This window comes from Lithobates pipiens, unplaced genomic scaffold (genome assembly GCF_037356315.1).
Source record: "Lithobates pipiens isolate NorthernLeopardFrog02 unplaced genomic scaffold, aLitPip1_a1.2 Scaffold_18, whole genome shotgun sequence".
In the NCBI taxonomy this organism is placed as follows: Eukaryota; Metazoa; Chordata; class Amphibia; order Anura; family Ranidae; genus Lithobates; species Lithobates pipiens.
In genome coordinates this window covers 525,044,897-525,333,254 of record NW_027507758.1, presented here as the reverse complement: position 1 = coordinate 525,333,254, position 288,358 = coordinate 525,044,897, and the positions used below count along the sequence as shown (strand labels likewise).

The window sequence follows — 288,358 nt, the reverse complement described above, 5'->3', positions numbered from 1 at the left end:
GGTGGTAGTGTCTTTGGGGGTGCACATAGCAGAGAGTGAAGAAGAGGGTGCAGATCGAGAGGATGAGGAGCGTGCAGAAGAGTAAGGCTGAGTGAGCCACTCAACCAAGTCTGGTGCGTCCTTTAAAGTAATTGAACGCACCTTCTGCAACTTCCCACTTTGGCTCAAGCCTGTTGCTCCTGCCCTACCCCTACCACCCCTGCGGAAGGGCCTGCCTCTTCCTCTGCCTGTCATTTTTTAAATGACCCTGTGACAAAACTCTCAGTCCCTATACTGATAAAGGACTGCTGCAGTATAGGGCAGCAGTCAGCAGTAGTGCACCTCAACCCTATATATTGTGGACCTATACCAGTCCTTAAGGAATAGCAGACTGTACCTCACTCAACCCTATGTACTGTAGTACCCTATACCTTACCAGTCCTTACAAGGACCTTTGTGGAACAAGTAGGTTGTGTCTGATTAGCAGACTGTACGTCAGTCCCTATACCAATGAAGGACTGCTACAGTATAGGGCAGCAGTCAGCAGTAGTGCACCTCAACCCTATGTATTGTGGACCTATACCAGTCCTTATAGAATAGCAGACTGTACCTCACTCAACCCTATGTACTGTAGTACCCTACACCTTACCAGTCCTTATAAGGACCTTTGTGGAACTAGTAGGTTGTGAATGATTAGCAGACTGTACCTCAGTCCCTATACTCATAAAGGACTACTGCAGCAGAAGGGCAGCAGTCAGCAGTAGTGCACCTCAACCCTATATATTGTGGACCTATACCAGTCCTTAACCACTTCAATACAGGGCACTTTCGCCCCCTTCCTTCCCAGACCAATTTTCAGCTTTCAATTGCGTGGTCATGCTACACTGTACCCAAATGAAATTTTTATCATTTTGTTCGCACAAATAGAGCTTTATTTTGGTGTTATTTATTCATGACTCCGTTTTTTTTTTTTTGCGACATAAGCAAATAAGAAATTTGGAAAAAAAACAATATTTTCTTTTTTCTATTTTAAAAGAAATCCAATAAAATCAAATTTTGTCATAAATTTAAGTCAAACTGTATTCTGCTACATGTTTTTGGTAAAAAAAATTCTGTTAAGTGTATAATAATTGGTTTGTGTGATCACGGACATATGTACGCAAATGATCATGTACATATGTGTGCAGGTGATCACGTACATATGTGTGCAGATAATCATTGGGACATGTGATTTTAGTGGGACATATGTGGGGGGCATGTTTTTATTATTAGGGACATGTGTTTTTATTATTTGGGGACATTTATGTTTTGGGGACATGTGTGTTTTGGGGACATGTGTGGGGACATTGTGTTTATACTGTGTGGTGTGTTGTGTGTTTACACTAGACTGATGATCAGTGAGTAAAAAGCTGTAAAAAACAGCTCATACTCACTGATCATCAGCCGGCTGCAGCGATCTGCTCTCCTCTCCTCAGCGATGACTTCTGTGTGAGGAGAGGAGGAGCTGATTGCCTAGCAACCAGCTGTTTGTTTACATCACATGACGGCCGTGATTGGACACGGCCGTCATGTGATCAGGAGGGCCAATCACAGAGCCCTCCTGCCAATCTGAGATGCGCCGTGTCCGGGTGACACGAGCACATTGGGATTGCGCCGCTGCACGGGCACGCGCACGCGCTATCCCGCTCCTTCTGAAGGACCTATACCAGTCCTTAAGGAATAGCAGACTGTACCTCACTCAACCCTATGTACTGTAGTACCCTATACCTTACCAGTCCTTATAAGGACCTTTGTGGAACTAGTAGGTTGTGAATGATTAGCAGACTGTACCTCAGTCCCTATACTGATAAAGGACTGCTGCAGTATAGGGCAGCAGTCAGCAGTAGTGCACCTCAACCCTATACAGTGGTGTGAAAAAGTGTTTGCCCCCTTCCTCATTTCCTGTTCCTTTGCATGTTTGTCACACTTAAGTGTTTCGGAACATCAAACCAATTTAAACAATAGTCAAGGACAACACAAGTAAACACAAAATGCAATTTGTAAATGAAGGTGTTTATTATTAAAGGTGAAAAAAAATCCAAACCATCATGGCCCTGTGTGAAAAAGTGATTGCCCCCCTTGTTAAAACATACTATAACTGTGGTTGTCCACACCTGAGTTCAATTTCTCTAGCCACACCCAGGCCTGATTATTGCCACACCTGTTCACAATCAAGGCATCACTTAAATAGGAGCTGCTTGACACAGTAAGGTCCACCAGAAGATCCTTAAAAGCTACACATCATGCCGAGACCCAAAGAAATTCAGGAACAATTGAGAAAGAAAGTAATTGAGATCTATCAGTCTGGAAAGGGTTATAAAGCCATTTCCAAAGCTTTGGGAATCCAGCGAACCACAGTGAGAGCCATTATCCACAAATGGCGAAGACATGGAACAGTGTTGAACCTTCCCAGGAGTGGCCGGCCGCCCAAAATTACCCCAAGAGCGCAGCGACGACTCATCCAAGAGGTCACAAAAGACCCCACAACAACGTCCAAGGAACTGCAGGCCTCACTTGCCTCAGTTAAGGTCAGCGTTCATGCCTCCACCATCAGGAAAAGACTGGGCAAAAATGGCCTGCATGGCAGAGTTCCAAGGAGAAAACCACTGCTGAGCAAAAAGAACATCAAAGCTCGTCTCAATTTCTCCACAACACATCTTGATGATCCCCAAGACTTTTGGGACAACATTCTGTGGACCGATGAGACAAAAGTGGAACTCTTTGGAAGGTGTGTGTCCAAGTATATCTGGCGTAGAAGGAACACTGCATTTCATAAAAAGAACATTATACCAACAGTAAAATATGGTGGTGGTAGTGTGATGGTCTGGGGCTGTTTTGCTGCTTCAGGACCTGGAAGACTTGCCGTGATAAAAGGAACTATGAATTCTGCTGTCTACCAAGAGATCCTGAAGGAGAATGTCCGACCATCTGTTCGTGTACTCAAGCTGAAACGAACTTGGGTTCTGCAGCAGGACAATGATCCTAAACACACCAGCAAGTCCACCACCGAATGGCTGAAGAAAAACAAAATGAAGACTTTGGAGTGGCCTAGCCAAAGTCCTGACCTGAATCCTATTGAGATGCTGTGGTATGACCTTAAAAAGGCCGTTCATGCTCGAAAACCCTCTAATGTAACTGAATTAGGACAATTCTGCAAAGATGAGTGGGCCAAAATTCCTCCAGGACGCTGTAAAAGCCTCATTGCACGTTATCGCAAACGCTTGGTTGCAGTTGTTGCTGCTAAGGGTGGCCCAACCAGTTATTAGGTTTAGGGGGCAATCACTTTTTCACACAGGGCCATGATGGTTTGGATTTTTTTTCACCTTTAATAATAAACACCTTCATTTACAAATTGCATTTTGTGTTTACTTGTGTTGTCCTTGACTATTGTTTAAATTGGTTTGATGTTCTGAAACACTTAAGTGTGACAAACATGCAAAGGAACAGGAAATGAGGAAGGGGGCAAACACTTTTTCACACCACTGTATATTGTGGACCTATACCAGTCCTTAAGGAATAGCAGACTGTACCTCACTCAACCCTATGTACTGTAGTACCCTATACCTTAACAGTCCTTATAAGGACCTTTGTGGAACTAGTAGGTTCTGAATGATTAGCAGACTGTACCTCAGTCCCTATACTCATAAAGGACTACTGCAGCAGAAGGGCAGCAGTCAGCAGTAGTGCACCTCAACCCTATATATTGTGGACCTATACCAGTCCTTAAGAAATAGCAGACTGTACCTCACTCAACCCTATGTACTGTAGTACCCTATACCTTACCAGTCCTTATAAGGACCTTTGTGGAACTAGGAGGTTGTGAATGATTAGCAGACTGTACCTCAGTCCCTATACTCATAAAGGACTACTGCAGCAGAAGGGCAGCAGTAGTGCACCTCAACCCTATATATTGTGGACCTATATCAGTCCTTAAGGAATAGCAGACTGTACCTCACTCAACCCTATGTACTGTAGTACCCTATACCTTACCAGTCCTTATAAGGACCTTTGTGGAACTAGTAGGTTGTGAATGATTAGCAGACTGTACCTCAGTCCCTATACTCATAAAGGACTACTGCAGCAGAAGGGCAGCAGTCAAGTATAATATTCTTTCTATATTTGGAAGAAAGAATATTATACGTGTACAAGCCTATTACCATATCAGTCCTGAAAAGAACCTTTGTGGACCTAATAGTAACAGCTACTGATTAAACTGACTGTCTCTCACTGCCACACACAGCTTCCTGCCTGTCCCTATTTAAACTGAAAAAACACAGGCTGCTGGAACAATAACTTGAATAGCACTCAAAACTATATCCTGTACTACTTTACCATACCAGTCCTGTGTTTAAATATTTTTTATTTCGTTTTCCACATTTACAAAAAACAGTAAAAAATATTTCTTATACATACTATTTCAAATCACTTTGTTTAGGTTTCATAGTATTTCAGTGTTTTCAACATTCATATAAAAACAGAAAGAAAATACACATTGGGTACCCGACCGGATCGATCCTTAATATACCTAACATACCAGTCCTGAAAAGGACTTTTGTGGACCTAATAGTAACAGCTAATGATTAAACTGACTGTCCCTGCTGCACACAGCATCCTGTCCCTCTCTCTACACTGACAAAAGATAGGCTGCTACAACAATCACTAGCACAGGAGTGCCTCAAACCTATATCCTGAACTACACCTAACACCTATACCATACCAGTCCTGAAAAGAACTTTTGTGGACCTAATAGCTAACGATTTGGGTCACTGCAGTCTCTCCCTGCTCCACAAAGCAACCTCTCCCTATAGTGACAGTAGAAAGAATGTAAAATGGCCGCCGGATCAGGTCTATTTATAAGTTAGGGGGAATGTCAAAGTGTCCATGTGCTGTGATGTCTCAATTGGCTGTCCTGTACCCCATGATGGATGTGTCATCATAGGTCAAAGTTCTTTTACACAGTAAACACAGAAGTCTGTCGGGCGAACGGCAGTAATAGACTGCGAGCAGCCGAAATTCGCCGCGAAACGACCGCCGGGCGAACCGTTCAGCCATCCCTATACAAAGGGTAATAGATGCAGGGAATGATTTTATGGGGATAATTTGATGGGGGTGATTTGATGGGGGTAATTTGATGGGGGTAATTTGATGGGGGTGATTTGATGGGGGTGATTTGATGGGGGTGATTTGATGGGTATTAAACTAAAAAGACATTTCTTCAATAAGGCAATATATTTTACTTAGAAGACATAAAGATTACACATCTTTTTTGTTGAGACCATCCTCCAAGTTGTTTTTAGGTTGGTCCATGAATCGTACATTGACTGACCAGGTCTCTGTGGTTGGTTTAAGGATCTCTTCTCTTGATCAAGCATTTGGTTCCCCAGTGTGTTATCCTGGAAAAGCCTGGCTGTTGAGTAGATCAGATAAATAGAGTGAAGGCATGGACACACTGTCTAAAAAATAAATATTAACAATTTGTCCAGTAATGTATAAAAATATGTTACCATTAAATCAGAAAGAACTTGCAAAAGGTAAGTCAGAAAACAGCAGGCAATGCTTTTCAGAACATGATAAATTAGATCCAGCGTAGTTTTTGAATTGGTAATGGATTTCATTCTGTGCAGATGAAGATACAGGAAGACAATAAGAAGGGCGAATGAGAACATTTCTACAAAAAATGGTACAATGTTTGCAGAAGTTATATGATAGGAATATCTTAACGCTAAGCTATTATCATTGGTAGTGTCTACATAATTTGTAAAATTATTGGGCTGATAAAAAAAATGATGTCATAGATCAGTAAGGAACCGAAAAGGAAAGAAACTAGTACACTAATTAAAATCAGAATTCCAACCCCCTGTACTATTGACTTCTTCAAGCATTGAAAAATGATGTTGGCTGCTAGAGGTTACAGCCCTTATTATGGCTCACTGATTATTTACTAGAGGTTACAGCACGTGACTTCTGCTTGTTGACAGGTTGTTAGAGATTGCTGTACATCAATTCTGCTCAGAGATTGGTTGCTAGAGGTTATTTGACATCCTTACCACTCACCAATTTGTTGCTAGAGGTTACTGCGCATTATTACTGCTCACTGATTGGTTGCTAGAGGTTACTGCATATCCTTACCACTCAATGACTGGTTACAAGAGATTAGTGCATATAATTACTGCTCACTGATTGGTTGCTAAAGGTTTACAGCACATCATCTACTCACTGCCTGCACACCATGGACTGGGGAGGTGAGAGAACCCATCAATAGACATATCCTAGGACTCCTGGGATCAGTGGCAATGCTGGGGGAGGGGGGTGTGTGATCAGTAGTAATGCTGGGGGGTTGGTGGGATCAGTGGCAGTGGTGGGGGATGGGATTTGTTAGGAGGCAGTGTACTGTGGCAAATTCTGAGTCGTGTAGAGCTAATGTGGATATCTTTGTCAAGTATGTATATAGTGGGGGATTCTACACTGACAACCAATGTGAGGGGGGATTTACACTGACCACCATGTAACAGGGGATTTTACATCACCCACCAATATAAAGAGGGATTTCTACACTGACACCAATGTAATAAGAGCATTTACACCAACCACCAGTGTAAGGGGGAATATACAATGACCTCCATGTGATGGGGAATTTACACTGACAACCATTGTCAAGGAGTTTGTACTGACCACCATTGTAAGGTGACACTTCTACACCGACCACCAATGTTAGGGGGGAATTACACTAACCACCAATGTAAAGGGGGAGTCACACTGACCACCAAAGTAAAGGGAAATGTACACTGATCACCAATGAAGAACTTACACTGACAACCAATGTAATGGGGTATTTTGCATCAACAACCAATAAAGGGGGATTTCTACTCTGGTCACCAATGTAAGGGGGGATTTTCACTCCCTGCCAATTTAAAAGGGGCTTCTACATGGACCACCAATATAAGGGAGGATTCGAAACTGACCACAAATGCTAGTTTTCATTTTTTACTGATTACCAATATAAAGAGGAGTTTCTACACTGGCCACCCATGTAATGGGGATTCACAGTGACCACTATATAGGAGTATCACAGTAACCACCAATGTAATTAGGGATTTACACAGACCACTAATGTAATAGGAGTATCACGTTAACCACCAATGTAATGAAGGATTTACACAGACCACTAATGTAATAGGGGTATCACAGTAACCAATAATGTAATGAGAAGATTTACACTGGCCACCAATGTAACTGAGAAATTTAGCCTGCATTCACATTTGCGTGTGTCAGGAACTAATGAAAAATTGCTTTCCTGACACCACAGAAATGTGCTGCCCTTTAACAGATGCACTGCATTGCCATTAGTTGTTAATGATGCCCTCACGCATTTGCTGAGATGTGCGTATTCACATGCACCAAAATTCACAGCACTGTGACACCATGTTATCTTCAATTTGCTTACCTTTGCAGAACAGGCCGACGTTAGGCTTAATGAGCACAGTTGTAGGCAGGACTTTCAAGCATACCCCTTTACCTTTCCAGGGGATGGCATTCAGCAGAAGGGATGGTGGATATGATCTAAGGGGGGCATAAAATACATATGAATGTCGCCTCTATTTACATATATAAATGCCACCGGTTTGCGGCTATTTCCATATTATTGCTGCACTATTTACATAGCAATGCAGGTTATTTACATGTAAACACAGGGTCTGCAGGTGAGTCATCTGTATGCAGCAATAGGGCAGAGCTGGACAGCATTAGTAACAGCACTTCACACTGAGATATCAGGACACAGCATGGAACTAAAACTGCAAGGGGCAAGGGAATTAACTGGGATAGCTAGCAAGTATGAGGAAGCTGCTTTGCCCTTTTGCCCTGCCTTAAAGACAGCCCTGCCACTGGTGGACACCAGAACTACAACCTTCTACTCTGGTAAACAATTATCAATCAGCTGCTGCACTTGAGTTCTAATGAGCATAATATTAGGGACTGCATCCCATTAAACGTGTATCTTACCAAAAATTACATTTTTTTTGCAGGGGATGCCCACAATCTGACTTACATCTTAGTGCAGACCTCTGGGAAAATAAGTAAGCCAATCACACAGACAGGGGCGCATGTTTCCCGTGTTTAGAACAGTCCGAGCGCAAAATGACATTTCTAAAGGAAAAAAGTAATTTAAAAGTGCTCGTGGCTATAATGAATTGTTGGTCCCGGCAATACACATAAAAGTTCATTGATAAAAACTGCATGGGATTCCCCCACAGGGGAACCCTGAACCAAAAAAAAAAAAAAAAATGTGTGGGGTCCCCCCAAATTCCATACCAGGCCCTGCAGATTTGGTATGGATATTAAGGGGAACCATGTGCCAAAATTAAAAAAAAAATGGTGTGGGGGTCCCCCTCAAAATGCATACCAGACCCCGCAGGTCTGGAATGTATTTTAAGGGGAACCCCTTGCCAAAATAAAAAAAAATGGCGTGGGGTCCCCCCAGAAATCCATACCCGACCCTTATTTGAGCACGCAACCTGGCAGGCCACAGGAAAAAAGGGAGGACAAGAGAGCGTCCCACCTCCTGAAGCGTACCGGGCCACAGGCCTTCAACATGCGGAGGGTGCTTTGGGGTAGCCTCCCCAAAGCACCTTGTCCCCATGTTGATAGGGAGAAGGGCCTCATCCCCACAACCCTTGCCCGGTGGTTGTGGGGAAACTGCGGGCAGGGGGGCTTATTGGAATCTGGAAGTCCCCTTTAACAAGGGAACCCCCAGATCCCGCCCCCCCATGTGAAATGGTAACGGGATAGAAATGTACCCCTGCCATTTCACAAAAAAATGGGTGAAAATTGTAAACGAAAAAACAATACACGCCTTAGGACAAGTCCTTGATTAATAAAAAATTAAAAAATAAAAGTCTTCTTCTTCTTCTTCTCTAGCTCCGATGGACTGAAAAAGAAAACAAAAAAAAAAGCCGCACGCCGCCTAAAATCTGCCTCCATGGGAAGCACCAGCTGTAATGATCGTCCTCTCAGGTGACCACTGTTTTACAACTGAGGACGGGGCCACATGATGATGCCACTGGGTGACCCCATTCCCCTCTGACGCATGGGGACATCCCATAGCGTCAGAGGGGGTGGAGTCACGGACCAAAAAAAAAGTCGCACACCACATACGATCTGCCTCCATGGGAGGCACCCGCCATAATGACCGGCCTCTCAGGTGACAGCTCTTTTATAACTGAGGGCAGGGCCACACAATGACATCACCCCCCCTCTGACGCACGAGGACATCCCTATGGATGAACAAATTTTTTGCCTGTTCGCATGTTCTGCTGCAAACCAAACTGGTGGGGGGGGGGGGGGGGTCGCCTCATCCCTACTTTTATATACATTATACAAGTCGTCATTTCAGGCTGTTTGCATAATGAAATCCTGTCTGGAACTTTTCTAACCGCTGAATCTCAATCACTGCTTGAAGTGCCTTATTTATTTGCAATTTAAACCCCATAGTTGCCACACAGAGCCGCTGAGTGTTTGTGTAGTATAGCAACATTTTTATTCAGGTTTAAATCAGCTGCAGATTGCTCAGCACAACCGTGTATCATAAACAATTGTCATGCTTTTTTTTTTTCTTTTTCATAAAATATTTTTTTTTTACCTTTTTATTATGAATTTTTTTTCATAAAAAATATATATTTTTTTCTTTTTTCAATGATTTGTATTATGAAATGCAAGTTGGGTACAAAAATGCTTTCCCAGTATAAAACAAAAGATTACAATAGCCATCCAATTTCAAAGGGTCTGAACTATATTTTTATGAGTGATTCCAGATGACATTTTCCATGTATTATAGATTGTATAAGAGGATCCAGATCAGTATGTGAAAACGAAAAGGAGACTCAAGCATGAAGAAAGTTCCCCTTAGCTAACTACTTGCCCTCAGGAAGATAAACCCACCCCCCCCCCCCCCAACCAGGCCAGTTTTTGCGATACGGCATTGCATTACTTTAATTGACAATTGCGCCGCCATGCATTGTTGTACCCAAACATATTGTATGTCCCTTTCTTCCCACAAATAAGTTTTTATTTTGTATTTAATCACCCCTGCGGTTTTTATTTTTTGCGCGATAAACAAAAAAATCACCAACAATTTTGAAAAAAATAAATAAATTTTTACTTTCTGCTATAATACGTATATCCAATAAAATAAATCTACTTTATTTATCAATTTAGGCCAATTTAGATATTCTGCTACATATTTTTGGCAAAAAATAAAACAACAATAAGTGTATGTTGGTTTGTGCAAAAGTTATATCGTTTACAACAGGGGTTGACAAATTTGCTTGGAATCTAGGAGCCAGCTAAAAAAGTTAGGAGCCGGGTCCGTGACGGCGATCTGGACCTGTCCCTGGCCTGACATGGAGACGAGTGAGGGGAAGATAGCCCCCAGCCCCTCACCTGTCTCCAAGTCATTGCCCATAGCTCTTAGAGGGACATTTTATTTATTTTTTTCAAATGACAAATTTTTTTTAAATTGCATTTTAGTGTAAATATGAGATGTGAGGTCTCTCTGACCCCAGATCTCATATTCAAGAGGACCTGTCATGCTTTTTTCTATTACAAGGGATTTTTACATTCCTTGTAATAGGAATAAAAGTGACACACATTTATTTTATTTTTTATTAAAGAACAGTGAAAAAAATAAAAATAAAAGTTAAAATAAAAAAAAAAAATATTTTAAACGCGCCCTGTCCCGCCAAGCTTGCGTGCAGAAGCGAACGCATATATGAAAGCGGTGTTCAAATCACACATGTGAGGTATCGCTGCGATCGGTAGAGTGAGAGCAATAATTCTAGCCCCAGACCTCCTCTGTAACTTAAAAAGTGCAACCTGTAGAATTTTTTAAATGTCGCCTATGGAGATATTAAAGGGTAAAAGTCTGTCGCCATTCCATGAGCGGGCGCAATTTTGAAGCATGACATGTTTGGTATCGATTTACTCGACGCAACATTATCTTTCACAATATTAAAAAAAATTGGGCTAACTTTACTGTTGTCTTATTTTTTTTTTATTAAATACATTTTCCCCAAAAAAGTGCGCTTGTAAGTCCGCTGTGCAAATACGGTGTGACAGACAGTATTGCAACGACCACCATTTTATTCTTTAGGGTGTTAGAATAAAATATATATATAATTTTTAGGGGTTCTGAGTAAAGGGAAGGAAGATAGGCTGGCAGGCAGGGAAAATTAGCATTGCATCCATTAGCATTGCTGGTTGTAATTCCAACGGCCACCACAAGAGGGCGCCAGATTCCAGAAGGAACCATAGGATCGTAGAAGGCCTCAAAGCCGGGGGCTAAATTACCGGCCGCCGGCGGCGCGGCCCGACGCGATCGCGCCGGGGGGGTCCGCGGAGACAGCATACCCCCAGCTGTGCTGCCCCAGGCGCCAGTTAGCTAATTCTAGTCGCAAATGCGACCTGGCGCCCGGGTTTTGTCGAGCCCTGGTTTACAAACTATGGCATATATTTATTTTATTTATTTTTATACTAGTAATGGCAGCAATCAGCGACTTATAGTGGGACTGGGATATAGCTGCAGGCAGTCGGGATGCTAACTGACACTTTTTGACACTTTTTGGGGGCCAGTGACAATGCAGTGATCAGTGCTAAAAAATATGCACTGTCACTGTACTAATGACACTGGCTGGGAAGGAGTTAACATCAGGAGTGATAAACGGGTTTACTGTGTGCCTAGCCAGCGTTTGTGAACTTTGTGAGAGGTGCTTTTACTAGGGGAAGGCACTGATCCATGTTCCTGCTTTGCAGAGACACAAAATCCATGCTTTCCCATCTGATAGAACAGTAATCTGCCACGTTTACTTGGGCAGATTGCCAGGGCCATGTTTAATATTTATTAGACCCTGGGCAAGCATTTTTTTGGGCCCCCACCATGCAATTCCGCTCCCCACTTCCGCTCCCTGATTGATTGCTAGACTACTGAGCATCATTGCTGCTCACTCTTTGGCTTTTGGAGCTGTAGGGGGGGTGTGATCAATGGCAATGAGAGGGGGGGATTAGTGGCAGTGCTGGGGCGATGGGATCAGTGGCAGGGCAAAACCCCCCCTCCTTACATCAGAGTCCCCACCTGAAATCATGGTCCCAGGGTCACTTTTCTTGTATTAAGGTCCCCAGAGCCCCCAAAATTAAATCAGGATTCTCAGAGTTATCCCCCCATCAAGGTTCCCAGTGCCCCCCTCCTTACTTTATGGTCACCAGAGCCCCCTCCTTACATCAGGGTCCCCAAAGCCCCTCTCCTTACATCAGTGTCCCCAGAGAGCCCCCTCCTTACATCAGTGTCCCCAGAGAGCCTCCTCCTTACATCAGTGTCCCCAGAGAGCCCCCTCTTTACTTCAGAGTCCCCAGTGAGCCCCATCCTTACATCAGGGTTCCCAGAGCCCCCTCCTTACATCAGGGTCACCAGAGCCCCCCTCCTTACATCAGGGTCACCAGAGCCTCCCTCCTTACATCAGGGTCACCAGTGATCCCCCTCCTTACATCAGTGTCCCCAGAGAGCCCCCTCCTTACATCAGGGTCTCCAGAGGACCCTCCTTACATCAGGGTCACCAGAGCCCCCCTCCTTACATCAGGGTCACCAGAGAGCCCCCTCCTTACATCAGGGTCCCCAGGGCCCCCCTCCTTACATCAGGGTCCCCAGAGAGCCCACAGGGCCCACCTTCTTACATCAGGGTCCCCAGAGAGCCCCCTCCTTACATCAGGGTCCCCCGAGAGCCCCCAGGGCCCCCCTCCTTACATCAGGGTCCTCAGAGAGCCCCCTCCTTACATCAGGGTCCTCAGAGAGCCCCTTCCTTACATCAGGGTCCCCAGAGAGCCCCCTCCTTACATCAGGGTCCCCAGAGAGCCCCCTCCTTACATCAGAGTCCCCAGAGAGCCCCCTCTTTACATCAGGGTCACCAGAGCCCCCCTCCTTACATCAGGGTCACCAGAGTCCCCTCCTTACATCAGGGTCCCCAGAGAGCCCCCTCCTTACATCAGAGTCCCCAGAGAGCCCCCTCTTTACATCAGGGTCACCAGAGCCCCCCTCCTTACATCAGGGTCACCAGAGTCCCCTCCTTACATCAGGGTCACCAGAGCCCCCCTCCTTACATCAGGGTCACCAGAGCCCCCTCCTTACATCAGGGTCACCAGAGCCCCCCTCCTTACATCAGGGTCCCCCAGAAAGCCCCTCTTTAAATCAGGGTTCCCAGAGATTCCCCCCCCCCCATACATCAGGTTGTAGCAATCAGCGACTTATAGTGGGACTGGGATATAGCTGCAGGCAGTCGGGGTGCTAACTGACACTTTTTGGGGACCAGTGACACTAATGCAGTGATCAGTGCTAAAAATATGCACTGTCACTATACTAATGACACTGGCTAGGAAGGGGTTAACATCAGGGGTGATAAAAGGGTTAACTGTGTGCCTAACCAGTGTTCATGCACTTTGTGAGAGGTGCTTTTACTAGGGAAAGGCATTGAGCCATGTTCCTGCTTTGCAGGGTCTGATAGAACAGTAATCTGCCAAGTTTAGATTGCCAGGGTCGTCTTTAATATTTATTAGACCCTGGGCCAGCATTTTTTTTCGGGCCCCCACCATGCAATTCCGCTCTCCACTTCCGCTCCCTGATTGATTGCTAGAGACTACCGCACATCATTGCTGCTCACTCACTGGCTTTTGGAGCTGTAGGGGGGGGTGTGACCAATGGCAATGGGGGGGATTAGTGGCAGTGCTGGGGCGATGGGATCAGTGGCAGTGCAGAACCCCCCCTCCTTACATCAGAGTCCCCACCTGAAATCATGGTCCCAGAGTCACTTTTCTTGTATTAAGGTCCCCAGAGCCCCCAAAATTTAATTATTATTCTCAGAGTTATCCCCCCTATCAAGGTCCCAAGTGCCCCCCTCCTTATTTTATGGTCACCAGAGCCCCCACCCTTACATCAGTGTCCCCAAAGAGCCCCCTCCTTACATGAGTCTCCTCAAAGAGCCCCCTCCTTACATCAGTGTCCCCAGCGAGCCCCCTCCTTACATCGGGGTCACCAGAGCCCCCCTCCTTACATCAGGGTCACCAGAGCCCCCCTCCTTACATCAGGGTCCCCAGATAGCCCCCTCTTTAAATCAGGGTCCCCAGAGAGCCCCCTCCTTACATCATGGTCCCCAGAGAGCCGCCCTCCTTACATCGGGGTCCCCAGAGAGCCCCCAGGGCCCACCTCCTTACATCAGGGTCCCCAGAGAGTCCCCTCCTTACATAAGTGTCCCCAGAGAGCCCCCTCTTTACATTAGGGTCCCCAGTGAGCCCCCTCTTTACATCAGGGTCACCAGATCCCCCTCCTTACATCAGGGTCACCAGATCCCCCTCCTTACATCAGGGTCACCAGAGAGTCCCCCTCCTTATATCAGGGTCCCCCAAGAGCCCCCTCCTTACATCGGGGTCCCCAGAGAGCCCCACTCCTTACATCGGGGTCCCCAGAGAGCCCCACTCCTTACATCAGGGTCCCCAGTGAGCCCCCTCCTTACATCAGGGTCCCCAGTGAGCCCCCTCCTTACATCAGGGTCCCCAGTGAGCCCCCCTCCTTACATCAGGGTCCCCAGAGAGCCCCACTCCTTACATCAGGGTCCCCAATGAGCCCCCTCCTTACATCAGGGTCCCCAGTGAGCCCCCCTCCTTAAATCAGGGTCCCCAGAGAGCCCCAATCCTTACATCAGTGTCCCCCGGGAGCCCCCAGGGCCCACCTCCTTACATCAGAGTCCCCACTGAGTCCCCTCCTTACATCAGGGTCCCCAGAGAGCCCCCTCCTTACATCAGGGTCCCCCAAGCCCCAGGGCCCACCTCCTTACATCAGAGTCCCCAGAGAGCCCCCTTCTTACATCAGGGTCCCCCGAGAGCCCCCAGGGCCCCCCTCCTTACATCAGGGTCCCCAGAGAGCCCCCTCCTTACATCAGGGTCCCCAGAGAGCTCCATCCTTACATCAGTGTCCCCAGAGAGCCCTCTGTTTACATCAGAGTCCCCAGTGAGCCCCCTCCTTACATCAGGGTCTCCTTGGACCCTCCTTACATCAGGGTCTCCTTGGACCCTCCTTACATCAGGGTCTCCAGAGGTCCCTCCTTACATCAGGGTCACCAGATCCCCCCTCCTTACATCAGGGTCACCAGAGCCCCCCTCCTTACATCAGGGTGACCAGAGCCCCCCTCCTTACATCAGGGTCACCAGAGCACCCTTCCTTACATCAGGGTCCCCCAGAGAGCCCCTCTTTAAATCAGGGTCCCCAGAGAGCCCCCCTCCTTACATCAGGGTGTAGCAATCAGCCACTTATAGTGGGACTGGGATAAAGCTGCAGGCAGTCGGGGCGCTAACTGACACTTTTTGGGGACCAGTGACACTAATGCAGTGATCGGTGCTAAAAATATGCACTGTCACTGTACTAATGACACTGGCTAGGAAGGGGTTAACATCAGGGGTAATAAAAGGGTTAACTGTGTGCCTAGCCAGTGTTCGTGCACTTTGTGAGAGGTGCATTTACTAGGGGGAAGGCATTGAGCCACATTCCTGCTTTGCAGAGACACAAAATCCATGCTTTCCCATCTGATAGAACAGTAATCTGCCAAGTTTACATGGGCAGATCGCCAGGGCCTTTCTTAATATTTGCTGGACCCTGGGCAAGCATTTTTTTTTGGACCTCCACCATGCAATTCCGCTCCCCACTTCCGCTCCCTGATTGCTAGAGACTACCGCACATCATTGCTGCTCACTCATTGGCTTTTAGAGCTGTGGGGGGTGTGATCAATGGCCGGGGGGGGGGGGGGGGATTAGTGGCAGTGCTTGGGCGATGGGATCAGTGGCAGTGCAGAACCCCCCCCCCCCCCCCTTACATCAGAGTCCCCACTTAAAATCATGGTCCCAGAGTCACTTTTCTTGTATTAAGGTCCCCAGAGCCCCCAAAATTAAATCAGGCTTACTTGCAGGTAGGTCTTGAGTCTTCTGCATCAATTTCTGCACCAAAATATCAATTTGCTGTTGCTGAAATATCAACTGTTGATGTTAAGCTTGTTGCTATGGCTCTCAATGAGCAGCCAGACTCTGCTGGAACTGAGTCATGCTAAACTGAATCAGAATGAGCAGGCTGCCTTATCAATTCCGACAATTTTCACTGCATATTCTCACTTTTAGAAATCACAACACTTGCACCCCAGTGTCCGTTGGACTAAAGACAGCACCCTTCCGACAGAAATTCCTCTTTTTTGTGCTCTCCACCATATGTGAACTGAGAATTGGTAGTTTAATAGAATGGGTAATTGACTGAGTGATCAGAAAGGAGTAGCTGTAACTTGCAGTTTACTAATTGGATGCAAAGTTAGAAGTAGTATTGCAAATTACACTATGTTAGTGTATTGGGGCGTCTGCCTTTACATGCACATGAACTTTAATGGCACCCCAGTCTTATTCCGCAGGGTTCAATATTGAGTTGGCCCACCCTTTGCAGCTATAACAGTTTCAACTCTTCTGGGAAGGCTGTCCACAAGCTTTAGGAGTGTGTATATGAGAATGTTTAACCACTCTTCCAGAAGCACATTTGTGAGGTCAGGCACTGATGTTGGACGAGAAGACCTGGCTCGTAGTCCAAGCTCTAATTCCTCCCAAAGGTGTTCTATCAGGTTGAAGTCAGGACTCTGTGCAGGACAGTAATACTTCCTCCACCCCAAACTTTTTCATCCATGTCTTTATGGACCTTACTTTGTGCGCTGGTCCAAATAATTTGGTGGAGGGGGATTATGGTGTGGGGTTGTCTTTCAGGGGTTGGGCTTGGCCTCTTAGTTCCAGTGAAGGGAACTCTTAAGGCATCAGCTTACCAATACATTTTGGATAATTGAATGCTCCCAACTTTGTGGGAGCATATTGGGGATGCCTCCTTCCTGTTCCAACATGACTGCACACCAGTGCACAAAGCAAGGTCCATAAAGACATGGATGAGAGAGTTTGTAGTGGAGTCCTGACCTCAACCCGATAGAACACCTTTGGGATAAATTAGAGAGGAAATTGTGAGCCAGGTCTTCTAGTCCAACATCAGTACCTGACCTCACAAGTGCACTGCTGTTAGAATGGTCAAACATTCCCATAGACACACTCTTAAACCTTGTAGACAACCTTCCCAGAAGCCTTGGAGCTTTTCTAGCTGCAGAGGGTGGGCCAACTCAATATTAAACCCTAACTCAATATTAAACCCTACGGACTAAGACTGGGATGCCATTAAAGTTCATCTGCTTGTAAAGGCAGGTGTCCCAATACTTTTGGTAATATAGTGTATGTTTAGGATTGTGACAAACCCCTGTCCTCAAAAGGTCTCTGTCCGCCATCTATGCTTCCTCTGTCCAGAACCAGCACTATCCAAGACCCTTTAGCCCACCCAGTCATTACAAAACACCAGTCATGGAGTGGCAAACAACAAACTCTTTATTATCACACATGGACACAAGAGATAAAATAACTCAGAGACTCTTTCCTTGGAAAACAGGGTGGGGTAAGCTGTCCAATGACAATAGGCACACAGGTCAGATGTGTTCAACTTCTCATCAGTAAACAGTCTTATCAGCAGGGGGCTGCTGGAGGAATCCCCCCCTCCCTCCATAGAGATAAACATCCCATAATATCCAAGGCAGACAGACACAATAGAACATTGGGATACAGCCACACCCCAAACGATCACAGCAAAGAGTCCACAACAAAATGAGACAATATATACATATATACAAGATTGAGCCCAATTAGTACAGATCAGACTGTATTTCTCATTCACCTCGTAAAGAGTATTGTTCCCTTAAAATCCAGGGTCCATAATCAGAATCCAAGAGGCCAGCATTCAATCCTCTCCAAAAGCCTCTCTCCCGTCTAGGTCTGTCACAAGGATGGTAAAAGGCATGTGTATACTGCAGAAAAATACAAAACAGATTATGAAAGCTGCACAAATATGGCTCATCACAGCAATGTCTCTGTGACCCAATCATGATAAAGTGATTGTATTGCATTGCATGTAAGACTTTATAACAACAAGAGAGAGTCACAATATCAGTAAAACAGTTCAAAACACAAACAGCTACTTGTGATTAGGGATGAGCTTCGAGTTCTAGTCGAACATTGCCTGTTCGCCTGTTCAGCAAACACTGAACCATTTGGGGTGTTCGCAGCAAATTCAAAAAGCCGCAGAACACCCTGTACAAGTCTATGGGAGAAATCTAAAGTGCTAATTTTAAAGGCTAATATGCAAGTTACTGTCCTAAAAAGTGTTTGGAGACCTGGGTCCTGCCCCAGGGGACATGGATCAATGCAAAAAAAAGTTTTACAAACAGCTGTGTTTTTGGGAGCAGTGATTTTAATAATGATTAAAGTGAAACAATAAAAGTGTAATATTCCTTTAAATTTCATACCTGGGGGTGTCTATAGTATGCCTGTGAAGGGGCGCATGTTTCCCGTGCTTAGAACTGTCCCTGCACAAAGTGTAATTTCATTTAAAATCACTCACGGGGATAATGAATTGTCGGCTCCCGTAATACAGAGAACACTCATTGAAAGTCATTGATAAAAAATGACTTGTCTGGTATGAATATTAAGGGGAACCCCGCGTCAAATGTAAAAAAAAATTGACGTGGGGTTCCCCCTAAATATCCATACCAGGCCCTTTGGGTCACCCATACGTCATTGGGGAAGCCCGGCTTCCCTCACTAGCGTCAGAGGGGGGTGGGCTCAGGTGACGGGTGGCCCGTCCTCCTCATATAAGAAACGTCAGGCCGCCGGGATCCCCGCAGTGTCTCCAACAGCGGAGACAGAGGATGCATGGATGGACTGTGCTGGACTGAGAAATCACCCGTCGTTGGATCAGATCAGCCATCGCTAGACCCCGGAGAGATGATCATCCGTCGCTGGATAGCAAGAGTGGATTACCACCGCTGGAATCTTTTTTTAATTTTTTTTATTTTTAATAAAGGAATTTTTCAAAAGTGTGTTTGTCTTATTTAACTATTTTTTACACTTTCTTTGTGAAATGGTAGGGGTACTTTTGTACCCCCTTACCATTTCAAAAAGGGGGGGCCGGGATCTAGGGGTCCCCTTGTTAAAGGGGGCTTCCAGATTCTGATAAGCCTCCTGCCCGCAGACCCCCACAACCACCGGCCAGGGTTGTGGAGATGAGGCCCTTGTCCCCATCAACATGGGGACATGGTGCTTTGGGGGGGACCCCAAAGCATCCTCCCAATGTTGAGGGCATGTGGCTTGGTACGGTTCAGGAGGGGGGCCACTCTCTCGTCCCCCCCTCTTTTCCTTCGGCCTGCCAGGTTGCGTACTCGGATAAAGGGTCTGGTATGGATTTTTAGGGGGACCCCCACATCAATTTTTTTTTTTTGACGCGGGTTCCCCTTAATATCCATACCAGACCTGAAGGGCCTGGTAATTGAATTTGGGGGAACCCCACGCTTTTTTTTTTTTTATCAATGACTTTCAGTGAGTATTCTCTGTATTACGGGAGCCAACAATTCATTATAGCCGCGAGTGATTTGAAATGACTTTTTTTCTGCAGAAATTACACTTTGCGCAGGGACAGTTCTAAGCACGGGAAACATGCACCCCTTCACAGGCATACTATAGACACCCCCCAGGTACAAAATTTAAAGGAATATTATACTTTTATTGTTTCACTTTAATCATTATTAAAATCACTGCGCCCGAAAAAACTGCAGTTTTTAAAACTTTTTTTGCATTGATACATGTCCCCTGGGGCAGGACCCAGGACCCCAAACACTTTTTAGGACAGTAACTTGCATATTAGCCTTTAAAATTAGCACTTTAGATTTTGAACGTTCGAGTCCCATAGACTTTAATAGGGTTCTAAAGTTCACACAAAGTTTAGGTCTGTTTGCAGGTTCTGGTGCGAACCGAACCGGGAAGTGTTCGGCTCATTCATGATTATAAACATCTCTCTCAGTGAAGTCCAGGGGAATTCTGGTAATACAGGAGGGATCCAAGGCCTGATGACACATGGTTACCCCTCTAGAACTGCATTATTCCGGTAGCAAGGGAGAGGCTATAGATGAAAAGAGTAGACATGTGCAGTTTGTTTCGTTACTGATTCTTTTTTTAACGGATTTCAATAAATTAGTATTAGTTAATATGGAAATATCAGAATTAACGAAAACACGTTTAACTAATTTTTCCTAATATTCATACATTTGAATACTCGTAAATTTGTAAATTAGAAAATTTTTACATTCGCAAATTCGTAAATTCGCAAATTCAAAATTAAAAAATCCGAAAACCCCGAAAATCTGAAATAACCAACTAATAATAACCTAAATATAACTAACTAATAAATTATAGGTATTGGAATTTCCTTTCAAATTTGGCTGTTAGTGAACATAACGAATACAAATTTATCTGAAGTTACGTATTATCCGAATATAACAAATGCTGTATCTAAACGAATGAAACGTAATGAATTAATAATAATAAATAACAATAATAATAAAAAAAATTGAGTTTTGTATTCAAACAATACTTGTTTATCCAATATTTCAGCTTTAAATGTACCATTTTTACAGGAAAAATGCATGTTTTTTTCTGGGGACCTTTACCTAAAACTGAGTTTATTCAAACCTTCCGAAACCCAAACACTGTAAACCATGCAACAATTTCACAGTATTTCCATTTTCAGAATCATCTTGACCTACCTACAATCAACTTTGAAGTTTTTTGGCACACATGTGCATTACTCTTAGGCCGCGTACACACGCGGGGACTGTTCGCCCAACTTTGTCCGTCAAACAGTTTCGGCAAACAGTCCGCTCAAAATTAGCATGGACGGACATGGCCACACACGACGAACGAACAGTTTGCTGAAACCGTGCGCGATGACGTGAACGGCACGTACGACGGGACGAAAAATACGACGTCCTATACACTGCATTATAACTTTCGGCGTGTAAATCCTTTCTGAGCATGCGTGGAACTTAGTTTGACGAACAAGCCTACACACGGGCGGACTGTTCGCTCAAACAAGGTTTCAGCGGACAGTTTTACGGAATTTCCGAAAAACCTTGTTCGTCAAACTGTCCGCTGAAACTGTCCGCTGAAAGCCCACACACGAGCGGACTGTCCGCCCAAACACTGTTCAGCGGACAAAGTTGGGCGAACAGTCCGCGCGTGTGTACGCGGCCTCACTTTTGCATTGTTGAAAAGTAATGCCTAGAAATAGATCACCAGAACTTCACCTCAGCTTTAGTTTTACAAAAAAACAACTTTAAAAGGGTGTCAATGAACATGATGCTACTGTGCTACTTTGTGACTGGGTTGTAAAATATCAGCAATTACCGTATTTATCGACGTATAACGCACACTTTTTTCCCCTTAAAATCAGGGGGAAAACGAGGGTGCGTGTTATGCGCCAATCCCCCGCTGATTGATCTAAACTTTCGTCCACTCTCAGCCGCTCTCTGTGGCTTTCAGACGCTCTCGCAGTCCCGTGTGAGCCGGCGTAAGCCGCCGAGAGCAGCCGAGTGGGACCGAGCGCCGCCAAGATACACAGGACATCCGGCTCTGTATCTCGGCTGTGCCATTTTTAAACGACAAGGCTGCAAATGACATTGACAAGGCTGCATGACAAGGCTGCAAATGACACTGACAAGGCTGTAGATGGACACTGCCAAGGGTGCAATGATGGACAAGGCTGCAGATGGACACTGATAAGGCATTGATGGGCATTTAAATGTAATTTTTTTTCCTTAAACTTCCCTCCTAAAAGTTTTTTCCCTTAAAATTCCCTCCTAAAATTGGGGTGCGTGTTATACGCTGGCGGGTGTTATACGGCAATAAATACGGAGGTTTATTGAGCACCAAAGTTGGCCATACACCAAGATTTCTTTATTCCACCCACCAGCGGTTTATGATTCCCCATCAACACTAAACAGCATGGATGGAGGAATTACCCCTGCCAACTATTGTATTCTGACAGTCGGCAGTGGCAGCGGCAGCAGTCAGAATCTCTGAACAGTGGTTAAATCTGATTTGATCTAGCTGCTGTTCAGTTGCCATTTTTCTGCTCTGCGCCTTTGACTTTCAGATAGAAGGGAGTTGAGCGGGAGAGGGTGCTGACAGAGCCATCCATGGAACCGGTTGAAATTTGCTCCATGTACAACCAACTTAACAACCCTCCATGGTCCTTGCTTGATGCCAGTGGTGCTCACACACTGTAGTTTGATCTTCTCTGCTAATGGTTATGCCCAATGAAATTGAAAAATGTTACTAGGTGATCACAAGGACTTCTGCTTGCCAGGGATGTGTCAGCAGCAGTACTGGACAAAGTCACCTATGCCAAACCAAATTTTATACCTCCCATTTTACTATTGGCCAAGTAAAAATAAACAAAAATACTTATTCATTATATAGAATATCAATTGACAATTAGATAGAAGTTAGCCATGTCCAGGTCTATGAGGCAATAGAAAATGTCCCATTAAGCATTTGTCCCATCTGAAGTATAAATGGCCTGTGGGTAGGTTCAGTGTAAAGTGGTGGTCAAAAAGCACATAGAGTCCCAGTGCAGTAACAGAAATAGATTGTAACAGAAGTCCAGTATACACAACAGGCTTGTCATGAAAGCAACCCAACCTGGGAACACTCCCAAGATGTATGAGGGATGGGGCAGTAGACTGAAGACTCAGAGATGCCAACAGCGTCTGCCACGAGGAGTGGAATGTGGACTGACTGGTCTGTACCCAGAGGGGAAACATTCCAGAGGTTTGGAGTTGTCCCTACACTTTCCCTACTCCTCCAAAACATTTATGTCAGGAACAGTATTATTGCTTGGTTCACCTACTGGTGGCACTGTTGCGTTTAGCACCAAAGGGTGTAGTTCTGGTGGCCACCAGCGGGTGTCTCCCAGCCAAGTTACTAATTGACAATCAAGTTACACCTGATGTGGGACTGCTGGACTATATAAGCCCACCATTAACCAAGGCTCAGTGCTTCAGTATTCCCCCTGCAAGCCTGATTCCTGCTTGAGCCTGACCTGTCCTGGACCCTTTATCTCATATCTGCACCTTGAGACCTGTCCCCTGGTACTTGTTTCCTGTTCCCCTTTATCTGTTATCCCTGTTTTGTTCCTTGCATTTGTATATACTTAGTTAGTTAGTTATTAGGTGTGTATAGGGTTTCCGTGTTCTTGTGCTTTTTCACTTGTTTGACTATGTTTATTGGTGTTGGTTGTTTAAGCGTGTCTTTTTCCTTAATAAATACATTTCTTTCACTTAACCATCTGTTCCTGATTCCTTTATGGTGCAGCCTACTGATCTGATCACCCTGTGCTGGATGCCTGTATATGGCATTCCTGACAAATTCCCTGGCTCTGTACCTGTCAGGTGGGCAACCTGTCCCTACTCTAGCCACTCGCAAAATGCGTGCCAAACCCGGGAGCCAGGGTCTTAAAGAGGTAGTAAACCGCATTTAAAGAAAAAAAAATCCCCTGCAAGGCAATACCATAATGTACTAATATCGCATTGCATACTAGCACATTATGTGAGACTTGCCTTATAAACGAAGCCCTTCAGCATCATGATGTCACCACTGAGAAGGCTTCCATCTTCATCCTGTCTTTCTTCTGGGTTCGTGGCCTCTGACTACATGAGTGGCCGGGGCAGCAATATGAATGTCACTCCTGCACGTACATGAGGGACAAAGACGCTTTGAGTTGCCTTAGAATGTTTGCAAACTGTCTGGAATTAACCTTAGCAGTGTGCGTTACTTTTTGATTTAATGAAAATCATCTGCTGCCAGACTTATTTCAAACAGACCAGCAGCCAAATCTCATATATTGTCTTAGCCGCCGCTATCTAAAGGGGACAGTTGATATACGGATAAACCCGCTGCAGCAAGGTTGCTTGGCTAAAAGGCCATGTTTATACTTGATTGGAGTTGGGGGCTAATGTACACCAGTGAAAAATAAACTGCACCTTATAATAAACTGATGTGGATACTCCGTACTTACCATTTAAATCTAAGCTGTTACTCAGCCTAAAATAATAGTATTTAATTATAATTCATGCTAGTTGATTTCAACTTTGCCCATTCATCTTATCCCCTCCTCTTAGTTTGCTATAAACTACTGGGTAGCCATATAGTGATTAATTGCGAATTTTTGAATCATGTTTATCCAGATTATATATAACTTTGATATTCAATATTAACGGTTACAATAGTCTATAGGAATTGGTCCGGACCTGTGTTGTTCTGTGTATTGTTGTAAATGTTATCTATGTGTGTCCTATGAGTTATATTTGTCTGTGGGGGACCTTTCTTATTGCGCAGCGCGACTCGCGCATGCGCAGTAGGGAACCGGGAAATGAAGCCGAAAGGCTCCACTTCCTGATTCCCATACCCAAGATGGCGATGGCAGCACCCGAGAGACGATCGAGAGATCGGCTTCGGGTGCCGACATCGCGGGCGCACTGGGCGGGTAAGTGTCACTATTTTAAAAGTCAGCAGCTGCAGTATTTGTAGCTGCTGGCTTTTAAAAAAAAAAAAAAACGGCGGACTCCCGCTTTAAATATTTATGGTAAATTATTGAATATAATACTAATAACATTAAATAAAATATAGTACTTAAATCGATCAACTTAATATTGAACTATTTATTGGTGCCTATAGTAACCTCTTTACAGTCCGGGTCTACCAGCCTGTAACCCCCCCTTTTTTTCCTACGTGCATGATGGAGCCGCAGTTTACAGAACAGGCGCTGGCGGTCCTGCACAGAATGCAAGACCTTCAGAGCACATGCTCTGGTGATAGCGCTAGCTACATGCACTCTGAATATCTCCTAAACAGTGCAAGTTTGGGAGATATTCACAGTACCTACAAGTAAGCCTTATTACAGGCTTACCTGTAGGTAAAAGATGAAAAAGTGGGTTTACTACCACTTTAAATAGACTCTGCCTGACCCAAGATGGCCGCCAAAGTCACATGGGGCTCCAGCATCCAATCAGACAGCTGCCCCCCTGTGACTAAAAAAAACATAGAGGAACTCTTGACTTCCTCCTCCTTCTACATTGCTGCTGCAGACAACACCACCTGCAGTGGAGAAATTAGACTGCACAGGTATACAGGAAGTTGAACAGTGTGCACAAAAGGTATATCTGTCCTGACTAAAGGTGGTCATCATTGCCACTTGGTTAGTTAGTAATTGACCGTAAGTGGCCACCCTAAAAAAATTGATGCATCAACGCTGATGTAGAAACTTAATGCAATGCATTTTGCCAGCACAATAACTTTTAGATGACATTTAAATGTTTCCTTTGAACTATATGTTACTGATACAAACTACAGTGTCTACCTACTTTCAAATGAATGATACAAAACCTGTGTCTACATCCATTTCATGTGTCATTGAACCTTCCTTATCTTATAAAAAAGCTGAATCGCAGAACCCTTCTCTATTTAACAAAGTAAAAGATTTCATGGGAAAAAAATTTCCTGAACAAGCCTCTTCCTTACATGTGAGGCGGCACCACATTAATCACACGTGGCAGAGGACTGCTTCCGACAGCCACCGCAAATAATTCTTTGCCACTCTGTAATTGTGATGAATGTGTCTGCTCCAAAAGAGATAATGCAAAATTCCATCATCATAAATCAGAAAAAGAAAGAAATATCGGCAGACTCTGATATACTCCTAGTCCTTTTCACTATCTGGAAACTTTTCCTCTAGACTTTTAGAGTTTGAATTGAAACTCTAGTTTTGCTGAGAGAAACAAAATTTCTGCCACAAGGCAACTAACTGTACATTGGGCAAACCTTTTAGTAAACTTCATTGTGGATCTCTCCTGCTACTGTATATGCCTCTAGAGATGCAGTACCCTTGGAAAATATCTTATGAACGTTGGGCTCAGCGACCCAAAAGGTAATAGATACATATGTACTACAAGACTACCTTGAATTCTTCAAGAGGAGTCCAAAAGACAATATCAGAGCCTGGAAACAGATCACATTATTTAAGTGTATCTAAAGTCAAAGCAGTGTAACAATAGCCATAGCAGCTGTGGGGTCTGGGGGTGGAAAAGGGCCTCATTTGGGGATCTGTTGAGGCAATTTAAGTAAAGAAAATCTGTGTGCAAATGAATGTAGCACTGACCCCCGAAGGAGCTGCTGGTTTTATTGGGCTTACCATTACCTTCTTGTTTACTTCTCCGTCTAGGGGTTCCCGTGGTAGATAGCCCAAAGAAATGTGGAAACTGACACTGAATCTTCTTTTGGGTTATTTATTTGAAACAGAATCAGAGTCTCTCGATAAGGATAGAGGGTTAGGAGCGAGTTCAGGTACTTTAGACTGCAAAAGTCACAAGGGAGTCCTTATAGAAAATCCAGAGAATAAAGACCGTTTCACAACTGGATTGTACACCCCTCTCACTAGGTCTAGCAGCCGGTAAGGTGTTTGACAAAGTCTCTGCCACAGACTTGAGCATAGGATATTTAACAAAGTCTCTGCCAGAGACTTGTGAAGTCCCCTAGAACGTAATGAGGGATGTAGACAAAATTTGTAAAGCTATCATACGGTACCAATATCTCTCAGCCGATCCAGCGATACTGTATAAGTGTTGATCCAGGTAGCGTCCTTCAACCTAGCCTCCAGGCTCCATCAGAGAAGCCAGCCTTACGCACGGTCTTCTCCTGAAGAGTCCTCCCCTGGGGTTTTTCCAGTTGCTGGGCCTCTCCCTTCAGATAAGATGGCACCGGACCACCTCTGGATCAATAGGCCCCAAATTCCATTCAGGCCTGTCCCTGCAGTTGCGTCGCCTCGGGCCAGCCAGCCCCGAGACTTGAAGTGCATGGTTCCGCACCCCAGGCCAGGAGGGCCATGGTGCTGGTCAGGAGAACCAGAACCAAACAGACAGAAAATAATCTCCGGAACCCTGAAGCACGTGAGGTCGGTACCTTAAATACCACCCCCCCTCCCCCAGAATGCACAGCAGGAGAACACTCCCACTGGGCTGGTTCTGAGGGAAATCAGTGGCATGCAATACACGCAGCTAGACTGCGCCTCTAACCTTGCCGACGGTGACACCGACACCTGCGGCCAAGGAGAACCCAGTTCAACCCAGCTGGACTGGTACTGAAACCAGAAATTTAGCAAATTAGCCCCAAAACCTGTGGTTTCAGGAAATTTAACTTGAAAATAAAACATAGCGCCTGCTCGTCAGGTCATGAAAATAACACATATCCATGACTCTATTTTTTAAGGTGAGGTTGCTGTTAACACTGATCTTGCACCCATAGGTGTGCACATCCTATTGCATTAGGGTGTGCCCCCCACAACTCAAACACATGCGTGTGGGTATGTGTATAAACAATGGATATAAAAAGTCTACACACCCCTGTCAAAATGTCAGGTTTCTGTGTAAAAAAATGAGACAAAGATAAATCATTTCAGAACTTTTTCATTCTTTATTGTGACCTATAAACTGTACAATGCAGTTGGACAACAAACTGAAATCTTTTAGGTGGAGGGAAGTAAAAATAAAAAATAAAAATAATATGGTTGCATAAGTGTGCACAGCATTAAACCTAATACTTTTTTAAAGCACCTTTTGAAGTCTACCAGCATGGCACATCTTGACTTGCCAATATTTGCCCACTCTTCTTTGCAAAAACACTCCAAATCTGTCAGATTGTGAGGGCATCTCCTGTGCACAGCCCTCTTCAGATCACTCCACAAATCTTTAATCGGATTCAGGTCTGGGCTCTGGCTGGGCCATGCCAAAACTTTAATCTTTTCTGGTGAAGCCTTTCCCTTGTTGATTTGCATGTATGATTTGGGTCGTTATCATGCTGAAAGATATGTTCAGTTTTCAAGCAGAAGCCTGAAGGTTTTGTGCCAATATTGACTGGTATTTGGAACTGTTCATAATTACCTCTACCTTGACTAAGGCCCCTGTTCCAGCTGAAGAAAAACAGCCCCAAAGCATGATACTGCCACCACCATGCTTCAATATACGTTTCAATATATGCTTATTGGGATTTGTTTACCAAAAATATGTAGCAGAATACATATTCGCCTAAATTGATGAAGACATTCGATTTTTTTACATTTTTATTGGATATGTTTTATAGCAAAAAATAAAAATCACAGAGGTGGTAAAATACCACCAAAAGAAAGCTCTATTTGTGGGAAAAAAGGACATTTATTTAAAGCGGATCTGCACACACAATTTTTTTTTTTTTGTACAGTTTAAAATTACTATCTTTCTAAAGTCAGACTCACTTTTAGTGTTCCTTTCCGGTATCCAGATCCGTTTTTCTGTCAAATCGTCATTTATAAAAATAATGCACATCAGTTTTCATCTTGCTTGTGGGCATTTGAATTCCTTGTTCCCTTACAGTGGATGTACCAGCATTCCTTGCTGGTTCCCGCACATGCTTAGTGGTAACTGTGCCGAGCGATGTAAACTTCTTTGTTGCAATCTCAACGGGCGGCATCTTAGGAAGGTCCCGCATCCGTTGTGATGTGAAACGTCACGTCAGTTGAACTCCCACGAGATTTCGCCACGGCTCTCCGCACTGACCTGGGATGAATGACACGAGATCCCCGGAGACCCGGGACAGGAAATGATGCGGATACCCGCAAAATCCCCGCCCACAGCCGCAGCCAGATTACAAAGGGAATATACACAAGGCCACCGATCTAAAGAAAAAAAAGAAAAAAAAAATGTCAATTGAGCACTCTGGGCTAGATTTGGAAACAAGTGAGCTTAACTAGGAAAATTGTGTGCAGAACTGCTTTAATTTGGGTACAGCGCCACATGCCTGCGCAATTGTAAGTTAAAATTAAGCACTGTCATATCCTTATTAGAAAAACTTTTGACAGCAGGGAATTATGATTTCCATGCTGCGATTTACACTCAAAGCCCTTGTACACACGGACGGAGAATCCGTTGGAATGTGTCCTATCGGACCGTGTCGTCGGATAATCCGACTGTGTGTGGTATGCATCGGACTGATTCCGTCGGAATATCCGTCGGACACAATTTTCCAACATGTTGGAAATATTTCCCGACCAACTGGGCCGATCGGACATACTCTGATCACGTGTAGAGAATTTTGATCGGACCAAGTGCCACGCATGCTCAGATCAAATTCCTACATCAAAGCTATTGGCTACTAGCCTGAATGTAGTCCCATCGTAACGAAATTACGCCATCACGTTCTGAAAGATCGGATTTTTCGCCAACTTAGTTCGAAAGTGTGTATGCAACAGTTTCGGACAAGATCCGACGGGCAAAATCCGACGGATTTGGTTGTGGAAATCTCCGACCGTGTGTACAGGGGCAAAGACTTTCATGAAGCTGCATTTTTAACCACTTAACAACCGCCCATTGCCGATTAACGGCATCAGGGCGGTTGTTTAACTCTAAGAGGCCGTTAATTAACGGCCTCCCAGAATTCTGCTCTCGCGCGCCCCCTGGGGCGCGCACACGAGAGCATCCGTGACCGCCGGGTCCAGTGGACCCGGCGCATCACGAATCACGGTAAACGGCCGCTCATCGCGGCCGTTTACCACGTGATCGCTCCGTCAAATGACGGAGTGATCACTTGTAAACAAGCCGGCGTCATGTTATGACGCCGGTTCCTCCCTCCCCCTCTCTGTACCGATCGGTACAGCGGAGGGGGAAGAGATCGGTGTCAGCAGCGATGTGGGCTGCATCTGCAGTGCCCACATCGCTGCTCACCGAAAATTAACCCCTCAAATCCCTGCAAATACTCTGCATTACTCTGCAATTCCCTGCAAATACTCTGCATTACTCTGCAATTCCCTGCAAATACTCTGCAATTCCCTGCAAATACTCTGCATTACTCTGCAATTCCCTGCAAATACTCTGCATTACTCTGCAATTCCCTGCAAATACTCTGCAATTCCCTGCAAATACTCTGCAATTCCCTGCAAATACTCTGCAATGCCCTGCAACACTCTGCAATGCCCTGCAACACTCTGCAATGCCCTGCAACACTCTGCATTGCCCTGCAACACTCTGCATTGCCCTGCAACACTCTGCATTGCCCTGCAACACTCCGCAATGCCCTGCAACACTCCGCAATGCCCTGCAACACTCCGCAATGCCCTGCAACACTCTGCAATGCCCTGCAACACTCCGCAATGCCCTGCAACACTCCGCAACGCTCTGCAATACCCTGCAACACTCTGCAACACCCGCCAATACCCTGCAACACTCTGCAATGCTCTGCAACCCCCGCCGATACCCTGCAACACTCTGCAATGCTCTGCAACCCCCGCCGATACCCTGCAACACTCTGCAATGCTCTGCAACCCCCGCCGATACCCTGCAACACTCTGCAATGCTCTGCAACCCCCGCCGATACCCTGCAACACTCTGCAATGCTCTGCAACACCCGCCAATACCCTGCAACACTCTGCAATGCTCTGCAACACCCGCCAATACCCTGCAATGCTCTGCAACGCAGTACTCTGCAACACCATGCTCTGAGATACCCAGCCATAGTCGGTGATACCCTGCAATACCCAGCCATAGACATCTCCCGCCGCCCTCCGCCCTCCGGTGCTTCTACCGAATCGCTAATACGATCAAAGCCAGAATCTTTTTTTTTTGCAGGCTTCCCAGCTTAGAGGTGAGATGTGGGTCTTATTGACCCCACATCTCACTGTAAAGAGGACCTGTCATGCCATATTCCTATTACAAGGGATGTTTACATTCCTTGTAATAGGAATAAAAGTGATCAAAAAAATTATTTTTGGGGAAAAAAATGTCAAACTAAAATAAATAAAGTAAAATGAACAATAAAAAAAAATGTTTTTTTTAAAGCGCCCCTGTCCCCATGTGCTCGCATGCAGAAGCGAACGCATGCGTAAGTCCCGCCCACATATGAAAACGGTGTTCAAACCACACATGTGAGGTATCGCTGCGAACGTTAGAGCGAGAGAAATAATTCCAGCCCTAGACCTCCTCTGTAACTCAAAACATATAACCAGTAAAAAAAATGTAAATCGTCGCCTATGGGGATTTTTAAGTAGCGACGTTTGCCGCCATTCCACGAGCGTGTGCAATTTTGAAGAGTGACATATTAGGTATCTATTTACTCAGCGTAACTTCATCTTTCACATTATGCAAAAATTGGGCTAACTTTACTGTGTTTTTTTTTTTTTTTAAGCACAAAACAGTTTTTTTTCCAAAAAAAAGCATTCGAAAAATTACTGCGCAAATACCGTGCGAGATAAAAAGTTGCAAAGACCACCATTGTATTCTCCAGGGTCTTTGCTAAAAAAACATATATAATGTTTTGGAGTTCTATGTAATTTTCTAGCAAATAAATTATGATTTTTACATGTAGGAGAGAAATGTCAGAATTGTCCTGGGTGCTCCAGAACACCTGATGGCGCTCCATGCATGTTGGGCCTCTGTATGTGGCCACGCTGTGTAAAAGTCTCACACATGTGGTATCACCATACTCGGGAGTAATAGAAGAATGTGTTTTGGGGTGTAATTTGTGGTATGCATATGCTGTGTGTGAGAAATAACCTGATAATATGACAATTTTGTGAAAAAAAAAAAAAAAGTAAAAAGAATCTTGATTTTGCAAAGAATTGTGGGAAAAAATGACAACTTCAAAAAACTCATCATGCCTCTTACTAAATACCTTGGAATGTCTTCTTTCCAAAAAGGGGTCATTTGGGGGGTATTTGTACTTTTCTGGCATGTTAGGGTCTCAAGAATTGAAATAGGCCGTCAGTCCTTCAGGTGTGATCAATTTTCAGATATTGGCACCATAGCTTGTGGACTCTATAACTTTCACAAAGACCAAATAATATCCACCAATTTGTACTTATTTTTACCAAAGATATGTAGTAGTATAAATTTTGGCCAAAATTTATGAAGAAAAAATTACTAATCTGCTAAATTTTCTAACAGAAACAAAGAAAAATTCGTTTTTTTACAGAATTTTCTGTATTTTTTCTTTTATAGCACAAAAAAAAAAAAACCTAGCGGTGATTAAATACCACCAAAAGAAAGCTCTATTTGTGTGAAAAAAAGGACAAAAATTTCATATAGGTCCAGTGTTGCATGACTGAGTAATTGTCATTCAAAATGCGAGAGCACCGAAAGCTGAAAATTGGTCTGGTTATTAAGGGTGTTTAAGTGCCCAGTGGTCAAGTGGTTAAATAAGTCCATTTAAATATACATGCACTAAATATGTGTATCCATAGCCAAAAAGAAGTGCTGGAAAAGCAGATTTGTACACAGCTAACAACACCATCAACTACAATTACAAACACTCTCAGCGAACATTAATAATGGAAAGTGAGGAACACACCGATTACAAGGTGGAAACTGCAACTTTTACACTTCATAGAGCGTAAAAACATGTCATACAAACACAATTAAACAGCACACCTCTAAATATCACTCATGTGAAAGACCTGGATAAAGGCAGCATGCACGTAAAATGTCAAACGCCAGCCGATGGGGAATTTTGTGCAGAGAAAGTAAAGGCAATTTGTGGCTCTCCAGCAGCAATAGAACAAAAGAGTCTCAGCAGGTTACCTAAAGCTGGATAAACACAAAAGACAGAGGTCAGATGTTCAAAAACCAAACACCTGAAGATTGTTCATCCTTTCCTTCACACAGTTATGTGTATGCGGGCTGGCAGCCTACGTAATTTCACCCATGGTAGTAGTATGCATTTGGATACATGACATTAGCACTGATCTTGCATTAGCATAAGAACAATGGGGGATCAGCTGCAATTTCCAACCTGAATAATGCTTCCTTGTTTGACAAATGAAGGGGAATTTACTAAGACTGAAGCAGCCAGAATCTGGTGCAGATGTGCAAAGAAACCAATCAGCTTCTAACTTCATCTTCTTCAATTGAAGAGGAGCACCAATCCCCCCTCAAAAAATGTAGTGTTAGCAGCTACAAATCCTGACTCCTAATATAAAGACAATTACCTGTCCAGTAGCCCAGCACTGTCCTCACCCGAGCCGATTCTTCAATCAGCTTCGGGTGCAAGCGCCAGCATCTTAACTGAGGCATTGCAGTTACCCACTGCACGTGCACGAGCCATGCTGCACTATGTGAATGGTCCCACAATCTTCTGGGCCCTGTGATGAGGAGGGGGGGCTGTACTTCTGCTCACACCACCGCAGCGATCCAACCAGAAGTGAGAGCAGTTGCCCCCCCCCCCCCCAAAAAAAAAGTGCCTGGAGGGATGGAAGCAAATAAGCAAAATTTCCCCTTTTGGATGAAGTTCCGCTTTAAACTTTGAGGATAAAACCTAGACGCTGACTGACTATAGCAAATGTGGAGCTGTCAACCACTGAAGCCAAACAATTTATCTTGAAATGAATCAGATAATTTGATTGATTATCATAATAATAATTCTACGGTTCCTCCCATTTTCATAACCTCACATTCACAGTGCCAAATAGCTAGGGTTGGGCTACTCTATGCATGTAATGGTCCCCTTCCAGTATATTAGTAGGTGAACCTGTTTATTGCTATAGAGTTTATATACAGCTCCTGTTATTTTAGATAACCCTATTCCTTCTGGTCAGGTATTCTATAGCTAGTTTTAGCTTAAAGCGGAGGTCCACCCTAAAGTGGACCTTCCGCTCATTGGAATCCTCCCCCCCTCCGGCGCCACAATTGGCACCTTTCAGGGGGGAGGGGGTGCAGGTACCTGTACAGTACAGGTATCTGCACCCACTTCCGGCATAGCTATCTGCGGAAAGGGGCGTAGATTCTGCAGAATCTACGCCCCTATCCGAAAGTCCCCCACTGCCTGCTGGGAAACACACGGATCCCAGAGACAGCGGGACGATCCTTATTGCGCAGCACGACTCGCGCATGCGCAGTAGGGAACCGGGAAATGAAGCCGAAAGGCGGCGGCAGCACCCGAGAGACGATCGAGAGATCGGCTTCGGGTGCCGACATCGCGGGCGCGCTGGGCGGGTAAGTGACATTATTTTAAAAGTCAGCAGCTGCAGTATTTGTAGCTGCTGGCTTTTAAAAAAAAAACGGAGGAACTCCCCGCGGACTCCCGCTTTAAGGTTAAATAGCCAGCATAGGCTAGAACCAGGTTAGGCATCTGACAGCACCTTCTAGTAGTTGGAGTTCAGGTTGCATGGCAGATCAGAAACCACTATTGAGGGACTAAAGCACATACTAAGTGATTCTGAGTTTCACTGCCACACCACAGTTCCTACCGGTGTGAAGCTCCATTCCAGGCAGGTTGGACAACAGTTGGAGAATCTCCCCATCACCGCTGATTTTGTCTTCAGGTCTTCAACACAAAGACGGATGCCACATAGTGATCATCCTCAAGGGCCCCTGCAACTGAACTACAACATTCATCTAGAGGTATCTCTATTAATAACTATATGTACCTACATATATGTGTACAATTTCAATAGGACTCTAGTTGGGCCCTTTCCTGATAATAGATAATTATATCCTGCGCCTTGGCTACAATGTATGTGTACTATATCTGGGAGCAGCTAGCATTTTTATTTTTGATTAATGGTCATATGATCACAGAGACATTTCATGAATATTTATATATTGTGGATAAGATGTTACTTGAATAAGCATGAGTGAATGCACTAATAGCACATTTTTGTTGGTTAATGTATTTATATATGTTGAAAAGTGTCACATAGTGGGTGGATATCACTTAAGTAGTAGCGCAGCACATGTTTTATTGATTTACCTTTCCTGATAATTACTGTTTATGCATTTGATGTATGTACTATTAATAATGTTTTCTTATATAAAGCTTGTATTATTTCTGTACTGCTGTGCATCTACAGTGGGGCAAAAAAGTATTTAGTCAGCCACCAATTGTGCAAGTTCTCCCACTTAAAAAGATAAGAGAGGCCTGTTATTGTCATCATAGATATACCTCAGCTATGAGAGACAAAATGTGGAAACAAATCCAGGCAATCACATTGTCTGTTTTTTTAAAGAATTTATTTGCAAATTATGGTGGAAAATAAGTATTTGGTCATCTACAAACAAGCAAGATTTCTGGCTCTCACAGACCTGTATCTTCTTATTTAACCACTTGCCGACCAGCAAGCGACGATGTACGTCGACAGAATGGCACGGGCAGGCAAATGGGCATACATGTACGTCCCTTTAAATTTGCCGCCCTGCCATCGGGAGCGCGCCGCCGGCGGCGCGCTCCCGCGCTGGTCGGGACCTCCGTGAGTCCGGTCGCGGGACCCGCGGACTCGATCGCCGCGGGCATCCCCACGATCGTCTCACGGAGCGGCCGAATGAAGAAATGCCGTTGTAAACAACATTTCTCCATTCTGCCTAGCAACTAGTGACGCTGATCTCTGCTCAATGTGATTGGAGCAGAGATCAGTGTTCACTAAATGAAAGCCCAACCCCCCCACAGTTAGTAACACACCCCTAGGAACACTTAACCCCTACACTGCCACCCACTGGTTAACCCCTTCACTGCCAGTGTCATTTACACAGGAATCACTGCATTTATATAGCAGTGATTATTGTATAAATGACAATGGTCCCAAAAATGTGTCAAAAATGTCCGATGGGTCCCCCACAATGTCGCAGTCACAATAAAAATTACTAGTAAAAAAATAAATAATAAAAAAGTATTAATAAAAATGCTATAAAACTATCCCTATTTTGTAAACGCTATAACTTTTGCGCAAACCAATCAATAATCGCTTATTGCGATTTTTTTTTACCAAGAATATGTATCGGCCTAAACTGAGGGAAAAAAATGTTTTTTTATATATTTTTGGGGGATATTTATTATAACAAAAAGTAAAAAATAATGCGTTTTTTTTCAAAATTGTCGCTCTATTTTTGTTTATAGCGCAAAAAATAAAAACCGCAGGGGTGATCAAATACCACCAAAAGAAAGCTCTATTTGTGGGAAAAAAAGGACATCAATTTTGTTTGGGAGCCACGTCACACGACCGCGCAATTGTCAGTTAAAGCGACGCAGTGCCGAATCGCAAAAAGTGGTCTGGTCTTTGACCAGCAAATTGGTCCGGTCTGAAAGTGGTTAAGAGACTCCTCTGTCCTCCACTCATTACCTGTATTAATGGCACCTGTTTGAACTTGTTATCAGTATAAAAGATACCTGTCCACAACTTTAAACAGTCACACTCCAAACTCCACTATGGTGAAGACCAAAGAGCTGTCGAAGGACACCAGAAACAAAATTGCACACCTGCACCAGGCTGGGAAGACTGAATCTGCAATAGGCAAGCAGCTTGGTGTGAAGAAAACAACTGTGGGAGCAATAATTAGAAAATGGAAGACATACAAGACCACTGATAATCTCCCTCGATCTGGGGCTCCACGCAAGATCTCACCCCGTGAGGTCAAAATGATCACAAGAATGCTGAGCAAAAATCCCATAACCACACAGGGGGACCTAGTGAATGACCTGCAAAGAGCTGGGACCAACGTAACAAAGGCTACCAACAGTAACACACTACGACGCCAGGGACTCAGATCCTGCAGTGCCAGACGTGTCCCCCTGCTTAAGCCAGTACATGTCTGGGCCCGTCTGAGGTTTGCTAGAGAGCCTCATCGAAGCTCCATTGAAGCTCCATCAAAGCCTCATCGAAGCCCCACCGAAGCCTCATTGAAGCCTCATTGAAGCACCTAGCAAAAGCAAGGCACAGGAGTGTAAGCTGACCATTTTATTACACAATCACAGCTGATCACAGATGTCAACAGAAGCTGGTTATTGGGACTCCTTTCCTAACGCTGACAGCATAAGGAGGGGAGAAGAGAGACGATAACTGGCTTCTCTCTAAAAGGGACATGTACACTGATAATCAGAGCACTGATTATCATTGTCCTGATTATCAGTGCAGTCCGAACAGTGCCTACCAGTGCTGCAAATCAATGTCCCCCAGTGCTGGCAATCAGTGCCCATAAGTGCTGGCAATCAGTGTCCATCAGTGCTTCCTCATCAGCATCACCTATCAGTGCTGACTACCAGTGCTCATCAGTGCCACCTATCAGTGCCCATCAGTGCCTTTATCAATGCCCATCAGTGCCACCTATCAGTGCCCATCAGTGCAGCCTCATCAGTGCCCACTAGTGCCACTTCATCAGTGCCCATCAGTGCCCACCAATGCCTATCAATGCCCATCAGTGCAGCCTATCAGTGCCCATCAATGTCTATCAGTCCTGCCTCATCAGTGCCTATCAGTGCAGTCACATCAGCACACATCAATGAAGGAGAAAAATTATCTGTGTCCAAAATTTGGTAATGAATTAGCGCACCTGTTAGTGTGTGAAACGCATCTACTATTTGAACTGTCTGTAACACTTGGGATGTTCGTTATTACATAAGAATTTTGATGGATCTTGGAGTGCAGCCATTTCTTCAGTGTTGCAAAATTTATAACAAACTATGAGAAAGGTTTTGTTTTGTTTTTCAACATTGATGGTCTTTATTCATTTATTTAGCAAAAAAAAAAAAAAAACAGCGGTGATTAAATACCACAAAAAGAAATCTCTATTTGTGTACAAAAAACGATAAAAATTTTGTTTGGGTATAGTGTAGCATGACCACGCAATAGTCATTCAAAGTGTGGCAACGTTGAAAGCTGAAAACTGGCCTGGGCAGGAAGGGGGTAAAAGCGCCCAGTAGGCAAGTCAAGTGGTTAATAGGAGTACGTAGGCTAGCAATAACTGAAATACAATTTTGAAATAAATATATGATTTTACATTCTGACCATAGATATACTTTAAATATACTTTCCAAAGGTGCCTCTTTAATTTCCACATTTTACTGTATTTGTACTTTTCTGTGGTTCCATTTCCCGGACATCTAGTGACAGAAGCAGTATGCTACTATTTAACAGTGACAACAGTATGGTGAGCTTTATTTTTATGCCAGCACTGCCACCTGCTGGAATTCTCTATTACTAGCATACTTGAGGCGTTTGTAGCCGTATTAGTGCAATTGTGACAGAGAAAATTGAGTACTGTCCGTGATACTTTTTTTATTTGCACTAACATACAATTTTTCAGGACAAGCTTTTGGGGTATGTCCCCTTCTTCAAGGTTCAAGCAGTACTGACTCACAAAAGTTTTAGCAGCAAAAAAAAAGCAGTTGGTGTTTGAAACCTTAACATCATTGGACCCTACAAAGCAAAAACTTGCCATGAACAGGAAGCAAAAAAAACCTCCAAAAACCACACCAAGAGTAGACCTTTTGGATACAACATAAAACATACACAACTTCTACAAACCTCCCAACTTTTTGAGATGGGAATGAGGGACACCTATCAGCAAAAGTATGCAGGCATAGGACACACCCCTTTCCACAACCCCTTAAAGAAGAATTGTACAAAAAAAAAAAGATTGATTAAACCCACAAGTGTTTTTTTACCACTACTATTCCTTTATATCGGCTTTTGGAATTTACAAATGCAGCAATTTAGAAATCAGATGAAAGGTTTAGCGCTGGAAAACACTTTTTGATAGATAAAAAGTGCATTTTATATACATCTATATAGATCAGACCAAAATTAAGGACAAATGAGAAGGAATGAGGGACAGAGGGACATTGTTCCAAATCAGGGACAGTCCCTCAAAATCAGGGACAGTTGGGAGCTATGACTTCTATAACTCCTGCTATCAGCAACTTGGAACCCGATCCAGAATCCCAAGATCTCCCTTATGTAAATGCTGCCCTGACTGAAAATGTGGCTATAACAGAGGAACTTGGAATCATAAATTTGTCAAATCATAAACTTTCCGCATCAGAAGTAACAGCTCTCTCCAAAGGCCTCACATTCTGCCCAACCACCAAATTGGATAATTTACAGGTATGGTCAGATATTGAGAAATTCTTCAGGAGACTAAGGCTCAAATAATATTTTCACAGTAATTATTATTATTATTATACACGATTTATATTGCATCAACAGTTTATGCAGTGCTTTACAATGTATAGTGGGGACAACACAATTACAGTACAGTTCAATACAAAAGGTACAGCAGGGCTCTTGAACTTACATTCTAAAGGGTGTAATGAAAGTAATGAAACAGTAATGAAAGGAATCCTAGGACAATAGGATGCAACAAAAAGAAAAAGAACATCAACTTCACACCTCCACAAAGACGCAACCCCAAACTGGACACCTATATTAACAGCTTCAGGCTGCGAGTCACATCCCTGATATCTACCCAGCAAAAGAAAATATTATACAACCTTTCACCATTGGAGAGAAGAGCTGTACCGATCTGTGCAATAATTAGGCCATAACCATCAAACCAGGAGATAAAGGGGGAGCAGTTGTTGTGATGGACAAATATATACAAGAGGCCCAGAGGCAGTTGGCCAATACCAAGCCACCTACATTCAGAACTTATCAATGCAATTCCAGATAATCCAAAAATTGGAGACTTCGACATGCTGACCAAGATTCACAAGCAAGGAATTCCAGGTAGACCCATTATAATTATAAGGTATGAATACACTTATTGAACATATCTCAGGCCTTGTAGAAAACATGTTAAAACTGTTAGTCATAAGCACTGCGAGTTTCCTGCAAGACACCACTGATTTGGTGGCGGTGTCGGTGCCTCAACACTGTAAGCCCTCACAGTTACTCTTATTGGGTGCAGGAACTGGCCTTGCTGTGAAATATTATATCAAGAATTGTAATTGCCGTATTTATCGGCGTATAACACGCACTTTTTCCCCCTTAAAATCGGGGGAAAGTCGTGGGTGCATGTTATACGCCGATCCCCACTGTCTGTGAGGCAAAAAGACCGAGCGCCATACTGGGCGGGACTGCGAGCCGAGCCAAGCGGAATACACAGTAGAGTCGGCTCGGTCTTTTTCGGCAGCGCTCGCTCCAGAAACAGCAGGGAGGCTTGACTACGAGCGGAGCCGAGCAGACTGCTCGGTCTTTTTCGCCGCCGCTCGGTATTTTTCGGCGGCGCTCGCTCGGTCTGTCTCGGCGGCGGGATATTTAAACATGGAAGGCTGCAAACGGCGCTGGGCGAGCTGGAAATGACACTGGCAAGCTGCAAATGACACTCTGCAAGGCTGCAAACAGCGTGGGGCAAGCTGCAAATGACACTGATCATTCTGCAATGATGGACAAGACTGCAGATGCACACTGATAAGGCTGCATTGACGGGCATTTAAATGTAAGTTTTTTTTCCCTTAAACTTCCCTCCTAAAACTTTTTTCCTTAAAATGCCCTCCTAAACTTGGGGTGCGTGTTATACGCTGGTGCGTGTTATACCCCGATAAATACGGTACATGCCCCTGTTAAACAGGGGCAGAGCAATTGGGCCTTGGGTGGTGGTGGTTGGTGCCGCAACACTGTAACCCCTTACAGATACTCTTGTTGGGTGCAAAAACTGGCCCTGCTGTGAAATATTATATCAAAAATTGTAATTACATGCCCCTGTTAAACAAAAATAATTGGGCCTTGGGTGGTGGTGGTGGTGCCCTAAACCAAAAATATTGTTGGAAGCTAGCATCATCAAGATTAAGGAGGAATAGGATAGTTAGCATAGGCAGTCTTCAAGGGATCACACATCCATAGCAAATTCAATCTGTTAGATCAGAATCAGGTGCTTGATAGCTGCTGATCCAAGACCGATTCAGTTTTATGAATGTGAGCCTATCAATAGAGTCTGTTGACAGGCACACTTTTTGAACTGTTACAAACCCTCCAGCAGCACTGAATGTACGTTCAGAAAGCACGCTGGATGCAGGACAGGCCAGTAGCTCAATTGCATATTGAGCAAGTTCTGGCCAGGGGTCCATCCTCAAAACCCAGTGTCACGTACCTGACGGTAGAACCTGAAATGCAGTGGACAGCCTCTCTTACACCTCTGACTCGAGGCCCCCCGGTAGAGCAGACAGGGAGCGTAGGAGTGCAGAGTCTGTGTACACTGTGTACACCACCTGAAGTGTATTAGAAACAGTACACAACAGAATGCACTATAGATATAGGCTACACTGGCATGCAGAGTATATATATATATATATATATATATATATATATATATATATATATATATAAATACACTGCCTGCACTGACTCAATATAGAGTAAACACTGAATATATAGTCTATGCTAAATGCAGAGTATATATATATATATATATATATATATATATATATACACTAGACTGACTGTCTATATATATATATCAAATACACTGCCACAAACTGAATAACCTGCCTGAATAATCTAAATCAAGCTATCTCTATTTCCACACCAACAACACTACAGCTTTATATAGTGTGGGGCGTGGACTTAGCCCCCATGAGCCATGATTGGCTAAAGGTACCCTGCCTTTGGCCAATTATGTCTCTCTTAGCAGAGGGCCCTGTGATTGGACAAAGCATGCAGGTCAGGTGCATGCTTTGTCCAATCATCATACAACAATGCACTGCTAGCTCGCAGTGCATTATGAGACTTTCCACGGTGTTCGAATTTGCCATGAACACATCATAATATTCACTCTTTGGTGAACAAGCAAACACCCGATGTTCGAGCTGAACTTATGTTTGACCCGAACATCAAGCTCATCCCTACTAGTCACTATGGATGTAGAATCTCTGTACAGTAACATCCCTTACAAGGATGGGTTGTCACAGATTCTTATCATCCTCACCAAACCACAAATACACTGATGAGGATGTTACACTGCTCATCAAATTTATTCTTACACACAACTACTTCACGTTCAACTAATACATCTATCTCCAGTGTATGGGTAATGCTATGGGAAGTAAAAAGGCACCCCAATATGTTAACTTATTTATGACTGACCTGGAGTACAAATTCCTGAACAGCATACAATAAAAGCCATACAGATATTATAGCTATATTGATGATATCTTCATGATATGGACTAAGGGTAAAGAAAATTTCTATTTTTTTTCTCATTGCTCAACACTTTTCACCCATCTATCAAACTAAAAATGGATTATTCAAACACACATGTCAACTTCCTAGACACTACAATATCATAGTTGCCAATCAGGTGTCCCCAGCGGAGCCCCCTTTCACATCAGGTGTCCCCAGTGGAGCCCCTCCTTACATCCAGTATCCCCAGCAGAGCCATCCTTGCATCCTGTATCCCTAGCGGAGCCCCTCCTTACATCAGGTGTCCCCAGCAGAGCCCTCCTTACATCAGGTGTCCCCAATGGAGCCCCTCCTTACATCAGGTGTCCCCAGCGGAGTCCCTCCATACATCCTGTGTCCCCGTGGGAGCCCTTCCTTACATCTAGTGTCCTCAGTGGAGCCCCTCCTTACATCCAGTATCCCCAGCTGAGCCATCCTTACATCCGGTGTCCCCAGCGGATCCCCTCCTTACATCCAGTGTCCCATGTGGAGCCCCTCCTTACATCCAATGTCCCCAGCGCAGCCCTTCCTTACATCAGGCGACCCCAGCAGAGCCCCTCCTTACATCAGCTGTCCCCAGTGGAGCCCCTCCATACATCCAGTGTCCCCAGCAGAGCCTCTCCATACATAAGGTGGGCCTCTAGCGGACACAGAGAAAAAAACAAATAACCGAGTACCTCTTGTCACAACAAACAACCCAGCACTAGAAGGGATCAAAAAGATAATCAAAGATTTGCAACCCATTATAACAGAGGATGAAACTCTGAAAGAAATATTCCAACAACTCCTAATATTGGCTTTCAGACAACCACCCAACTTCAGACACAAACTAATCAGCAGGAAACATCACTCTGATTATGAAGTCACAAAAAATGGAAGCAAACCCTGAAATAAAAAACGCTGCAAATTTTGCAACCAGATCTATCCAAAAGTGTCACATACTCAAATGGGACCTTCAATTTCATTGGATCATACAGTTGTACCTCCAGTAATGTTGTGTACCTCATCCAATGCAAAAGGTGTAGCAAAGGATCTTATGTTGGTGAAACAGGACAGAAGTTGCAAGCGAGGATGAATTTGCACAGACATACCAAGGAACATAAAGAAGATAGTATCTGCACACCTGTGGGACATCACTTCTCACAACCGCATCACACTATAGAAGACCTCAATATTTTAGCTCTTAAAGGGAATTTCAGAACCAGGAAAGGAAATTTTTTGAACTAAGAATGATACTTCTTTTTGACACAAAAAATAATGGCCTGAATTTAGATATTTCCTTACCCATTATACTACAGTTTTACGACCCATGAGCCACGTTCCAGTACTAGGCTTCCACTTTACCTTCCACAGTCTACACCCCTCTGTTCTCATTGGCTGGGGAGAAGCTATGAGCCATTCCCTGAATGGAGAGGAGGGTTGAGAACAGCCCAGCAGGGCCGTCTTTAATATTGATTGGACCCTGGGCAAAAAATAATAATTTGCCCCCCCATGCAGTTTCGCTCTCCACCTGCTTTGAGACATATAATAAAAAGCAGCAAGACTCAAAATCAGTTTACTGAATCAGATCAGATAGCGATTTAAATTGGTTGCCAGAGGTTACAGTGTATCATTACCACTCACTGACTGGTTGCTAGAGGGTACAGCACATCATTTCTGCTTGTTGATTGGTTGATAGAGATTACTGTACATCAGTACTGCTCATTGATTTTTTTGCTATAGTTACTGCACATCATTACTGCTTACTGATTGGTTGCTAGAGGTTACAGCACATCATCTCATCACTGCCTGCACACCATGGACTGGGGAAATGAGGGGCCCATTAATAGACATTAAAGTCCTAGGGATCCTAGGACTCCTGGGCTCAGTGGCAGTGCAGTGCAGATTTTAAAGCATGCCCCTTCACCTCCCCAGTGGGCAGCATTCAGTATAGGTGATTGTGGATATGACCTCAGGGGGGAATGATATACATATGAATACCGCCTCTATTTACATATGAATCTTGTTGGTCTGCCTCTATTTACATATCAATGCCCTCACTATTTACATATCAATGTCGGTATTTACATATAAACACGGAGTATGCAGGTGAGTCATCTGTACACAACAATAGGGTGGAGCTGGGCAGCATTAGTAACAGAACTTCACACTAAGATATCAGGACACAACATGGGACTAAAACCTCAAGGAACAAGGGAATTTAAACTGGGATAGTTACCAAGTATGAGGCAGCTGCTTTGGGCCCCACAACAATGACAGGGCCCAGGGCAGCTGCCCCTTTTGCCCTGCCTTAAAAACGGCCCTGCAGCCCAGGATGAGGAAGTGTCTGTGCTGTGTGCTGGCAACATGGAATGGTAACCGAGCTCAGTGAGTTAAGAGGAGGAGAGTGCCATCCTATAGCCATGATGGGACCAATGTCACTGGTGCGGTAAGATTTTGCTCAGTGTCTTCTAGTCACTAGCTGGGATTGTCTTTAACCCCCTCCCCCCCACCCGGGGATGTCTGCTTACCCCACTGCTCTGACAACTGGGGAAAACACATGCACCAGAAGGTGACCTTCCCCCCAACACCTGCCAACACCAGCACTGAGGGGTGTTTCACAGTTGTGCAATGCGAGAACCCTGCGAATCAATTGCGGGTTCCCACTGCCATATGCGAACTGCTGGGGAGTGTCATTATATGTGTAGCACTAACCCCCGAAGGAGGTGTTGGTTTTATTCGGGCTTACCGTTACCTCACCTGCTTGCCTCTCCATCTTAGGGGAGTCCGGGGGAAAGTAGCCCAAATGATGATAGATCAGACACGTGGTCTTTTTTGAAGATTTATTTAGGGGTAACACCAAAGGGAAGACACAGTCCTTCAATAGAGGGTTAGAGCATAAGGGGGAGTTCAGGCAATTAGTAATTGCGGGTTAGAGGTATTAGTCAGATCCAGAGAACAAACAGCTCCACAGACTGGATCCAGCAGTCACCAGACAGGTCCCTCTCACTTGATCTAGCAGCCGATGAGATGCCAAACAAAGTCTCTGCCACAGACTTGTTAACTGACCTTAGAAATTTTTAAGAGTTTTTTAGGAAGAACTACCATACAGTACCAGATTCTTTCAACCAACCCGGCGATACTGTAAGGATATTGATCTGGGTTGCGTCCTCAAACCGAGTTTCCAGGCTCCTCCAGAGACACCAGCTTTGCACTCGGTCCACCACTGGAAAAGTCCTCCCCTGGATCCTCCAGCTTTTCTTGGTTTCTCTCCGCAGGCGAGACAGCACAGGACCACCCCTGGATCAGTAGGCCCCAAAACATTCCTGGGCCTACACTCTCAGTTGAGTAGCCTTGGGCCAGCCGTCCCCGAGGAGCAAGACCATGCGACAAAGACCCCAGGCCAGGAGGGCCCTGGGGTTGGGATCACAGACCCCGGAAAACAAACAAAAAAAATTGACCTTAAATACCCTCTCCCAGAATGCACAGCAGGGAAACCACACCCACTGAACCATTTGCAAGCAAGAGGTGGCATTGAATGCATCCAGTCTGCTGCTGTTCCACACCCACCGACGGTGACAGCGACACCTACGGTTAGGTGGGAATCAGTGCAACCCAGCTGGACTGGTACAGAAACCAGAACATTTAGAGAAATTAGTCTGAGCCAAACTACAGCTTCAGACAATTAAATCTGAAAAAAAACAATAGCGTCTGCTCATCAGGAGCAAGGCGCTACATACTCCCCCCTCCGCATTAGACGATGTCCCCATCGTCTGGACAAAAAAAAAATAAGGACTTTCAGTCCTGAAAGTCTGGTACCTGAACTCAAGAATTGGGCAGGGAAGGGAAAAGGGAAGGTAAAACAAAAACTCAACACATTAGAATAATTTTACATGCAAACAAGTTACATAACACATAACTCCCATTTTCTAAACCACCCACTCTCCAGTAGCTGAATAGAAGATTTTGTTGCTTTCCTGAAACGAAACACATAAGCAAACAAAAACAGAAGCATACAAAATGTGTGACTACGGAAGCAAAGCCTCACTTCAAAAGAAAATTAAATGACACTTTCTTTCCAATATATTCACTGCATGTCTGAGTGCAATAGTCCAACCTGTTATGCAAACCTTCACCACCTAGTGGCAAAAGCGTTGAAGAACAAGCCCTTTATACAAGTGTGGTGACCGGTAGGTAATCTTGACCCAAAGCATCTTTTCTGAGACCTGACACTACCTAGCTAGTCCCCACAGTCCTTGTATGTTAAGACAAAAGAAGTTTGCCTCTTTTAGAACTGGCATGAAAAAGAAAGTCAATGCGATGCATCACCAATAAAATCGGGACTCTGGCAACGTTATGGCTTTCCCCTTGGCATCCACAGTAGTTATAAAGTAATCAATAGCAAAGGATCATCTGTTTGAACCTGCGCAAATATATGTGAATGTCATAACAGGAAATATACAAAAAATTCATCATAAATAAAATATAGTCCATAAAAAATCTATAAGTCCACGATTAAACACCCATTATGGACTATATTTTATTTATGATGTATGCTTTGTATATTTCCTGGTATGACATTCACATGTTCATATTTGCACAAGTTTAATTAGGCACTCCTTTGCTATTGATTTGACGTTGCATGCATTTTATTTATGAGCTAGCTGCCATTTTATCTTTATTAGTTTTTTTTTAATGTTTATTATTTGGGGAAAGCACAGAAATTTTGCTTTTATTAATTATAGTCATGCTATCTCCTTTTACTTGTTGCCGGTCTCTACTTGTCTTTAGTAGCATGTCAGTGACCTCTAGTTGTCCGTGGTCTGTAATTGTCTCTTGTGGTGTGTAAATGGTCTCTAGTTATCTCTGTTAGCATCATGGTGGTCTTTGGTCATCTTTTTTAGCATGTACTGTTGGTCGTTTCCAGTCAACTCTTTTAGAATGTTGGTGGCCTCTAGCCATTACTTTTAGCATGATATTGAACTTTGGCCATCTCTTTTAGCATGCTGGTGGTCTCTAGTCACCTCATTCAGCATGTTGGTAATCTCTAGTGATTTCCTTTATCATGTTGGTGATATCTAGTCATCATTTTTAGCATGTTGGTGGTCTCACGTCACCTCTTTCAGCATGTTGGTGATCTCTAGTCCCTTACTTTTAGCATATTGGATGTCCATAGTCATCTCTTTTAGAATGTTGGTGGTATAAAGTAATTTCCTTTATCATGTTGGTGATCTATAGTCATCACTTTTAGCAGGTTGGTGGTCTTTAGTCATCTCTTTTAGAATGTTAGTGGTCTTCAGTCATCTCTTTCAGCATGTTGGTGGTCTCACATCCCCTCTTTCAGCATGTTGGTGACCTCTAGTAATTTCCTTTATTATGTTGATGATCTCTAGTCATTACTTTTAGCATGTTAGTAGTCTTTAGTCATGTCATTTAGAATATTGGTGGCCTTGCGTTATCTCTTTCAGCATGTTTGTGGTTGCGTGTCACCTCTTTCAGCATGTTGACGATCTATAGTCATTGCTTTTAGCATATTGGATGTCCTTGGTAATTTCTTTTAGAATGTTGGTGGTTTTGAGTCACCTCTTTCAGCATGTTGGTGATTTATAGTCATTTCCTTTATCATATTGGTGATCTATAGTCATTTCCTTTATCATTTTGGTGATCTCTAGTTATCACTTTTAGCACACTGGTGGTATTTACTCATCTCTTTTAGGATGTTGGTGGTCTTGAGTCATCTCTTTCAGCATGTTGGTGGTCTCACGTCACCTCTTTCAGCATGTTGGTGATTTCTAGTAATTTCCTTTATTATGTTGCTGTCAGGGCTGGCTTAGCCCTTCCTTCTCTGGGCTGGGTGTCATGATCGTCCTGGCGTCCCGGTCGCACACGGGAGAATTACCCACAGAAACTTGTTGTCGAGAACCCGTCGTTCCCCTTTGACGTGCGTTAGCACGAACGGACGCACTCGGGTGCGCGTCGGCACGAACGAGCGCACGCGTGTGCGTGGGGTCACGAACGGGCGCACAGCCACTCGCGGGGCACGCTGACTCGTCGTGCGACCGTTTTGGCGCCCTAAAGGCTTCTTAAGGTCTCTGCCCATTCCCTTCTTGCTGTCCAGTCTACAGCGTGTTCGGAGATTCTGCTATTCTGTTACCTGTTACCCGTTGCCTAGATTCCTGTGACCCGGCTTGTTCTTGACCACGATCCGTTGCTGCCTGCCTTCGACTACCTGCCTGTCTGACCATGTCTCTGCCTCGTCCCCTTGTACTGTGTTGACCGCCTGCTGCCGACCCGGCCTGTACCCGACTCTGCTGTTCCTGCCAATCCGTTCGAATTTCCTGTGCCTGCTGTCTCTGCTGACGATCGTCTGCTTGCCAGCCTATCCACTTGTGCCTACCGTCACCAGCCGATTGTCATCAGCCTTATCTACCTGCTGTCTGTGTGCTGCTGACTATCCGGACCTGCCTCTACCTGCCAGACACTTGTGCCCTCTGAACTTTTGAATCCCTGTTACCACCTCCAGGGGTTCTTGAGCCAGGGGATACAAGGGGCCGCTCCCTGCATTCCGGGCTCGCCTACTAGGTACGTGACAGTACTGGACAGCCATGTCCGAGCCTGCGCAGGGAGCCTCCCCCATGGACGAGCTCTGCCGCCACCTGGCTGGCCTTACCCAGGCGGTAAAGAGTCTACAGGAAGGTTATGGCAGATTGGAAGAACAAGTCCAGGCGCTATCTGCTACCTCGCCAGCTGCCCCAGGGGCCCATGCCCTACCATCAGTAGTGATGATGCCACCCGAACCCAGGGTCCCAACTCCGGAACGATTTGCGGGCGACCGGAATAAGTTCAGAGCCTTCCGCAATTCCTGTGAGCTCTATTTTGCCCTGCAACCGAGGACCTTCTCCCTTGAGGCAACCAAAGTGGGGTTCGTCATTTTCCTATTGACGAACGAACCTCAGGCCTGGGCACACCGTCTACTGGAACGAAAGGATCCGTCTTTAGACACCCTAAACACCTTCTTCCTGGCGATGTCTACACTTTACGAGGACCCCCAACTTGCTGCGACTGCAGAGGCAGCCTTACACGCCCTGCAACAAGGTCGCAGGCCTGTGGAAGATTACGTGTCGGAATTCCGACGTTGGAGCGCTGACACGGACTGGAACAATGCAGCCCTGCGATAGCAATTCCGCATGGGTCTGTCTGAGCCTCTGAAGGACGAACTGGCACGTGTAGGCATTCCCGAGACTTTGGAAGCTCTGATAGACATTTCGGTCCAAATTGACAGACGTCTGAGAGAGCACCGCCAAGAGCGTTCCACCGCAGCTACTCGCCCCGTCTGGATGTTGCCACGGGTGCCTAGCTCCGCTCACCCAGCTCCTTCTGCTCCTGCCACAGTCACACTGGATCCTCCGGAACCTATGCAGCTGGGGCTACTCCGTCCATCCCTAACTCCAGAGGAACGTCAACGTCGCCGGGCCGGTAACCTCTGTTTGTATTGCGGAGAACCAGGACACTTTGTTCGCACTTGCCCAGCTAAGATGCGTAAGTGCCTCTTCATCCCACCTGTTCCCTCACCTGTGTTGTCTGATAATACCTCTCACCTGGCTGTTCCTGTTCTTTTGCAGCTTCCAGGAAGGACTATCCCAACCCACGCAGTTATTGACTCCCGGGCGTGTAGTGGCTTTGTAGACTCGTCCTTCGCCCTGAAGAACAAGATTCCCCTTAGACCTAGAGAGAAGGGGCTTTCGGTATTCCTGGCCGATGGGTCTACCCTGGAATCAGGACCAGTGACTCAGGAGACTACCCCCTTATCTGCTACCATTGCCGGGACTCACCAGGAATTTTTATGTCTAGATGTCATTAAGTCTCCCTTGTTCCCCATCATTCTAGGCATGCCTTGGTTGAGAGCACACAACCCACGCATCGACTGGGCCACTGGAATGATTGAGTTCCCTTCGGTCTATTGCCTCCAGCATTGTTGCCCAGCTGTTAACAGGGACTCTTCAGGCCTCCTCTGTTTGGAAGCAGACGCTGAAACCCGGCAAGCTGTACCCAAGGACTATCATGATTTCCTAGATGTTTTCAGTAAAAAGGGGGCCGAAACTTTACCACCCCATAGGCCATATGACTGCCCTATTGAACTACTTCCTGGGGCAGAGATCCCTTTCGGAAGAATCTTCCCTCTATCCGAGTCTGAACTGAGTACCCTGAGATCCTACTTGGATGATAACCTTGAGAAGGGATTCATCCGACCTTCTACCTCCCTGGCTGGCGCAGGGATTTTCTTTGTGGAAAAGAAGGACCATTCCCTACGCCCATGTGTGGACTATCGGGCATTGAACAAGATCACCATTAAGAATCGTTACCCCCTGCCATTGGTACCCAAACTTTTTCAGAGACTAGGTTCTGCTAAGATATTCTCCAAGCTGGATCTTTGGGGTGCCTACAACCTCGTCCGTATTCGGAGGGGTGACGAGTGGAAGACTGCCTTCCGTACCCGCTTTGGGCACTTCGAATATCTTGTGATGCCGTTCGGGTTGTGTAATGCCCCAGCTACATTTCAGCACTTTGTCAATGACATTTTTAGAGACTACCTTGACCTATTTGTAATTATTTACCTCAATGACATTCTGATTTTTTCCCCCACTTTAGCCGACCACGAGAACACGTCAAGAAGGTCCTGACTCGTCTCCGTCTTCACGGCTTGTATGCTAAACCCGAAAAATGTATCTTCGAACGGCAGAGCATCCAGTTTCTTGGCCTGGTCATTTCCGTAAGAGGGATTGAGATGGATCCCCAGAAGGTCTCTGCAATCCAGGACTGGCCTGCCCCTTCCGATAAAAAGGGGGTTCGGTGGTTTGTGGGGTTCGCTAATTTTTACCGAAAATGTATTAAAGGATTCTCTTCTATCATCTCTCCCATTACCGGATTGACCAAACAGGGTCAGAAGTTCCGATGGACCCCTGAGGCGCAAGAGGTCTTCAAGATCCTGAAGGATTTGTTTGTATCGGCCTCCGTCTTAAAACATCCCGATCCCGCTCTACCATACATCCTCGAAGTGGATGCTTCGGAAATAGCAGTTGGGGCGATACTTTCCCAGAGGCAGGGGCCCAAGTCCTTACTTCACCCGGTCGCTTTCTTCTCCCGCAAATTGTCGGAGGCGGAGAAGAACTACGATGTCGGTGATCGCGAGTTACTGGCAATAAAGTCTGAACTCGAGGAGTGGCGCTATCTTCTGGAGGGTGCCACCCACCCGATCCTGGTTTATACAGACCATAAGAACTTGGAGTACCTTAAGACAGCAAAGAGATTGAAACCACGTCAGGCCAGGTGGGCACTCTTCTTCTCCAGGTTTTCATTCCATATCACCTACCGTCCCGGATCCAAGAATACCAAGCCTGACGCCCTGTCCCGCATGTACAGTCAGCAGGAGAGTCTGCCATCCACAGATACCATCCTCTCTACGGGGAACTTTCTTCTGCTCCAGGGGGACTTAGTGTCTCAAGTTAAGCAGGCTTCCATAGGCACAACACCTCCATCCGGTATCCCGTTGTCATCCAGTAATGACCTTGTGTGGCATGTGGACAAGATTTTTGTTCCCCAGGAAGTTCGGACTCTGGTTCTGGCCTCCTGTCACGACCACCCATTGGCCGGCCATTTTGGGGTATTCAAGACTTTGGAGTTACTCCGACGTACATTCTGGTGGCCACGAATGAAAGACGACTGCAAGAAATATGTGGAGGCTTGTGTCACCTGTATTCGGAGTAAGGGCAGCAAGTCAAGAGCCTGGGGTCTGCTGAAGCCACAGCCTGTTCCTGATAGACCATGGAGGATGATCTCCATGGATTTCATCGTTGAGCTACCCCCTTCGGAGAATTATTCAACAATTTTCGTCATAGTCGATAGGCTCACCAAGATGGCCCACTTCCTGCCTATGAAGGGCACCCCCTCAGCCACAGAGACAGCCAACACTTTCATTAAGGAGATTGTGAGACTCCATGGCATTCCCGCCAACATCACATCTGATAGGGGGGTGCAGTTCACCTCAAGGTTCTGGAGAGCGCTATGCGGAGCTCTGAAAATCGAACTTTGCCTGTCCTCAGCCTACCACCCGCAGACCAACGGCCAGACCGAGAGGACGAACCAGACGCTGGAGCAGTACCTACGTTGTTTCTCGTCCTTTTCCCAAGACGACTGGGTCTCGCTTCTGCCTTTGGCTGAGTTCGCCTACAATAATACAGTCCACTCTGCCACCAAGCAATCCCCATTCTTTGCGAACTTTGGCTTCCACCCACTATTCCTGTCTGGCAATCTCCCCGAGTGTTCGGTACCAGCGGTACAGGAGAACTTTAACTTCTTTGAAGTAAATAACAAACTTCTGCAAGAAACCCTGATCAAGTCACAGGAGTACAACAAAGAAGTGTTCGACAGAAAGAGAAGGGGGGAGCTGGATCTCAAGGTTGGGGATCAGGTCTGGTTGTCCACCTTGAATCTTAAACTGTCTTGCCCCTCCAAGAAGTTGGGCCCGAAATTTGTGGGTGCCTTCCCGATCAAGAGGAAATTGAATAATGTGGCATTCGAGCTCAAGCTTCCTGAATCCTTCCGGATCCATCCAGTCTTCCACGCGTCACTACTCAAGCCTGCAGTCCCGGATCCTTTCGCTGACAGAATTACCAGTCCTCCAGAACCCGTGATGGTCGATGGGGAAATTGAATTTGAGATTGAATCCATACTGGACTGCAGGAAGAGACGGAACCAGATTCAATTCTTAGTCAAGTGGAAGGGGTACGGACCTGAGGAGAACTCCTGGGAGCCAGAATCCAACATTCACGCAAAGAGACTAATCCGTGCCTTTAAGAACTCCCACCCGAGTAAGATGGCTCAATTGGGCATCAGGAGGCTGCCCCTTGGGGGGGGGCAATGTCACGATCGTCCTGGCGTCCCGGTCGCACACGGGAGAATTACCCACGAAACCTGTTGTCGAGAACCCGTTGTTCCCCTTTGACGCGCGTTAGCGCGAACGGACGCACTCGGGTGCGCGTCGGCACGAACGAGCGCACGCGTGTGCGCGGGGTCACGAACGGGCGCACGGCCACTCGCGGGGGCACGCTGACTCGTCGTGCGACTGTTTTGGCGCCCTAAAGGCTTCTTAAGGTCTCTGCTCCATTCCCTTCTTGCTGTCCAGTCTACAGCGTGTTCGGAGATTCTGCTATTCTGTTACCTGTTACCCGTTGCCTAGATTCCTGTGACCCGGCTTGTTCTTGACCACGATCCGTTGCTGCCTGCCTTCGACTACCTGCCTGTCTGACCACGTCTCTGCCTCGTCCCCTTGTACTGTGTTGACCGCCTGCTGCCGACCCGGCCTGTACCCGACTCTGCTGTTCCTGCCAATCCGTTCGGATTTCCTGTGCCTGCTGTCCCTGCTGACGATCATCTGCTTGCCAGCCTATCCACTTGTGCCTGCCGTCACCAGCCGATTGTCATCAGCCTTATCTACCTGCTGTCTGTGTGCTGCTGACTATTCGGACCTGCCTCTACCTGCCAGGCACTTGTGCCCTCTGAACTTTTGAATCCCTGTTACCACCTCCAGGGGTTCTTGAGCCAGGGGATACGAGGGGCCGCTCCCTGCATTCCGGGCTCGCCTACTAGGTACGTGACACTGGGCTAATTGCTGTCGGCTAATTGCCAGCCCTCTTCTCTCTCCACAGTTACCAGCTTTTCCTGATGATGCTCGTCTGACCTGCCTACTTAAAGCCTTCCAGCTCACTTCACCTCTGCCTTCGTGTTAGTCACATCACAAGGAACAATCTCCTGCGGTTTGTTTCAAGACTAGCTTTCTGACATCCCTCCTGGCTCCTTATCCTGCTTGCAGTTGCTCTATTTGGATCCCTGACTTCAGGCCTGGCTGATTACCCAATCTGGTTATTGAACTTTGGACTGGCTGACTACCCGATCTGGTTACTGGACTCTGGTTATGCTTGACTTTGCTTTTTCTATTTACCTTTTTATTTTTATTAATAAACAAGTGTGATTTAATTGTACTTCTGTCTCAGTCCGATTCATGGTTTCTGACAGTTGCTGATATCTAGTCATCACTTTTAGCATGTCTTTAGTCATCTCATTTAGAATATTGATGGCCTTGAGTCATCTCACTCAGCATGTTGGTGATCGCGTGTCACCTCTTTCAGGCTGTTGACGATCATAGTCATTGCTTTTAGCATGTTGGTGATCTCTCGTCATCAATTTTAACATGTTGGTTCTCGCTAGTTGTGTCCTTCACCATATTTGGTGCTCTCTAGTCATCCTGGAAGTGAAGTGATTGTCTCTAGTCAACTCTTGCAGTATGTTAGTGATCTCTAGTATTTTTTACATGTTGGTAGACATTAACTGTGTCTTTATTGTGCTGACTAGGGATGAGCCAAACACCCCCCGGTTCGGTTCGCACCAGAACTTTCGAACGGACCCCAAATTCGTACGAACGTTAGAACCCCATTGAAGTCTATGGGACTCGAACGTTCGAAATGAAAAGTGTTAATTTTAACGGCTAATATGCAAGATACTGTCCTAAAAAGGGTTTGGGGACCTGGCTCCTGCCCCAGGGGACATGGGTCAATGCAAAAAAAACTTTTAAAAACTGCCGTTTTGGCGGAGAGCACTGATTTTAATGAGGATTAAAGTGAAAAAAAAAGCAAAATATTCTTTTAAATATCACGCCTGGGGGGTGTCTGTAGTATGCCTATGAAGTGCCATGTGTTTCCCGTGTTTAGAACAGTCCCTGCACAAAATGACATTTAACGGAAATAACGTCATTTAAAGCTGCTTGCGGTTTTAATGTTATATCTGGTTCCTGCAATATGGTTGAAAATCATTCAGAAAAATGGCATGGGTAGCCCTCCCTGCCTATTACCAGCCCCTTTGGGTCTTTTACGCATATTAAGGGGAACCCCGTACCCATATTAAAAAAAGGAAATACGTGTGGCCCCCATGCCCTATATACTCAGAACAGCAGTATACAGGCGGTGCAAACAAGACAGGGACTGTGTAGGTTTGTTGTGTTAAGTTGAATCTGTTTGTAATTTTCAACCGGTACATTTTTAAAGTGTAGCTCCAGTCAAAAAAAATATTTTTATGCTTTTTGGAAAACATAGGGAAGGGTTATCACCCCTGTATAATTTGTTTTGCCGTCCGCCTTTTTCAGAGCATGCAGACAGCACGCACAATCTCCTACCGCTGACTGCAAGCTCTATTTAAAACGAGCAAGATAGTTAGCTATATAGGTGGATATAGCGGTGTATACTGCATTCAGAGCACGCAGACAGCACGCACAATCTCCTAACACTGACTGAAAGCTCTATTTAAAACGAGCAAGATATTTAGCTATATAGGTGGATATAGCGGTGTATACTGCGTTCAGAGCACGCAGACAGCATGCACAATCTCCTAACACTGACTGAAAGCTCTATTTAAAACGAGCAAGATATTTAGCTATATAGGTGGATATAGCGGTGTATACTGCGTTCAGAGCTCGCAGACAGCACGCACAATCTCCTAACACTGAATGAAAGCTCTATTTAAAACGAGCAAGATATTTAGCTATATAGGTGTATATATAGTGGTGTATACTGCATTCAGAGCACGCAGACAGCACGCACAATCTCCTAACACTGACTGACAGCTCTATTATAAAAGATAGATATATCGCTAGATATATAGGTGAATATAGCGGTGTATACTGCGGTCAGGGCATGCAGACAACAACCACTACAGAAGAGCAAGAACGAAAAATCGGCCGATAACGATCGGTGTATACTGTGTTGAAGGTACACAGAACACCCACTAACTGCTACAGATGCCAACACACTACACAAGGCCGCAGCGCTGGCGGCCTTATATAGTGTGGGGCGTGTACTACACAGCCTGAGCTATGATTGGCCACAGGCATCCTGCCTGTGGCCAATCATGGCTCTCCTCGCTGCCGGCGCTGTGATTGGCCAAGCATGTGGGGTCACAGTGCATGCTTGGCCAAGCATGAGCCAGCAATGCACTGCGCCATCGCAGTGCATTGTGGGCCGTGAGCGCCACACGAATTTGGTGCGAACGGCCCATAACGTTCGGAATTTGCCGAACGGGCGAACACGAAGCTCATCCCTAGTGCTGACAGACCCTAGTAGTCTCTTCAAGCATATTGGAAGCCTCTAATAATTCTTTACAACATGTCAGTGGCCACTAGAAGTTTCTTGCAAGATGTTGCTTACCTTTAACTGTCATTTGCAACATGTGAATTGTCTCATGTGGATATGGATATACAGGGTTATGCTTTTGCCAACATCGCATTATTTTACTACTCTGTTATGTTTTTCCTTCGCCCATCTCTTTGTGTACTGCTTGACAACATTTCAGTTTCTACCTATAAAGCTAAATCATATTGCTTGCTAGGAATATTTTTTAGTTTTTAATATTGTTTAATTTGTAATATTGATTGTTTTAGTATGTAAAATGGGTTTCTGTGATACTTGAGGTTGTTAGCAAAAAATGTGTCAGTATTTTTCAGAGTTTAAAAAAAAAAGTGTTTGTCTTAAGCATTCAGGACATTGCCTTTTCCAACGGATATTAAACAGAAATTGCTGACAAAAGGAATGTACTATAAGCTTTGTGTACAGGCTATCAAGTGACACAATGAAACTACATGATCTATGCATATCTTATACAGGTGAAAAATACAAGGTGCGGGTAGGAACATTTACAATGCATTTAAAAGTCCACTTCCAGAAAATATTAAAGATCCACTATTACCAAAATAAATAAAAAAAACACATTCTTTGTATTATTAGGCTGCACACAACATTCCCAAATACAATGTATTTTAAAATGCAAACTTGCGTTATTGGGCATTTACTGTGTTATTTGTCGTCTATCAGTCTGTAGGTTCCTATGTTAGGTGAAAGGGAATGTTGAATGACTCTTTCTATGGGAATTCTGGACAGTTCAGTTGTGTATTAAAAATTATTTCCCTCAACAAACTATTTAAAATATTTTCTTTGCATGTAATCTTTCCATCAGGTATCTAATTGCACATTTTGCTAGGCTTTGTCCCAAATTATGAAGCCTTCCCACAAATGTAAGCTTATTGTTACAGGGCTCTGCAATTATTTTAGTTTTATTTTCATTTGGTGAAGTGCTGGACCCACTATGGGTTTTCGGACAGGCAGGTTTTCTCTAATGCCCCATACACTCAGAAATTCCGCCAGCAAAAGTCTGATGAGAGCTTTTGGTCCGAAAATGCGACCGTGTGTATGCTCCATCGGACTTTTGCTGGCAAAATTCCAGCCAGCAAAAGATTGAGTGCATGGAAATTCAGATCGTCTGTACCAATTCCTACCCATGCTCGGAAACAATTTGACGCATGCGCGGAAGCATTAAACTAAATTTTCTCGGCTCGTCGTAGTGTTGTACGTCACCTCGTTCTTGACAGTTGAAAGTTCAGCAAACTTTTGTGTGACTGTGTGTATACAAGCCAAGCTTGAATGAAATTCCACTCATGTGTATGCGGCATAAGAGTCCCTGGAGTAGTCAAAATAGTATGAAAAAGAATGGAAACATTATTATATATCTTCTAAAGAGCAAACAAGAGATTATGACAAGAGGAGACATAATGATAAGAGAATTAGCAATTTGAGAGATTGCTGCACAGTGCTTGTCTTGAACTGCTAATTCATTTATCATTATTTCTTTTCTTGTATAAATCTCTTTGTTCTCTTTAGAAGATATATGTTTAAATGCAATTATTGAGATTATCTGAGACTACCTCCTGATAAACAAAGGTTTCACTTATAGCCTTTTTGCTTGTTTTAGTTTATTGATTTGTGAGTAATTTGATCATGGAATTTTATTATTGTATATAATATTCTGAGCTTCCGTAGTTATTGCTTTTATTGTTTCAGGGCTTTGGTCACTATATTTCCAATGGTATTTAGGGCTACCCCTTTAGGAACTGCTGGTATTAACTGGTTCTTCCCCAAAAATACAGAGGCTGTCCACCACTGCAAGCATCTGTCCATTCATACCAACTCCAACAACACAGTCTAGGGGATGCCTTTACTTTAAGATTTACTGCTTGAAGAAACTTTAACAGGAGAAGGATTAGGGCATTGGATACTCCAAAATGATTAGCATATAGCAATATAGCAATTAAAGGAAAATCTTCTCGTTAAGTAAATGTGAATGTTGGACAGTCTAAACCCCCATAGCTGAAGACCATGTGGTAACTTTTTGAACAGACAAAGACCTCACAGCTGGGGACTATGAGGCAAGTTTCAGAGTCACCTGATTATCTTGCGCCTATGCACAATTTCCAGAACATTGCACAGTCACAGGAATCAATTCTCTGGGCACCTGCCACCTTCCAGCTTCCTCCAGACACAGTCCAGTGAGTCAGTACTTCTCCAGACTAGATGCTTTGTGATGAGGTCCTTCAGCCAGCTTCCCAAGAGATCCATCCAAGCCCTCTGTCCTGAAACTGCACAGTCCATTGGCTGCTTAAAGTGAGGAGAGGGCTCTGGAATCCTCTGGTGGAGAAGGAACCCAGCTCTCCAGAGCTTCAGGCTATTTATCACCTTTCTAGCCCCCTTCTAGAGACTCCTCTCCAGGGATTGGCTGGAGTATGCTAAATATTCAGGCTGATTATTTTCATCTCTCTTCCTTAGCTCTGGAAGCTTCTTCTGAGGCAGGGAGAAGCAATCAAACCCCCAGTCTGTGAAACCCTGAACAGACAAGGACAAAGGATGCCTAATCCCTTGATTACAGAAGAAGCCAAAAACTAAATTTACCTAGCATCCTATGCTAGGAGGGTGCTACAAGTATTAGACCATTTTAGATTTCCCTGTATCCTTATTTTTATATATGATGTAGATTTCACACACAATACGTTTTCAATAGGTTGTGTGTTCTGCCATATTCCTATGTATAATGATTTTATGTTATTTTATTCCCCAGCTCTGATGAAAGTGGAGTTGTGAGACTTGTTGACTGTATCCTATAACCAGTAATAAACTTTTATTGGGCTTGATACAAATCTGGGGTATGCTCATCCTCTTACATACAAGTTTATTTTTATGGCAGAGCTTGGTGGACATGGGCACCTGAACAGAATTCCTTGAATCCCATGGATATATATTACAGTATTTCTAGTGTGATTAAATTATTATTATGGCCAGTGGCCACCCAGGAACAGTCCAGACAGGTTTTTTATGCACTTTTATGCAGCAATTCAGCAAACAAAGACAGTTCAATGCAGGATGGTTTTGTATAGCAAGTCCACAGCATAAAACAAACAAAATACCTGCTTGTTCAAACCTGACTAATGCTGGGTACACAAAAACCGAATATCAGCCGGTTCAGCAGGAACTAGCAGATATTCAGACAGTGTGTACAGCTGCCTGTTGGACAGGGGCCAGTTTTTGCCAAAGGCACATGCTTGAAAACCAGCATCTGACCAGAAGTCAATCAGTGCTGGAAACCAGTGGCTGTGAGCGCTGATCAGTGTGGTCTGGTGGGGGGGATCCCCCTGTCAGAACACAATAGTTCAGTGTGGGAGATCGTCACACTAACACCGCATATTTAGTATGACGCCCTCTCAGTTTTTTTTTTTTTTGTTCAGCTCACTAGATTGAATGAAAAAAAACTTTACATGTGTAGTAGGGCCCCGCTATGGGGGGGGACCCCAAGGGCGGATCGGCTCTGCTCCCTGAGCTCCACTGGGCCTTCGGGGGTTATACCGGGATGAGGCCCGCAGCTGCAGGCATCATCCCAGTACCGTTGTTTAGAACGGGCGATTAGCTTTCCAGGGATAACAACCAATGCGGCTAATAGCTGCTTGGCTGTTATCCTGATGGAGCACGAGGGGACGTCCCCCCTCCTGCCGCCTCCAGCCACTCTGACCGGGCCTCCCATCCCACCGGGAGACCTAATCCTCGGTCCGCCACTTCCAGTGGCTAGGGACAGACTTTCCAGTCTCCTGATTGTAAACACGGAAGCGATGTCACAACGTCACTTCCTGTTTACTCGGCTGCCAATGGCGCCGGTTTTAAAAAAATATACAGTATTCAGAATCGCCGAAAACAGCGATCTGAATACTTTGAAGTGCAAAGGAGGGATTGGGGGTCTTTTAGACCCCCAATCCCTCCAGAAAGAGTACCTGTCACCACCTATTACTGTCACAAGGGATGTTTACATTCCTTGTGACAGCAATAAAAGTGATCAAAATTTTTATTTTTTTAAACACATTTTAATTATATAAAAATAAATAAAATAAATAAGAAAATATATATATATTTTTAAAAGCTCCCCCGTCCCCACGGGCTCGCGCAGCAAAGAAAATGCATATGGAAGTCGCACCCGCATATGTAAACAGTGTTCAAATCACACATGTAAAGGTGTCGCCGTGATCGTCAGAGCGAGAGCAATAATTCTCCTCTGTAACTTTAACCTGGTAACTGTAAAAAAAATGTAAAGCATCGCCTATGGAGATTTTTAGGTACCGTAGTTTGTCGCCATTCCACGAGTGCGTGCAATTATAAAGCGTGACATCTTTCACATTATACAAAAATATTGGGCTAACTTTACTGTTATTTTTTTTTTATTTATTAATTTCTCTTTTGCCAAAAAGTTGTGTTTAAAACACCGCTGCACAAATACAGTGTGACATAAAATATTGCAACAATCGCCATTTTATTCTCTAGATTCTCTGCTAAAATATATATATATATATATATATTATTTGGGGGTTCTAAGTAATTTTCTAGCAAAAAATATGGATTTTAACTTGTAAACACCAAATGTCAGAAATAGGCTTAGTCATGAAAGGTTTAAAGGAGGGATTGTATTGGGAGCACTGAAGTGTCAGGTGTAACTGTGTGGCAATGGCAAATGGTTTACATAGCTTCATGAAATCATGGGTCAGGTAGAGGGCCCCTTAGCAAAATGTTGCTTAGGGCCCCAAGGAGGTCAGGATTGGCACTGGATGTGGTAACAGTTATTTAAGGGGTAAGTAAGGAGCATGAATGTGGGATCATTGGTCTGTGAAGAAGCAGCGATCTCCTGTCATTTAACTCCAGTCTGTAATCGTCCCTGGCAGCCAACTATACCTGTAGTATGTCCTAAGAGCCGGTTCACACAGGAGCAACACGACTTCCAACGCGACTTTTGTAGGCAACTTGGACACGACTTGTAAACACGACTTGGGGCGACTTACAACACGACTTTAAAGTCGCCCCAGGCAAGGCGACTTTGGCCGTGGCCAATAAGAGAATGAACTCTCAAGTGGGAACTCCACCCCAAATAAAAAAAAAACGGTATGGATTTTGGGGGGAACCCCCTATGCCGAAAAAATGGCATGGGCTCCCCTCCCCAAGATCCATACCAGACCCTTATCCGAGCACGAAGCCTGGCCGGTCAGGAAGGGGGTGGGGACGAGCGAGCGCCCCCCCTCCTGGACCATACCAGGCCACGTGCCTTTAACATGGGGGGTTGGTGCTTTGGGGAAGGGGGGCCCCCTGCGGCCCCCCAACCCAAAGTACCTTGTCCCCATGTTGATGAGGACAAGGGCCTCTTCCCGACAACCCTGGCCGTTGGTTGTCGGGGTCTGCGGGCGGGGGGCTTAGCGGAAACCGGGAGCCCCCTTTAATAAGGGGGCCCCCAGATCCCGGCCCCCCATCCTATGTGAATGAGTAAGGGGTACACAGTACCACTACCCATTCACCTGGAGAAAAAGTGTCAATAAAAAACACAACATAAGTTTTAAAAGTAATTTATTAATCAGCTCCGGGGGTCTTCTTCCAACGTCAGGGGGTCTTCTGACGACTTCCCCGCTCTGTTCGGCCTCTTCTCCCGGTGTCCGGCCTCTTCTCCCGCTCTCCGGCATCTTCTCCTATGCTCCTCCGCTGTCTTCTTGGAGCTCTTTTACTAGCGGAGGAGCCCGGTCTCCTCCGTCCGTCTTCCTTCTTCCCTCTTCTTTCTTCCCTCTTCTCCCTTCTTTCTTCTTCTGATGTTGACCCGGCGCTGTCTTCCGCTGTACTGGCTTGTGCGACGTGCGCAGCGACTTATATAGGCATAGGGCGTGGTCACCGGGTGAAGTCACACGGTGACCCCGCTCCCTTTATGATGTCACAGTCCCAGCATGCCCCGGGACGTGACGTCATAAAGTGGGCGGGGTCACCGTGTGACATCACCCGGTGACCACGCCCTATGCCTATATAAGTCGATGCGCACGCCGCACAAGCCAGTACAGCGGAAGACAGCGCCGGGTCAACATCAGAAGAAGAAAGAAGGGAGAAGAGGGAAGAAAGAAGAGGGAAGAAGGAAGACAGACGGAGGAGACCGGAAGAGGCCGAACAGAGCGGAGAAGTCGTCAGAAGACCCCCGACATCGGAAGAAGACCCCCTGAGCTGATTAATAAATTACTTTTAAAACTTGTGTTGTGTTTTTTATTGACACTTTTTCCCCAGGTGAATGGGTAGGGGTACGATGTACCCCTTACTCATTCACATGGGGGGGTCGGGATCTGGGGGCCCCCTTATTAAAGGGGGCTCCCGGATTCCGATAAGCCCCCCGCCCACAGACCCCGACAACCAAAGGCCAGGGTTGTCGGGAAGAGGGCCTTGTCCACATCAACATGGGGACAAGGTGCTTTGGGGTGGGGGCTGCTAGGCTCGTCCCCACCCCCTTCCTGACCGGCCAGGCTTCGTGCTCGGATAAGGGTCTGGTATGGATCTTGGGGGGGTTCCCCCAAAATCCATACCAGACCTAAGGGCCTGGTATGCTCCCGGAGGGGGAACCCATGTCGGATTTTTTAAATAAATTTGGTGGGGAGTTCCCTCTCGAGAGCTGATTATTCTGTGAGAGTCGCCTCAATATAGACGGAGATCCGACTTGGAGGCGAATTCCATTGAAATCAATGGGTACCAGTCGCAGAGAAGTCGGATAGAAGTAGTACAGGAACCTTTTCTGAAGTCAGAGCAACTTCAGTAGTGTGCATTAAGACGGCTCTCATTCACTTACATTTTACATGTAGCGCAACTTGAGGCAACTAGGGGCGACCTGAAGTCAAATCCTGAGTTGCCCATGTGTGAACGGGCTCTTAGTCTCCAAATTTACCTGTAGCAAGTCCTTAGTCTCAAACTATATCTACAGCATATCCTCATTCTCTAAGGCTGCATTTACACCTGAGTGTACTGGAATCGTGGGCATAATCGTGTGATTTTGACGATTCCAGAATTGCGGCAAAACACAGGAGATATTTGCGATGCCATTATTGCTTAATGGCTCCCCACACACGGTGTGATTTTGCTGTGATTGACAATCAGAGCCGGTGCTACCACTAGGTGGAATAGGCAGCCGCCTAGGGCACACTGCCGCCTAGGGCGCCCGGCCACTGGTGACCCTCTTCCCTCTCTCTGCAGCCAGTAACTAAGTCAGTCTTAACACAACAGGCAGCCGCTCCCGAGTCCCTCTGTACAGTGTCAGAGGTGCAGCGGCGGCGGAGAACTGTGTCATCCCCTGCGCCTCTGATCATCACAGTTCCAGACTGCTAGTAACCTGTCTGTCTGTGTTTCACCATCACCACAAGTCTCTGATCATGTTCCACTAAAGCCAGCTCTGCCTCTCTCTCTGCCCAGTTCCCATATGCCGCATGGTCCGTTCTCGCCCCACAACTCCGCCTCTTCCCCTCTCCTCAGCCTTTCTAGCAATGTCCATTGTCCAGGGCTGGATGCTTTAAGCCTCTACTGTGCGGGCACTCTGCAGGATCAGAGCGCTCTCCCACCGACACAACACTGCCAACATCCCCTCTCCTGGTAAGAGACTTCATGATCTCTGCTGCTGTTTCTTCTCAGCTCTGTTTTCCTCCCAGTGAGGCTGTGGTCATATGTAGTGGAGCCTGGAGAACAGGCACATGTCCCGCATGATGCTGCAGCCCAGTTAGAAGAAGGTAGCTGAAAAATATGTCACCAGGCAAACCATGTGTACTGTACAGGGTCTGAGCCAGAAAACAGGACACCAGGGTGGCTGGGGAACTGCACATACAGAATCCTCACAGTGTGTAGTGGGATTGAGCAGCAGACTATAGCTTTGCTTTAGCGATGTCAGTAGGGCACTGGACAGTGTCAGTAAAGCAGTGAATGGTGTCATAGTTTTTTATTTTTACAAATTGATTTTTTTACAATTTAATTTGTTTTTTATTTTTTTCACAATGCTTTTTGGGGGAGGGGAGGGGATGGGGGCAGTGGGTGGTGTTGATAGGGTGGGGAGGGTGGTAACAGTATTTTTTTATTTTAGTTTTTTACAATTAAATTTTTTAGAATTTTTTTACAATTACTTTTTTTAACCACTTGACCACTGGGCACTTAAATCCCTTTCCTAACCAGACCAATTTTCAGCTTTCGGTGCTCTCACATTTTGAATGACAATTAATCAGTTGTGCAACACTGTACCCATATGAAATTTTTGTCCTTTTTTTCACACAAATAGCGATTTCTTTTGGTGGTATTTAACCGGTTCCCGACCAGCGCACGACGATGTACGTCGACAGAATGGCACGGGCAGGCATACTGGCGTACAGGTACGTCCAATCTTCAATGCCGCCCTGCCATCGGGAGCGCGGCGCCGGCGGCGCGCTCCCGCGCTGGTTGGGACCCCCGTGAGTCTGGTCGCGGGACCTGCGGACTCGATCGCGGCGGGCATCCCCGCGATCGTCTCACGGGACGGCTGAATGAGGAAATGCCGGGTAAACAGCATTTCTCCATTCTGCCTAGCAACTAGTGACGCTGATCTCTGCTCCATGTGATTGGAGCAGAGATCAGTGTTCACTAAATGAAAGCCCAACCCCCCCACAGTTAGTAACACACCCCTAGGAACACTTAACCCCTACACTGCCACCCACTGGTTAACCCCTTCACTGCCAGTGTCATTTACACAGGAATCACTGCATTTATATATACAAATGTGTCAAAAATGTCCGATGGGTACCCCACAATGTCGCAGTCACAATAAAAATCGCTGATCGCCGCCATTACTAGTAAAAAAAAAAATAATAAAAAATTATTAATAAAAATGCTATAAAACTATCCCTATTTTGTAAACGCTATAACTTTTGCGCAAACCAATCAATAATCGCTTACTGCGATTTTTTTTACCAAAAATATGTAGAAGAATATGTATCGGCCTAAACTGAGGGAAATAAATGTTTTTTTATATATTTTTGGGGGATATTTATTATAACAAAAAGTAAAAAATAATGCGTTTTTTTCAAAATTGTCGCTCTATTTTTGTTTATAGCGCAAAAAATAAAAACCGCAGGGGTGATCAAATACCACCAAAATAAAGCTCTATTTGTGGGAAAAAAAGGACGTCAATTTTGTTTGGGAGCCACATCGCACGACCGCGCAATTGTCAGTTAAAGCGACGCAGTGCCGAATCGCAAAAAGTGGTCTGGTCTTTGACCAGGAAAATGGTCCGGTCTGTAAGTGGTTAATCACCACTGGGTTTTTTATTTTTTGCGCTATAAAAGAAAAAAGACCTAAAATTCTGTAAAAAATTTTTTATTTTTCTTCGTTTCTGTTATAAAATTTTGCAAATTAGTAATTTTTCTTCATATATTTTGGCCAAAATGTATACTGCTACATATCTTTGGTAAAAAAAATAACCCAAATTGATGTATATTATTTGGTCTTAGTGAAAGTTATAGAGTCCACAAGGTATGGTGCCAATCTCTGAAAACTGATCACACCTGAAGTACTGACAGCCTATCTCATTTCTTGAGACCCTAACAAGCCAGAAAAGTACAAATACCCCCCAAATGACCCCTTTTTGGAAAGTAGATATTCTAAGGTATTTAGTAAGAGGCATGGTGAGTTTTTTGAAGTTGTACTTTTTTCCAAACAATTCTTTGCAAATCAAGATTTTCTTTTCTTTTTTTTTTTTCACAAAATTGTTATATTAGCAGGTTATTTCTCACACACAGCATATGCATAGCACAAATTTACACCCCAAAACACATTCTGCTACTCCTCTTGAGTATGGCGATACCACATGTGTGAGACTTTTACACAGCGTGTTCACATACAGAGGCCCAACATGCAGGGAGCGCCATCAGGCGTTCGTGGAGAATAAATTACACATATAATTTCTTGACTACCTCTTACAATTTTGAAGGCCCTGGAAAACCAGGACAATGGAAATGCCCCAAAAATGACCCAATTTTGGAAAGAAAACAACCCAATGTATAATCTATAAGGCATATTGAACATGTCATTTTTTTCTACAAGTTTCTACATTTTCTACATTTGACAGAGCGATCACGGATGTTCTCGTGTGCGCACCCCAGGGGGCGCATGAGAGCGGGATCCTGTTCATTCATAAACTGAAACACAGTTTACTCTGCTCAGTTTTCACAGGACATAGGAGTGATCAGTAGCGATTTCTCACTGTGTCCAATTTAGAAAAGGAAGGGGCCGTTAAATGACACATTTACCAGTCCCTTCCTCCGCTCTTCGTCTTGGAGTTCCCCCTGGGCAGCAGGCAGGATAGGAAGGAAGGTGGCTGTGGGGGTATGAGGTGGATGACCAGGGACCAGAGGAGAACACGGAGGAGGACACAGAAGGGGCCAGAGAAGGAGGACGGGGGCCGGAGGAGCACACAGGAAACAGCTGAGAATGATCTTTGCGGCAGGAGGTACAGCTGTCTACACCGATCTCCCTATATAGATTTTTTTCCGAAACCTGCAGGAGGGAGAGAAGAACAAGTCTGTCAACTAAAAAGCCATGCAGAGAGATCAGTGTTCACAGCTGTCCCTCCCACCGCTATGAACCAGGGGACCATCCTGGATCGGCCCTGCAGCCCGGATATCACAAGTGCCTCTCGGGTGTCTGGGAGCTGCAGGCAAAATGCGGGAGACCGGCCCATTGAGCCATTGGCCCACTGGGAAACGCCCGGTAGTCCCGATGGCCAGTACATGCCTGACTACACCTGCAGCATATCCTCAGTCTCCAGCTATATACCTGCAGAATTTTCTTGATCTCTAACTATACAGGCGGTCCCCGAGTTACAAACATCTGACTTACAAACCACTCATACTTACAAACAGAGGGAGACAACAGCAAGTGAGAGGAAATCTACCCCTAGGAAGGGAAATTCACTCCTGTAAGCCCTTGTACACACGGTAGGACATTCCTATGGACAATGTCCGATAGGACCCTGTTGTCGGATAATCCGACAGTGTGTGGGCTCCATCGGACTGTTTACGTCGGAGTATCCGACGGACCAAGTTTTCCAGCTGGGCTATAAAATTTTCCGACAACATGCTCCGATCAGACTTTGTCCGATCATGTGTAGAGAATTCCGATCGGACAAAGTGCCACGCATGCTCAGATCAAATTCCTAGACCAAAGCTATTGGCTGCTAGCCTGAACGTAGTCCCGTCCTAACGAAATAACATCATCACGTTAAGTGCGATTGGATTTTCTGACAACTTTGTCCGACTGTGTGTATGCAACAGTTTCAGACAAAATCCGTCGGACAAAATCCGACGGATTTGGTTGTCGGAATGTCCCGACCATGTGTACAAGGGCTAAGAGTTACTGTATCATAAGAAAAAAGTGTCTCCGCTGAAGCTTTATCGCCAATCCTTGTTTTCACAACCCAAAATGTTCAAAATCCAATTGTCACCAGGACAGGAAGTGAGGTGAAATCTTCTGAACAGGGACACAGACAGCAAAACATACCTTACAGGGGTGTTAACCCTTCCCTATGCTATCCATAAAACCTAAAAATCATTTTTTGTTTGTAACCTGGGGACTGCCTGTACCTGTAACATGTTCTCAGTCACTAGATACACTAGCTGCATGTTCTCAGTCTCCAATTACACTTACAGAATGTCCTCAGTCTCCAACTATATCTGCAGAATGTCCTCAGTCTCCATCAACACCTGTAGCAAGCCCTAAGCCTCTAGCCACACCTTCAGAAAGTTCCAAGTATCCAACTACACCTGTTGCATGTTTGCAGCATCAGGTCATCTCCTGTAGTCTCAGACAGTCTCTTAAGCATTATGTATACTAAATATTACCTGCAGACTTTTGCTAATGTCGGAGGCCACACTAAATCTAGTAAGCTGATCAACACTGCTGTACAAGGCTAATCGGTTATTACTGGAGCAATATGGAAAGATCAGAGCCTGATTTTACAACCGATGCCCTATAATTATTACTGTCTGCTGCATTTATTTAACATTTACCTATCAGGAGCTGTTTCTTTATTCTTAATCCAAAATTGCATGTTTTTTTATAAAATATAATGTCAAGACTGATAATGAGCAAAAGCTTAAAACTAGAGCAGGACACACATTTAAAAAAGAGCAGATTTGTACAATTCCTTCAAAATGTCACAAGATTTAATTCCTTTTTCTGACACATTTCCAACTTTATAATAATAAGATTGCAATAATGTCTATTTGTTTTAAATTTGTGCTGGTACTTGCCTTGATTTCAGTTATACAGGTGGCTGCCAGTTCTAAATTGACCTTATCCGATTAGTTTTTTTTAAAACCAAGCCTTAACCTGTAAAAGAAAAGTGTATATACTGGTACTCACCTGCCCGGCTACCACGCCACCGACATTGCTCCATGTAGGGATTATACTGGTGATATGTAGGTCAGCTAGAGGAACCTTTGAGGGGAACTGATTCTTAGTGGACTTCAGCAGAAGGGCCCTTGGGATCGATGTTCAGTGATTAAAGGAGCGGAAACGTGGAATATATATTGTCTAGTTTTACTGGTATGGCTTTTTTTTTTAAGATATTATACTGTACAATGACAGGATCACTTTAAAATAGGACTCCAGCCAAAATGTTTTGTCCTAGGGAGTAGGGAAGGTTTATAAAAATGTTTATCTTTTTATCACTATAGGTATACTCGCTTGGACAATCCATCATTATTATTTATCCTACTGACCGTTGTCACTCTAAATCAATATCTGGGTAGCAGTGACCATAACATGATTTCATTTAATGTAGGCTGTAAACAAAAAGCATACCCTAGAATAAAAAAAAAACTTTATTTTAAGAAAGCAAATTCTCCAAGGCTGAGGCCTGCTCTCGAAGATTTAGCCTGGGAGATTAAGTATTGCATAGATGTAGCAATGATGGACTAATATCCTAATACAGTATGTTTCCTCGTCATTCTCTACCTGTATTTGTGTCTCTTTAATGCTGACATCATATTGGTGAGCCCAACCCAATGGATTGGTTGATTAGTAGTCTTTCTGCCCAGCGATTGCATCGCCTAACCATACACCAGTACTACACATCCCAGGGTTCCTTGCTACCAGTCAAGGAGATTTCTGGGAGAGCCTATAAAGGAGACCGGAGATCCACGCCATGCCATCTTCTTCCTAGGCCTTGCGGAATGCACACCTCTCCATGATGGGAAGAGAGAGGTTGCGGCCTACCACGTTCAAGTGTTTCCAGCCTGGCCTCAGAAGGCCCAACTCTTCTTGCTGTTCGTCAGACATCTACACGGCACCAACTCAGCAGCTTGACATCACGTTCATCCATGCTCCGCACCCATGGGTCATTGGTTCCATTGATGGACGTCTATTCCCAGGTTGCTGTCTGTAAAGCATCTAATTCGGTTTAGTCGTTGAAGAGAGGGCAATTGCCCAGCTTCTGCAATCTTTCCCTCGTCACTGTATTTGAACACTGTGTACAGACATATAACAAAAAAATACTAAGCACCAATGAATAATGTTTATTTAAAATACAATTCCTCCAACAGCTCTCCCTGCTGATTTAGCAGTCTACCCCGTCTTGAATGCAAAGGTGGGGGGGGGGGGTGTTGTCCTGAGTGTTACCTCTCTGTACCTGTGTTTCAATAAACAGTGTCATGTTTATCAACCAAGTTTAGTTTGTGGTTGCAAGCGGATGGAATATCTGATATCTATTTTCAGACTGGAAGGAAGCAGTATATGAAGAAAGCACTCAAGTGGAGTGTGGGACATATACCCATCAAGATAACCTTTGATATTTACTTGGTTGGTAGGCCATAGACTTTCGACACTCTAGCTGTTATCTGTCCCCGACCTCCTGGGGCAGGCCATAATTCTTTGCTGATAGACACCAACACCAATCTTGTAAGGAGACTACTCATGCCTTTGGCTTTGGAGGGTGCCCCCGTAGGGAAGATCCCTCCCCAATTGTGGCAAGCATTTCAGCAAGGGTTGCAGGAGAAGAAGGCCCCCGGCAGAAGGGGTAGGAAGACTGTGGGTATTGGACACCCAAGAGAAAGTACTGCAGCCTGGAGAAAGAACCTGCATGAAAGCCCCCTGTTAAGTTGTCATGGGACAAATCTGGTCCTTACATGGTGGTAGAAGATGACCCACTGGTGGAAGAGAACGGGATAGAACTGGTTCCGGAGATAGTACCCACTAGGGCCCTACAGAGAAGCGGGGACCGAATTCCTGTTAGTATGGGGAACATCACCAGCCACCCAATCAGCCTGAAGCCTCATATAGTGAATGGGAAAGTAAGTGCTGCCACCCCAGTGACAGGGGGTGACTTAACCCAGAAGGAAAGTGGAAGAGAGACCACTATCCAGTGCCCAAATCTGTCTACCAGATGGGAAGAAAGAATCAAAGCTTAATTAGCTGGTTTGGAGAAAATGTTCTTGTCAGGGAAGTCGTCCACGGAATACAGCGGACATCCACAGGCGCACATCTGTGCGCAGGTGCCAACTCAGCTCAACCACGGGCGCATCAGTGGGCGCACATGCGCGTGCACGGGCGTGTTTGTGCGTCAGCACGTGCGCACTAGTGCGCGTTGGCGCACATGCAAACGCCTGTTACCAGAACTGGCGCCAGATGGCCTATTTAAACACAGAACTCAGCACTGTCTGGTTGCTGCTTGATCTACAGCGTCCCCTGAAATCCTGTTACCCTGTATTGTTTCCTGAATACCGTTCCGGCTTGTTACCTGACTACGCTCCTGCCTGCTGTTATACCTGATCCGCCTACCTGTTGCCAAACCTGCCTGTGACCTGACCACGCTTCTGCCTGCTGTTATACCTCATCTGCCTACCCGTTGCCAAACCTGCCTGTGACCTGACTACGCTTCTGCCTGCTGTTATACCTGATCTACCTACCCATTGTCAAACCTGCCTGCTGACATACCTCATCTGCCTACCTGTTGCTGAGCCTGCCTGTGACCTGACCACGCTCCTGAGTGCTGTTATACTCGGTCTGCTCGTCTGCTGCCAAGACCTGCCCGTGATCCGGCTACATTCCAGCCAGCTAGTCCAGCTTTCCACCTGTGTGTTCCTGGCTCCTACTTGCACAGACTTCAGGACTTATTCCAGGCACTCTTACTCCACCGTGCTCCAGTGCCAGCTGTCCCACTACCAGCAGCTCTTGGGCCAGAGTTGTATGGGAGGCCTTCCTCCATACGTCAGGCTCACCACAAGGTATGTGACAGTTCTCCAAGAATCACTTCGATTTGGCTTGTGCCAGGAGTGCCATACACCAAATTCGGCTAAGTGAAGATAAGCCTTTCCGGGAGAGGGCCAGACGAATTCCCCTGTGTGACCTGGAGGACCTTCAAGAGCAGTTGGCTAAAGTGAAGAGGTTGGGGGTTATTGGGGAATCCAGGAGCCCTTATGCCTCTGCTATTGTGGTTGTGAGAAAGAAAAATGGGTCCCTCCAGATGTGTATTGACTACCGAACTTTAAATCGGAGGACTATTCCAGATCAATACACGGCCCCTCGCATAGAAGAGGCCCTGCAATGCTTATCAGGAGCAAAATGGTTCCGTGTCCTGGATCTGAAGAATGGATATTATCAGATACCGATGCATACGGTGGACCGGGAGAAGACATTATTTATCAAGCCTCTAGGATTCATTGAATTCGACCGAATGCCACAGGGGCTAAGAGGGGCCCCTGCCACCTTTCAGAGACTGATGGAGAACACCATGGGAGACATGAACTTGATAGAGGTGCTGGTGTATCTGGATAATATCATCGTCTTTGGTAAAACGTTGGAGGAGCACAAAGCTCGACTGGAGAAAGTTTTCCAATGATTACACACCAAAGGGCTAAAGTTGTCAATTCTATCAGACTTCAGGAGTTGGAGGCTGTTACCTCCTAGCCCTGCCCCAGCACCGTCACTGAGTTGAGGTCATTTTTGGGTTTCTGTTCCTACTATAGAAGATTTGTGAAGATCTTTTTACAGATTGCCAAATCACTGAATGAGTTGTTGCAGAAGCAGATGGGTGATGACCTGCAGAAGGCCAACATTGGAGGCAAAAGGAAGCCACATGAGTCTATTCAAGATCAATGGACAGTGAAAGTGCCTTTGAACATTTGAAAGGGAGCCTTATTGAAGCGCCTGTGTTGGCCTATGCTGATCCCTCTCAACCTTACGAATTACACGTGGATGCTAGCCGAGATGCCCTGGGAGGGTGTTGTATCAAGAATTGGAAGGAGAACTCCGCCCAGTGGCCTATGTAAGTCACAATCTCGCTCCCTCTGAGAAGAATTATCCGGTACACAAATTGAAGTTTCTGGCCCTCAAATGGGTGGTGGTGGATAAGCTACAATTATCTGTATGGTGCCACGTTCATGGTGAAGACGGATAATAAATCGTTGACTTACTTGCTGTCCACTGCCAAACTGGATGCCACTGGACATCAGTGGTTGGCCGCACTGTCTGTGTTCCAGTTCAGTTTGAAATATCAGCCAGGAGTGGGAAATCGAGATGCTGATGCTCTTTCCCCGAAGACCCTATGCTACAGATACTGGTCAGAAGAGCTGGGTCCATTTCCACTTGGAGGGAGTACTGGCTGTATGTCAAGTAGAGCACAGGCATAAAGGGACGACAGAGGCCGAAGCTGTGGGGGTCACCCCTGCTGGAGTGCCGAGATATTACTGTGACTTGACCCAAGTGCGCAGTCAAGAATTGCCTCAATTAACCAGAGAGGAAATGCAGAGGGACCAACGTGAAGACCCATTGGGTAGCCTTATAAAGAAATCCTTGTAGTTCGGGATCCTAAAATGCTGTTAAGTAGTTCCATTGAGGGAACTAAAGTAGTCTACAAAGAATGAGGACCAACAGGCCTGCCTGGAGTTAAAGTCAGGAAATAAGATGCCTAACTTATGCCCCTTCAAAGCCTCAAGGTGACTAGGGATGGCCCGAACAACCCCCCAGTTCGGTTCGCACCAGAACATATTGAACAGGCAAAAAATGTGTCAGAACACACAAACACCGTTAAAGTCTATGGGACACCAACATGAATAATCAAAAGTGCTCATTTTAAAGGCTTATATGCATGGTATTGTCATAAAAAGTGTTTGGAGACCTGGGTCCTGCCCCAGGGGACATGTATTAATCCAAAATAAAGTTCTAAAAATGGCAGTTTTTTCCTGAGCAGGGATTTTAATAATGCTTAAAGTGAAACAATAAAAGTGAAATATTCCATAAAATTTCGTACCTGGGGGGTGATTGATTGATATATGTCCCCTGGGGCAGGACCCAGGTCCCCAAACACTTTTTATGACAATATCATGCATATAAGCCTTTAAAATTAGCACTTTTGATTTATCCCATAGACTTTTAAAAGGTATTCCGCGGCATTCGAATTTGCCACGAACACCCCAAATTGTTTGCTATTCAGCGAACAGACGAAACACCCGATGTTCAAGATGAACTTACGTTAGACTAGAACATTGGGCTCATCCCTAAAGGTGACCTTGGATTTTTGGTCCTTCCATGCATCCAGTGAAAAAGTCTCACACATCCCCATACTTTGGAGGAGAAGCAGAATGTGTTTTAGGCCGGGTTCACACCGCTGCGATGCGGGAACGCCGCAAATCCGCGGCGTTTTCCCGCATCGCATTACTCCCGCCGGCAGTTCACACTGCCCTATGCGGACGGCTGGGAGTGTCAATGATATGTTAATGACACCCCCAGATCCGTCCGCATATCGCAGTGCGATCTGCCGACTCGCACAGGAATCGGATCGCATGGTGTGAACCCCCAATGCGATCCGATTCTGTTGCGGACCAAAAAAAGGGTCCCGTGCGAGTTTGCTGCGGGAGCGATGCGAATTCAGCCATACTATCTGTATGGCTGTACTCGCATCGCTACGGAGATCGGATTTGATTTGCGGTGCGAATCACATCCGGATCTCCCCCCGCAGCAGTGTGAACCCAGCCTTATGGTGTAATTATAAGTATGCTTATGTCATGAGTGAGAAATAACTTAAATCTTACTAAACACTTTGGAGTGTCTACAAAAATGGGTAATTTTTAGGGTGTTTGCAGGGTTTTAGGAAAGCACATAAACAGTCAGAACATCAGGGTTGATATATTTCAAATGTATACAGTATATTTTAACCAAAGAAATGTACAGAATACTAAGAAAAACTGTTTTTTTTTTTTTTTTTTTGCAAACATTTGGTCTTTTTTCCTTTTATAGTAAAAAAATAAATAACCCAATAGTAGTTAAATACCACCAAAAGAAAGCTCTGTCTCAAAAACAATATAAAATCTATGGGTACAATATTGCCTAGTAATTGTCGGTCAAAGTATATCAGTAATGAAAACTATAAAATGGCTGAACAGGAAAGGGGTTTTGCCGGTCTTCAATTGGTTAAACAGACATCACTATTATGTTTAAGCTGAGACATGGTTCTTTGCTTATCTGTATTACTGCATCTTTATCCTAATAAGGTCAAATGTGATATGGAAGAAATTATATCAATTTACTAAGCCAGATACAAAGTCAAGAAAATAAGTCTCCCAGTCCGATTATTTAACAGTGGGGCTAACAGTACAATATTTGACACCAAGGTCTTCATTTCATTTTAGATAAGAAAGGGCAATCAGAGAAAAGATGCCTGTGTAGTTCACCCTGTATAGATTATGCCTTAAGGAAAGGTGTACCCAATGACGCGGTTCACACTGCAGGCGATGCGAGGCGACACCGACTTGCCTCGCCGCGACCTGCCGCGACCTCAGCGGCAACTTGCAGATGACTTCTGTATAGAAGTCAATGCAAGTCGCCCCCAGGTCGCCCAGAAGTAGTACAGGAACCTTTTTTCTGAGTCGGAGCGACTCGAGTCGCTCCTCTCAGAACGGTTCCATTGTACAGAACGGGGGCGACTTGCGAGAGCGCGGCGAGGCGAGTCGTGTCGCCTCGCATCGCCCGCAGTGTGAACCGGCTCTATAGGTGCTCAAATCATACAAGGACTTATAAATATCATAGTTTTGACATATTCCTCCAAGAAAAAAATCATTAAAGAGGAACTGCAATCTGCTCACATAATTTGTAATAAAAACATCTTTGCCATTATGAAGCTTCCTTCCAACCACTTTGCATATTATTTTATATATACTGGGATTCTGTACTTAAAAAATATGCTTCAGAAATCTCCCTCCACTAAGTCTGGCTTCCACCATTTACTGTGGACAGCTGAAACTGCTTCCTGTTCACTTCCTGCATTTACACAAACACACCTCGAGCTCTGCAGCCATGCAGATCTCATTGGCCCTCTTATGGCTCATCCCCCCTCCCTTCCTGGCAAACTCTCACCAAAGTGGGAGAGAGAGCTGTGCATGAGATCATAAACCTAGGCTAATGACCAGACAAGAAACAGGAAGTGGGCTGTATAAGGTATTTACTGGCAGAAACAAAAATGTTTTACTATCCAAAGTTAAAACAAACAAGGGCTGAAGATTAAAAGGATATCTAAAGGTTTTTTTTGGTTGTTTTTTTTTAAAACATGTCATACTTACCTCCTCTGTGCAGTTGGTTTTACACAGAGTGACCCGATCCTCCTCTTCTGGGGTCCCTCAGTGGTGCTCCTGGCTCCTCCTTTTCTCAAGTGCCCGTTGGAGAGAAGCTCTCCCTCTGGGAATTCATGCGGGCACACTCCCGTGTCTTGCGTCCATTGACACAACAGCAGGACTCGCCTTCGTCCCCAGACTCCCGAGTCATTGGATTTGATTGACAGCAGTGGTAGCCAATGGCTGCACTGCACATTCACTTCGAGCCAGACTCAGTGTGTGATAGCGCTAGCCCTGAAATCCTCCATCAGTACAAAAGTACAAGAAACTAATTATAAGCTCATGACAAGATGGTACTTGACCCCACATGTCCTGCATACCCATTACCCGAACACCCCAGCAGTGTGTTGGAGGTGTCAGGGAGACAGGAGTACACTGTTGCACATATTCTGGTCTTGCCCGAAACTATCCCATTTCTGGTCTACAGTCAGAACAACTATTCAGAAATTCACAGACTATGTAATTCCAGATGACCCGCCATTTTTTTCGCTACACGTAAATACAATGTCAATTAAGAGATACAAAAAATAAAATATGAGGAGTCCAGAGGCCGTCCTGAACCAACCAGGTTTCCCTGATACCCCCCCGCCCCCCCATTCTTACTCTACCCTACTTGTGTTTTCCCTTCCCCCATCCCAGAGTCCTCCACATTTTGGGGGTCCTAGCTCCCTTCCCCCCCCCCCGCCCATAGAGTTCCACCCGGATAGGGTGGGAGGCGGTCGGGAGTGAAGGAAGAGGAGCAGACAGAGGGTCAAAACTTCCCTGATCTACAATCTCAGACTAGGAACTTACTGATGGGAAGGGCCATTGGCCCCACAATGATAAATTAAGAGGTTTAGGCTACTAGAACAAAGCAAGTTTAGGAATATGCACCCTGTGTCAATTATCCCTCTGCATGTAGATGTTGATTACGAGGACCCCCTCCCCCTTATTGAATGTTTATATATATCTTGTATCTATTGTCTTCGCCCAAGTTGGGCATTAATAAAATTGATAATTGAAAAAAAAAAATCACTGATCGCCGCCATTAAAAAAAAATCTTAATAAAAATGCCATAAAACTATCCCCTATTTTGTAGACGCTATAACTTTTGCGCAAACCAATCAATAAACATTTATTAGGATTTTTTTTTACCAAAAATACGTAGAAGAATACGTATCGGCCTAAACTGAGGGAAAAAATGTTTTTTTATATATTTTTGGGGGGGTATTTATTATAGCAAAAAGCAAAAAATAATGCATTTTTTTTCAAAATCGTCGCTCTTTTTTTTATAGTGCAAAAAATAAAAACCTTAGAGGTGATCAAATACCACCAAAAGAAAGCTCTATTTGTGGGGAAAAAAGGACGTCAATTTTGTTTGGGAGCCACGTCGCACAACCGTGCAATTGTCAGTTAAAGCGACGCAGTGCCAAATCGCAAAAAGTGCTCTGGTCTTTGGCCAGCCGAATGGTCCGGGGCATAAGTGGTTAAGGAGAAAAACCTTGAGGGTTTACAACCCCCTAATAGATGGAAAGTTTAAAAATGATTGAAGGTCTGCTTTAAGTTATATAAATTTTATTTCTTATAATAAAACACTGCCACCTTGTGGAAATTTAATCTAAGTACGTGTTCTGTAAAGGGTTTGCAACAATGCATGGCAGTAACTATAGATTAGAATAATATAGACTATAAACCTTAGGCACTATTACATAATAGCGATGTAATTTTAGGCTTCATTCACACTTTGTGTATCGGGAACTCTCATTCCCACTTGTGATTTTGTGTGGATGATTTTTTTTCAGCCTGTAAATACACCTCTTCTAATAAGCCTGTAAACCCCTATGTGTGCATAGACATATAGGCTAACATAGAGGTGCGTTGCAGCAGGCTGAAAAAAACACACCAACTGCTTGCAAAATTTGTGTTTTATGTAGCCTAGTGTGTATGAGGCCTAAGGCATGTTAGTGGATGTATAAAATACATGCAATAATACACATTAAAGACACATATTTCTAAATGTACCAGGATGTGAAGATTTGTAACCCAACCTCATGCATCAGGTTAGATAAAGTGGAAAATGAGACCCTATCATTTTGCTGTTTACAAATGACTATTGATCTTTGTGTAATGAACAAAGGCATCATCATAGTTTAAAGGAGAACTATGGCCAAAAGCTCCATGTAATGATCCTGCAAATAATATTGGAATCCACCCAGATGTCTGACCGGCAGCTGGCTCAGCCTCTCAGAGCACTGCTAAGAGCCTGAGCCAGCCACTCTCACCCCTTCCTCAGCCCAGTTCTTCAGTGAGTGCTGGAGGGTCAGCGAAGAGAGCTGGTGATTGACAGTCGCCAGCCCACTGAAGACTGAAAACCAAGCAATCAGCCGTTTTTGATCACTCAGTTCTTGGTGTAAAGGCTGCAGGGCATTGGATCCATACTGCAGCTATCCAGGTAAGTATGCATGTTTGTTTTTTTTGACCCCCGCCCTTTTAAAAGATGATACATGATGTAGAATACTATTTCATTTGCATTTTTCAGCCTTGTGGTCATACTATGAAGAAGTGAAACTGTGAATAGATAAATAGTCTACATTTCAACAGACATTTGTTTTTGTGCAGAATGACAATTAATTCTTGCGTTAAAGAACTGCTGAAAGAACTTGACAAATGCAGCACATATTTATAAAGCAGCAATCTGTGTCCAACAAACCAGAAAAAAAAGTGAAGTGTCTAGAACAAAATTGTTTAACCTTTAGAAGAAAAGTACTTGTAAACCAAACAAGATAAGTAAAACAAGCCCACTACTTTAAAGCGGGACTTTGCACATAACAACTTGATAAAAAATAATATTCTTTGGAAGGAACATACATTCCACATGAATAATTATACTACCAAAATTAGTATGTGTTGTAAATTTCCTCAAGAATTGCTTTTGTTTCTTTTCTTCTTGCTGGAGGCTGCCATTTTGCTGAAACCCACAGCTATGAGTAGTAGTAAATCATAAAGCAGAACTAAGCCCATCAATTTAACGGTTTCAAAAAACAGTTACATTCCTGGAATGTCAGGATTTCTAACTGTCACATTTGCTTGTGTGCTCAACCAAACTGTCAAACCATCAAATGGCTTGTGTCATAACTAATCACATGTGCAGTACCATGGCAGTTGCAAATCAAACAAAAGCAGCTTCCTTAGCTTTAAATGATAGGGGGACTTAACGTAGATGTAAACCCGATTCGTGAAATGTGAGCTTGGCACATATATCTGTAGTGTTTTCTTATCTCTCTCTCTCCAAAGCACTAAGTCCCCTGGTTTTCTCCTGCTCCATTTTTCTGTTATCAGCATAATAACATCTGACAAGTTCTCCAACAATTGTGGTAAAACTATGACAAAACCACCGGTGTTGGCAGTGGTAGCGGGCATCGTGATTGATGATGGATCTACACCGGGAGGCTTTTTTTATTTAAATTTTTTAATAAAGGACTGTTTCTTTTATGTGCCCCTACTTATTCACACGGGGGACAAGGTGCTTTTGAAGGGGTGCTTAGATGGGGAGCCCCTATTCCTCAAAGCACCCCCCCCCCCGTGGAGGGCATGTGGCCTGATATGGTTCAGGAGGGGCAGGGCATTTCCTTGCCCCCCCTATATGACCTACCAGGCTGCATGCTTTGATAAGGGTCTCATAAGGATTTTAGGGGGGAACCCATGCCATTTTGAAAAAAAGAATCCCCTTAAGTTCCATACCAGACCCGAAGGGCTTGATATGGATTGGGGGGTACCCCAGGCAGTTTTTTTTTCTTAATTTTTCTGATGACTCATCCGTTGTTAAGGATGCCCACTCCTTAAAGAGGAGCGCAAGATCTCCAACATCCACCAGCTCTGTGATGTCGTCATGGAGGAGTGGAAGAGCACTCCAGTGGCAACCTGTGAAGCTCTGGTGAACTCCATGTCAAAGAGGGTTAAGACAGTGCAGGAAAATGATGGTGGCCACACAAAATATTGACACTTTGGGGCAAAATTTGGACATTTTCACTTAGGGGTGTACTTGCTTTTGTTGCCAGCAATTTAGACATTAATGGCTGTGTGTGTTTATTTTGAGGGGACAGCAAATTTACACTGTTATACAAGCTGTACACTCACTACTTTACATTGTAGCAACGTGACATTTCTTCAGTGTTGTCACATGAAAAGATAGAATAACATATTTACAAAAAATGTGAGGGGTGTCCTCACCTTTGTGAGATACTGTATATAAATACTCTTCTTCCACCAATCAAAAATATAATGTTGTCTGTTGATACAAAAATATATTTTGTATTTACTTAAAGTATAACTAAAGGAAACACTGTCTGTGCCCTCATTAGGGAGATTCACCCTCTCTATTTTTCCTGTTTATTATCATTGAAAGTGAAATGAAAATCACAAATCTTGGGTTGTCTCCAGAAAAGTAATAAAGGGGACATTTTCCAATGGGGACACTAGTTATGGTGACCTGGGGATCCTAAGGGATTCCCTTAATTTGCAGGGATTTCCTTGCTGTTTTCGCTATGGGATAGGAAGTGAAGGGAAATCTTCCCAATGAGACACAGATGTCAAAGAAAAAACTGATAGGGGTTCTAACCCTCCATTACTCTATCCAAAATGAAAAAGAAAATGACACTTTTAATCAGTCTTTCTCAACCTTTTCAACACAGAGGAACCCTTGAAAAACGTTTTCAGTCTCAGGGAACCCCTGCTAAAAATGACTATATCTACAACTCATGATACATTAGTGTGATGGTCAGTGGGAAGAATGTTCCTTACACTTGTGGCCATTGGGAAGAATTACCCTCTTATAGATAGCTCAAAAGAATAATGGTGTCTGCAAGAAGATATCTCTGAGAATAATTGTGAAAAAGTAAAGTATTCCCACTACATATGACAGATGTCCTAAGAAGGGATTAGACCATTGTGACATGTATGTACATTGTATTATGTTTGGAGTGGTTGGAAGTTTTTTTTGCAGTAAATTATGCATATGCTTGTATATTCGAAAAATAAACTCTAAAAAAAAGAAATTACAGGAGAAAGGAAGTGTACTTTATTACATGGGGTGAATTTACTAAATTTAATGGGATTGATTTACTACATGTGATGGGGAGAATTTACTAAAGGCACAAAGAACTGAGCACTTTGTAAGTGAAGTTGCTTCAGAGTTTGGTAAATGAGGGGGGGGGGGGGGGGGGCTCTGCTGACTTCCATCATTCAATCATGTTAAAAAAAATGCAGTGATGCATTTAATGCAGTTTTTGTTTTCCTTGCATGTGATTGGGTATTCTTTGACAAGGACACGGAGCAACTTGCAAATTGCACAGTCCATTTGCCTTAAAGTAGAACTATAGGCAATTACATTTTTTGCCATCTGTGTCCCCACTGGAAGATTTCCCCTCTATTACTTTTTGGGGACAACCCAAAATTTGGCATTTACTTTTAATTTCACTTTCAATGATAATGGTAAACAGGACAAATAGAGAGTGTGAATCTCCCTAATGGGGGGCACAGACAGCAATAAAAACCTGACAGGCATTCTAATCCCTCTACACTCTATCCAAAACTAAAAAAGTTTTTCCTTTAGCCTCTTGAGATCCGCGCTATAGCCGAATGACGGCTACAGCGCGGACCTCCTTTGCCGGGACTACGTCTATTGACGTGTCCCGTGCACGAGCGGCCTGCGCGCTCTGTGATCGGCGAGTCAATGAGACTCGCCTGATCACCGATCCGAGCAAGGGGTCGATCCCGACCCCTTACCACGTGATCAGCTGTCAGCCAATGACAGCTGATCATGTGCCAAAACAGAGCCGGTAATCGGTTATTTTTCCTCCTCGCGCTGACAGCGTGAGGAGAGAAAAAAAAGCCGATCACCGGCGGCCGTGATCGGGACATCAGTCCCGATCACGGCCAGTGTATCAGGACCCACCTGCCCCCTGCCAGTAACCCCCAGAGCCTTAATAAAGTGCCACCCAGCAGTGCCCGCCATCAGTGCCCATAATGCCACCCAGCAGTGCCATACATCAGTACCCACAGTGCCATACATCAGTACCCACAGTGCCATACATCAGTACCCACAGTGCCACCTATCAGTGCCCACAATCTGCCTCAACAACATTGCTGCACCTCAGTGCCACATATCCGTGCCCATCAGTGTCATCTACCAGTGCCCATCAGTGCCCATCAGTGCCGCCCATCAGTGCCCAGCAGAGCCACCTATCAGAGCCACCTATCAGAGCCACCTATCAGTGCCACCTATCAGTGCCCATCAGTCCCATCTATCAGTGGTACCTATCAGTGCCCCTTAGTGCCACCCATCCGTGCCACCTATCAGTGCCGCCTTATCTGTGCCCATCAGTACTGCCTTATCTGGGCCTATCGGTGCCACCTTATCTGTGCCTATTAGTGTCGCCTTAACTGTGCCTATTAGTGCCCACCAGTGCCGCCCATCAGTGCCCACCAGTGCTGCCCATCAGTGCCCACCGGTGCCGCCTCATCAGCGCATTTCAATGAAGGAGAAAAATGACCTGTTTGCAAAATTTTATTTTTTTGCATCTTTTTTTGTTTGTTTAGCAAAAAATAAAACTCCCAGCTGTAATTAAATACCACCAAAAGAAAGCTCTATTTGTGGGAAAAAAATGATAAAAATTTCATTTGGGTGCAGTGTTGTATGACCGCGCAATTGTCATTCAAAGTGCATCAGTGCTGAAAGCTGAAAATTGGTCTGGGACTGAGGGGGGTTTAAGTGCCCAGTAAGCAAGTGGTTAGTTATACTTTAGGTAAATCAACCCCAGTGATTTCCAGATTTAGGTTTCTATGCATTACTGTTGAGAGAACTGATCCAAAAAGGCAAAGACTACTCAAAATTGGCTATTATATTTCTACATTCCTTAAATACCGCTGGCTGTGACGCTTGGCTCGGATCTGCGCATGTGCAGTTCTGGTCCTGAGACAACCGAGACCAAGCAAGTGCCTGCTACAGTGTGTTTAGGTGGTGCCTGTGGGGGGGGGGGGGGGGGGGGGGTCTGGCAAAGGCAGTGCCTGAGCATGTCATGTGATGTTGTAGTGCAAGGGTGCCAAACAGAGCAGCTGGAGCGTCGTGTGCAGGTCTGCAGGACAGGAGCAAGGCAGGCTGGGAGCGAAACTGTCAGTGCTGTTTGGACTGAAAGCAGAACTCTGGGATTTAAAAAAAAAAATCCCCCACACACACACAACACTAAACAGTTATTACATTTGTGAAATTTCTTACCATTCAACCACTTCAGCCCCGGAAAAATGTACCCCCTTCCTGACCAGGCCCTTTTTTGCGATACGGCACCGCGTTGCTTTAACTGACAATTGCGCGGATGTGCGACGTTGTACCCAAACAAAATTAATGTCCCTTTTCCCCCACAAATAGAGCTTTCTTTTGGTGGTAATTGAAAAAACACAATATTTTGTAAATGTTGCTATAATAAATATCCCTAAAATAAAAAAAATAAAAAAATATTTCTTCTCAGTTTAGGCCGATATGTATTCTACATATTTGTGGTAAAAAAAAATCACAATATGCGTATATTGATTGGTTTGCGCAAAAGTTATAGCATCTACAAAATAGGGGATAGATTTATAGCATTTTTATTATTATTTTTTTACTAGTAAAGTCGGTGATCAGCGATTTTTATTGTGACTGCGACATTGCGGCAGTCAGATCAAACACTTTTGACACTTTTTTTGGACCAGTGACATTTATATGATCAGAGCTAAAAATAGCCATTGATTACTGTATAAATATCATTGGCAGTGAAGGGGTGAACACTATGGGGCGATCAAGGGGTTACCTGTGTTCCCTAGGGGTGTTCTAACTGTAGGGGGGATGGGACTGACCGGGGGAGGAGACCGATCGATGTTCATACTTAGTATGAACACACGATCAGCCTCCTCTCCCCTGAGAGAACCAAGATCCCAGTTCTCACTTTGTCATGAGCAATCGCGGGTGCCCAGCGGTCATCGTGCCCGCCGAGGACACTTGCATCGGCTCCGGCGACATGCTGTGCACGCGTGCATGCACCTGCTAAAGAGTTTTAAAGAGCCGACATACAACTACAATGGCTCACCCAGTAGTGCATCCTGCCGCAGTATAACTGCGGCGGCTGGTCCAGAAGCGGTTAAGAGATATGACTGATTTAATTTTCAGGAAGTCAGTTGTGTGATTCAAAAAATGCAGCAACTTTTCTGGCAGATAGGAGGTGTTAGAACAGTGATTGCATCATATCCTCTTCTCTTTCTCTGTAATCAGCCTACATTTCCCATCAATCTTTGGGATGGGAGTGAATGTGGGAGGTACACTAGGCTCGTACATGTAAATGTGAACTCGCCCACTTCAATATAAATTACACCCCTCATTCTGCAGCCAGCAAGCCACACATAACACACAGTATGATTTGTTACAGCCTTATAAATGCAAACCAGTGCAACGCGTCAGTGACCTACAGTGCCGAATGTCAGGGACCACCAGAGCCTCATGTCAGGGACCACCAGTGCTAAATGTCAAGGCCCACCAGTGCCGAATCTCAGGGACCACCAGTGCCGAATCTCAGGGACAACCAGTGTCAAATGTCAAGGACCACCAGTGCCAAATGTCAAGGACCACCATTGCCGAATGCCAGGGACAACCACTGCCAAATGTCAAGGACCACCAGTGCCGAATGTCAGGGACCACCAGTGCCAAATGTCAGAGCCGAATGTTAGGGACCACCCGTGCCAAATGTCAAGGACCACCAGTGCCGAATGTCAGGAACCACCACTGCCGAATGTCAGGGAACACCAGAGCCGAATGTCAGGGACCACCAGTGCCAAATGTCAAGGACCACCAGTGCCAAATGTCAAGGACCACCAGTGCCGAATGTCAGGGACCACCACTGCCGAATGTCAAGGACCACCAGTGCCGAATGTCAGGGACCACCAGAGCTGAATGTTAAGGACCACCAGTGCTGAATGTCAAGGACCACCAGTGCCGAATTGTCATGGACCACCAGTGCCGAATGTCAGGGACCACCAGAGCCGAATGTCGGAGCCGAATGTCAGAGCCGAATGTCAAGGACCACCAGTGCCGAATGTCAGGGACCACCAGAGCTGAATGTTAAGGACCACCAGTGCTGAATGTCAGGGACCACCAGTGCTGAATCTCAGGGACCACCAGTGCCGAATCTCAGGGACCACCAGAGCCGAATGTCAGAGCCGAATGTCAAGGACCACCAGTGCCGAATGTCAGGGACCACCAGAGCTCAATGTTAAGGACCACCAGTGCTGAATGTCAGGGACCACCAGTGCTGAATATCAGGGACCACCAGTGCTGAATGTCAGGGACCACCAGTGCCGAATCTCAGGGACAACCAGTGTCAAATGTCAAGGACCACCACTGCCAAATGTCAAGGACCACCAGTGCCGAATGTCAGGGACCACCACTGCCAAATGTCAGAGCCGAATGTTAGGGACCACCCGTGCCAAATGTCAAGGACCACCAGTGCCGAATGTCAGGAACCACCACTGCCGAATGTCAGGGAACACCAGAGCCGAATATCAGGGACCACCAGTGCCAAATGTCAAGGACCACCAGTGCCGAATGTCAGGGACCACCACTGCCGAATGTCAAGGACCACCAGTGCCGAATGTCAGGGACCACCAGAGCTGAATGTTAAGGACCACCAGTGCTGAATGTCAAGGACCACCAGTGCCGAATTGTCAGGGACCACCAGTGCCGAATGTCAGGGACCACCAGAGCCGAATGTCAGAGCCGAATGTCAAGGACCACCAGTGCCGAATGTCAGGGACCACCAGAGCTGAATGTTAAGGACCACCAGTGCTGAATGTCAGGGACCACCAGTGCTGAATATCAGGGACCACCAGTGCTGAATGTCAGGGACCACCAGTGCGGAATGTCAGGGACCACCAGTGCCGCATGTCAGTCTCACCAGTGCTGAGCTGGGACTGTTATCAGAAATCACTTGTATGACATAACGGGGATGTCCCGCTATGTCAGGTATAGTATAGTATATTAGAACACCGTTCCTTGATGTCCCGCCCCCCGCTGCTATTATGATTGACAGCTCACTGTGCCAATAATGGAAAAGTGAACTGTCAATCATAATAACGGTGGGGACGGGATATCAGCGAGTGGTGTTCTGGTATACTATGCCTGACACAGAGGGACATCCCTGCTATGTCATACAAGTTACTGATAATAGTCCTCGCTCTGCACGGAGATAGCAAACGGGGGGGGGGGGGGGGGAGACTGTCAGGGAGCAGAGGAGGAGGAGAGAGGAAAAGGGGACACCTCCTCCATGGGTGGCACAGACCGGCGGGGCTGGGGGTGTGTCAGACCGCTGGCTGAGCTCAGGAGAGGGATAGAAGCCAGTGGTCTTACAAACAGGAAATCACCAGGCAATAACGTTTTTTCAGCAACCTATAACAGGGGAACTACAGAGCTTGGAAGATTCATGTATGTGCCCCCCATTGTAATTTCTTGTCCTCCTGAGTCCTGTCCCTGAGCTACTTACTCACTATAATGACAATAAAATAAGAAATGTTTTTTGCCTTAATATCTCCCTTAACCACTTCCCACCCGGCCTATAGCAGAATGAAGGCCAGGAAGTGGTTCAGTTATCCTGACGGGGCGTCATATGATGTCCAGCAGGATAACAAGCCGGTGCGCACCCACAGGGGCATGCAGCATGGCGATCAGCGGTGGTGTGTTGTGTCAGTCTAACACACAGCAACTCTGATCTAGGTAAAGAGCCTCTGATAGAGGCTCTTTACCCCGTATCAGCCGTGTCCAATCACAGTGTAAACAGGAAAAGCCATGTATCAGCTTTCCCTCTATTGCATCTGACAGACGTGAGTAGAGGAGAGCCAATCGGCTGCTCTCCTGATGGGAGTGGTCTGTGCTAATTGATTATCAGCACAGCCCCTCCAAGGATGCCCACCCATGACCACCAGGTATGCCGCGCAGGACCACCAGGGATGACCACCAAGTATGCCACCCAAGACCACCAGGGGTGCCAATCAGTGCCCATAAATGATTCCAAAAAGCGCTCATCAGTAATGCCTGCCTGTGCCTCCTCATCAGTGATGCCTATCAGTGCCATCTATCAGTGTCCATCAGTACCACCTATCAGTGTTCATCAGTACCACCTATCAGTGCTGTTTATCAGTGCCAGCCATAAGTACCCATCAGTGCAGACCTCCAGTGCAGCCCTCTGGTGCCCAGCAGTGCTGCCTACCAGTACTCATCAGTGCTGCATTTTAGAGCCCGTCATTGGTACCACCTCATCAGTGACCATCAATGAATGAGAAAATGTACTCATTTACAAAACTTTTTAACAGAAACAAAGAAAAACGTATTTTTTTTCAAAATTTTCAGTCTTTTTGTTTAGCAAAAATTAAAAAACCCCATGGTGATCAATAGAGATGGACGAAATTCTGATGGGACGTTTTGCGAACGCGAACCGCGAACATGGCCAAAAGTTTGCGAACCGCAAAGTTCGTGGTGGGCCCCATTGACTTCAATGGCAGGCGAACCTTAAAAACCTACAGGTCATATTTTCAGCCACAAAATACTTACTAGCTGTGCACACATAGTCCCACAACATGGACACTGACATAACAAAAGTATGAAATGAATCTGGGATCGAAAAACAACAAGCATTCTTTTTTTATCTGTGAAATTTTGACAATTCAGGACTCAGGAGCGCATGAAGGCAATGGAGGAGAGGAAAGGTCAGGGTAGGCTATGAAGGGGGTGCAGGAGATGATCACCAGCACCGTGATAGAGAGCACTGACACCAGCACCGAGATAGAGAGAGAGCACTGACACCAGCACCGTGATAGAGAGCACTGACACCAGCACCGTGATAGAGAGCACTGACACCAGCACCGAGATAGAGAGCACTGACACCAGCACCGAGATAGAGAGCACTGACACAAGCACCGAGATAGAGAGCACTGACACCAGCACTGTTATAGAGAGCACTGACACCAGCACCGAGATAGAGAGAGAGCACTGACACCAGCACCGAGATAGAGAGCACTGACACCAGCACCGAGATAGAGAGAGAGCACTGACACCAGCACCAAGAAAGAGAGCACTGACACCAGCACCATGATAGAGAGCACTGACACCAGCACCGAGATAGAGAGAGAGCACTGACACCAGCACCGAGATAGAGAGAGAGCACTGACACCAGCACTAAGATAGAGAGCACTGACACCAGCACCAAGATAGAGAGCACTGAGACCACACCAGCACCGAGATAGAGAGAGAGCACTGACACCAGCACAGAGATAGAGAGAGAGCACTGACACCAGCACCGTGATAGAGAGCACTGACACCAGAACCATGATAGAGAACACTGACACCAGCACCGAGATAGAGAGCACTGACACCAGCTCCGAGATAGAGAGCACTGAGACCACATCAGCACCGAGATAGAGAGAGAGCACTGACACCAGCACAGAGATAGAGAGAGAGCACTGACACCAGCACCGTGATAGAGAGCACTGACACCAGCACCGTGATAGAGAGCACTGACACCAGCACCAAGATAGAGAGAGAGCACTGACACCAGCACCGAGATAGAGAGCACTGAGACCACACCAGTACCGAGATAGAGAGAGAGCACTGACACCAGCACCGAGATAGAGAGAGAGCACTGACACCAGCACCGTGATAGAGAGCACTGACACCAGTACCATGATAGAGAGCACTGACACCAGCACTGAGATAGAGAGCACTGACACCAGCTCCGAGATAGAGAGCACTGACACCAGCACCGAGATAGAGAGCACTGACACCAGCACCGAGATAGAGAGAGAGCACTGACACCAGCACCGAGATAGACAGCACTGACACCAGCACCGAGATAGAGAGAGAGCACTGACACCAGCACCGAGATAGACAGCACTGACACCAGCACAGAGATAGAGAGAGAGCACTGACACCAGCACCGAGATAGAGAGCACTGACACCAGCACTGTGATAGAGAGCACTGACGCCAGCACCGAGATAGAGAGTGAGCACTGACACCAGAACCGAGATAGAGAGCACTGACACCAGCACCGAGATAGAGTGAGAGCACTGACACCAGCACCAAGATAGAGAGCACTGACACCACACCAGCACCGAGATAGAGAGAACTGACACCACACCAGCACTGAGATAGAGAGCACTGACACCACACCAGCACCGTGATAGAGAGCACTGACACCAGCACCGAGATAGAGAGCACTGACACCGCACCAGCACCGTGATAGAGAGCACTGACACCAGCACCGAGATAGAGAGAACTGACACCACACCAGCACCGAGATAGAGAGAACTGACACCACACCAGCACTGAGATAGAGAGCACTGACACCAGCCCTGAGATAGAGAGCACTGACACCAGCACCGAGATAGAGAGCACTGACACCACACCAGCACCGAGATAGAGAGCACTGACACCACACCAGCACAGAAATAGAGAGCACTGACACCACACCAGCATCGTGATAGAGAGCACTGAGACCACACCAGCACCGAGATAGAGAGAGAGCACTGACACCAGCACCAAGATAGAGAGCACTGACAGCAGCACTGATACCAGCAACTCGCTGCGGGACCCAAAAATATGACACCGCTCAACCTCTTCAAACAGGAGGGTGCGGGCATTTAGTACGGTGTGCTTTTTTTGTACAAGGAAGTGAGCCAAAGGTAGAAAAAAGTTCCGTGTGCTTGATTAAATAAATCGTTTGTAGAGTTATGCATATACATGGTCTACTGGTCACATGTGTTGAATTCCTCCGAGATCCATGCCTCATTCATTTTTAGAAATGTGAGGTAGTGAACACTGTCGTGATCGTTAAAAAAAGCCCAGGCTGCGGAGCCATGTGCCGGCGTCCTGGGAGCGCCAGATGTGACCGTACATGGTTATGGTTGATGCCTCGCTCCTGATACATTAGCAGTCTGCTTTGTCCCTCCTGTGCAATGTAAGTTCTTCCTGCTTCTCCTCCCTATCTGCTGGTCCATATCTCCCTCTGAACTCCCCTCCTCTTCCTCTCTTGTGGGCACCCACGTGACATCACTAGACACGTCATCATCGACGTCACCTTCCCCACCGCTATAAGTAGAGATCTCGGAGTAGGCAGCAACAGTGGGGACCAACCTCCTCCTTGGGCTGATCTGGGTACTGTCGTCAGACTGCTGAGTGGCGGTTGTTGCTACCTCCTCTTCCTGATCCAATGCCAAGAGTGGCTGCGCATCGGCATTGTCTTGATATGGATCGGAAAATAATTCCTGTGACTCAAGCGGAAGGTATATGGTGGTGTTGGTGGTAGTGTCTTTGGGGGTGCACACAGCAGAGAGTGAAGAAGAGGGTGCAGATCGAGAGGATGAGGAGGGTGTAGAAGAGTAAGGCTGAGTGAGCCACTCAACCAAGTCCTTTGACGTAATCGCACGCACCTTCTGCAATTTGCCACTGTTGCTCCTGCCCTACCACCCCTGCGGAAAGGCCTGCCTCTTCCTCTGCCTGTAATTTTTTTAAATGACCCTGTGACAAAAGTCTCTGGAGAAGTGCAGTATATATGTGGAAGGAGGTATATAACACCCCACTTCAATCTGTTATTTTTGGGGGCCACTGGTCTATCACACCAGTTATAATACTTTTTTTTTTTATTGTGTTTGTCACTCTTTGTAGTATCGCTGCAGAACCACTCAGCAGTCACAATGCTGCACAGTGGAAATGCACTATACTATGCTTTCTATATGTGCAAGTATTTTATACGTGTATTACACACCTATATACTGCACACCAAATAGTACATCTATACCAGTCCTTAAAAGGAACTTTGTGGACCTAGTAGCTAGTGATTTGCAGACTGTCCCTCAGTCCCTACACTGATAAAAGACAGCTGCAGAAACGAGCAGTAATCTGCAGCACAGCAGTGTACCACAACCCTATATATTGTACACCTATAACAGTCCTTAAAAGGACCTTTGTGGACCTAGTAGCTAGTGATTTGCAGACTGTCCCTCAGTCCCTACACTGATTAAAGACTGCTGCAGAAACTAGCAGTAATCTGCAGCACAGCAGTGCACCAGAACCCTATATACTGTACACCTATACCAGTCCTTAAAAGGACCTTTGTGGACATACCCTGTTTCCCCGATAGTAAGACACCCCCGATTGTAAGACGTATTGGGAGTTTCAGAGGGGTCGGCTAATATAAGCCATACCCCGAAAGTAAGACATATGTCTTACTTTCGGGGAAACACGGGGGTATTGCCGCCTCCCTCTCATCTAGCTGCGCGCCGCCTCCTGCCCACGTCCGCACCGTCCCCCTCTCCATACGTCGCCGCGTCTGCCATTTCCCTCTGATCTTAATGAGCGCTGCCTCCTACCCATGCCTGAGCCGTCCCCCTCTCCATACGTCACCGCGCCGTCCCCTGCACTTGTCACTGCCGCCTCCTGCTTAAAATACGGTAATGCACACAGTATTAATCATACATCAGTAAAACCTACACACTGGCATACTGGGGTATCATCTGCTGTATGTAACCCAGTGGGTATCAGCAGGTGTCACACTGGATTAAATACAGCAGGTGGTACTGTATCACACATAAATCTGTTTTATCTTCCAGTATTCCACTGTTCGTTCTTACCATTTTTCATTGTTTTACATGTTATGCAATGTTGTAACAAGACATTCTTGGCACTTCCTTTTATAAAACTGTTTTGTGGTGAATACAATACTGTTCAGGTTGTTAATAAATGTTAATTTTATGGTTAAAACAAAAAATTCGACAATTTTTTTCCAATATAAGACATACCCCGAAAGTAAGACATAGTGGGGCTTTTGGGGATAAAAAGAAAGTAAGACACTGTCTTACTTTCGGGGAAACACGGTAGTAGCTAGTGATTTGCAGACTGTCCCTCAGTCCCTACACTGATAAAAGACAGCTGCAGAATCGGGCAGCAGTCAGCAGCAGTGCACCAGCACCCTATATTCTGTACACATATACCAGACCGTAAAAGGACCTTTGTGGACCTAGTAGTAATAGCTAGCTATTGATTAAACTGACTGTCCCTGCTCCACACAGCATCCTGTTCCTACACTGACAAAAGACAGCTGCAATCACCAGCACAGCAGTGCACTGAACCCTATATACTGTACTACACCTATACCAGTCCTTAAAAGGACTTTTGTGGACCTAATAGCTAGTGATTTGTGTCACTACAGTCTCTCCCTGCTGCACACAGCGTCCTGTCCCTACAAGACATAAGACAGAATGTAAAATGGCCGCCAGATCAGGTCTATTTATAAGGTAAGGGGAATGTCCAATTGTCCATGTGCTGAAATGTCTCAATTGGCTGTCCTGTACCCCATGATGGATGTGTCATCATGGGTCAAAGTTCTTTCACACTGTAAACGCATATGTCTGCCGGGCGAACAGCACCAATAGTCCGCCGGTTTGGCGAATCGCGAACACGCAAAATTTGCCAGGGGGGAAATGATAAAAATGTTGTTTGGATACAGTGTTGTATGACCACGTAATTGTCATTTAAAAAGCAACAGCACTGGAAGCTGAAAATTGGCCTGGGCTGGAAGAGGGGAAAGTGCCCGGTATTGAGGTGGTTAAAGTGTAAGTTCACCTTTACAAATAATCCTTAAAGGGAACTTACACTGGACCCCTCTCCCTGCCCCCGCCCCAGTCCCACTGTACCAAAGTGCTGCAATCCCCCGATCTCAGACACCAGGATGCCGCTTCACCAGTCTGGGGATTTGAAGCTTAATATCCTATCCGTACCTCTCAGCGTGTATGGGTAGGAGGCAGCACGGTCACAGGCACAGTGCTGACCAATCAGAATCTGTCTAGCCCGTCCTGTCAGCGCTGGAGGATTTCACATTCCCAGACCGGTGTCCCAGTGTCTGACAGCGGGGGATTGCCGGACTCTGGTACAGCAGGACGGGGGGAGGGCAGGGTAAGTTCACCTCACAGATTTTCTGTAAAGGTGAACTTACCCTTTAAATCACATTGCTAATTGCATTATGTACTTGTTTGTGGCCTAAATACTGAAATTTACACCTAGAACTGTAATGTAACTTTTGGACATGCCAGTAAAAACTTGGCTGTGCCAGTAAATTTTGGGCGTCGTGTCAGTAAATTTCAATCCGGTAGGTTGGCAACACTGATGTGATCTGCTTTAGTGAATGGAGCCCGCTATACATCAATGTGCAATGTGAATGAGCCCCTAGCGTGCTCTCACGAGGTTAACACTGCGGGGGTCCACCTATGCCTCCATACGAAACCCTCTGCCCACACCCCTATGTTTGCAGAGCTCATGCCAAGAACCAGATAAATCGGATTATATCGCTCATCCAATAATGATCAGTGTGCGGAGATCATCAGATAACAGCAAACTTTACACACAACTCTTCTCAAGTTTCCTCCATACTACTACTCCCATCCCAGCCTGACGTCACCAAATCCTGCTTTGGAGCGCACAACCACCACGCCCTCCCCGAAACCCCTCCCGTCTCCTGGCGTGGGCCAATCACATACTCCCAGCTCGCTCACCCGGCGGAAGACAGGGGGAAAGTCACCGGTGACTGCGCTACCCGGCCTCTTCTGATTGGCTATATTAATGCTGGAGCCCCGGGAGAGACCAATAGGCGGCGGACACGGCGGAAGGTGAGAGTGTAGCTCCGAGGTGCTTGGGAAGAATACAGCAGACGGTGCACAGAGCGGTCCGGAGCACAACGGGAGAATGGCCAGAGGAACGATGATATTGGGTGAGAGCAGGAGGATGGGGCTGTGTGTGGGCACGGTGTGTGGGGTTATCTTCCCTACATATACCTATAGTACACAACATGCCATGCAGATACTGGCAGCACTGTACTGGGGGCGCTGCCATATATCTGTCATAATTGTTTACATATATCCTGCTAATAATTGTATACATACATATATCCTGCTAATAATTGTATAAATGTATCATGCATACTGCTAGAGTGTGTGTGTGTGTGTGTGTGTATATATATATATATATATATATATATATATATATATTTTCCCCTCCTGAGATTTGATCTTTAGTGAGCTCTCTGGGGGGTATTCTTTCCCATCTATCAGTTCCATTTGGTTCTGATTCATGAAATGAGAAGACATTCTAAAATGTATACTCCTGGTCCTCCCTGAAATCCAATTGGAAGATCCCGCGGTTTATATGGGAAGCGGTTGCTCCTTGGGTGCCGTCTTCGCACATCATCCTCAGGGTACAGAGGAAAGCTCCTTGTGACTTCCTCTACTATGCTGCTTTATACATCATCCTGCTAGAATACAGACGTCCCAGACTTGTGTTATCACAATGGGTACATAAAGATGTAGTCCACACTTTGTAGTCCGCAAAAATTTAAAGCATCACTAAAGGCAAACCACCCCCCCTTTTTTACATAGGGGAGATTTACTAAAATTGGTTATTAAGGGCTAGGCAAAACAAAATGGGCTAAGTTCTAAAAAGCCTCCTGTGCGAGCAACCGCACTGTGCAGTGGCGGTGATGGGAACAGTGTGACTCTCACCAGAGTCGGGTGCGTTCCACCTGTATGTGATGTAACCCAACCTGCGTTCCAGCCTTACACCTGTCGTCATCAGCATGTATGTGTTATTGCTACCTGTGCTTCTGTTGGGGAGATTCACCCTCCCTGTTTACTATTATTTGAAATCCCAAATTGGGGCTGTCGTGTACCTGATAGGAGGCCGACTTGATTAAGTCGGCCTCTTATATCTCCTGTCTTGGCCCCACTGAGGATGAGACCGAGAAAGCCGAGGGACACAAGTGCCTGATGTAAATGATTCTGGCTGGCAGCTTGTCGGGGTTCTGGAAACTGGAGCATGCAGTGGTGTGCAGAGCTGGAACAGAAGACAGCCAGGCACCCAAAGGTTGGCAGACGCCAGGGTCATTGGCAGAAGCAGAGTCTCAGGAATAGTCAGCCATCAGCAGGGTACCAAATCATAAACCAAGCCAGACTTGGAAACGGAGTCGGGTCAGTGTTGAGCAGCAACACAGGATACTCAGCTAAGGTCAAGGAACATGCCAGGTCAGCAACTAGGAGAGCATACAGGATCAGATCAGGGTACAGAACACATAAATAGCCCATCTAGCGCCAAGAGGAATTGTGCACGCATGCATCCGCGACCGTGGCCTCCCGCACGCATGCCTGCTGGCCATTCTTCGACAAAAAACATGCACCTGTGCACATCTATGTGCGAGACATCTCTCAGGGATTCCCTGACCAGGGCTGTCCCCAGAAAAGTAATAGAGGGGAAGTATCCTAATGGGGACAATAGGTCTGGTGACCTGGGGTTCCCAAGAATTTCCCTTAAGTTGCAGTGATTTTCCTCGCTTCCTGCTTGGCTATGGAACAGGAAGTGAAGCGAAAGTGCTACAATGGGACACAGATGACCAAAAAACAAATGACAGGGGCTACCTTCCATTGCTCTATGCAAAATGGGGAGTGGGAAATAAAATTGTGCCTATAGCTTTACTTTAAGTGTTTGCACATACTTAAATTGGGGGAGGAGCTGTACCTAAGGGGGGGGGGGAACGGGTTCACCACTATGCAGACATCCCCATCATAGTTCAGGTGCTGTCCTTCTTAAAAAAAAAAAAAAAAAAAAAAAAAAGTTCAAAGCAAATAGTATGACCCAGCTAGGGACCATAGCTTGTGAGGCCCTCCTGGTACAAAATTAGCAGTTCAAGGTTCTCTGTAAAATACACTGAATGTTATAATGCTGTGGTAATGAATGAAAAAATGAGCCATTTGGCTTTTAGCGGTGTACTGGAGTCCTGCCAGGGTTGTGTGGTTTTTATAATTGAATTGTAATGAATGCCCTTGTTCTCGCTAAATAATACTCAAAATGTGCCTGATGCACATCAACATGGAACTACTTCTTGATAGATTAATCATCTTAGTCTACTGAAATGTTGGTTCATTTGGCAAAATTTGCAATTTTGGATGGTGGCAAACCCTTCAGCTGAAGAGCATTCTTTCCCAACCTTTTTTTGCCATGTAGTAACCCTTATAATCATTTGCTGGTCCTGGGTAACCTCTATTTAAAATATCAACAGTTCACTCTACATGAATATTAGTGGTCGGTGGGAAGAAGGGAAGTTTCTTGCACGGGTGGGAAGAAGATCATTGATGTCAGATTACTATCCTGAGAAACCGGACACACCGCTCCACTGAATCCATGGCTTTGCCGGGAGCTGTTGGTTACAGAACTGTGCAGGCACCAACATATAGAGCAATTCACCCCTGCTCAAGGAAACCTTAGCAACCTCTAGAGTCTAGACCAACATTGGGGGTCCACAGAACCCTGGCTAAGGAAGGCTGTACTAGAGAAGGCCCTCCAATTGTCACAATCCCCTGAGGACTTGTTTTTTTAGATACAGTTGGGTTTGTGACTTTAAATACTTGGCCCTAGTGTGTGTGTTTGTGCATTATGCTCATATGCACAATGTTTATGTCCTGTACATTTTGTTACATACTTATTCTTTGGTATTTTATCTTTGCAGGGGCATTGCTTTGCTCACTGTGTCTTGTGGTGAGGGGTGTGTATTCTGCCGGTGATGATGTTATAGAATTAACCCCCAGTAACTTCAACCGAGAGGTTATTCAGAGTGACGGTTTGTGGCTGGTAGAATTTTTTGCTCCTTGGTAAGTACACTACCATGAAAGATTTCATGAGACCTATATTAATAATAATATTATTCTGCAGCGACTGGCCATTTGCACTAAAGTGCCGCTCGGTTTTGTGACACTTTTTGGCCGATAGCAGAGCACTTTTAACTCCCGCTAGTGGCCGAAGAAGGGGTTAAAAGCGGCCCCGTGTTTCGACACTTTCAAAAATCTTTGGAAGCGCTGCCCATTCATTTTAATGGACAGGGTGTTTTGGGAGCGCTGTATAAAGCCCCAAAGATGCTGCTTGCAGGACTCTTCCTTACGTTTAGCAAGCATACTGCTCCAGTGTGAAAAGTCACACTCAAATGAATGGGAGGCAGTTTTTAGGTGTTATTTAGAAGCTATTTCTAGTGCTAAAACGCCTGAAAACTACCCGTGTGACTCCAGTCTAAGCTGCTATGTATTGTATCAATTAAATGGAAATTTTGGTGCCAAACCTAAGGATGCACTTGGCCAAAAATTAGTTTTTAAAAAATATTTATATTTTTATATATATAATCGACTTTTTAATATCATTTTTGTGGGCCATTATTGGCACTTTTTTTTTTTTTTTTTTTTTTTTGCGCACAAAAGTTAAGAAAAAAAAATCTCTTTAAATTCTATGCATGTCTTCACACTGGTTTGTTGCACTTCCATTGTGGTGTTAAAAGCCAGCTTGGTACATTTTTGGTCCGATTTAAAAAAATAAAATTAAATTAAAAACGCAGTAAAAACATAACATGGGTGCGTTCTCAATGCATTTAAACTAGGAGAGTTAAAAAAAAAAAAAAAAAAACTCTCCTAGTTTAAATGCATTGAGAACGCACCCATGTTATGTTTTTACTGCGTCTTTTTTTTTTTTTTTTTTTTTTTTTGTCACACAACCTATGAAAAACACACCGTAATCGTGCCAAAATCACAGTAAATTTGCGGCAAAAATGCAGTGCATCATTGGCACCCTTGTCTCTTATTGGCATTCTGCCGATAATACAATTTTCGCCCGACATGTTTCAGCAGCCAAAATTTTGCTGCATCTCTAGTATCAATTGTTATGTGGTATGGTGTGTTACACATAATGGGTTACTTGGCTATCAGCATTATGGGGGTAATTTACGAAAGGCAAATCCACTTTGCAATAGAAATTGCACTGAAAGTGCAGTTGCTGTAGATCTGAGGGGGACATGCAAGGAAAATAGCATTTTTATCTTGCACATGATTGGATAATAAAATCAGCAGAGCTTTACCTCATTTCAGATCTACCCCTCAGATTTGCAGCGACTGCACTTCCAAGTGCAATTTCAAGTGCACTTTGCACTTGTAGTGCAAAGGGGTTTTGCCTTTTGTAAATAACCTGCACTTTCCATTTTCATTATGTTTTTTGACGTGTATGAAATGCACTATGCTTTAATCGCCTGCAAATTTTAGAAGGGGCTGGGATTGCCATTCTGTGTTCTTGACATATTTAGGTGAGAGATGAATGAATAAACAAAGCATATCTTCCTAAAAGGTGTACGTGCCTCAATCCAAAGCACTTGTTGTGATTTCTGGTTACTGTCTCTTTTCGCTCAGAATAAGCCACATCTGGCAGGTTATGTTGACCCCAAGGGATCCAGGGGCACAGAGTTGGAGGCGCCAGCACACAGCCTGTGATTGACAGCCTTGGCTGTGCATATTTTCCTATGAGACTTTGGAAATCCAAACTTTTTGTTCTTTGGTCACACTGAACACGGCTTTGAAATTGGGCGCCTTCAGTTGACATCACAATTTCTAAGCTCCCAGAGCGACTGGGAAGGCATCTGTGCGACTTCATGCACAGAGGTCTATGCAAGTTTTACCTGAACTTGTAAAATGTAGTGCAAGAACTACTTTCATAAGTCGAAGTTGCACCGATTTGACCATTTCCATTGCAGTTAATAGGGTTCGACTTGTCGTGTAATTTGAAACTATCAAATCCGGTGTGACCATGAGCTTATAGTTGCTTTCAATTGGGACCCCTGTTCTGGTGGGAACATTGACAGACAAGATTTCCTCTGTCACTAACTAGCCATAAAAGGAAACGGCAAGTTAGTGGCTAGTTCAGAGTACCAGGGAAGATGTAAGAGTCTGATGTGCTTAACCTGTTCATTTGTATATCCGCAGCCCTCTGAACTACAGATTTGTTAAAATGTTATATTTAGTGATCTAAATAGCTGTTTGCATCTACTACATATACTTGAACTTGGTTTTGATGCTTCAGGATTTAATGTGAATTTGGTTATTTCATACAGGTGTGGACACTGCCAGAGTCTGGCCCCACAATGGAAAAAAGCTGCAACTGCTCTGAAGGTAACTACCAAGATATATAAGGGTGGAGTTAGTGAAAAATGCTAAATACACAGTTCAAACGATAAAAAGGAAAGTAGTAGTTGTTGACTAATTTTTGAAAGAGCACAGTCTCTGGTTGTCTGGTGTGTTGTCATGTTACCAAATGGATTTGATTAATTGTCCTAACCCAGTAACCTTGGGGTATTGCCACCAAATGTGGACCATGGCGCGCAGGGCAAAAGGGGCAGCTGCCCTAGGCCCTGTCGTTGTGGGGCCCAAATCAGCAGCCTCATACTTGCCAACTATCCCAGTTTAAATTCCCTTGTATTTTGAAGGTTTAGTCATGTGCTGTGTCCCTATATCTCAGTGTGAACTGCTGGTATTAATGCTGCCCAGCTTTGCCTTATTGTTGTGCACAGATGACTCGTCTGCAGACCCTGTGTTTACATGTAAACGGCAGCCAGTGGTATTGATATGTAGATCATGCCCCCCTGCAGTGAAGAGATGATGTGCTGTAACCTCTAGCAACCCCTTCGGTGAGCAGTATTGCTGTACAGTAACCTCTAGCAACTAATCAGTGAGCCGTAATGTGTGCTGTAGCCTCTAGCAACTAGTCAGTAAGCAGTAGTGATGTGTTGTAACCAATTGCTGCCTGATCTGATGCAGTTATCTGATTTTTAAGTCTAGCTGCTATTTATTGTATGTCTCAGAGCAGGTGGGGAGTGAAATTGCATGAGGGGGGGCCAAGAATCTTTTGCCCATGGTCCAATCAATATTAAAGATGGCCCTGATGGCGCGGACCTGGTGTCTACAGGTCTTGAAATATGGAGGCAAGGCCTGCATATCCATCTTGGTTATCCTGTTTGGGACCATATACCATTGTAGCAATGTGTGGGGTGTTTTTTTTTTTTTTTTTTTTTTTTTTTTTTTTTTTGTTTCTACCAAAGCTGTAGTTATAGGAATCTTAAACCAGTTATTCACAATATCTATGTGTGAGGGACAGTCTACAATGTGTTGGATCTGAGTGAGGGACCCTGAGCAATGCATGTGGTGAAGATCTGGCAAATGATTGTACCTTAAGAGTCCATTCACACAGGGGCAACTCCTGATCCGACTTCAGGTCGCCCCTAGTCGCCTCAGGTCGGACAACATTTAAAAAGCAATGTAAGTGAATGAGAGCAGTCTTAATGCACACTACTGAAGTCGCTCCGACTTCAGAAAAGGTTCCTGTACTACTTCTATCCGACTTGTAGGCGACCGGTACCCATTGATTTCAATGGAGATCGCCTCCAAGTCGGATCTCCGTCTATACGGAGGCGACTCTGACAGAATTATCAGCTCTCAAGAGGGAACTCCACGCCAAATTTCTGAAAAAAATTTGGCGTGGGTTCCCCCTCCGAGAGCATACCAGGCCCTTAGGTCTGGTATGGATTCCAAGGGGAACCCCCTACGCCGAAAAAACGGCGTGGGGGTCCCCCCCAGATCCACACCAGACCCTTATCCGAGCACGCTACCCGGCCGGCCAGGAAAGGGGGTGGGGATGAGCGGGCGCCCCCCCCCCTCCTGAGCCGTACCAGGCCGCGTGCCCTCAACATGGGGGGGGGGGGGGGGTGCCTTGGGGGAGAGGGGGCGTGCGCCCCCCCACCCCAAAGCACCTTGTCCCCATGTTGATGAGGACAAGGGCCTCTTCCCGACAACCCTGGCCGTTGGTTGTCGGTCTGCGGGCGGGGGGCTTATCGGAATCCGGGAGCCCCCTTTAATAAGGGGGCCCCCGGATACCGGCCCCCCCACCCTATGGCTTATATAGGGACAATGGGGCGATGTCACATGGGTTGATGTCACATGGTGACCCCGCCCCCTTACCATGTGACATCAACTCATGTGACCAACCCATGTGACATCAACCCATGTGACACCGCCCCATTGTCCCTATATAAGTGGCAGCTCAGCGCGTCCCTGGCATTGCGGCCGGAGAGCTCGTCGAGTCAACATCTCCAGGAGAAGAAGGAGAAGAACGGAAGGCGGCGGCGGCGACAGAAGACTGGGCCACCGCCTGTAAAAGAGCTATAAGAAGGCGCGGTGGCCCGGCAGAAGAACCGAAGAGGGGGACAAGACCCCCGAAGTCGGGAGAAGAGGCCGGCAGCGAGGAAGAAAGCCGGACTCCTCCGCTAGCAAAAGAGCTACAAGAAGATAGCGGAGGAGTCTGGCGAGAAGACCCCCGAAGACGGAAGACCCCCGGAGCTGTGCAATAAAATATTTTTTCCCTGTGTTGTTTTTTTTTTTTTTTTTGTACTTTTTTTCACAGGTGAATGGGTAGGGGTACATTGTACCCCATACTCATTCACATAGGGTGGGGGGCCGGTATCCGGGGGCTCCCTTATTAAAGGGGGCTCGCGGATTCCGATAAGCCCCCCGCCCGCAGACCCCGACAACCAACGGCCAGGGTTGTCGGGAAGAGGCCCTTGTCCTCATCAACATGGGGACAAGGTGCTTTGGGGTGGGGGGGGCGCACGCCCCCTCTCCCCCAAGGCACCCCCCATGTTGAGGGCACGCGGCCTGGTACGGCTCAGGAGGGGGGGGGCCGCCCGCTCGTCCCCACCCCCTTTCCTGGCCGGCCGGGTAGCGTGCTCGGATAAGGGTTTGGTGTGGATCTGGGGGGGGCCCCCACGCCGTTTTTTTGGCGTAGGGGGTTCCCCTTGGAATCCATACCAGACCTAAGGGCCTGGTATGCTCTCGGAGGGGGAACCCACGCCAATTTTTTTTCAGAAATTTGGCGTGGAGTTCCCCCTTGAGCTCATTCTCTGCTTGGCCACGGCAAAAGTCGCCTGGCCTGGGGCGACTTGTAAGTCGTCCCAAGTCAGGTTGAAGTTATCACAAGTCGTGTTGAAGTCGTCCCAAGTCGCGCTGTGATCTTAACTCAAGTCGTGTACAAGTTGCCTCACTCAAGTCGCCTACAAGTCGTGTTGCCCCTGTGTGAATGGACTGTAAGTGTATATATAAAAGATCCTGTGAGCCTCCTCTGATTATAAATGGCACCGTGAAACAGCTGCAAGCATAAAAATTTCAAATGTACTCTACACTATGTTTGTAGGTATATTGATAACCAAAGTGCAAATATGCATGTGAATCGCACACTGTGATACATCCAGTAACTAGTGACTGTAAAAAGTGACAATAGTGCAACAAATCATTATACTTTTAAAAAATGAACATATAAATAAAAAAATCGCACTAGTACGAAGTGCTATAACGTGCATCCATATGATGATTGGTTGTATCAAAATGATTGTTCATGAAATTACTCCCACTTTAAGTGCAAAGTCGCGTGCTCAGAGGTGAGCGTTTAATACCCGAATGTGATCACTGTGGCTTGTTTTTTGGATTATCTACACAGCAGTTTCTAAATCGCATGGATTTTAGAAGCATTTTCAAATTGAAATAATTGGATGACACATGCACATAGGCACTCTGCTTCATCTGTATGTTTTAGTGGATTGAGTCCACTATATAATTTTATGAACAATAATTTTGATACCAATCCCGATATGGATGCACGTTATAGCACTTCGTATTAGTGTGATTATTTAGTTTCATTTATAGGTTAATTTCTAAGTATTCATAACTATTGCACTATTGTCACTAGTTATTGGATGTATTGCGATGTGTGAGTCACATGCACGTGTGTGGCGTGTATTTATTTCTGCAAATGATTGTACCTTGCTCTCATATATAATTTGATGTTTTGCAGGGTATTGTGAATTTAGGAGCTGTAGATGCTGATAAACACAAGTCTCTGGGTGGTCAGTATGAAATACGAGGCTTCCCCACTATTAAGATATTTGGCGCAAATAAGAACAAGCCTGAAAATTATCAGGGTGAGTATCCATGTGTTTTGTTGCCTCTTTAAGTGAATTCATACTTTACTTTTTGTTCATTTCTTGGCATTGGCAACCCTACACCTGAGACTTTTCTTCTTGCAACTAAATTTTGTGTGTGGGTTTTTTTTTTTTTTTTTTTTTATTTTGTGTTCTCTTATCTGTAGATAAAATAATGATTTCCATCTAAGTTTCCAAAAAAGATAGGTTCACCTTTTTGAAACATGTTCCACTGGGTTTTAGGGTGTAACATGTTCTGAATTCTGCTGCTGCCAGCTCCTCTGTCTCTAGTGACAGCAAGCAGGGGATCTTCTCTCCTCACTTACTGTCACTAATTCCCATTCTGTGAATGGGGGGGAAAACTAAAAGTACTGACAGTCTTTGAGGCTGTTGGCTTGCAGTTTTCAATGAACTACCAGAACACTGTTGATTGCTCTGGTAGCTCATTGTCTCTTCCTATCATCATTGTGTATCTGCCTGCCTGTATTTTACATTTAAAAAATAAAAATAAAATAAATAATAATTTTATAAGAAGAGTTTCTCATTATCTGCAACCTTGGAACTCCACAACATCTACTTTCTGTTGACCTGTTAGATCTGGCATTGGGCTCAATGAGGTAATGTTTCTGCTAAGCATTAAGGGACTCTACACACGGCCTCAAGTTTAACCACTTGGTGACCACTGTAGGCAAAGCAATGTACTAATAGGTTGCTGCCAGGGTGGGTAAAAAAAAAAATCTATGAATCGTTTTTTGTTGGGTGTTTTTTACACTTTAATATGCTTTTTGGAGTAAAAAAATCTATCTAAAGATAGGAAAAAAAAGCAATTTAAGACGCATTAACTAAGCTCAATTTCATGCAGAATACGCTAAAATTATGTAGCATGAGGCTGTATATTCTGCAATATTTATTTTCGATACAGAAGAAGCTGTCAGTTTCTCATCGCTGAGAATTCTAGTAGCAAAACGCATGCACACATTTATCCCCTCGATGGTCTTAGGTGCTAACCCCTTTCCAGCCAACATCGTTAGTATAGTGTATATCGCTGTATTAATGTTGTTGGCAATGAACCCCCCCCTGTGTCGGTGTCAGATTGCCCTCGCAGTCCCATTATAAGTCGCTGATCTCCGCCATTAAATTATTATTATTTTTATTTATTTTTTTAATACTATGTGTCTGTAATTTTGTAGGCACTAACCTTCACGCAAACCAATAATCAAGATGCACTCTTTATGATACTTTTCTTGTTTTTGATATATTAAAAAGTTATTATACAGGATTTATATAGCGCTAACAGTTTGCGCAGTGCTCTACAACATTTGGGTCAGACCATACAGTAGGAATCGGGACCAAAAGTTGGCCAAAATTATATGGATATGTTTTATACCATTTGTCTTTAAAGCGCAAAAAACCCAAGGGTGATCAAATGCCATGAAAAGAGAGATGGGGATATATATTTACATCTATATGTTTGGATACAGCATTGCACGACTCCACAATTTGGCAGTTAAAATAGCCGCTGGTTGAATGGGGGGGGGGGGGGGGGAATCCTGTATGGCTTGCTCGTGTAATAAGGACAGGGCATAGCAGTATATGAGCATTTAATGTATATATTTTCAATTGCTGGTGTGAATAAACCCCTAGTGTGAACTAACTGTTGCATAGGGAATAAAAAAAAATCATCCCAAGAGAGCTAGCTCTTTTTAATTTGTGGATTAGAAAACCTTTTGATTTCCCTATAGGGCAAAATTCCTCAGAAAAATGAGATATGGCACTGTATACAGAATTATTTTTTTTTTTTTTTCTCCATTGAGCTTCCGTGTGTGTGTGTGTGCACATACTTCTATATATTTTTTTTTTTAAAGTGTTATATATATATATATATATATATATATATATATATATATATTACTCCGTTCTACTCACCTGCAATGGTACTGCAGAGTGTCCCTCCTTGGGCGGCTTGCTATGAAGGAACACCTTGCATGCTTGTTCCCAAGCTGTGTCTGTGGAGCCGAAAGAGATGCATCTGTGTCTTTTCTCCTCTCTCTTCCTTTTCACACAGGTGAGGGGGAGGACAGATCACTATAATGTGTGGGGTTTTTTTTTTTTTTTTTTTCTTTTCTTTTGAATGACTTTAATAGAAACGGTAGCTCATAAGTGTTTGCTCCTCTTTAATGGAACATTTGTAAAGGCTACTGGGAGTGTTGCTAAAGTTTGTTTTGAGAAGTGTGCTATATTACCTGTGTATATGCACCTGAATTTGGGCGTTTCACACATTGATATATGGATCCTCTCGTGTTTGTGTATGTACAGGAGGCAGGACTGCTGAAGCCATTGTGGATGCTGCATTAAATGCTCTTCGATCACTTGCATTGGACAGGCTTAATGGAGGAGGAGGAGGAGGTGGTGGACAGGACTATGGCAGACAGGTAGGTATATCTGCATTTACCCTAAAGCTCTGTTATCTACCCCATTTACATTCACCTTTTTCATTTACAGTAACATAAATTCAAAAAAAATACTCTAAGTCACATTGCCATAGTCTGTTTGTATTAAGCAAAATGTGGTTTGGTTTTTGGTTTTGAATAGTTGAAGAAATAGAACCCCAAATTCAGGTTGGGGAGATTTCCTCTCACTTTTTGTCCCACGACAACAGTTTTAACAGCTAGAAAATGAGCAAGACTTTACAGCAGGTTCTTGCCTCCCCCCTACTCTACTGGGAAAAAAAAAACTTATTTCATTTGTCTATGTTGCTGTTGGAAAGCTTCCCTCTCTTCCTGTCTGGTAAAAATGTTTCAGAAGGACAGGAAATAAGAGGAAATCTCAACAGAACTGAAATGGCAGTACAAACCAGACACTCTCTAACCCATGGGTGAGCAACTTGTGGCCCTCCAGCTGTTGGCCTACGAATCCCAGGCTGACCATTACAAAGGCAGGGGCGAGATTTTTTTGTACACCCATGCAACTCTTCCATGTTTCTATCTAAAACGAAGGAAACCCAACAAAATAGTGCCAACTTTGAGTCTTTTTTTTTAATTGATCCTTGCTTTGTTACTGACCAGGGACCGGCATTAACAATACCAGTTTAGCCAAGAAAAGATTCTGGTAGCAAAGCCAGGTTTGGGATGAAAAAGACGAGTGGTGCGCTCAACTGCAGTAGCCCAAATGAAGCCAGCGCTATAGTGCACCAAAGGTGGATGCCACTGCCGTCCAGAACCTCCAAGAGCATCAGAACATCACAAGTTGTTAGGAGCCATTGGATGCATTAGTGTTGACACTGTTTACCCAATGAAGGGGGCTGTTAGTTGCTCCAAAACGTTGCTAATTTAGTTTTCCCAAGTGTTCTTCCAGGACAGCCCTTGAGAGATGGAGCTCCTCCCATCGACACAGGAAACACATTGCCACAGTTCAAAAGGCGGTCCCTCAGGTCCCTGGTCAGTCATTTGTGTTTCCTCCGTCGGAGGAACATGTTGCCAGGAACCTGGAGGCCCCTCTCAGGGGCTGCCTGAGAACCTGCAAGCCTAAGGGACCGGGTCCTGGTTTATGGCTGCAGTTTGGGTCCATACCTTTTTCTTTGGCTCGGGTACCGTCCAGCTGAACCGGAGCAGACCCGTTACCCTCCTCCTTCCAGTGCCGAGGTGGCCAGGGGCAGAATGACGCCGGTTTCCCCCAGGAGTGGTGAGTGGAACCTTCCATCTTCCCTCCTCGTTGCAGGGGGTCGGAGACGCCGAGCGTTCACTTCCGGCGGAACCGCGTCATCACTGCGTGCCGAGACTTCCGGTTCCGGGTCTCTAAGGGTACAAGGAGGAGAGGGAGAGCCAGCGCTGTGCCTGTGAAGCCCGACCAGCGTCCAGCTATACCGGATTAGCGGCGGGATTCGGAGCGTCAGAGGGGGACCATGGAGGCTATTCCCCAGGATACTCCGGCGGAGACAGGCACCAGCCAAACCCAGGTAGGCTGCTGGGCATGCTATTACTCTGGTGGAGTGGTGGTGTTTGTAGGCTGGGCCCTGTAGTACCCCACGGTGGCGGTTTACTCACAGTGAGGTTGTTTGTTAGTGGTGATTCTAAGAGGGACATGGTGCTGACGCTAAGAAATCCTTTGTCTTCTTATTTTCAGGCTAAAGAGATGCCAAGGGAAGACAAGACAGGCCGCAAAAAGTGCCCTAATTGTGGGAATAGGTTGTCCTCTGGCTCTAACAAAGCCCTATGCAAGCAATGCATTGCAAACTTGCTTAAATCTGAGGCAGATTCCCCTTTAGCAAAGTTTTTGGGCTCCTTTAAAGAAGAAATGGCGTCGACCTTTAAGTCCCTCCGGGAGTTAATCACTGACGTGGGATCAGCTGCAGCTGCCTCCACGAGTAAAACAACTATAATCTCATCCTCACCATGCCTTACAACACCCAGCTCAGGGGAGCCCCGTATGGTCAGGGAGCCTAGCCCCACGTTGATTAGCCCCGAATCCTCTGACACTGACTCGGGTCAGGAAGAGGATCAAGCAGCATCTAAAGCCTCAAAATATAGATTATCTCTCGAGGAAGTAGATGAGCTAATGGGGGCTATCTATGATACGCTGGAAATTGAGGAGGAAGAAACTCAGTTATCCAGACATGATCAAATGTATGAGGCTCTGGGGAAAAAGAAAGCAAGGGTTTTTCCTATACATAAGGTGCTTTCTGACCTTGTCCTTAAGGAGTGGTCTGAACCAGACAAGAAGGTTTTCTTTCCTAAATCCCTTAAGAGAAGGTTCCCTTTTGATGAGAGCCCAGAGGCGGTCTGGAATAAAAATCCAAAACTAGACGCCCCTCTGTCCAAAATCTCAAAGCAGGCTGATCTGGCCTTTGAGGATATGGGCCACCTGAAAGATCCCATGGACAGGAGAACAGACATTGTCTTAAAGAGGGCCTGGGATGCCTCTATGGCAGGCTTAAAACCAGCTCTAGCCACTTCCTGTGTAGCTAGAAACCTGGAGTTCTGGTTATTGCAACTACAAGAACATTTAAAGGCAGGCACTCCTAGGGGGAGCTTTTGAAATCCTTCCCTATGCTTTTTAAGGCCACCAGTTTCATCTCTGACGCCTCCACGGACTCCGTTAAATTTACGGCTAAATCTGCAGCACTTTCAGTGGCAGCAAGGAGGTCAGTATGGATGAAAACCTGGGGGGGGAGACACGGCGTCTAAAACCCGCCTGTGCAGCGTCCCTTTTACAGGAGACTTAGTCTTCGGGCCTGAATTAGACTCCGCCTTAGAAAGGACGGCGGACAAAAAGAAAACCTTTCCCGCAAAAAAGAAAATTTTTCAAAGAAAAATTTTTCGTCCCTTTTAAGGAACCCTCTAAATCAGAGAAGAGTTCAACCCCCAAAAAACATTGGTCGGGACATAAAGGGAAAGGAAAAGGGGGCATACTGTTTAGCCACCCCAATCAGGATCCCAAACCCCAGTGACGTCAGGGTTCCTGTGGGAGGAAGATTAAGCAAATTTCTTCCTCAATGGGAAGAGACAACCTCGAACGAGTTTGTCTTAAATATAATAAAAAGGGGTCATGCGCTGGAATTTCACAGCAACCCTCCTTCCAAGTTTCTGGTGACAAAGCTTCCAAGTCACTCAGAAAAGGCCAGGGCCTTACCTTTACTAATAGGGGAAATGGTAGATCAAGAAGTATTGACACCAGTCCCTATTCAGGAACAAGGGGACGGTTTTTACTCGCACATCTTTGTGGTAAGAAAACCGTCAGGGAGATTCAGACTAATTATGAACCTCCGTCCACTGAATCGCTCCATCCGTTACAAGAGATTTCGGATGGAGTCCATTTATTCCATAAAGAATCTCCTGCAGAAAGAGACATTTATGGCAACCCTGGACCTAAGGGATGCTTATCTGCACATTCCAATAAGGGAGGAATGCCAGAAATTCCTTTGGATGGCAGTGCAGATAGACACAAAGGTTTACCACTTTCAGTGCAGAGCACTTCCCTTCGGTCTATCATCCTCTCCGAGAATCTTTACCAAGGTTCTCGGAGAGGCTTTAGTTCCTCTGAGGCTTCAATCAGTCTCAATTATCCCCTACCTAGACGATCTGCTCCTAACAGCCCACTCAGAGAGTCGTCTTTCTCAGGACCTAGAATTGACTCAACTCAGTCTGAGTCGATTAGGGTGGATTGTCAGTCAGGAGAAATCCAAGACAACCCCAACACAGGAGATCCTGTATCTGGGGTACTGGATCAAGTCTGTAGATCAGAAAATTATACTGCCGGAAGAAAAGATTTTGAATCTGTGGCAGAGAATATCTTTTCTTCAATGCAGCCCCAAGTGTACGGTGAGGGAAGTAATGTCGGTCTTGGGTCTTATGACGGCAGCCATTCCAGCCGTACAATGGGCCAGGTTCCATCAAAGAGAACTTCAGGGTTTTCTGTTAGAACAATTAAAAGGCAGAGATCTGGAGGAGGAGGTATCGATCCCCCTCAAGGGTAAAACGCTCCCTCTGGTGGTGGAAGGACAGGGAGAACCTAAACAAAGGGGTGCATTGGGTCCTTCCTATCACTTCAACACTAACAACGGATGCGAGCAGTTGGGGCTGGGGAGCCCACCTAGGCTCAAGCTGGGTCCAGGACAAGTGGACCCCGGAGGAGAAATGTTTCTCTTCCAATTGGAAAGAACTAACAGCAATCCTGAGAGCTGTTCTAGCTTTCTACCCCGCAATACAGGGTCACCATCTACAAGTCCGTTCAGACAATACGACGGCTGTAGCATACATAAACAAACAAGGAGGAACCAGAAGTCCTCGTTTGATGTTGGTAGCCAGACGCATTCTCCAGTGGGCAGAAGCCAATCTGGAATCCATTTCTGCAGTTCACCTGAAAGGGGAGCTGAACAACAAGGTGGACTTCTTGAGTCGACAGAGGATTTCGAACCAAGAATGGTCCTTGCACCCAGAGGCATTCAATCTCATAACAGCTCACTGGGGAGAACCAGAGGTAGACCTTTTTGCGAGCAAGAAAAATGCAAAGGTTCCCAATTTTTTCTCGCTAAACCCAGGAGATCAACCCCTGGCGGTAGATGCCTTGCAAACTCCATGGACTTTCAGTCTGGCGTATGCATTTCCCCCTCTTCATCTCATTCCGAGGGTCCTAGCAAGATTCCTCAAGGAGAAAACCTGTTTGATTCTAGTAGCACCTTTTTGGCCCAGGAGACCGTGGTTCACAACGTTGCTACAATTGACAGACTGTCCGCCTCTAAGACTTCCCTACAGACAGGACCTCCTGTCGCAGGGACCTCTTTACCATCCGCAGGTCGCCACACTGAAGCTGTCAGCGTGGTTACTGAGGAGGAAATCTTAAGGAGTAAGGGCCTGTCAGACGAGGTAATTGCGACCTTACTACAGAGTCGCAAACCAGTCACGAGAGCTATTTACAAAAAAGTCTGGAAAAAATTCAATAGCTGGCTGAATGGCCGGGACATAAATACGGCTAATATTCTACAGTTTTTACAGGAAGGTGTAAACAAGGGTTTAACCCTAAGTACTATTAAAGTACAGATAGCTGCCTTAAGTGTATACCTAGATGAACGCTTACAGGAAAATCCTTTTGTCGCTAGATTCTGTAAGGCAGTCGCTAGACGCAAGCCAGTCAGAATCACAAAAGTCCCATCCTGGGATTTAGCAGTTGTGCTAAAAGCTTTCTTGGGGTCACCCTTTGAGCCTATCTCAGAGGCCTCCCTAAGGCTTATTACCTTTAAGACAGTTCTCCTGGTGGCAATCACTTCAGCCCGTAGGGTCAGTGAAATCCAAGCACTTTCCATCAGGGAACCATTCCTACAGATCCTAGAAGACAGAGTCATTCTAAAGACAGACCCTGGGTTCTTACCAAAGGTAGCATCTAGCTTCCATAGGTCCCAAGATATTGTCCTCCCTTCATTTTGTCAAAATGCAGCAAATGAGAAAGAGGAACGTTTTCATTTATTGGATGTGAGGAGGTGTATTCTAGAATATCTTAAAATAACAAATCCATTCAGAATCTCAGACTCCCTTTTTGTCCTTTTTTCCGGACAGCGTAGGGGACAGAAAGCTTCAAAAGTAACCATAGCTAGATGGATTAGGCTAGCTATAGCAGAGGGGTATAAGGCCTTGAATAGAGATCCTCCTGAGGGTGTTAAAGCTCACTCCACAAGAGCGTTGTCTGCATCCTGGGCAGAAAGAGCTGGTGCCACCCCGGAGCAGGTATGTAAAGCAGCCACATGGTCAAGCTTTTCCACCTTTACAAGGCATTACCGACTGGACTTAATGTCTAGTCAGGATCAGGCCTTTGGGAGGAAAGTCCTCCAGGCCGTGGTCCCCCCCTAATCTGGTAAGTACTTGGGGATCCTCTCAAGGGCTGTCCTGGAAGAACACTTGGGAAAACTGGAGTTAGTACTTACCGGTAACTCCTTTTCCGGTGGTCTTCCAGGACAGCACGATCCCACCCTTATTTGATTGTAGTGATGTACTAATGTTATTACCTGTTATGGTTTATATGTTTTTCAGTTCCATCCTTCGGTTCTTGGTGAATGACTGACCAGGGACCTGAGGGACCGCCTTTTGAACTGTGGCAATGTGTTTCCTGTGTCGATGGGAGGAGCTCCATCTCTCAAGGGCTGTCCTGGAAGACCACCGGAAAAGGAGTTACCGGTAAGTACTAACTCCAGTTTTTGGGAGTAGTGTGGCTCTTAACTCAGCTTATGATGTGCTGGTGTTTTTTTTAATTTTTTTATTTAGTAAAGCCTGACTCCATTCAAAGCAGTACTTTTTGCAGTGGGTTGCCCCTCTCCAATGCAAGCATTAAATACCAAGCTGTATTACTTAGCTGGTTCCCTCGATCCATGTGCCTGTTCTGCCACTGCTCCTGGTGCAGTCCCATTCTTGTCTCCACCACATACAATGCAGAAAAAAAATAGCCCTGCACTGTACATGATGCTGCTCCACCCACAAACTGGCACATTGAGGAGAATAGGAGCACTTCGGAACTTTCCTGCTGGAATGAAGTTGTGTAGGTAATCCAGCCTCTTGCTGTGTCCCTGAGCTTAACAAGCATTTACCCATGCAGTTTGGGGCTTCCCAGCCCGTGGGTTTGCCTGACAATTTTTTTTTTTTTTCTCCTCGGACTCTGAGGATGATCTCTATACTTGAGAAGTTGAGGAGCACAAGACAATAGACACCAGAAAATTCCCAATCATGTTCCATTACACTTGGGAATTTTAGGAGTTCACAATTTAAAATGATAGAATCTCAGATTTATGTTTTAGTTCTGTGCGGAGTACTTAAAGGGTGTGTCCCATGCATTATCCCATTTCAACCTCACTAGACCACATCCCCCTTAAAGAGAAACTCCTTTCATTGCTCCCTTAAGCTACATTTACACTACAGCATTTTGAATAGCGGGCAAATCTGCCAGCGCCAAGGTGTGAATGACAAATGGCAAGTTTGCATTAAAACCAGTCAGCCCTCCAGGTTAATTTTGTCAAAGCTTGATTGAACAAGCTGAAGTTTAAAAGCTGATTGGCTACCATGCAGAGCTGCCCCAGATTTTGCACTCTTCAGTTTTAGTAAATCAACTCCTCTTGTGTTCCTCAAACCATTCTTGAATTGATCAGATCACCTGCTTACATTGCTCTGTGGTCAAGTGCTGATGCTTGCATGCCCATTGTAGGCACTTTTGACCATGGCCACTCTGCAGCTATGCCATATGCAACAAACTGATACAATAGAAGAGCTACAGAAGGTGTCACACAGACTACACAGGCCAGCCTTTGCTCCCCCCCCCCCCAACATACATCGGTGAGCTTTAGTAGCCACCCATGCCACTGTCACAGGTTCACTAGGTTTCCTTCCTTGGACCACTTCAAACTGGGAACATGCCACAAGAGCTGCAATTTTTGGAGTTGCTTTGGTGAAAAATTAAAAAAGTCTTCTTCTGCTCTCGTAAAGGCATTATAAGTGTAGCGTGGTAGTACTTTCAAATGAAGGAAAGTGGAAGGAGATCATGCTTGTCCTGCTGCCTAAACTGCCCAGGGATGGTCCGGACCAAGCCAAGTGGGAAGGAGAAGTGGAAGGCATGTGATCAAAAGAATATTGTTTTGTTCATATATTAAAAAAAAATAATTAAGTCTACATATTCACAACAAGGTTACAAATTATACACATACATTTGAAAATTAAAAATTAGGCAGGGGCAAATGCTACAGAGTGAGTTGACGCGTTTCAAGGTGTCCCTCTTCATCAGAGCCTTGAGGAAAGAGAAGTAGTCCTGTACAGTGTGGTGGATCAGCATAGAAATTAATAATTTGGTTTGGAGGTATGTCACGTAGTGAGTGATTAATGCTCTTAGGTTCTAAAGCTGTCCATAACCCAACGTTCTATAGAGTATGAAGGGGTTTGTTTTTGTGTGTGTAGCTATATCTTTAGAATGCCATAAGAATATATCCGTTTGTACCTGTATCAAGGATTGAGGCTTGATTCACACTAATGCGTTTTTTTTTGTTTTGTTTTTTTTATGCATTTTGCAGAAATGCAGGGAAAAGCTTTTAACATGGGTTCCTATAGAACATGTTCACATCAATGCATTTTTGTGCCTCTGCGTTTTTTGGAAAGGGTTGGGGACTTTTTTTTTCATGCAAAATGCAGCGTTTTGCATGTAATAGAAGTCAATGGACCCGCATCAAAAACGCAAGTACCTCGATTTGTGTTTTTGTTTTTTTTTTCACTGTATATAGCTGGTTGCTAAGCAACCACAGTGGGAAAAAAAACCCCCAAAAAGCACAAAATCGCGATAACTTGACAAGCACTGCAAAAATGCGCAAAAGCAACATGCATCGATGTGAATTGAGCCTTAGAAAGTGTTTGGAGCCTGCATCCATCTATTTAAGAACGGGAGGCTGACTTTTATAGGGCTTTGTGAGCCTCTCATCCAGATTTTTGCCTTCTGCTAAAAAAGGAGCTCGTGGCTGTCTCCATATGTGTGAGACATCAGCTGAGAGCAATTTTGGAGTTGCTTTGACCTAGTCATCTAACGATTTGGCCCTTGTCAGCGTTGCTCAAATTCTTATGCTTGCCGATAGAGATATTACTTTTTTTTTTTTTTTTATGTAGAGTAGCTTGGCTTTTCATTTTTATTCAGATGACTGTTGCTTTACCTATGCTTGGGAAAACGTTGTAAGGATATGTAAAAAGGAGGCTTTACCGTGCATTCAGTTTTTAACTAAAGCTTAGTTATCTATAATCTGACTAGTACTTTTTAAAGCTGATTTCCAAGCAAACTACAGGTATGAGTGATGGTTACCTGCCAAAGGATTTGTGTTTTTATCCATCTAGTACTCACATGTACACAGAACTAGTACATAACACAGCCAGATTAGTGACCTCACTTTTCTGTACTGCATTCAAGCCATGTAGTTTGCATCTCTCCTAATTACCGTCCTGTGACTGGACAGCAAAGGAGTATCAGCCCCTATTTCACTGCTGTCTCCTGCCAGCATATCCTACTCAGCACAAATTCACTTCAGCCCATCTGACTGACCTCTAAAGCTGTATTAAAGAGGAACTGCAGTCTGCTTACATATTTATAATAAAAACATCTTTGCCATTCTGGAGCTTCCCTTCAACCACTTTGTGTATTTTATATGTACTGTGATTCTGTGCTGCAGAAATCTCCCTCCACTGAGTCTGGCTGCAACCATTTTAACTGGGTAGCTGAAGCTGCTGCCTATTCACATCCTGGATTTACACAGACACACCTGTAGCTTCCATAGATGTACACTGCCATTGCTGACTTAAAAAAAAAAAAAAAAACTATTTGCCTGTCTGCCATAAATTAATGGCTGAAATGAAGGCAGTATGAAGATTGGACATCATTGAGTGAGCAGATGCCCACTCTTATAAATCCTGGTGCTTGTGCACACCTGTAATCTTGGCTGTGTACATATAATTCCTGGCTCTGGTCCCTGCTGCTTATGCTGCCTTTCAGTCCTTGACTGTTCAGTGTAAATATCCATCATGGTCACAATGCTTGTTCACATGTTGACTTTTGCCCCATTAACTGCTCACGGTGAACTATACACAGATTGGCCCCCTACTGTTCTTGTTTTAGGATGCCACACTCAACAGAATGACCACCGGGAAAGAGAAGACTGAGAATTTTTTCTTTTTTTATATAATTCTACTAATCCTAGGCCTATTGACTGACAGGGTTGGAATGTATTTATTTAAACTTCAGACTTTGATTTGGGGGGGGGGGGGGGGGGGGGGTTACTAAAATTGGAGCATGCAAAATCAGGTGCAGCTCTGCATAGAAACCAATTGGCTTCCAGCTTTTATTGTCAAAGCTTAACTGAACAAGCTAAAGTTAGAATCTGGTTCAGCTGTGCACAGCAGCCAAACCAGCTTCTGAGTGCTCCGGTTTTAGTAAATCTCTTCCATTATGTCTGTGAAGGGTCATATTTGTCCAGGTCATGGTATAGCGAGTAGTAGCCACATTCAGCTGGACTTGTCAAAAAGACCATCTACGTCAAACTGGAATAATCCTCCCTGAACAGGGATGGGCACCTTCCAAAACCATCGGTTATCACAGCTGTAGCCCAGTGATCGGACAGTGCACACCTTTTAGCTGTAAATTGAAGAATTAAAATGTATGCAGACTTTCCCACACCAAGAATGGGATTATGTGGTTGGAACAGTAGGTTCCACAACTCTTCTGTTATTAGACAACCAACATCTACAGATTCTATGGTGGTTGGATTAAGGTGTTGGTGCTACCTGTTTTGGATATAAAAGCTGGAATATTTTCGACCCTCAGAACCGAAGAAGTGGCCTGGAGAAACTCCAAAATGTCTTTAACAATACAGAACAATTCCAGTTGAATGGGACAAACTAACATTAGTAGTTACGCTTGACAAGTGCAATTGAATGTATCAACTACTAGCTTATTCCATTACCTTGATCAGCGTTTCTCAAATTTATTTTTATTTTTTCAGTCAAGGCACCCTTTAAAATTCTGCACTCAGAAATCTCAAGGCACATTCTAAAATGTAAAAAACGAAAACCTATTTTTACAGAACATGGCAACAGCCACACACATAGGATGCCCAACTATAAATGATTTCCCCCCCCCCCCTTCCAAAGCAACACCTTTGCACACTGGTGCTGACTAGTGTTTCTCTCCCTCACTCAACTACTATGACCCCCAGTGCTGATGGAGAGGGAAAGCGTATGTGCAGCCATACCGTCTTTCCAACCAATAACAACATTGGTTGTTTCAACACCAGCAGCTAGAAGGTTGTAATGGTGCACAATAATTACCTTTTGGCTTTCTGTAACTGAAAAGCATGCTTGCTCCCCCCGCTGGCTTCTATACAGTTTTTGGGTACTTTTTAGGCATTTTGCCAAGGCACCCCTGAATGAAACGAAGAGAAAAACCCCACTTTAAAATTAAGAGTATATATCATCGGTGTATATTTGATTTTGGTCTAATGAAGATTGCACAATTGTGATACAAAGCACTGCCATTTTGTTTTCCCTGACCTATCCCTGAGTTGGGTATTCTCTCCAAGTAAGTAGGTGCACTTTTCACTAGTTCCTGAATGTATTTGCTAATGCTTTTAGCAATTCTTAAAGAGTATATAAATATAGGATATAAATCCTATATAAACGTAATATATTGTGGCTTGCCATTCTTTAAGCCCTATACACATGGGCTGTATGTCTGAAGGCATTGGCCAGTAAAAAAAGGCTTGCCCCGTGTGTATGTCTGTCTGACAAAAGTTAGCCGTTCGGATGGCTTCTCTCAAATGTGCATACTGACAAACCAGCAGCCAATGGCAGAGAGCAGTGATCAGTGTTCTGGCAACACAACAGCACAGCAGTTGAAGATTGCTGCACTAACTTTGCATATTTAGTACAGCGGCTCTGACTGGAGCTTACAGGTGTGTGTGGTTTATTTATTTATTTTTCCCCCATTAAAAAAAAAAAAAAAACTTTGTTCCAGGCATTGTCATCCCTCCCCCTTTTTTTTTTTTTTTTTTTTTTTTTTTTTTTATCGGATTTAGTCTACCACTAATGCACTTCCTATCCTAGGATGATGGCAATTTACTCACCACATTTTATTTATGAAGGCAGGAGTTATTTCCCCCCCCCCCCCTTTCCTTCTCCATTAGACCCCCTTTTGCACAGGTTTTCAGAATGGGTCTGCATTTCACGTTTTGCTGTTGGACCTGATCGCAAGATTGATGCATCTATAGGCAGGTGGATGTAAAAAGATGTGTCCGTTTACATCCACTAACCTGAGTCTGTCCTGGTCTGAAAACAAAAAGGGACTTTTAGGATTTCTGGACCTAAACATGACCGAGCGGTGGTAGCCTGATGAATAGCAGGCTCAACGTGTATTTTTGCATCTATTGAACAGTACAAAACACGTCAATTATTTCGGCCATTAAATATAACGATGAAGTCTCACGTGTTATGGTTGCTATAATAGGCTCCATTCACAAATCTAAAACACCAGGATAAAAATATATATATTTTCCTTGTTTCCTGTTATTCTTGTATTTAAAGCTTTTGTAAAGTAAGCTTAAAGCGTAGCTTCACCTCTTTAAGAATTTTCCTTTTTTGGGGGGGGGGGGACCTGGTTTTGACAGGTACCCATTCCCACTTGGTAGTTCGCTTCGTTTCCCTTCCCATTCACAAAGCACAGAGCGGCTCGCACATGCACAGTGGGAAACTGGCTTCTGCTGACATTATTTGATTCTAGTAGACTGACATGACCAACTTCACTTTACAACAAAAGGTTAGAATATATAGTAGTTTCCTACACAATACCTTGTAAAGGATATAGATCTGAAGAGGTTGCCTTTTTCTTTCTGACAACTGCACTAGAGTGAATTGTTCAGTCACTTAGTAGTATGAGATGACGGTATGAATGTGCCTCACCACATATGTTATAAGTGCTGTAGGATGTGTGTGTGTGTGGTGTTTTATTTTCTTTCTTTTTTTTTTTTTTCTTTTTACATTGCTTGAATAAAATAAAACACACATGCCCATTGACATTTGGCGAGAATGTATTCTCTCTATCGCTCTCTCAACTGGATTTGAATGTAAAAGTCACTTTCACAGTAAATGTCAGTTATAATTGAACCCGTTACCGATGCTGTCGCTGTTTGGATATTTTTTTTACTTAAAAAAAAAAAAAAAAAAAAAAGACTCAAGCCAGAAACAAAATAAATTAAAAACCCTCAGAACTTCAAACCCACACTAGAAGGCTAAAAACCTGTATAAAAACCTCCTTGGCCCCCTAAGGCAATTCTATACTCCCTGCATCAACAATCCACAATGTCTTACAGGAATAGCTAGTAATATTTTGTATATTCTAAAATGTATCCAGAACTTTTTCCTTATGCAGAGGTTAAATCTCTTTTCCAAAATACTTTTTTAAAGGGTACGGTAGGTTCACCTTTGAAAAATTAAATGCAAACGAATGTCAAATTATCAGGCCACCCGTTTGGACCTCACTACACATAGCAAATGATGCCCTGTGTGCCAGTGTAGTTGTTCATATACCATAGTACACAGCCCTGTAGTAATTATCCATGTTTGCAGTGGCATGTGGTCATTGGTCAGCACAACTGTTGAGGAGTGAGAAGTAATTGGGAGCCAGCTATCGCTTCCTGTTTTGCACCCGGCCCTCTGATCACACAATGCATGAACATTTTCAGTTGATCACAATAAGGCAGGCCATACACGGAGCAAAGCCGTCCCTGCCGGGAGAAGACCGTGATTATTGTTAGCAGTTATACCAGCCACTAGAAATAATCGCATGTAATATCCGGCAGGCTGGTTGTACCCAAGTTGATCAACTTGCTACATTCAGCCTGCCCATACGTGGCTCAAATCCCGGCTGGTCTATGTTCAGCCTTAAGCCTCCTCGGATGGAAAAAGGCTGAGGTTGGTGAAAGTTGGCATTAATACCTCAAGCTGGTAATTTTACAGTAGATTAGTGCTATTAATCAAGGGCAGTTTAGAAAGAAGTGAATTTTCTTTAATTTCTCAGGACTATGCAATGCATGTCCTGCAAATATGTGGTATGTTTGCACTAAAGATTGTAAGTGCATTCAAGAGGCGGTACAAATTTATAACATTGCAGGAACACTGACAGACCCATTTAACTAATGAACTGTTAATCTAAAATACTAGGATGGATCATCTTTAATTTGCATTTATTGTTAAACAGAAACCCCCCATGCCTCCTAAAGGGAAGTCCTTTTGTACATAGCTTGTTTGTGAGGATGATCATGTTTTTGTTACTCACTTGCTCCATTTTTTATGATGGGGATATTCTACAGCAGGAGAATGAAGGTGAACAACCTAAGCGCCGGTGTGGTGGCAAGAAAAAAGGTGGCCGGCGAAATAAGAACAAGGGGAGCCGTAAGAGGCCAGAATCAAATGAGTGATGGTCCAGTAATTTGGAAATGTAGTCTTCTTCCTTTTGGAGAACCTTGAAGTGTGGCGGGTTCCTATTCTATGCAATAGCGCTTAAAGATTTCAAGATTTTGGTTTCACCTTTCAACAGAGAAGACCGATTATTTGAATTTTTTTTTCCGCTTGTATGCTACATTTTTCTGGCTAACATCTTTTTTTTTAGTCAAACGTTTTACTGTATTTGATTTACCTCTTTTAAAACATAAATCTTATTCTTGCCATTCTTAAAAATTCTAGTGAGTCCTGTTCTTTGAATTTCTACCATAGTTGGTTTAATCTTGCCAGCTACACTTGATCACAGTAATTGGACAATCTCAAGTGGCTTAGAGTTACTATTTCTGCACAACTCTAAACCCAGCCCCACCAATGGAAAAATGTGCAGGAGGTTCTATATATAATACTGCTGGATTCAACTCTTTGAAAACCTGGAAAACAATACCTATACTCTTTCATTCAGCATTACAGCGTTGGAAAAAAGTCAGAGAATACACCAGTGCCTTTGCCATTCCCAGAACTAGTAAATAACGTATCACAGTAAATACATCTAAATAATAATAAAAAAAAAGGGGGGTTTGTGGATTTCATGCCATGAGGAAACGTATTTGGCTTTGGTCTTGTCTAACTTCCAAGATGTGGATTCCACCGTCTGTAGTGTCCTGATGGTCCTCTTTTTCCACCCCATTTCCAGACTTGTCTCTTTATTCAATGCCATAGGTTGTCATATGTCATCCATAACATGTAAGGAGTATTCATGTGCTCAAATCTTTGGTTATCTAAATTTGAGACATTCCAATGAGCAGCAGGTTAAAGAGGGAGAATAGAATGGGATTTGAATCTGGGTATAAAAAAAATCCCTTCATTTATGAGGCCAACTTAATGCCATATGCACGTCTTGCTTCTACATACAAGGATTCTGTTTAGAACCATCCAGGATATCTATTTTCTATTCTGATTTTTTTTTGCTGTGAAACAATGACATTTTATCATTTGGGTTCCAAAACATATTTATCTGGGTTTCTTTCTGAAGATTAACCTGAAAAAGCTTCTATTGATCCAGAAGAGGAACTCCATTCCCACTGAAGATCTCTGCAGAACTCTGGGCCCATAGGTTGCAACTAAGCTTAAGAAACACTGCAACAGTGACTTCCCACAACAGTATATGCATGCTTATGTTGCACAAAGCATAACATTGCATAGCATTGCCAACTACTCCGACATTGCTCCTTTCCCTGTCACTTTACTGTCGGAACTGTGCTACACGCGTTCACAGCACTCAAGTGAGATGTCACAAAAGGGCTTTAATCCCAAACATCTTAAACCAGAAAGCACATGAAATACAAATCCACTGTACATCAGGTTCCTAATTAAATTGTACTCCTTTTTATTGCATTTGGTGTTGCCTTTTGAGAAGGACTTTTTTTTTATCCTAGCTAGTCATCTGTACCATGTCTTTTCTTTTAGACTTGTCTAGATTAGATGGTTCCTTCTATAACTCTTCTTGTTACTCACTATTGCATATCCAAGATTGAATTTTTATTGCCCCACCAACACTATTTTACCAAAAGTATTGGGATGCCTTTACACGCATATGAACTTTAATGGCGTCTTAGTCTGTAGGCTTCAATATTGTGTTGATCAACCCTCAACTCTTCTTGGAATGCTATCCACAAGTTTTAGGAGTGTGTCTATGGGAATGTTTGACCATTGTTCCACAAGTTCATTTGTGAGGTCAGGCACTGATGTTGGATGCAAAGGCCTGGCTCGCAGTCCCCGCTCCTAATTTATTCTAAAGCCCCATACACACTATCAGATTGTCTGCTGATTTTTTCCATCAGATTTACCAAAACCATATAATATGAGGTCAAACCTTAGGGGTTTCAATGTGTATGCAATCAGGCAGGCCATTGTACTACATGGTTTTGGTAAACCTGAAGGAAAAAATCAGCAGACAATCTGATAGTGTGTATGGGGCTTTAAGGTGCTCTATCAGGTTGAGCTTAGTACTCTGTGCAGGCCAGTCAGGTTCCCCTACCCCATACTTGCACATACATGTCTTTTTATGGACCTTGCTTTGTGCACTGGTGCGTAGTCATGTTAGAACAGGAAGGTGCCATCTCCAAACTGTTCCCACAAAGTTGGGAGCATGAAATTGTCCAAAATGTCTTGGTATGCTGATGCCTTAAGGGTTCCCTTCACTGGAACTAAGAGGCCAAGCCCAACCCCTGAAAAACAACCCCGCCCCATAATCCCTCCTCCCACCAAATGATTTGGACCACTGCATGAAGCAAGGTCCATAAAGACATGGATGAGTGAGTTTGGGGTGGAGGAACTTGACTGCACAGAATCCTAACCTTAACCCAATAGAACACCGTTGGGATGAACTGGAGCGGTGACTGAGAGCCAGGCCTTCTCATCTACGTCAGAGCCTGACCTCACAAATGCGCTTCTGGAAGAATGGTCAAATGTTCCCATAAACACACTCCTAAACCTTGTGAACAGCCTTCCCAGAAGAGTTGAAGCTGTTCTAGCTGCAAAGTGTTGACCAACTCAATATTGAACCCTACGGACGAAGACTGGGGTAGCATTAAAGTTCATGTGCTTATAAAGGCAGGCGTCACAATACTTTTGGTAATATAGTGTATCTGCACTTGGATGGGTCTTCTCTCATTGGAACAAAGTCACTTCAATAAGACGTGATGATTTCCAGAAATATTTTTTTTTCTTGCTAACAATAGCTAAGCATTAGACATTAGCATTAACTTGCTACCAGGCGAACATAGAAATGATATTTTAGTAAAATTAGTTCGTAAAAGCGCCCAGTAAGAAGCCAGAATTTTAATGTTATCACTGTTGACATATTTATCTATATATATATCTGCAGCACTTTTAAATGCCTGATTTATGAGCTACAGACCTCTGGTTTCTGAGGGAATACAGGTTATAATTGGAGCTGCTAGACTGCATCCAATGTTAAAGGACCAGATGACCTTTCGGATATATTTAATACAACTGGACCCATCATCTACTTACCATCACCACCTTATTGTGATATATGATGATCAATCAATCAATTGACTTCAGCAAAATATTTTGCTGGATAATGATACAAAATAAGCTGGTTATGATTGATAATCCAGTTCCCATTTAAAAACCAAGTGATGGAAAAGAACGCTTTGTACTGCCTTTTCATGAACATCTTCAACTTTGTTTTATGCATTATATTGCTAAATTATGTCGCATTCAAGCCTAGGTGACACATAAAACATATTTGTCAGAGCATATGTACTTCAATGAGACCTATTTCCTTACAAAATAAGCTGAGTATGCTTGATTTATTATCATTATCCAACATATTTTGCTGATGTCAATTTAATGCCCAAATCTATTTGGTGATGTGATTTGTAATTGAACGAAGCCTGGTTGCCACTTTATATTTGGGAAAAACAAAAAGGGTTTTGGTTTGTTTTATATTATTTCAAAGTTTTTATAGGCGGAGGTTCTATATAACAATAAAAAAATAAAAATTGGCAATGCATTTTTAAGCCAAACTCTGGGGAAAAAATTGAAAAATACCTATGCAATGAGTCTGCCCCAGCATGGCAAGGGTTAAATATTCATTTTTGTCTAGGAGTACAATAAAAAGCAGGCTTCCTCCTCTTCATGCAAACCATCCCTGTAGCTGCTTCTTTGATGGTCTGTGTTGCCAGTTACACCCTGATATCATCATACACAATGCAGGACCAGCAATCCTGCATTGTAATTGAAGATGTCAACCACAACCCGGAGCGAAAGAACAGAGTAGAGCTCAGGCTACAGGGGGGGGGATAGGCAAGTAAAGCTACTACAATGGTATGTAAGTCTTGTTATTCTAGTGTATACTAATAAATTAACATTTCTATCACCCTTCTTTTTTTCTTTTAGCAGAAGTATAGTGGTGGTAGCGGCGGTGGCAGTGGAGGAAAGAAAGCGGTAATTGAACTAACAGATGACAACTTTGATCGACAAGTATTGAACAGTGATGATGTTTGGCTTGTTGAATTCTTTGCTCCATGGTGTGGACATTGTAAAAAGTACGTTTTTTTTTTTTTTTTTTTTTTTTACCTCCCATACTTTTTAGTGCTCATGTTGATCACATTTCTTATGAAAGAGACATTGTAGTTATTTTATACATATTTTTAGGGATGAGGCCATTGTTTGAGCCGAACGCAAGTTTGACTCAAACATCGGGTGTTTGGCGAACAGCGAACAATATGCGGTGTTCGTAGCAAATTCAAAAGCTGCCGGGGAACACCATTAAAGTCTATGGGACACTAACATGAAAAATCAAAAATGCTAATTTTAAACAACCTGTATCAATGCAAAAAAAATTTTTTTTTTTTAAAAACTGATGTTTTTTCAGGAGCAGTGTTTTTATTTTTATTTTTTTTTTATTTTTTTACTTAAAGTGAAACAATGAAAGATTGTCATTTAAAACTGTTTGCGGCTGTAATGTATTGTCGGGTCTCGGCAATATAGATACATATAATTGACAAGAAAAAAGAGCATGGGATTCCCCCCCTCCATTACCAGGCCCATTGGGTCTGATATGCTAATTAAGGGGAACCCTGCGCCAAAAAAAAAGTGTAGGCGTCCAAATTTAAGGGAAACCCTGCACCAAATAGAAAAAAAAAACCCATACCAGACAAAAACCATACCAGACCCTTATCCGAGCATGCAACCTGGCAAGCCACAGGAAAAGGGGGGTGGGGGCCGCAAGAGTGCCCCTCCTGAACCGTACCAGGCCACATGCCCTCGGTGTGGGGAGGGTGCTTTGGGGTAGCCCCCCAAAACATCTTGTTCCCATGTTGATGGGGACAAGGGCCTCGTCCCCACAACCCTTGCCCGGTGGTTGTCGGGGGCTTATCAGAATCTGAAAGCCCCCCTTTTTAACAAGGGGACCCCCAGATCCTGGCCTCCCCCGTGGGAATTGGTAATGGGGTACAAATGGTAAAAAAGACAAGAGACAGCTTGGGACAAATCCTTTGTTAACCACTAAGCCTCGGACCATTTGGCTGGCCAAAGACCAGAGCACTTTTTGCGATTCGGCACTGTCGCTTTAACTGACAATTTTGCGGCCGTGCGACGTGGCTCCCAAACAAAACTGATGTCCTTCTTTTTTTTTTTCTCCAAAAATAGAGCTTTCTTTTGGTGATATTTGATCACCTCTGCAGTTTTTATTTTTTGCTTAGTTTAGGCCGATATGTGTTCTTCTACATTATTTTTGGTAGAAAAAAAATCGCAATAAGCGTGTATTGATTGGTTTGCGCAAAAGTTATAGCATCTACAAAATAGGGGATAGTTTTATGGCATTTTTTTTTCATTAATTTTTTTTTTTTATCGGGACTGTGACACTTTTTTTATGACAATAACTTGCATATAAGCCTTTCAAATTAGCACTTTTCATTATTCATGTTCATGTCCCATAGAACAGGAGGGTGTTCGGCTCATCCCTACATATTTTCTTTCTAATGGTCAGAAGTTAAAATTTATCAGTTGGCTCTTTTCAGCAAGCATTTTGGTGCAATGTAGTGCTGACCACTATATGGACCCAGCCACTCTTGCACAGAGAGCACTATGCAACATTACAAATTTCTTCCCTGTTTTCAGTTTGTCTTCATTTGGGCTTGGAATATTGCATACAGATTATGTATTATGTAGTTCTGCAGTGGAAGCTGTCTTTTTTTTATTTTTCCAGAAGATCTACAGGGCTCAACAGCTCAAGTTGAATGAGTCGTCACAGGAATGACTCCTGAATTATCAGATTCAATCTGATAGGGCAGCCTGAAAGGGAGTTATTCTGCTGCATTCCCTCTTTAGCTAACCCATAGTGCTCTGTGACCGTGTGACTGAGGAATCTCTAGTGTCGGCTATTATATTTGGAATCCCAGCAGTTTTTTTTTTTGCAAGGGAGCTAAGTGTTTCAGCTAGAGGTGCATCAAACGGAAATTTTGTTGCTGAAATCGAAAAAATGTAGGATGCACTTGCCGGAAAATCTAAACTGACAGTTAAAAAAATATATATTTATTTTTATATATAATTTTGTATTCTATTCGACTTTTTAATTAATATCATCAATCTAAATGACTATGTTGGCCATTATTGAAACCTTTTTAGCACAAGAAAAATGTATCCCTTTTAAATTCAATGTATGTCTTCTCACTGGTACGTTGTGCTTCCATTGTGTTGGTAAAAATCCTGCTTGCTGCATTTTTGGTCAGTTCAAAAATAAATGCACCACTCCGCTGAAATGCATTGAAAATGCATCAGTAACGCACCCATGTTACGTTTTTGATTCGGGACTTGAGTCGCATGACCAATGGCAAACACCATATGCACAGTAAAATTGCAGCAAAATTGTGTGCATTTTTCATCGCCAGTATCGGCACCCTTTTCTCTAATTGGCAAAATGCTGATAACGCCATTTTCAGACGATATGTTTCAGCTGCTGAAAATTCGGTACATCCCTAGTTTCAGCGTTTTTTTTCGTACCTGGAAGGCTGGAGGTTGTCACTTCTCTTTTAAACCCTTGGACAGGGAGTAATGTAGTAAGTAGTAGAAAGTAGTTTTACCATCTAAGCTAAAGCCTCTTAAAGTCTGATGCCAAACTCACGTGTTAAGACCTAGCGATTTAAAGTGACACTAAAGGTAAACTGCTATTTACCCCGTCTTCTGGGGTCCCCCGGCGTCTCTCTCGACTCCTCCTCGCATCAGATGACCCCCGCTCTACCGGGAGGTTACCGTGCAGGCGCACTCCCGAGTCCAGCATTCGATGTCCATAGTCGCTGAATGCAGGACTAGAGCCCTGGCGGCCGCGTCATTGGATTTTATTGACAGCAGCGGGAGCCAATGGCTGCGCTTCTATCAATCTATCCAATCAACAGCGGGGAATCCCGGGCAGAGAGGCAGCGTGTCCCCAATGGGACAAGTTCGAGGGGTCAGGTAAGTAAAACGGGCGGGACTGGGGGGCCAGTCATTGACAGATGTTTTTTTCCCCTTAATGCATAGGATGCATTAACCACTTAAGGACCGCCGCATGGAAATGTACGTCGGTGCAATGGCACCGACAGGCACAAGCACGTACATGTACGTGCTCGCCTTCCAGCGGGTGGGGGGTCCGATCGGACCCCCTCCAGCTGGATGCGGATGTCCGTTTCGCTGCAGGAGCGATCCGGGATGAGGGGATGGCCGTTGGTTTCTGGCCATCCCCCTCTCAAACGATCCTGGCGAATAAGAAGCTTCCCCCGCCTGTGTATAGTAAACACAGGCAGGGAGGAAGTGATGTCATTCTCCTCGGGGCGGACTACGAGGAGAACACTAAAAGTAAGTGTGCACCAACACTACACTGACATGTAGGCACACATAGGCACACAAACCCCCCCCCCCCCCGATCGCCCCCCTCCCAGTCACAGTGTCACTGATTGCAGTGATAATTTATTTACTGATCACTGCATTTAGTGTCAGTTGTGACAGTAAAAACTGTCAGGGCAGTTAGTGTTGGGTCCAGGGTAGCCCCCTACCTCCCTCCCACCAATAAAGGTTTAACCCCCTGATTGCCCCTAGAGTTAACCCTTTCACCCCCTTTTGCCAGTGTCACTAAGCAATCATTTTTCTGATCGCTGCATTAGTGTCACTAGTGTCGCTAGGTAGCTAGTTATTTTTTTAGGTTCACCGCCAGTTTTTTATAGTGCTAGGTACCCCGATATACTACCCAATAATGGTTTTAACCCACTGATTGCCCCTAGTTAACCCTTTCACCCCCTTTTGCCAGTGTCACTAAGCGATCATTTTTTCTGATCGCTGCATTAGTGTCGCTAGGTAGCTAGTTATTTTTTTAGGTTCACCGCCAGGTTTTTATAGCGCTAGGTACCCCCATATACTACCCAATAATGGTTTTAACCCCCTGATTGCCCCTAGTTAACCCTTTCACCAGCGATCACCGTATAAGTGTCACTGGTGACGCTGGTTAGCCAGTTAGTTATTTAGGTTCCCCGTCAGGTTTTTATATAGCGCCAGGGACCCCCATATACTACCTAATAAAAATTTGAACCCCCTGATTGCCCCTAGTTAACCCTTTCACCAGTGATCACCGTATAAGTGTTACGGGTGACTCTGGTTAGTTAGTTTTGCTTTTTATAGCATCAGGGCACCCACCATTTATTACCCAATAAAGGTTTAACCCCCTGATCACCCGGCGGGTGATATCAATTAGGTTTTAGGGTCAGGGTCTGCGTCGCCCCAGGCAGCGCTGGGTTAGTGCCAGTACCGCTAACACCCACGCGCAAAGCATACACCTCCCGTAGTGGTATAGAATCTGAACAGATCAATATATGACTGATCAGATCTATACTAGCGTCCCCAGCAGTTTAGGGTTCCAAAAAAACGCATTGTTAGCGGGATCAGCCCAGATACCTGCTAGCACCTGCGTTTTTTTCCCTCCGCCCAGCCCACCCAAGTGCAGTATCGATCCCATAGCATGTGTGAGCAATATATCATTTAGTGACAACTTTGTGCAAAAAAATAAATAAACTTTAATATTCCTGCAACTTGTGGCAAAATATAAAATATTCCATGGACTCAACATGCCTCTCAGTAAATAGCTTGGGGTGTCTACTTTCCAAAATGGGGTCATTTGGGCGGGTTTTGTGCTATTTTGGCATTTTATGACCTTCGAAACTGTGATAGGTAGTGAGGAGTGAAATCAAAAATTTGCACCCTTAGAAACCCTGAAGGCAGTGATTGGTTTTTGGGGTCCCGTAAGCGGCTAGACTCCCAAAAAGTCCCACATATGTGGTATCCTCGTACTCAGGAGAAGCAGCAGAATATATTTTGGGGTGCAATTCCACATATAACTATGGCATGTGTGAGCAATATATCATTTAGTGACAACTTTTTGTAAACTTTTTTTTTTTTTTTTTTTTTTTTGTGTCATTATTCAATTACTTGGGACAAAAAAAAAATATTCAATGGGCTCAAAATGCCCCTCAGCAATTTCCTTGGGGTGTCTACTTTCCAAAATGGGGTAATTTGGGGGGGTTTGTACTGCCCTGCCATTTTAGCACCTCAAGAAATGAGATAGGCAGTCCTAAATTAAAAGCTGTGTAAATTCCAGAAAATGTGCTCTAGTTTGTAGACGCTATAACTTTTGCACAAACCAATAAATATACGCTTATTGACATTTTTTTTACTAAAGGCATGTGGCTGAATAAAATTTGCCCTAAATGTATGACTAAAATTAAGTTTTTTTATTTGATTTTTCTTATAACAAAATTAGAAAATATCTTTTTTTTTTTTCTCGAAATTTTCGGTCTTTTTCCATTTATATCGCAAAAAAATAAAAATTGCGGAGGCAATCAAATACCATCAAAAGAAAGCTCTATTTGTGGGAAGAAAATGACGCAAATTTCGTTTGGGTACAACATTGCATGACCGCGCAATTACCAGTTAAAGCAGTGCAGTGCGAAATTGTAAAAAGACCTCTGGTCCTTAGGCTGACAATTGGTCCGGGGCTGAAGTGGTTAAGGGGATAAAACGGGAACCTTTACAACCCATTTAAGGGCTCTCGCACATGGTGGGATATTGGGGTGTGTGGCTGTACAGAGTAAAATGCGTATGTTGTGGTGGCACACAGGAGCCAGAGCTGCAGTGCAATTGTGCCCTTTGACATTTATTACAAAATACACTGTGCACGGCTATATGTGAATAACTGCGATACTCGGCCATGTGCAATAGCCCTTAAATATGTATTTTTGTAATTTTATCTAGAGCCACCTGTCACATACGTCTTTACAGTTAATGTATAACGTAGATCAAGGCCTGTAGGTAAAAATGTCTGACCTAGAAAGCTGTGGCATACTGCCTATGGGCCCTTTAGCATTCCTTATGGAATAATTGGCGTGCATTAGGCCCCTTTCACACCTGTGCTACTTTCCTGCGACTTTGGCCATCAGAGTCACATGGCAAGTACCCCGTGATTCCCAATGATAGCCATTCATATCTGTGGGACTTCAAAGTAGTCCCTGTACTACTTTGGTCTGACTGATGCGAGTTGAGGTCCATAGACCTCACATTTACACAGGCATTCCCTGAAATCACAGTAAAATCATGCAAATCAAGTCACAGCAGCCATTAATAAACTTACCACCCAAAATATTGAGGCTGATTTACTAAAGGAGTCCAGAATCTTCACTAAATTGAATGAAGATTCACTCCAGTTATCCAATCATATTTATGTACAGTAGTACTAGTCACATAGCTGGTAAGGTTGAATGCACCAGTCCATCCAGTTCACTCTGAATTTTTTGTTTTTAATATCGCTACCATTTTGTGAAAAGCAAATTCCAGTTTATTTTATCTGCATTTTTGGTTATTCCTTAGACTATTTTCAACTAATTTAGTAGCATGGCCTCAATGTGTTGTCTGTGCACTGCTAAGCTTATTGAGAGTAAGAACACAACAGAACTGTTACCTGACTGATGACAGCTTTCTATACAAGCTTCGCTCATTGTGTCATTTAAAAAGGACCACTAAAATGTGCTGCTGGAGGCAATGTATTTTCTGCTTCATATACAGAGCTGCTTTTCAACAGTTAGCGCTGGTTCACATTAGTACGACTTCAGTCACATGACAAGGGAAAAACACCTTATATTCAATGGTGCCTGTTCTCAGCAATGCAACTCGGCACGGTGCAACTTTGTATAAGGTTCCTGTGCTACTTTGGTGCAATTTGGCCCCATAGAATATACAAATTTGCACTACATTATCGCACTGAAAATCGCGTCTAAATCGCATCACAGCAGTGTGAACTGAGCTTAAATGTTAATAATGAGACTGAAAAGAAAAGTTCATTTTTCCTAAACTATAGAGCCTTTGGACTCCTTGTAGTGTCCCCTGTGCCTTCTACCCCCTACAGTTTTTTTTTGTTTTGTTTTTTTGCTGAATTTAGCCACACCTGTTTAGTGGTGAACAGGTACAGTGGGAGAAATAATTATTTGATCCCCTGCAGGTTTTGTAAATTTGCCCACTTGCAAAGAAATTAAGGGACTATCATTTTTATCATATGTGTATTTTAAATGATAGAGACAGAATATCAATCAAAAATCCCAGAAAAAAACGCCTAAAACAAATGCTATAAATTTAAGTTGCAGTTCAGTGCGAAGAATAAGTATTTGACCCCCAACAGTACTTGGTGAAGAAACCAGTGTTGACAAGCACAGAGGTAAGACGTTTTTAATAGTTGGTTACCAGGTTTGCACACATCTCAGGAGGGATTTTGGTCCACTCTTGTTTACAGATCTTCTCTAAATCCTCAAAGTTTCTGCTCCCTCCATATATTTTCTAGAGGATTAATGTCTGGAGACTGGCTAGGCCACTCCATGACCTTAATGTGCTTCTTCTTGAGCCACTCCTTTGTTGCCTTGACAGTATGTTTTAGGTCGTTGTCATGCTGGAAAACCCATCTACGAGTCCACGACCCATTTTCAGTGTTCTGAGGGAAGAATATTCTCATCCCAGATTTTACAGTACATGGCCCTGTCCATTGGCCCCTCAATTCGGCAAAGTCGACCTGTACCTTTAGCAGAGAAACGGCCCCAAAGCATCATGTTTCCACCTCTGTGCTTGACCATAGGGATGGGGTTCTTCAGGTTATAGTCAGCATTTTTCTTTCTACAAACACGAAGTCGAGTTGCCGAAGAGCTCAATTTTTGTCTTATCTGACCACAGCACTTTTTCCCAATCCTTCTGTGAATCCTTACATGTTCATTGGCATGAAATGCTGACTCTGACCCTAAGAACACCATCCCTGCAGTCAAGCATGGAGGTGGAAACATGATGCTTTGGGGCTGTTTCTCTGCTAAAGGTGCAGACTGACTTTGCAGCATTGAGGGGCCAATGGAAGAGGCCATGTACTGTAAAATCTTGGATGAGAACCTTCTTCCTTCAGCCAGAGCACTGAAGATGTGTAGTGAATGGGTCTTTCAGCATGACAATGACCCAAAACATACAGCCAGACAACAAAGGAGTAGCTAAAGAAGAAGAACATTGAGGTCATGGAGTGACAGCCAAGAAACCTTAAGGATTTAGAGACTATCGATTAAGAAGAGTGGACCAAAATCCCTCCTGAAATGTGTGCAAACCTGGTCACTAAGTACAAGAAACCTCTTACCTCTGTGCTTGCCAACAAGGGTTTCTCCACCAAGTACTAAGTCATGTTTTGCTTGGGGATCAAATACTTATTTTAGTAAACTGCAACTCAATTTATAACAGTTGTATTGTGTGTTTTTTCTGTATTTTTGGTTGATATTATGTCTCTATCATTTAAAATACAGTACACCTATGATAACAATTATAGACCCTTCATTTCTTTGTAAGTGGGCAAACATACAAAATCTGCAGGAGATCAAATCCTTTTTCTCCCCACTGTAAACGGAATGAGGAAAAGGTCTTCATTTTTTTTCATTTTTGAGGATTGGTGCTTTCCTCTCAAATAAAATATCATGCTGTGTGCCACGGTTGCTATTGTAGTAAATGCAGTGACCACCACCAGAATTAACGGTCATGAAATTTTGGTTCAGGACTTCTCCCAACATTAATGGCCAGAACGTGTCAAAACCAGCCACAACACTGATGTCCAGGACATGTTGCCTGTCCCCGCCCTCACTACTGATGGCCAGAACATGTTGCCTGTTCTCGCCCTATCCACTGATTGATTGCCAGGACATGTTGCCTGTGCTCAGTTCTCTACCACTGATGGCCAGGACATGTTGCCTGTGCCCACCACCAATTGCTAGAATATGTTACCTTTGTCCACCTCCCCACAACTGATGACAAGGACATGTTGAGGCAGATAATTAACAGTGTGGATTTCTTCACGCAAAGGGTACTTGTTTTACTGAAATGACATTGATGTTTGTCATGTGGTCATTGTAGCGGGGTTATTTTATATAATTTTTTTTATAAAAATGCATTGCCATGTTTGAAGAAACCTTGTCATCTTTTCAATTGCATTCCAGCTTGGAACCAGAATGGGCAGCTGCTGCCGCAGAGGTTGCAGAACAAACCAAAGGAAAAATTAAATTGGGTGCTGTTGATGCCACCGTCCACCAGGGTCTTGCCAGTCGATATGGAGTGAGTATTGCGCAAAACAGGAAGTCTAGTTTTATTGGTTATCATTTATCAATCTATGCTCATGTTCCGTGATCTCTGGGTTACCAGTTAGCATAAAAAACTAGTGTTTTTTAATTTATTTTTTCCTGCCTCTAAACACCTCTGCATGTTATCCTGTGTCCATGCACACATAGGCGTTTAGAGACCGAGGCATTTAGAGGCAGGAAAAAAAAAATCACTGCCAGTGCATCCAAAAGCAGAAGAGTTTTTACAGAAAAAAATGCTTGACGCGTCTAAGCGCATGCTAATGCTGGGGCCGTTTTAGTGCTGGAGCCTTCATTTCAGTGGCCAGAATAAATTTATTATTCTGGCCAAAGAAATTAATTAATGCCCAAGAACTTTTGACGCCTGTTAATGCACCTAAACACGATACACACTTTTACAAGCGTCGAGCATGTTTTTTTATTTTTTTAGTTTTTTTCTGGCAAAATACTGCTGCCTGGATGAAATGCTTTTAGGAGAGTTTGCAAAATTTCCTGTGTGCATGAGGCCTAAAAGTCTGTTTAAAGGGGACACTGACAAATGGTCCATCACTTACTTTGCTGTGAACGATGTCCATCCTTGTGAGAGATTTCTGATAATTGCTGTCCTGTGGACCTCACGAAGACTCCTTCATGCTAACCAAAGTTGAAAAATAATGTTTTGGCCAGAGTCAAAATGTAAACTATGCAAAAATGACCCTACATTCTTCAGCAATGCAGATAACTCTTGTTTATTTTTTGCCTTTGTAGATCCGAGGCTTCCCCACCATAAAAATATTCCAGAAAGGTGAGGAGCCTATTGACTATGAAGGAGGACGGACAAAGGCCGATATTGTTGCTCGCGCTCTTGACTTATTCTCTGCGAATGCCCCACCACCTGAGATCTTTGAGGTAAGCATGCAGTTTTTTTTTTAAGTGCTGCTTCATTTTTTTTTTTTTTTTCTTTTGTTAAAGCAGAGGTCCGCCCACCACTGCAAAAAAATTAAAAGCCAGCAGCTGCACATACTGCAGCTGCTGACTTTTTTAATAATCGGACACTTACCTGTCCTGGAGTCCGGCCTCCATTGCTAGTAAGGGAATCTGGCAGTGTAGCCTTTCGGGTCGGTGACGTCAATACCCGGCTGAGGCTCCCGAAAGTTGCCAAAGCATACCTGATGAAAGACAGGTAAAGAGGTGCCAAATGTGGCATGGGGGGGGGGGGGGTAGAATGAGTGGAAGCTCCACTTTTGGGTGGAACTCCGCTTTAGCTACTTTTGCTTGTGAATTGACTTTGCCATTTTAGTCTTAGAAGTGCTATGTTACACATTAAACATTTTGCCTTTGGATGTCTCAATAAGCAGCAATAATCGTCTGATGTTTTTCAGATCCTGAATGAGGACATTGTAAAGAAGACATGTGAGGAGCACCAGCTGTGTGTTATCGCTGTATTGCCCCATATCCTAGACACAGGTACCTTCATAACATTCACTCTCTCATCATCATGGCTTCGTAGGGCTCCTAATAACACAAAGTTGTTGCTTTACTAAAGCCGGAGAATGCAAAATCTGATGCAGCTCTGCAAAAATATCAATCGCCTTCCAGTTTTTTTTGTTTTGTTTTTTTGTCAAAGCTAAATTGAACAAACCGAACTTAGAAGCTGATTGGTTACTATGCACAGCTGCATCAGATTTTGCACTCTGCAGTTTTAGTAAATCAACCCCGTAGTGAGAAGTCAGTGAGTGAAAGAAAATCTAGAACCTATGAATAATGCATTAGGCCATCCAAAACTGATTACATTTTTGGAGTTGTCTGGTGAACTAATCCAGCTAACGATTTCTCTTAATGACCCCATTGTTGAGATTTATGTGATAGTTTTGAGGTCACACATTGCGCTGTGGCTGTAATGAAGGGTTTCAACTCGACCTGTTCGATTTGTGTGTTTTTTTTTTTTTTTTTGTTTTTTTTTTATATTGTAGAGAAAATGGCATAAAGAGCTGGAATGTAGAAAGGTGGGCACTTTGGCAGGGAATATCTAAGACACATCTAAGGCCAGAAAATGAGTCGGCCAACTCAGGTCTGCCTGTAATATATCTATTAACATTTCTGCTTTTCCTTTTATGTCTGTGGACCTAATAATTTATAAGCTATATTCACTTATTGCAAGTTTATTTTAGGGTTGAAAATGTGTTTATTGTCAATTTCACAAATATCACAAGGAACAAAATAAAAGTTACAGCTTAGTGACAGCTGCTAGTAAACATAGGCAATGAGTCAGCCTGATGGCTATCGCCCATAGCCTGACTCCCACTAACAAGCAATGTATTGTAAGGGTTGACAACTGTCATCTGTTGTGAGTAGTAGTTCTGGTTGGAGAGCCTTGTTGTTCATAATAAAACTATATGGAGGAATAATTAGAAAATAAAAAGGGGAGACAAAAATCAGATAAAAGTGGAAAGCGACCCAAGTAAGGGCGTAGATAGAGTGAGAGGGGGGAAGTAAAGAAGGTGAAAAAGGATTGTAGAGGAGAGAGAGAGCTGCTGGGGGAGACTCGTGGAGAGAGGTAGATAATGGACAAAGGGTGGGAAACCAGTGGATAGACACCTTAACCCTCCCTATGGTTAGGCTGCGTTTTATGGTGACCCTGTTGGGGTCGAGAGCATAGTCATGAGGGTATCTGAAGCAGAGGAGCAGAGCCAAATGGACCACAACACCTTGCTGCGTTTTATGGTGACCCTGTCGGGGTCGAGAGCATAGTCGTGAGGGTATCTGAAGCGGAGAAGCAGAGCCAAATGGACCACAACACCTTTTACTTATCAAATGTGTCATCTAAAGCCAACATCTCCTCCATTCTCATAGTATCGTTCATGGTCGAGACCCATCGTGACAAAGGAGGTGTGGTGGTTGTCTTCCAAAAGATGGAATGAGCTTTCTTGCTTAAGACATAAAAAAAACAGGAGGAGATTCCATTTCTGCAATGTTATAGTATAGAGAGTATCGAGAGGAGGGTGATTATTGGGGTAGACTATAACGTTTCTTCATACATTTTATTGTAACATTCATATACCTGGGTCCAGAAGGGGCGGATTCTCTCCCGTTCCCACCAGATATGTAGATAGGTCCCTGTAGTGGAGTTACAGCGCCAACAGGAGGCTGGAGTTGATGGAAAAATTTTGTGTAGTGTGGATGGGTCCCTGTGCCAACGAGACAGAATCTTGTAATTCTTTTTTTGGGAATAGCAGGATATCTTTGACTTGTGGGTAAAATTAAATGAGGTTTGCCAATCCACTCTGGAGATGTCCTTTCCCAAGTCTGCAGACCACATCCTGGTGTAAGGTGGTAAGTCATCATGTGTGAGGGCTTGTAGGAGACCGTATAGGGATGAAAGAAGATGTTTGGGCGTTTCAGAGAGGGTGCACAGCCTTTCATATTCAGTATAAGAGCAGTGTATTTGGGAGGAAGCATATAAGCGTTTTGTAAACGTGGATAAGTGATGGGTGGTAAGCCAATCGCGAGAAACCGCTGGAGTAGCTGATGTCCCTTGTAGGTGTACACAAAAGTGCTTGTGGCCACAATATGACCCCAATGTCGTTGCAATAGTTTTGGCGATTTCGGCTACAAAGACAGAATCCCATAGCAAGTTATCATTGAGCCTCCAGTGTGTGCCCCTACGGGCTCTCGGGGGGGCGTGCCAGGGTCAGATAGACTGGGGCGTCATTGAACCAGAGGAGATGGCTTGTGGAAGCTTGCAGGGGTGTATCTACCAGGAATTGTGAGATCAAAAAGTGGTCAAGTCTGCTGTAGTTGTGTTCTGCGGAATAGTGGCTATAATCCCTCTCTGTGGGATGCTGAATACGCCAGACATCAACTAAATGTGAGGAGTGCAGCAAGGATTTGATGAGTGTCCGTGAAGAGAAAGAAACAGAGGACTTGCCCGAGGATGTCTCTGCAGACAGGGAAAGGGCGTGTTGAGATCTCCACCGATTATAAAACAGGGGCCTCCAAAGGAGGATAGTCTGGTGAGAACAGAAGAGAGGAACCAAGCCTAGCCCACGTTAGGGATGTAAATGTTGGCCACTGTAAAGAGAATTATTTTGTTTCAGTTTGAGAAAGATGAAGCGACCAGCTACGTCAATAAGGGAGTCTAGGACCTCAGGGTTGAAAGATTTATGGAAAGCGATGGAAACCTCTTTAGATTTGGCATGAGGGTTAGTACTGTGAAACCAATTTTGATATCTGTTACACAAGGTAGATATGGAGCCTGTGCGAAAATGTGTTTCCTGTAGTAATCGAATATTAGAGCGCATTTTATGAAAGTGGTAAAAGATTTGGCTCCTCTTCTGCACATTAAACCCCCTGCAATTAAAAGATGCTAAATGAATCGGTCGCCATAGGACATTTAGTAGGGGAGGGGATAGGGGCAGGTAGTCAATCTAGGCGTCTCGTTGATCAGCAGCTCTCGGCAGAGAAAGAGGAACAAGGAAAGGTAGAGGGAGAAAAAGAGGAGAGGTAAAGAGAGAGAGAGAGAGGAAAAAAGGAAGAGAGAGCAAACAAAAAGAGGGAAAAAGTGACATAAGTTGAGGAAATCTTAAACATATAAGAACATTTTGTCTCGGTCACTGTCCCCAGGTTCAAAAATGGTGGCTAGAGACAATGGGGTGAATTCTCTTAGAACTAATGGGGAAAGAGACAAACCGGTCAGAGGGAGAAAAAATAATAACAGTAACAAAAAAAGGCTACTAGGTGGCTCCAAAGGACTTCAAGTAAGGAATAAAAAAAACTTACAATATCATATACAGCAGTATACCATAAGGTGCCCATAATGGCATTGGCAAAAAATCGCAGGGCAGCCCCCGGGTCCACGAGGTATCAAACAAACAAAATTTAAAACCAATCAGACAGTATATATGTAAAATGTTAAAGCATAGTAATGGTTATGATCAGGTCAGAGGAAACTCCTCATGGTGAAGAGTTTTTGCGAATAACCTTAGGGAGGGCATAAGGAGGAAGATATTGGTGGAAGGCAGCAATGTAACATGGTCATATACTTTAAAATGTTAGAAACAGAGACACTGTACATAAAGTGGCATACGTCAGGAACCAATTAGCTAAAGCAACCTGAAAGGAAGGAGTGAAAACAACAAAAATAACAGTCCAGGTTTCAGAACGAATGTACTTTGAGGAAGAATGCTTCAGAAGGATTAGGCTTTCATATTGCCTGGGTTAGCACAGGGGCAGTCCCTGTAAAGGAAAAAATTAACCGGGATAGTTCTCCATGCAGGATTCAATTGTTGGGGGTCCTGTTAAGACAGGGGTCTGGAATGGTGTTTGCGGCCCTGTTTCTGTCACTGCGGAGCAAAGGGCATGCCAGGAGTAGTTGGTGCAAATGGCCAGGCTAGAAGAGAGACTTGTGGGAACTAAAACGTGCTGCGGAATGAAGGGAGGTCACCCATGGTGTGGAAGATGCCAGTTTTACCCTTGTGTACCCGTAGATGAAAGGGGAATCGCCATTAATATTTTATCTGGCTAGATTGTAAAAGCTGTGTAAGAGGCTTTGATGCTTCCCTCATTGCCAGCGTTTGACGGGAGATGTCTGGGAGAAGCATCACAGGGGTTTCATTGAACAGGATAGTGTCCTGGGAGCTGGCAGCTCGCATGATGTTTTCCTTGATCCTGTAAAAGTGAACCTGGCACAGGGTATCTCGCACAAAGGAGGGGACCGGAGGTCCTGTGCACACGGTCTAGTTCAGTAGGGTCAACATTGGGACGTTGCAGCAATTGATTAAAGATAGCCATTAGAGCCGTGGGCAGATCTTTTGGGTCCACAGCCTCGGGGATCCTGTGTACGCAGATGTTATTGCAACGATTGCAATTCTCAATGTCGTCTTATTGATAAGAAAGCTGCTGCAGCATAACAGTGTGAGTGTTAAGGATTTCTTTGTGAGCCTGGACAGTGTTACGGAGGCCATCTCTGGTGCTTTCAATGTCCTCAAAATGAGCCCCCATATCTTTCTTTAGGTCAGAAATTTCCTTTTTTGTATGTTTTCTCAATCCTGTGAATGCAGTGTTCAAAGTCTGCTTTAGTGGGCAGGAATCTGATATAGCTGTGCAGGGACTTCATCTGTGATTCCATGTCCCTCCCACAAGCCCCGGGAGACATTAGAGAGGCTTTTGGTGAGTCTGGAAGGGTAATCCGAGTCCTCAGGGAGTGGCAAATGTCCATGTGAGCTCACCTGTGTATGCAGGGCGGTGCCGGTGTTGTGTCAAAGTGCCTGCTATTGAGAATTACCTGGGACAAACTGGGCATGCACTGTACGGAACAGCACAATGGCTAATTTTACAATCAGCTGGGACAGCTCCTGCGCACAATAGCTGACAGAATACATTTTTAAAATTTCGCCCCCAACTGCCCACGATTTATAAATCCGCCCCTCACTGACATGAACTCGCCACAGGAGCGCAGGGCACAATCTGACAGAAAAATGTATTCTGTCGGCTATTGTACGCAGGCGCCGTCTCGCTGTCACAACAGCTGATCGTAAAATCAGCTGTTTTGCTGTTCCGTACCACACTTGCACTGTTCGTGCCGGGCTCTTCTTGATAGCGGGCACCGGCACCATTTTGAATTCTGGCTGGTGCTGTGCTGTGGCCAAATCTGGTAAAAAGAGCCCCAAATCCCCTCCTGGTCGATTGCTGCTGGATCCCTTCTGTGCCTTATGTTTGTCTTTCCCCATGTGCAGAGTTTCCTGGTGAAATGAAGCCCGTGGACCCGGGAGCTATGAGAAGACGTGTCTCACTGCTCCAATACAGCAAGCCGTATCCCCGGCTTGCTGCATGGAGAAAAAAATAATCCAGCTAGAGTTTCCATTCACCATCCTGCATTTTTGATTTTGTCCACACTTGACACTTTTCCTACAATAGACTGATATGACCTGTATATGACAAATGTGCACCACCAGGGCTTTATGTATCAAGAGCTGCCTGTATTATACCATAACCACCAACTGTTTTCGATTTTTACACCTTTTAAAATTCAGGTTAGATTTTAATTAAGGGCTGTAGAAAAGAAACGGGCAAAGACCCTTTGATGCATGATAGTCCATGTGAATATTACTATGGTGAAAGTTTACTGTGCTGTAACCCCATCAGCCTTATTTGAAAGTGTCCTGCTAGCTTGAATGGGAACCACATTACTTGTTTTAATTGTTGCGTTGATGGATAGAGCATAACTTGTATGAATTGATGTAGACATGGGGACCACATGATTTGTATGAAATGGTGTGGTCATGGATAACACATCACTTGTATGAATTGATGGAGACCACATAAATGGTTTGAATTGGTGTGGTCCTCTTTTGGGACCCACATTTCAGCATTTTGCAGATTTGATATGTTGACTGGGTATGATTTGTCCATGCCCATACAATACAGTGGGAAAAATGTAATGTAATTATTTGATCCCCTGCAGATTCTGTAAGTTTGCCCACTTTCAAAGAAATGAAGGGTCTACATTTTTTATCGTAGGTATATTTTAAATGATAGAGACAGAATATTAACTAAAAATCCAGAAGGAACACTTGATACAAATGTTATAAATTAAATTGCAGTTCATTGAGTATTTGATCCACAAGCAAAACATGACTTAGTATTTGGTGGAGAAACCCCTGTTCGCAAGCACAGAGGTTAAGATGTTACTTGTAGTTGGTTTGCCTACATCTCAGGAGGGATTTTGGTCCACCCTTAACAGATCTTCTCTAAATCCTTAAGGTTTCTTGGCTGTCGCTTGGCAACTCGAAGTTTGAGCTCCTCCATACATTTTGTCTAGGATTAAGGTCTGGAGACTGGCTAGGCCACTCCATGACCTCAATGTGCTTCTTCTTGAGCCACACCTTTGTTGTCTGGCTGTATGTTTTGGGTCATTGTCATGCTGAAAGACCCATCCGCTACACATCTTCAGTGCTCTGGCTGAAGGAAGAAGGTTCTCATCTAAGATTTTACAGTACATGGCCCCATCCATTGGCGTGTTGGTGTTTATTCTTCTGGAGCCACTCCTTTGTTGCTTTGGTGGTATGTTTTGAGTCCTTGTCACGCTGGAAGACCCATCCACGACCTATCTTCAGTGTTCTGGTTTAGGGATGAAGGTTCTCATCCAAGATTTTGGCCCTGTCCATTGGCCCCCTCAAAGCGGCAAAGTCAGCCCGTACCTTTTGACAGAGAAGCAGCCCCAAAGCATGTTCCCACCTCTTTGCTTGACTGTAGGGATGGCGTTCTTAGGGTCAGCATTTTTCTTCCTCCAAGCACGGCGAGTCGAGTTAATGCCAAAGAGCTACATTTTGGTCTCATCTGACCACAGCACTTTCTCCCAGCTCTTCTCTGAATCATTTTAGATGTTCATTTGCAAACTTCAGATGGGCCTGTACATGTACCTTCTTGAGGAGAGGGACCATGCGGTCGATGCAGGATTTCAATCCATGAGGATGTATCGGGTTACCAATGGTTTGTTTGGTGATTGTAGTTCCAACTGCCTAGAGATCATTCACAAGCTTCTCTTGTGTAGTCCTGGACTGATCCCTCACTTTTCTCATGATCATCCTTACCCCATGAGGCAAAATCTTGCATGGCGCTTTAGACCGAGGGCAATTGATGGTTATTTTGTTTTTTTTCCATTTGTGAATAATCGCTCCAACAGTTGTCTCCTTCTCGCAGGTCTACAATCCTTGTATCTGACGTACTTTGACAGCTTTTTGGTCTTGCACATGATGGTGAGGTTTAAATTGAAGAAAGATTCTGGGGACAGGTGTCTTTTTTTATACAGATAATGAGTTGTCTTTAGGAGCACCTTCTTAAATTTACAGGACTAATCTGTGTACCACATGAGCAAGTCTGTGGGAGCCCAAAATATTGTTGGTTGGTAGAGGATCAAATACTTATTTTACTCGCTGAATTGCAACTTAATTTCTAGCATTTGTATTATGTGTTTTTTTTCTGGATTTTTGGTTTGGTCTCATTTAATAATAATAATTATAGACTGATCATTTCTTTGTAAGTGGGCAAACTTACAAAATCTGCAGGGGATCAAATCATTTCACCACTGCACACCCATTGCAGAATTGTATTACCCAAAAGGTGACTGTTAAAGAGGAAGTAAACCCTGATGAGTTTACTTCCTCTTTCATTCCCTGCAAAGGTAAAGCATAATGGAATACTATGCATCGCATAGTAGTCCATTATGTGTCATTACCTGACACAGGAGCCAGCGATGTCACCGCTGTCCCCTGTAGTCCGGCGCATCCATCTTCTCAGTGGGTCTCGCCGCTCCGCCGCTGTCATTCGGCGAAGCCGCGATGCCGTCACTCCCGCGCACGCGCACGGAAGCCGCCACGTGCGGCATGTTGACGGCGGCGCGCTCAGTGCGCCTGCGCGCCGTTGTCTACGGCGCATACGCCGTAGACAGCGGTGCCTGTCTTTCAGTAAATATCTCCTAAACCGTGTAGGTTTAGGAGATATTTCTTGGACCTACAGGTAAGCCTTAATCTAGGCTTACCTGTAGGTCAAAGTGTGTTGTAAGGGTTTACAACCACTTTAACCGTTTTTATTTTTTATTTTATTTTTCGCCTCTAGAATATGATCTACCCACCTATTAACTGAATTGTGATCTTTTGTTACAGGTGCTGCGGGAAGAAACGCCTATTTGGAAGTCATGCTCAAACTCGCAGACAAGTACAAGAAAAAGATGTGGGGGTAAGAAGATGGCCTGGCTTTTTACCCTTTACCTTTTTTAAATGTTATAATGGGAACAATCTTATGAGATTGTTTCCCCCTAATCCAGATTTGATTATCTTCTAATACCCTCCAGTCATGGTTGCTACAGGTGCATGCTATCCTCTACTTTTAGGTGCAGAGTAGGAAGTTGTGTTTTTTAGACCATAGATCCTCCATAAAGAGTAGCTGTCACTGCCTATTACTGTCACAAGGGATGTTTACATTCATTTAGACAGCAATAAGTGATCAGAAAAAGAGTGTAAAAAATAAGGGGAAAACATTTTTTTTTTAAAGTGCCTCGTCCCTCCGTGCTCGCCCGTTTAAAGAAAACGCATACGTTAGTTGTGCCCGCAAATGTAAACTGCGTTCAAATCACACATGAGGTATCAACACGATCATTAGAGTGGTAGCAATAATTGTAGTGCAAGACCTCCACTGTAACTCTAAAGAGGTAACCGTTAAAAAAAATAATAATAATTAAAACGTCGCCTATGGAGATTTTTAAGTACCATATTTTGTCTCCATTTCACGAGTGTGCGCAATTTTAAAGCGTGACATGTTAGTAGGGGTGCAGCGAATGGAAATTTTGGTGCTGAAAACCAAAAATGACAGATTTAAAAAAAAAAGTATATTTTTATATATAATTGTATTCGACTTTTTAATGAATATCATCATTTTAAATTAATATGAATTTAATGTTGCCCATTATTGGCACCTTTAGTGCAAGAAAGGTCAAGAAAAATGCAGTCTCTAATCATGAGATTAGAGATCTTGTAAGACCAGTGCCAGTGGGACGCAGCTTCCCAGTGCGTTACAGAGCTGGATTTGAATTTTCTGGCCACAGGTATTGCATTGTTACTGCAGCCGCCCAGAAAATTCAGCTCCGTGACACACAGGAGGAGGAGGACTAGGTCGCGCAAGGATGACACCCCCCGCAATGGGGGGCCTCGACGCTCTTATCAGCATTTTTTTTTTTTTTTTCTTTCACCTGATAATTTTCAGTGGCTGAAATTTTGGTGTGCCACTACATGTTGGGTATCTACTCTGCGTAATATCATTCACATTATACAAAAAAAGTTAAGCTAACTTTACTGTTTTTAGTTTTTTTTTTTATTAATTGAAGTGTATTTTTTCGAAAAAAAATGTGTTTGAAAGGCCGCTGCGCAAATACAGTGTGACACAAAATATTGCAATGACCGCTATTTTGTTCTCTAGGGTCTCTGCTAAAAACAAGTTATGTAATGTTTGGGGGTTGTAAACAACAAATGTCATAAATAGACCTGGAAGTGGTTAAAATTGGTGATTTTTTTTTTTTTTTAAATGTGTTTACAATTTGACAGTGTCTCTTTACTGGACATTTATACGTTTTTTTTTTTTTTTTTTTTTTTTTTTTTTATCTTCTGAAATAAAAATATCCCACTCTTCACAATCGCATCTTATTCATGTCATCGGTTTTCAGCAGCATCTAAATTTGTAAGCAAAAATTTTCAAGGATGAACCACAAAAACACAATTTTAAAGAAAAAAAAAAAGCGAAGCACACGAAGGGCAATATTACAACCAAATTATCTGATCAGCACCTTGAGAATTTCTACTACATCCATCCCACCAGATATTGATTTGTTAGTTTGTCAAAAACAGTGTCAAATTTGCACTAATTTTATGTTGCCCTTTTAAATTAAAAATATATTATCAAAAAAATTGTAAGTTTTATTACGCAGATAGGTACATCATCTATATCAGTGATCGTTAACCTGTGATCTGCCTGACTTTTTCTGCTTATTATTAGTGCATTGTATGTGTTGCCCAGGAAAATCAAAATGTGGACACCTCTGGTCTAGAGGAAATCCAATAAGAAGTAGAGCTGTGTGACTAGCAGTATTTGGCTTACAGCAGGCTTTTATAAGAAGATGATGTTCTATTAGTAGTATGCTTTAAAAATCTATGTAGTCAGTATTATATGGTGGTCAGTTATTAGGTGAGATGTAAAAGAATGTAGTTTATGTCTTACTATATTGCCTACGTTTTCCAGATGGCTGTGGGCAGAGGCCGGGACCCAGCTGGACATGGAGACTGCTCTGGGTATTGGTGGATTTGGTTACCCAGCCATGGCTGCTGTCAATGCTCGAAAGATGAAATTTGCACTTTTGAAAGGTTCATTCAGCGAACAGGGCATTAATGAGTTCTTACGGTAAGGATGTGATCTTGACCTTTTTTTTTAGTCTTTTCTGTACTTGTTCCTTATTTAACCTACTGGAATGCAAAATGATTTTGAAGAGTTGCCTTTTTTTAAGTTAACCCAGATTGCTGTTCAAAATGTTATTAATGTAGACATGTTGACCAATTCTAACGTTTAAATTGATACGCCCTTTGTTTCAGGGAGCTTTCATTTGGACGGGGTTCTACATTACCTGTTGGTGGAGGTGCACTCCCTAAGATCAATACAGTTGAACCTTGGGATGGCAAGGATGGAGAGGTAAGATGGCAGATCCGTGCAATTACACCAGGTAGCACATACCTGTAATTAATGCCTACATCTGAGCAGACCTGTTACCTCTTTCCAAGACTTGTACATAAGATAAGGTCAGACCAAAGACATTCTGTACCTTGACTTGTGTTATAATAAATGTGTTGCTGCTGTACAGTCCGTCATCACTGTTCACAAAGACATTCTTATCTACAAAGATATTAATTGCCTATCTGCCAAAGATGGTGAGCTACCATTGGGTGCATTGCCTGGGCAAACATGTTCAGTGCTCCCAAACCACCCCCCCCCCCCCCCCCCCCCCCCAAAAAAAAAAACTGAGTAGATGCTTACATATTGTTGTGTGTTGACTGCTTACTGCCCACAATCTACACATTGATGTTTCTTGGCATGATACCCCATACTGGATATACATTAATAATCGCCTTACCATCCGAGAGCCATCAGCTAACTGCCAGCCATGACAGTGATTACATGCAGATTGTAGGTTTCATTGACAAAACAGGTTCTCAACCTACAGGTTACACTGCGGATCCGACTGCAGCCTTATAGTGGCAATGTGCATCTGATTTAATACTGTAACTGTTACTTACACTTATATACACACACCCACACGCCTTTTTTTTTTTTTTTTTTTTCTCGCATTTGCTGGCCTTATATATGTATGTATATGTATATATATATATATATATATATATATATATATATATATATATATATATATATATATATATATATATATATATATGTAATGTAATTAGGTATAGTTTCTTAAATGCAGTTCCTTCATGATTTAAATCATTTTTAATTTTCAATTTGTTTTATTAGCTACCAGTGGAGGATGACATTGATCTCAGCGATATAGATCTGGATGAATTTGACAAAGACGAACTGTGAAGTGGCACACAAATCTCCCTGTTGTATTGTTACACCACACGTCTTCTTGGAGGAACTTTTACCGCTGGTAGTCATCCGTTCATCTGGAACACACTGGTGTACTCTGATGATGGCCTGTTTTTAATCTGAGACATACCTGTACACTTGAAGAGAAGGCCTTCAGTGATACCAATGGACAGTTCCTCTCGGGAGAATACTGAAAAATTCTATGAATTATTGTAACAGCGAGTTTCATTGTATGCTTTTTAGGTTTTGCAGAAAACTGATGTTTTTTTTTGCGTGGGAGGGCTTCTTCAGGGGTATCGTGAAGGAAATAATGGTATTGCCCTTTTGGACTTGGGGGTCATTTAAAAAAAAAACTGTCTTCTAAATGTTTCCTCAGTTGATGCTGCAATTGTTATTTTGTTTAACATATTTTATGTTTTTTGGGTATTTTCATCAGCAAATTGATCAGCTTGATTCAATTTACGAATAAAATATTTTTTGACAAACTGGTGGCTGATTGTTATGAAGTGCCTCCATCATAAATATCCAGTAGTCATTTTGCTGGGTGAGAGACTGAACATGAGAATACATCCTGCTATATAATTCCTAAGGCCTCTGCCTAGCCTAGAATTCCATAACCCACCACAAGTTGTGATCACTAAGTGGGATGAAGTGCCTTTGATGTCAGTCATGTGATTGGCACCATTCTCAAGGTGTAGACTCTTTTTGAATGGAAGCATTCCTTTCAATTTTGTTTTAATGTTCTGAAACATAAAGTACCCTATGCAGGAATTCCCTTCTTTTGAGTGCACAATGTTTTTATAGCCTTTAAAGCAGAACTTGACCCAAAAATAACTAGATAAAATTAACAGCACATTAAAAGATGTATGAACATGAGAATACATCCTGCTATATAATTCCTAAGGCCTCTGCCTAGCCTAGAATTCCATAACCCACCACAAGTTGTGATCACTAAGTGGGATGAAGTGCCTTTGATGTCAGTCATGTGATTGGCACCATTCTCAAGGTGTAGACTCTTTTTGAATGGAAGCATTCCTTTCAATTTTGTTTTAATGTTCTGAAACATAAAGTACCCTATGCAGGAATTCCCTTCTTTTGAGTGCACAATGTTTTTATAGCCTTTAAAGCAGAACTTGACCCAAAAATAACTAGATAAAATTAACAGCACATTAAAAGTTAAAATATTGAAATGCAGCTTTTACTGCAATATTCACTTTAAATCCAATGATTTCCACGGCAGTAATACCTTTCCTTCACCAATGTCCTTTGTCTGATGGCTAGGCCCTTTCTCAGATCCCAGGTTGTACTTGATCCACCCCAGCCTATGCCTAGAGAAGCAGCCAGCAATGCCCTCATCTCTTTGTCACTCTCCTCCTACTACCATGCTTCTCATCAGGAAATTAACTGATTGGCTCCTTGTACTTACATCGTTTATATATAGTTAGGTTGAAAAAAGACACATCCATCAAGTTATTCCCCTCACACAACAGCCCTGATTTACAGCAAGAGGTTAATACTCTATGTCAGATACAGGGCTCAGGGATACTGGTAATGTCATTACTGAAGTATGGCAATAGCATATTGGATTGAACAGCAGCTATGTATCCACCCACTGCCGTGCACTGTCAATCAACAGCAAGGCGGACCTGATAGGGAATTAGTCTCTCAGCTCCACCCACCACACTACAAAACTCCTTGGCTTCACATCTTGTTTATGTGACAGGTGCAGTGGTCGGGTAGGGAGTGAGTGCACTGGGAAAGGAGGGGGAAATTTATAAAGAGTGTTGCAGACACCATTTAGAATTCCACTCCGCACTAACATTGTCTTTGCTTGCACCTATTTATGTACCTGTCTTACAGGAGTTGTGTATTGTGGTGAACTGAGACAAGTTCCCCATTGGTTTCGCCTTGCTGTTAATTGACAGCGCACAACAGTGGGCGGATCCATAACCGCTATTTAATCCAATAGCAGTTTATAGACTCGGACACTGCCATCTGGTGTCAATCAAATGTAAGGGGACCTGATGGGGAATTTTGGTGAATTTGGGCCAGTTCATCAGGAACTGGTCAAAACTGGCATAGTGTATGGTGAGCTTTAGATAGTCGTCTGTGTTAGAAAGCCAAGCAAGTGAGCAGAACATAAGATTTCAATGAATGTTCTGTACAACGTCTATAAAAGCAGTCCCCAAACTGCGGCCCTTTGCTAGCCTTTATCTGGCCTTCGGGGCACTATTTTTTCTCGTATCGTCTTCCAGGACAGCCTCTGAGATATAGGGCTCCTCCCTCCGGGACAGGAAACACGTCAACCCAATCAAATAAAAGGTGTGGTCCTCCAGGCCCTCCTAAGTTTTTGTGTTTCCTGACGGATGGGAAGGAGCACGTCTGAACTAATAGGGGAGCTCCTTCTTCTCAGGGGTTGTCCTGGGGGGAGCACCTGGTGGACCTGGCCCTTAGCACCCCTCGGTCCGTTCGGAGGGAGGAGAGGGTAGCTATCAGTCCCCGCTGCCATTAAAAACGTTCGGAGAGAATGGGACCCCGATGGGCGGCAATCTCCCTCTCTATAGCGCTAACCGCTCGTACCTGGTCGGTCGGATGGCGGGCGAGAGACGTTCGGATCCACTGGCTGGCGTTCGGGTACTGCAAGCGGTGCGTTCGTAAGGAATGCACGGCGCGAGGGGGTGGAGTTTTTGCGTTCTGGCATCCGGAAGTGGGAGAGACGCACTTCCGCCGGGTTCGCGTCATCGGGGGGCGCCGCAGGACCTGTTCCAGTCCTTTGGGCGCAGCGGTGTGGCTACAGGGTTGCCTGGAGCGGTGTGAAGGCTCAGAGACTGAGTAAGACACTGGAACCATGGAGGGCACAGTTGTGCAGGTCGAGTCCGGTTTCGACAGGCTCCAGCACCTCTCAGGTAAGCTTGGTGAGGGCAGACCAGGACTTACACTGGGGGGTGGAGGGGTCACTCTGACCTTAGTACCCTCCCGGGGTGGGGAACCTGCTGGTGAGGGGGGCACTTCCTAGGCAGACCCTAGAAGCACAGTGGTGTGGTCAGGGGTGGTATTTTAATGGGATCCTGTTTTTCTTTGTTTTTAGGTCAAACAGGACAGAGCCCAGATACCTTTGCCCAGAAGGAAATGTGCTGTGTGTGGGGCTAAGTTAGGCACCGGTTGGGAGAAGCCGCTTTGCCCGGATTGTGTCAGTAGCCTGATGAAAGAGGACTCAGTGGCAGCTTGCCACAAAGTTTTGACATCCGTAAAGGATGAAATAGCATCCACCTTCCAGTCATTCAAGAGCATGATGGATAGGATGCAGGGTCCTTCTGTCTCTTTACCCAGGGCCGTGAGTATGCCTTCCTTGTCTGAACCAAGTCAGGAGGAGGAGGAGGTGGATAAGGATAGGTTACCAAGGTCATTAGCCTCCTCTAGGACAGAGTTTACTGAGTCAGGGGGAGGAAGAATCCATTAGATCATCCAGATACAAGCTGTCTTTGGACGATGTGGGTGACCTCCTCAAGGCAATATACGACACTTTGGAGATCAGGGAAGAACAGGTCCAGCTTTCAAAACACGGCATGATGTATCAGGGGTTGAGTGTACTGAAAGACAGGGTATTCCCCGTCCATAAATCGCTGATTGAGGCGATTCTGCTGGAGTGGGAACAACAGGGAAAAAAGGCAATTTTTTTCAGGTAGCCGTAAAAGGAGGTTCCCTTTTGAGACTGATGCGTTGCATCCCTGGAACAAAGTTCCCAAACTTGATGCTCCCTTGGCTAAAGTCTCTAAAAAGACAGATTTGGCCTTTGATGATATGGGTTCTCTCAGGGATCCCATGGATAAGAGGGGAGACGTGCTGCTTAAGCCCCTGTACACACGGTCGGAGATTTCCACAATCAAATCCGTCGGATTCTGCCCGTCAGGTTTTGTCCGTCGGATCTTGTCCGAAACTGTTGCATACACACGGTCGGACAAAGTTGGCGAAAAATCCGATCTTTCAGAACGTGATGACGTAATTTTGTTATGATGGGACTACATTCAGGCTAGTAGCCAATAGCTTTGATGTAGGAATTTGATCTGAGCATGCGTGGCACTTGGTCCGATCAAAATGCTCTACACATGATCAGATTAGGTCCGACCAGCCCAGTTGGTCGGTAAATATTTCCAACATGTTGGAAAATTGGGTCCGACGCAGATTCGGACGGAATCAGTCCGATGCATACCACACACAGTCGGATTATCCGACGACGCGGTCCGATAGGACACATTTCGACGGATTCTCCGACCGTGTGTACAAGGCTTTAGAGGGCCTGGGATGCCTCTTCCATTGGGCTTAAACCAGCCTTAGTAGCTACCTGTGTGGCCAGAAACTTAAGCCTCATACACACGATAGGACTTTGTACAAACTTTCCCTTGGATTTTTGTACAAAGGGCGTCGGCCCTGAACTTGTATTGCATACACACAGCAGGACATTTTCAGCCAACTTTCACCAAATCACGTGGTTTTTCTGCTCTTTACCGCCACCTTTGGTCAACTTCTGTATTGTTGTCTGATCTTTTGCATTGGTTCTGAGCATGCCTGTTTTGTACTTTGTACAAAAGTCCTATGGTTTTCTGTACACACGATCAGACTTTGCTCCATCGGACTTTTGTTGCCAGAAAGTTTGTCCGTTCGCACAGCCAACAAAAGTCAGATGAAAACCAAAAAAGTTTGTCGATGGAGCATACACACGGTCGGATGTTGCTCCAAAACAGCTAATTTGCATGTTTGTTGTCAAAAAGTCTGATCGTGTGTATGGGCCTTTAGAGTGTTGGCTTACACAGTTACAATCGCATATTTCAGCGGGCACTTCCAGGCAACAGCTGTTGAAGTCCTTTCCGCTACTGTTCAAGGCAGTGGGGTTTTTGGCCGATGCCTCTGCAGAATCAGTCAAATTGGCTGCTAGATCTGCCGCATTAGTGAACGCTGTCAGAAGGGCCGTTTGGCTTAAAACCTGGACAGGCGATGCAGCTTCGAAATTGAAGCCATGTGGATTACCTTTTTCAGGGGACCACTTGCTCGGGCCCGGCCTGCAAGAGGCGTTAGAGCGCACGCAGGATAGGAAGAAAGCTTTCCCAGAAAAGAAAAAGAAAGCTGAAGGAAAGCGCTTTTTTTGAGGCTCTAGGCAGCAGAACCTGCAGGAAAGGGAGGTTCGCCCCAAAAACATTGGTCGGGTCACAAGGGAAGGGGCGGAGGAGGAATCTTATTCAATCCTCCTCAACCCTCCCCTAAAACCCAGTGACTCCTGTGTCCCGGTGGGAGGAAGGCTGGGGAAGTTCCTTCCACAATGGGATACTTCAACCAAAAGTCTGTTCATACGAGATGTAATAAGGAACGGCTACAGGTTGGAGTTTGGTTTAGTTCCCCTCCAGAATTTTCAGGTAACCAGGTTACCAAGGGACCAAGAGAAGGCAAAGGCTCTGGGTCTTCTTCTGGGGGATCTGGTAGACCAAGAAGTACTGGTGCAGGTGCCTCTAGAGGAGCGAGGCTTGGGGGTTTACTCCCACGTATTCGTGGTAAAGAAACCTTCGGGGAAATTCAGGCTGATACTGAATCTCCGCCCCCTGAACAGGTTCATAAAATACAAGCGGTTCCGTATGGAGTCAATCTTCTCTGTAACCAAGTTTCTGTTTCAGGGTTGTTACATGGCCACCGTGGATCTCAGGGATGCATATTTGCATATCCCGATTCATCCGGAGTCCCAGAGGTTTCTCAGGTTGGCTGTGAGGATGAACACGGGAGTGGTACACCTCCAGTTTTCCAGCTCTCCCTTTCGGGCTTTCGGCCTCGCCAAGGATCTTTACAAAGGTTCTGGCAGAGGCGCTGGCCCCGTTAAGGTTTAAGGCTATAATGGTTAATATGGGTACAGCATCAGTGGGGGTCATCTGGGACTCTTTAAAGGCCTTTTTAAGAGGTCTTTTTATTCAACAAATCGCTAGAAGCAGGGCCGAGATGAAAAAACAGGAAGAGGAAGCCACCAAGGCGGTATTAGAGACAGAAAGACAGTATATTATGAATCCGAATCCTACTACACAGAAGGCTTGGCTGGATAAACAGAAAGAATTTAAGACAATTATTAGGTATAAGATGGACAATAGACGTATACTGCAGAAGCAAGCAAATTTCGGGGAGGGAGAAAGAGTGGGGCGAATGCTGTCATTTTTGGTTAAAGTAAATACGGCACCCTCAGCGATAATATCAATTAGAACCCTAGAGGGAGAGATTACTTCTGAACCATCCATTATCAATAACACATTTTATCACTACTATAGTTCACTATATAAATCCCAAGGAGGAAGTGAAGGGGGAGCTATGGCGGCCTTTTTGGGGAATCTGAATATGCCAACAGTAATAGCAGAAGACTTAGTAATTGGGGCCTCCAAAACTTCTATCGAGGAACTCCAAAGAGCGGTGGCAGAGATGCCTAACTTAAAAGCACCAGGACCCGATGGTTTACCAATCGAGATCTATAAGAGATACGGGGAGGTCCTGCTCCCACAACTATTGGAGACATTGAAGCAGTCCTTGCAGTGTGGAGCCTTGCCTTCCTCGATGTTAGAAGCCACGATAGTGGTGATTCCTAAAGAGGATAAAGACCCAATGGACCCGGCCTCATATCGTCCGATCTCGCTTTTGGGATCGGATGTTAAAATATTAGCAAAAGTGCTCGCAACACGCCTAAAAAGAATTGTCCACAAGCTCATTCACCCTGACCAATCGGGTTTTATCCCGAATAGATCTACTAGTATCAATATCCGTAGACTGTTTTTGAATGCCCAGATTCCAGTAGATAATGGAGGCCCCAGAGCAGTTTTGACTCTGGATGCAGCCAAAGCATTCGATAGCCTCGAATGGGAATATTTATTTAAAGTGCTTATCAGATTTGGGTTCGGACCAAATTTTCCTAAATGGATAAAACTGCTCTATACAGAACCAAGAGCGAAAATTAAAATTAATAATGAGCTTTCTGAGACCTTTCTATTGGAACGAGGTACGAGGCAGGGGTGCCCCCTCTCCCCCCTATTGTTTGTTTTGGCAGTGGAGCCATTAGCCATCGGTATTAGGGCTACCCCTGATATACAGGGATTTAGGAGAGGACAGGTAGAGGAAAAAATTGCATTATTTGCTGATGACATTCTGCTTTTCTTGGGGGATGCTCAGGCCTCGGTGAAAACGGCAATGAAGATGATTAGAGAATTTGGTCTCATATCAGGATTGACCATTAATTGGGATAAATCCGCTTTGTTGCCGCTGGAACCGGGGTTCATTTGCGCTCCCCAAGAGATTCAGAATTTGAAACAGGTTGAGAAGTTTAAATACTTAGGGGTGTGGATTACTAGGGACGTAAATGCTTACCTGGAAGATAATCTATCTCCTCTCCTAGTAAAATTAAAACAAAAGGCCGATATCTGGAGTCGCCTCCCCCTCTCGATGGCGGGCCGCTGCAATCTGGTCAAGATGGTATGGCTCCCTCAAATTTTGTACTTCCTTCATAACTCACCAATATGGATTGGGGAAGGATGGTTTAAGAAAATAGAATCCTTATTTAGACTTCTTATATGGAAAAAGGGCCCCTCGAGGATTAGCTTACGGACCTTGCAGCTGCCGTTGGAACAAGGGGGGTTGGCGATCCCATATCCTAGACTCTATTACTTAGCGGCCCAGCTACAGCATCTAGCTGGAGCAAGGGCAATAAGTGAAGCTAATCCCTGCCACAGGCTGTTAATGCTAGGCTGTCCGCACAATATGCTTGTGGAGGCGTTAGAGGCAAATTCATTTAATATGCACTGCCCAACAATTACTCAGGCAGTTAAACTATGGAAAACAGTTAAGGCCTTACTAGGATATCAGAAGATATCCGTGTTGACTCCCTTATGGGATAATAGAAACCTAGATGAGCTATTTAAAGTGGAAAGATGTAGGGAATGGGAAACTCAAGGGATACATAGGCTAGAGCAAATTGTCCAGGGTTCAGCTATTAGATCATTTTCTGACCTAAGATCTGAATTCTCTCTATCAAACCGCTCATTCTACAAATATCTCCAGATCAGACACGCAATTCAGGCCCAATTTAGATCGCAGGAGATACAGTTGATCCAGGTCCCGGTGATATCTCAAATCATGTCTCGAGATACGCTCAAAGGCTTGATTACGTTTATATACGCTAGGCTGGGGGACAAATTGTTAGATCGAAGCGGTATGATTAAAAGTAAAATGAAATGGGAGAGTGATGTGGGTCCAGTGTCCATACCTGATTGGGATTGGATAATGGAACAGGGAACCAAGGTTTCTATTTCTCCGGCACAGAAAGCTTCTCAACTCTTCTTTTTTCACCGGGTATATTATACACCTAGGAAAATGTTTAAAATGGGATGGAGGGATAATGATCAGTGCCCCAGATGCGGACAGGCTGGAGACTTCATTCATATGTTCTGGAGGTGCCCGAAACTTTTTAGATACTGGACACGAGTTATAGATCATGTGAATGATATTTTCGGGTTGACATTAGAGGCAACAGTGAGGACTTGCTTGTTGGCTATACCGGAGGGATATAATATCTCAAAAAATATATTTGCACCAGTTACTAGATGCCTTTTCCAGGCAAGGAAGTTAATTGCCCAGAACTGGCAAGCACACTCTAGCCCATTACCAGAAATATGGTTGGCCAATATAAGAAAAAATATTGGTAATGAAAGGGTTTTCTTTTTTAAGCAGGGTAATGGTAAGGAGTTCAAAAAGATATGGGGCTCTGGATTGGGGAAACTAGGGATCCCCCTATAAGTAACTGTGATAGAACAAGTGCTCTTTAGCTTGTACATCTCTATCACCTATTCTTATTATGTATTTTATTGCTTAGTGTGTCTTCTTATGAGCTGGGGATAGGGGGGGGGGGGGGTGGAGGAGGGGAGTAGGGAGAGGGAAATTGGTATTAGATATGAGGTACCAGGACAATAGATATCGTCATGGTGGGTAGTCGACAAACACTAGGGGATCTTTTATTACCTCTGTATTTAAATTAAATGACACAAAATCTTTATGTGATTACACTAAGTCAAATATTTGTACAACTAAATATGCCACGATGATGTGGAATTGAGAATGAGACACAAGTGAGCGACAAGCTGAACCTAGTCTCTGGTATAGAAACACTGATGTGGCAGAAAAAAAAAAAAAAGGCTATAATGGTGATTCCATATCTGGACGACCTACTGTTTATAGCTCAGTCGGCCCAACAGCTGCAGAAGGACGTGCAGGAGGCCTTGGGTTTCCTGCGCTCACTGGGGTGGCTGATAAACCAGGAAAAGTCCCAGTTGACCCCCTCACAGGAAGTCCTGTATTTAGGATACAGGATCTCTTCGGTGGAGATGAGGGTGTTTCTTCCTGTGGAGAAGATCAACAAGCTAGAACAGGCGGTAGCCCAGCTTCAATCAGGTCGGGAAGCCCAGGTAAGGGAGGTTATGAGAGTCCTGGGATTGATGACATCATCCTTTCCAGAAGTGGCCTGGGCAAGGCATCATCAGCGCCCTTTGCAGAGACTTATGCTCCGTTATTGGGATGGCCTGGATCACGTTATGCCCCTGTCTTCTACCGTCAGGAGGTCTCTGTGGTGGTGGCGGGCCCGGGTCAACCTGGACAAGGGTCTTCCCTGGTCCCCACAAGCTACGGTGGTGGTCACAACCGATGCCAGTGCGCTGGGTTGGGGTGCCCACCTAGAGGGAATCTTAGCCCAAGGAACCTGGTCGAATGTAGAGGCAGGTCGTTCCTCAAACCAGAAGGAGCTTCTGGCAGTTTGGAATGCTATAGAAACCTTCCAGTCCCAGTTACAGGGCAGGGATCTGCAGGTTCGGTCAGACAATGTGGCAGCAGTAGCTTATCTGAACAAGCAAGGGGGAACCAGAAGCCCTGCGCTGCAGGCTATTGCGGACAGAATCTTCTGCTGGGCCAAGAAGAACATGTCTTCGATATCAGCCGTTCATCTGAAGGGAACTCAGAATTTGCTGGCCGACTTTCTCAATCGGCAGAAGATAGGCCAGGATGAGTGGTCCCTCAACAAGGAAGTGTTCGAGGAGATTGTGTCATGCTGGGGAAGGCCAGAAATAGACCTGTTTGCAACAGAAAGCAACAGGAAGGTGACACAATTTTTTTTCGGTTCACACACAGGATTGGGCCAGGGGGATAGACGCCCTTGCCAATCCATGGCAGTGCGGCCTGTGTTATGCCTTCCCTCCTGTAAGGATGGTGGCGGAGGTTCTGCAGAAGTTCTTTCCCAGGGGCCTGTTCTGCATCCTCAGAGAGGCTCAAACTTGCGGCCTGGTATCTGAGGAACAGATCTTAAGATCACAGGGTTTTTCAGAAAGAGTGGTTAAGACCTTGTTAGAATGCCGTAAACCAGTAACTAGAGCGATTTACGCCAAGATAGGGAAAAGGTTTAATTCCTGGTTGCGAGAACAGGGGATTGCATGTCCCGGGGTCCCGGCAGTTCTAGATTTTCTGCAAGCAGGGGTAGAGCTGGGCCTCTCTATCAGCACCCTAAAGGTACAGGTGGCAGCCTTAAGTGTGTTCCTTCAGTTCTCTCTCCAGCAGAATCCTTTTGTCAAGAACTTCTTCAAGGCTTTGGCTAGATCCAGGCCTGTGAAGATGAAGACCTGTCCTACTTGGGATTTGTCTTTGGTCCTTAGGGCTTTGAGCCGAGATCCATTTGAGCCCTTAGAGAAAGCGTCACTTAAGTGGATGGTACTAAAAACAGTTTTTTTGATAGCGATCACGTCAGCTAGAAGGGTGAGTGATCTGCAGGCGCTCTCGGTCAGAGAGCCATTTTTGTTAGTTTTAGAGTACAGGGTAGTGCTTAAGACTGACCCTAGTTTTCTCCCTAAGGTTGTGTCCACTTTTCATAGGACACAGGATATTATTTTACCAACATTTTTCTCAGCCTCAAGCGGAGATGAGGCGAAATCTTTAAGTTTGTTAGATGTCAGAAGAAGTCTATTAATTTTTTTAGAAGCCACTAGGGTCTTCAGGAAGTCAGACTCACTTTTTGTTAATATCTCGGGCGCCCGCAAGGGCTGCAAGGCGTCCAAATCATCTATCGCCAGGTGGATACGAATGGCGATAGTTAAAGCCTATGAACTAGAGGGGAAGCAGGCTCCCTTAGTTAAGGCACACTCTACCAGGGCGGTTTCCGCATCATGGGCAGAGAGGGCTGGAGCCTCTCCGGAGGAGATCTGCAAGGCAGCAACGTGGTCCAGTTACTCTACGTTTGCAAGACATTACCGTCTGGATTTATGGTCTGATAAAGAGCCGACTTTTGGACGAAAGATCCTCCAGGCAGTGGTCCCGCCTTGCTTATCATCTCAGAGGCTGTCCTGGAAGACGATATGAGAAAACCGGAATTAGACTTACCAGTATCTCTTTTTCTAGGAGTCTTCCTGGACACCGGTAAGTCTAACTCTGGTTTTTCCAGTGATTTGAGGCACTGTTCCTAACATTGACACCAGCAGTGGGGCATAACTCTACTAACACCGCATTATTCCTCCCACTAATATCAATGATGGGGTCCATCCACTGAAACCAATGGTGGGGCACTATTCCTCCCACTGATAGCATTGATGGGTCACTATTCCTCCCACTGATGCCAGTGATAGGGCGCTATTCTTACCGGTAATACCAATGACAGGGCGATATTCCTACCACTAATATCAACAATGGGGCACTCTTCCTAACACTGACACCAGCAGTGGGGCATAACACCTCTGACACCAACTCTAGGGCACTATTTCTCCCACTAATGTCAATGATCGGGCCCTATTCCATTTACTGAAACCAATAGTGGGGCACTATTCCTCCCACTGACATCGGCAATGGGGCACTATTCCTCCCAGTGGTACCAATGATGGGGCACTATTCTCCCACTGACACCAATGATGGGACACTATTCCTCCTCATACGAACCAGTGGTACTATGCAACTGAACACCACACCTGAGGCATTGTTTATTCCCACCGATGCTGGATGCCTGGGATATTTTCTACGCCCACTGGCCACAATCCAGCCCCCCTAAAGTCTGAAGGATAGTAAACTGGCCCTTTTGTTTGGAAAGTTTGGAGACCCCTGATCTATAGGATACTCCTAGGATGCAGTATTGTAAAAGAAAAATTCTTTGGCACTTTTTTAAAAAATACAACAGCTGCAGATTGAAATAGTAAGGCAACTTTAATAACATTTACATAAATTGTTTGTGAAACATTATATTTATCTTTTTTTACTGTTGCATTTTGTTAATGAGCACATATTACATTTGTTAGCGTGTTGTGTCATTCATTTTCAATGGCACCCAAGGCATTAAGGGAACACATATGTTGTAACCTTCTGCAATGCACAGTAACATATTTTTGTGCGCTATGATGAGGTGTGTGTGTTGCAAAAACTTGTGCAAGTCCATTGTTTGTTTGTTTTTTAACGGGCTGCCTTAACACACTTGTAGTTAGTAACACAACATACCTGGATGCCAGGTTGTAAAGTGGCCCTTAGAGTTTAAATTAGAAGTTAAACTGACCCTGTCGTGTCTGTTAAAAGCCCAATTTAAACTCACCTATTGCAGCGAGGGAACACTGGGGAGATGCGTAGAAGGTGGTCATTCTTACTGACCCAGAATGGACAAGGCAGGGGTCTCTCTGGAGACTCGTTTTAGGAAATAAAGGTTTTCCAAGAGGAGAATTAAGTGTTGGGAATTTTTTTCACGTTACAACCAAAAACGTAAATGTATTCTATGTGATAGACCAAACACAAAGTGGCACATAATTGTGAAGTGAAAGGAAAATGATAAATGGTTTAAAATTTTTTTTTTACAAATAAATATCTGAAAAGTGTGGCGTGCATTTGTTTTCAAACCCTTTTACTCTGATACCCCTAACTATAACATAGTGGAACCAATTGCCATCAGAAGTCACCTTGTGAGTAAATAGAGCCCTCCTGTGTGTAATTCAATCTCAGTATAAATACAGCTGTGTCTGTAAAGCTTTCAGAGATTTGTTAGAGAACCTTAGTGAACAAACTGCATCATGAAGGCCAGGGATCATGCCAGACAGGTTAGGGATAAAGTTGTGGAAAAGTTTAAAGCAGAGTTAGGTTATAAAAATAAAAAAAATCCCAAACTTTGAACATCTCACGGAGCACTGTTCAATCCATCATCCGAAAATAGAGTATGGCACAACTGCAAACCTACCAAGACATGGCCGTCCACCTAAACTGACAGGCCGGGTAAGTAGAGCATTAATGGGAGAAGCAGCCAAGAGACTCATGCTAACTTTGGAGGAGCTGCAGAGATCCACAGCTCAGGTAGGAGAATCTGTCCACAGGACAACTATTATCTTCCCAATGGAGTTAGGGCAGACTTCCAAATGAACAGACTTGCCTACACACTGACTAAGGTCTGTTCATTTAGAATGTGATGAGTTACGACGGGACTAGAAAAGGAAGTCAATCTCGCCGATTTTATTGGCGAGATTGACACTTTGCGAAAACCGTCACCCGGTATGGATTTTAAGGGGAACCTCCTACGGCGAAAAAAAAAATGGCGTGGGGGTCCCCCAAGGTCCATACCAGACCCTTATTCGAGCACACAGCCTGGCCAGTCAGGAAAGGGGGTGGGTGAGCGCCCCCCCCCCTCCTGAGCCATACCAGGCCGCATGCCCTCAACATGGGGGGTGGGTGCTTTGGGGAAGGGAAGCGCCCTGCGCCCCCCCCCCCCCCCCCCACCCCAAAGCAACTTGTCCCCATGTTGATGAGGACAAGGGCCTCTTCCCGACAACCCTGGCCATTGGTTGTCGTGGGCGGGGGGCTTATCGGAATCCGGGAGCCCCCTTTAATAAGGGGGCTCCCAGATCCTAGCCCCCCACCCTATGTGAATAAGTATTGGGTACATCGTACCCCTACCCATTCACCTGGGGGAAAAAGTGTCAATAAAAAAACACACTATACAGGTTTTTAAAGTAATTTATTAGGCAGCTTTGGGGGTCTCTCCCGACTTCTCCATGCTTTTCGTTTCTTCCACTCTCCGGCCCCTTCTCCCGGGCTCCTCCGCTATCTTATGCTCCTTTGGCCCGGTTTTCTCCTTCTTCGTCGTCGTCTTCTTCTATTTTCCTATTGCAGCAAGAGCAAGATGTACAGTACCCTGCAGCCGAGAACCAGCGTGATAGGATCGTGCTGGAAACATTCTCGCGGGCAGGTGCTGTATCTGCCCTTACACCGTATTTGGTCTGTCAGACCAGCATACAGACGAATGGGTTTCCCACTAGGAACTGGGTCCGGCAGGAAAATTTAAAACGTTCTATTTCTAAAGTCCGTTGGATTTTTGGCAAGCAAAGGTCCGATGGAGCCCACTCACGATCGAATTGTCCAACGGATTTGTTCCGTTGGACCTTTTTCTGATGCCCTGCCAGCGCACCGCTCCAGTGTGAAAGCCCTTGAGCTTTCACACTGGAGTGAATGGAGCTGCTATTTTTTACGCTATAGCGCCTGCAAAGCACCTCAGTGTAAAAGGGGTCTAACTGTAGAGTATGCTGGCAGCGCTATCCCAGGAAACTGGGGGTCTCCTGCGAGTGGAGGGGGAGGGGGCTGTGAAAACATTTTTTCCTTAAACTTCCCTCTTAAAATTGGGGACGTGTTCTACGTTTGTGAATGTTATATGTCGATAAATATGGTATTTAGTTGTAAAAAAATTTAAAAACATTTATCATTTTCCTTCCACCTCACAATTATGTGCCACTTTGTGTTGGTCTATCACATAAAATCCCAATAGAGTACATTTAAGTTTTTGGTTGTAACATGACAAAATGTGGAATTTTTCAAGGAGTATTAATACTTTTATAAGGCACTGTAAGTTCTTGACTTATAGTCATCACCCTCCTTCAGCAATGTCGTTATTAATTTGGAAGGAGTTTGTTCACCATCGGCTATCACAAATCACTTTCCCAGTGTCCGAATATACAGTCTCCGGCTAATCTTTTCAGTTCTGTCACAAACTGATTCGATTCCTTACATCTGGGGCTCTTTCATATGAGCAGCAGGCAATATCACCCTCTAAAAATCCACGAGGAATGGAGAGAGAGGCAGAGCAGCTGCTGCCAGGCATTCAGGAGTTTTTTTTTTTCTTAAATCCCAACGGGATTTCTATATTGAAATACAACACTGCAAATGTGAGCAAAGCGGGTGGCTCACCATCATGGCACAGTCCCATCATTGATATCAATGGTCAGGTTTGAAAGGAAATGCTGCATATCCGCAAGCCGAGTTACATATGACTACTTTGCTCTGCGGCGTAAATGCAGCTGCAGTGTTAGTAGGTAGATGGGTGGTCAGCGGACAGTAAATACAGAGATCAACCACCCATTTGAAATGACCCATAATATTTGTATCTTCCAAAATCTGAGTTTGTTCATTTTACTTTAGCTTTTTTGCCGAATCACAATTCCACATTGTGGGACCACGCAAGCATGACCCCATTGATCTCAATAGGCAAGTTTTACATGCCGCAGTTCAAACTCTGCAGCCCGAGTTAAAGTTGCTAAGGTATGTGTACAGCTCTATCAGGCTGTAAATTTAGACTTCCAGTGGGCAGTCAGTGGACAATAAAACCACAGATCAGCCACCTGTTTTTACTGCTCCCCTGGATATCAAGGCAGTGGTTTTGACTTCACTTATTTTCAGTTCCTAAGCTCCCTGGCTTCTGTTACTATATACCATCCTTTTGTATGATTGATGTAGGACACAGGAGACATGCTAGTTGCATCATAACTGTATTGCTGGGAATCTAAAACAAAACTAGTATGGCTTTAGCATGACCAGGAAGTCCCAAGATGACTTTATACACATTAACCCATTGTGGTGCTACTGTTCAGTACACATAAATTATACATTTTACATACATGATTAGCTTAAGACAGACAAGTGGCCATTAGGTGCAGCCTCTCGCAAATATTCTAAAATATAATTTACATATAAATACTTTGCAGTTATGTCTGCATGATGGACAATGACAGCAGCTGCAGCTTGGTCACATATTACTGGCTTGACATAGTGATTGTAGCTCAGAGCATGACGGGGTCCATTGGTGCTATAACAGACTAGGCATTAATAACAGTGTAATTGGAGTTCACTATTACATATTCTAAAGGAATGTTCTAGCACTAAGAATCAAAGTCTATACTGGTCAGGTCAATCTTGAAACAGACATAGGGGTAATATTCTTGCGTGTTCAGCTGTAAGCCAGGGATATCCATGTTGACCTGAGAAAACATCAACTGCAGTTAGTACATTGAAAAAAAATACATTGGACTACATTAATTAAAGCTGAATTCCAAACATATAGGAAATACACAAATTAACGCTGTTGCGTTTCGTTAACACATAAAATGCATTTTCTAAACTAATGCAATGTAAAACTCCTATTATTATTATTATTATTATACAGGATTTATATAGCGCCAACAGTTTGCGCAACGCTTTACAACATGAGGGCAGACATTACAGTTACATTACAATTTGGTACAAGAGGAATCAGAGGGCCCTACTCGTTAGAGCTTACAATCTAAAAAGGAAGGGTCAATTGATACAAAAGGTAATAGCTGTGGGGAGAGGAGCTGATGGAGGAGAAAAAGTGTTAGTTAGAAGCAGGATAGGCTTCTTTGAAGAGAAGGGTTTTCAGGGATCACCTAAAGATGGATAGATTAGGGGACAGTCAGACAGATTAGGGTAGGGAGTGCCAAAGGATGGGAGAAGATCTGGAGAAATCCTGGAGGCGAGCATGGGAGGAGGTGACAAGGGAGCTAGAGAGCAGGAGGTCTTGGGATAGGCAGCAAAGGCTTCCGATGTTGCTACAAGTAATGAAAAATACACTACATTCATTAAAGTAGTTAGGGCCGCTGATGGGGGAACCACTGGTCCTCTTGTAGGAGGACTGAGCACACAAGGGAGGACCACACAGGAATGGGGATTAGTGATGGACGACAATTGTGTCTCGTTCCTCCAGCAGCTGAAAGCTGGCCTCTCCCCCTCTCCCTGCTGCCAGCTTTTATCTGCTGAGAAAGAGACAGTTGTCCCTCACTAATACCCTCCTTGTGTGCCCCCCCCCCCCCCCAACGCTGGCTAATGTTAGCTGTGCTCCTGAGTTCATCTCTGTAACTTTGTTTCTCTCCCTCTGTCTCTCTCACAAAGGGATTGCCCATCCTGTATATTTTTTTCATCTCATCTTCATTTTTATTTATTAACTCAGTTTTATCTTTTGTTTTATCTTTCATCCTTGTCTGTCTGCCAATTGTTTCCCCTGGGTTGTCCCATCATATGGAACACTGGATAGAGAAAAAGCTTAAAACAAGTTGTTGTTTTTTTTGTTTGTTTCTTATGATAGCCACTGATTTAGATAATTAAATGCCCTTTAGTTAGGGTTTACTGTATATCTACTTTCACTTGCATGGAAGATTTTCATTGTATTAATGCAATGTGTTATGGGTCCTCTGTGGGATCTGGATTTACTTACATCTTTCATGTTGGCAGCAGCTGCCTCATCCAGGTGTCTGAAAAGGGCATTTAGCACATCTCGCAGTCTCTTCATAGACTTCTTGTTGGGTTGCAAAATCATTGCATGGAAATTCACTGGTAAACCATACCTGAGCCAAAGAGGAATTTGAATATGAGTTACAAGAAGTACCAAGCAGTCGGTGCCATTTATAACATAAGTGGAAAGACAGTTGTAGGCTAGCTGTTGGTAAATTGCAATTTCTACAAAGTTAGCGTAATTTTCTTTCCACTATTAGCTAAATGACAGCTGTTTATATTGTATATACAGGTGCGTCTCATAAAATTAGTATATTATCAAAAGGTTAGTTTATTTCAGTAATTCAATTCAACAGTGAAACTTAAAAATAATTTAAATATATAGATGCATTACACACAGAATGATATATTTCAAGCATTTCTTTCTTTTAATTTTGATGATTATGGCTCACATCTAGTGAAAACCAATAAAAAAGGATTTTTACGACAGAAATGTTGGCTTACTGAAAAGTATGTCCATGTACAGTATATTAGGCTCTCAATACTTGGTCGGTGCTCCTTTTGCATGAATTACTGCATTAATGCAGCATGGCATGGAGGCCCTCAGCCTATGGCACTCCTTGGGTGTTATGGAAGCCCAAGTTTCTTTGATAGCGGCCTTCAGCTCATCTGCATTGTTGCGTCTGGTGTCCCTCATCTTCCTCTTGACAATTCCCCACCGATTCTCTATGGGGTTTAGGTCAGGCGAGTTTGTTGGCCAATCAAGCACAGTGATACCATGATCATTAAACCAGTTATTGGTACTTTTGGCAGTTTGGGCAGGTGCCAAGCTCTGCTGGAAAATGAAATCAGCATTTCCATAAAACTGGTCAGCAGAGGGAAGCATGAAGTGCTCTAGAATTTCCTGGTAGAGGGCTGGGCTGACTTTGGGCTTGATAAAACACAGTGGGCCAACACCAGCAGATGACATGGCTCCCCAAATCATGCAACTTGGATTCTGTGCATCTCCTCCAAACTCTGGGACCTTGATTTCCAAATGAAATGCAACATTTTTCACAGTCGGTGATGATTTGGGGAGCCATGTCATCTGTTGGTGTTGGTTCACTGTGTTTTATCAAGTTCAAAGTCAACGCAGCCCTCTACCAGGATATTCTAGAGCACTTCTTGCTTCCCTCTGCTTACCAGCTTTACGGAGACACTGATTTCATTTTTGAGCAGGACTTGGCACCTGCTAACACTGCCAAAAGTACCAATACCTGGTTTAATCATCATGGTATCACTGTGCTTGATTGGCCAGCAAACACACCTGACTTAAACCCCATAGAGAATCTGTGGGGTATTGTCAAAAGGAAGATAAGAGACATCACACCCAACAATGCAGACAAGCTGAAGGTCACTATCAAAGAAACCTGGGCTTCCATAAAACCTCAGCAATGCCACAGACTGATCGCCTCTGTGCCACACCACATTGATGCAGTAATTCATGCAAAAGGAGCCCCGACCAAGTATTGAGTCCATACTATACTGTACATGGACATACTTTTCAGTAAGCCAACATTTCTGTATTAAAAATGATTTTTGTTATTGGTCTTATGTAATATTCTAATTTTCTGAGATACTGAATTCTGGGTTTTCACTAGCTGTAAGCCATAATCATCAAAATTTAAAACAAAATGCTTAAAATATATCACTTTGCGTGTAAAACGCATCTACAAAGTTTCACTTTTTGAATTGAATTACTGAAATAAATTAACTATTTCATGATATTCTAATTTTATAAAATGCACTTGTACTAGTGGTCTCCAAACTGTGGCCCTTTGCTTGCTTTTATCTGGCCCTTGGGGCACTATTTTCATCCACTGATCCCCCACTGACACCAATGAAGGGGCAGAATTCCTCTCAATGACACCAATGATGGGGCACAGTTCCTCCCATTGACACCAAAGATGGGGCACATTTCCTCCCAATGACACCAACAATGGGGCCCAATTACAACAATGATAGGACACAATTCTTCCCAATCTAACCAACAATGGAGCATAATTCCTCCCACTGACACCTACGATGGAATGCTATTCCTCCTGCCAACACCAAAGATGGGGCATTGTTTATTCCCACTGACATCAGGACCTTTTTAGCTCCCAGTGGCCACAGTCCAGCCCCCCTTAAGTCTGAGGTACAGTAAACTGGCCCTTCATTTAGAAAGGTTGGAGACCCCTGGTTTATACTCTAAGTCATAATAACAAGACTTAAAGCAGAACTAAAGGGGTTAAACCCACCTTTCCAATGCTCCTTCGCTGGCATCAGCATCTTCTTCATTGGCCGGCATGGGATGACATTACACCTGCACATGTGCAAGACCCAGTTGTCCTGGCACACAAGGACCAGCCTACGCTAGTGCTGTAAGTTGAGCTGTGCATGCGCAGCTTAGTTTACAGCTCCAGAGAAGACAGCAAGCAGGCAGGTGGGGGCATTTTATTGCAGAGAACACATTTAATGTTTTTTTGCAATAAGGAGACTGCCTGCTCACTGTTTATTACAGGGGAACTACAGTTTTGCTTTAAGAGAACAGAGGGCCAGATTTCATGAAGTGCTGAATGTGACTTACACTGAATTTATTAGTCATAATGATTCACCACAATAATAACCCCAAGCATTGATGCCAGTGGATGCAATAAGAATTGCCACATTGGTTGCAGTGGATACAATAACAACTCCCAGCATTGGTGTCAATGACTGCAATGATATCCCCTGGCATTGGTAGTAGTGGTTGTCAGTGGCCACAATAATAACCCCGTTGGTGTCAATGAATGAAATGACTCCCAGAATTGGTGTTAGTAAATGCAATAAGAACCCCCCACATTATAGTCAGTGATCACAATAATAACTCACGGCTTTGGTGTCAGTGGCCCCAATAATAACTATCCGCATTTATATCAAAGGCAGCAATAATAACCTCCAGCTTTGGTATTAGGGGCCCCAAAATTAGTCCTTAGCACTGGTGTGAGTAGACGCAATCTTATTCCATAATATTTATAATAATATTATGTAACCCCTCCCCACTGGTGGTCAGTGAACCTATTATGTAGCACCCCTCCTAATTGGTGGTCATTAGATATATTATTTAACTCCTCCCACATTGACATATGCATGTAATGACATTGAGGTTGATTTACTAAAACTGGAGAGTGCAAAATCTGGTGCAGCTCTATATAGAAACCAATCAGCTTTAGGGTTTTTTTTTTTTTGTCAAAGCTTAATTTAACAAGTTAGAAGCTGATTGGCTACCATACACAGCTGCACCAGATTTTACACGCTCCAGTTTTAGTATATCAATCCCATTGTGTCGTTCCTACACATGTTCATTAACACTACATTTAAATATAAGCAAACACCATCTACAACATCCCTATTCAGGGGAATTCCCATCCAGAACGGTCCCTACAGCAAGGGACTACAGAATCTGTGTTGCAGTACAGAATGGCCCCAGCTCACACCACCTTCCTACTCCCCATGTTCTGCTGTAGCTTACACAGGCCCTGTAACCTACCCTCACCCGCCTCTTTTGCTGGCAGGGAAGATTGCAATTGGAATTACAGCTGGCAGCTCCTTGGAGAGGCACCACTCACCATCACACCTGCAACCACCCACTTCATCATCACTGTACCACCTCCCCCTCCAACCCTCAATCACCACTGTATTTGCACTCCCCTTCCCACCACCCTGATAACCCCCATCACCTAAAACCTCCTCATCACTGTACCTCCACACCAGAGCTCCCCTACCCATTTCCCAATCAACAACTAAAAGGCACACTTTTTCTCCTTTCTTTGTCCTTTATAGAAAGTTAGTTATCTTTAAAGGCCTTCCTTGTGTACATTGAAAATGCCTGATGCCGCCATTTTGGATGTGATCTTAGCTGTCCCAGCAGACTGAGAGTTGTCACTCAAGTAACTATAGTATTTCCCTTCACTCCTCCTTCAAACGTTACATATGTAAATGTGTTCCTGGCGTCCTGTCTCCACGTGTTGACTTGTCATGTTGGTCCTTACCTGAGGACAGATTCCACAAATACCCGCAAGGATTTTATATGAGTCCAGGCAATGAATGCTTCACTGAAGTTTACTTTCAACCAGCGCAGGAGAGGGCCCTGGAAAACAAAATAGTTTTACTTCTCAAACCCAGTTGGTAATTGTCTCTGATTTTTGGGGCCAGCCTCAGGGTTTCTGATTTGTCACTGGAATGTCATTGGCTTTATGTGATCAAGTACCCAATGAACTCTCTATTTTTCAGAAGAGTAAACTCAGCTCTTAGTATTCATTCATATTATGCTGAGTTTTCTTAAGGCATGCCATAGATTATGTGTGGTTGCTGGAAAGAAAATCGTTCCCCCATCAACACAGTCCTGCGGAACTATGGTATTCTCCCAGCGGGGGGCACAGGGCACCGTCCCTGCTGGGAGAACACAATGATTATTGCTAGCAGCTATAGCCACTGGCAATAATTGCATGATAGAAATCCGACATGCTGGTAGTACACAAAGTTGATGGATGGATCAACTTGGGTGCAATCAGCCTACCCATAGATCGATCGAGTCTCGGCTGGTCCCTGTTAAATCAGCTGTGATTCAAACCATATATGGCTGGCATAAGTGATTACATTTTTAAGTTATTTTTGCAGCACTTACCTGAAAGTTGTTTTTGATGTCAATTGCATATTTTTGTTACTTGATAGTCCATGTTTCAATTATTGTATTTTATATTAAAATAAAGGAATTCCCACTTGATTCCCTGTGAAGTGGGGATAAGCCCAGTGAAAAAAAAAATGCTTTCAGAGACTTGCTGCATGTGAATACCTTGTGTAGTAGCAAAGCCCAGTTTGAAGCTGAACCTGCAGCAAGCTTGAGGACTGCCAAGAAAAATTGTAGTAAGAAAGTACATTTCTGAGTGACCATTGTCTCACCATTGGGAGTCTCCTTGGTTAACAATTGGGGGTGTGTGTTCATGACCTGCTGTCCTTTGAATTTATTTATTAGGGGATCTGCCATTGGGACCTTGTCAGGGTGTTGATTGCAAGCTGGTTGATGCTTGCCTCTGGTAAGCATACATTCTTTATAGTGGTCAACACTTATTGGTGAAGGAAGATTGCATGAATTCATCACATTTTTGTATTTTTTTATTATTATCACTTAAGATATCATTTTCATAAATTTTTATTAATTCTTATTAATTTTTATTCAATTTTTATTAATTTACACAATATTGGTTGAGGGTATTTCACATTTGATTGTCCACATATTAATTAAATTTATTTAATTATCTGAATATTTACCTCCAATTCAAAAACAGGGGTGTCACTGTCAGCGCAACTACCTTCCTTTATTTTACTGTGTTTTTGTGTGTATCATACATAGTAGCTGCTGCTATTCATTGCTTTATAATTAGTTAGTTAGGAGTGCAGCATTTTTACTTTTCCAATTGTATTTTATATGTAGATATATAAATGCTCCCCTAACGTTTACTTTTATATCAGGGAACATTCCTTACATACAATGTCTCTGTTCTACCATAAAAAAAATAGAAGGTACAGCAGCAATTCGGTGGCAAGCACCATAGGGTGTCTTCTTCTACAATGTCTGTTTACCTATTAACCCAGAACCACATAACTCCCCCCCAATCCAACTGGTACTTCTCAGGCACAGGGCACTCAGAATACTCCTACACCTCCCACAAGTCAGTGTTTCGTACCTAAGCAATCATAGACAAAACCCTTTGTCCTTCTACCCTGTGTACTTCACCATTAAGACAACAAGGTGGGCAGGTGGAACGCATTGATGTTGAGGATTTCAGGGTCGTAATCTTTCCAGTAATACTGTAATGATAAGCATAATACATTGCCACCCCATACTGCTTAACAATCAGTGGAATAAGATACCTGGACCAGAGAAACTACCAATCAACTACCAATGAAGCGTTCTCAGAAAATGACCAAGTATGCAATGATAATTTCGACCTATGTAAGGTAAAACATCAAAATAGACTGGTCACCCACCCAACAGAGACAGAAGTAAAAATTGTGGGTTTTTTTCAGCGTACTAGAAGGCCAGAACCCCTGTCAGAAATGTAATGTAGTCAGAGTCCCGTTACAGATTTTCCTGGTGCCTCCACGGCAGCATACCACATGTATACTGCCACAGGTGGGCACCAGGAAATTAAAATTATGGTAAGTATGATACAATTTTCCATTTTCCTGGTGCTTCCATGGCAGCATACATGAGGTATGCTGCCATGGATAGGCATCAGAAACAGAATATTACGGTAGGTATGATACAATTGTCAGTTTACCTTCACTTCCTGTTGGGTCAAACTGTTATTACCATGGCAGGAAGTAATGGAAAATCTCTCTAACACAGCATAGCAGTAAACCCTCTCAGGGGTTCTAATCTTTCACTGCTCTATTGAAACCACAAACTTTTCCCTGGCCTTACACTTGAACTCACTATTTAAACAAAGCCTTATTTTACAAAAACATTGTTAGCAATACACCAGAGTACAGAATTGCCAGTATACAATCGTCTCATCAGTGTAGTTACCACATAGTTTGTTCCGAAGAGCAGCATGACGGTCTTCAAGGAGGGGCTTGATGACGTCATGGCGCTCTTTTGAATGAACTATGTGGTAACTACACTGATGAGACGATTGTATACTGGCGATTCTGTACTCTGGTGTATTGCATGCAAATTATTATAGTGTGGTGCGCTGATCGCACCTTCTACAAGTGAGTGCGCATTTGTTAGCTTGTACTTGTGAATAAGTTAATTTTAAAGGTAAAACACTATGTTTAGCGGTTCTTCTCCTTTTCTGTGTATGGATGTATGGAGACACCCAGAGCTAATGCAGCATATTCAAAAGCATTGAATGATATCCTAAGTTTTGGAGCAAGTTCTAGTCCTCTGAAAGGAACAAAAGCGCACATAGGCCATATGTAAAAGGGTGGTCATTCCCCTCTGTTAAGAGTACATCTGGTGGAGGGATCAGACATCACAGATATGTTTTAGAGCACTGTTTGTGGGAACTTCTAAGGAATCACTTAAAGGGACAGTCACGGAGTTTATGGTCTATACTACTTCTAATATTTTTATATTTTTTTTCATTTTTGTATCAATTTTTTATACACATATATTTTTATCATCCATCTTGAGTGTGGCACTTATGGACTTTTCACTTATGGACTTATTGAATATTTTCTTTTTTGTATAGAGTATACTCATATAGGCATAGGTTTATGGTTTCAGATCATTTTTTCATTCATACTTTTGTGTTAATGGTGAAGCGTGGCATGTTTTTTGTTTGATTTAAAAGTCAGGCTTGATCCACCCGCTGGCTTGTATACAATTTTTGGGCATTTTGACAAGGCACCCCTGAAGAAACCCGAAAGGCACCCTGGTTGAAAATGGCTGGTTTTGAGTATAACTACACTGACATATTGCAATTATCTTATTTTTACTTTGAATTTATTTGGATTCATTTCACATATTAACTTCATTCAATCACACACATTTATTTTGGTGGCGCTGCAATTATTTGTTTATACATACTATCAGGATTTATTTCTCAATCCTTGTTGCTTGGCACGTTTGGTACCATAGCGCTGACGTTGTTTTGTTTTTGGTAGATATAAGATTGTTAGTTTAGTGTTTTGCAATTTAGACGGGGATGCCTTGAGTTTGTTCATGTTTTTAAAGGATGCCTTTACTACAAAAGATTGAAAAACACTGGTCTAGAGGGAGTTACCAGCATGCACATACAGGTGCGTCTCAAAAAATAGAAAGTTAATTTATTTCAGTAATTCAATTCAAAAAGTGAAACTCATATTATATAGATTTACTACACACAGAATGTTATATTTCAAGCATTTCTTTCTTTTAATTTTGATGATTATGGTTTACAGCAAGAGAACACCCAAAATTCAGTATCTCAAAAAATTTGAATATTGTGAAAAAGTTCAATATTGACTCATGGTTTTACACTCTAACCAGCTAATTACCGTATTTATCGGCGTATAACACTCCCTTAAATTTTAGAAGAAAATTTTCAGGGAAAAAATAAAAAAAAATTAAATAAAGAACTTTGAAGCAAAATAAGGCTCAGTGCCCATCAATGCAGCTCCCCCAGTGCCCATCAATGCAGCCTCACCAGTGCCCATCAATGCAGCCTGATCAGTGCCCATCTGCAGCCTCGCCATTGCCCATTAATGCAGCCTGGTCAGTGCCCATCTGCAGCCTCACCATTGCCCATTAATGCAGCCTGATCAGTTCCCATCTGCAGCCTCTCCATTGCCCATTAATGTAGCCTGATCAGTGCCCATATGCAGTCTCACCACTGCAGCCTGATGAGTGCCCATCTGCAGCCTCACCATTGCAGCCTGATCAGTGTCCATCTGCAGACTCGCCATTGCCCATCAATGCAGCCTGATCAGTGCCTATCTGCAGCTTTGCTTTTGCCCATTAATGCAGCCTCACCAGTGCCGGTCTACACAGACCTGGGATCTCCTGTGTACTCGGCGCTCGCAGTCACACACAGTCCGCCCCCTGGTCTGACTCCTATGATAGACAGAACACCAGTCCAATACCGGGACATGTGACGTCTATGCTAGGAGACGGGCCAGGAGGAGGGACTGTGTGTGACTGCGAGCACCGTGTCCACAGGAGATTCCAGGTCTGTGTAATCCGGCAGCACTCATCCCCTCCTTCCCCTCTGAGGTAGCCAGGTATCAGCGTATAACACGCACACATGATTTGCCCCCTATTTTCAGGAGGAAAAAGTGTGTGCTTTATGGCGATAAATAGGGTAACTCAAAACACCTTCACTTTTTTAATTGAATTGCTGAAATAAATTAACTTTTTGATGATATTCAAATTTTTGAGATGCACCTATAAATTAATGGTTCAACATAATCTGAAAGCCCTTGTACACACGGTTGGAAATCCCGACAACCAAATCCGTCGGAGTAATTCCGACGGATTAATTCCAGAAGAGGTCCGGAAGTGATGTTGCATACACACGGTCGGACTAAGTTGTACATAACGTGATGACATTATTTCCTTACAACGGGACTACGTTCAGGCTAGTAGCCAATAGCTTTGGTCTAGGAATTTGATCTGAGCATGCGTCCGTCGGAGTAGGCTACACATGATCGGAGTATGTCCGATCGGAGCATTTTTACCGTCAAGTTGGAAAAGTTGGTCTGTCGGATATTCCGACGGAAACAGTCCGATGGAGACCACACACAGTCGGAATATCCGACAAAACGGTCCGATAGGACACATTCCGTCGGAATCTTCGACCGTGTGTACAAGGGCTAACAGACCACGCACTGCGCATACCAGCACATTACTTCTGTCCAGTCATGCATACAAGCATACCCCACTTTTAAGTACACAATGGGGTTTATTTACTAAAGCTGGAAAGTGCAAAATCAGGCTCCCTTCTGCATAGAAACCAATGAGCTTCCAGGTTTTATTACCAAAGCTTAATTGAAACAAGCTGGGGTTAGAATCTTATTGGTTTCTACGTAGAAGTGAGCCTGATTTTGCACTTTCCAGCTTTAGTAAATAAACCCCATTGTGTACTTAAAAGTGGGGTATGCCTGTACATGATCTGATTGTGTTCAATACTTACATACTGCTGCTTCTTATCTGCCTCCAGCTTAATGAATTCAGCTTTCTCGGACTGCAGCTCTTTCTCATTGAAAAAAAACTCCCGCACTATGAACCTGGAATTGAGTACAGAGATAAAGCAAAATATAATAGAATTTAATCAAATGAATATTAATGGCCTATTAGAAGAGCTAGTGTATAGGGAAGACATGTAAACAAGCACATGACAATGGCGTAGGAAGGAACCCCCTGGTTCTACACTTTATTCTTAAATAGACTTTAATCTTAATCTTACACAATAATACTTAAAGCGGAAGTAAACTAATCGATTTTATAGTTTCAAATACCAGTTAACATTCCCGGCATGCCGGAAATACTAGCCGTCACATTTGCTTGTGCTCTCAACCAAACTGTCAAACCAATGGCTGGTTTCATAACGGATCACATGTGAAGCATCATTGCAGTTGAAGATTAAACAGAGGTCAAGATGTCAGCTTCCTTGGCTGAAAACGATAGGAGGGTTTACTTCCACTTTAAAGCAGAACTAAACTGAGCACCACAAACAAAAGCGCTATTTAGGTATACGAATGATTGGATGGCTGCACACTCAGTACTTGCAGAAACTGGCTTTATTGTAGAACAATTTGTAGAACAAAGCCATTTTCTACAAGTATTGAGCATTGTAGTATAGAGTATTGTTCTGAACAAAGTCCATAAAAACAACTACAACTGATCAGGTAGTGGAGGGAAAAGATAGGTAAACGGGGGTCACAAGAAAATTTGTGCTTCCTCAATACTACATGCGTGGTATTGGGGAAGCACAAATTTTCATGTGAAACGCATCTATCTACCTTTTCCCTCCCCTGCCTGATCAGTTGTGGTTGTTTTTATGGACTTTGTTCTAAAATAAAGCCATTTTCTGCAAGTATTGAGTGTGCAGCCATCCAATCATTTGTATATCTGAGAGTCTGCAGCAGTGGCAGGGCGTGCACCTCAATTGCTGTGCAGTCTGAGCATCATGGCCGGCAAACATCACCTATGAGCAGCGGTTAATTTTTCATATTCAAAGCAAACGTACCCATCCATCTATGGCTCCACTTGAAAAACACTCCCTAGCATTTCTGGCCATGGCCATCTTGAGTAGGGCCGACTAGTCATGTGGCATGTACTTCCTGGAATCCAACCACCCTTAGCTCAGGTAGGCAGGAGGGTGTGCTTAGTTGGGAAAACACCTCCTCCCCTCCTGAAGACTCCTGGGATGTATGACATAATTTGCCTAGGCCCAAAAACTAGGGAGTAACTACAGAAATGTAAAAAAACTATATAAAACAAGTAAATATAATTAACGAGGCACTATAAAGGGAGGGTTACCATGCCGTACAGCCAATCCCATGAGTAAGTCATTATGACAAAACATCGGGACGTGGCTGTACGGAAACCAGTTTTTCACACTTGATGCTACAACGGAAGTGACGCTCAGAGGATCACGATCTTTCGCTGGTGAGATTCAGTTCACCAATGCTGTGTCCGCTGAGACCACATTACATCAGTACTTGCTGCTGCAAGTGTATGCCTCTAGGCTTCATTGATTTGGGCTTATGTGAGTGTAATGTTTGAAGCTGTTTTAATAGAACAAACTTTTTAAAACTATACTGCACAATTGGAGCACTTTGATTTATTATATACGGAGAGTCCATGATATTGGTTGTCACATCTGGATATCGGTGGATATCTAACCCTGTAAGGGTCGATGTGGTTTTGCTGCGCATGAGAGTGCAAGGCATTGTCATTTGGTGAGTTTTTAGCCAAAGGGGAGTGTAAACACTGAGTGCACGCGGTGTGGCGAAAGTTTTGAAGATTCCTCCTCAGGATATATTCAGTTTTCCTTGTTTGAGACAATCTAGTCTGATTTATGGACTATTTTTGCACAAACTTTTTTATTACATGTTTATTTATGTATTAGTGTTGATCACTATCACCTGTCACTGGGTTTATTTATTCATACTTTTTAGCGCTACTATTTACTTTAGTTTACATTGTAAATGCTTATTTATATTTATTTCATTTAAAGTAGTAGCTGTTGCACATTTAGGTTACTTTTGGCGCAGTGGTAGTACTTGAAGAGTGGGTGTACGGATCTTTTTGGACCACTTTTGTTAAATATAATATACTTTCCTATCTATTTACTAATGCTAGCAGCATAAGGATTCAAAACAGTCAATGTTGATTGAGGGAGTTTAGTTCCACTTTAATTGCTGCAATTCACCAATCAGAATCCATCTCACACTCTTTGGACTTCCGTAGATTACATTCTGGTTTGATGAGTACTGCACTTAAAGAGGAACTTCAGTGGGGTCTGCAAAAAGTTAGCGCCTATAAGTACTGTAGCTGCTGACTTTTACAAAACAGGTACCTACCCATAGTGTCCAGCGCTGTTATTACACAACCTGAAATGCTTGTCACTGTCTTCATTCCAGTGCTGCTGTCTTGGATTCGGGAGCTTCCTGTGACTTCTTGTTCAGTCACAGCTGTACTTGAGGTACGTGGGTTGTGGAAGATTGTGCCAAAGCCTCCTGGGGTGAGGGGGTGATGTATCCCAGGAGGCTGTGGGTGGGACGGTGGCAGATCTAACAAATGCCTAGGCAAGGAATAGGGAAGTGGGCACAAGTACCTGTCAGGAGGATCTAGCGCTCCTGCTCCTCATTCCAACATCCTGGTTTTGGCTGTTGCATTCTCCTTGTCTGTCAGTCCACCTGCAAGGTAATTGATGTGGCCAGAATCTAGGTGGAAACCAAGCCTGATTTAAGCCAGCCAAGGCTGCAATCTCATGCTTGTGAAAGCGTGGTTAATACCTGATCAAGCCCCTTGTCTATCTGCCCTGCTAGATTTGATTTCCCTGTGTATTACCTCAAATCAGATATCGAATATTTTCTGAATTCTGCCTGCCTTTTACCTGGACTGTCATTGAACCATGCTGCCTGCCAAGTATCTGTTTGCTTTACTCAGTTTGTCTGCCCTGGCATTGTAGCTAGGCACTATAGCATTGTGTATAAATCCGGGGGGCAACCAAGTACCGATAGGCCTGCTTGCCTTATGGGAAAGGGGGCTGCTATAGGTGAAGAACACAGTAGCCAGCTATATTCTCTGACCACCTGCATTAGGGGTAAGCATGACGGTAACTTATGGTACAGCTACTTACTACCCCAAATAATTTTTTTTTCAAAATGTGTCCAGGAGGATCCAGATAATACGATATATGAAAGAAGAGTAATAGCACATAGGATAAACAAAAGCATGTACAGTGGGAAACTGGCTGTGAAGCCACAAGTGTAAGTGTTCCTGGACAGGTAAGTGTCCTTATATTAAAAGTCAGCAGCTACAGTATTTGTAGCTGATGAGTTTAAATTTTTTAGGGGGAAATGGAAGCTCCTCTTTAAGACACCTCAAAGTGGAACTCTAGGAAACAAACAAAAATGGGGAACAGGCAGGTTTTTTAATGCAGAAGAGACATACTTTGTTCACGGTTATAGCAGTCCTGGGATGAATGAGCACCAGCCCATGCATGGGAGTGACGCCATCTTGGCCAGGCCAATGAAAACGTCTGAAGAAAAAAACTGTCCGAAAATGACAGCAGTTGGGAAGATGCAGCGCTGGAGTGAAGGTAAGTATAGTTCCACTTTCACTTTAATCCAATCACCATACAATTTGTAAATGTCAATAGTCCAACAGCAGAGTCAGAGGTGTGAAAGTTGTGGTACTATCCTGTCCTAGTTACATAACTCCATTGTTTGTGTCATTTTTGCCATCAGTGTCCCATTGGGGAGATTGTCCATCACGTCTTGTCCCATAAAGCTTGATTTACTAAAATTGAAGAGTGCAAAATCTGATGCAGCTGTACATTGTAGCCAATCAGCTTCTAACTCAGCTTGTTCAATTAAAGAGGAATTCCAGGCTCCTTCAGTCAGCAGCTACAAATACTGTACCTGCTGACTTTTAATATTAAGCCACCTACCTGTACAGGAACCCAGCGGAGTCTTCATCAGAGCTGATTTTTCAATCGGCTATCGGGTGCTGCCGCCGCCATCTCGAGCGTGGGGAAACTGGCAGTAAAACCTTTTGGCTTCACAGCCAGTTACCTGCTACGCAGGCGTGAAGCGTACTGTGCTTTGTGAATGGGCTGGCTGTGGGGGAAGTAGGAGGGTACCGAACATCCGGCTCAGTTTGTCACGGTGAACTGAACTAGAAGTAGGAGCGAATACCTGTCGAAACCAGGTCCCCACTCTCCCCCAAAAGGTTCCAAATGTGGCAGTGGAGGGGGGAGGAGGCAGACAAGAGGAGCTTACCCTTTTGGGGTGGAGCTCCACTTTATCTTTGCCAAAAAAAAAACTAGAAGCTGATTGGTTTCTATGTAGCGCTGCTCCCGATTTTGCACTCTCTGGTTTTAGTAAATCAATCACATGGTCACAACAGTAAGTAAGAGAAAATCTCTAATGTGAGGGAGTGTCCCCACTGGAAGATTTCCCTTCTATTTCTGTTCTGGTTACATTTACATATATACAATATCTGCCTAGTGAGCACAAGAAATAAACACATACACAGATCTTACTTGTTTTCTCGAGCTTTTACTTTAAATTCATCAATGACTTTTCTGAAGAGAGTGACAGTAAATAAACCTCCTTCTCCATCCTCTGCAATCATCCTAAAAAGGACAAAAAGCACAGTAACAAATAGATAATAAGTCACACACAGACAACTTGCCACTGACCCAGAATGACACAATTGTGTACCTTGTCTATCAGTATAGTAACTGCATAAGGCCCCATTCACACTCCGATTTGGGATAGCGGGCAGAACCACCATAATTCTGCCTGCAATTCCAAACCGCGTAACAATCACTGCAAAACACGCAACGCATGTTTGGATGTTCTTCATCCTAAATGAAACCCCAAATACGCTGAGATTTTGACACAATTGATAACAGAATTGTATCTTTAAAGATTGTGTAACATTTGTTGCCCAAAAAGTAGCTTCTATGGGGCAAGACGGCTCTCATAGGGAAACATTGATTTTCACCTGTCATGAGGCATGAGCTCCCAATATCGAAGTGTTTGTCGTACAAGTGTGAACCCAGCCTGAACCCGGCCTTAAAGGTGAACTTCAGGCACAAAAATGCTCATAAAAATAAATTCCTTGATAGCAACAAAGAATATAAATTCCCTTTGTGTGCACCAAATTACTTTCGATCATGTGCGGGCCCTATCGAAGCAGGATCTCAAATTTTCCGCCAAAAAAAAATCAAAGTCCGATCGTTTATAGAGAATTCCGATCGGGGGCTTACACTTTTTTTTGTGCTTGTTTTTGGGAAATGCTGAAAGATTATAACCCGCTTTAAAAAAATGCTGCTTAGTATTAGCGGAAACCTGTGCTAAGAGAGACATGGGGGGGGGGGGGGTGCTATTCCTAAAAATGTAAATTGCCTGGATCTTATGGTGATCTAGAGGCCTTGTGGGTTTCTGGGGCACTGTCTGTAAAAAAAATTATGCAGATCAGTTTTGTCTTTACTGTTTGCATGCTTATTTTGCGTCAGGATGTCAGAAATGGCAGGTCACTGCATTTTTTCTCAGCCCGGAAATTATTTTAATATCTAGTTTTTATGAAATATTTTCTTTATATAACTCACAAGTAGTGATATCACTGAGGAAAAAAGATACATATGGAACATATTGTAGTTTAATTATACAACAGTTTCTAGTAAGCAGCATTCTTTTATATTACTTCTGAATACAGCTGAATCCAAGTTTTTATATTTGGTGGCAGCAAAAACAAGAAGCATGCTGAATGGTTTCTACTTACTTGGTTGAACGAGGTACAACCATATCAGACAGTGATTCATAGGTTTTCTGCCATGCACCGTAGCTTGTCCTTTGAATAAAAATTACTGGTTATTATTTTCATCTGAACATAGCCAGAACCATAAATAATTTATTTTGTGCAAGGCAATCAATAAAGTATGGTAAATGCAGAACATCTGTACAGTAGGTAGTCTAATTTTATTTACTAGACATGTGCGATTAGTTTGGTACGAATCAAAAATTTGTACGAATTTCCGGAAATTCGTACATTCGTACAAATCCGAAATACAGATTTTTTTGCATACGAATTCTGTATGAAATACGAAATTTCGTTTACGAATTTCAAATCCAAATTTATAACGAAAATTCGTAATTGTTACCAAAAGTTAAGGAACCTAAAAGTTAAAACCCCAGGAAGTCAGCACAGCACAGCGATGGTGGGAACCCCTCATAATGCCCCTCATAATGATAAATTCATCATAACGAAAATTGTTACGAAAAGCTACTTAAACTTAAAAGTTAAAACCTCAGGGAGTCAGCACAGCACAGGGATGGTGAGGACCCCTCATAATGATAAATTCATCATAACGAACATTCATTATTTTTACAAAAAGTTAACAAAACTAAAGGTTAAAAGCCCAGGAAGTCAGCACAGCACAGGGGTGGTGGGAGCCCCTCATAATGATAAATTCATCATAACGAACTTTCATTATTTTAATGAAAAGTTTCCGAATCTAATGAAAATTCATATTTCGTACGAAACCTAATTGAATTTCGGACACGAATTACGAAATACAAATTTTTTTAAACATGAAATGGAATGGAACGGAACAAAACAAATTTTTTGATGGCACCCATGTCTACTATTTACTCAATAAATATTTGTATAGTGTGCTTCTTAATACAGAATAAATATTATATATTTAGAATGTAAACCTCTAGCTTGTTCAACCAATAAAAAAAAAAAAAACTATACCAACAATTGATCTGGAGGAAGGCAAAAAAAAACTATATAGCATGATCCAATTTGCTTCAACAGTGGAAAAATTATAAGTTATAAATGTTATTATCCAGGTATATTTTGTGGATTTAGTAATGCATTCAATCAACTGAGCAGGCTAGAACAAGTTCTTGAGGGAGTCTATTCTACATTTTCACAGCTCTTACTGTGAAGAAGCCTTTCTGTATGTGGAGGCTAAATCACACTTCCTCTTGGATTAAAGAGGCCCCCTTGTCCTTTGTAATGACCTCTTCACCAAGTTCATTTTATGGACTACATATGTATTTATACATGTTGATCATATCCCCCCTTAATCTCCTCTTTTAACCACTTGCCAACCAGGGCACGACGATGTACGTCGACAGAATGGCACGGGCAGGCAAATGGGCGTACATGTACGTCCCTTTAAATTTGCCGCCCTGCCATCGGGAGCGCGCCGCCGGAGGCGCGCTCCCGCGCTGGTCGGGACCCCCGTGAGTCCGGTCGCATCCCCGCCATCGTCTCACGTAGCGGCCGAATGGAGAAGTGCCGTTGTAAACAACATTTCTCCATTCTGCCTAGCAACTAGTGACGCTGATCTCTGCTCCATGTGATTGGAGCAGAGATCAGTGTTCACTAAATGAAAGCCCAACCCCCCCACAGTTAGTAACACACCCCTAGGAACACTTAACCCCTACACTGCCACCCACTGGTTAACCCCTTCACTGCCAGTGTCATTTACACAGGAATCACTGCATTTATATAGCAGTAATTACTGTATAAATGACAATGGTCCCAAAAATGTGTCAAAAATGTCCGATGGGTCCCCCACAATGTCGCAGTCACAATAAAAATCGCTGATCGCCGCCATTACTAGTAAAAAAAAAAATAATAAAAAATTATTAATAAAAATGCTATAAAACTATCCCTATTTTGTAAACGCTATAACTTTTGCGCAAACCAATCAATAATCGCTTATTGCGATTTTTTTTACCAAAAATATGTAGAAGAATACGTATTGGCCTAAACTGAGGGAAAAAATTGTTTTTTTATATATTTTTGGGGGATATTTATTATAACAAAAAGTAAAAAATAATGCGTTTTTTTCAAAATTGTCGCTCTATTTTTGTTTATAGCGCAAAAAATAAAAACCGCAGGGGTGATCAAATACCACCAAAAGAAAGCTCTATTTGTGGGAAAAAAAAGGCATTAATTTTGTTTGGGAGCCATGTCGCACGACCGCGCAATTGTCAGTTAAAGCGACGCAGTACCGAATCGCAAAAAGTGGTCTGGTCTTTGACCAGCAAATTGGTCCGGTCTGTAAGTGGTTAAAGCGGAGGTCCACCCTAAAATGGACCTCCGCTCATCGGAATCCCCCCCCCCTCCGGCGCCACAATTGGCACCTTTCAGGGGGGAGGGGGGTGCAGTTACCTGGATAATCCAGGTAACTGCACCCACTTCCGGGATAGCTGTCTGCGGAAAGGGGCGTAGATTACGCCCCTTTCCGCAACTGCCCGCCCCTTTGCGCAAGTGCCCCGCTGCCTGCTGGGAAACACACAGTTCCCAGAGGCAGCGGGGACCGTCCGGATTGCGCCGCGCGGCTCGCGCATGCGCAGTAGGGAACCGGGAAATGAAGCCGAAAGGCTCCATTTCCTGATTCCCATACCCAAGATGGCGGCGGCAGGACCCGACAGACGACCTAGCGATCGGCTTCGGGTGCCGACATCGCGGGCGCGCTGGACAGGTAAGTGTCACTATTTTAAAAGTCAGCAGCTGCAGTAAAAAAAAAAACCCGGAGTCCCGGTGGACTCCCGCTTTAAAGAAAGAGCAAATTTAGTTCTTCTAATCTTTCCTCATAGCTGAGTTCCTTCATGCCTCTTATCAGTTTGGTTGCCCTTCTCTGCACTTTCTTCAGTTCCCCGATATCCCTTTTGTGGACTGGTGCCCAAAACTGAACTGCATATTCCAGATGAGGTCTTACTAATGATTTGTACAGGGGTGAAATTATATCTCTCTCTCTCTCTGGAGACTATAACTCTTCCAATATAAGAAGGTATTTTGCTCGCTTTAGAAACTTCAGCTTGGCATTGCATGTCATTATTAAGTCTATGATCCACCAGAACACCCAGATCCTTCTCCACCATCGACTCCCCCTACTGGTTTACTTCTAAAAAGTACAGTATGATGCATGCATGTTTTTAGCCCCCAAATGTAGACTGATGATATCATCTCAGGCTAGGCAATGTCATTGGACTGGAAGTCAAGGGCTGTTTTTTTGTTTTGTTTTTACTGACATGTGATAGAAGTTTTTTTGGCAATGGATACTGTTACTGTATAGTGTGACATGTCAGGAAAGTGTGTTGACTTGTACAGTTACTGAAAGGTCCACTTTAAGGCACACATAACTTACTTTGGGACAACTACTAGAAGAGTAATGAGGTATTCTGAGTCCAACACAAAGTCATCTTTATTTACAATATCAGCTAGAGTTCGGGTTAGAAGATTGCCCCTGTGCATAGAGAGAAAAATTGTATTAATAAACAATAAATCTATACCAAAGAACAATGTCATAGTTGTATGCTTAAAGGCAACTTTTATTTAGGATCTGCATTGATAGGCAGTAGTTTGTCTTTAAATATTGTTAATAAGACAGATGGCATGACCAGAATGGATTGAAGCATGCCCTGAGTGCTGTATTTGGATGAAGCTTGCAAAATTTTGATAAACATGAACATCACACTGAGGGGAAAAAAACTAAAACAGACTTTTCCCCTTAGGGTCCCCTCACACGGGTGATCCAATCAGATCTGCCTGTCAGTTTTTTAGGTGGACCTGATCGGAAAGGTCCATGCATTCCTATGGATTGGGGTGTGTAAATGGACTGGTGTCCATGCCTACCTCCGGGTCCGATAAAAAAAGAAAATAGAGGAGGACTGTGTCCTCTTTCATTTGGGAAAGCCAAATCGGAGGCAGCTGGGTGTAAAGGGACAGCAGAGTCTGTTTACTCCCGGCCACCAATAGAGCAAAGCGGGGTCTGTCTGTGTCCGCTCTGCATAAACTGAGTGGACACGGACCTGTCATCCCCAAAAAAACACTACAGCGCTGGCACCATGCCCATCCTATAGTGATAAAATGTTATATACCAGGTTATAAAAGAGGTATTGAAAGATACTTATTCCCGGAGGTATAGGAATAAAAATGTCCACTAGTAGAAAATGGCTGACACTGTGGTGCTGGCACGGCTGCTTTCATTTGTGGGCTGCAAATCCACAATCTGTAAAATCGGAGGGGAAGGGAAGAAAGCACCAAATTTGAGCTTTCTTCCCTTCCCTTCCTATGGACCTGTCATCTGCCCGCTCTGCTCTGATCAGCAGCGGATCAGCGGATAGATCCCCTGCTGATTGGCATGGAAGGCACCTGTGTGAAAGGGCCCTTAGGTTGCATTCACACTTCAGTGTGAGCAGGGGTGGGCTTGGGAATGTTTGGATCCTAGTCAAAACTCACATAATCCATCCTGCCAGGAAGCTGTTATTGTACAAAGCCATCATAAGCAGCCCAGGCATTCCCCGACCTGCAGCTGTATGTACACAAAGGACATGTATATGTGCGACTGTGAGGCAGGAAATTACTTGGCTGCTTATGATTGGCTTGGTGCAGTGGCAGCTTCCTGGCAGGATGACTTAGGTGAGTTCAGACTAGGATAACCTAAGCTCATCCATAAACATGAGCTTTAACCGGTGAGTGCTTGGAGCATTTTCTGTGAGTGTTTGGGCATTTTTTTTAGCCTTTTTGTTTTAGTCAATGGAAAGCTATTTACTATGAGAAGGTGACGGTTGTTTAGGTTTGGAAAAATGCTAATTTCTGGTGTTTTCAGGCATTTTTCAGGTGCTCCCATTGAATTTCATAGGGCCCAAAAATGTCCCATTCTGTATCCCGTCCTTTAATTATCCTTTAATTTGTCTTCTGTTATATATGAGAACTAATTCATCTAAGAAGTACAAAGTGACTCACATAAACAGCTATACATACACGGTTTTTCTCTCCAGGCTCTGCAGGTTGCCTTTTATATTGTTGTAGGTCTGGGCTCTTGATTTTAGGTCTGTGTCAATCTGTGTCATTTGCTGCAATAAAACAAAATGCAAGATACTTGTAGACATAAGAATGTGGACATGATGTGACGGCGATGCACTGGGTTTAAGTCAGGGATGTGCGGTGAGGCCAGTGACTAGTAAGGCACTGGCTAGTATCAGAGTCAGATACACACAGGTTACATACGCCGCGATCATTAGAGCGAGAGCAATAATTCTAGCACTAGACCTTCTCTAAACATGTAACCTGTAAAAAAATGTAAAGCATTTAGGAGATTTATAAGTACTGAAGTTTGGTGCCATTCCACAAATGTGTGCAATTTTAAAGTGTGACATGTTAGGTATCTATTTATTCTGCGTAACATGATCTTTCACATTATGAAAAACAATCGGGCTAACGTTAGTGTGCTTTTTTTTGTTTTATTTCAACAATCAAAAATTGCTGCGCAAATACTGTGTGACATAAAAAGTTGCAACGACCACCATTTTATTCCCCAGGGTGTCTGCTAAAACAATATATATAATGTTTGGGGGTTCTAAGTAATTTTCTAGAAAAAATGTGTTGATTTTTACATGTAGGAGAGAAGTGTCAGAATTGGCCTGGGTGGTAATGGGCTTAATTACCATACGTAAGTAACATACAAAAAATTATTATATATTGTTTTTAAGGTAATTTACTATGGACGGATCGGTAAGTGAGTAAAATGTTCCCTAAAAACCTTGTGTAAACATGCATATAGGCATAGGGTGCAAACATTCACATGCGTAAAACAGTTACTGCACTCAAATGTAACATTTTCTATTTATATGAAGTGTAAGCTTCTGCGCACACTAGCTGCAGCTTTCATTGCTATGTCTGATTACTCAACAATCCTGATTAGGAAAAGCTCCATCATGTCGGACCTTGCCTGTTCTCTTCCACCTCCTACATTCCTAGTGGTCCACCACTATGATGGGCCTAATCATTGACTGAAAGTAATGGGTGCGAGGGTAGGGGGCTTATACTGGTCTATACTGGTCTAGGTAACAGGTCCACTTAAGAAAAACTTCAGATTAAATCTGTGCTTTGCCTGCTCATGCCAAAGCAACTGTATAAGAGCATATTTGAAATCTGCACTAAAGAACTTCTGCGTCTGCTGCAGGTTTTCCAAAAGGCTACAGGACAGCTGCGTGACAACAGTGTCACCTAAGCTGAATGTCCTAAGCTGCAGTTACCTAAGCTGTTTATCTACAGTAAGTACATTTTTCTATGTACAGCTAATGGTATTTGCAAAAAAATATTAGTTGCAGGTAAAAAGTCTGCTTTAACCATACTGTACTTACCTTCCATGCACTCTCCCAGATAGCAAGGATAACTTGCCACAAATGTGTAGCTGTGTTGACTTAACTTGCTGCATATTTTCACTGTCAAGTTGAAGAGCAGAGCACGTTCTAGTTTACACTTTTCCAATTTGTAGCAAATTTGCATGGCAAATCTCTAGCAAGAGCAAAGTTGCAGTGGTGAGTCTACAGCAAGAGCTCTGCAAGTCTACAGCACGAAAATTCAGCCACAGTGACCCCCTGTGGTGGGATGACTATTGCACAATATAACTGAACCGTAACTTGCAGCAGACTTGCAGAATGTTTGCAAAGAAAGTTGATCTGGAGTCATGCAAAGAGGACCTTCTGCGATTGAGCAACAAACTTTTAAAGCCTGTCAAGTCTAGCAATAGCTTAGCAAGTCATTTTCAAACTTGCAGCACAATTGCTTGCTATTTGGCCTCCCACCATGATCCACTGCCAAACCACAAAAATGAAAAATGTCAACTATTTCCAGGAATGGGGGAACACATTGTCAGTCCCTTCCCACAATGCAGAGATCCCCAGGCTAGGGAGTAGGGGTAGGATAAATAGTGGCCAAAGTACAGGTTCATTTTGAAGACATTCTAATGTAGCCTTTCAATCGATATATATCACATGTAATTGAGCTATCAAAGACAGCTTTTCCTTTGGAAAAAATAGCGATGATGATGATAAATGTTTCCTTTACCTTGCTCAGAGAATCTGTTAGATTTTTCAGCGGCTGTTTTATAGGGTATTTAGCCATGTCCCACTCAAAACGGGCTAAGTAGCTCACGAGATCCACTTAAAAAGAAAATAATACATACAAGTCAAGAGTAGTGCAAAATACAAAGTATACCTGGTGTCTGACATGACCAGCAGGAGGCAGCATTCACAGCACTTATTCAGATCTTTGAGAGGGGACAGGAAAGAGAAGCATACCCAAAAGCAAGTGTAAAGAACAAAGGAGCAAGTAATAAATGCCATCCATTTAGATTTTTCCTTTCCTTTACAGTAAATGTTTTTCTAATTGGGCTCACCTCTTACCTCTTGAAAGTGCATGTAGAATCAAAACTTTTCTTTTAGTTTTGGATAGAGTAGGAAAGAGTGAAAGTATAAATAAAGACAAAACTGTTTTTTGGGTTTTGGACAGAGTGTAGAGGGATTACAACCCCTGTCAGTTTTTATTATTGTCTGTGCCCCTGATATGGAGATTCACACTCACTATTTGTCCTGTTTACCATTGTCATTGAAAGTAAAAGAAAAACCCCACATTTTGGGTTGTCCCCGGAAAAGTAAAAGAGGGGACATTTTCCAATGGGGTCACTAGTTGTGGTGACCTAGGGGCCCCCCAAGGAATTCCCTTAATTTGCAGGGATTTCCTCTCACTTCCTGTTTGGCTATTGGGCAGGAAGTTAAGGGAAATCTCCAGAATGGGACACAGATGGTGAAAAAAAAAACCTGACAGGGCATAAACCTTCCCTTACTCTATCCAGAATGAAGTTTGCCTATAGTTCTACTTTAAAGCCCCTGTCTGATTACTTGTTGCCATCCATTTATCATTGAGGAAAGTTCCTTTAAATCCCTAAGTGTTTCGGTGTGATAAATACTTTTTTGACTATAGAGGAAAGAAATACATTGAAATACTTTTAGGTTAGGTTCACACTAGCCTGCACAGTAAAACAAAATGCTTTACTGTGCAGACGATAGGGCTAGAAAGGATTTCAGATAGTTAAATGGATTTTTCCTGTTCACACTCTTTTTACTTTTCAGAATACTGGATGCTACACATGTCAACTCAGCAGGTCCAGCTAGCAAGCAATGACTGTATGACAGCTGATGATCGGGACTGTCCTGCCTGCTCATTCTAACAGATGGCAAGTTTGTGTTCACAAAATACCAGCAAAAAAGTGGGCAAGTAAGTTGCGTCAGCTATAAGTATTTTAAAATTTCATTTTAGAGGGCCCAAACCCCCAAAATGTTGTACTTTCATACCTTCTATGGATAAATATCCTCCTGTGCCTAGCCAAGGTCACATGAGCTACAGTATGGCTCCCTGCCTGCGTTTGGCAAGAATCCTGCAATATTTTGTTAACATGTGATTTATAAATGCCTGCTATAAATAATAATGATATGCCCTTAGAAGTAGCAAGTGTAATCACATGTAGTTACAGTGCATCCGGAAAGTATTCACATCGCTTCACTTTTTCCACATTTTGCTATGTTACAGCCTTATTCAAAATTGGATTAAATTCATTATTTTCCTCGAAATTCTACAAACAACACCCCATAATGACATTGTGAAAGAAGTTTGTTTGAAATATTTGCAAATTTATAAAAAGAAAAAAAACAAAACAAATGTACATAAGTATTCACAGCCTTTGCCATGACACTTAAAATTGAGCTCAGGTGCATCCTCTTTCCACTGATCATCCTTGAGATGTTTCTACAACTTGATTGAAGTCCACTTGTGGTGAATTCAGTTGATTGGAAATGATTTGTAAAAAGGCACACACCTGTCTATATAAGGTCCCAAAGTTAACAGTGCATGTCAGAGCACAAATCAAGCAATGAAGTCCAAGGAATTTCTGCAGCATTTAAGGTTCCAATGAGCACAGTGGCCTCCATCATCTGCAAATGGAAGCAGTTTGGAACCACCGGACTCTTGCTAGAGCGGGACACCTGGCCAAACTAAGAAGGGCCTTAGGGAGGTGACCAAGAACCCGATGGTCACTCTGACAGAGCTCCAGCGTTTCTCTGTGGAGAGAAGAGAACCTTCTAGAAGAACAACCATCTCTGCAGCACTCCACCAATCAGGCCTGCATGGTAGAGTGGCAAGCTGGAAGCCACTTCTCAGTAAAAGTAACATGACAGGCCACCTGGAGTTTGCTGAAAGGAACCTGAAGGACTCTCAGACTATGAGAAAGAAAATTCTCTGGTCTGATGAAACAAAGATTGCACTATCCCTACAGTGAAGCATGGTGGTGGCAGCATCATGCTGTGAGGATGTTTTTCAGCGGAAGGAGCTGGGAGACTAGTCAGGATTGAGGATAAGATGAATGCAGCAATGTACAGAGACATCCTTGATTAACCACTTAACAACCGCCCATTGCCGATTAACGGCTTCAGGGCGGTTGTTTAACTCTGAGAGGCCGTTAATTAACGGCCTCCCAGAATTCTGCTCTCGCGCGCCCCCTGGGGCGCGCACACGAGATCATCCGTGACCGCCGGGTCCAGTGGACCCGGCGCATCACAGATCACGGTAAACGGCCGCTCATCGCGGCCGTTTACCACGTGATCACTCCGTCAAATGACGGAGTGATCACTTGTAAACAAGCCGGCGTCATGTTATGACGCCGGTTCCTCCCTCCCCCTCTCTGTACCGATCGGTACAGCAGAGGGGAAAGAGATCGGTGTTAGCAGCGATGTGGGCTGCATCTGCAGTGCCCACATCGTTGCTCACCGAATTTAACCCCTCAATTCCCTGCCAATACTCTGCAATACCCTGCAATACTCTGCAGTACCCTGCCATTACTCTGCAGTACCCCCCATTACTCTGCAATACCCTGCCATTACTCTGCAGTACCCCCCATTACTCTGCAGTACCCTGCCATTACTCTGCAGTACCCCCGATTACTCTGTAGTACCCTGCCATTACTCTGAAGTACCCTGCCATTACTCTGCAGTACCCCCCAATACTCTGCAGTACCCCCCCAATACTCTGCAGTACCCGCTATTACTCTGCAGTACCCGCCATTACTCTGCAGTACCCCGCCATTACTCTGAAGTACCCTGCCATTACTCTGCAGTACCCCCCAATACTCTGCAGTACCCTGCCATTACTCTGCAGTACCCCCCAATACTCTGCAGTACCCTGCCATTACTCTGCAGTACCCCCAATACTCTGTAGTACCCTGCCATTACTCTGCAGTACCCCCCAATACTCTGCAGTACCCTGCCATTACTCTGCAATACCCCCCAATACTCTGCAATACCCGCCAATACCCCACCAATACCCCACCAATACTCTGCAATACCCTGCCATAAATTGCCATACCCAGCCATACTCGGAGATACCCAGCCATACTCGGTGATACCCTGCAATACCCAGCCATAGACGCCCCCCACCCCTCACCGCCCTCCAGGGCTTCTACCAACTCGCCAGTACAATCAAAGCCAGAATCTTTTTTTTTTTTATTTCTTTTTTTTTTTAATTTCAGGCTTCCCAGCCTAGAGGTGAGATGTGGGGTCATATTGACCCCCAGATTTCACTGTAAAGAGGACCTGTCACCCCATATTCCTATTGTATTACATTCCTTGTAATAGGAATAAAAGTGATCAAAAATTTATTTTTGGGGAAAAAAATGCCAAACTAAAATAAATAAAGTAAAATGAACAATAAAAAAAAAAAAAAATTAAAGCGCCCCTGTCCCCATGTGATCGCATGCAGAAGCGAACGCATACGTAAGCCCCGCCCACATATGAAAACGGTGTTCAAACCACACATGTGAGGTATCGCCGCGAACGTTAGAGCGAGAGCAATAATTCTAGCCCTAGACCTCCTCTGCAACTCAAAACATGTAACCAGTAAAAAAAAATTAAAGCGTCGCCTATGGGGATTTTTTAAGTAGCGACCTTTGGCGCCATTCCACGGGCATGTGCAATTTTGAAGAGTGACATGTTCGATATCTATTTACTCAGCATAACTTCATCTTTCACTTTATGCAAAAATTGGGCTAACTTTACTGTTTTTTTAAGCACAAAACTGTTTTTTCCCCAAAAAAAAACGTGTTCGAAAAATTGCTGCGCAAATACCGTGTGAGATAAAAATTTGCAACGACCACCATTGTATTCTCCAGGGTCTTTGCTAAAAAAAAAATATATAATGTTTTGGGGTTCTCTCTAATTTTCTAGCAAATAAATGATGATTTTTACATGTAGGAGAGAAATGTCAGAATTGTCCTGGGTGCTCCAGAACGCCTGATGGCGCTCCCTGCATGTTGGGCCTCTGTATGTGGCCACGCTGTGTAAAAGTCTCACACATGTGGTATCGCCGTACTCGGGAGTAATAGCAGAATGTGTTTTGGGGTGTAATTTGTGGTATGCATATGCTGTGTGTGAGAAATAACCTGATAATATGACAATTTTGTGGGGAAAAAAAAAAAGGAAAAAAAATCTTGATTTTGCAAAGAATTGTGGGAAAAAATGGCAACTTCAAAAAACTCATCATGCCTCTTACTAAATACATTGGAATGTCTTCTTTCCAAAAAGGGGTCATTTGGGGGGTATTTGTACTTTTCTGGCATGTTAGGGTCTCAAGAATTGAAATAGGCCGTCAGTACTACAGGTGTGATCAATTTTCAGATATTGGCACCATAGCTTGTGGACTCTATAACTTTCACAAAGACCAAATAATATCCACCAATTTGTACTTATTTTTACCAAAGATATGTAGTAGTATAAATTTTGGCCAAAATTCATGAAGAAAAAATTACTAATCTGCTAAATTTTATAACAGAAACGAAGAAAAATTCATTTTTTCGCAGAATTTTCGGTCTTTTTTCTTTTATAGCACAAAAAATAAAAAACTGAGAGGTGATTAAATACCACCAAAAGAAAGCTCTATTTATGTGAAAAAAAGGACAAAAATTTCATATAGGTCCAGTGTTGCATGACTGAGTAATTGTCATTCAAACTGTGAGAGCACCAAAAGCTGAAAATTGGTCTGGTTATTAAGGGTGTTTAAGTGCCCAGTGGTCAAGTGGTTAAAACCTGTTCCAGAGCACTCTGGACCTCAGACTGGGGTGAATGTTCATCTTCCAACAGGGCAAAGACCCTAAGCACACAGCCAAGATAAAAAAGGAGTGGCTATGGGACAACTCTGTGAATGTCCTTGAGTAGCCCAGCCAGAGCCCAGACTTCTTTAACCCAATTAAATATCTCTGGAGAGATGGGAAAATGGGAAAATGGCTGTGCGCCAACGCTCCCAATCCAACCTGATGGAGCTTGAGAGGTCCTGCAAAGAAAAATGGAAGAAACTGCCCAAAAATCGGTGTGCCAAGCTTGTGGCATCATACTCAAAAAGACTTGAGGGTGTAATTGGTGCCAAAGGTGCTTCAACAAAGTATTGAGCAAAGGCTGTGAATAATTATGTACATGGGATTTTTTTCAGGGTTTTTTTTTAATACATTTGTAAAGATTTCAAACAAACTTCTTTCACATTGTCATTATGGGATATTGTTTGTAAAATTTTGAAGAGAATAATGAATTTAATCCATTTTGGAATAAGGCTGTAACATAACAAAATGTGGAAAAAGTGAATACTTTTTGGATGCACTGTGCACAGAATATTATGCATGGGACTGTACAGGAGATGGATCTGTGGCCTATAACAAGAAATCTGAAATCCATTGTAGTAATAGCAGTCCACCTGTGAAAAGCACCTATGGCAGGAACAAGTTAAAAGTCTTTGCTGTCTAGGTGAAGGAGAAGCATGATATGAGCTGAGTACTTGGTTGTCTATTCTCACTGATAGCTGACCCCAGCTATTGCTTTTCCATGTGAAGCACAAGGAGCCAGAAAACTGATACCGCCTGCATAGGACATCAACCATGCAATGTTTCCATTCCTCCTGAAATGTATGTATAGAAGAGGTAGACTTAACTACAACTCTTGTCAAACTGTAAACCTTTCCTAATATACTGTAAGTGCTAAGGATAGGTGCTAAAAAATTCAAGTTTTACTAAAACCACTACAGTAAAATCAGTCTGTATATGCAGTAAAGCATGCTTGTCATACTCACCGTGGAACCCAATCCTCTGCATTGTGTAAAAAGGCTGTTTGATCCTGGCTTCTCTGATCCTGACATTCTTCCACTGTCCCCTAATATTTTCCTGATAACACAGAGCCTATGGAGTCTGGGTGCACATGTTCAGTTTGGTGTATATTGCGAGAGAGGTTTTTTTTTCTCTTGGGAGAATGCATGTGGTCAACACAAGGCCAATCAGCACTGTCCAGACAGATGGTCATGAGCCTTCTACAAGCTTTAACCAGTGCTTGGCTGGGCACTGATAGAAGTCATAAGACTGCTTTATACTGCTGATGAGAAAAGGTATTTAGCAGTTTATATTTACTGAAATAAGTGCATTTCCATGTTCTGTGTATTGTGGGAGACCAGATATAGTGAATGCAGGGTTCTGGGTTTAGTAACACTTTAAAGCGGGAGTAAACCCAGTTTCAAAAAACACTTACATTCCCGGCATGCCGGAAATGCTAACTTTCACATTGGTTGTGTTCTCAACCAAGCTTTCAAACTATCCAATGGCTGGTTTCATAACTGATCACATGTGCAGCATTATGGCAGTTGAAGAATCATTAAAGGCCAAGATGGCAGCTTCCTTTACTGAAAACTATAGAAGGGTTTACTTCCACTTTAAGATATTGGAGTTTATTTACTAAAGGCAAATTCACTTTGCACTACAAGTGCACTTGTTAATGCAGTCACTGTAGATTGCTGTAGATCTGAGGGGAAGCTCTGCTGATTTTATCATCCAATCATGTGCAAGCAAAAATGCTTCTTTTTATTTTTTTCTTGCATGTCCCCCTCGGATCTAAATGGACTGCACTTCCAAGTGCACTTGTAGTGCAAAAAGGATTTGCCTTTAGTAAACAAACCCCTTTGTGCCCTAAAGCCCACCAGCGCATATAAATTTATTCTTATTTATCAGCAGTAATATGAGGACTTTTCATCTGCTGCCAGAACAAAATGATGTCAGGCTGAGCTCTTCTCAGCCATTCACAAAAAACCTTGTATTTTAATCAATGAATACAAAGCTCCTCTTCCACCCGCCTCTCCACCTCAGTCAGTCAGAGGATGCCTTGAATTCATTTATAAATATACATTGGTTCCTGTAAATGCCTGAGAAGCACTCACCCTGACTAGTTTTTGTTCCAACATCAGAAAGAAACAGAAACAGAAAACAGAAATCCAACATCAGACAGGAAGTCGCCATTACACTGCTACAGCAACATTTATAAGGCCTAGTAAAATAACTTTCTGGTGCCAGGGAGGCCTAACACAGCTAACTCACTTTTCTTACCCTTGGCCCTGTGGGATAGTAATAGGAATAATGACCCTAAGCTATTAGATAAAGAAACTGATGGAGATCAGTGACCTTGACTGTAGGAAGTAAAATAGGGCTGTAATAGAAGAAAACAGCAAAATAGAACCAACCACACAAGACACGGTTGATGTCTGAGTCATACGGATATGGTGACCAGGCTACGAGGCCATTAAGTCACACATCCATCGTAACCTGATCACTGTACCCCTACAACCAGGGTGTCAATGTCTTCATTGGCCAAAGCCTGCAAAATCCATGCTGAAAGAAAAGCACACAGCACTCAAAGCCATTTACATACTGTTTGGTTTCAATTTCTTCTTTTTCCCTGGAAAAAAAGATGACCTGTGAGAGTCATGCTTTATTAGTAAGTGGCCCAAGGTCCTTCTAAGACATAAGCAGCCCAGATCAAAGGTCACATTAGTGGGTAACACTATAAAGCTTCAGTAGAAAAGCTGATGGCCTGGTTCACACTGGTGCGACATGCGCTACAACTTTGAGAGCATATGTCACATGGCAAATTGCATCCCATTCAGTGCAATGGAATCGTTCTAATAGGAGCGACTTGAGTCACTCCGCCTTAGAAAAAGGTTCCTGCTCTACTTTTGGTCTGACTTTAGTCCACTTGCATTGACTTCTGTTAAAGAAGCCGCATGTAGGTCATGCCGAAGTTGGCTTCAAAGTCACGGCAGTGTGAACCAGGCCTTAACATTTCATTTGAGACCTTATGATTGGACTACTGAAAGTGGAAGTCTGGTCTATATCTAGGTTTATCTAATCTTAAAGTGGTTGTTAACTCCTACATAAAACCAGTGTAGTGACTGACCTCAGGTGATACACAGAGATGAAACACAAATTCCTGCTATATAAGTTGTACCTGTTTATGTGCAGTCTTCTATTCTCTACAGCACTTTAAGGTGCTGAATTTATACAGCTTGTCTGAGCATTCAGAGAACATGGAGTGGGGAGCTGGGGTTACATTCTACAGAGCTCAGTGATGGGAGCTGAGAACTTATTGGAGGGAAGGAACCACCCCCACCCAGCTACAAAGCTTAGGCTGTCAGCCACAAGCTATGTGCCAGAGCTACCTTCCCTGTCACTTTTTTACCTCTTGGTGTCAGGAAAATGTGTCAGAAGTGACTCGGAGAGATAGCAGATGAATGACGTAGCAGACCGAAATGACACTAATGCCCCGTACACACGAGCGGACTTTTCAACATCCAAAGTCCGAAGGACCGAGTCCGTCAGACTATCCGATCGTGTGTGGGCTGCAACGGACTTTTGATTCGCCAAAGTCTGACGGACTTTAGAAATGAAGCATGCTTCAAATTTTCCCGACGGAACTCCGCCGGACCCAGTCCCCTTCGAAAACTCCGCTCGTGTGTATGCTACTCCGACGGACTAAAACCGACGCTAGGGCAGCTATTGGCTACTGGCTATGAACTTCCTTATTCGAGTCCAGTCGTACGTCATCACGTTCGAATCCGTCGGAGTTTAGTGTGATTGTGTGTGGCCAAGTCCGTTCGGCCGAAAAGTCTGTCAGAACTCCGTCGGAATTCCAGCAGAACTCCGACGGAACTCCTTTGGAAGTTTGTCGGACATAAGTCCTCTCGTGTGTACGGGGCATTAGGGGTTGTTATTAAAGGCAAATTGCACTTTGCAAGGGCAGTTGCTCCAAAGCTTTGTAAATGAGCAGAAGCTCTGCTGACTTTCACCATCCAATCATGTACAAGCAAAAATGCATTTTTTTTTCCTTGCATGTGATTGGGTATTCTTTACAAAGAGAAACTTTACCTCATCTTCTAAGCTCTGAAGCAACTGTACTTACAGAGTGCAACTGCACATTGGAAAGTGCACAGTCTACCTTCAGCAAATCAACCTCACAGTGCTCTTAATTGAGACACGTACACATTTTAGAGGGATATGCTGTGTTCATATTTCATGTCTAAGGTTTACAACCACTTTGAACCTACTCCTACCCCCCATTGTAAGTCATATACAAACTAGCCTGTAGAGGGAAGATGTGTATACTTACCAAATCTAAGGGTGCTCTCGTCAGGTCACCCCAGGAGCTGGCTTCAGGGAAGAGGAGAGAGCACCGAGAACTGCTGCAAAGCCAGGGTGGTGGTATCACCCATAGGCTTACTACGGGGCATTTTTTGCCAGTTGTCCTTCCTCTCCCCTGGATCCAGGTTGGTAGCCGATCATGTAACTGAACCAGAGTGTCCTTAGATTAGATAAGTATACACATCTTCCCTCCACAGGGTAGTTAATATTGGACTTAGAATGAAGGTGGGAGCACGTTTAAGATTAGACTGGACTTCTACTTTAAATCTGAATCAATACTTTTTTAATATTTATTTTATGTATAATAATGAATTCAGTGGGGAAGAGCGGGCTTTGGACTATAAAACAAAGAGCCTATTCAATGCATGACTTCTAGGACTGACATAAAGGCAGAACATGATCATCTTGAAGTATATCTAAACCAAAAACATTATTATTTTTGTTTTTCGTTTGGATAGATGTCTCCTTTGCCACTGGAACAGAAAGCGTTTGGAAACCCCAAATTTAACAGTTACAGAAACAGGAAAACCTCAAATTATACCCTTTCTTTTAATAATTTTCCGAGAGGGAATTTCCCCTCACTTTGGAGAGATTTCTGCTTACTTCCTGCTTTGTAACCAGCACAGGAAGTGAAGTGTAATCTTCCAAATGGGAATTTTTTTTTAATATGTTTAAAGAAGAACTCCGGGAATAACCTATTTTTAAAATATACATTGAGCCAGCTTGGCTACCTGGTAAGTATCGATATGTCACAACTGGAGGGGTTTAGGAGAGTTTCAAAATCATGGTAATAGTTTGGGCCACATACAGAAAGCACTTTTCTGGAGGTTCTGGAGCGACTTCCCTTCTGCTAAACTGAACATAAGGCGTTGCTCGTTTGGCACCTCCGTCATTCAGTGGATTCATGTTTTAAAATTTTCATTTTTTTTAAAGGTTCATGTTTTAACAATCTGGTATGTCTATAGTCTGAAACTATTTTTTGAAATAGGAAAAATATCTGTTTGTTACAAATTCAGCAATTGCTTAGCAATTCAGCACAACGACTGTGTTTTACTGTTCCTCTAATCTTAATGCAAGCCTGTGGATTAGTTTAGTCTATATGTTTAAATGGACACAGTACAATCTCCAGGTGGATTATTGTCTGACATAGAGAAACCCAGCACACAGATGGTTTATGTTCAATAGAAAAATGAACTTATATATATATATATATATATATATATATATATATATATATATATATATATATATATATATATATATATATATATACAGTGGTGTGAAAAAGTGTTTGCCCCCTTCCTCATTTCCTGTTCCTTTGCATGTTTGTCACACTTAAGTGTTTCGGAACATCAAACCAATTAAAACAATAGTCAAGGACAACACAAGTAAACACAAAATGCAATTTGTAAATTAAGGTGTTTATTATTAAAGGTGAAAAAAAATCCAAACCATCATATCCCTGTGTGAAAAAGTGATTGCCCCCCTTGTTAAAACATACTATAACTGTGGTTGTCCACACCTGAGTTCAATTTCTCTAGCCACACCCAGGCCTGATTATTGCCACACCTGTTCACAATCAAGGCATCACTTAAATAGGAGCTGCTTGACACAGTAAGGTCCACCAGAAGATCCTTAAAAGCTACACATCATGCCGAGACCCAAAGAAATTCAGGAACAATTGAGAAAGAAAGTAATTGAGATCTATCAGTCTGGAAAGGGTTATAAAGCCATTTCCAAAGCTTTGGGAATCCAGCGAACCACAGTGAGAGCCATTATCCACAAATGGCGAAGACATGGAACAGTGGTGAACCTTCCCAGGAGTGGCCGGCCGCCCAAAATTACCCCAAGAGCGCAGCGACGACTCATCCAAGAGGTCACAAAAGACCCCACAACAACGTCCAAGGAACTGCAGGCCTCACTTGCCTCAGTTAAGGTCAGCGTTCATGCCTCCACCATCAGGAAAAGACTGGGCAAAAATGGCCTGCATGGCAGAGTTCCAAGGAGAAAACAACTGCTGAGCAAAAAGAACATCAAAGCTCGTCTCAATTTCTCCACAACACATCTTGATGATCCCCAAGACTTTTGGGACAACATTCTGTGGACCGATGAGACAAAAGTGGAACTCTTTGGAAGGTGTGTGTCCAAGTATATCTGGCGTAGAAGGAACACTGCATTTCATAAAAAGAACATTATACCAACAGTAAAATATGGTGGTGGTAGTGTGATGGTCTGGGGCTGTTTTGCTGCTTCAGGACCTGGAAGACTTGCCGTGATAAAAGGAACTATGAATTCTGCTGTCTACCAAGAGATCCTGAAGGAGAATGTCCGACCATCTGTTCGTGTACTCAAGCTGAAACGAACTTGGGTTCTGCAGCAGGACAATGATCCTAAACACACCAGCAAGTCCACCACCGAATGGCTGAAGAAAAACAAAATGAAGACTTTGGAGTGGCCTAGCCAAAGTCCTGACCTGAATCCTATTGAGATGTTGTGGTATGACCTTAAAAAGGCCGTTCATGCTCGAAAACCCTCTAATGTAACTGAATTAGGACAATTCTGCAAAGATGAGTGGGCCAAAATTCCTCCAGGACGCTGTAAAAGCCTCATTGCACGTTATCGCAAACGCTTGGTTGCAGTTGTTGCTGCTAAGGGTGGCCCAACCAGTTATTAGGTTTAGGGGGCAATCACTTTTTCACACAGGGCCATGATGGTTTGGATTTTTTTTCACCTTTAATAATAAACACCTTCATTTACAAATTACATTTTGTGTTTACTTGTGTTGTCCTTGACTATTGTTTAAATTGGTTTGATGTTCCGAAACACTTAAGTGTGACAAACATGCAAAGGAACAGGAAATGAGGAAGGGGGCAAACACTTTTTCACACCACTGTATACGAAGGAAAGGGGTGGCAATTTTTTCTTGAATAAACAAATTCCTAAGGCTCGGTTCACACAGGGGCGGCATGACTTGCAGCGACCTGCATACGATCAGCGGCGACTTGCAAAACGACTTCTGCATAGAAGTCAATGCAAGTCGCCTGAAGTCGCCCCAAAAATAGTACAGGAACCTTTTTTCTAAGTCGGAGCGACTTGAGTCGCTCCTATTAGAACGGTTCCGTAGTACAGAACAGAGCGCGACTTGTCAGGCGGCGAAGTCGCCTGGACAAGTCGCCCCTGTGTGAACCGAGCCTAAGAGTGGAAATTCTATGTATACTAAAATCAAATGTTAAAAGAAAACAACATTTTTAAGTACTTTGGCCCATACAAACAATTTCAAGTCAAATTAAACATGGAATTCTACTATAGTGCTGAAAGGTACAGTATTCACAGAAACCATTGCTAATCCATTAATAAATCAAGAGCAGTCTGGGTTGTAATAGACAGACACCTGTGTCTGTAGTATGTAGGCAGAGATGATGCCAGGAAGAGTGGGTGCTGTTTTCATTTTAAGTCATCAAACTCACAAAAGCATTTAAAAAAAAAGCCACAAAAATATACAATTCGTATAGCAAGCAAACCATAGTATAAGAATCTATAATAAGCTGAAATAGCGCTCACTGAAACATACTGTACGCATAATGATAAAAATGAATAAAAATTAAATAATTGAACACTTTACTTTGACGTCACTTTTCTTTAAAAGGTGCTCCAACTGAACCCTGTGAGAGTTCAATGAGCTGATTTGTTGACATCTCAGCATTCCCATAAAAGTCATGAATATACCCATATTGATTGTAATAAGTCTAAATTGTCAGTTTCTTTTTATTGTTTTTTTGCATTGCAAATGTAACATTCCCTTACGCTTGATCCTAAGGCTCCTTTTCACACATGATCGAGGGCAAAACATGTTTTGGGCAACACGCAATTTTGTTTGCATGATTTTGCCATGCGATTGGGGTGTCTCTTTCTTTATCTCAAAAGTGAAAAAAAAAAAATTAAGATAATTAAATAGTAAAAAATTTGAGAAAAATAAAACAAAAATAAAAAAATGACTGCCGCCAGTGGCAGAACTACCAGGGTCACACTCGCAACTGTGCTCTGCCATTCCACCACCATGGGGGGACCCCAACACAGCCAGAATGTGGCCTGCTGCAGGACCCTAAAGGTTCTAGTTACGCCTTTTCCTACAGGTAACCCTCCTCAAAAAAAAACATGCCACTAGAGCCCCCCCCCCCCCCTCCTCTCCATCCAGCCATTTGCAGGACAGGCTGAAAATGACAATAATGCATCCCATTCCCTAGATTAGCATTTGTTCTGGGCTGTTCAAACTACATGCATGTGCAGTGCGTCCGCTCCCCGTTCCAGCTGAGCGGCCACTCTGAGCAGTTCAAACGTTGCATATGCGCAGTACAGTCTTTTTCTCTAGTTGTAATGAGAAAACCAGCACCACTTACAATAGGATGAGCTCTATTATGTACTATTCATTATTCAATATAGAATTGAATAGGGTAATTTTTAGAATATCTTTCTGAAAGTGAACTTACGCTTTAAACTTGGGAGTTCTGTCTCTGCAGCATTGTATCAATTCTGTATAGCTAATTATTATTATTATACAGGATTTATATAGCGCCAACAGCTTACGCAGCTCTTTACAACTTGAGGGTAGACAGTACAAATACAATACACTTTAATACAGTAGGAATCAGAGGGCCCTGCTTGTTAGAGCTTACAATCTAAGCTAATTCATTACGCTGTCAGTGGTGAGAACAGGAATCACTATACACTTTAAACACAATACAGCCGTGTGTGTGTGCTAGTCCGCCGTACTTTTGAAATGAACAGACTTTTCCCACACGGAGAGAAGTCCGTTCATTTTGAGCGCGGCTCCAGGTAGACGGGACTAGCGAAGGAAGTCAATGTCGCCGCTTTCGTCGGCGAGATTGACATGTTGCTGGCCCCGTTACCTGGTATGGACTTAAGGGGGAAGCCCTACGCTGAAAAAACAGTGTGGAGGTCCCCCCCTGGGTCCATATCAGACCCTTATCCGAGCACGCTACCCGGCCGGTCAGGAAAGGGGGTGGGGACGAAGGAGCACCCCCCCTCCTGAGCCGTACCAGGCCGCATGCCCTCAACATGGCTTGCGGCCCCCCCACCCCAAAGCACCTTGTCCCCATGTTGATGAGGACAAGGACCCCTTCCCGACAACCCTGGTTGTCAGGGTCTGTGGGCGGGGGGCTTTGCGGGAGTGGCCCCCCCTTCCCCAAAGCACCCCCCCCATGTTGAGGGCACGCGCTCAGGAGGAGGGGGGGGGGCGCTCACTCGTCCCCTTTTCCTGACCAGCTGGGTAGCGTGCTCGGATAAGGGTCTGATATGGACCTAGAGGGTTACCCCCACTCTGTTTTTTCGGCGTAGGGCTTCCCCTTTAAGACCGTACCAGGTGATGGGGCTAGCGATCTGTCATTCTCGCCGCCGAAGGCGGCAACATTGATTTCCTTCACTAGTCCCGGCTACCTGGAGCCGTGTTCAAAATGAACAGACTTTCCGCCGTGTATGGGCAAGTCCGTTCATTTCAAAAGTATGGCGGATAGTCCGGCGGACCTAGTCTGACGGAAAAGTCCCGTGTATGGGCAGGTCCGCTCGTTCGAACAGTCCAGCGGACTTTATGGCGGTTTGTCCGCAGATTAAGTCCGCCGGATAGTCTGATTGTGTGTACGCGACATTGGGATAGAATGTAAGGGAATGTTACATTTGTTTGATGAAAGAGTATTTTATTTATAAATAGACCTTTTACATGTCTGTGACCCAACTAAGAAGCAGACAAGCACTATTCTTATTCTATTCAGATTAAGGCTGGGTTCCCACCGCTGCGGCAGCGAGAACCGGATGTGATTCGCACCGCACTGCAGTGCAAATCACATCCGATCTCTGTGCGATGCGAGTTCAGCCATACAGATAGTATGGCTGAATTTGCATCGCACCCGCCGCAAACTCGCACGGGACCCTTTTTTTGGTCCACAGCAGAATCGGATCGCATGGGTGTTCACACCATGCGATCCGATTCCTGTCCCAGTTTGCAGATCGCACTGCGATATGCAAACTGATCTGGGGTGTCATTAACATTTCACTGACACTCCCAGCAGTCCGCATAGGGCAGTGTGAACTGCCGGCGGGAGGCATGCGATGCGGGAAAACGCTGCGGATTCGCGGCGTTCCCGCATCGCTCCAGTGTGAACCCAGCCTTAAGCTATAGCCATATGCTTCTATAATTATCCATACACCTGATAACTTCTTCCGGATTAATTAAACACAGGCCTACCTCCATTGGCCAACAGGTTTTCCTGGGCTTTCTCTGCAGAATCATTCATGACTTCTCCTATATACTGAGCAATCTTCTTAATGACACTAGAAAATAGAAGGTTGTACAATATGACCATATGATCAAGGATCACTCTTATTTAGTTATAGCATAGCCAAAACACATACCACCAATAGGAAATAAATATATCAAATATACAGATACTTTTGTAAGTTAAGACAATGTAGAATTTACAACTTCAAAATACTGAGTAATAATAAAGCTCCAGCCAAAAAATAACAAGATAAAATGAATAGCAAATTAAAATAAGATGACAAAACAAGCTTTTACTGTAATATTCAACTTCAATCTAAAGATTTCCTGCCCCATAGTACTTTTTTCTGCTAAATTATGTCCTCAGTCTGATGGCCAGCATTATTCAACAAACTTCCTCTGAGCCCAGTTTGCCTTGGACCCACCCCAGCCTATGACTGGACAGTGAAAAAGCAAGCGGCACAGGTTCATTGATGGTAGAGCTCAGGTGTGGGGCTGTGTTAAATGGTATAAAACTGGCAACTGCAGTAGCAAGTATGGCATACTTTGGTTACCTATGATAGCTTGCATACCATTTACACAGAATAGGCTGACAAGAAAGACTCCAAACTGTAGTATTGTGTGTGGATATGTGTAACCTACAGTGTTTGTTATCTTTCAGACAATATCCAACAAGCACACCTAAGTAAATTGTTTCTTAAAAGGAAATTATAGTTGTTTTAAACAAAACAAATTTAAAGTCAGCAGTTACACTTCCCGCGGTACACACGCAGGAGAGAGGAGGGGGTGAAGGAGCAAATCAGCTGTATCTCCTCTTTCATCATTCCGCGTGACAGATGAAGCAGGGGAGAAAGAGCCATCAATGGTGGCTGACATCACTGTTGCTAGACGCGAGGCGGCCCTACCAACCAGTGTCCGGGAGTAGACTCAGGAGGTGGAGGTGGAGCCGGAGCTAGTAACATGGCGGCTCAGTCCATACCTGTCCCCTGCATTCTCAGTGTCCATTTTTTTAGTTATGGGGTACATAGGGGGCACAGAATAATGTTGGGGGGCCATGGCCCCCTCTGCCCCCCCTAGCGATGCCACTGGTTACTAATACTTGGCAGTGGAAGCCAGCTCTGACTTCTGGCTCACCATTGTGCATGCACAAGTTTGTGCTGTACTTTTTGATTGTTCCGCAGCCTCCTGGGACATGTCAGTTGCAGACTGGGGGGGGGGGGGGGATGGGATTTTATAATGGGTGGTAAAACTTCTATAGTTCTTGTCTAGGTGAGAATTGTAAAAGTGTGAGCAGGTACAGGAAAAGGTAACAAAAAAAACCTAACAAATATATTAGAGGAGAAGCACTATAGCAGTACTTTCACTTTTAAGGCATGGCAATTGCAGCAGGTTTTGGTTTTACGACAATCGTAATGGTAGGCAGGGGGCCTCCAAATCCTTCCTTTAGCAGGGATCATGGTTTATGCCACATCCAGAGATGGATCCAAGTATGGCCACTGCCCCTTTTTTCTACCATTGCCTTTTGGGTTAAACACAAACCATTCCACAAATCATTGCCAGTGCTGCAGTGAGGCCTAACTGGCATGCCTGTATTTGCAATTTTTTTTTATCTACCTTGACCCTGAGATTCTTCCCAATATGGTGCCATCTTCAATGCCCATAGTGGTAAGGCAGCTTTGCTTGCAGTGCTCCTCTCATTGGTTACAATAAACATAATATGGCTAAAGTTTATGGCTATCTGACCATCACATCAATATATAATGTGTTGGGCAATCCGTTCCAAACCCATGGGCATTAAAGTGGAATTGTTGTGTTAGGGGAAAAAAAATGCCAGCGGGTAGGCTTTTATTGCAGTTGAGACTTTGTATGTCTCATCTGCAGTAAATGCTTCTTGCTTTCCTGCTAGAATGAACGTTGATCCCTGTTCATCAGAATGAACACTAGTCTGTGCATTCGCAGCTCAGTGTACATTCTCAGTATGCTTTTATTACCGGGATGAATAAACTCCTATGTGCATTCATGGGAGTTGCATCAACCTAGACCGACCAATCAAAATGCCTGAAGGACATTGAATAGCTGGAGAGTGTAAGTGTTGCTTTAATAAGGATGTAAGTAAAGGTACACAATGCAAACAAACTTTAATTAGAAGTGAGTTGAAGTGGAACAGGACACAAAGTCTCAAAAACCTGTCTACTGTCCAAGAGAGACATGGAAAATCACTCAGAGACTGCCCACAGTAAATAAATAATGACATAGATGGAACATCAGTCTGAGCACCTCTAGTCTTCTCTCTTATACTGGCTGGGAAGAGTGCTGACAGGATCTGCCTGTTTGATAACACCAGCCGTGGTCCCTGGCTTCTGAATTCTGTATATAATAACTCAATATAGAGTGGAGCATGACTGCACAGACTGGAAAAGCTCATCACAAGTAGGACTGCAAGTTCCAGCATGCTGCTAGCTAGGCTTGATATAGGCAGTTTCAATTGTTTTAAATGGCTGATTATGTATATGTGAACAAAGATGAGTTTAAAACACAGTAACTGGAGGAACGATTGCTGGAATTTTGATTCAATAGGTATATTAGAGTTAGGCTTGCCACCTGGGATTCACCCAGACAGTTTGGGTTTTGAATAATTTGTCCGGTTTTCAGTCCGTCTGACACTCTGATACATTATTCAGACCGGACTGTGGTTCCCTATGTTCAAGGGGGCTCATGCGTCCTCCATGTGACACCAGGACAGGAGGGGTGGTGGGGGTGGCATTTATTAGAACCAATCGGCTCTCCCTCTCGCTCATCACATAGCACTTTCCATTCATCACTGTGCAGTGCAGCTGAGACTGCAGAGAAAGGGATTGGGGAATCTCTGTCCTCAGTCCCTTTCCTTGTCTCAAAAGTGAGACATCAGGGGTGTCTGATATTGCACCAAAGTCCCTCAACAGGGCTGTTAAAATTGTACAAAAAAAAAATAAAATGATAATAAAAAAAAAAATAATAAAAATAAAAAACTACTGACACTGCCCTACTGACATCAACCTCTGCTCTACTGACACCATCTTCTGCCCTACTGATAAAGTCCACTGTCCTACTGAAACCGTCCACTGCTATACTAATACCAACCTTTGCCCTACTGACACCGTCCACTGCTCTACTAATACCAACCTCTGCCCTACTGACATTATCCACTGATCTACTGACATCGTCCACTGCCCTACTGACAAAGTCCACTGCCCTACTGACACCATCCACTGCTCTATTGACTGACACCATACTGCTACCAACCTCTGCTCTACTGACACTGTCCACTGCTCTACTGACTCACACCATCCACTGCCCTACTGCTACCGACCTCTGCCCTCCTGACACATCCACTGGTCTGACACATCCACTGCTCTATTGACACTGTCCACTGCTCTACTGACACCATCCACTGCTCCACTGACACCGTTCACTGCTCTACTGACATCGTCCACTGCTCTATTGACACTCTCCACTGCTCTACTGACACTGTCCACTGCCCTACAGACACCGTTCACTGCTCTACTGACACTGTCCACTGCCCTACAGACACCGTCCACTGCTCTACTGACACTTTCCACTGCTCTATTGACACCATCCACTGCTCTACTGACACCGTCCACTGCCCTACAGACACCGTTCACTGCCCTACAGACACTGTCCACTGCTCTACTGACACATCCACTGCTCTACTGACACATCCACTGCTCTACTGACACCGTCCACTGCCCTACAGACACCGTTCACTTCCCTACTGATACTGTCCACTGCTCTACTGACACATCCACTGCTCTACTGACACATCCGCTGCTCTACTGACACTGTCCACTGCCCAACAGACACCGTCCACTGCTCTACTGAAACATTCACTGCTGTACTGACACCTTCCCCTGCTCCACTGACACATCCACTGCTGTACTGACACTGTCCACTGCTCTACTGACACATCCACTGCTCTACTGACACTGTCCACTGCTCTATTGACACTGTCCACTGCTCTACTGATCGACACTGTCAACTTTTAAAGTAGGCTGTTTATATATTTACAATACATTTGTTTTATTGATCTAAGCATATATTTTTTTTTTTTTTACAAACAAAATGTTTATTAAGTTGAGAAAAAAAAAACTACAGGCACAAAGTACATAATACATACAGTACGTAAATAAAACGGAGTTACATCAAAAAATAAACCATCATTCTGAGTGGGAACAGCTGGTAGCATGAGCCAAACTAATGAAGAGGGTGCATTGTAATAACAAATAACACGGTCCAGTGGATAGGGGGTAAAGCAAAGCACTGAAACAGAGCAGCGCAGGGGGTACAGAGCAACATTACGGACAGTCTTGGGGGAGATAGGGTAAGGGGGGAGACCAAGGCGGCCAGATCCTCCAGAGGACAACTATATTGGGGATCAGGGATCAACCTCTATGTCATTACAAGTGGCTGCGTTACTTAACCATATATCCCATATCTTCCCATACTTAGCAGGGCAGCCCCTATGTGCATATATTTCCTTCTTATAAGGAAGGACACCATTGACAGTAGCTATCCATTCCTGCACACTCGGGGGTGTCCCTCTCATCCATTTCCTTGCCACCAACAACCTGGCAAGAAATAATACCTCCTGTAAAAAAGTGATATGGGGCTTGTCAAAGTCTGGATCTGGGAATATCCCCAGTAAGCACTGTTTGGGGCACATGGTCAAGGGGGATCCCATCTCATCATGTATAAATTTAATAATATGGGACCAGTAATCATGTATTACCGGGCAAGACCACAGCATGTGGAAGAAGGTACCGGGCGAGCCATTGCATCTGGGGCAGCTAGGGTCTTGTACTGGAGTAAACCGAGCAAGGCGGGATGGGGTGATGTAGGCCCTATGAACAATATACATTTGGGTCAGGCGGTCAGAGAGTTTGGTAGACACCTTTTTGCATGTAGTCAGAGCATCTTCCCACTCGATCTAAGCATATTTTAAGGGTATAAGAATGCTATTGTTTTATTGAACCAAGCCACTTTAAGCCCCACTCACTGTTAATGCAATTTGGCCATATACATTACTATTCTACTTGGGGCACCCAAAGGTGATGTTCTCATGGAGGAGTGGAAGAGGACTCCAGTGGCAACCAGTGGAGCTCTGCTGAACTCCATGCCCAAAGGGGTTAAGGCAGTGCTGGAAAATAATGGTGGCCAGACAAAATATTGACACTGTGGGCCAAATTTAGACATTTTCACTTAGGGGTGTACTCACTTTTGTTGCCAGCGGTTTAGACATTAATGGCTGTGTGTTGAGTTATTTTGAGGGGGCAGAAAATTGACACTATTATACCAGTTGTACACTCACTACTTTACAAAGTGCAATTTCTTCAGTGTTCTGACATGAAAAGATAGAACTCACATTTTTGTGAGATACTGTATATTCTATGGAGGAGGTATATATTTTATGGAGGATTTTTTTTATTCTGTGGAGGTATATATTCTAAGGAGAAGGTACATTTTCTAAGGAGGGGGTATATATTATCTAAGGAGGAGGTATATTTTTTATGGAGGAGTTTTATATTCGGTGGAGGAGGTATATATTCTATAGAGTAGGCATATATTGTATGGATTTCATACGTGAAGGAGGACTCCCATAGCCCCAGAAACACACTGACTTATCCTGTGGACCTCTACCAGTGGAGTGGCAGGGACATAGACAGCAATGAAAACCTATATAAAGCACCAAATACACTAAGCTCTAGTAATATACACAGCGTTTTTATTAAATAGATAAATAAATAAGTCCCTATATAATTAGAGATGCGCACAATGAAAACATTTTTTAAGTTTTGTATCTGTTAAGTTAATAATTTTGTTTTGTCATATTTGTTATGTTAGAATGATTCATTTTTGGAATTAATTTTGTATATTCATTATTTTCAGATATGTATTCCTCTTTTTCAGATCGATTCAAATTTCCAAATTCAAATTTTCGGAAGACAGCTATTATTCATTCTATTTTATTTTATTCTATTCTATTCCATTTTTTTTCTATTCTACTCTTTTCTATTCTATTATAATCCCAATATTTCTATTCTATTTCATTTTATTCTATTCTTTTATTTTCTAATCAAATTTTTAAAAAAAAAATTCTATTCTGTTTTATTTTTTTTATTCTATTCAGTTTTATTCTATTCTTTTATTTTATATTCTATTCTATTTCTTATATTCTATTCTATTCTTTTCTATTACATTCTATTATTTTATTTTATATTCTATTCTGTTTTATTATTTTCCATTCTCTACAGTTTTATTCTATTATTTTATTTTATATTCAATTCATTTTTTTCTATTATATTGTATTCCTTTATTTTATAATCTATTCTATTTTATATTCCATTCTATTGTTTTCTAATCTATTAATTTTCTATTTTATTCCATGCTATTCTGTTTTACTATTCTATGTCATTCTGTTCTATTCTGTTATTTTCTATTCTATTTTCTAAAGCACCCTAAGTATCATCTTATTTCACTTTTATATCTTACTGTATTTATTGCAATATGTTTCCATTTCAAATTCATTCTCAAATTCAAAATCATTTTTGAATTCAAATTTGAAATAATTTTCTAATTCAAATTTGATATCGTTTTCAAATTCGAATTTTTTTTTTCATTATAATTTATTTTTTGGATTTTTTGAAATTCATTACTGTTGTGATTCAGAAATTCAGATACATCCAAATCTCAGAATAAAGAAAATTTGTCTGAATTTTGTTTCACACCTAAATGAACCACACATTTCCATACATAATAACACTGGCAAGAAGTGGGCAGTAAATAGTGGGATACGGGCAGCAATAGATAAATGTGTGCAAGTGTACCTGATAAGAGTCTGCAGACAGAATGAACGAGCCTATAGATGTTCTACAAGATGCTCACAAGGGAGAAGATCACTACCTTGGGGGGTAACAGTGATATTGGGGACTTGGAAATATTCCACAACTCTGTGTCATTGGTGTTAGCGTGGAGTGAGCCAGTGACTGAGCTGCCTCACAAGGTCACCTCATTTTACCTTCTTCCAATGAAGGATGCGCCTATTCTTTTCCTGATTAAATATTGAAAAGTCTACTTTGATTGCACACATTTCACACAGCTTGGGGAGTTCAATTCTTGTGCTCTACTCTGTTTACAAACAGCCCGACACACAATCCACATGTGATCACAAGCGATGGGTGGACAGTTCACAGTGAACCTGGACTCGCTGTGCTGTCCCCGTGTACACATATTGTATGTTCAGGCAGTTTTTTGTAAAAATGCCCATTCCGGCGGCACACAGAAGGCCAAGGAGCACAAAGTACAGGAAAATGTCCTGTTACTTTAGTTCTTTCACTTCATATCTGAGCTGGAAAGGACTAAACTGAATAAATTTAATTAGACTAGTCTTAATTTATATATATATATATATATATATATATATATATATATCCCAACCACGACACTACCTGCCTGGAGTTTGCATGTTCTCCCTGTGCCTGTGTGGGTTTCCTCCAGGGCTGGACTGGGACAGAAATTTGGCCCTGGACTTCATCCAGACCGGCCCACTTAAATTTTGAGTGTCCCATCAGCACCCCCTTACATCAGAGTGTCCCATCAGCACCCCCTTACATTAGAGTTTCCCATTACCAGCCCCCTTAAATCAGAGTGTCCCATCAGCACCCCCCTTACATCAGAGTGTCCCATCAGCACCCCCCTTACATCAGAGTGCCCCTAAGCACCCCCTTACATCAGAGTGTCCCATAAGCACCCCCTTACATCAGAGTGTCCCAATACCAGCCCCCTTAAATAAGAGTGTCCCATCAGCACCCCTTACATCAGAGTGTCCCATGAGCACCCCCTTACATCAGAGTGTCCCATCAGCACCCCCTTACATCAGAGTGTCCCATCAGCACCCCCTTACATCAGAGTGTCCCATCAGCACCCCCTTACATCAGAGTGTCCCATCAGCACCCCCTTACATCAGAGTGTCCCATCAGCACCCCCTTACATCAGAGTGTCCCATCAGCACCCCCTTACATCAGAGTGTCCCATCAGCAGCCCCTTTACAACAGAGTGTCCCATCAGCACCCCCTTACTTTAGAGTGTCCCATCAGCAGCCCCCTTACAACAGAGTGGCCCACTGAGCCATCGGCCCACCGGGAAACTCCCGGTAGTCCCGATGGCCAGTACATGCCTGGTTTCCTCTGGGTACTCCGGTTTCCTTCCACACTCCAAAGACATGCTGGTAGGTTCATTGTCTTCTGTCTAAATTGGCCCTAGTATATGAATGTGAGTTATGGCACGTACACGCGACCGGACTTTTCGACAGCAAAGGTCCGACGGAACAAATACATCGGACAATTCAATCGTGTGTGGGCTCCATTGGACCTTTGCTGTCCAAAAATCTGACTGACTTTAGAAATAGAACATGTTTCAAATTTTTCCGCCAGAACTCCGCCAGACCCAGTTCCTATGGAGAAATCCGCTCTTCTGTATGCTAGTCCGACAAACGAAAACTGACGCTAGGGCAGCTATTGGCTACTGGCTATGAACTTCCTTATTCTAGTCCAATCATACGCCAACACGGTCGATGTAGATGTCAACAGACCTCCTGTCATGGTGTCATTACATCAGATGGCCATCCAATGCGATGGATGGATGGGGAACGATCCCCATCCATCTGTTTTTAGCAGATTGGATTGGAAGTTGGCGGGTGTAAACGGACACATGTCTCTATGTCTTATGCCGCATACACACGATCAAACAATCCAGTGGAAAAGTCAGAGGGAAATCCAGTGGAAAAGTCACCGCCCGTGTGTGGGCTCCGGCGGACTTTTTTTACCCAAAAGTCCGGCGGACTTAGAAAGTAGTTTTGCACCAAAATTTGTACAATACGGCCGTGTGTGTGCTAGTCTACCGTACTTTTGAAATGAACAGACTTTTCCCGCATGGAGAAAAGTCAGTTCATTTTGAGCACGGCTCCAGGTGGCCGGGACTAGCGAGGGAAGTGTCCTCCCCTGGCCCCGTTACCTGTTATGGACTTAAAGGGGAAGCCCTACGCCGAAAAAACAGCGTGGGGGTCCCCCCTAGGTCCATATCAGACCCTTATCCGAGCAGGCAACCCGGCCGGTCAGGAAAGGGGGTGGGGAGACGAGCGAGCGCCCCCCTCCTGAGCCGTACCAGGCCGCGTACCCTCAACATGGGGAAGGGGGGCCGCGCAGCCCCCCCAACCCAAAGCACCTTGTCCCTATGTTGATGAGGACAAGGGCTTCTTCCCGACAACCCTGGCCGTTGGTTGTCAGGGTCTGCGGGCGGGGGGCTTATCGGAATCCGGGAGCCCCTTTAATACGGGGGCCCCGAATACCGGCCCCCCACCCTATGTGAATGAGTATGGGGTACAATGTACCCCTACCCATTCACCTGTGAAAAAAATTTAAATAAAACACAACGCACAAGGGTTAAAAATAGTTTATTGCACAGCTCCGGGGGTCTTCTTCCGTCTTGGTGGGGTCTTCTCGCCGGACTCCTCCGCTATCTTCTGCTCTTTTGCTAGCTCTTTTACTAGCGGAGGAGCCCGGCTTTCTTCTTCACCGCCACCCGACTTCGGGGGTCTTGTCCCCCTCTTCGGTTCTTCTTGCCGGCCTCCGCGCCTTCTTCAAGCTCTTTTACAATCGGTGGCCCGGTCTTCTATCGCTGCTGTCGCCACTGTCTTTGCCGCCTTCTGTTCTCTTCTTCTCTTCTTGAGCTGTTGACTCGTCGCTGTCTCTGGCCACAATGACAGGGACGCGACGTGCAGCGACTTGTATAGGGACATCGCCCATTATGATGTCACAGTCCCAGAGGATGCTGGGACTTATTAAAGGGGGCTCCCGGATTCCGATAAGCCCCCCGCCCGCAGACCCCGACAACCAACGGCCAGGGTTGTCGGGAAGAGGCCCTTGTCCTCATCAACATGGGGACAAGGTGCTTTGGGGAAGGAGGGCCCCCCATGTTGAGGGCATGTGGCCTGGTATGGCTCAGGAGGGGGGGGTGCTCGCTCGTCCCCACCCCTTTTCCCGACCGGCCGGGTAGCGTGCTCGGATAAGGGTCTTCCTTCGCTAGTCCTGGCTACCTGGAGCCGTGCTCAAAATGAACAGACTTTCCTCCGTGTGTGTGGGCAAGTCCGTTCATTCCAAAAGTACGGCGGATAGTCCGCCCGAAAAGTCCCGTGTGTGGGCAGGTCCACTCGTTTGGATAGTCCGGCGGACTTTACGGCGGTTTGTCTGCCAGGCTTAGTCCGCCGGATAGTCTGATCGCGTGTACGCGGCATTAGTCTCGCCATCTGCAGAAGGCCATGTATTTCAAAGTGTTTTCCTATTGGAATGATTTATAATGGTGTTGCCAATGCTTGTCCTTTTGAAAAATGTATAAAACAAGTTTGCACCCATAATGTAAAAGTGGGGCCCTGGCAGAATATCTGGAGAAATACATTATATGGCCAAAAGTCTGTCCTGTACATCAGTGGTCATAAACCCTGTCCTCAGGGCCCACTAACAGGCCAGGTTTTATGTATTACCTTGGGGAGATGCAGCCTACAATACTGCAATCACTGAGCAGCAAATTATATTGCCTGTGATGTATTTCAGTTATCTTGCAAACCTGGCCTGTTAGTGGGCCCTGAGGACAAGGCTGATGACCACTGCTGTACATCACACCTATGTGAGCCTGTTGGATATCCCATTCTGAAAACATGGGTATACATATGCAGTTGGGTCCTTTGTCACTCTAACATCCTCCACACTTCTGGAAAGGCTTTCCACAAGATTGTAGAGTGTGTTTGAGGGAATATGTGTCCATTCAGACAAAAAAAGCATTTGTTAGGTTGGGTACTGATGTTGGACAAGAGTACCTGGCTCACAATCAGTGTTCCAATTATCCAAAAGGTGTTTGGTCGTGCTGAGGTCAGGGCTCCATGCAGGCCACTCAAGTTCCTCTACATCCAAGTCACTAATCTATGTTTTTACAGGTATGGCTTTCAACAAGGTAGCACAGTCTGCTGGAACAGAAAAGTGCACCATGGCTTACTATGTCTTTGTATGCTGTAGCATTAACAGTACCCTTTCCCTGGAAACACCTAAAATCAATAATTTGGAGTTGTGTCCATATACCCCTGGCCATATAGTAGGTGTGATGGTCAGATGTCCACAAAGTTTGGTGATATATTTTATATGCATTGTTTGAGACTAGTTGATTGATATACAACCCCAATTCCAGAAAAAATTTGGGACACTGTAAAATCGACATAAAAACAGAGTACAATGATTTGCAAATCTCATAATCCCACCATTTATTCACAATAGTAAATAGAAGACTTATCAAATGTTTAAACTGAGAAAATCTACCAGTTTAAGAAAAAAATCGTATGTAAATATGGGGCCGAATGGCAGAATATTTGGAGAAAAACATTATGTGGACAAAAGTTTGTCCTGACCATCACACCTATGTGAGCGCTGGCAGTAATCGTATTTAGAAAAATCTGACAGGCTGGGTGTACCCAAGTCAATCAATGGATCCACTTGGGTACATTCAGCCTGCCCATATATGGATTGAAATTCAGCCAGTCCCTGCTGTACTGGACAAATTTTGATCCATGTTTGGCCAGTGTTAGAGAGTCAGAGTGTCTCAGAACTAAAGATGGGCAGATGTTCACCAATCTGTGAAAAGTTGTGTCTAAAAAATTGTAGAACAATATCAGCATAACGTTCCTCAATAAAAAATTACAAAAACATAAAATACATCATCATCTACAGTACAGTACATAATATTATCAAAAGTTTCAGAGAATCTAGAGAAATCTCTGTATGCAAGGGAGAAGGCTGAAACACAATATTGGATGCCTGTGATCTTAGGGTTAGGAGGAAGGTTCAGGTACTCTTAGTGTCAAAGTAATTAATAAAGAACTTGCGTACTTTGACTAAATCCAGAGAATAGCCATTCACAGTTGGATGTTCACTCAAGTTGGATAGTCCATCTCTCACAAGGCCTAGCAGCCAACATGGTGCCTACATCAGGAACAAGTCTCTGCCACAGACGTTGTTGTAGAACATGTAGGAATAAGTCTCTGCCACAGACGTTGTTGTAGAACATGTAGGAAACTAGAATTTGTAGAACATTCATGTGGTACCAGTATCTTTCAGCCGGTTCGGCGATACCCACGAGATTGGATTCACTTAGGTCCCTCAGCCTCACCAGGCTCTTGCTAATGTAGCGCTGACATCCTTGTTTATTGATGTGATTATACATGCTTTAATGTGAGGTATATGGACATTACTGTGGTTTCGTACTAGAGCCATCTAGTGACCAAATATGGGTAACGCACCTGTTTATCATTAACTCAGAACAACCTAAAGACTTGTAGAGGAAGTGACTGTTTAGATTCAGAAGGTTGACCTTGGTATCCAAGAGTCCGTGTGACCTACCCATGAACACTCTCTTACACAGTGCATGCTGGGTAGGGAATAAAAGGGACTGGAGCAGCCATTTTAGGTCTCTTGGGACCACGTTACCTGCCTGTGCGGATCTGTGGACGGGTGTCCCGAGAGACAGCGGCCGATAGCTATTGCGGAGTGCCAGCCTGTTTGTTCTTGTGAGATGACCTGATAGAGCCTGAGAGACGGTGGCCAGATTGAGAAGGTCCAAAGACACTCAACGGAGAATTGGAGAACCACATCGATTCAGCGTAGCGATACAGAGCATCTGGCCCAGCTGACGGAAAGACAAGCTACAGTCACTGGACGCAAGTGATCGCGCGGAACTCTGATCCAGTTGGTGAGCGGGTTACGGCCCACTGTTTGTTAACTTTTGCACGCAGTTACACTCACATACAGGCCTCATTGGAATCTGCAGTTCCACGGAGGCGTAGTAGAGCCACTGACACTGAGCAGGCTTAAGGCCTATTTACTTTGGAATCTCGACGCATGTAAATAAGTTACTGGAGTTACACCAGGAGCATTTCAGCTTAATCCTCCATCAACTTTGGATTACAAATACAAAGGAGTGACTTTAGCTAGCGAAGAACAGAAGACCCCGGATTAAAGTATTTTAAGTGAGGCCTCACGTATATCCTTTAAAGCAGAGGGACTCCCAGGTTCATACAAATATATTTACATACATCTGTTATACTCTGTTATATTGAAATATATTATACTGTCGTCCTATGTTGGGATGACAGCACAATTACTGTAACCACCTGTCAAAATATTTTACAGTAAACAATATTTCTGGTTAAGTATCCAGTTCTGTGGCGTATTGTTTTCCCCACCAGGTCGAGCCAGTGGATCCTGAGGGTACAATACAGATACTTTGCATTGTTTTATATTGTACTGTATTACATTGCACCACAGCTGTGCCAAGGGGATTGAGTCAAGTTAGTGGAGTTTCTAGGTAGAGTGCAGACCCAATGGAAACCAGCAGCTCCTTCGGGGGTTAGTGCTACACTAGGAAGCCAACCCATACGTGGCCTTCTTCTGAAGAGTCCTCCCCTGGATAACTAAGAAGCTCCACAACCGGAGACGGCACCGGACCACCTCGGAATCCTTTCTTTAGTTTCCTTGCCTCGGGCTAGCCAGCCCAGAGACATAAAGTCAGGTGGATCTGCACCCCAGGCCATAGCCTTCCTGGGGGCTGGTCAGGAGGACCAGGACCATGGAGTCAGAACACACTTCTGGACCGGAACCCTGAACCACGTGACATCAGCATCTTAAGTACCCTCTCCCAGAAAGCAAAGCAAGAGTGACACTCCCACTGGGCTGGCTCAGAGAGAAAGTAACCTTAAAGCACCCAACTAGACTCTGGTTCCATGCCTGCCAGAAGAGACAGTGCCCCCTATGGCCAGGCTGAACACCCTATAGTCCAGTCAGACTGATGCTGAGGTCCAAATTTGGAATAATTATACCCAAACCAAACTGCAGTTCAGGTGTAACATTCAATTTAAAAAAACATAGCGCATGCTCTTCAGGAGACGGCGCTACAGACATCACTTCCAAAAATCACTGTCTGTGAACACAGTTCACCGTGCAATCCAAATATGCAGGGTAAAGCTCTATTATGCAAAGAAGCCATATTTGAACATGATCCAGAATAGAAATGTAACATTCTTTTTAGCAACCATGGGTGATGCGTCTCCCTGGCTAAGGAGGAGAGGGAAGTTCTAGCTTGTTATCAGCGCTCAGTTTAAAAACCTGTATCTCTGATGGTATGGGGTGCATTAGTGCACATAGAATGAGCAGCTTGCACATCTGGAAAGGTACCATAAATGCTGAAAGATATAGCCAGATTTTAGAGCAGCATATGCTCCCATCCAGACAATGGGGGTTATTTACTAAAAACTGGGGATTGCTAAATGAGGTGCAGCTGTGCATGGTAGCCAATCAGCTTCTAACTTCAGCTTGTTTAACTGTCAGCAAAACTTGGAAGCTGATTGGTTCTATGCAGAGCAGCACCAGATTTTGCATTCTCAAGTTTTAGTAAATCAACCCCAATGTCTTTTTCAGGAAAGGCCTTGCACATTTCATCAGGACAATGCTAATCCACATACTGCATCCATGACAACAGCATGGACTCATAGCAGAAGAGTCCAGGTGTTTAACTAGCCTGCCTGTTGTCCAGATTTAGATCTAAATGAATTTAGTTAGCACAGTCTATCATTAAATATTGCCCTTTTTTCCATTTAAAGATGCTGTTTTAGTGTTTTTTTATCCTTTGTTTCATCTTATTAAGAAAAATAATTATTTTATGTTTTACTATGGGTTAAATTACAATATTAGCTGCTCACATGCACAATGTTAAGATTTTTTTAAAGAACAGGTTCTCTTGTTAGAATGTATTTTACAAAATTGTCGGTCTTCTTTTGTTTATAGCGCAAAACATAAAAATCGCAGAGGCGATCAAATACCACCAAAAAGAAAGCTCTATTTGTGGGGGAAAAATGGACGTTAATTTTGTTTGGCTACAGCGTTGCATGACCGCACAATTGTCAGTTAAAATGACGCAGTGTAGTATCGCAAAAAATGGCGCGGTCATTGAGCAGCCAAATCTTCTGGGCTGAAGTGGTTAAAGAGTTAAAATGCAAGATGTTTTAGGAGATCTTGCATAGCAAATGTCAGAGAACAGGGTTTAAAAAAGCCCCTTTTGATGAAGACAGAAGATCCTTAGTTAAAGTGGTCCTGCAGCCTCATAGAACAATCAGGGTAGAATAAAAACTCCTCTTACATTGTGGTTGGTGAGACCCAGTGAAAGTATGCCCAAAAACACAGGTATTATTTTTATTGAACAAAACCTTACCACACTGAGAAAAAAAATAAAAAAAATAACCGGTATGTAAACCAGTAGAAAACAATAATAATCAGCAGCTATATATCAATCATACCTCAGAAATGGTAATATATCAGCAGAACAGCGCTGATTATAACCAAGGAATGAACAATCTGTAAATTCTTATGAAAACTTTTTTTTGTGTGCAAATAAAACATGCAAAGTTAAAAAAAAAAAGATATATATATACTTTATGTGTATATACAGTATATCTATCTATATATCTACATATATATATATATATATATATATATATATATATATATATGTACACACATTATACCTATATCTATATAAAGAGATATAGATATCTATCTATCTATCTATCTATCTAGAATAGATAGATAGATAGATAGATAGGTAGGTAGGTAGATAGATAGATAGATAGATAGATATAGATTGATATACATGTATATACATGTACATTTTTTTGTTTTTTTTCGTTTGCATGTTTTATTTGCACAAAAAAATTTCACATATGGATTTAAAGATTGTTCTTTAATTGCTTTATAATCATCACTGTTCTGTCAATATATTTATTTTTTATTGCGGCAGCAAATGCAACCTAATGTCAGTTTTTAACATTAGATCTGCTTTATGCAATATAAACAGTCGACTGAGGTCCAAAACACAATTTAGGTCCAAAAAAAAAGAAGAGTATTGAATTATGAGCCACGCCGCTAACAGTGGGAATAATAGCACCAGGTAAGTTCTGCCCTTTTACTCAGTTGTGATTAGTGTACACATATGTAAACAAGCCTGTGACAGATCCTAGTCACTTGTGTTTAGTTCTAGATCGAAGAATCGGGTGAGGGTTTAGTTCAATCAGGATCTGTGTGTATGTGTAAACTACAGGCCCTCTGACCTTGTGTACAGTAAACAAGCTATGCTTTACCCTTCAGCAAAGACATCCAGTTTCCCCAGATCATCAGACAGTCCGATCAATGCGTCCAGAGTCCCCACCTGTTCAGGAAACAAAGTAAATAGCTAGGATGAGACGTCTTTAATCTATATTCGTTATTGATTTATGTTCAAAAGTGAAAAAAAATTTGTAAATGAGGTGAATTTTCACTTTGCAAAGAATACCCAATTACCCAAGATCTATATATAAAAAGAGCATTTTTGCTTGCACATGATTGGATGGTGGAAGTCAGCAGAACTTCCCTTCATTTACTAAGCTCTGGAGCAACTGCACTTGCAAATTGCACAGTCTATTTGCCTTCAGTAAATAACTCCACTGTCTGCATTTAATATGAATGTGATATTATAATTGTCAAATATATAAGAATGATGTGATATACATTTAATTGTCACTGAAACATGAAAACTTTCTGATATTGCCGGTGTGTTCAGCTACGTTGTATATAAAATAAATATGACAGCTTGCAAAAATTTCTAAAGTTACATAACAATAAACCACAAATAATTACTGTACAGAATAGGAAAAGGTTAGAACGTCTTTCAGGTTTTTATTGCTGACTGTGCCATCACTGGGGAGATGTCTCCTCACTTCCTCTCCAAGTCAGGAGGACAGGAAATAAGCACATCTTCCCAAATAGCAAAGATAAAAAAAGGCATTCCAACCCTTCTCAAGGACCAGTGTTAACCTAGTCGACTAAATTAATACTATTTTAGTTGACTAAAATACGACTGAAACTAAATCCATTCAAATGACTAAAATACGACTAAAACTAAAATGACATTTTAGTCAAAAGACTATTGCCTTGTACACACGGTCGGACATTCCGACCACAAAATCCGTCAGATTTTTTCTGACGGATTTTGTCCTAAACTGGTGTTGCATACACGCGGTTGGACAAAGTTGTTGGAAAATCCAATCGTTCGGAGCGTGATGATGTTAGTTCGTTAAGACGGGACTACGTTGAGACTAGTAGCCAATAGCTTTGGTCTCGTAATTTGATCTGAGCATGCGTGGCACTTTGTCCGATTGGAAATCTCTACAAACAATCGGAAAAAGTCAGATCGGATTTTGTTGACTTAAAATTTGAGATCCTGCTCTCAAATTTTTTCCGTCGGAACTTCCGACAGAAAAAGTCCGATAGAGCACACATACGATCGGATTTTCCGACAATATAATCCGATCGGACCTTTTCCGTCTGAATTTCCGACCGTGTGTACAGGGCATAAGACTAAATTGAATTTATATCACAATGGCTAAATCTGTGCCTGTAGTGCATGTTCAAACCTTAATATCATAAATAATAAAGTTATTATCATAAAATTATTTGATTTTTATTCCAGGAGAATATACTGCTTGGCAGTTCTAAAGAAATAATGCATTAAAATTTAACTAAACCCATTTGATTTTAGTCGACTAAAATGTACTGGAGATTTTAGTCAACTAAAATATGACTCAAAATAAAACAAATCAGATGACTAAAATATGACTAATGCCACGTACATGCGACTGGTTTTCCCGCCGGAATGAAAACTGTCTTGCATACACACGATCACACCAAAGTCCGACCGTCAAGAATACGGTGACGTACAACACATACGACGGGACGGGACTAGAAAAAGGAAGTTCAATAGCCAGTAGCCAATAGCTTCCGTCTCGTACTTGCTTCAGAGCATGCGTCGTTTTTAGTCCGTCGGAACAGCATACAGACGAGCGGTTTTCCCGATAGGAAATTGGTTCCATCAATATTTGGAACATGTTCTATTTCTAGGTCCATCAGATGAGGCATACACACGATCGGAATGTAAGATGAAAAGCTTCCATCTGACTTTTTCTGTTGGACATTCCGCTCGTGTGTACGTGGCATAAAACTAAAATAGTATTTTAGTCAAAAGACTATAACTAAAACGAAATTGAAATTTTATGTCAAAATGAACACTGTCAAGAGCCTACTAAAGAATATAAAAAAAATACACAGAAAGGAACAGGGAGGATATCTCCACAGCAAAGACCTAACAAAGGTTCTAACAGTGGCTTATTCTATTTCAAATGAATGCTACACAAGGTTACCAATTTATACTCTTCACATAAAAAGACACAAGAAATCTAAAGTGTAAGTTCAACCAAAACTTTTTTGTTTCTTTTTTTTTTTTTTTTTCAGTTTGAGTGGGGGAAGAACTTGAACCCATGCTGGCTGGTCTTTTACTGCCATCTGTATCTCTGTTACAGAGATTTCCCCTCAATAAGTGATATGGTGAATGTAGGGGAAAATCTCCTACACCAATACAGACATAAATAAAACGTTGATAGGTTTCTAGTCATTCTCTATTCTAATCTTTATATATATATATATATATATATATATATATATATATATATATATATATATATATATATATATATATATAAAACAACACACTTTAAAGTCCAATTTAAAAATAAAACAAAAATGAGTTTTAGATTCCATTGAAATGTTCAATTTTTCCGATGTTTGCTGGTCGTTTTATTCTGTCTGTAGTCTGATGTGAGGACTATGGGAGATAAAGGTCACTTCATGTTTTCACTGCAAACTATTTAACAACAAATGTGGTTGTGTTGTGAACACCTTCTTCACTGTTGTGTAATGAACATTGTACACATTTACTGCAAAGACCTACTGTTTTCTGTAAACTTTTGTTTTTAACCTCTTCACTCCCAGAGCCCATCCCCTCTCCAGGACTGAAATGACTGATCTTCTAAAAATGCTATCTGCCTTGTAGTTAATCTGAGCCCCTTCAATACCTTAACCATCTGGAAAGTCAGAGATAAGTCACCTTTATTTGAATACTTGAACCAGGTTAGCAACTCAAAATCGAAGTTGACATTTGTATGGTTCTGCATGCTGCGTTTGCACAGGCACAGAATCCCATTCATTTGATTGGTCTACTGTGCCTGCATTTCCTGCAGGAAAAAAGTCCCTGCAACTTTTTAAAAAAAAAATGGCATCATGGAAGCTGCATGGAGCTTTGGCACCATGCGTTTCCACAAGTGGTAATCATACCGCGTTTTTCAGTGCTTGGGGTGCCATTAAGAGTTAATGTCACCCCGTGCATTTTGTTAAAGCAGCACATTTTTAGGGCAGCTGCATGCGTTAACAAATATTAACCTAGCCTTAAAGCCAATTGATCAGCAAGACAACCAGGAAACATTTTTAGATTAGAGAGGTCCACAGTGTCTCAATGTTTTTCTCATGACATGTTTTCTTTAAGCCTCCATTTCCACTTGTGCAACTTTTCCTGCGACTTGGGACTGCAAAGTCGCATGACAAGTCGTACCTCATGATTTCCAGTGAGTACTGTTCATATCTGAGCGACTTCAAAGTAGTCCCTGCACTACTTTGGTCCAACTTTGATGCGACTTGAGGTCCATAGACCTGAAGAATACACAGGCATTGCTTCACGTCACATCAAAATTGCAGCAAAATCGCACGACTTTCAGGTCGCAATAATGGAAACCTAGGCTAACTCCTAGAGTTTTTTTAAATGTTTGAGGTTGGGTTCACACTGCCATATGGAGTGGCTCACAGCAGGGGTCCAGTGCATCCCTGTTCACCTTTTCAGGTCCGATTTCGGTTAGAATTTTGGGCTGAATTTGAACCTGAAAAGGAGCCAAAGAAGCACAGGACTCCTGTGCATTTTGCTCCACAGCTATCCCGGAGCTGTATGAACCTGACTCCATTGAGAGCTGTCATAGTCTCCTGACATGCAAATTGTGTGCGGGGAAACCCGCATCCAAATTCGCAATAGTGTCAACCTAGCCTTAAACATTTTTGAATCAGAGATGTGTCGGTGCCACACCTTACAACCTTTTTGTAGTCTATCAAAATGTATTATACGGTATACTTTTTTTTTTAGGAACATGGGAATACAATTTGATAGCATATTTGGATACATATTTTGTATCTAAATTTCTTCTCCTCAAGAATTAGAAAAAAAAATCCAGCAATTCTTTTTTTCATTGCATAGCACCAGATTTTTAACTTGAAATATAATCAACAAAATCTCCTGACTACAGGGACATAGCTTAACGTGGAACTTCAACCAAAAAGGACGGTTGTGGATCCTTGGACAGGTAATTATCCTTTTATTAAAAGTCAGCAGCTACAGTATGCTGCTCACTTTTTGTTTTTCATACAACCCAAAGATTCTCTTTATGTGCAATTTTTATTTAGCACAAAAAATGAAAAAAGTAAAAAGTTTCAATTTTAATTAAAGAGTTTTATTTCTCCTTTTAACGACAACTCATGTCTGCAGGAAAAATCTGTAATCTTGTAACCCTGAGATGAATTCAGCAGGAGTCATCAGGTTTTCACAGGTTTGTGATGATAAAAATCCACCCAAAAGTAGTCCTTTGTTTAGTAGAGTTTATTTGATGCATACTAAATGGATGCTACAGGACACCACTCTTACCGACACATTGGTCTTCACCTAGCAGAAAAGGTTTTCCCCGCTCTAGGATATTATGATTTGTGTACTCACCTTCAGATCGGGTATTACAAATTTTGAATTGCTGGACAGGTTGGCTTTGGATGTCACGGTATTCATTCTCTCCAGGGCCGTCAGATTGGTTTTATCTCCAGGAACAGAAATTAACCAGAACTCCATCTTCCAGTTTAATATCAATCTCCAAATAGCTGGAAACAAAAATTGTACTGTGAAGCATCCTCTAAATTTGCTTTTAGAAAAAAAAGATAGTTAGGAACTAGCCTGACTTGTACACGTGTACACGTGTTACAAAGGGTCAAATATTGTATTTATTACTTTACAACTGTTATAGGTCAAACATGAACTAAAAAAACAAAAAATCAGTTCATTGAAAACTGATGTTTTAGGCTTGGTTCACACTGAAGCACAAAGCGGCTCACAGCAGGGGTTTGCTGCGTCCCTGTTTACCATTTCAGGTCCGATTTAAGCCCAAATGTTTGCCTGAATTCGGACCTGAAATGGACCAGAAGACGCATCAAGACTCTCCAGAGATGTGTGAACCTGCTCCATTGAGAGCCGGTCACGGTCTCTGATGGGCGAATTGGATGCGATGAGATCCGCATCCAATTCATAATAGTGAGAACCCAGCCTTAGACATAGACCCTTGTGAGCTAAATGACCCTGTGCTTGGATGATTCTTGAGGATTCCAGTGGTTAGATCTTCTTCATCTATAGGTGGCCATACACTATACAACCTCCTTACCAAAATTATATAATCGGAGACACAACTAATCAATCAATCCAGTCATCCGCATCCAAATCATAATAGTGAGAACCCAACCTTAGACATAGACACTTGTGAGCTAAATGACCCTGTGCTTGGATGATTCTTGAGGATTTCAGTGGTGAGATCTTCTTCATCTATAGGTGGCCATACACTATACAACCTCCTTACCAAAATTATATAATCAGAGACACAACTAATCAATCAATCCAGTCTGTATCAAATCATGGAATGTCTAATGTACAGGAGGATTTCTAAACTAGAGTTCCTCCAGAGGTTGTTAGTGGTTTCTTCAGCAATGAGCAATTTCTGCCTCTTAGGTTCTGACATCATTGATCTTTTTAACTATCTGTACATTTGACCACAAATGTAAAGAGCATTCTTCTTGACCATCACACTGATGTATCATGAGTTGTAGATATAGTCATTTTAAGCAGAGATCGGAAAGTTATTTCAAGGGTTCCTCTGTGGTGAAAAGGTTGCGAAAGGATTATGCTATTGATCTGACAAAATCAATCAAATTCTTTCTGTAACCAGTTTGAAGTGGACCTAAAGTAAGAAACAAACGTAAGGTCCAGTGGTCCTTCTCATTGCTCCTGTCCAAAATATATAAGTAGGGTCAATTAAATACTCACTGGTTTGCTGGAGGGGGCTCCTTTCAGGTTTAAATGGCCACCACTTTTCTGACATCTCCTTTTCTTTGCCATGGCAGGGGGCAAGCTCTAGCATATGGCAGAGGCAATGATTGGCTAGTTCCAGCATACAAGTAATTTAGTGATCAGTTTTTTACCTAAGTTTGCTTTAGGTGATTTCCGTATAATATACATTCTAGTCTATAGATGTTTTAGAATAGTGTACATTATATTTATTCATGTATGCAGCTTTATGAAGTGCACTGGCCATTCACATTATCCTTCCATAGAGCTGAAAGTCTAATGTATCTGCCATTGTCACACATTCTCACATACTCTACAGCAGACTTTCTTCTCAACCTTTTTGACTTAGGAGAACCCTTGAAATAACTTTCAGGTCTTGAGGGACATCTATTAACAATTGTTATATCTACAGCTCACACTTATAAGACAGTGAAAGTTATAATGATGCATAGGAATATATAGTATGACACAAATATTTTCAGTAATAATCATCAAAAAAGAATGATAGCCAGAAATGCAGACAGTGAAAAATTGTACTGTGCCTTGACATTGGTGGCAAAGTTCCTCTTTTACTTGGTGGTCATTGCTAAGAATGTCCCTTACCTTGGTGGTTAGTGGGAAAATGCTCCTTTTACAGGCAGATAGATAACTGCAGCAGCCTTTACTTCCTTGAGAGACTAGATTAAAGAAGATGCTCCAGTGGTCTCATGTCACTGACTCTGATGAAATACATTGGTGGCAGAACTATGAAGGCATTGTCAGGCTGGAGATTAGCCTGCCACATCTCAAAGAACCCCTAGCATCTTCTATAGCAGGGGTCTCCAAACTGGAGCCTGAGGGCTGGATGTGGCCCTTTGTTACCTTTACCCGGCCATTGGTTCACTATTCCTTACACTGCTGTCAATGATGGGCACTATTCCTTTCACTGACACCAACAATGGGGCACTATTTCTTCCACTGATACCAATGATAGGGCACTGCTTCTCCTTCTACTTACCACCAACCCTGAGACCATGTTTATTCTCACTGATGCTGGCCCAGGACATTTCTACCCCCACTGGTCACAATCTGGAGCCCCTAAAGTCTGAAGTTTGTTTGTAATGTTTGGAGATCCCTGTTCTAGAGCAACCTTTCTCAACCTTTTTAACATGGAGGAACCTTTGAAACAACATTCTAGAGAACTAATGATTACTATATCTACAGCTCACAGCTCATAAGTGTGATGGTCACTCCTTACATTTTTGTTTATTAGAAAGATTGCCCCCATGTACAGATAGCTATAGAGATCATTGGTGTCAGTGGTTTCTGTCTGAAAGTCAAAAGTTGCTTATCATTCAAGGAACCCCTAGCGAGCTCAGAAGGAACCCTAAGGTTCTAGAAAATCCTGGTTGGGAAATACTGCCCTAGTGGAACCCTAAGGTTCTGTGGAACCCTGGGTGAAAATGGTCACTGTAGAGTTTGTTTGATGAGAAGCCAATTAAGCTGTAGAAGATTTAGGATTATTGAAGAAATGTAGAACATATCTATTCAATGCAGATAGGGGTGGGAATTAAGCAGGGAATCCCAGTGCTGAAAGACAAGGAGAAGAAAACTGCTTTTCCTTTTACTCATAGCACTTTATAGTCATATATTAATATTATAATAACCTGCAGAGTTAGCTGACAAGTTCATTTGTTGCCAGCGTACAATGTAGCTGTCACAGATCAGGTGTCTAGTACCTGTGATATTAGCAAGGTGTGGGATTACTGACATCTTCAGACTGCTGGGGTGTCAGAGAGCTGGGTTATGTGACACTTACACTAGGGGAAACTTTTAATCTATTAATGCAGGTTTGCAAAACCTAAAGTTCAAAAGTTTCAGAGGAACTGCAAATGTCAGCATGCCATCTCAGGTAGAGATCTTCAGGCTCACAGCCTGTGAATCCAGTTCATGTGAAGCCCACTTTATTGCACTAAGCCAGTGTTACAGCATTGCACCATCCTATAACAATTCCATGTTCTCTGTGATAAAGTTGGCATTAAGATGATTGAATGCTATGCAGCTCTCTTATCCTACAAACTTACAAATAAAAATATTTTCTTACCTGAATGCACTGCCTGGTCACAGTGCCAGCCCTATGATCTGCCAGTCCCAGGGGCAGGGAAAGCAGTGCAGTCTGCTCTTCTCCTTCAAACAAGTATGTGGCTTGTAGCTTAGGTGCTCTTTATCTGTAGATCAGGAAGGTGGCACCTTTGTGACGTGTGATCCAGCCCAGGGCTATCCCTTCCACTCATCCTAGACACTGCTCTGCTCTGGTGATGTATCATTGTCTTGCTGTCATGATATGATAGTTAAAGGTTTCCATAGGCATTCAATAATTAGGCAACTACAAATCATATAAATCCAATAAAACCAGTGTAAAATCAATCAATAAACAAATATTTAAACAATTCTTATTTATGCATATAACATATCATAATTCATACATCTGTGCAAATATGTAAAAAAAAAATAATGCAAATTTACTAAAATGTACTGTTTGTGTAAAAGCAATCATTTAGTGCAAAAAAAGTGCTACAAGTGGAATCCAAGTCCTAATATGGCTGATTGGTGTACATGCAGCTGCCGGGCGAGGATTGGGTCACAAGCACTTACAGCTTCCATCCAGGTTCAGCCGGACTAGGGGTGCACAGTAAACCTTGGCTAGTCTCTACTGGAAAACTCAACAGCTATTCATTGAACTGTGCAGGGAGACAACTGTAAATGCTACAGTACATATTTTTTAACAATGGGATGACATAGCTCTACTTCAATTTGTATTAAATCAAGCATAAGTAATAGTAGATCTAAAGGAGATTGCACAATCACTTTGTATAATTTACGTTGAGCTTAAAGCAGACCTTCAGTCATTTTTTCATCTTTCCATCTATTAAATCTTCTGCCCTTTTTGTTTTAACTTTGGATAGTAAAACATTTCTTTTATATCAGTAAATACCTTATACAGCCCTCTTCCTGTTTCTTGTCTTGTAAAAAGCCTAGGTTTATGACATCATGCACAGCGCTCTCTCACCAGAGTTTGCCAGGAAGGGGGGAGGGGGAGTCATAAGAGGACCAATGAGAGCTGCAGGGCTTCAGAGCTGGAGGTGTGACTCTGTGTGTCTGTGTAAATCCGGAAAGTGAACAGGCAGCAGCTTCAGTTGCCCACAGTTAAAATGGATGCAGCAAGACTCAGTGGAGGGAGATTTCTGCAGCATATTTGGCAAGTATATAATCACACTATATATAAATGTAGCACCTTGATGTTTAGGCAGGGTTGCTCTTAGATTTACCTCCCAGGTATAGTTGCCTTGACTACTTGATAGGAGATCAATTGATTCCACCCTAATTCTGGAATTGCTGCACTTCTCTCTTCTGTCACTAGATGGCCGGGTATCTGGTGACATTAGATAAGACAAAGGCATTGCAAGGACAGATTAGAAATAGATAGGGTATTTCAGCCAATAGAAAAGAAATGCTAGAGCTTGCCCTCTGCCATGCCCCCTGCCATGGCAAAGAAAGGGAGATGTCAGAGAAGTGGTGGCCATTTAAACCTAGATGGAGCCCCCTCCAGCAATAGGCAAAGAAATCTTGTTGGGACCCCTGGCCTGCTGGGAGAGCCTATTTATTTGGGTGAGGTCAGGTAATTGGGGTTTTGTGCCACCTGGACGACTGTCTGGGTGGACATGTGTTGTGCTGCCCCGGGCTGCTAGGACAGACTCTGAGGCCTATCCCGGGGACATTTGGCTGCTAGGCCGCCTGAGGCCCTATCTAGAAGCAAGAAAGCAGCGTAGGGTTGGGACTGCGGCTTGTAGTCCAACCATAAGTAACGGTTCTACCGGCCGGAGAACCTGTCATGGTTGGGGGTGGAGGGGAAGCTGTCGCCACTAAGAGACCAAACACCTTATTACCAGGGATTACATTGAGTAGATGAAGCAAGTGCTAGAGCAGAATTCTCACCAACTGGGAACGGTGAAGAATTGGGAAACTTCAGCAGATGTCAAGCCAGGGACCCAGCCAGGGGAGGTGACGCTTACAGAGCAGCCTTGTGTGTTAAGCTAGGAACCGAGCAGGCCAGTGGGCTGATGTTTGAGGAAGATACTCAAGGAAAAGGTTGGAAGAGCTTGGGAGATCCAGTGGCAGTGGATCAGCAAGTCTAGTGAGAGAGATTGGGAGCTTAGTGGAGTGAAGATCTACAAGAAGTGATTGTAGAGGAAGTACAGAAGTTCCTTACAACTTGTGTTAGAAACTGTTATAAGACCAGGCATGTACTGGCCATCGAGACTACCGGGAGTTTCCTGGTGGGCCGATGGCTCAGTGGGCCATTCTGATGTAAGGGGGCTGGTGATGGGACACTCTGATGTAAGGGGGCTGCTGATGGGACACTCTGATGTAAGGGGGTGCTGAAGGGACACTCTGATGTAAGGGGGTGCTGATGGGACACTCTGATGTAAGGGGGCTGGTAATGGGACACTCTGCGGTAAGGGGGCTGGTGATGGGACACTCAAAATGTAAGTGGGCCGGTCTGGATGAAGTCCAGGGCCAAATTTCTGTCCCAGTCCAGCCCTGTATAAGACTGTGCTATAGGAGACAGCGATCCTACACATGCAGATGTGGTGTCTTGCTGGGTGCCTTTCCCTGCATGGCTGTCTACCTATAGAAGTCTCTGAGTCTGCTAAGGGGCAAAGGTGTTATCCTCGCAGCAGTCGCCCATAGCAACCGGCCACAGCTTCATCGGGATTTCGTCTGGCTCCGTGGAAAAGTGTCAAGTAGCATCTTTACTTATTATAGACTGTGTTATTATGCATTCTGACAATGTGTGGAAGAACCAACAAGTCTCATTGCTCAAAGGAAAGTATCAGCCTAGTCTTTTGACACATCCCATCAGCGATGTGAGGATTAAAGCAAACTCCATTACAGTTTTGGCACACTGCAGAAGTAAACAGGTGGGCGCTAAAGTTCCCAGAAAGTATCTGCGCCGATCTGTTGTCAGGCGGAGGAGCTCCCGCTCTGCAGAGGAGGACGCATTGCTGTTTGTGTCCCCATCTTGGGTCCGCATGCTGAAACCTCGTGGCCTCAAGGGAAAAATGGCATATCTGGGAACTCTTAGGGAATTCCTAGGTTTGAGATTCCCCATCCGATATCAGCCGTCCACTCTGAGCTTTCTACAGCCACTGCTAGTCCGGAGCAAGTGGTACCAGCACCTTGCCTTCCTCCCCCGTAAATTCAAGTGTTTGTCTCAACTGCCACCCTTGGTGTCACCACTATCGAGGATTGTAGCCCTCCATTTCTCACTCATCTCACTCAGTATGTCCATTCATCTTGGCCAAAGAAGAGTGGCCAATTCTGTATTCAGCCCCGATGGTTTTCAAAGTTGGCAAGCCAAGAGGGAGCAGAAAATGCAAGGGGTGAGTAGAGTGACTGTTGCATACATTTGCTGGGATATACCAGATTGCAAAATTTTGCACTGTTTATTCCCCCCATGTTAGGGGAAGGGAGGTCTTGCTGCAGTCGGCAGAAGTTACCAACACAGTGTTGCCAGAAGTGTTCATGAATAGGACTGCCAAATTAACTCAGATAATGTTAACACGAGAGAGACATTTAACCTTACATCACCATGGTGAATGTTACAAGAGAAACCCTGAGGTCACCGGATCCCAAGTATTACCGGTTAAAGCTTGATAGAAGTGTATCTGTTCACTACCCCTTTGGATTACAAATGTGCGCTGTGTGAAGTTAAGGACGCTATGCTGGAAGTCACTTCATTTCTGCACAGAAGTTGTTGCTAGTGGAGAACATTCCTGCTGGCTGTACTGCTGAGCTTTTGCTGGACTGAATGCTGTGGCAGATACAGGGAGTGCCCACTTGAGTCATACTGGCCGGTGTGTTGCCAGTATGCCTCCCTCTGAAAACTAATCTGCTGATGTGACGTTCAGCAAGTTTATTCCTCAACTAAGGAGGAAGTCTTCCTCAGTCCCCAGCTGTCATGCGGACAGACCGAGGCTACTATTGCAAGGGGACCTGTGTTCAAGAGTGCGGTCCCTGGCATCATGGCCTGGCTGCTTGTTGCCAGAATGCAGCTGTGCCTTTGTCCCCGGAGTTACCCTTAAAGAAGAAGGGGAACTGTTGAGAAATATTGTTCACAGCCAGGTGAAATTTTGATGGACTGTGATACGTCAAGGACACTGGGGTATTTAGTTAGGTAGAATGAGCTGTGGCAAAGGGGCAAATTCTTACATTCCATGTGAATACTGGACTAACCCAAGCATCAGAACTGTTTCTAGTGTTGGTCACCAGGTGGCGTGAGCGGTACTGACCTGCGTGAACCTCTATTCATATTATGAGTTTATTTATTATTATTTGATAGAACATGCTAAGTAAAGTTCTATAGATCAATGGAAAGAGGGTGGCATTCTCCGCTGAGAATGGGGCCCACTTCCATATGTATAAGGTTCAGACCTATTATAGCGTGTATTTACACTGCTATGTTGTCCTTCGCTAAGGACAAGTAACAATTACATAATCACTCATGTATATATTGCTTGTCCAAAAGTAAACATTTATTAGATTGCAGCCTATGAATTCTTAGATGTGATGGGTAAATTAGTTTTCCTTTTTAGGCTCTTTCTTTCTTCTATTTTCACCTGATCCAGCCAGTAAGTGTTGCTTTTCAAAATAACAAGCTCTGCTGCAGATGTAGCAGTTACATGGATGAGACAAACCATTTAACAATGAATGGCAAGGGTGCTTACAATAATCAGCTTTTGTTTATGTAAAAATGTTATCCAAAAAAGAAACAAAAACAGCTGTAACTGCTTCTAAAATATTAGCTAGAATTTGGCTTCAATGTGTTAGTGTATTTAAATCTTTTAGTGCATCTAATACTCTTCTCCCTCCAGACTGATCAAGCTGCTGTGCCCCCTGTGCTCCTTAGTGGGGGCACTCTAATACATGAGGCGTGTTACTGGCCAGATCACCAGGTGGAAACAGAGGGTAAAAAAGGCTAAAAATGGCAAACGAATACAACCACCACATCTAATGACTGGTAAGCTGCAATATGCAATATGCCGACAAAGTGCCATATAGTCAAAGCTATGGTATTCTCAGTAGTTACCTATGGCTATGAAAGTTGGACCATAAGGAAGAATTAATGCTTTTGAACTATGGTGAAGACTCTTGAAAGACCCTTGGACGGCAAGAAGATCAAACCAGTCAATCTTGAAGGAAGTCAACCCTGAATATTCACGATCCCCCCCTGTGACTTCACCATTAATATCAACAACACAACCATTGGTCCCTCCACACATGCCAGGGTCCTGGGTGTAATCCTCGACTCTGACCTCTCCTTCAGCCCCCATATCCAGTCACTGGCTAAATCCTGCCGCCGTCACCTCCGCAACATCTCCAGAATTCGACCCTTCCCGACTAATGACACCACAAAGCAACTCGTTCACTCCTTGATTATTTCCTGCCTTGACTACTGCAACTCTCTCCTTAATGGCCTACCCTTAAGCAGGCTATCCCCCCTTCAGTCTATTATGAATGCTGCTGCTAGACTAATACACCTCACTAATCGTTCCGTGACTGCTGCCCCTCTCTGCCAATTCCTTCACTGGCTTCCCCTACTCCACCGTGTAAAATTCAAAATGCTAACCATAACATACAAAGCCATCCACAACATCGTCCTCAGCTACATCACCAACCTCACCTGCAGATATCGCCCAAATCGTCCCCTCCGCTCCTCCGAGGACCTCCTGCTTTCTAGCTCCCTTGTTACCTCCTCTCATGCTCGCCTTCAAGACTTCTCCAGATGCTCTCCCATCCTCTGGAACTCCCTGCCCCAGTCTGTCCGATCAGCCCCTACCCTGTCCACCTTTAGGAGTTCCCTGAAAACTCATTTATTCAGGGAAGCCTATCCCACACCCACCTAACTGTCCCCGAGCCACCCCCCATCAAATCATTCTTTGCAGCTATTACCTTTTGTACCACCACCCCCTCCCTTTAGAATGTAAACGTGAATGTGTACGAGCAGGGCCCTCCTGTACCTTTTGTATTGTACTGTAATTGTTTTGTCCCCCTATACATTGTAAAGCGCTGCGTAAACTGTTGGCACTATATACATCGTTAATAATAATAATAATAATAATAATAATAATAATAATAAAATAATAATATTCACTAGAAGGACAGATCCCATACCTCCCAAATTTTTGACATGGCAACAAGGGACACTGATTAGCAAAAGTATGTAGGATACACCCCCTTTTATGTAGGACACACCCCCTTTAAAGGAGAATTCTACAAAAAAAGTGATAGATTAAACCCACAAGTGCCTTTTTTTTACCTCTACTATTCCTTTATATTGGCTCTTGAAATGTAGAAATTGGATAAAAGGTTTAGCACTGGGAAACACTTTTTGAAAGATAAATAGTACATTTTATATACAACTATATAGATCAGGCCAAAATGAGGGAGAAATGAGGAGGAAAGAGGGACAGAGGGACATTGCTCCAAATCAGGGACAGTCCCTCGAAATCAGGGACAGTTGGGAGCTATGAGATCCTGAAGCTTAAACTCGAATACTTTGGCCACCTAATGTGAAGAGAGGACTCATTGGAAAAGACTCTGATGTTGGGAAACATGGAAGGCAAAAAGGAGAAGAGGACGACAGAAAACAAGATGGATAGATAAGAACATCATCAAAACAATGAACATGAAGTTAAACAAGCTCAGGAGGCAGTGGAGGACAGAAAAGCCTGGCACGCTATAGCCCACGAGGTCACAAAGAATCCGACATAACTAAACGACTAAAAAACAACAACAACAAGCTGCAATATTTTACATTTTTGGTTTTGTGTTTAAAGGAAAAGTCCAGCCTGAGCTTTTTAGGCTGGGCTTCTCCTCTGGGTCACAGAAATGCAAGTAGTTTTGAACTCCTGTGAACTGTTTTCAGCGGAGAGCGTCTGAAGTCCACTCTCCGCTGATGTCATTGCAATCAGTGGAGGCACCGCGTCAGCCCAACTTCCGAAGTCTGGATCTGCCAGCTGCCTTGACCGATGGTAGCCTCAGCGGCTCAGCGAGTCACTGAGACGGCCGTTCCCTGCCCCTCCACATCTCAGCGAGTAGTGTAGTATTGAAAATAGGAGAAGTGTGCCCTGAGTTCTGTAAAGTTCATCATACACTATACAATCTAATTGTACAATCTCCTTTAGATCCACCGTCAACTATGTAGTGCAAGGGCCTGCCTGATTGGATACAGAGTGATTGTCTAGATAAGCTTTTCCTCCTATTATATACATTTGGTAAATCTAAAGGAGATTGTTCCATCAGATTGTATAGTGAATGGCCACCTTTATACAACTAAAATTACTAGTTGCTTTCAGTGCCATTAATTGTTAACGGCGCACCAAACACGGAAGCAAACACACATTTTGCCATGTGAACAAAATAGGGGCAAATGCTGCAAAACGCACAGTAAAGAACATGTAACCCACAGAATCCAAAAATGTCCCATAAGCCACCTGTAGTGCAGACTGCAGCCCATTGAAATCAACAGGCTGCCTTATGTGTGTCACAGGAAAAACGAGCCACAAAACGTGCGCTCCCACTATGCCAGATGTGAATGGGGCCTGAAAGTGAAATTGGTGCAGTAACACAAGAACAATGAGGCTCCATTCACATCTGTGCGTCTCCTTGCATTTCAGAAATGCGCTGCACCAAAAACCGTAGTAAAAAACGCACCAAGCTCCGCTCTAAAAAAAGTTCTGAAGCTTCTTTGGGATGATTGCTGTGTGTAGGGCAGCTCATCCAGGTAGATGTGTGATGAGTGAAAATACTCCAAAACGCCTCCCCCACCACAAAAAAAAAAATAACGCATGTGGGAATGTGAGCTCCCGCTATGCAGAGAAGTGAACGGGGCTTAACCACTTGCCTACTGGGCACTTAAACACCCCTCCTGCCCAGACCAATTTTCAGCTTTCGGTGCTCTCACATTTTGAATGACAATTACTCAGTCATGCAGCACTTTACCCAAATTAATTTTTTATCCTTCTTTTTCCCACAAATAGAGCTTTCTTTTGGTGGTATTTGATCACCTCTGGGTTTTTTTTTTTGCGCTATAAATGAAAAAAGACCGAAAATTTTGAAAAAAAACTAATTTTTCTTTGTTTCTGTGATAAAATTATGCAAATTATTATTTTTTCTTCATAAATTTTGGCTATAATTTATACTGCTACATATCTTTGGTAAAAATAACCCAAATTAGTGGATATTATTTGGTCTTTTTGAAAGTTAGAGAGTCTACAAGCTGTGGTGCGAATCATACAAAATTGATCACATCTGATGTACTGGTGGCCGATCTCATTTCTTGCGACCCAAACAAGTCAGGAAAGTACAAATACCCCCCAAATGACCCCTTTTTGGAAAGTAGACATTCCAAGGTATTTAGTAAGAGGCATAGTGAGGTTTTTGGTGTTGTAATTTTTTCCCACAATTCTTTGAAAAATGAAGATTTTTTTGTTTTTTATTTTTTTTTCCCACAAAATTGTCATTGTAATGGGTTATTTCTCTCACATGGCACGTATATACCACAAATGACACCCCAAATTAAATTCTGCTACTCCTCCTGAGTATTACGATACCACATATGTGGAACTTTTTCACAGCCTGGACACTTCATCACCTGTTCTAGGAGCATAAATTACACATCTAAATTGTTGACTACCTATTACTCTTTTGAAGGCCCTGGAGCACCAGGACAATGACACGTGACACTGACGTGGCACTGATGGCAGATGGCACTGATGGCACGTGACACTAATGTGACACTGACGACAGATGGCACTAATACATGGCACTGATGACACTTGACACCGATGACAGATGGAACTAATCTGTGGCACTGATGACACGTGGCACTAATACGTGGCACTGATGACAGATGGCACTAATACGTGGCACTGATGACACCAACAAAATTGACGTTCTTTTTTTCCCACAAATAGAGCTTTCTTTTGGTGGTATTTGATCACCCCTGCGGTTTTTATTTTTTGTGCTATAAACAAAAATAGAGCGACAATTTTGAAAAAAACGCATTATTTTTTACTTTTTGTTATAATAAATATCCCCCAAAAATATATAAAAAAACATTTTTTTCCCTGAGTTTAGGCCGATACGTATTCTTCTACATATTTTTGGTAAAAAAAAATCGCAATAAGCGATTATTGATTGGTTTGCGCAAAAGTTATAGCGTTTACAAAATAGGGGATAGTTTTATGGCATTTTTATTAATCATTTTTTTTACTAGTAATGGCGGCGATCAGCGATTTTTATTGTCACTGCGACATTATGGCGGACACATCAGACATTTTTGACACATTTTTGGGACCATTGTCATTTATACAGCAATCACTGCTATATAAATGCAGTGATTCCTATGTAAATGACACTGGCAGTGAAGGGGTTAACCAGTAGGTGGCAGTGTAGGGGTTAAGTGTTCCTAGAGGTGTGTTACTAACTGTTGGGGGCTGGGCTTTAATTTAGTAAACACTGATCTTTGCTCCAATCACATGGAGCAGAGATCAGTGTCACTAGTTGCTAGGCAGAACGGGGAAATGATGTTTACAACGGCATTTCCTCGTTCAGCCGCCCCGTGAGACGATCGCGGGTATGCCCGTGGCGATCGAGTCCGTGGGACCCGCGACCGGATTCACGGGGGTCCTGACCGGCACGATTGCGATGGCAGGGTGGCAAATTTAAAGGGACGTACAGGTACGCCCATTTGCCTGCCCGTGCCATTCTGCCGAAGTACATCAGCGTGCGCTGGTCGGGAACCGGATAAAGATGGCAATACACTATGCAATCTGATTGTATATTGTGTATTTAGTGAGAAGGGTGATCACTGATTGATTGCATTTCATTTAAAAAACGTGCACCTGGGAATGGGAGGGTGGATGATGCAGGGTGTGTGCTAATGAGGTCAGCTGGTCAACTCCTTCCTGTGTCATGACCTCTAATCTGTTCAGGAAGTAAGACATTACTAATGGATACATTTGGAAACATGGATGAGGACAAGTCAAGTAAGTGTCTGTAGAGTTAATGGAAATCATTGATATTTTTCCAAAATAAGTACATTAACCACTTCAGCCCCGGAAGAATTTACCCACTTCCTGACCAGGCTATTTTTTGCAATATGGCACTGCGTCGCTTTAACTGACAATTGCGTGGTCTCGCGACACTGTACCCAAACAAATTTGATGTCCTTTTTAACCACAAATAGAGCTTTCTTGGTATTTGATAACCTTGGTGGTTTTTAATTTTTGCTCTATAAACAAAAAGAGTGACAATTAAAAAAAAAAAATGTTTTACTTTCTGCTATAAAACATTTCCAAAAAAATAAATAAATGTAAAAAAAAGAAATGTATCCATCTGTTTAGGCCAATATGTATTCTGGTGCATATTTTTAGTAAAATAATCGCAATAGGGTATATTAAATGGGTGTGCGCAAAAATTATCATGTCTACAAAATAGGGGATAGATTTATGCCATTTTTATTGTTATTCTTTTTTTTTTTTACTAGTAATGGCGGCAATCAGTGATTTTTAGGAGGACTGCGACATTGCGTCGGACGGTAAAAGAAGCAGCCGGAAACTCCATAACATCAAGCGTATTTATTTTCAAGCCTTCACAGTGAGTATAGTCAGCAGCAGACTAGTTTCGGTGATAAGCCTTGTTCACAGCACAGTAATGGTGGCGGTCAGGGATTTTCAGCGAGACTGCGACATTGCGGCAGACAGATCGGACACCTAATTGACATTTTTTACACTTTTTTGGAACCAGTAACATTATTACAGTAATCAATGATAAAACTGTTATTGTACTAATGACACTGGCATGGAAGGAGTTAACATCAGGGGCGATCAAGGGGTTAAATGTGTTTCCTGTAGGTGTTTTCTAACTCCATGTGGGACTGTGTGACTGGGGAAACATATAGATCCATCTTCCTGCATAGCAGAAAGACAGGATCTGTGTGTTCTCCCCAAGGCAGAACGGAGATCTGCCTTGTTTACACAGGCAGCTCCTCGTTCTGTCACTGCGGGGAACAATCGCCGGTGGCCGGCTGACATTCAGTCAGCCGGACCCGCTGATTGACTCCGCTGGCCAATAGGAATGCTAAAATAGGCATTACTATTGGCCAGCCTCCGCTGGCCAATAGGAATGCGAGTTCCCGAGCCAATGTACTCCTACAGAGATTTGCTGGATCATGCCAACTTGCTGCAGTAAAATGATGGCGGCTGGTCGGCAAGTGATTAATGCTATATAGGAACATAGGGGGCTGGAATTTAGAAAAAATAAAAAATGTGAACAAAGGTGAACTTATCCTTTAATACTTCTTTAACCTCTTTGTGCTGGTGGCATGCATACAGTATCTCATAAACCTCATGAATACACCCCAGTTTTATAAATATTTTATTATATCTTTTCATGTGACAACACTGAAGAAATTACACTTTGCTACAATGTAAAGTAGTGAGGGTACAGCTTGTATAACAGTGTAAATTTGATGTCCCCTCAAAATAACTCAGCACACAGCCATTAATGTCTAAACCACCGGCAACAAAAGTGAGTACACCCCTAAGTGAAAATGTCCAAATTGGGCCCAAAGTCTCAATATTTTGTGTGGCCACCATTATTTTCCAGCACTGCCTTAACCCTCTTGGGCATGGAGATCACCAGAGCTTCACAGGTTACCACTGGAGTCCTCTTCCACTCCTCCATGATGACATCACGGAGCTGGTGGATGTTGGAGATCTTGCGCTCCTCCACCTTCCATTTGAGGATTCCCCACAGATGATCAATAGGGTTTAGGTCTGGAGACATGCTTGGCCAGTCCATCACCTTTACCCCCAGCTTCTTTAGCAAGGCAGAGGTTGTCTTGGATGTGTGTTTGGGGTCGTTATCATGTTGGAATACTGCCCTGCTTGTTTTCAGCAAATTGTCAAATTTGATCACCTCTGCGTTTTTTATTTTTTGCACTATAAACACAAAAAGACTGCCAAATTTTTTTTTTTTAAAACAATATTTTTTACTGTCTGCTATAATACTTACAATATCCCAAAAAATATATAAAAAAACGAATTTATTCCTCAGTTTAGGCAAATATGTATTCTACATATTTTTTGGTAAAAAAATTCCCAATAAGCGTATATTGATTGCTTTGAGCAAAAGTTATAGCGTCTACAAAATAGGGAATAGATTTATGGCATTTTTATTTATTTTTTACTAGTAATGGTGGTGGTCAGTGATTTTTAGCGGGAATGCGACATTGAGGTGGACAGATCAGACACCTAACTGACATTTTGACACTTTTTTGGGAACCAGTGACATTATTACAGTGATCAGTGCTAAAATATGCACTGTTATTGTACTGACACTGGCAGGGAAGGGGTTAACAGCAGGGGCAATCAATGTGTTCCCTGTTTGTGTCTTCTAACTGTATTGGGGACTGTGGGACTGGGGAAATACAATCCGTCTTCTGGCCTAGCAAGAGGACAGATCTCAGTGTCATCCCCTGACAGAACGGAGATCTGTTTACTTCGGTAGATCCCCATTCTGTCTCTGCAGGGAACGATCGCGGGTGGCCATTGGACATCGAGTCCACCAGATCATCTGATTGGCTCCCCCACTGGCCAATCAGAGTGCGCGCACCTGCGAAAGCTAGTGCACAAATCGTAACAAATTGATTTGCGCAGCCAAGCCACCTTGCCTCTGTACATCTGCAGTGGGTGGTCGGCAAGTGGTTTAAGTGGCTGTAAACCCTTACATATACAAAGTGAAGTGACTGGCCTCAGGTGATACACAGAGATGAAACAAATCCTCCTACATGAACTGTACGTGTTTATCTGCGGCCCTTGTTTATCCAGAGCTATTTAGAATTCATACAGCTTCTCTGATGGGGAGTTGTAGTTACATTCTGCAGAGCTCAGTGAGGAGAGCTGATTGGAGGGAAGGGACACACCCCCTTTCACATGCTAACAGAGCTGAGACTGTCAATCAGCTGGAGATCCCTCCTCTGTCACCATTTTTCTCTTTGTGTCAGGAAAACTTGTCAGAAGTGACTCATGCTGATAGCAGAGGAATGAAGCAGCAGACGGAAATGACACTTAGTGCTCTGGATTGAGCTAAGTACACACTATACCATGCTTTGTTCATATTTCATGTCTGAGGTTTACAACCACTTTAAAGCAGCGTTTCTGGTGTTTTTTGGATTTGTGTTTTTTTTCCTGGGCATTTTGCACCTTTTTTGTTGTTCTTCAGCTGGACCTCCATCCTATAGGGTTGCCACCTTTTCTACAAGCCAAACCCGAATATGTTTTTGGCACAGGGCAATTTTTATTTTTTTTGCAGTAAACACCAAGGAGAGTAGTAAAGTAGCCCACAGAGCGTGCCAGTGGGTGTGGCCAAATTTTCCATGCTGACATCACCCCACCCTTCAGTGATGCCAAACCTGTCCCCAAACAGCCGCCCACAGTGGCAACAGATTTGTGTAATGCCCCATACACACGGTCGGACTTTCCGTCGACAAAATTCTGATGGATTTTGGACCAAACTTGTCGAGCATAAACACGGTCGCACAAAGTTGTCGGAAAATCCGATCATTCTGAACGCGGTGACCTGAAACACGTACGACGGGACTATGAACGGGCCAGTAGCCATTAGCTTTCCTCTGGTAATTTATTCTGAGCATGGGTGGAACTTTGTCCGTCGGACTTGTCTACACATGATCGGAATTTAAACGATCGGATTTTGTTGTCTGAAAATTTTAGATCCTGCTCTCAAAATTTGTGCGTTGAAAAATCCAATGGAAAAAGTCAGATGGAGCCCACACACGGCCGGATTTTCCAACAACATGATCCAATCTCACATTTTCCAGCAGGAAATCCGACCCTGTGTATGGGGCATATGACTATCTTGGTTACTTGGGGAGCCACAGCCTGGTCTGAATAATGTGTCCAGGTGTCAGGTGGACTGAAACCCTGACACATGATTCAAAACCCAAACTGTCCGGGTGAATCTTGGACAGATGGCAACCCTACCATCCTACCTCGCCGTGGTGAGGTACGTCATTTCCGCATTTGCATGGCCCCTCTTCCTCCCCCTGCTGCCTTCTGAGAGCTGCATGTCCCAGAAGATGACAGGACCATTCAGAAAGCGCAGCGTGACTCGTACATGTGCAGTAGGAAAGCAGCTGTGAAGCCTGAGGCCCCTTTCACACTTGTGCGACCTGAAAGTCGTGTGAATTTGAATTTTGACACGACCTGAAGCAATGCCTGTGTAATCTTGAGGCCTATGGACCTCAAGTCACATCAAACTGCAAGGACTGCAAGTGCAAGGACTACTTTGAGGTCGCTGCGACTTGAAGTCGCACAGATATAAACGGTACTCATTGGAAATAACGGGGTACGACTTGTCCTGCGACTTTGCAGTCCCAAGTCGCAGGACAAGTCGCACAAGTGTGAAAGGGGCCTTCACATTCCACGACCGCAATACTTTCGCCCACAGCAAATATTCTTAGAGCAGCAAGCCTGCCAAACCGAAGGCGACCCATTCAATTGAATAAGGAAGTGTACAAACAGGTGCAACGCATGTGGTGTGTTGTTGCGGCAATTACAGGGTGAGAACAGGTGGCAAGGAGGCGTCACATCACCTTGTCGTCTGTCAATATCTGCAAAGGGATCTGAAAAGGATCGCTTTTCAGAGGAGCATTGGCTTAGAACTATGATGTTTTATTGTGGGGTGGCTTTCTAACCCTCTGAGCTGTATATTATGTCTTCACCTCCATTCCCCTGCACATTAACCCCCTCATCTCCATCCATCCTGTCTATGTGACCAGTGACCACCATTATGGTCAGGTCACTGTATCAACAATTCACATCGCTGGTGCCATCCACAATAAGGCTATTTAGAGATCTTAAGATGGTGATCTACTGCCCTTAATCCACCACAAGATGGCGATCTACTGAGCTTAGACAACCATAAGCCTTCTACTGCTCGTAGACAACCACAAGATGGCGCTGCCAGCCAAATGTGAGCTGCTTCCTTCTTCCGGTACACGTGACTTCCTGAGATCCGGTTTTGTGTACATGTGGGCTCCGGTGTAAGCTGAGTGTAATGCTAGCCAGGCTCAGCCATGCAGGTCTCCAATATTAATGATGTGAAGATCTACAATCTGAGCTGCGGAAAGTCTCTGCCGGAGGTGAGAGCCATTGTTATCTGGTGTATACTACATCACATCTCATAGTCCATGTACACTGATCAGCCATAACTTTATGACCACTGACAGATGAAGTGAACAACATTGATTATCTGATTACCGTGACATATGAAAGTGGGTGGGATAGATTAGGCAGCAAGTGAACATGTTGTCCCTGAAGTTGAAGAGTTGAAAGCAGAAACGGTGGACAAGTGTAAAGGCCCAGATTGTCATGGCTAGACAACCAGATCAGGGCAACTCCATAACTGCAACCTTTGTGGGATGTTCCCAGTCTGCAGTAGGGATGAGCTCATTCGCGTTTGCATGCTCCACGTGCAGAGCTCGTCAGGAAGTCGGCGCTGCGCTGCGCTAATCACAGGCAGTGAGACATTGCCCGATCTCAGCAGCCACACATCTGGGAATGTCTCACTGCCCGTGATTAGCGCAACGCTGCGCCGACTTCCTGGCGGGCTCTGCACGTGGAACATGCAAATACGCTGGAGCTCATCCTAGTCTGCAGTGATCAGGACCGACTACAATAGTCCATGGAAGGAAAACCAATCAATTGATGACTATAATAGGCTGGCAGGGCTCACTGATGAGTACGGGGAGGGAAGGCCGGTTTATGAAGTCTAATCCAATAAAAACACTTCTGTAGCTTAAACTTCTGGAAAAAGTTAATACTTGTTCCCATAGAGAGGTGTCAGAACACACAGTGCATTGCAGTTTGTTGTGTATTGGGCCGCATAGCCACAGACCGGTCAGGATGTCCATGCTGACTAAGGATAAGCTTAGGCGCGTTCAAAGCCCGCATGTGCAAAGCTTGCCAGGAAGTTGGCACTGCACAGCGCTAATCACAGGCAGCGAGACATTTCTCGATCTCTGCAGCCGCAGTTCAGGAAAATGCCTCACTGCTTGTGATTGCCGACTTTCTGACGGGCTCTGCACGTGCGGGTTGCGAGCACACCTGAGCTCATCCTTAATGCCAACTAGGGATGAGCTCCGGCATGTTCGCATACAGCACGTGCAGATCCCACCAGGATGTCGGTGCTGCGCTAATCGCAGGCAGTGAGACATTTCCTGATCTCTGCAGCTGTGCATCGGGACAATGTCTCACTGCCTGTGATTAGCGCAGTGCTGACATCCTGGCGGGCTCTGCGCGTGCTGTATGCGAACACGCCGAGGCTCATCCTTACTGCTGACCCATGTCCACAGCCAAACCTACAATGGAAATGTGAACATCAGAACTGGACTACAGAGCAATTGAAGAAGGTGGCCTGGTTTGCTGAATCAAGAATGATTTGAAGAGACTTTGAGATGTTGACTTCAAATGGTCTCCAAATTCTCCAGATCTCGGTTCAATAGAACATCTGTGGTTTGCTTGAAAAACAAGTCTAATTCATGGAAGTCTCACCTCACAACTTACAGGATTTAAAGGATCTGCTAGTGATACCACAGTATACCTTCAGAAGTCTAGTGGCTGATTAGTGTACATAGTCCAGTCCGCGTCACAGTCCTCTGTACAGGCGGTCCGCGTCACAGTCCTCTGTACAGGCGGTCCGCGTCACAGTCCTCTGTACAGGCGGTCCGCGTCACAGTCCTCTGTACAGGCGGTCCGCGTCACAGTCCTCTGTACAGGCGGTCCGCGTCACAGTCCTCTGTACAGTCAGCACACATTTTAGCCCCCAAATGCTCGAATTGGAATGGGGCTATGATGCTCCGCAAGCAGAGAGCCCGTGAGGGTGTATATACAGTCCCCTGTACAGACCGGACTCTGTCGGCGTCACAGTCCCCTGTACAGGCAGGACACGGTCTGCAGCATGGTCCTTTGTACAGACTGGACTAATTTTAGCCCCAATGCTCAATTTGGAACGGGATATGCTGCTCTGCAAGCAGATAGCCCATGGTGGTGTGTATACAGTGAGGGTGACACTCTACTGATTAGTCATCTGTCATACCTTTCATACTGTCCGGGGCATGCATTATGCAGTTTTATATGATTTATAGTGCAACATTTGTGTATATTATATGTGTATACTGGATCTGTTCTTTAACATTTTTTTATACTTCTGCATTTCAGTGGCTATCAGATCGAAAAAAGAGAGCGCTACAGAAAAAAGATGTGGGTAAGTAATGTTAACATTTAGGAAGAAATAACACTTCATGGTATGGGGAATTGTCTGGCTCTTACTGCACTAGTAGATCACTGGAATAATTGTCTTTGTTTTTGGCATATAGACGTCCGGAGGAGAATTGAACTCATTCAGGACTTTGACATGCCCACAGTCAGCACCAACATCCGAGTTTCCAGAGATGGACAGTACATCATGGCAGCCGGTGAGAATATTTTATTTATGATAGAATAGCAGGTTTAAATTACAATTGGTATATTGTGATCTAACTGACACAGAAATGATAATATTATTGTGTGTGCTTACAAAGATTATAGTCTACAGCTGATTCATAATAGTCAGTCGTGTGTATTGACATTCTGGAGTTGATTTACTAAAACTGAAGAGTGCAAAATTTGATGCAGCTCTGCATGGAAACCAAGCGGCTTCCAGGATTTTTTTTAATGTCAAAGCTTAAAAGAGAAGTCCAGCCTAAGCTTGTTTGGCTGGACTTCTCTTATGGGTCACAGGAGTGCAATTCATTTTGCACTCCTGTGACCTGTTTTCAGCAGAGCGGTCTGAATTCTGCTCTCTACTGGCGTCGCAGAAATCAGTCCAGGCACCACGTCAACCCGACAAAGTCTGAATCTGTCAGGTGCCTGTAGTGATAACCGTCTTAGGCTCTCAGTGAGCCACTGAGAACCTGAAGGGGCTGCTTTCTGCCCCTCCACAGCTCACCGCTCCAGTGAGCGTGGAGGAGCAAAGAGGAGAGCTGTTGATTGACAGTCAGCAGGTCTCAGCTCGGGGAGCTGAGAGAACCAAGCCATCGGTGATGTGATCTCTCGTCGTTAGTGCAGGGGCGCCGAGGGACAAATGCAGCATCGGACCCATGCTGCATCCACCTAGGTAAGTATGAATGGGCAAAAAAACCCATAATTCTCTTTTAATTGAACAAGCTGAATTTTGAATCTGGCTACCATGCACATCTGCAGCAGATTTTGTACATTCATCTTTAACCACAATAAAAAGAGTAAAAAAAATAAATAAAATTAATATTAATAAATAAAATTTGCCCAGTTTTAGGAAATCAACCCCTTTATGTCTTAGTGAATCGGCTTTAGTTCTAATACCATTGTATGGGTGGAGAGACCCTGCACCAACCAACTGTGAAACTTTTTAATATCTAGTTTCTCTAGGTATTTGGCTTCTAACTAGGTTAAAGCAGAACTAAACACAAAAAATAAAAAGGCTTCAAATATTTGCAGCGTATTAGTCCATAGATTTGATGGCTGCATTGGTTTTCTTTCTTCTAAGAACATTTTCAGCAAGTACAGAAAATTCTTGCTCCCTCCATGGATACAAATGAGACCTGAGTGAAACCACAAAGGGACAGAAAGTGTGCCATTCACAGAATCACACACACACACGATTCTGCCTCTTCTGGGTTAGGAGCATGCTCCTGTGACTGCTGTGTACACAAGGCACAGCAGAATACAGTTACCATTCATGAACAGCAGGCTTTCTGTTGTGATCTGTGATTGACCCACAGCAAACACATGTTACCTGGTTACCTGTGCCATGTGATTAGCTGTAGCCAATGACAGATCACAACCATAATCACACACTTCATGAATGGGAAACCCATTCATGACATCTAAAACTATTGTTTAAACAGTGATCATCACTGTATAACAGTGTAAAAAAATTAAAATAATCCCTGATCACCCTCGTGAACCTCTTTGAAACAGGACAGGGCGTACTGCCGCCAAAACAGAGCTGTATACTTAATGTAACTAATGCTATAAATAGTTTTTACACCACTGATGGCATGGGCACCTGTTGGTCCAAATGAACTTTTCCATTCACTAAATTCAATCAAACCTGGAGTTGGTCTTTAAAATTACCTCCAGAGAAGTATGTGCTGACCTTACCACACGCCTTACCACTTGGTGGTTAGAACTAGGGAAAGAACACCCTGTGTATGCTCCAAACCAAGCTTGCACAGGGCTGTGGACTCCTCTACCCTGAAGTGATCGGGCCAAGCACAAGGCAGAAATGTTGTTATATGGGAGAATAGGATAGAGCCACATGCTAATTCAGGTTTTTATTTTACAATCTCGGCATGCTCTTGTGCTGTGATGAACTTACTCCCGTGTGTAAGCGCATACGTTATGTCGTCTTGTCCCCTGTAGCTGTTTTTATAGTCGACAGAGCTGATCCAGACAGTGGCGAGGATAACCCTGATTGAGAGAAGACTGCAAAGTGTACTGGGTTCAATAGGTTTGAATTGTGTTTTTTTTTTTTTCCTTATATTGAACATATATAAAAAAACAAAACAAAAACACTTTCAATGATATATTAATTGATCAAATAAGAGTAAATAATAGACATTCATTGTTCGGGTTTAGATACCCTTAATGGAGTTATTCTTCCCTTGTTGGCTGTACCCCTGTGTTCAGCAGTTTTTAGACCTCCCTTTACACCTTTCATATAAATCCATATTTCGTCTGTAATACTTGTAGACGAACTATGTTCTCACTTGCTAATTCTACTTTGACACTTTTTTTTTTTTCTTTAGGTACATACAAGCCGCGCATTCGCTGTTATGATACTTACCAACTGTCTCTGAAATTTGAAAGGTGTTTGGATGCGGATGGTGAGTATGCCTTTTATTATAGTGGGGCATCTGTACTTCTACACTGGGACTTTTCTATCCTGTTTGGGGATAACCATCTGTGTTCATTTTTTTCCTTTGAGCATTTATGTGAAAGTACGTGTATTGTGTATATAAAGTTACATTTCAATTTTTAATCTTAAAGTAGATATAAATCCTAACAGGTTGACTTTTTGTTTGCTATACCATTGCTTATCATAGAGAGTTGCCATTGTTTTGTTTCAGTTTTAAGCAGTGGAAATGCATCAAAATGTATATTGTATTGCAATGCACTTTGAATTGAATGCCAATGTGCATCACAGCACTGATAGATATTGATGGGTTGGCATTTATCTTAACAGATGCGTTTCCATTGATTTCAGTGAAGAACACATAACAGAAAATGCATAGGTATGAATCCAGCCCTACGTTGGCTGTAAAGTCATGTTTATTTTAATTTATAATAAACGTGTTATACTTACCTGCCCTATGCAATGGGTATTGCAAAGAGTAGCCCTGAACCTCCTCTTCCGAGGTCCCCCATTGGTATTGTTGACTCTTCACATTCTTGGTGTGCCACCATTGGAAGTTGTTTCCTATCGTGGCACACCTGTGGACTGGATCCTGAGCTGGGCTGTGTGTATCTTTACACATACACAGTGCATCTTGGCCCTCTCCCTCCTAAGGATTTGATTGCCAGCAGCAGGATCCAATTGGCTGATCCAAGGCTGCCTCTGTCCAGTGAATGTAGGGAGAGAGGAGAGACCCAGTAAAGACATGCACAGTGCTGGATGGAGTGAGGACTTGGGATGAGGGGTGATGCAAATGCCGGGAAATGCTTTTGTTAATAGAGGGAATGCATTAAAGTGGGGTTCCACTGCCTAAATCATTATTTTTTTTTTTTGTTAAAATGTCACAGATTCAATTATTTAAAATTAAAACTCACTTGTTTCAGTTTTTATGCTGTTAAGATGTCAGTTTTCTGTTTAAAAAAATGTTTAAATCTTTTTTGGCCGTTCTCATCTTGCCTGTGGGCATGTGAAGCCCACAGGCATCCTCTTCCGGGGATACAGTGCTGCTGATCGACCAGCATGCACTGCACGTTGTATCCCCGATCTCGTGCATGCGCAGTAAGTTGAATTTGGAGCGCCGTCAATAGCTCGGGTTGCCATCGCAATAGGCGGCGGCGGAAGTCCCGCCCTATTGTGATGGCAACGTAGCTGAAATCCCGTGATAACTCGCGCCAGGCTGCCTCACTGACTCCTGGGAACAATGACACAAGCTCCCAGGAGCCAGTACGGCTATCAGGAAATTACGAAATAGCAGCACTAGCCACGCCTCTATCCGCACACAGGAGAGACGGGAAATATAGAGATTACAATGACAAGTAAGTTACAAAGAAAAAAAAAAAAACCTTCAGTTTTTACATTAGGAGATAGAGTTGATTGGATTGGTCTAATGTCTTAAAATCAGATGGAGCTCCGCTTTAAGGTAAAAGTTGGGCCTTTACAATCACTTTAAAAGAAAGCTGCAAATGTAAAAAATATAAAAAATTTACTTGAAATATTTATGTCAAAGGTTATATGAGATTTGGGTCTTAATAACAAGACCATACTTTTTTATTTTTTTTGGTTGAGTTCAATTCTTTTTCCCAAACTTTTACTGTCCTTCAGGCTTTGGGGGAACCAGACTGTGGCCAGTGGGAGTAAAAAATGCCCCAACCTCAGTGCTCTATCTTGGGCTTTAATGGGAGAATTAGTGCCCCTTTTTTGGTATCGATGGGAAGAATAGTGTCCCATAGATGGTGTGAGTTGGTGGAATAGTGCCCCAAGGGGCAGATAAAGGCAAGCAGAGGGCCACACTTTAAAGATCACTGCCCTATATCATAATTTACTTTTGTAAAGATGAATCTCCTTTCCAGCCCATAGAAATGACTTTCATCAAATTTAATAACAGTATGATTATTTTAGATGTTGCTTGGCAATGACCTCCGCTTTTGTCAGGTCTTAAGGCCCCCCTGTGATCGTTCTCCCAAGCTCCGCTTACGAAGTGGTGTCTTGCTGGAAGACTGTTTATTTTCTGTTGGGATAATGACATTTTTTTTCCTCAATAATCACAGAAGTTTTCAGCCTTTGCTATGGCCAGTTCATATTACTGCTTGGACTCACACAGTCCGCTTGCTTCCAGACAGAGATCCATTAGGGATTTCTGGTGGTACTGTACTCCTGAGATGTCCAAAGGTGTGTATTTAACCACTTCAGCCCCATAAGGATTTACTCCCTTCCTGACGAGCCTTTTTTTCCGATGCGGCACTGCGTCGCTTTAACTGACAATTGCGCTGTCATGCGACGTTAACCCAGACGTCCTTTTTTCCCCCCCACAAATAGAGCTTTCTTTTAGTGGTATTTAATCACTTCTGTGGTTTTTTATTTTTTGCGCTATAATCAAAAAAATAGCGACAATTTTTGAAAAAAAAATTTTGTTTTTCTCTCTCCTTTTTTTTCCTATAATAAATATCTTCAAAAAAATATAAAAAAATACATTCTTCCACAGTTTAGACCAATATGTATACTTCTACATATATATGGTAAAAAATAAAAAATAAAACACAATAAGCGTATATTGGTTAGTTTGCGCAAAAGTTATCACGTTTACAAAATAGGGGATAGATTTATGGCATTTTTATTATAGTTTATTTTTTTTAATTAGTAATGTCGGCGATCTGCGATTTTTATCGTGACTGTGACAATGTGGCAGACAAATCGGACACTTTTGACACTATTTTGGGACCAGTGACATTTATACAGCGATCATTGATAAAAATAGCCACTGATTACTGTGTAAATGTCACTGGCAAGGAAGGGGTTAAACACTAGGGGGGTGATCAAAAGGTTAACTGTGTTCCCTCAGCGTGTTCTAACTGTAGGGGGGGTGGGCTCACTAGAACATGACAGATCACTGCCCCCGTTCACTGGGAGCTACAGTAGATCTGTCATGTTGCTAGGCAGAACAGGCATAGGCAGAACATAGGCATCTCCCCGCTCTGGCACTCCGTGTCACGATCACGGGCCCCCAACGGACATTGAGTCCACGGGATGCGCAGGCAAGCTCTCGTGGCATGCGCCCGCTAGCCGCAGTTGAGAGTGACGTACGGGTACGTGGTTTTGCGCACCTGTGCTACTTTTTTGACGGCCGGCAAGTGGTAAAATCCAGTTGCATAAGAATCTATATAATGGGTCATTGCCTGGGCAGCGTAACATTGTGTGGGCTGTGCTTTTGTGTATAGAGGGGTTTGATAAGAACTGAATGGTCACTCTAATAGTGGCTGCGGGTTTTTACCTTTTTAAAACTAACTCTGGGAACAACATTTTCATTAAAATATATTCTTCAATATCCCAAAAAGAAGAAAATATATCTAGTCAGTGTGCACAAATACATTTGCAAATGCAGTTATCTTGTAAAAGTGATTGTGCCGCACATAGCCTGTGCACAGGGTAGAGCTGTGGGAGGACTTAGCTGGTCCACTCGCTACAGGCTGCCTGCAGAAAACAGGAGGGGCGGAGACAAGACCAGTCATCCTGTACAAGGAGAGAGAGCAGCAGTGACTGGTCTTTATAGGAAGCTGCTACACAGCAGTTGTGTGAATGATGGATTATAGCACAGGAATGGAGGAAATACAAAGGAGACCAAGACACATGTGAGAGTAGAAATGATTCCTGTATTTTGACAATATTTGCTTATCCTAGAGATCAGCATTAAGGCTACAATGCCTGAGCAGGTCTTTGAGTGTTTTTTCGAGCGTATTTTTGAAGCGTCTATATGCACGTTTTTGTGCGTTTTTAAACTTTGGCATTTTTTTTTTAACCCAATGGAGAAAATTATAATCATTTCATCATTCTTCATTTGTTGCTATGCTTTTTCATCCCCTTTATTTATTCTTTATTAATTTGTTTACTTTTTTTTTGTAAGGGGTTATTTTGTTTATTATTGGTTATGTATGTATTTATTAGCTATGGGGCTAGGATTTAGGATTAGGGGTTAATATTTGGCTTAGGGATAATATTAGGGTTAGTGCAGAGGTCTCCAAATTGCATCCCGTGGGCCTGATGTGACCCTTTACTCTCCTTTATCTGGCCCTTGGGGCATTATTTCTTCTACTGACACCAATTATGGGGCACTATTTCTCCCACTGACACCATTGATGTCAATTTTTTTACTCCCCCCTGACCACCAAGCCTGTGGCATTGTTTAGTCCCATCGATGCCGGCGCATTTTCTACTCCCACTGGCCATATTCTGACACCCCCTAAAGTTTGAAGGGCAGTAAACTGGCCCTTCGTTTAAAGAAATTGGAGACCCCTGAGTTAGGGGTGGGTGTTAGGGTTTTTTTTATTTTTTTATTTTTTATTATCTGCTTATGATGATTATTTATTTTTTTATGTATTTTTATTTAATTATTGCATTTGAGCCAAAAAACATGCAACAAAATGCACTAACATGCTAAAAAACGCTTGAATCAAGCATTTCTGTGTAACAAAAAAACACACTTAAAAAATGCACCAATCTGCCCAATTCAAGCTACAAAAAAAGGCGTTTGGCTTCAGGTGACTTGTAGTGGAGATGTGAACCATCTCCATAAAGAATACATTTTATTATTATTTTTTTTCTCCTTTTGTGTTTTGGAGCTTCAAGCTACAAAACGCTGAGGTGTGAATGGGGCCTAAGTCTTTGGGGCATGGTAAATCTGCGTGGTATGCACTTTTGTACTTTTCTGTTTTTATATTTGATTTTAGTGTGTTTTATTTTTCAGTGGTCAAGTTTGATATCTTATCCGAGGACTACTCAAAGGTATTGTTTTGTTTCTGTAAATTAAGCATACCAGTTGCCTCTTGCATAAATATCCCCTTTAGGCTTGGAAATGTTTTTCTTATAGGATGTCTCTCTGCAGCTGGCTCCCATAGCTGTTGCTCAGGCCAGTATTCCTAAACACCTATGGCAGATATTGCCCTAATCAACTATTCACCCATTGCCCACCTTGTCTATAATACTTAGTTGTGACCAGATTTTAAAGTGGAACTGTATCTGAGCACCACAAACTGAAAACGCTGTTTTATAAATTTTTACCACTCAGAGCAAACTACCCCATCCATCCATGTCTCCATGCTTCATTTTGTTGAGAAATCACACCCCCTAGCATTTTTGGCCATGGCCATCTTGAGAAGGGGCAGATGATTAATGTAGCATTTACTTCCTGGAATCCATCAGCCCTTAGCTCAAACATGCAGGTAAGGGTGTGCTTAGCTGAGAAAATATCTCCTCCAGATGAAAGAAAAAATGCCCATGAAGACTTCTGGGATGTATGACATTATTCAAGCCTAGGCCAAAAACCAGGAAGTAACTGAAGAAATGTAAAAAATAAATAAAAAAATGCAGATCTCTTCTACATCATTGTTTACCTGTATATGTGTGTATGTCACATTTGGGAAAGTATGCCGTACACGCATGTGCAGGTAAGCGTTGATACAGAATAAAGTTTAGTACAGTTGCACATGGCCATTCACTTTATTGGTGGCACCTGTGACTTTGGCTTCTTGAGAATATTAGTCTTGAGGAATCTTATGCTGCTGAGACTATATTCTGAGTGCAGGACTTCAGCTGTCAGAATACACGGATCAGAGACTGTAGCCGCTAATCAAGAAACGTTTTCCAGGACTCCCATTTGACAGCAGTTGATCTAACGATCGACTTCTGTCAAACATGGATAGAAATTTGTCCAGTCTGTGCTAAACTGGCTGAATTTCAATCCGTTTATGTTCAGCTTAAAGAGGAAGTAAACTTCCTCTGCAGACATTTACCTATAGGTAAGCCTATAATGAGACTTGCCTATAGGTAGTAAAAATATCTGTTATTTACATTGCATGCAGCCAGCGACATTCACTGGTGCATGCACTCTGAAGGAATGGCCACGGGTGCATACTAGCTCATTATGCCTTTGTCTTACAGGTTTTTTAGTTAATTTATTTTTAAGCGTTTACAACCTCTTTAAAGAGGAAGTAAACCCTGATGAGTTTACTTCCTCTTTCATTACCTGCAAAGGTAAAGCATAATGGACTACTATGCATCTCATAGTAGTCCATTATGTGTCACTTACCTGACACAGGAGCCAGCGAAGTCACCGATGTCCCCTGTAGTTCCGAGCGTCCATCTTCTTGGTGGGTCTCGCTGCTCCGGCGCTGTGATTCGCGGGAGCCGACACCTGCGTGCCGCTGTCTTCAGGTAAATATCTCCTAAACCATATAGGTTTAGGAGATATTTCTTGGACCTATAGGTAAGCCTTAATCTAGGCTTACCTTTAGGTCAAAGTGGTTTGTAAAGGTTTATAACCACTTTAAAGCGGTATTAAACCTAAAAGGAAATATTTATTATATTGCAGCTTACAAATCCTTAGATATGATGTATTCGTTTTTTAGGCTTTGCTTCCTTTATTTTCACCTAGTGATCCAGCCGGTAAGTCTGTTATTTATTTTTCAACACATCAAGCTCTTCTGCAGATTTAGCAGTTAGAGGGTTGAGATAAACCATTGAACACTGACAGGTGTGCTTAAAATGATCAGCTTTTATTTATGTAAAACCTTTGTGACGAAAAATTATTTGATCCCCTGCTCATTTTGTACATTTGTCCACTGACAAAGTCTATAATTTTAATGGTAGGTTTATTTTAACAGTGAGGGTAAGAATAAAAACAAAAAAAAAAAATCCAGAGAAGCGCATTTTGAAAAAGTTATTGATTTTGCATTTTAATGAGTGAAATAACTATTTGACTCCTTTGCAAAACATGACTTTGTAGTGGCAAAACCCTTGTCGGCAATCGGATGTTTCTTGTAGTTGGCCACCAGGTTTGCACACATCTCGGGAGGGATTTTGTCTCACTCCTCTTTGCAGATCCTCTCCAAGTCATTAAGGTTTTGAGACTGACGTTTGGTAACTCTAACCTTCAGCTCTTTCCACATATTTTTGATGGGATTAATGTCTGGAGACTGGCTAGGCCACTCCAGGACCTTAATGTGCTTCTTCTTGAGCCACCTTTGCTACCTTGGCCGTGTGTTTTGGGTCATCCATGACCCATTTTGAGTGCCCTGGCTGAGGGAAGGGGGTTCTCACCCAAGATGTGACGGTACATGGCCCCGTCCATTGTCCCTTTTTAATTCGGTGAAGTTGTCCTGTGCCCTTAGCAGAAAAACACCCCCAAAGCATAATGTTTCCACCTCCATGTTTGACGGTGGGGATGGTGTTCTTGGAATCACAGGCAGCATTCCTCCTCCTCCAAACATGACAAGCTGAGTTTATGCCAAAGATCTTGGTTTGGTCTCATCCGACCACAACACTTTCACCCAGTTCTTCTCTGAATCCATCAAATGTTCTTTAGCAAACCTCAGATGGGCCTGTACATGTGCTTTCTTGAGCAGGGGGACCTTGCGGGTGCTGCAGGATTTCAGCTCTTCACTGTGTAGTGTGTTACCAATTGTTTTCAAGGTGACTATGGTCCCAGCTGCCTTGAGATCATTGACAAGATTCTCCCGTGTAGTTCTGGGCTGACTCCTCACTGTTCTCATGATCCCTGAAACTCCACGAGGTGAGATCTTGCATGGAGCCCCAGACCGAGGGAGATTGACAGTTATTTTGTGTTTCTTCCATTTGCAAATTATAACACCGACTGTTGTTACCTCCTCACCAAACTGTTTGGTGATAGTCTTGTAGCCCATTCCAGCCTTGTGTAGGTCTACAATCTTGTCTCTGAAATCCTTGGACAGCTCTTTGGCCTTGGACATGGTGGAGAGATTGGAATCTGATTGCGTCTGTGGACAGGTGTCTTTTATACATGTAACAGGCTGAGATTAGGAGACAAAATCAGCAGGGGGATCAAATACTTTTTTACCCCGCTGTAGGGCTCGACAAATCCCAGGCACCATTGTGACTAGAAATTGCATCCTGACGCCTGGGCTTATGTCAGCCCATTCCCAGGAGTGAGAAATTCCTATTGCCCGAGGCCCCGGACATGCAGTTTTTTCGGGCAGCTGGTTTTCCATCTATTGACGTCCTCCCAGATCCCCACCCCTCTCTGTGATCACTGTGTCACAGATCGAGGTAAAGGGTCACTCACAGCTGATCACATTTTAAACAGAATTGTTGGTTATCAGCAGTACTTTCCTCACACGCTGTGATAGCATGAGAAAAGGAGAGCTGCTAACCAGCAATTCTGACAGGCACATTTACGCTGATCATCAGTGCCACCTATCGGTGTATATCAGAAAATAATTTTTTTTTTTAAATATATGGAAAAGTGCAGCGCTAAATACAAATGGTGTTAAACCATTTACTGTAGGAATGACTAATATTTAGACGTTCAAAACGTGCAAAATATACTTGAATGTGCAAAATAAAGGTTGACCGATTTATATCGGCCGATATTTGACCTTTTTTAAGAAATCGGCTTTGGTCCCTTCCCCACACTCCACTGACAGTTTCACACACTGAGTGGCTCTGTGCTCAGTGTGTGAAACTGATGGAGGAGCTCTCAGAATTCAGAGTGATGTCGGGAGTGGGCAGGACCCAGATATCAAACACCAGCCAATAGGATAGGATCTGGGTAGGTCGCTACGTGTATGTGGCCCCACCCACTTTCTTAAGCAGCCCAATTATTGACTGATGGTTTATAGCTGCAGGGTCCCGCCCACCCCCGACATCATGCTGAATTCTGACAGCTGGTCTCTGCATTCAGTTACATATAGTGTAACTGAAACTGACAAATCGGCTCAGTGTGAAACCTGCCAGTTCCAACAAGTGCCACCTGCCAGTGCCACCTCCCAAAAAAATTAAAATTTTCTTGCAATACCGGCTTCAAAAATCGGCATCATATATCAGCCATTGGCCGGCCTGATTTCTAAATATTGGCATCGGCCAGAGAAAAACTCATATCAGTCAAGCTCTAGTTTAAAAACATATATACATATAAAGTGCAAAAATGTCAACATTGAAAGTCCACAATGAGAAGAGTGGTTAAAAACAATGAAATTGTTGAAAGTCCAAAACCATAAGTGGAAAAATTATATTACTGAAGTGTTGATCCCGATGGGTAGACATCAACCTCCAGATAAACATAATGGTGCGTGAAAAATAAGGGAAAACCACCACCGATAAAAGTGCGGCTTACCGGAACATATGGACTCCATAAGGTATATGCCAAATGAGTCATCAGAGCTTTGTGGTGACAATGCACCAAATGATTGGAAACGCCAGCTTTTGAAGATGTTTAGACACTGGAAGTTAGTACTCCCACTTTCCTCCAGGGGAGAGATCTCTAGAGCAGAACTTCAGAAATAGAGTCCGTAGCATGGGTTCACAGATGTGTGGCCATAAGTGAAATAAAAATCCCACATAGTGTGAACCCGCTTAATAGGAAATGTATTAAAATAGTAAATAGAAACACTCACATTTGAATAGAACAACAAGCGCTTGTATATCAGGATTGATAACACAATGGAAACAGTAGGCTCGATCCGACGCGTTTCATCTAAGACATCATCTGGGGACCCCAGCGGGGTATTCACCAAAAAAATTGAAGAACAAAGAATTACTTATTTGCAAATTTTTCAACAAATATTAAGAAAATGTTTTTTTCCCCCATAGTTTTCAGTCTCATTTTTTTCCACACAAAAAAAAAACAACCCAGTGGTGATTAAATACCACCAAAAGAAAGCTCTCTATCTAGAAAAAAAAAATTTGCTAAAAATGTAACTTTGGGTATAGCATTGCATCACCCTGCAATTGTCATTCAGAATGTGACGGCGCTGAAAGCTGAAAATTGACCTCCTTCATCTACCGCCATGTCTGTGTATTCTCTGTGTGTAAACCTGTGTCGTGCATCTGTATAAGATACACATCAAGGCTAAATAAGAGAAGGGCTTTTGTTGTTGAAAATAAAGCTTTGTTAGTAAGAAAAAAAAAAGAACTGGCTCCTAACTTTTTTGCTGGCTTTCTAGAGTCAAAGCAAATTTGTCAAGCCCTTTATTAGTACATCTAACACTCCTCTCCTCCCTGACTGGAAATGCTGCTGTCCAGAGGTGCCCCTGTGCACCTTCATCCAGAGCGGGAGGCACTCTAATACAAGAGGTTTGTTACTGGACAGATCACCAGGTGAGAACAAAGGGAAAAAAAATGAGAAAACGAATGCAGCCACCACATCTAATAATTGGTAAGGTGCAATATATTACGTTTTGGGTTTAATACGGCTTCAAGTCCTGCCTGTTAGAGCTGCTTCTCTCCTAAAGCTGCATCAACTGAACAGGTAACTGAGGATTAATATTTAGTAAGAGGCTGATTTGGCTGTAAGGTAAGCAAATCTATAGTTGTGTAGAGATTATTAAACTGCTTCCTTACATGGACAGCTCTCTGGTTCTTAGTAGGTGTAAGTATAACACAAATTTTGTAATTTCCCCCTCAGATCGTCTTCCTGCAAAGTGACAGATATGTAGAATTCCACTCTCAGCATGGCCGTTACTACAGGCTTAGGATACCCAAGTTCGGCAGAGATTTTTCCTATCATTACCCATCCTGTGATCTGTATTTTGTTGGAGCAAGGTAATGAGATACTGGTAAATGTTTGTGAGTTATTTTGTATTCTTGGGCTGTTTTGGGGCAATAAAGTTAAAGGACTATACTTTCATAGTTATTCTTTATTATGTAAAATAAATCAAATTGAATATATTCCTAAACCAGTGGTTACTGTGCCATATATGTTTGTTTTAGCACCGGTTCACACCATGAATTGCACAGGAACTTGCTGTGCGATTCACATGCGATCCGAGTGCAGTGCGATTTCAGCCCATTCATTTGAATTTGGCTGAAATCGCACCGGACCACAGCAGAAGTAGTGCATACACTACTTTACAAAATGCACATCAACAGGAACGCATGGTACAGAATTCCAGTCCGGTGCAGGCAATTGCACTTTGGGATGTCGATAGCATTGCACTGACACCCGCTACAGATCACAAGCTCAGTGCGTTTTGAACTCAGTCCGGGAAACGCAAGGAACATGGGTTTCCCACCCTGCATATTTATGTGAGTTGGCCCTAAATAAGTCTGTATCTATTTCCCTTAACAATATTGAAACGGGGTGCCCTGAAGTGCCTTTTTCCTCCCACCCTCAGCTTTATCCTATTGGTTCTTCCAGAAGATAGACTTACTTAAAGGCTGCTGTGAACAGAAATAATATTATGCTGATGTTTGTGATTAGATTGGTCTCTTAGGTGCGAGGGGAGACAGTGGAATCATGATGTAAACAAATGATATATTGATCATGTCTGTACATTTTCGCGTCGGACACTCCTCCTTGTGAGTGGACATTATTTGATCTGTCACTGGTGGATACAGCCAATGACTGATCAGTGTACCATGTGACCAATCACAGCAGATCACCTGACAGTTGTAAACAATGGATTTGCTCCAGTTGGACATTTTTGTTCACATATTTGGTCACCATTATTTTTTTACATTCTGTTCCACGTTGACTATTTTATTTGTTTCCTATTGGGCAGCATAACATATTTTATGCATGCTGTCATTGAATAAGTCCTTTCACTGTTAATTTTATTGGGTTTAAGAGTTATTTTCTTTCACAATTTATATGTTATTTTAGCGCTACATTTTTTGATTACATCAATATTTAACCCTACATGAGTCATTTTTATCATGTTCTGTCATGGATTGATCAGTTTTCAGATATATACCATTGTTTGTGGATATAGAACTTTCCTACAGACTAAATAATAGACACTGATTTGGGTTATTTTCTCCAAAGAAATGTAGCAGAATACATCTTGGCTTACATTTTCTAAAGAACAATTATTTATTTGCTAAATATTTATATAAATATTATAAACAAAATTAATAAAGACGTGTTTTGTTTTGTTTTTCAAAATTTTATCTAGCAAAAAAAAAGAAAAAACACAGTGGTGAATAAATACCATGTAAAGAAAGCTATAGTTGTGTGAACAAAATGATAAAAAATGCAGTTTGGGTACAGTGTTGCATAACTGTGCAATTGTCATTTAAAGTGAGACAGTGATAAAAATTGGCCTGGGCAGGAAGTGCCTGATATTGAAGTGGTTAAAGCGGTTCTTCACCCTACAGGGGAAGTTCCGCTAATCTGATCCCTCTCCCCTCCAGTGCCACAATCGGCACCTTTCAGGGGGAGGGGGTGCAGTTACCTGGATAATCCAGGTATCTGCACCCACTTCCGGCCAGACCGCCCCCCCCCCCCCACCCCCCCAGTTCCCAGAGACACAGCGGGGGACCATAAGAGACGAGAACTGGGCAGTGAAGCTGTAATGCTTCACTTCCCGATTCTCTGACAGAGGATGGCTGCGGGGGCAGCAGCGAGACGAGCGATCGCTCGTCATCTGCCGCCGACATCGATGGACCCTGGGACAGGTAAGTGTGATTTTATTAAAAGTCAGCAGCTGCAATATTAGTAGCTGCTGCCTTTTAATATTTTTATTTTAGATGCAGAACCGCTTTAAATTGGTGGTAAAAATGTAATTCTGTGCAACAGTTTTGTGATCCAGACATCATATGCCAGCCTTGTCCTCCTCTGCTGCGGCAGCACAGCTTGGTCAAAAAAACAAACAAAAAACACACCAAGCATGAGCCCATCAGCGTGTTCACTTTGCTATTTCTCTCCTATGAGAATGTTTGCTGTTAACACATGCGCATTGCAGCAGAGTTTGATTGGCTCCTAGGTCTCCCCTTCCTTTTTTTTCTATGGATGCTGCTGTGCAGGAGATAAAAGGAGACTAATCTGAAGACTTGTAATGGGACATTTGAAATCTGCAAATTTATAGAGCTGTTTCGGGCAGTTCAACATATTTCTCATCTATTTCTCGACTAAGGCCTAGGGCACGCTGGCGATACGCTCACTGGTGACAACTGTCAGTGGTAGGACAACCAGGAAGTATAGAGAAGATAACTTTCCATGCATCATTCTTCGGCTAATGGGAACACTGCAGAATGTCACCCGCTTGCGACCTCCCTCATCCTGCAGTGAGGGAATGATGCGTGGTGAATAGTTCTCTGCCCTGTATAGCAATCCTGGTATTGGCAAGCTGTCACCAGCAACAAGATCAGTAGTGTGCCTTAGTCCTTAGATAACACTCCAGTGGAAAAGATTTTCTACATTTATATAAATATATAAGTAGTTAAATACAGCTGATCTTGTCCATTGAATCTTACTCACTACAGGCCTAAGAATTGTTTATTATTGGGGAAGTTTTATTGATCTATTAGGCACATCATACGTGGCAGATGCCACTTATGATGGATGTACTCTTTTTAGGAAGGAGGGACTAAACCAAATTGTAGAAATGTATTTTAAATACCAGTTTTGTTTCACGGTTACATATTTGGTGAAGTTATGTTTATAAAACTTTTTTTTGTTTTTGTTCCCCAGCTCTGAGGTCTTCCGGCTAAACTTAGAACAGGGAAGATTTCTGAATTCCCTCCAGACTGATGGCTCGTAAGTAAATGTCCTCTGAAATTTTAATTATCAGTGTTGTGTTTGAACCACTAGATGGCGCTAAAGTGGCAGATACAATAGAAATACAATACTTAGTCACCAGATCACAGCACCTTACACTTCATGGGATCTGGCCTGTTTCTGTTGTTCAGTATGTTCTTTATTTTCTTTATGGTTTAAACTGTTGGGTGTTTACAAACGTATGCCTTGAACATTTCTTTCTCTTTCAGACAGATCAATGTCTGTGACATCAATTCTGAACACCATTTATTTGCTGCTGGCACAACAGAGGTAAACTTTTTTTAGTTTTTACATTTAAGGTTGTATTACCTGGCTGTATAACACAGAGCATGTATCCCAATACCTGCACTAGATACTGGAGCTTTATATTCTGTCCCCAATGGTCTGATGTAAAGCAGAACTTTACCCATAACAACTTGATAAAAAATAATGCTCTTTAGCAAGGAACATAAATTCTACATTAATAATTATGCTACCAAAATTAGTGTGTGCTGTAAATTGCCTCCAGCATTGCTCCTGTTTCTTCTTGCTGGAGGCCGCGATTTTTCCTGAAGCTCAGAGCTCCTGAGCAGCAGTAAATCTTTAGGCTGTCAGCAAATCAGCATCTACAAATTCGGCACAGTGCCTAAAAATGGAGAGCAACTGAGGCTGAGCAGAGCAGGTTGAGATCATGCATTACTGGTTTTTAAACGTATAGACACTTATGTTTAACCAAAATATTATTTAATAGAATGGTTATTTTTTATGTCTTACATAGCCATACCTGCGAAAGGGGCCAGCCTGAAGTCATCTAACAGATACTAATGTTCTGACTTACCTGTAGGTAAAAATATCTCCTAAACCTATAAGGTTTAGGAAATATTCCCCTCGCAATGAGCTGCTGACTTCAGCAAGCGCACCGGGGATTCTTGGCTGAAAGCCCGACAGACTCTGGACTTTGGTGGAAAGAAGTCTCCCGCGCTCATGCGCGGGAGTGATGACATCGTGGCTTCAGCCACTCACAGATCTGGAGCTGTGATACTAGCTCATTATGCCTTTTGCCTTACAGGTGTATAAAATAAATAAATGTGGGTGGTATACAACCGCTTTAAGTGGAACTGTAGTCACTTTTTATTTTCCCTTTTATGGTAAACGGTCAGATGATATTGTTTACACAGACTGATTGTTGACAGCCACTGGTGCATTTTCATTATCAAGGAAGAATACGTTTCAAAGAGGAGAAAAAAAAAGTTGCACTTCACATCCATGCCTTCACCAGGACTGAAAGTGAGAGAAAATCATCCAATGGGGATGCAAACCACAATTAAAAAATACTCTGGCACCAGACCTTAACCCTTTGTTCTAATAACAATATAAACAATCATCCTAATCTTGATTGTTCTGTAGTCATAGGACATTCAGTCTACGTTCCCAAGATGTTCCCATAAAATGTCAAGGATTTATGTCCAGCCCGATTAATCAAATAGGACCTTCCATGAAAAATGTATGGTTCAACTTATTACTAATGAGTAATATTAGTAATAATTAGCGATTGCTCCCACTGCTGTCAATCAAATCCTGTGACGTGGGTGTGGGGCCAAGTCTGCGTCTGTATAAATGGATGCAGCAGCGGGACTCAGGAGCGAGCAAGGAAGGGTGACCCCAGGGAAAGTGTCTTTTCCTGGGGGCACCCAATGAGGAGCAGCCTGGAGCACCGACTGGGAACCCCAGAAGAAGAGTTTCAGGGCTGTTCTGTGCAAAACCATTGCACAGAGCTGGTAAGTATAGGCATGTTTGTTATTTTTATTTAAAAAAAACATGAAGTGTTACAACCACTTTAAAAATAAAGATTTGATTAAAAAAAAACGTGAACAACTTGCCTTAGTCCCATTTTTTAAGTAGCACGGTGGACATTACTGCTCCATCCTAGGAAAGTTGGGCCCTCAGTAAGAATGCACCACAAGCTATTGTAGGAAGGCCATTAAGCACCCAGGAGGCAGCAATGAAGTGCAGTGACATCATTCTTTGCCTCCTGGAGGCTTTGAAAGCTAAATCCAAAGTAAGGTTGTGTTTTTTTTTTTTTTTTTTTTTTTTTTTTTTTTCCCACGTCTTCATTTTATTTATTTATTTTTTTAAGCTAATTTAGTTTGCGTGGGTAGGAGGCTAGAGATGAGGCAGACTGGACATGGAACATGGAAGGTCTGCTTTAATTTGTGTATACAGTATGTAAAGTGGTTTTGAGGTGGAAGTTTAGGCAAATTTGGTTAAAGGCTAAATCTACTCCCACTCCCATTCTAAGACTATTCTATCTAACCCTTTAAAGAAAAAAGGATGTGTATACTTACCTGTTATGAAGCCGCTCTGGTCTGGTCACATGATCTCTCCAGCAGCAACTTCAGTGTAGGGGAGGGATTGATGACAGCGGCTGCAAATGCCTGGGAGATGACATCGCCCATAGGCTTACTATGGGGCAGCCATTGTCGCTCTCCCTCCTCTACATTGAAGCTGCTTCTGGAGAGATCATGTGACCGGAGCAGCTACAGAAGAGGAAAGTATACACATTTTTTTTTCTTTACAGGGTTAGATAGGATTAGTCTTAGAATAGGGGTGGAACTAGGTTTAGCCTTAGTTAGAATTTACCCGAACATCCACTTTAATAAGTTTAATCATTTCCACAGCACTTGGAATTACAAATTGCATCCCTGTCATGTATTTCCTAAAATAATACTCCAACTGTTTTTGGTTATTCTCCTCTAGGGTAAGGTGGAATGCTGGGACCCACGGACAAGAACACGAGTCGGGATTCTGGACTGTGCCTTGAGCAGTGTTACAGAGGATACAGAGTAGGTTAAACAAGTAAAAGTTTATATGTATATGCCATTATTCACGCACAATTGAATCTTAGATCTGAGCATATACCAGCTATTGAAATGGTCTGCCTATAAAATCTCCTTGAGAGTTCAGAAAAACATGTGGAAGAGAGCAGCTAACTGTAAATGATCCTGCCAATGTGCAATCACATAAAAAAAAAAAAAAAAACCTTACTATTCATTTGTTTCTGCTCATTAGGACAGGAGGAGATGTTCCCCAAGGTACACAGAAAGCAATAAAATCCCTCACTGAGGTTCTTCCCTACTTTGAAAACAGTTACATTAACCACTTGCCGCCCGCCCTATAGGCAATTGACGGCGGCAAAGTGGTTTCATAATCCTGACCGGACGTCATATGACGTGATCAGGATTATGAGCCGCTGCGCGCCCCCGGGGGCGCGCATCGCGGCGATCGTTGTTGCGGGGTGTCAGTCTGACACCTGTCAACTATGATCTCGGTAAAGAGTCTCCGACGGAGACGGCTGATCATAGTGTAAATGGGAAGAGCCGGTGATCGGCTTTCCCTCACTCGCGTCTGTCAGACGCGAGTAGAGGAGAGCCGATCGGCTGCTCCTCTGACAGGGGGGGTCTGTGCTGATCGATTATCAGCACAGCCCCCCGAGGATGCCCACACTGGACCACCAGGGACGCCACCAGACCACCAGGGAAAAGGTAATAAAGGTCATAATCCTCCCTAGACCACCAGGGATGCCAGTCAGCACAATGGGTGGCAATCAGTGCCCATAATGGATGCCAATCAGTGCCCACAATGGGCATCACTGATTGGCATGCATTATTGTTTGGCACTGATTGGCATCCATTACTATAGTATAACACCGATGCCGCCTATGAGTGCCCACCTGTGCCGCCTATGAGTGCCCACCTGTGCCGCCCATCCGTGCCGCCTATCCGTGCCCATCCGTGCCACCTATCAGTGCCAATTTGTGCCACCTATCCGTGCCAGCTATCAGTGCCAATTTGTGCCACCTATCAGTGTCCGTCCGTGTCGCCCATCCGTGCCACTTCATTGGTGCTACATTGGTGCCCATCAGTGCCGCCTTATCAGTGCCCATCAGTGAAGGAGAAAACGTACTTATTTACAAAGTTTTGAAACTGAAACAAAAAAAACATTTTCTTTTTTCAAAATTTTCGGTATTTTTTTATTTGTAGCGCAAAAAATAAAAACCGTAGAGGTGATCAAATACCACCAAAAGAAAGCTCTATTTGTGGGAAAAAATGATAAAAATTTCATTTGGGTACAGTGTAGCATGACCGCGCAATTGTCATTCAAAGTGCGACAGCGCTGAAAGCTCAAAATTGGTCTGGGCAGGAAGGTGTTTAAGTGCCCTGTATTGAAGTGGTTAAGGCTTTTTTATTTTTTTAAAGCGGATGGAAATGTCTAGGAATTTGAACTGTTCCTAAGCAATACCCTGTAAAAATATACCTTGTGTCTTGAATTCTTAATTAAAAAGCAGAAGTGCGTTTCCTAAAATGGCTTGGTCCTAAAGAATAGTTTGATATCAGCAGTGTGAGATCATCTAAGGCACTGCAGCCTCTGACTGTAAGTCTCATCAGCTTTGAAGTGGTATTTTGTATGGCAATGTCACTACTGTGCTGCTCACTGTTCTCCTTGCTGAAGAGGAAGCTGTACCTGAGGACCTGCAGTGCAAGGTTCCTCCCTGCTTCTGCTTTATGCAGTCTTCATATCCTTGCTTCCTCCGCCTTTGCTGCTGCTTTTTAATTATTGCCTACCAGGCATCAGCCAAGCACAAGGAGGTCATAATGGGGAAAAGATCAACTGTAGGGAGCCTTTAGTCCTTACTAGTGACTAGACCTTTGTCTTCTGCTTGGCAAAGCTTTCACAGTACAGATCCTTATTAATATTTTATTCTTTAATCTTGGTTCCAAGTGTTCCAGAAATACTCATTTATGGATATAGGTAATTCTTTTTCTTTCCAATTTTTATTAAGTATTTCAAAAAGGTACAAAAAGTACAGATGTTTTGGCATATAATCGCAGTTCACATTAACTTATAACAGAAAAGTATAGATAATAGAAAGATAGAAACAACTACATCATTCCTGTGATGCAGAAGGCATTGTAAGTACAGTCTGACAACGCTCCCGGTAGCCGGGCAATGATTTAAAATAAGTACCAAATGAAAATGCGAGAGGAGGAAAGAAGAAGAAAAAAAAAAGGGGATAGGAGATAGAAAACTGCCTTACCAATCCAGATAGTCACCCATATAAGATATTCAAGTGGCATTGGATATATATTTGATCCAAGGATCCCATATTTTCTCAAAAAAGGCAAGTTTATCATGCAAGATGGTCAATGTGTTCATTAGCCATTATCCATGACAGTTTGGCTTTTAACAGTTCAAACACAATTGTGGGAGACCTCCACGATCCATATTTAGTTCTTTTTAATGTAGCGGCCATAACCCTTGGCAGGGCGACCTTAACTTTTGGGCTTACCGGTTACCTCCTCTCGGCTTGTTCTTCTACGTCTAGGGGTTCCCAGGGTTAGTACCCAACAACTTTGAACACTGACACCATAAAAATCCTTTAGAAAGGTTTTTATTTGCAGGGGTAACATCCAACAAACACAGTCTCGTATGTGAACAGAGGGCAAGGGTGAAGAAACTCAGGCACCTTGAACTGATTATGCCAGAAAGTCTAATACCACCCAGAGAGTAGCCACTCGCAGCTGGGCGCTTCAAAGCTGAACAAATCTCTAGCCAGAGATTATGGCAATCGGCACTTTGATCCAGAACTTGTGAAATCTCTGACTTTGAGTAATTTGTAACAGAAGTGAACTGGAACCTTTTCCTCAGTACCTGGAACGTTCTCTGTCTCCTGAATTTGTCAGTGTCCTTTACAACCCAGCAACCAGGCACTTCTCGGGATGCCAGCCTGTTGGCCCATCCTCCGAAGAGTCCTCCCCCAGTCGCTTACGAGCTGCGGTGCCCCTCCATGCTGAGAGCACACCCGGACGCATTGAATCCTCCTTCAGTTACTGCGCCTCAGACCAGCCGGTTCCGACACTCGGGAACAGACGGATCTTTACCCCAGACCAGGCGAGTCTATTGGGGTTAACCATCTGAAGCATGTTGCGGAGGGACAAACGCTCCCGTGACCGGGACCCCTTGCATGACTACCCCGGTCCAGAACCAGGAACAGGCCGCTATGGCCTCACAAATGAACCCAGAACACGTGACTTCAACATCTTAAGTACCCTTCCCCAGACTCCTCAGCGGGGCCCGGCGCACCCACTGATTAGTTCCGGGGAATGCTGATACCCAAAGCATCCAACCAGCCCTGGTTCTGGGCCTGTCATGTGCACCTCACTGTACACATGACCAGGCAGAACTCTAACACAGCCCAGCCAAACTGATGTCAAAGGTAAACCTACACAATTAACCCTCAGAATCCCTTTACTGTTCTGAGACAAAAACTAAATTTTTACATGACAGACACCTTGTCCAAAGTGTCATCTCTACATTAACACTAAAGTTTTTTTGAATAAACTGCTGAGCCAAGGACTCCAATAAACTGTATCATGTGTTTGTATGACTTTATGCTAGGTAAAAAAAAAAAAGATAATGCTTATCTGCTATCTCCTTCTTTTAGAATCAATGGATTACCATCTGTGTCTGCTCTGAAATTTAATGGACCTCTGCAAATGGCTGTAGGCACTTCAACTGGTCAGGTACATACAGTGTTATACATAGGTTACCTCCCTGCTTGCTCTCCTTCATGTTATTTAATCTGTTCAGATTATATATATATATATATATATATATATATATATATATATATATATATATATATATATATATATATATATATATATATATATATATATATATATATATATATATAAATATATATAATATTATTTTATTTAGGGTGAATGATATATTTATGATGTGTGTGTGTGTATATATTATTTATAATAAAATGTATACATTTTTTATTTTTATTATTTACTTTATTTTTTTATTTTTCAGTAAGTGTTATATACAAATACTTACATTTGTATCTATCAGGTGGCTCAGATAGCTTCTGGTGCTCAAATGAGAGCTTTGTTGTGACATAGGTTTTTGAATAGAAGGAGAACAATAGATTACATAAGTGACTGAATAAATGGGGAGAGTCATACCTCCTCCCTCACACCTATCAGGACCAGACTGGTATGCCCAGGCTACCCGTAAGCATGTATACCAACCTTACTTAACCTTTTCAGCACAGAGGAACCCTTGATATAACTTTCCAGGTTCCAGGGAACCCTGCTTAAAAAAAATGACTATATCTACAACTCATGATACATTAGTGTGATGGTCAGTGGAAAGAATACTCCTTATACTTGTGAAGAATTAGCCCCTAAATGGCTAAAAAGATCAATGGTGTCAGTTGGAACTTATTTGAAAGGCAGAAATTGCAAATTTCTAGCAACCTCTGGAGGGACCCTGATATGAACGGTGCTGAACTTCCAACATATATATACAGAAATTCATCAGAAACCATTGTAGTTTTCCTTTTAAATATTAAAATATTTCCCTTTCTTATTACATTTTCTACTGCAAAATGGAAATCAAATTTTTCAGTAGAATTATTTGTTTACAATTTTTATTTTTCCCCTAATAAGATGTATTTTCAGAGGAATATTCGATCTGGGCCAACTTTCTTTAGTAAAATGTAGACTAATCCCAAAGCATTAAGGACCTGTAGATGTTCTTTAATTGCAAAGAAATGGTTTCCAAAGTTCATAAAGAATTAACAGAGAAAATAGATGTTGAAATCTGTAGAATATATCCACTTAATGGGGCAGAGCTTGGAAAAAAAAAAATGTTTTTCACCATTCCATATGCAAGATGAGAAAAAAAAGCTTTTGGCTTTAATCATATGTTGGGCACCTTTTTAGTGATTTCCTTTAGCTTCTTATGCTTTCCTCCATATGTTTGTTGATGACACATTGTACTCTGTAGTCATTTACAATTAAGATGAGGGGGTGGTATCTCCAAAAACATCTAGTGAGCGAACTTCACCAGTAAATATGACCTTCCATAGGAAATTGGTTAGTTACTGAAAGAACACACTGTCCTCCTCGCTCATATAATTCTAGCCTGCCTAGGTTTCCTCAGCTGGAAATAAGTAGGCCCTTATTATTCTACATATCTGTAATAAGAGATATTGTTCTGAGCTCATAGGGCCCTAAACGTGTGCACCACGTGGTAGAACGTTCAGCCCCTCTAACTGCAGCCTGCCATAGACTTTGACAGGCTGCAGGTAATGTTGCTGGATGCTACTCCTGTCCCTCCTGGGTACACTAAAATGCAGTGACTGGGCACACTGCTGCTAGAGAGCCCTGCAAGGTGCCTCAGTACAAAGGTCATATGCTCTAAATATGAAGCTGTCATAGGAATTTTATTGTGGTATAATATAGCCTTCAGTCTGTCTAATGGAAGCCTGAGCTAGAAGAGCAAATCCCCAATAGTGTGACATTGTTCATTCAGTAAGATCAATGATAAAAACTTAAAGCGGTTGTATACCCTTTTTTTTGTATTTTTTACCTACAGGTAAGCTTATAATGAGACTTACCTGGAGGTAAAATTAATATCTGCTTAACCAGTATGGTTTAGGAGATATTCACTTTGCATGCAGCCGCTGACGTCAGCGGTGCATGCGCTGTGAAGGTCCAGCTAAAGTCCGGCATACGCACCTGGACCTTGCCGGATAGAGGTCTCCTGCATGCATGGGAGTGATGACATTGCAACTCCGGCCACTCACAGCGTTGGAGCCGTAAACCCGGAAGACACGCCAAGGGGAAATTCAGCTCCCTCGGTGTGGACCAAGAACAGCTGCCAACGCTGCGTAAGGTAAGTGTTTTATAAGGAGCTAGTATGCGTTGCATACTAGCTTATTATGCCTTTTGCCTTACAGGTTAAAAAAAATTATAATAATTTATGCGGGTATACAACTGCTTTAATGTGATCTCACATAATTATTTGCCCTAAGCACTATGAACAGTGCACTATAAAACTACTCTGTCCAATAGTAATTAAACTGCCATGAACCTCCCAAGGACTTAGCATGGGGACACCACCAAGTTGTCATCAGTGGCTTAGAGGAAATGACTTACAAGCCTTTTATAGTTTTTCTTATATTGTGCTTTTCTGCTACTGTAAATCGGCCTTTTAATTTTTAGATTGTGTAATAATTATTTTATTAGCACAGAGTTTTGTATTAGTCCATGCAATCTAATTTGATTGCTATTAGGGGTGCACAGAATGGAAATCTTCATGCCGAAACCAAAAATGAAGGATGCACTAGGCCGAAAACTAATATCAAAAATGACAGTTTTTAAAAAATATTTATATTTTTATATTTAATTGTATTCAACTTTTTTTTATTAATATTTCAATTAATATGAATTTATTGTTGCCCATTATTGGCACCTTTTTAGTGCAAGAAAGGTCAAGAAAAATGCAGTCTGCAGTCTCTAACCATCTCTTGTATCGCGTCCTCGGTCTCTGGCCATCTCTTGTGTCGCGTCCTCGGTCTCTGGCCATCTCTTGTGTCGCGTCCTCGGTCTCTGGCCATCTCTTGTGTCGAGTCCTCGGTCTCTGGCCATCTCTTGTGTCGCGTCCTCGGTCTCTGGCCATGTCTTGTGTCGCGTCCTCGGTCTCTGGCCATGTCTTGTGTCGCGTCCTCGGTCTCTGGCCATGTCTTGTGTCGCGTCCTCGGTCTCTGGCCATCTCTTGTATCGCGTCCTCGGTCTCTGGCCATCTCTTGTATCGTGTCTAGAGGCTCCCCTGCAGTCTGTGAAAGACAGAGTGCTTTCACACTGAGGCGATGCGCTGGCAGGATGTTAAAAAAAAGTCCTGCAAGCAGCACCTTTGGAGTGGTGTATACCGCTCCTCCCCCACTCCTGCCCATTTATATGAATTGGCAGCGGCGCTTCACGGGCGCATTTAACCTCTTCCTCGGCCGCTAGCTGGGTTATATGCGCTAAAATGATGGTAAAGCACCGCTAAACTAGCAGTGTTTTATAAGCCTTAATAAGTGATAGAGAAAATTTCTTACATTTAAACATTTATTAAACAAAACAAACCTCCAATCAGTTTACATGTATGCATAATTTAGATTTCAAAAAAATATATATATATATATATTAAATAAAAACAGGTAGTCAAAACTTTTGGATGGAAAAAAATGGGTTAACTTTACTATTAGTTTTTTTTTTTTCAAAAAAAAAATGCGTTTGAAAGACCTCTGCGCAAATGCCGTGTGACATAAAATATTGCAATTACCGCTATTTTATTCCCTAAAATCCAAGTGATTTTCTGGCAAAAATACAGGATTTTTACTTGTAAGCACCAAGTGTCAGAAAAGATTTAGGGTCCTTTCACATGGGGCGGATCAGTGCTGATCCGCCCCGTGGATATCCGCTTGCTCAGCGGGGATCGCCGGAGTGATCTCCGCTGAGCAGGAAGATGACAGGTCCGTCTCTGCACACTGCGAGGGGATGGACCGGTCAAAGCGCCGCTCTCCCCTATGGGTGATCGGGTGACGACGGACCGCAGCGTCCGTCGTCATCCGATCCGATGATGGATGAAAAAATAGCTTTTTCCTCCGCCACACTTTTTCGGATTGGAGCAGTCGCATGTCAACGGACTTGTCACCGCTGACATCCGACACGCCATAGAGCTCTATGGAGCATCCGTTCAGGTCCGCCTGAAAAACTTGACAGGCAGACCTGAACAGATCGTCCGCGTGAAAGGGGCCTTAGTTTTTAAATGGGTAAACTGAGAACTCCTACACACAGAGTTCAGTTCATTCAGAAGTGTAAACATTGTATCTCTTTGCTCTTTTCTTGGCAGACTGCCCAGAGAGGAGGAAAGTCTTCACTGAAGACTCAGTCAACTTGCATTGATTTCTATTGCAGAAGTCATTTGCAAGTAGTGCTTTAGTTATAATCAGCCTTTTTATCGGCACAATTGGCCGATGCCAATTAATTGAAAAACAGCAAATAATCGTGTCCTCAGTCTCTGACCATCTCTTGTATCGTGTCCTCAGTCTCTTACTTAAACTTGAACACATTGCCAATAGTATTAGCAGAATTTCCATTCAGTGCACCTCTAGCAGACATGATGCAGGCGATGGTCAGAGACTGCAGACATGATAAAAGAAATCAATGCAGCCTAACCAGTGCCCGTCATATGCTGCCTACCTGTGCCCAGCAGTCTCACCAGTGCCTGTCATATGCAGCCTACCTGTGCCCAGCAGCCTACCCAGTGCCTATCATTTGCAGCCTACCTTTGCCCAGATCAGCGGTGATCTCCGTGTGTCACAGACCTGGATTTGAATTGCCTGGACTGCAGTAACAATGTCCCGCCTCCTATGATCTCATCACACTGATTCAGTGTCCCGGCATTGGATCAGTGTGCTGTCTATCACTGGAGGTGGGACATTGTTAAACTGGCCTGGGCTATTCAGCTCATGACACATGAAGATCGCGGCGAGGAGAAGGGAGTGGAGGACTGGACAGCATTAATGACACTTCCGCAATGGGTGGCACCCAGGGTAGACCACACACCCTTTCGGTATTGGCTGTTTTTTTTTCTTTCGGCCAAAAAAAAAAACAGTTTTCATCTGCTTTTCAGCGGCCGAAATTTCGGTGCACCTCTAGTTACTATGCATTACAGCCCTCTGCTTATTTTCACTACTTTTTGTAAGGGTTTACTGAATAAAGCTGGGCATACACGGTTAGAATTTTATTTGATTCTTGCTGAGCTTGGCCAAGATTTAAACTGTGAGTGGTCCTGTTGGTACCATCTGGCTCTACAACATTTGATTTTTTTAATGAACATTTGTCAAAGGAGCCTGGTGTAAAATTGTTAGCCAAACATTGACTGTATCCAAACTGATGCAGTCAGTGTTTGGGTATTCCGCAGCCAAGGGTCCCATAGGCTTCTAATTACAATAGCTGGCCGGGGAAATGCCTTTATCTGTGCTATTTATTGTGAAAGGTGAAATTAACTGATTCAAGCTGAGTGAGAGAAATCTACAGGTCTGTGCCTAGCTTGAGTCCCTTAATGCATTGTGAGCTAAAGTTGTACCTGCTTTACTGTTTTCAAACTAATTTCCAGCTGTGGAAGGAAGATCCATTCTTTGCTTTGAAGTGAACTTAAACTCAAAACTAAGGATTTGCTATCTTATAGGGAGCACAAAAAAAAATTTTGTGCCTGGAAATACCCTGACACATCTACCTATTGTCTTAAAGTGTAACTTCACCCAAAAGTTTTGGCACTTCTTTTACAGTGAGTCCTGTCAAAACCAGGTACCCACTCACACTTCTGCTCGGATTACCACGGCGATCCGAGCGGAAGTTCGGTCCATCCCCCCTTTCCCCTCACAGCCTTCTGGAACATGTCACATGCCCCAGAAAGCTGCAAAACCATTCACAAAGTGTGAAGCCGCAAGCAGTCACGGCTGGCTTCCCAAAGTAAACATGCTGGCGCCGGAACCCAAACTTGGCTGAAAATCTGTCTCAGGCGACAGCAGCGATGGATCCGTGGACAGGTAAGTGTCCTATTATTAAGTCAGCTGCTACAATATTGTTATCTGCAGATGTTGAATTTTTAGGTTAAGAATATTTTTTTTTTTTCTGAAGAATACCATCACATCTCCTGTGCCTAGGAACGCCTCTAGCCCAGTAGCTGTATATCTGCTGAATGTTATTATCGGAGACTCTGTGCTTCGTATTGCTCATCTTACCTTTTATAGCAGATTTGTAACCACAGGTCAGATCATTCTTCATGCATTAAAAACCAAGAAAGCCCTTTCCTCAGGTTATTGTTGGTGATGTTATTTATTGTAAGCTTGATTGTTTGGTTCAGTGATGCCCTTGTTGCTCTGTGTCCCTCACTATATGTATAATAGCATAACTCAATAAAAACTTTTTGTTAAAAAACAACCGATTTTATTTCTGAAGGTTTTTGTGGTGGTATAAAAATACGCAGACAACAAGAAAAGCCTCCACACAGGGCAGAAAAACATTTAATAAGACCAGTAGGCACATGGGGAAGGTTATTTAAACAGCACAAGGCACAGAGAATATCAACAGCGGCCAGGTACATCAATTACATATCAGAACAGCAAGGATGGGGTTGGTGACTGTGCAGCACATAATATAAGAAGGTGTACACCATTAAAGAGCAAGATATGGGCACATCTCTATTCAGTTAGAAACTAGCCTAAATTTGCTCAGTAGGTGGCTCTGCCTACCTCTGGCTACCACCTGCCTGACATCTCTTGAAAATAGGAAGGAATTGGGTGGAAAATTGTTAGCCAAACCGTGCCTATATCCAATCCGATGCACACTTTGTATTGACAGCTGACAGAGCTGGATTACAAAATACAATAACCTCAGGATAGAATTTGTCCATCCTCACTGTGTAGTATGGCTGGAGCAATCTGTTGTATTTTTTTTCCATTCAGCCGGCATGCACATGGCCAACTTTGCACAATCTAGGTCTGTGATTTTAATCTTTTCCTGCTTGTGTCCAGGTGCTTCTGTATGATCTCCGGTCCAACCGCCCCCTGATTATGAAAGATCACCAGTACGGGCTACCCATCAAGTCCATCCAGTTTCATAATTCTCTAGAGCTGGTCATAACGGCGGACTCCCGAATCGTCAAAATGTGGAATAAAGATAATGTAAGTGTGATGATTAATATGTGTGCTTTAATACAACAGACTTCTAATATGAAATATCTGTGGTACTTACTATAAATCCAGTCTATAGAAAGGTCACATTCTGAAGCCAGAATTTGGTGCTTGCATGTTCTGCTACATGGACCTTCTATAACCATCCACAGGACATGGCTCTTTGTAAAGATTTCATGACTGACATCCAAACTTTCCTTCACATAGGGCAAAATCTTTACATCTATTGAACCAGAGGCTGATGTGAATGATGTGTGCTTATATCCTAATTCAGGTAAGTCTACCATGAGTAGAATTAAATTGTGGCTCCTCTCCCTTTGCAGGCCCATCCTCTCCCTTTACTCTCTCCCTCTGCAGGCCAGCCCTCTCTCTCCGCCCTATCCCTCTGCAGGCCCGTCCTCTCCCTTTACTCTCTCTACCCGCCCTCTCCCTCTGCCCTCTCCCTCTGCAGGCCCGTCCTCTACCTCTGCAGGCCCGTCCTCTCCCTTTATGCTCTCTACCCGCCCTCTCCCTCTGCCCTCTCCCTCTGCAGGCCCGTCCTCTCCCTCTGCAGGCCCGTCCTCTCCCTCTGCAGGCCCGTCCTCTCCCTCTGCAGGCCCGTCCTCTCCCTCTGCAGGCCCGTCCTCTCCCTCTGCAGGCCCGTCCTCTCCCTTTACACTCTCCCTCTGCAGACCGCATACTTTTCATTGGATCTCTTGTCAGTATACAGTCCATCTCACAGCTATGCCCTCAGCAAAGATGAACCTTTTTCCTCTGCCAGCATACTGTTTATTTTAATTTATAAAACTCCGTTATGTTTGTTCACAAGGTCTGCAGTCTGTAACCCAAGTGAGAATATATCCCTTTCACTCCTGTTCCTGTAATAGGAACACATGGAATGATTGCAGATTGTCACTGGGGCAGGAAGATGCAGACTGTAGCACTCTGAGATTCTAAAGCTGGACACAAACCAATAATTATTTTTACATTCAGGAAGATTCCCCCATCCACACAAAGGAGGGGGATGAAGAAAGCTTCCCATGGCAGAACATTGTATTCTTTCAGCGGCACCTACCCACCTCTGTCCGAGTACACTGATCAGTGGCTGCAGTCATTGTTCCGCAATAGTTTTTCCAGCAAGTCCCTTCGACAGAAGTCGAGCAATAGTGACCACACACTGGTTGACGTTCGGCCAGTCCCAGCTGAATTGGCCATATTTCAATCAGTGTATAGCCAGTTTTACCTTTCCCCATTTTACTTAATTAATTTCCCCACTGGGTAGATTTGAGGTCACTACCTTTCCAGAAAAGAAGCCAGGGGAAATCTACACAATAGGGACAACAGACTGCAAGTAAAAACTGAACACAAACGCTAACCAATTACTACCTTATCCAGAACTAAACCTAAGTGGGAGTTTGTCTCATCTATGAACTATATTAGACTGAATTTCCCAAGCAATAATGATCAAGCCTCTTTATCCTGCCATGTATGGGATTGTGCGGCTTACTGAAAAGATGTTTCTTGCCATGGTGGAACAGATTGGCATTTGTTAGAGTGTCAGCTCTTTGCCTTCATGTTATTTGAGGATTACATCAGAGCATCTGAAGATTGTAAGATCTTCCTCCCTGCACCCACCTTCTCATTGCTCAGGGCATGAGCAGGAAAACTGATATGTGTTGTTTCTTGCTCTGAACCTTCTGAAAGCAGAACTGAGAAGTGTGCTTTATAATTAAAGTATAACTAAAGGCAAAACTTTTTTTTCCCATTTTGGACAGAGTGGAGAGGGATTACTATTATCAGTAAAATAAAACGCCAAATTTTGGGTTGCCTCCAGTAATGTAATAGAGGGGAAATCTTCCAATGGGGACATAAGTTCTGGTGACCTGGGAGTCTCCAAAGAATTAACTTAATTTGCTGGGATTTCCTCTCACTTCCTGTTTGGCTATGGGACAGGAAGTGAAGGGAAATCTTCACAATGGGACACAGGCAGCGAAAAAGAAAACTGACAGGGGTTATAACCCTCCCTAAAGCTGGCTACACACAATACAATTTTCTTTTGATTTACCAAAACAATATAATATGAGGTTAAATCTAAACACTTTCCATTTGTATGCAATCACTGATGCCCTTCCACTACATAGTTGAAGGTAAATCTAAATTCAACAACAAAAATTGTATAATGTGTATCCAGCTTTACTCTATCCAAAATGAAAAACAAAGTTTTGCCTATAGTTCTACTTTAAGTGCACCTCTTACCGTCTAAATCGTCCTGTTTCAGTAACTATAGTGTGGAAGTGCACAGGGTTACATTTTCTGCATCACTGTCCTTCTCACGTATGCATATATGATTACCTTTGTTTTTTATTATACATTTGTTGTTGTTAGTGTGTCTTTTATATTGCTATCTTGGTTCTTCCTGGTTGGTGTCCCCTGCTGACAGTGGTGGTGGATTGTGTGACACAGACCTTTCCCATGCTCCTTTCATCAGGAATTTTGTGGTATCAGCCCTGTACAGCTGCCAGGTGTCCAGTGTTTGTATAAACATGTTTTTATGGCTTGTTGCTGTTTGTGTCCTCAGGAATGCTGTTCACTGCTAACGAAGCACCAAAAATGAACGTCTACTACATTCCGGTATGTTCATTAGAAAGGTCCTCCTGTGTGATATATAGCAGATACTAAAGTAAACCTGTTGCCGCTGTTCTGTTTTGTTTTTTTTGTTTTCTTTTGTTCTTTTTTGTCTTTACTATGATGCCTTCTGTTAATGTTCAAACCCAAGAAATGACAGGTTCACTGGCACCTCTACTATATGTTAATTTAATATAAACCCGGTGCTGTTCACCCATGGGGGGGGGGTGTTGTTGCCGTAGCCAAGCATAATGAACCAAAGAAAAAAATTTGGGGAGAACACCTTAAGTGGGGGAATCCGAGAGAATAAAGCAGCTACCATGGCGGCAAAAGGCAATACTGGAATCTAGGAATGAATTACAAAAATGTATTCATGAATTTTAAATAAAAACATAGCTAAGATAGCTAGAAGACAATATCCACACAGGTTATAGTTTGTTGAGTTCCATGCTGCTAAATAGGAGTGTGGTACTTGAACAATGGACATACAAACAAGTGTAGAAAAACGAACAAAACAAATAACAAAAAGGTTATACATGGATCACCTGCGGTAATTACCGCTTGAAAAAGGAGCAAAGGATGCACCGAAAAAGGGTCCTAAAAAGGCGGTCCATGCGTGTATGGCCCACGGGGGTATTGAAAAGCAAAAAATGTATGGTAAACCTGCTTGATATTTAATAAAAAGTAGCAAATACTAAAACTCCTGGTATGGGATCGCCATCTATGATACAATACAAGATGCCTATATTTTCATGGGCTTTGGAGCTGTGTGCATAAGAGTCAAAATGGCAGCACATGAATGTGACAGCTGTTGCTTGAATTAGTCCTGCAAGACAACTGATGCACTGCCTCAAAAGATGACATCCATAATGACTGGACACAAGTAGCTGCTGGTATGGCTACTGCTTACTGGAACCTAGTGAATCATAGGTTTCTAACAATATGTATAGAACAGGCTGCTGGCTCCTAAGAGACACACTGTAATGAATCTCAAAGAAAAATGCCTGCACTTGTATGGTTCATCCAATAAACGGTTTCATTTGTTGCCTGCAATAGTGATGTATGCAATAATCACATATAAACCTGTAGAAGTCATTAGCTTCCAGGGCCTGGAAGTGCTAGTCCCAATGGAATGGGGTCCCACTTGGTGGATAAGTGATGTGTCAAGTAAACGGGCTAAAGGGATCAACTATTGCAGGAATACATGGAGTTCCAGAGATATGCTTTGAGGCATGAAGGGGATCGTACATTCCCAGGTGCTATGGCCGGTGGTATAAGCAGATTCCTTTTCTACAGCCACAATCATGAACTCCACGATGTGTGTCTCTGGCCATCCATGGCCAAGTGGAGAGACCATGCTGCTACATAGCCATCGCTAGCGGTGTGTTCATGCGCTGGACGTTGAACTTGCATGATGATGCTGAGCGGGTTCATAGGTATTTCAGGCCGCCAGGCAGGCTTACGCTCTTCCTATAGCCCAGGGGTAGGGAACCTTTTTGGCTGAGAGAGCCATGAACGCCACATATTTTTAAATGTAATTCCACGAGAGCCATACAATATGCTTAAAACTATATATTTTTTCTTTTAATCGATTAATAATTTCAATTATAACTGTAATATCCACGTTATCTCCCCTACGATTGTCTGCTTGCTTACCACTACACAGGCAGATCCACAAGCAGTTGAGGCGGGTGATGAGGATGTCAGAGTGACGCTTACCTAGTCCACCGCCGGGTGTACCAAGATGGTCACAGCTACGGAGCTAGGCTGAAGCTGAGGCCTTTCCTATGGGCTCAATCCACAGATCGGCACACCACGCAATCCGCGGATTGAGAGGTGAGAGCCAGATGCAGCCACCAAAAGAGCCACATCTGGCTCGAGAGCCATAGGTTCCCTACCCCTGCTATAGCCGAAAAGTGAATTTAAATATATATTTTTTGGTTTGTGGTGCTCAGATGCAGTGTAATTCCACTTTAAGGGCTGGTAAACACAACAAAAACACGCTCAAGATCCTTACCCCATGTGTTTATACTTGCACATTTTTAACATGTTTCTAAATGCATTACAGGTGCTTTTTTTTTATTTCACTGTATTAGGGTTCAGTGCGTTTTTGATGCATTTTAGTGCCTTTTGGTGCGTTTTTTACTTTCAAAAGTTTTTATTGATTTTACATATCAAAGAGAAACAAAACAGAAAAGTACAGATAATCTTGCTCACTTGTCGGAGGTAAAAGTCACAGATAAGGAATACATGAAAGGTTGCTTAGGACATCGACAAGGAATTAAAATATAAATATGTTTCAGGATAATCGCCCTTCTCACTTGCTTGTGACATATAGAGGTTTAATCTGGGGGGCACTAGTCAGTCCTCCCCTGCACCCCGACTGGGAGCACACTGTGCAGGGAAGGAGTCCCGTGGCGTCCGGTGCATTCTACAAGAGGTGTGAGACCTCCATAGCCATGGAGGTGGGGTACTACGTTAGGGGTGTGACTGATGTTCCCACACCTCATCTCTCCAGTATTATATAACATGAAAAGAAGAAAAGAGGAGAGCCATAAGGGTCCTGGAGAGTGAGGCAACAAAATAGAACCAAACAAAACAAAATAAAACAAGACTCTGTACCGACAAACAAGGGGTGAGAGGTGTGGGAAGAGGGAGATGGGGGGGGGGGGGGGGCGTGTCCGCAGTCGAGCAACCTTCAAAGCCGAGAGTGGTCAAGGGAACTAGGGTCGGACTCCTGGGATAAGTGAAATGCCCATGTATTGAGCCCAAGGCTCCCACGTAGCCTCGAACTGAGCCGTGGAATCTAAAAGAATGGCGGTAAGTTTCTCTTGCACCATTATCCAATAATTTTTTTTAACGACGGCTGCAAAGGGAACTTTAGGGAGTTTCCAAGCCTTGGCTATTGTCATTTTGGCACCCAGGAATATAAATTGAATTAGTTTACGAGTATGTTTCGGGATCCCAGGGAGATTAGCATTGAGTAGGGCAATGGCAGGGCTTCTCGGGAGGGTATGGTTAGTGATATTCTTTATTAAGGCTAGGATTCTTTTCCAGAAAGGCCTAATTCTGGGGCATTCCCACCAGATGTGGGCCATGGTCCCCATCAGGTGGCATCCCCGGAAGCAGCTGGGGTCAGCTGAGGGGAACATTAGGGAGAGTCTCGAGGGGGTTAGGTACCACCTGGTAAGGACCTTTACATTGGCTTCAATTAGTGAGACATTTCTAATGCCTTTAAAGGCTCTGGAGAAGGAGGCCTGCCACTGCTCTACCGTCGTGCTAAGTGCTAGTTCAGTCTCCCAAGCTGTCATGTAAGAGGATCTATTAGGTTGATGAGCAAGGGCCTTGTATACCACTGAGACCGCCCCTCTCTGTTCCGTGGCCTGTCCGCACCATGATTCGTACGGAGTGCAGCCTGAGGAGGCCTGCCTACCCGTACAAAGCTGTAGAAGGAAGTGCCGGATTTGGTAGAACCTAAAGCGTTCTGAAGGAGGCATCTCGAGCTGGTTCACACAATGTCCCAGGGTAATAGGGCCTCGAGCGTCCAGAAAGTGCCCTATTCGATATAGACCCTTATCCATCCACCATCTAAAAGCCGTGGGCTCCTGGCCCGGTGGGAAGTCTGGGTTGTTGAATAATTGAGCTAATGGTTTTAGGTGCGAAATGAGGTGGGGGGATTTTTTCAACCTGTCCCATAGACAAAGCGATTGTGATAGAATCGGGGAGAGGATGGGGGGCCGGAGCCTTGGAGGGGACCAGAGGAGAGATTCAATGGTGTAATCTGGGGCTGCTTGATTCTCCAGGGAAACCCAGTCTGGTTTTTCAGAGCTATTGTAAATTATTGATAGCTGTGCTATTCTAGCTGCCTGAAAATACCAGAGCAGCTTTTGGTGCGTTTTTGATGCGTTTTACACCCTGGAACTGACTACACTGGTGTAAACTATTCCATTGCAAACCATGTAACCTCTTTTCCATGCGTTTTTGATGTGGTGTGAACTGGCCCTAAGTTAGGATTGCTGCACCTCTTTCACACCCGCTCCACTACAATTGAACGCTGCAGTTGGACAGGGACTGTATAGTGCCGAGTACTTGCTGCACTCCATCAGTTCCCAATTTCCACCCAGCTAAACTGTGAAAACCATGTAGAGGAGTTTATCTGCAGATTAAAGGAGGATTACCCATCCAGAAGTCAGGAGTTAAGACGTGACTACGTATATAATTGGTGATCCCACAATTTCAAAATAGTCCATCTGTGACAATGGTTTCCCTGTCTGACTTCCTACAGTGTCATTTATTCTCCTTTTAAAAGCAAGGAAATTAAAGGGAATATGAGTTTATGGTCATTGTTAATGATAAGAGAACTCCCTGAGCCTGGGAAAATACATATAACCTTTACATAATGTATAGAAAGAGTTCTTAACCACTTGAGGACCAGCCGCCTTCGTTATGTCGCTACTTTGACATTAAATACCATTGTTATGGCCGCAGCTAGCTGCCATAACCATGGTATTTTTAAAAACACAGACTGCCTCTTTCAGATAAAAGTGGTCTCAGTGGCGGATTCGCCCCAAGTTCACTTTTATCGGTGGCGGGCCCCCCTCCCACTGCGCTCTGGTCATCTCCGTCGCTTAGCGGGGCCAATCTGTTCCTCTTCCCCTCAATGCCCAGATGCCGAATAAGGGAAAGATGGCCCCTGCTCGGCTCCATAGCATTGCTCTTAAAGTGACATTTTTTTAATTTATTTTTTTATTGCATCTTAGTGTAAATATGAGATCTGAGGTCTTTTTGACCCCAGATCTCATATTTAAGAGGTCCTGTCATGCTTTTTTCAGCTGGACACTGATGGTCACAAGACTGCTACCGTGTTTCCCTGAAAATAAGACCAGGTCTTATATTAATTTTGGCTACAAAAAACACACTAGGGCTTATTTTCAGGGGATGACTTTATTTACAGTATGTACAATAATCGTCATTTATTCAAATACAGTCATTGCATCTTCTGCAAAAAAATTAAAAAATAAATATCCTGATCCTTTAAAGCATGATAGACAGCACAGTGTCATTTACCCCTCTATGTTCTAAAAAACCTGCAATAAAATAATAAAATGTTTTTTAAAAAGTTCCTGTGTCCCCGTTAGCTCAGTCAGCATTATGAAATTCTGTAATCCCAAAACCTTAGTTAAAATCATTATAAAATGATGTAATCCGTTCTGTAAAAAGATTATATATATATATATATATATATATATATATATATATATATATATATGATTATATCAGGGCTCGACAAAACCCGGGCGCCAGGTCCCATTTGCGACTAGAATTAGCGAACTGGCGCCTGGGGCAGCAAAGCTGGGGGTATGCTGTCTCCGCGGACCCCCCCCCCCGGCGCGATCGCGTCGGGCCGCGCCGCCGCCGGCCAGTAATTTAGCCCCCGGCTTTGAGGCCTTCTACGATCCTATGGTTCCTTCTGGAATCTGGCGCCCTCTTGTGGTGGCCGTTGGAATTACAACCAGCAATGCTAATGGATGCAATGCTAATTTTCCCTGCCTGCCAGCCTATCTTCCTTCCCTTTACTCAGAACCCCTAAAAATTATATATATATTTTATTCTAACACCCTAAAGAATAAAATGGTGGTCGTTGCAATACCGTCTGTCACACCGTATTTGCACAGCGGACTTACAAGTGCACTTTTTTGGGGAAAATGTATTTAATAAAAAAAAAAATAAGACAACAGTAAAGTTAGCCCAATTTTTTTTAATATTGTGAAAGATAATGTTGCGTCGAGTAAATCGATACCAAACATGTCACGCTTCAAAATTGCACCCGCTCATGGAATGGCGACAAACTTTTACCCTTTAAAATCTCCATAGGCGACATTTAAAAAATTCTACAGGTTGCACTTTCTTTTTTTTTTTAAATTGGTTTTTATTGAGAAGAAATTTTTCTTTTAACAAAAGGAGAAGCAAGTTGCACTTTTTAAGTTACAGAGGAGGTCTGGGGCTAGAATTATTGCTCTCACTCTACCGATCGCAGCGATACCTCACATGTATGATTTGAACACCGCTTTCATATATGCGTTCGCTTCTGCACGCAAGCTTGGCGGGACAGGGCGCGTTTAAAATATTTTTTTTTTTTATTTTAACTTTTATTTTATTTTTTTTCACTGCTCTTTAAAAAAAAAAAAAAAAAATGTGTCACTTTTATTCCTATTACAAGGAATGTAAAAATCCCTTGTAATAGAAAAAAGCATGACAGGTCCTCTTATATATGAGATCTGGGGTCAGAGAGACCTCACATCTCATATTTACACTAAAATGCAATTTAAAAAAAATTTGCTATTTGAAAAAAATAAATAAAATGTCCCTCTAAGAGCTATGGGCAATGACTTGAAGACAGGTGAGGGGCTGGGGGCTATCTTCCCCTCACTCGTCTCCATGTCAGGCCAGGGACAGGTCCAGATCGCCGTCACGGACCCGGCTCCTAACTTTTTTAGCTGGCTCCTAGATTCCAAGCAAATTTGTCAACCCCTGGATTATATAATGTGCAGTGTGTCTCCCTTGTGTAACTTTATTGTGGAAAATACCTTTTTTACGGTGCTCACTTGATCACGCAGGAGCTCTTCTTCCCCGCTCCAAATACTGCAGAGGGAGGGGCTGAAACCTCAGCGCGCTGCAGAGGGAGGGGCTGAAACCTCAGCGCGCTGCAGAGGGAGGGGCTGAAACCTCAGCGCGCTGCAGAGGGAGGGGCTGAAACCTCAGCGCGCTGCAGAGGGAGGGGCTGAAACCTCAGCGCGCTGCAGAGGGAGGGGCTGAAACCTCAGCGCGCTGCAGAGGGAGGGGCTGAAACCTCAGCGCGCTGCAGAGGGAGGGGCTGAAACCTCAGCTGACGTCAGCCCGCTCCAAGCGCTGCAGAGGGACATCAGCCAGGATAAGAAGCGAAACGATCTGGTGGGTCACATGAGCACCCAACCATGCTGTAAATAAGGTATTTTCCACAATAAAGTTACACTGCACGTTTTATAATCTTTTTAGAAAACAGATTACATGATTTTTACAAGGACTTTAACTAGGGTTTATTTTCAGGGTAGGTCTTATATTGCAGCCTTCCCCAAAAATCACGCTAGGTCTTATTTTCGGGGCAGGGCTTATTTTCAGGGAAACAGGGTATACACTGCAGATGAGAAAAGGTATTTAGCAGTTTATATTTCCTAAAATAATTGCATTTCCATGTTCTATGTACTGTGGAAGGCCAGATATAGTGAATGCAGGGTCCTGGGTTTAGTCGCACTTTCAGCCCATAAGCTTTTTTAATTTGGAAGTATGTGGAGTCGGGATTCTCTGAATCAGAAGAGGGAGGTTGCACAGCATTACATCAGAACATCAAAGCATTCATTCTTTGTCCAGAAGCACTCTAAATATAAGGTGAAAGGTGAACTGAGTGGACTTTCTGACTTTAGCCGGATGGATGGATTGATTCTACAATTTGTCCCTTTTAAATGTTGCAGGCTGCCTGCTGATCTCCAAACACTGCCGCTGAGATAAATCCAGTTGTAGCTGGTGATGGCAGGAAGCTCATGAAAATTTGGGCAAAGTGACGTCTGTTCACATTTGGCTGGTGGCTGATCTCTGGGTGTGTAGGAAATTCAGGACAGGATGCATGTTTAATCATTGTAGGGGTTATGATGTGAAATAATCATGGATGCAACATGAAAGGACATGTGTGAATGATGCACATTGCCCTATATTTAAACTGGGTGACGTCAGAAAACGACATTAAATGGCATCAGGGGAATATAGGAATTATCCTGTTACCTGCAATTGTGCAATTTACTCAGAAACCTTTCATCTGCAAATTGGCTGTCATATTAAAAATACAAATTGCTTTAACACATGGAATGTTCACAGGCATAGTGGTGAGATTTCCATCAACAGATAATCTGGATTCAAAGGAGAGACCCATAATACACATACCGTATATACTCGAGTATAGGCCGACCCGAATATAAGCCGAGGCCCCCAATTTACCCCCAAAAAAACTGGCAAACTTATTGACTCGTGTATAAGCCGAGGGTGAGACATGCCTGTCCATCCCTGTGTGTGTGTCCGTCCATCCCTGTGTGTCCGTCCATCCCTGTGTGTCCGTCCATCCCTGTGTGTCCGTCCATCCATCCCTGTGTGTGTGTGTCCATCCATCCATCCATCCCTGTGTGTGTGTGTCTCCATCCATCCATCCATCCATCCCTGTGTGTGTGTGTCTCCATCCATCCACCCATCCCTGTGTGTGTCTCCATCCATCCACCCATCCCTGTGTGTGTGTGTGTATATGTGTATGTGTATGTGTATGTGTATGTGTGTGTGTGTGTGTGTGTGTGTGTGTGTGTGTGTGTCCAGCCTACCTTTGTCCCGAGCCTCCGTCCCGTGCCTTGCCTCCTTGCCTCCGTTCCGTCCCGTGCCGTGCCGTGCCTTGCCGTCGTGTCGTGCCTTGCCTTGCCTCCGTCCCGTCCCGTCCCGTGCCGTGCCTTGCCTTGCCTTGCCTTGCCTCCGTCCTGTGCCCTCTTCGGCGGCCATTGTAAAATTCAAAAGCCGCGCCTCCTCCTTCGCCTGTGATAGGCGGAACACTGAATTTCCCAGCAGCCTGTGTTCCGCCTATCACTGCCTTCGTATCATCCTCGTCCGTAGTACGAGGATGATACGATGTCCGTGATAGGCGGAACACAGGCTGCTGGGAAATTCAGTGTTCCGCCTATCACAGGCGAAGGGGGAGCCGGAGGCGCGGCTTTTGAATAGAATGGCCGCTGTCTGTCTGCTCGACACGCTGATCGAGCGGGCAGACAGCGATGACTCGAGTATAAGCCGAGGGGGGCACTTTCAGCCTCAAAAAAGAGGCTGAAAATCTCGGCTTATACTCGAGTATATACGGTACACACAATACACATACACACAATACATATATATACATAGACACACATGCTGCTTTCAGGTTTTAATTCCAGGCAAACAGACAATTTTTAGGCATACACAGTTCTGTAAAATGTGTGTATGTCTTTTGAGTGCTTTCACACTGGCGCAGTGCGCTGGCAGGATGGTAAAAAAAACTCCTGATAGCAGCATCTTTGGAGCGGTGTGTTCACCGCTCCTGCCTATTGAAATGTAGCAGCGCTTTTCTGTGGTTTTAACCCTTTCTCGGCCGCTAGCTTCTGAATACCACCGCTAAAACGACAGTAAAGCGTGGCTAAAAATATCGCCATTTTACCGCCTACACCCACACCGTCCCAGTGTGAAAGGGGCCTTAGACTGGTTCTAAAGGTAAAACATTATATATATATATATATATATATATATATATATATATATATATATATATACACACACACACACACACACACACTGTGTGCGTATACATATACACACATAAAAACATATGCATTCCCTGCATTAGGGTAAAAAATATCTAACCACTACTTGTGCATCCCACCAAACACTACTTACCCGAGTCCTCTCTTGATCCAGCGATGTGCCCGACTGCATCTCTTCTCTACCCTCTTCCTAGTCTCACAGAAGACTCGAGCAGCAGCAGGAGCTATTGGCTCCTGATGCTGTCAATTAAATCCTGTAAGGAGAGGCGGGGCCAAATCCAAGCCCATAGATCTAAATTCATCCATTTCCTACTAATCTGACCAAATTTTGGTCAGTCTATGGCCGGCTTAAGTGTCATTTCTCTCTGCTGTCTAGTTCCTCTGCTATCAGCATGAGTCCCTTCTGACAAGTTTTTCAGACACCAGAGCTAAAAGGGTGACAGGGCAGTGAGCTCCAGCACACAGTCTGTGATTGACAACTTCAACTTCGTTTCTGTGCGCTGTGTGTATTCCTTCCCTCTAATCAGCTCTCAGAACTCTTGTGCAATGCGTAACTGCAGCTCCCTGCCCCCTGCTTTCTGAGTCTGTGAAAAATCCTTTTCATCTCTTGAGTTTTACAAGGATGTACAGGACAAATGGCCGCAGATAAACGAGTACAACGTATGTAGGAGGATTTGTTTCTTCTGTGTGTCAACTGAGACCAATCACTTCACTGGGTATAGGTAAGGTTTTACAACCACTTTAAACTTTATATGGCCACCTCAAATGAGGGGTACAGCCAAACCTTGTTTGGCTGTACTTCTCCTGTGGATCACAAGAGTGCAGATCATTCTGTACTCCTGTGACATGTTTTTAGCCGACAACGGGCTGAAGCCCGCTGTTGGCGGACGTAAAAAAAAAAACAGGCCCAGGCAAAGATCATGACAATATGGTCGGGAGCCACCCATGGAATTGGACCGATAGCTGGCTCAGCCTCTCAGCAAGCCGCTGAGAGCCTGGGGCAGCTGCTCCCACCCAGTGCAGAGAGCCAGTGACTGACGGTCACCAGCACCTCTGATTACGGAGCACAGCAGTGTTTGCTCGGTTCTCAGTCTTAAAGCCAGTGGGGAACAGATGCAGCATTGGACCAATGCTGCATCCACTTAGGTAAGTGTGATTCCAAAAAAACAAAAACATACTTATACTTTTAATGGAAAACATATTTAGTTTTCAATATTAAAGTAAATGTAAAATAAAAAAAATCTCTATGCTCTATAATGGAATTGCACAGAGCAACCGTGAACCTCCTCTTCTTGGGTCCCCTGACGTCACTCCTGGCCCCTCCCCTGTCCAGTGCCCCCATGGGAAGCCACTCCCTTGTCATTGGCTTTCATTGACAATGGCTCCCAGTTCCCCAGCAAAGCCAGTGAGACCCAGAAGTGAAGGGAGAGAAGAGCTGCAGATGTCCACAGCGCTGGATTGAATGGTCGGGTAAGTATAAGGGGGGGGGGGGGATGCTGATGCCTAAACATTTTTATACCTTAATGCAAGGAAAAATGTTTAGGCTTTAGAACCACTTTTAAGATTATTTTTTTTTTTATCAACTCACAATTAGTCTATACAATACTTTTGAACTGGGCAAAAGTGCAGATATGGCAGATGGTTAAAGCAGTAGTAAACCGCAGTTGATGGGGGGGGGGGGGGGGAATCCCTGCAAGGAAATGGCATAATGTGCTTGTATGCATCGCACACTAGCATATTACGAGAGACTTACCTTAGAACGAAGCCCTCCAGCACCGCCCTGTCACTGCTGGGAGGGCTGGCATCTTCCCCTAGTCTTCCTTCTGTGTTCCAGTCCTCCGACTACATGAGTGGCAGGGGATGCGATGATGTTGCATATGCACGCGGGAGCCACCATTTATGGCATGGGATCTGAAGGTCTGACACTGTATGCCAGACCCTCAGTTTCTAAACTGTGCAAGTTTGAGATATTCACAGTTTAAGCTTTACTATAGGCTTGTCTGTAGGTACAAGTAGTAGAACAGACTTTACTACCACTTTAAAGTAATTGTAAAGGAAAAACGTTTTTTTTAAATCACAAATATGTTATATTTACCTGCTCTGTGCAATGGGTTTGCACAAAGCAGCCTGGATCCGCCTCTTCTGAGGTCCGCCACCAGTGCTCCCGGCTCCTCCCCTCCCCTCCCCTGTTTAGTGCCCCCAGTAGCAAGCCACTTGCTATGGGGACACTCATGCAGGCTCGCTCCCGAGCTGGCTCTGTGTGTCTATAGATGCGCGCACACACCACACACACACACACACACACACACACACACACACACACACACACACACACACACACACACACACACACACACACACACCAAGGCTCAGCCAGTCCTCTGTTCCCTCCTCACTAGCTGTGATTGACAGTAGCAGGAGCCATTGGCTGAGCCAGTGAGGAGAGGGAGCAGCTATGCTACACTTATGTACAATGCTGAATCATGATCAGGCTCAGGTAAGTAGAAGGGAGGGCTGGGTGGGGATTTTTTTTACCTTCATGTATAGAATGCATGAAGGTAGAAAAAAAAAACAATCTACCTTTAGAACCAATTTAAATGAAAGGTTTATGAAAAGTAGACTTGGAGGACTTTCTGGTTCCTTTTGGCTCACTCCACCATAAACTTTAGCAGATGTCTCATTGTTTTCCTGCCTGCTTCGCGGTGTCTTGTCAACATCCACAAGTGATCAGTAGTCGGGTATTTTTGTCCATCTGAATGGGCTCAGCGCAGATGTGTCGGGTAAGTTCAGGAGGAAATAGGTCAATGTGTTAATGACTGCACAGCTTGTGTCTAGCTCAGAATGGAAACATGTGCATCCTACCCCCATGTTCAAGGGGATTAACAGATATTAGTAAGTCAGACCCAACGTCAGGAAATCCTAGTGATTTCCTCCTGCAGCCTTTCAAGAAGACGCACATTGAGCCTTCCATAAATGCATTGACTTAATGTCTTTACTAATTACACACAGAAGAACTGTGGAAACAGAATGCGCTAGAATTTGTTTTTTAAAAATGAAATATTTCAGGACCCCACTGCTAGATCAGTGACTACAATTTGTACTGTCCGTAGTCATGTAAACACCGCCACAGATAACTGATTCATCACTACCGGCACTCTAATGATCGCAATGTCCCAGCCGCAATCCTCCAGTATTGGAACAATTACTTGTATTGTCTTTGTTTTTAGAAAAGATTAGTCTCCCATGTGAGGTCTTTATGTCTTCATATTCGTTTGTGTACTGTACGGGTGAGGCTGGTAGTATCAGTGGAAGAATAGAGTTCTATTATTGGATTATTTAGTAGTGATGGTGACTTTAACTCAATGCATTTTGTTGTTGCAGGCCCTGGGCCCTGCTCCGAAGTGGTGTTCATTCTTGGATAACCTTACCGAAGAACTGGAAGAAAACCCAGAGACAACC

The 288,358-nt window shown here is 43.6% G+C and overlaps 3 protein-coding genes across 4 annotated transcripts in view; 2 read left to right on the top strand and 1 right to left on the bottom strand.

Moving 5' to 3' along the window:
• The first annotated feature begins 93,468 nt into the window (after positions 1-93,468).
• PDIA6 (protein disulfide isomerase family A member 6) lies at positions 93,469-146,054 on the top strand. Of its 2 annotated transcripts, none has more exons than XM_077488787.1 (13): positions 93,469-93,656; positions 96,441-96,582; positions 98,853-98,910; positions 102,638-102,764; positions 105,081-105,196; positions 123,185-123,330; positions 132,310-132,424; positions 133,195-133,335; positions 133,809-133,893; positions 142,089-142,161; positions 144,214-144,372; positions 144,561-144,657; positions 145,495-146,054. In XM_077488787.1, exons 1-13 carry the CDS (start codon positions 93,632-93,634, stop codon positions 145,561-145,563), a joined length of 1,353 nt encoding a protein of 450 aa, XP_077344913.1. In that variant the 5' UTR covers positions 93,469-93,631; the 3' UTR covers positions 145,564-146,054. The 2 variants fall into 2 exon arrangements, with proteins under 2 accessions (XP_077344913.1, XP_077344912.1); XM_077488786.1 differs by having other exon boundaries at positions 123,182-123,330.
• An 11,733-nt stretch (positions 146,055-157,787) lies between these two features.
• Positions 157,788-225,932, bottom strand: ATP6V1C2 (ATPase H+ transporting V1 subunit C2). Its single transcript, XM_077488784.1, has 13 exons — positions 225,815-225,932; positions 222,346-222,500; positions 217,805-217,872; positions 201,490-201,575; positions 185,753-185,847; positions 183,665-183,756; positions 182,046-182,144; positions 178,658-178,726; positions 177,411-177,503; positions 172,827-172,920; positions 167,199-167,296; positions 163,130-163,259; positions 157,788-161,879 (listed from the first exon to the last, which is right to left on the bottom strand). The coding sequence occupies exons 2-13, from the start codon at positions 222,469-222,471 to the stop codon at positions 161,781-161,783; spliced, it is 1,149 nt and encodes a 382-aa protein (XP_077344910.1). The 5' UTR covers positions 222,472-222,500; positions 225,815-225,932; the 3' UTR covers positions 157,788-161,780.
• Positions 225,933-240,812: 14,880 nt separating this feature from the next.
• NOL10 (nucleolar protein 10) overlaps positions 240,813-288,358 on the top strand; it is a gene marked incomplete in the record, with an annotated part of 98,108 nt that continues 50,562 nt past the window's right edge. The window contains 16 exon segments of the mRNA XM_077488783.1: positions 240,813-240,901; positions 240,903-240,951; positions 240,953-241,000; positions 243,078-243,123; positions 243,236-243,334; positions 245,687-245,764; positions 250,571-250,608; positions 256,262-256,398; positions 259,268-259,333; positions 259,564-259,624; positions 262,091-262,176; positions 265,836-265,914; positions 272,778-272,927; positions 273,144-273,210; positions 275,494-275,546; positions 288,281-288,358. The exon segment at positions 288,281-288,358 is cut by the window's right edge and continues 49 nt beyond it. Of these exon segments, the coding sequence (XP_077344909.1) occupies positions 240,813-240,901; positions 240,903-240,951; positions 240,953-241,000; positions 243,078-243,123; positions 243,236-243,334; positions 245,687-245,764; positions 250,571-250,608; positions 256,262-256,398; positions 259,268-259,333; positions 259,564-259,624; positions 262,091-262,176; positions 265,836-265,914; positions 272,778-272,927; positions 273,144-273,210; positions 275,494-275,546; positions 288,281-288,358 (1,224 nt within the window).

Coding starts and splice junctions, on each gene's coding strand:
- ATP6V1C2 (XM_077488784.1), bottom strand. CDS start 222,471: ATGGAGTTCTGGTTAATTTCTGTTCCTGGAGATAAAACCAATCTGACG. Junction 178,727..182,045: donor CTTCTAGTAGTTGTCCCAAA/GTAAGTTATGTG, acceptor TTTTATTCAAAG/GACAAGCTACGGTGCATGGC. Junction 167,297..172,826: donor CAGATAAGAAGCAGCAGTAT/GTAAGTATTGAA, acceptor TTTGTTTTCCAG/GGCCCTCTCCTGCGCTGGTT.
- PDIA6 (XM_077488786.1), top strand. CDS start 93,632: ATGGCCAGAGGAACGATGATATTGG. Junction 96,583..98,852: donor GTAGAATTTTTTGCTCCTTG/GTAAGTACACTA, acceptor TATTTCATACAG/GTGTGGACACTGCCAGAGTC. Junction 142,162..144,213: donor TACAAGAAAAAGATGTGGGG/GTAAGAAGATGG, acceptor TACGTTTTCCAG/ATGGCTGTGGGCAGAGGCCG.